Source organism: Bombus pyrosoma, linkage group LG6 (assembly GCF_014825855.1).
Source record: "Bombus pyrosoma isolate SC7728 linkage group LG6, ASM1482585v1, whole genome shotgun sequence".
Classification (NCBI taxonomy): Eukaryota; Metazoa; Arthropoda; class Insecta; order Hymenoptera; family Apidae; genus Bombus; species Bombus pyrosoma.
The window spans coordinates 14450489-14677420 of NC_057775.1; the positions used below are offsets into that span (position 1 = coordinate 14450489).

The 226932-nt window shown below is 39.6% G+C and overlaps 4 protein-coding genes and 1 long non-coding RNA gene across 16 annotated transcripts; 3 read left to right on the forward strand and 2 right to left on the reverse strand.

Annotated features, from left to right (window-relative positions):
- Positions 1-45264: 45264 nt before the first annotated feature.
- On the reverse strand, positions 45265-128800 carry LOC122568627 (ankyrin repeat and SAM domain-containing protein 1A-like). 2 transcript variants are annotated; one of them, XM_043728570.1, is made up of 18 exons: positions 128655-128800; positions 128474-128589; positions 116212-116292; positions 115586-115742; positions 114553-114698; positions 114132-114254; positions 106224-106450; positions 105293-105509; positions 101214-101490; positions 98639-99322; positions 92987-93161; positions 63056-63370; positions 62656-62783; positions 61999-62376; positions 58873-59184; positions 57662-57820; positions 57155-57292; positions 45265-56731 (listed from the first exon to the last, which is right to left on the reverse strand). In XM_043728570.1, the coding sequence occupies exons 2-18, from the start codon at positions 128575-128577 to the stop codon at positions 56129-56131; spliced, it is 4224 nt and encodes a 1407-aa protein (XP_043584505.1). In that variant the 5' UTR covers positions 128578-128589; positions 128655-128800; the 3' UTR covers positions 45265-56128. The 2 variants fall into 2 exon arrangements, with proteins under 2 accessions (XP_043584505.1, XP_043584506.1); XM_043728571.1 differs by lacking the exon at positions 128655-128800 and having other exon boundaries at positions 58873-59181; positions 128474-128612.
- Positions 128801-128813: 13 nt separating this feature from the next.
- Positions 128814-136602, forward strand: LOC122568629 (transmembrane 7 superfamily member 3-like). Its single transcript, XM_043728572.1, has 8 exons — positions 128814-129056; positions 130135-130473; positions 132235-132503; positions 133618-133789; positions 134018-134158; positions 134615-134764; positions 135651-135911; positions 136246-136602. The coding sequence occupies exons 1-8, from the start codon at positions 128960-128962 to the stop codon at positions 136353-136355; spliced, it is 1539 nt and encodes a 512-aa protein (XP_043584507.1). The 5' UTR covers positions 128814-128959; the 3' UTR covers positions 136356-136602.
- Positions 136603-136971: 369 nt separating this feature from the next.
- On the reverse strand, positions 136972-194461 carry LOC122568115 (paired box protein Pax-6). Of its 2 annotated transcripts, none has more exons than XM_043727488.1 (9): positions 193552-194461; positions 172537-172789; positions 172130-172310; positions 165858-166134; positions 161991-162155; positions 160967-161049; positions 153339-153565; positions 151592-151848; positions 136972-147458 (listed from the first exon to the last, which is right to left on the reverse strand). In XM_043727488.1, the coding sequence occupies exons 2-9, from the start codon at positions 172776-172778 to the stop codon at positions 147370-147372; spliced, it is 1521 nt and encodes a 506-aa protein (XP_043583423.1). In that variant the 5' UTR covers positions 172779-172789; positions 193552-194461; the 3' UTR covers positions 136972-147369. The 2 variants fall into 2 exon arrangements, with proteins under 2 accessions (XP_043583423.1, XP_043583422.1); XM_043727487.1 differs by lacking the exon at positions 193552-194461 and adding an exon at positions 184654-184881.
- LOC122568116 lies at positions 194453-212211 on the forward strand. Of its 6 annotated transcripts, none has more exons than XR_006316972.1 (4): positions 194453-194906; positions 199739-199939; positions 200013-200507; positions 211863-212211. XR_006316972.1 is itself a non-coding variant. In XM_043727489.1 (3 exons), the coding sequence occupies exons 1-3, from the start codon at positions 194495-194497 to the stop codon at positions 200015-200017; spliced, it is 618 nt and encodes a 205-aa protein (XP_043583424.1). In that variant the 5' UTR covers positions 194453-194494; the 3' UTR covers positions 200018-200905. The 6 variants fall into 6 exon arrangements, 3 of the variants coding, with proteins under 3 accessions (XP_043583424.1, XP_043583425.1, XP_043583426.1); XR_006316973.1 differs by lacking the exon at positions 211863-212211 and adding an exon at positions 200553-200905 and having other exon boundaries at positions 200013-200437; XM_043727489.1 differs by lacking the exon at positions 211863-212211 and having other exon boundaries at positions 200013-200905.
- Positions 212212-213307: 1096 nt separating this feature from the next.
- Positions 213308-222242, forward strand: LOC122568117. 5 transcript variants are annotated; one of them, XR_006316978.1, is made up of 7 exons: positions 213308-214056; positions 214418-215211; positions 216210-217076; positions 217237-218269; positions 218375-219194; positions 219264-219355; positions 220863-222242. It is a non-coding gene; the product is annotated as an uncharacterized LOC122568117 (long non-coding RNA). The 5 variants fall into 5 exon arrangements; XR_006316977.1 differs by having other exon boundaries at positions 217237-217738; positions 218109-219194; XR_006316979.1 differs by having other exon boundaries at positions 217237-217421; positions 217495-219194.
- The last annotated feature ends 4690 nt before the right edge of the window (positions 222243-226932 follow it).

The following is a 226932-nucleotide window of genomic DNA, read 5'->3' on the forward strand; positions in this document are numbered from 1 at the left end:
ACTTCGTTCTAACTAGTTGGCCTTTTTGCTCCCGGTTCTGTATTATCGGACCGCTAATATGTGAATTTTTTGACATTATATAACGAGGAGGATCCAAGTATTTCTTGGCGGTGTATTTCGAATTAGGAGAACTAGAATTTTTGGTATGACTAATGATATTTCCAGTATATGGAAACAGCGTGCACCATTGGCGCATTAAAGCTCACATAAGAATCGTAATGGTATTTTAATGTGGTTTTTCTACAATGATTGATTCAATTGTTATTACGTTGATAAAGTTGTTTTCCGAAGAAGTTCCGACGTGGATGCTGGAAGCGTATTACCAACGAAAGTTCTAACAGAAATGTGGAAATTCAGATTCAACTCTGTTACGTTTCAAAATATTTTTGTAGCAAAAATAAGGAAGGGTGTATTTTGAGAGGAAGGGACGTGTTTTTATTTCCATAAGTTGAAGTTGTGGAGCAACCTTCGTACAACTTAATAACATGAATTCTATTGTTACAAGTTTCGGAGGTTTCATGTCCGCGAACTTTGGATGTGAAACTGTGAATCAGATCAGCCATTATATTAACCGAAACAAAATCCATCTCTAATACCATAATACTATTCCCAGTTATACATATTACATCGTTCAATACACTCAAGTCCCTCACTCAAATTAAAAAAAAAAAAAAAAAAAGAAAAAGGAAGAAGAGAAACAATGTCCTACACATCGTAAGAAAAAAGTCAATCCCATTGACGTCAACCTTCCTCAATCGAGTTTAGAGACGAAACGTCGAGCGAACTAGATTCTCGTAGATTTATTCCCGCGAATCGAGCATTCCTGCTCGACGCATCGATCGATTCGTTTTCAATATCGTCACCGACGACGACCAGTCACAGACATGCCGGGTCATTACTAAATGCAAATCGTAGTGAAACCGGGATCGATGAGTTTGCATGATGTACCACACGAGCGAGCGAGCGAACGAGCGAAACGGCCGGCAAGCGCGTAACGCCGTTTAACCGTTTAGGGGTTCGAGGCACGTTAACGGGGTGAGAATCGGCCGCCACTAGTCTCGACACGCGCCTCGTTGCCTGCCGATCAGTTTTTTTTTTCCTCCTCGTCGCATTTTAATAACCTCGTCGCGCATTGGTTACCACTCCCTTTTCTTTTCACGTGGGCGTTACCGTGAGCTTATCAGCCTCGTTACGTCTCAAAAAAGTCACACGCTGACCCTGTTGATTTCTCAATTTCGGTCGGACGCGACCCAGTGCCCGCCTCGTCGGCCGAGAAACGGGGATCGAATAATGGATACGGTTCTCGTGAGAAAGCGGAAAGAATGAGTTGTAGCTTTGGCGAAACGGTTTCATAGCTTTGATAGATACGCGTGAGAAATATTGCCATTTTTTAAATGCTTGTTTTACACTGTTTTGGTTTTTATTGTTCAGTTTTCTTTTAATTGTATAAGGATTGTATATTCAACGATCGTACAAGATATGTGTTTGAACGTACTTATTTTTCAAATCGCTGCGAATGTTAGACTACAAGTGTTTAACACGGTTTATGGAAGAGATATAAAATAAATGCATTCGCGGTACATTTCACTGTAAAAATGGTAGAATTTTATAAAATCAACGTTCCAAGAAATTTTATTATTCAAAGTGCGTAAATACACGCGCATTCTTATTCTAAAATAAATCTATGTTGTTTTAAAAATATTTATAGAGATGAACAGGAATTGAACAAACTACGTGGACCATTTACCTAACTTACACTCTCTTACTTATTAATTCTCTTTCTGCCATTTATTGTATCATGCTCTAATTACTTTTATCTCCTATCTTTCGAAGTAATATTTACACCTTCTTATTTACAAAGCTTATCGTTTTAGAAATTAAATTAACACGCTCCTAACACTGTGGAAGACTAATACTTTCACTGAAACATTATCGTATCTTTGTATAAAGATATTCAATGGCTTGCCCAATGGATAAAAGAGAGAGATAACGAAAGCGAGGCGGCGGGAAAATCGGCGAATTGAGCCGTCATCGTAGCGACGCGTATCAAATCGCGCATTATAATTGGAACGTCGACGTGCACGTACGTCGAGCACGTGCCGGCACTGGGCCGCAGCTCGATCACAGTAAGACCTGCTCGTATATTATTCCTACGGAATCATAACTCTAATTCCCGATATCGAATCGAATTACACGGCGATTGTTATGGGAGACGTTCGATGAACGAGCACATGATCTGGAAGGGTGACTGCGTCCGAGCAAGGATACCCGTTATTAGAGCATGTGTGCAGGATATGCTCGATGTCTGACACTTGTTCCCTGTGCAACGATATTTGACACAGAGAAATATGCAATAGTACGAAGAACAACGTCTATATTTCATTAGAAATATTTTTTTTGTTTTTAATTTTCAATCGTTTCTTATATTAATTGGATCTGTTGAGTGGAATAGAAAGCAACCAAGTATGCTATGATTTGTAGATCGCTTTATTATTTGTGAACGATATTGTTTCCTTTAACAAAAGCGTTTGCCAATTAAACTATTTGTTTTTTACTATATTGATTTTATATTACGATCTCAATTTGATATTAAAAGATAACATTTATTTTCTAGATATAACGTTTGGTAGGGAATCGTGCAGTTAGATTTATGAAATTCTAAACATGTTTATATTTATGAAATGATATACTTGTGTTTTTAATTTCGCATGTAACTTGTTGAATACGTCCAAGAGATATACGCAAAGGATAAAGCGTGGTATCAGATAGCGTAAGCAGAAATTATAACCAGCAGAGGCTACTCGAAAACTCCTATCTCTCTGAATAAACGCAGCGCTGCCTCTTCGGTACACAACTTGAACAAACAACTCGAAGATCCCTGAAAAAGGGACTTTAAAATCATATTCACCCCTGCTCGCAACTGAATCTATTAACTTTAAGCATGTACCATTGACTGACGTTTATAGTTCGATAAAGTGTTTGATGTTTGACGTACAAATTCGTCCACAGTACCTGGTGAATACCCACTAACCTACTATAAAAAAAAGAATTGTTTTTATATCCTGTATGCTTGGAAACCTATACAGACTCTCTTAGAGATCTATTTTTATCATAAGGGCATTTTGCATTTCTGATATCAAACACATGTTTACTTTCTTAAATTTTTGTCGGAAATACGTATTAACAATTACTTTACTTATGATAATATCTAAGATATGAAATTTATAGTACTATACCTACTTAATGGCGTGGTCGAATTTCTCTCGTGTTACATTATGAAAAGGTTAATATCTAGTATATTAATACTCAATCTAAAACTCAATCTCTTGCATAGGTAGAAATAACTAGACTTAAATCGGACTTCAAACAAATCTTCCACACTCCAATCGACATCTTAAACTCCAAAAATCCTTCTCACCTTCCAAATAAGTCTATCCAACCTATCTCAGGGTCTATATAACTACCTTATTAATCGCCTACGACACACTGCAACCAACCCCATGCTCTGAAACTCGACAACTATATCATAATCACACAGTCGTTCAAACTACCAACCCCTTGTAACCTTCTTTCACACAAATACACGCACACATATCTCTTAGTCCCTACCCAAAGAACTCGGACTCGTTCTCCGGTAAAGTACCTTCGATCATAATACACGGACAGCGCAATCAGAATTTACACTCGTCTAAATCGCGTATCAATCACCGGGGGCCCACCCTCTTGCGTCTAAAGGGATGCACGCGGCGCACGGAGGCCGCACGATAATGCGTTTCGCGCCGATCCTCCTGATCGTCCGACAAGCGGGTCCACGCGTCCTGCGTGCACGTATAAGTTCGTTCTTTTTATGGGTTGCCCTCCTGCAGCGGCACGAGCAGTCACGTGCCCGAGGCGCCCCCTTCGAACAGCCTCCCTCGATCCTCAACTCGCCCCTGTGTCACGAAGCCGCCCACTTTAGACGCCCCTGAGAGGGAAAGAGAAAAAAGGACGGTCCCGGCACCAGCCTACCCTCGTCACCTCCGCAACCAGCTTCGTCGCTTTCATTTCCTCCCCGTTGCTCATCTTGTTTCTCTCTCTTCCCGCCACTTCTCCACTTTCCATCCTTGCGCGACCGGTCGCCGCTTTAATAAAAAGCTACTTACTTTTTGGACGCGCCGTCAACAAGGACGCCGACGCGTCTCGTGACACCCCGTCGGCGAATTATTGACGGCTGATAAGGGACGATTAACGCTACCCTTGGAAAGGGAGCAGCTTCCGGAACGCGAGTCCAACGATTGCGAATTAGATCGGAATTCGTGATAGAAGATATATTTGAGGACTGGAATTTGAGGTGGAATGGATTGAAGTGGGAGAGGAAGTGAGGATATGTGTAGTTATTATTATTATCATTAGTTGATTAGAGGTTGTTATTTCATTTAATTATATTAATAAGCTTTAATTTGCTAGTGGCAATATTAATTAGTTGTTTGTAACATTACGCGGTGAGAGGTAGGGGTAGATCTTTTAGGAGATTGACGTAACTGATTTAAATTAGCGGAATTATTCTGATTAGTTCCTTTTGTAAAGAGAAATTACTTCACAATGAAATTCAGCGAAATCGTTTTTCACGTATAAATTGTATTTAGAACACGCAACTTTAGTCGAGATGGAAATAATTGGCTTGGACTACTGAAATTCTTAGAAAATCCAAGTTTTAAATACTTTCGATGTTATTTTCAACGAAGTCATGCTCCCCGATTGAATCATGTTCATCTGAAAAATGTTGTTTCCATTCCATCAATCGATCCGAAAACTCTGGTTCTTCCACTCGTCTCCTCGCAACCTAAGGAGTACAATCTACCAACGACGCGACATTTCACACTCGTTCACCAGCGGCATCGTTATAATTTCGTCGCTTCCTGTTGGGCAAACAACACGAGGATGGAAGAGAGGACCACGCGAAGGGGTGTGGAAGGGTGTGTACGCGAAAATATGTACAACGAGAGCCGGACACGTAGACCGGCGTTGAACTTTAATATTACAAAAAGCTGTAATCCGACGGACGAGGTAGCTGGAGCGTTAACCCTGGCCACCCAATTTATAAAAATAACGATGAAATTACTGTTGCGTGAAGTGTAGCGTCACGCAGGACACCGATGCAACGCTGCACCCTGCGAAAGGATGACGAGCATCCAACGAACATGTATGGGCTAGTCACATGGACACACTGGACCAGGGAGAAAGAGAGAGGAAAAAGAGAAAGAGAGATTGGACCAGTGGCTCGTCGAATGGGCGACGCGAAGGGTAACGGTGAAGAGGGTGGAGTGACGAGGGAGGAGGGAGCGTGATACACGTTTTGTCCGTCATCAGCTAGCAGACCGTCGGGGCGTTGATGTTTTAGTCTCTACTCGCGTTTTACGTTCGAAAAAATATGCGCATTGGTACGTGAGCTAATCGGTGGTAATAACGAAATCTCGGATCCGATTAATTAAAACGGTGAACGCGTCCGACGCGGGGCTCGAGAAAACGAGCTCTTCCAGTTCTTTCGAATGCGCGCGTCGATGCCGTGTCGTCTCGCGTGCGCACATATCGCGCAACCCCGACTGCTTCGTGATGCTTCGATGCCTAAGCTTCCTTTTTGTAACTTATTGGATAGCCCCTGTTTCTTTTCTCTTTTATCCTTTTCTTTTTTGTTGCACTTTGTTTCTCTTAAAGCTTCGTTATCGCGAGACGTTTTTTTGTTTCGCGGAAGTGCGCCGTAGGCAGGCTGTAGGATAATCGTTGGGATCAATGGGTTATTTAATACTGCTTTAGGTTAAATGGAGTTTAGAAATTAAGTTAACGATAGGAAGAAGTCGATCATTCGATATTTAGCCAATTGATTTGTTATCAATTTTTCTTTCTGATAGGACGAAGAGATATTTTGTCGAAGGTAAATATTATTCTGAAACTTTTAATGTAGTATTCTTTGAAGCTTCAGAGTGTCATTAGTCTTCTAACGAGATCGAGTATGTTTAGTTAAAGACGAAACCATTCTAGAATCACTAATGCTTAAAGCATTGTACGTACAACGCTTGAACCAATGAAGGATATGTAAAAAGTTTCTATAAAAAATCACTACTTGGTAATTTTGACTATTTATTCTCGTATTAGAGTCAAAGTATAAAATTCGCCCCAAATTATACAACATATATTCGATACAGTATATTCGCTCCATAATCCTGAAAGTTATACGAAAAAGATGAGGATGGAGAACTAGCTCCTTGGTCATTATTAAATCACGTTGAGTCACTGGAAGGCCGTGGATCCTTGAAGAATCAGAAGGGACGCCCTTCGGAGTTCCCGGTGTGCTCCTCTTCTCGAAACTGTCTGTCTGTCACACTCCCCCCAACCGACCGAATCCTCATTGGGCCGATGCTAACAATGTTTGTAGATATATTGTATCTCACGCATCACTTGGCCCGCAAATTGTTTTATAAACAGATTATAGCGACAGCGGGGTCGCTACCAGCGTAACGCTGGTAATATACTTCGACCAACCCCCTCGCGGCCCACCCCCTCGCATGCACAAGAACTATTTCATTGTCGGCAATGGCGACCGCATCGTTGCTCGCCGTCAAATCTTCAATGTTATTGCATCAAGCGATGAAATATCGAAACGCTAAGATCATACCTGATTTCGTCTACTCGCGAGATTAAATCTGTAATCGATTTAGGAGATACGACGCTCTTGAACAAGATTCGTTTTAAGATAGAAGATTGAACTTTGAGTTTATTGCAAGTGGTTGCGGATACACTTTCATAATTCTCATATTAACCGTTGATCCACTTCTCAAAGTGATCAAAATAACGAATTTGTAATTTTTCATAGAAACTTGATAGACTTACAACGGTGCAGTTTTGGAGATTTGCAGATTATATAAAGAACGCGGATAAAAGTTTTTGCATACATCGCATCTTGATTTTCTTGGTACAAGTTTTATGGTCACAGATTTCATCATCAATCATTGGTAATTCTAATGTTAATTGCATATAAAATATTTTTCTCATAGAGTAAATTTTATTTTAAAAACTACGTTACATTTACAACTTAAAAACATACTTCGTAAAAGACACAACCATAAATATATCTAAAACTCAGTTTTACTCGAAATTACTTTGCTCGTTGATTTCCCTCGTATCTATTCATAAAGTAAGAAAAAAGGCGAATCAAATCTCTTCTCATTCCCTACAAATACATATCCAATTTTCCTGCCGATTCTAGAGGTACAGATTTTCCTATCAATTACGGGTACTCGGGCGATTTCAGGACAAAGCCGTGACCGAAAAAAGAGCAGTGCGACGAATGCAGTCGATGCAAAGTTAAGAGTGCGTTGAATTTCTGCATCCGGGAATGGGAAAAATCCGGTGAATCAGTGTCCTTGGCTCATTAGTTCGATGATAGCGGTAACCCGCCGACCAGAACGGAATAGCGTGCTTATTGTGGTAAACCTGGAACTTAATGGTCTGTGACCCGAGTACCGTGCACCGATGCCAGGTCCTTTATCGATGATCCACCAGGATTCGAGCAGATCAGAAAATTTAGTTATTCCCGCCAAGGCGGAAGAACTAACGTTCCCGGTGCTTCGACGCGCCTGCTGGGCGTTTCCGGTCGCGTGCCATTACGATTCCGTATAATCTGCCCCATTTAAATTTGAAACGGCCTACCCTTTTCAACGATAGTTTCCTTCTATTCTTCTGTTCATCTTCCTCCTACAGTAAATCATCCATTTTTCATATCGCCGCATAAGTAATTGATGCACTTTCAGTTTTGCAGGTTACAGATAGTTTATTATGTAATTGAAGAGTTAGGAGAAAATTGGTATAAACGACAGACTTTAATGAATGATACGTACGGTTAATTTTAATAAAGGATTGTATGATTTTATATTTTAGATTATATAGTTCATATCGTATGCTTGATTCTTAATTTTTAATAAGATTCTGGATAGATGTAGTACAATTTGATGTTTTCTTTTGTAAAACTGTAGAAAAATTATGTATTATTCAAATGGTTTTAGAAATTTTAATAATTAGTCTTGAAATTATTGTTATCATAGTGGCAATAGAAATACAAAGTTGCAAGACAGTGCAATATTTATCTGATTTCTTTAATACTGATTGCTTTACAATGGATCGTAAAAATGGCACGTGATAAAACAAGATAAAGAACCAATGGCGCATGAACCGATAGTATCTTTACAAAGTATTACGTCAAAAGTTGGCTATATATGTCACTGAAAGGTAAACCGTTATTGGTACTCGAAACTACCGACGTCATCCGCGTATCAAAACCATCAAACACTCTCTTTCCTTCTACAAAGCACTTGGAGTTTCCTTTATTTACTTCAAAGTCATTTAAAAGTGGGTACTTCCCGCGGTGGAGTGGAAACGAACCGATAAGAGCGTGGCGAAAAGTTGCCGCGTGATCATCGTACGCCTTCGACGAAGGGGTTAAATCGGTCGCAACGAGGGTTGAATGCGTACCAAGCGCGGGTTTACCGTTGTGCGTCGATGATGTCTTGCGAGCGGATATTTTTGCGAGGCAATCGGCACTCGCACGTACATACGACCCTCTGGAATATATCGAGAGAGTAATCTTCATCCAGTAATCGCCTTGACGAGTTATTTCTGTAACGTTTCCCGCACAAGGGGGGTGAAAACTGCCGTAAGAGATGAGCCGCAAGAGAGGAGGGTGTACAAAAAAAGAGAAGAGCGCGCTTGCAAGTGTGCGACCCGTGAGAGATGCCTCGCACGATTACCTACCCAATCTCGAATATAATTTTCTTGTTAGCTGTAAAATCCAATCAACGTTGACGTTGCCTGGCCGCGCCGCTCGGGTCGACCAACCCCGCGCTCCGTTTTCTTCCTCTCTCCGTTTTCTCGCTCTCGCTTCTCCTTTTTGTCGTCCCCTTTTGCTTCTCTCCGGGATCTACACACCAGTTCCAGGAATATGCCAACGGGGAACAACGTGGCAACGAACAACGAACGGGACAGAGATGAAACGAGAGGATCGAGAACTGACCGAGATGAAACGAGAGGATCGAGAACTGGCCGAGATGAAATAGAAGGATCGAGAACGAGAGAGGACATAGAACCAGTCCAAGATGGAATAGAGGCAAGCTGGAAGGGAAGAATCAAGTTACTCCAAATCCGCTGTGTTACTTCTCACTTATTTTGTGGGCCGCGGCTAATGCGATTCTCCTGACCGTTTCTAACGTCGTTCCGTAGCTACGCCACGCAGCTAACCCCAAAAGGCTACAAACTGGCCTGCCCTTTGTTTTCTGCACGGTCCTTTCAATTATTTGCAAATAAAAGACCGAGCACAGGGGTTAGACCCTTTTTCAAGCTTTCTTCCCCTCTTCTATATTGTCTTCCAACCTCTCGTTCTCGTTCCGTTACTCTCGTACGGCCAAACTTTTCGCCCCTTCGCCAATCCCGACTTCTCGAAGATTAAAACGCTGTTCTTGGGTGGGAAGTCTCATGGGCGGAGCTTTGCTGATCTCGTTGCATCTATTTGGGCCTGATATTCGCCGCGAATGATACGCAACGGGAAGATTAGGATAATTTGCAATCAGTTTTCGTTTTGTGGAGGGATCGTAAATCTGATCATAAATTTGTCCAATGATTATTCGAATCTTGTTTTTAGGCTATTCAAATATTGTGTACTTGGGATTGTAGAAGTGGTAGGTATATCGATAGAGATGCCAATTTTCCATTAACAAACTTCATCGTGAGCTTGCAAACGAAGGAAACTAGTGGAACAAACTAATGGTTGATCATTCGAAAAATTCTCAACCATTCGAATCTCCGAAGACAATGACATTCATCCTGATTCATTGATTCGAATACAAAGACTCTAATCAGATTAAAATAATTACGCGTCATTAAAAATAATTACCCGTTGTTGTCGTGGTAAACGAGAGGATGACAATCACAGTGATATCTACGATCCGGTTTCTTTTCTCTTCTTGGCAATTATTATATTCTCCTTTCCATCGTCCAAGTCGATTCTGTCTCGACTTATCGGCCTACCACGGAACAGAATAATAGGCGCATCCTGCTGCAGGAGATTGAAAGGAAAAAGAGGAGTGCCTTCCACGTTGGCCAAGGCTCGCTGGTAAGGGAAGCGAGTGCCCTCTTCTTCTATGCGCCTCGCTGACTACAGACCACGGAGTTGAATCAATTAAAGTTTAATCCGGAACCAGGAGGATCGAGAAGAAGCAGCCCCTTCGTCCACCTTTCCTGCGTCCCTCCCCTTTCTTTCTTTCGCCCCTTTCGCGTTTTCCCCCTTTTTCTTTCGTCCTATCTCCTTTCCCTTTGTTTCGCCCCTTTTTTGTCCCGTCCCTCGCTTCCATCTTTCTCCTATAGTCGGTTGCATCCTCTTTTTTCTTTTTTCCCCTTTCTGCTCGTTTTCAGTTTTTTCCGTTTGATACAGCTCTTGCTTTCGTCTGTGTTCTTCTCTCGACGAGATTGTAGTGATTTCGCTATTTCAGATCGCTCATTCTTTGCCTTCTTGTTTCGATTCGGTTTCATCCGGGAAATAATGCAGGCTACTTTCGCTGCTTTCAAATTCTGTGTCCTACTTTCTGGTGTTTCTATCTTTATCGATTTTTCTTTCTGTTATCTCGATTATAAAGACGTAACTGTTATTTATTTATATTGCTTTTACTGCTATTCGTTGTAATTAAATTGCAGATGTTTGAATGATGAAGTATTTGTATCGTAGTATTTAGGAAACGAGACAAATATCATTTACGTTCGATTCCTTTCATTTTGTTCACTAAAATACGAATTTACACGAACAATCTCAATCTAGTTATACTCCCCATCAATTCACTCGTGACAAATTCTAAGGATCCTCTACTTCTAACTTTAAATCAAGATTCCATTTTTCATCGTCATATTGGTCTAACCATCTCGCCCGATATTCAATAATCTACACACATTAAAAAGAATTAATAAAATTTCCCGCACTATGCTTCACCTATAAATTCCATACTTCCTTCTTTCTTATTTTTTCCCTCATAATCTGTCCTAACCCCATTACGTCATTCCTCCTTCGCCATTCGATTCGTTCCTCCTCTTCCATTTTCCTTTCGCCCTCCAAAATGGTTCGGGTCGGCAGATTGGAGGCATCCTGGCTGGAAGCGAAACGAGGGCAACGATAGAGCGAAAGAAACAACTAGGAGGAGAAAGATACGCGAAAGGAGGCTCGCGCAACGGGGTTGCTTCTATAAAATGACAGAGGAGGGGGTAGAAAATTGGGGATCCCGAAAGTGTATCGCTTACGCGAGGGGCTCCCTTCACAATGGGGATTCGCAACGAGCGGAAAGAATAGTTATCTGTAATATGGGGTGACGCGTGCTGATGAGTCGGGCCGGAAGTTTCGATCACTTCTACCTCCCTCTTCTGTATCTGTCTTGCCTTCGTTAAAAACGACCTTACGATCCGTAAGTTAGGCTACACGTTCGTTCTCTCTGTGATCTTTTGACAGAATGACAAAGCACGTCGAACGAGCGCTCATTTTTCTGCGATAAGGAGCACTAGATAACATTACGCCCCTTGAATGAACGGATGCATTGAAATTCTCCTCTGAATGAAACACTGTTGCATTCTCTTTGGCGAATAATGTAAATAATCATGTAGGATTGAAAAATTGAAAATATAGAGTTTTTGATGTATGGTGATTTAAGTGGAACATGTTTGTGTGGTGCAGGGTTTGAATGTATAATTTAGAAGTTATGTTACTAGGATTTTTGTGCGTATATATGTTACCTAATTTGAAGAGAAGTATTATTGGTTATATAGTTTTTTGATTAACGAACGATTAATTATATTCGTTTCCAGCAAGCAGATAATTTTCTTTAGAAAGTAATAGAATGCTGAATTCGATCATTGATTTAATTTTGTACGTATATTATTTTATTATAATACGGGTATTATTATTATGATTAATACAGATTTATGATAGAATGTTCTTTGAAATATTAAAATCATAATGCACCGCGTTCTCGGAAACCACTTGTCAGGGATGCTGGCGAGCTGTTCTCCATTTTCTGCATTACTGACATGTTCAATCGCAGCAGTCTGGAAAATCGCCAACTCGAATCCCGGCGAAACGAATCTTAGCCTTATCGAAACGTCAAACATTTTAGCGGCGAACTTGAATCCGACAAAAGACCGATCACACATGTCGCGGAAGATCCTTTATTCCTCTCATGATTTCGCGCACAGTGTGCTCCAACAGCTTTTCGACGTATCAACACGGATTATACCAGAATCGAAGTGACCCAGTAATTATTCAAGAACATTTTAATGGAGCACGTTAAGTACGTTAACGTCGTTGACCATGTTGATGACCAAATGGGAAATTTAATCAAATGATTATTTTTAAGATACACGGCTATAGATATTGGGCAAGACTAAATTGTTTTTCTTAAATGAAAGAAATATTCTTTCTGTATAGTTATTCGTTAGGTTCCAAGAAACATAAGAAAATGTTGCAATTGTTAAAAAGAAATAACTGGCGGTAAGAAATATTAACCCAAACCTAACTTCAAATAGAATAATTTTCAGACTCATAATGAATTATAAATGTAAAGTAGGTTAAGGATTCCAAACGAAGTCACACGGACAGAAAGAGTTAAAGATGTGGACAGCAAAAGATCTGACTGATCATTCATTATTAATTAATTTAATTCGTGTGTTGCATCTTTATATAAAGTAAATTAAATTTGTAAGTCTTCAATATACTTTGGAGTACAGCAAACGCACTTCCAGCAGAGAGACGTTTCAGAGAAATTAAAGCGCAGAATAAATATACCATTCCCTTCAGTAATTTGTGTAAAATGACAACTTACAACTAACGCTACCTCATTTATGAGTAGGTGAACTGCAAATCTTAGTTTGAGAAGTCGGAAACACTGCAATATACGAATAGCGTTTAATTCTTTAGAAAGCAACAGTTAACTCGATGAAATTGATTAGTTTAATTTCAAATTGAAGCAGGAACTCACACATATCGACAATTCTTTCCTCCAATTCTTTCCTCCAAACTTAAGAAACTTTCTAACATTCAAAAAACAGAATTGGTTCAAATATGTCCTAAAGAACTTTCTCTTCTCATCGTTCCGTCATTCTTACCTCTCTAAATCAAATGAAAATCCAATTTTCAAGGAATTCAACGCAGTCTCGTCGAAGATATCTCTTTTGAACACATTAAGATAAAAGCCTAAAGAAACTGGTAGCGACATCGGTTGTTCGGTGAAAATGAAGAAGTGCATCTGCCCTTTGGGATTTTTTTTACCGAGGAACCATGCGAAACAATGGCGACTGGATCCCGAGGATGCATCCACGGTCCGTTTACCTGGAAATGCGATGCTCGGCACAGTCGCTGACCCAAGCCAGGCAATCTCTCATTTTTGCCGGGACAAAAGAGCGCTAAATCTTATTGTTCTTATGCCGGTAATTAAGGTGGGTGAATTAGTTGGCGATTGTTCTTCTGCCGTTCGGTCATCTCCCGCAGGGGATAATAAATAAGATTCTTGAGAAATTTCTGACCGTGTTATTCCGCAATCCTGTTTACGCTCAACGGGCCACCCAAGGGGGGAGACTGGATTAACGGGAGAAAAAAACCGGCAAACCCATCCTGCCACGTTAATTACAACTGTAACGAAGTCTTCTGTTCGTTCCCGGTTATGTTACCGATTATTTTTCGCCAACTTGGAAAACTGTTCTTCTAGCGGATTAATCTTTCGCGAACTTGTATATAATACTTATAATGTAGTATAAATGGAATATGCTGTTTCATAGTAATTAATATTTGAGTATTTCTCTGACGTTATACCTAGTTGTTTAGTAATCTATCGATTTACGATCATGTTCTCTTTTTCTTAGAATCCTTTATTCTAATGTCTATAAGTGAAGCGTCTACGTAATAATCTCTGTTGATTCATGCTCTGTGGATACATACATATACATGCATACACAAAATTATTACTGAATCAACAGAGATTACTTCATAGACGCAAACGAAGCAGAAAAGCCTTTTTTGTTACAGTAAATGTTCGATAGTTCTCCTTTCACTGCTATGTAAGACTTACATCTACCTACGTACGAATTATAGATCGTTTGTGCTGACAACTTCTGGGGTAACGTACTTCTGAATCAATCTGCTTGTTTACGTTCAACGAAGTAACTCACTCACGATATCGAAAATGATAAAAATCGGTTTTACGTCGAAAGAATTGATTGCAGAACCTACGTATATTAACTGGACATCTTTTGCTCCTTCTGGCGAATACAATAAGCCCTTAAAGGCTTGGACTATTTTCTTTAACATCCTCATTGTGCAAATGATGTAATTAGTATTTGACTTAACTCTGTTATCTTTAGAAAAAAAAAAAAATGTTCAGATTCCTATTGATCGTTTCTAGATTATTTGGTTCTATCTCCTTCTATCAAATCTCTGTCTCCCGCAACTTCCTGTTATCTATCCTCATCACAAAGTTGCTTAATGTTAATGATCTATGATATACTGAAATGTTAAACTCAGGATTTATATCTTATAGAAAAAAAATGAATACGAAACTGGAATTTTTACTAGGATTTAGATAGGGAAATCTGTATATTCTACGCATGTTTTGCATTTTTAATCTCTCCATAAACACACAAACATCCATAATCTCGTAATAACTTCAAGTTTCAACATATTAATTCCTCTATAAAACATACCCAACTAGCTATCGGGAACAACTTTTACAAAGTTAGGCGAGTCTCGATAAATCAAGGCGAATTACAATGAATCGCATAAATCAAGAATAATCGTGGAAGCGTTCGCCGCTTCTTAAATATTCGCGTTTCGAAACGGCGCGGCTTGGCGTGGTATTACGACGTAATACCTTGACTCTAGAACCGCAGTATTTCACTTTAGCCAGGAAACGTCGTCGTCGTCGTTGTCGTCGTCGGCCGTAGTCTCGTTTCGCGAAGCGGCCGTAGAAAACTTACGATTGCAAAAACTTGTCTGGTTCTGAAGACAAAAGGACAAACTTTCCCGCTCCCGCAAGAGTTGCTGGCGACTTCTCCGTCCTTCTTCCATGTCGACTTTTTCAATTTCACTCACTTCCTTCTCTGTCCTGCTTATCCGACGGACGAACTTTTGGTGACAAGGCCTCTTCGTGTACTCCTGCTCCCCGCAAAAACGCATTTCCGAGGATCTCCAGAAACTCGAACGAACTTCGAGCACTCGTCGATCCGACGATAATCACCTTTTTATTCTTTTACTTTCCTTCCAAGAGTGGATGTCCCATGGATTTGTCATATGAAAGAGTTTTATGGTGTTTATGGTTCGATAAATATGTTTTGCCACGATAGTTTTAAACAGTTGATTATTTTCGATGCTTTTAGAATTGAGGGACCTGCAGCAATGAGCAGGCAGCTTCCATATTTAATCCTGCTGCAAATCCATTTTAAACTATTCTTGGGATATTTTTCTATCGTTGGAAAATTTCTGAAGCTGAAAGGAAACGAGGAAACGTTGATACTGATACGCGCGATTTCTCCTCTATTTTACACGAAGGATTTATTAAAAACGTTAAAAGTCAATCTCTCGATTGGGGAGTAACCGCGACTGAGACGTAAAGAGTTCGAGGGTTGTGAAAGGGTTAAAGTGTATTCATCGGAATAGAAAGTATAAGTTTCGTATACAGCGCAATGGATAATATAATCGTAATATTTTAAATTCTTGAATCCGTGGCATTATTTACGTAAAATACCAAATATATTATATTTTCAAAAGTTTTTATCCATTCGCCGAATTTCCACATGACCATTTTCTAACGTTTTATAATTCTCTGTAGATTTCAGATAAGAGTACTCTCACTTAAAATTCAAAAATTGAAATCTGTACATTTTTGTATCTAATATGGCTATTTCCCGTTTCGTTTTTATTTTTTTTTTTCTGCTTTGTTTCTACCTTTTTTAATTATTCACGCGTAGCACATGGCGCTACGGGGGAAAATACGCGTCATTCATCTGCAACGCTTACATTACATTTGTTGTATATTTCTGCACAAACGCGACAACATGACGCTTGACTTCGTTCCCCCGATGCGTTTTGTTCGAATTTAATTTCATTTTGCTACTTCATGTGCTACAAAGGGTATTAAATTCCATTGCGTCGCGTTAAGTGAAGCATGACGAGAAATTGCTGCCTCTCATTTTCCACGCATCGCGACACTATTTCCGGACGGAACTCTTTATTCCGACAACCATACGACACAATCGAATATCGTAGCGTCGACCATTTGTTATTCGCATCGAGAATTGACGAACCATCGTGAAACCGTTGAATCTTCGTTTCACCTTTGAATATGAATTTCTCTGCGTTCGCCTTCTTTTTTATTCTACGATGAGATTTATTCATTGAACCTCTTAGAAATTGATACGCTGATCTTTCTTTGGATAGAATGAATTTTTTGAAGAGTAGAATAGAAAAATTCCATGATAATACATCATCAGTTAATATGAATAAGGTGAAGGTAGTTAGCTATTTGATTAAAATTTTGGACGTTGCGGCAAACTTCTAACTAACTAAAACTAATCCTTTAAAGCGTACTATATTATGCATCACGAATAATTAACGTTATGTATCAACCATCGTATTCTACATCAAACCACTATAATTGATAATACACATATGTAGATGTGTACATGTCTCTTTAATGACACGATTAATTGATTCCATGTTATTCAACATCATGTTACACTATTTTGCTCGCTAACTGTAAGTGTACATTTGCCAGTTATTAACAATATACAATTTCATGTAACAAAGTGTACAATATGATCAGTGATAGAAGATAATTCTCTTAAAAATGATGAAAAGGAGAAATTTTATAAAAACTACGTTATTAAAGTATCGTATTAATTGTGACGACAGCCGTTCCAAATCTTTCACTTCCCACTCAATACAACATATTCGCCAATTCGATACTCACACAGCAATCAAACTATCCAAAATTAAATTATCATTGAACCAAGAACCAAAAGTAGCAAGTAAGCAGAAGTAGAACGTCGGCTATCGGAAGTGATGTGGTCTGGGATACTAGATAAGTCTAGGATAGTCGAAGACTTAGATAATTCGGGAAGATCTATTACTGTTCATAAATCGTATAGTAAAAACGTAGAAATCTTTGATAGTATAACGTTGTAAATGTGTTTAGATTTAATTGATTACTTAATCGATTGCAAGTTTTACGGTATCTGACTATTTACACTTTCGTACTCTTCGTGCTACAATTTCGAAAAGAAAATAAAGTTATGGAAATGTTCAAAGCACCTTGGATAATGCGACATTTCGTTTAAACGGAACTCGGATAATCGAGACTCCAACTATAAATTAGTATACCGTTGAAGTATAAGGATAGCACTGCTATCTCCACCAGTTATTGAAACATAATGCATCATTAAGTATGCCAATTTAAACAAATGTGTCAGATATTCCTATTATCCTCACATTCAATAAGAAAAAGAGAAGATGGAAAGACAGTTACTTGTGACTTCCTAGAGAAGATACATCAAGCTCAACAACTTATCAAATAAAATCTCACCCCGTGGTTAGTTAACAAATACATAAAGCGTCGAAACAATCAAACCTAGACGTTCGTTACAGACATCATCAAATGGATTGCTACTCAAACCGCGTCTTGATTCTCGAGTGCCGCAAAATTCGTCTCAGCAATAACTTGTCCAACTAGAAATCCGCGAAATCCAAAGGACACGAGACTACGAGCCCCAGCGATCGAAGACCATCGGCCGTTTATCAAATATCCGCAGTTAATCCAGTTACGAGCAATCCGGTAGCAGGACGCCGGCGGATTGTAAAGAGGACGACGTCGAAAGGGAGGCGGCGAGGATAGGGGCGTCCGCGCGGATAGCGAGCCGCTGATTGCAGCGGGTAATGACGGGGGCTCAGGGGTGAGCAGTAGCCTGGAAGTAAGTAAAAATTTAAAATTTAGTTACCGCTCGCGTGCGTCCGACGGTTTGCGAATGCCGCGGATGTGGGACAGGATGAGTCAGCGCGCGTGCAACCAGCAACCAGGAGGCGGCGGGGAAACACCAGATCCCGCGGAACAGCGTTTCTCAAACTTTTCCGCAACCCTCAATAGTTCAACTAAACGTGGACCAGGTTCTATGTAGGTAGAAGTGGAGATTAATATATTTTAAGGTAGAAGGAGGATTAAAAAATTAGGATATTTGTGTGTAGTCTCGGTTTTTAACATTTGAAATCCTATAGCCTGTAGTATTGTATTGTCAGTATAATACGCCAACTCTGACTGTTTATTATTTTTAGATAAAATAGATTAGGGAACAATTAAATTGATCGTATTCTCATTTTCTTGAAAGTGTAGTATCTTTTTCCAGTCCCTATTTACATTTTATGACCTATGGCTTTAAAACAGCAGTTAAGCTATAAAAAATTGAAAAAATTGTAAAACTCTATTCAAATAATGAGTAATAATTACGTTTAAATTGTATTATATATTGTATCATATAAATAAACTGTAATTAAAGGACGTTAAAGCTATAATGTCACAGAAGTATTTCGACTTGGATATTAACTATGTTAAAATTAGACAGTCGCATTCATTCAATCAGCAGGAACAGAAGCGAATTCTATTCTAAAATCGTAACAGGATCCGCGTAAAATTCCCGTTTCCCTCGGTTGTAATCTCAGCCAATTAGATCAAGCATTTCGGAGTCAGAGGCAACGAGCAGCCACAGCACAAGTGGAATTAGACGCGAGTAGCCAGGCTCGTTTATCGTCCGACCTCGGACCGCCGGCAATATACGTCGACATAAATGTAGAACAGCAGAAACTCTTATATTTAGATTATCCTGTTTGCCCTTCGTACTTCGCAATTCTACCTAGGTCACGCGGTCATCGCTCACGGAAAATAACTCCAACACACTGCTACTCTTGTTTAACAAGAAAATATCTGGATAAAAAAATTCCTCCTATTTCACTTTAATCAAAATTTTCACTTAAAAGTACGACTAGAGTGGAAGAAATAACTTATTTATCTTCCTTTTCTATAAATATCTTTTATCAGAAAATTCAACCACATATATCTTTTTACATTCTTTAACACGTTGACCGGTTCGTCACTAAATCTTCTGGAATAATTAAAATAAGATAAATTTCGTGAACTACGAATTTTTCAACAATGTGGATAACTTAGATAATCAAAATTTAAAAATTAAATATTACGGCTGTAATATATTTCAGTCTACCGTGACTGTTTGGGCAAGGTATATAAAATTTGCATGACAGTCAACGTGTTGAACAATTACTATGACAATCCTCGAAATGTATATACTAACGAAAGGCGACCGAATTCATTACGCGATCCAATATTATAGTCCTCGGTAGCCCCGCTATTAAATACAAACACGGCAAACAATTTAGCCAAAACCAGCTTCAAACCCAAGAAACAACAAAGAGTCTTCAACGTCCGACGCGGCAAGCAAAATCAAAGAACCGACTATGGTTGAGAATTTGAGAAACGCTGACGCTCTTCTGAGCGGTGGCATCGCAAGGGTGTAAGCTTTAATAAGGGCTGCTGAATTTCACACTGACTTGGCTCGCCACGGATCCAAGGGGAAGGGAGAGTTGGATCCACTGGATAGCAGGAGGGGCGGTGCAGAAGGGGTGAGAGAGGATGTTGCACGAGGAAGGGAGAGAAGAATCGGGGGTTGAACAACGAAATGGGAAAGGAAGGCGTGCGAGTGATCGGCCAGAATAAAGTCTCGCGTCCTAAACACGAGGCTCTTAGCGTTTCTCCACGCACACACTCGCCTAACCGATCAACAGCCAGATTATTAGAGTATTAGAACTTGTCTCATAACTCACGAGCCTAATGGTCTTTGACCTGGTCGGCACGACGATCTCCCGAGCGTTCCGTATTGCCTTTGACGCAACCCACGATATATGTGCGTTTTCCTTGCCCAATGTCTCTTTCTCTTCTTTATTTTTGCCTTTTTGTTTAGATTGGATGTGAAAGTTGTGTAGCTTTTACGATCGAGTAATCGTCGAGGGAATAAACTTGTTCGATATCTCTGTTTTACCTCGATTTTATGTGTGTTTCGGACTGCGGACTCTTATATTTTTTTTGTTACATTACAACATATCAAAGGAAATAACGTTTCTTCGTATTCGAAATAAAGCTTTAATGATTAGATATGGAACGATAATAATAAGACTTTCGAATAAAGCTGTATCCATAGATACGTGAATCTGAGAAGACTTTATCGAAGTTGTTGGTATACTCTCCGAAAAATGATTACTCAGATACGAAATAATAAGATTTCCAGAGAATTTTCAGCTAAACTGATCGACTTCTGACACTGAGTGGTTCATATAATGAAACAAGATCTTTCTTAATACGACATATACTAACAATCAGTTTATCAATAAACGCAAGTAAATTTTCAAAACACTTCCAAACATTTCCACACGGTCTCATCCAAATATTGCTCGCCCCTCAAGCCAACATCGACCCATCCCGAAAGCACCCTTAAACCACAATAAAAATCCGTGGAAACCAGAATCTCGACGGGGTTGGCGATGAGAGAAGCGAACAGCTGCGTGGAGAGCCGTGTTGGCGTTGGCACGTTCGCGAAGCTCGCCTCGGCGAGTCGCGTTACCACGCACTGGCAACAGGATTGTTTTAATGCCATTTAAACTAATCGAATTAGAGAATGAATCAATGTGACGATACGGAACGATAAAAGAGGGTGATAGGGGGGCTGAGGAGGAGGGGTGAAAGCGTGGTGAAGGGATAGGCGGGGGCGGAGGAAGTGGAAGCTTGGATAGGGGGTGGATGGATACGCAAAAGGGGGCGCATGGATGTGCAACAACAACCCCCGTCCTGCAAACTCCGCAGCTGCCAGGCACAGCGATCGCTCGACCGGAAGTAACACGACTACTGCCTACTATGCATCTCCGTCTCTCCGATCCAACGTTTTCTCCCTTTCTCGCTCTCTCTCCTTCCCTCCTGCTATCACCGTCTCAGTTTCTCTCTTTGTTTCTCTCCTCTCCCCTCATCTATCATTCGTCCCATCATCCCATCTCTGTTTAACAATGTTGCATCCGTTGTATCTTGTTTCTCTCGCCTAGCCGTGTTCCTCGTTCTTCCATTCTCACCCCCTTGGCCGCCGCAATTCGCACACCCTCCCCTGTCATTTACATGCGTGCACGTGGTACGAGCGCGTAACCAACCGCCTAGACGTGTCGGGATGAGTCCGTTTCCACCCGTTTTTCTAACATTCTTCTCGACACCCTCTTTTCCAGGGATTTCGTCTTCCAAGTCGAGTGCCTGTGGAAAAATGAAACGCGAGATCGTGATGGAAAGTCCGAGACCGAGATTGGAAAGAAAATGGTAAGAGTGAGGTAATGGGACGAAGTACTTAGGATACAGGGCTATCTACGTGTATGAAATGATTTTTGGCAATGAAGATGCTCGTTGTGAGAAAATAGCGATGTGTTTAGATACGTATTTTGTGTTGTTGGAAAATTAAGGATTTTAGGTAGAGCTTTAAAATAAACTTGAGCGGCTATACATATATTGGAACGTTTGATTACAGGAAGATAGTGGTTATACTGAATTCTATGCACTTTGATTTTGTTTTTTGGATTATCTTGTTTTATTAAGCATTGTTTATCATTGGCAATTATCGTGGATAATAGAATAGATAAAAGAATAAACTGATCTCATTCTTTATCCTTCTTATTCCTTACGTGCTATAAATGTAATTCGTTCTTTTTTGAACAGTCATTAGATATAGAGAATTCCGAATTTGTAAAGGCGTTCGTGTATGATGATCAAAAACATATCCGAAATAAAAAAATGATGATTGAATGAGAGATAAATTTTGCGTTAAATTGAAACTACAAAACTTTTTCTGACAAACGAAACTCCTTTTCTTCTTTTTATTGCCTTCTTTTTAAAAGCGTTCTACGAGTGAACCATCCACCACGAACGAATCGTTGTCGTTTACACGGCCATGTTCGCCACGCGAATTTACGCAACCATTTGGAAAGGCGCCTTTGTGATTTGACACGCGTGGCGATGTCAGATGTTTAAAATTACGACTCTCTGACCGGATCGCCTGGTATCGGGCTAATCCAAAAAACGTTCTTGCGTCGAATCGAATTTTTTCTAGATGGATAGAGTCGCACGTGTCAACGTCGCAGTCGGATTGCCGACTATGCCGTTTAAGATTGAAACCCGATTTAACTGTAGAAACCGTGAATGCGTTCGTGGAACGAGGATCAAGATGCACGTTTCACAAATTTCGTTGAACACGTGTCTTATTATCTACAGATATTTTTGAAACATCTACCGTTCGAAGGGGTTAAAGGATCAATTGCAAATAATTTTATTGTTCGTTTTTAAATAAAACTTTATCCTATAACAATACCATACACAAATATAATATCTGAGATTCGTTTGAACACGGTAAAAGATAATATTTGGACAGTTTCAGATTCATGTTGTAGCAAGAATCAGGTGACGAATAAAGTTTCTATGTTACTATAAATTACATATTTCATCAATTATATTTGCTATTCTTAATGCCTCGCTATATCATTAATTCAGATTGATCTTTCATAACTAAAATGTAACGCGTCTTAAAAACTATTCAAGAACTTCAGTGCGCTCATAAGATATAATGACATTCACGAATCTCTTCAATCCTAGTCTTCATTCATCTTGTCATAATAAGTAGAATAAATATAATACAATCAGTATCCAGAATTTCGTGTCAAATACACGCAACGAAGCTCATCATACTCATATAATACATCCACAAAATCATTGGAAAATACAGCACGGAAAACGGGGAATGATAAAAACGTAAATTAATCCTCTCCTCCCATAATATGGAAGATCAGCGCAGTCCCCTTTTTAATAATATACACAAAAATTGAAAACACGTTGGAATCACGACACTTTCAACCCTTCCGTCGAAAGCAACGACGTCGAGTATCGAAAATGCCAGCATTCGCGGCACGGAATAATAGTAATAATTACGATGGGTTATAATATCACTATACACGCACTTAAACATCGAATTAACCCACGCCAAGTAACCCTAGGCTATATTGAGAGTAATATGTCTATTACACGTCTTTCCTCTGTCCTCCCTCTTTGGCTGTTCTCCTCGCCAGTAAATTACGCGCGCCCCGTTTTCTCATTAACGTGTGCGTGTGCACCACCTATAACCCTTGCTTGTTGGTACGAAGCATCGAAAAAAAAAAAAACGAAGGAAAAATAAATATAAAATAAACGACGCGTCCTTCCGACACGAACAGCCGCGAAACGTCGATGTAATTAAATTCCTTTGGGCGATTATTTCGTCAATCGCCGCGCGCCCAATTTACATTTTCAATGAACGCGAACGCCCGTTTAAATCGATCCCCTATGAGCATATAACGTGCTTATTTCAGGAAATTTCTCCGCTTTCGTTGACTTGGTGAACGGAATTCTAGAGAATTTCAAGGTTACTTAAAATTGTACATAGTTCTGATACAATGTTTAATTTTATGATCGGTATACAAAAAAGAAATTGAATCTTGAGAGAGAAAAAAGGAGTTCAAACAACTTAACATCATGGATTAATTACGAATAAAATTGTTAGCCTCACAAAGTGTGATGGAATATTTCGATACGGTCCCAAGACAGAAAGATTGAACAAGATGATTGTTTCCTATGATACAACAAAGTTAAACAGTTTCCAAACACTCCTCCATATCCATAAGTTTATAATCTTTGAATTTATACCATCTCAAATTTCTAAACCGCAATCTTAATCAAACAAAAAGATTCTCAGAATCATCTACGCACCCCTCTAACCTACATTATCCAGTTACTTTTCTCTTTTTATCACCCAAGTGAAGTCTCGTATTAACAAGTTATTCATAGACTCTTACTCATAACAAAAATAAACAAATAAAATTTCACAGGAAGTGCGTGAGTATAGTCGCGCACCAAACTGCATACACCCTACTACCCTTAACCCAAATCTCATAACTCTTTATCTTCCCATCTCAAAGCGGCGAAAGATCATAGTACGATCTCGATAGAAACGAAGAAATCAAGGGAGCTGCGTGCATCGAGCTCGATCCACGGATGGCTATTCCTAGGTGCTGGTGGTTGCACGTCGTCGAGTCTGTGGTTCGCAACGCGCATCGAGCGTCGCGCTGATCCAACCCTCCGAAAAAGCAGCCGGCAAGAGGCCGGCTGCAACCCTCCTATCGGCATCGCTCCGCCCCGTGCCACCACTCTGGCTGCACCCCAATAGTGGCGCGTCCGCGTATAGTCGCCTATAGGGCTGCACCGAGCACGTCGATGCACCGCCACGTCCCTTTCGCGCTCGCAACCCTTCGCTGGTCCATCCGTCCGTCTGTCCATCTGCATCCCTTCCAACGATCTGCATTCTACGCGCCATCCATCTCATTCGCGGTGCGAGCCAGCTGCGGACTCGAATGTCGTTGCTGTTAACTACTCGCGGATATTTCTCCTTTCGAGCAGCCTTCCTCGCCTCGAACCACCCCTTCCACTGTTGCTTTTTCTTTTTATCTCCCTGTTGCTCTTCTCTATCTAACACACACGTGTCTCCTCCTCGATGTTTCTTCTTTCCTTCTCCCTCTATCGCTCTTTTGCAGTGTTCTCAACCCTCCTACTACCCCTGCATGGAATACCGAGTGCATGGAAATCTCTATTAGGAACTTCCATTTTTCTGCCACAATGGCGTTACCCGCTTCTTCGCTGCCTCTTTTGCCACGTGCATGTGCCGTGAGAGAGCACAGCGATGTCTACAAGAAAGAGAAGGTGGAGATGGAACGAGATTCTTATGGATCGTCCGTCGTTATTATTATTATGAAACAAGAGACAGGCAACCGTTGAAGTCGCGCTTATTGTGATTAAACGTCTCGCTTTTACGGGGCATCTTTGATCAACGACGTTTCTTTGAAACAGATGGGTTTGTTATTGCATTTATGAAGGGTTTTAGTAGGTGGAATAGATTGACTTTTTTGGGTGAGATTCTTTGATATCATTGCTAGCGGTCAGCCTTTATTAGATATTATTGAATTGTTACGAAGGTAAAAATTAAGTTTAGGAAGAAAAGAATTAAAGTTGATAAATATTCTCTTTTTTAAAATATAATTAAAATGTTAAGGATTTTAGTAAATTAAATAAATGTAGATTGTAAATAATATCTTTATCAAGGGTTTATTTATTTCTTGGTCAGAATTTGAACAAATTTTTTCTTAGAATTCATATTTTCGTATAAAAATATGTACATAAAATTTAATAATAGGATTATCGTTTACGAGTTTTCTTTTTAAGCCATTATTAATAGTAGAAGGATATTGGAATTTCTAGAGAACTGTGTAAAAATAAAACTCGTTTGGGCGTTTGGTTGGTAACTCATTTTTTTTATATTATAGCAAGATATACAGGATATCCAATACATTAGGGAATAAATAGCGATCCTGGTTTTTGTAGGCCAAATAGTCTACCGAACGAAAACGTTGGCGGATCGTTAATTTGAATATTGCTGAGGTGGATTTCTACGCTTTGAGCTTCCACGTTACGATTCGCTATTCGGCACACTCGACGATGGACCTACTAATTTTCCACGTATAAAAATCTCCATGTTGAATCATTATTCATTCAACGTTACAAAAATTTGTTCGATCCGATATAAACATTTCTCTTTCAATAACGAGCATTTCACAAACATAATTCCATAAACTTTAGTAAATCTTCGCAAATTAACTTCTATATTTCCTAAATTAATTACTAAAAGACATCCATTTTAACTTCTGAATATCCAATTTTCTTCATCATCTCAAAGAGGCAAACTCAAAAGTAGAACTCATTCAAACATACATATACAAGATCAGTCTCAACTCGTCATACAAATATACACGGTGAGTCGTAAAACTAGAACCTGACATACTGTTAAAAATATTATCTATATCGGTAAGTGTATTCAGAGATACTATACGAAATTAAACGATTTCAACGTAAATTATTTTGCTTAGAAGATAACTTCACAAATCAGAGTATTATAATCGCACATGAAATTGCACGAAATATGACTCATTAACCTCTATCATTTTATAGGATAGAATACTACCTATATGCCATTAAAGAAGAAACATTTCAAAAAGACACGAACAGTTTCGAAAATATATCAGATTTCATTCTTACATGACTCACTCTGTATATAACACTCCATTACCAACTACACGACTACTTTTACCATTTAAACACGCCAGTTATCAAAGCAGAACGCTGCGAATATCCTTCAAAAGCGAAGCAAACTTAAGTACAGCAGAAGCAAGGATTTTCCAAAAATAAGTTGCAACGTTTGGTTAGTCACGAAAGTTGTCCACGTCTGAGCCGAACGTCTCAATTCGCGCGAACCGATGGATTCGCATCTGAACGAGTGCAGGTCTCCTTAAAAGATACCTCCTCCCTCCTACCCGGTTGGAATGATCGAGAAGCATCTCCAGCATCCATCCCCTCTTAGAACGTTACCGCTCCCCGTCGTGATTCACGGGTGAAGAGGACACATCGACTTTAAACCTCAGGCAGACAGGCAACCTCCAGACCCTGGCGCGGAGTCTCCTTTCATTAGTTGGAGTAGGAAACCAGCCAGTCAGCCAACCAACCAACCTACCTACCAACTAACCATCCATCCAACCACCGCAACGACCTACCCACCACTACCAGCTCTGCCATCATCACCGACGAGGCCAGGCTTCCATGATCCACTCTCGTTTCTGGCGCCCGGCTCCTGATCTTGCGTGCGGTTGACTCGTTTTCAATGAATACAATGCCGGGGCAGATCATATTGAATATGAAAACGGGAAATCAACGAGTGCCTTCCCTCTCTATAACGTTTCACCGTCTCTACTCCTCTATCTCTTCCTCGTCTTCCTCTTTCTTCTTCGTTCCACCCTTTGCTTCGTCTCTTTCACCCTTCTTGCGGATCTATCCGACTCTGTCCTTGCAACAACGAGCCCCCGAGGCGGGATATCCACGGGCTCCGCTTTGTCGAACCGAGTCAAAGAGATACGAGAAAGAAGGGTACAAGAGGAGAGGGGGCAGGGGGAGGGGGAGGGGTGGGAATGATATCGTGTCCGAGCATTGGGCTCCGTGAAAATCACCGACAGCGATACCACCAACGCAGCTTTAATCGTTGCACGTCGGATTAGCGGTCGGCCCTGCTGCTTTCCTGGTTAACCCGGATCGTAGAAAAGCGCGCGCTCTCTACGAGATCTCGCACTAGCTTTCAACTAAGGCTCGCTGGCTTTTTCCCCTGGATCGACTTAGGACTTTCTTGAATTGTCTCATGGATGTCGCTGGAAGTATCGTGCTGAGAATAGGTTGGTGGATTTTTCAGATCGTGGAGAGGTTCAAGGGAAACTTTGGATTAGGATGATGAGATTTGACGAGGTTTTTGATTACGTAACTTAGAGATACTTTCTTACGGAATTTATCGACTAACGGAGAATTGGATTATATTGAAATTCGATATTATTTGTAAAACATCATAGGAGTAAGTAATTCCTCGGAAATGCATAAACATTCGCACTAACCATAAATAAGATATAACCAAATATTTTGAGAAACCAATCAGAAATAAAAAAACAGCCTCTAGAAAATCCTTTTTCTAACGAAAAGGGAGCGCATTCGTGAAGGGTTGGTCGACAACCTTTTTCGTACTCCAGCCGCGATTTATACAGCGCTATTGCTCTTAATCATCGTGGAGGGTGAGTTTCAAAATCGAACGAACAAGAGAGAGAAGAAGCACGGACGAACTGTTAACGATTTCGTGTGGATTGTGTTTTCTTTGGCCCGGATCATCCCCACCATATTTCGTTCCCGTGGTCTCCGCCGGCAAACACACTTCGTTAGGCGATCCACTCTCCGTTGTTTCCGAGCGCTGGCAAACTATGCACTTTACCCTCTAAACAACCAGTACCTTTAACCCACTTACAACCCTAACGTGCCGTAGACACATATTCACGGCCAAAGTCGGCGCACGTAGTTTTATTCGTGTCACGAGATTACTACTATTTTATCGCTAACACGATAAGATGAATTTTCTTCCGATGTAAAATCAAGTAAAATTTCGTACGTGAAATTCTTGAGTAATCTAAGGATTTCATTAAAGTTAGAAATTTAATTATGACACTGACAGGTTTTCTGTCGTATTAATAGGATTAGATGAGATTAGATTGGACTCATGTCCGATCAGATTGCAGATATTTGCGCATTACTGAGAAATTTATATTTGATAATAGACAAAAGTATATAAAATATCCAACGTAAAATCCACTAGTTATAATATATAATATATATGATCTTCTGCTTCTCTCTCGTCGATTCAGAAATCATTACCTACTCCGATTACACCAATCCTTTAACCCCATTCTCGCATAAAGCAAACCATTCTACCCCGAGAATCAATCAGACCTCGATCCAAGTCCTCGTTGTCCTAAATCGAACCTATCAAGTTTCCAAACTTGACTCAAGATCCCGGAAGAGAGAAGAACAATTTCCACTTTCAAGGGATGGTATTTGCAAGAGGGAGAAAGTGGGCCAGGCAAAGGGCTGACAGGAACAGTACACGATCTCCACCAGCTAAGAGGAGTAGATATTACTGAACGTAAAGATCGTCGGAGCAGAATGTAGGCTGGTAATTAACATTCTAGATTTTTCAGCGGAACATGTACATACCTACGTAGGGCGGTTACGTTCGCCGTGAGAGGTGGACTGGTTTCATAAGCAGATGCTCGATTCTTCGGATGTTCTCGCGTATGGGCAAACTCTCGCGCAGGCAAAGGTTTCTGTTGCCGGTGCTCCTCGGCGTTGTCGCTACTGCTGCCGATGCAGCCGCTTCCGGCTGGCCTCTTCAGCCCTTCGTGAGTGGGAATCCGACGTCGACAGTCGGCGCACAAAGCTTATTATGCCGGCTTGGCTCTCTTCAGAGCCCCGAAGAGGATGGGCTCGTGCTCGCTGTGCCATACCACGAGTTAAGTCGATGGCACTCGACGAACATCCTTCCTGTCTACATCCTCGATTCGGCTGTACGAACCTTCTTCCCGCGCTACCTCCTTAACCCGTCCTCCCTCTTTTCCATATGATGCTCCTCTCGTTTTGCCCTTCTTCTTTATAAGAGTGTACGGCGAGGTTGCTCTCTCGCCGTCTGTTCCGTCTCTCCTCTCTTCGGTGCCTCCCCTCGGCATTCCTTTTGCCGTCGACCAAGCGTCTTCGTTTTTATCTTTTACCGTCTCGCTGGCGATTTTCCGTTTTTGGAGCTCGAACCGAGTTGTAAGCGAGCTTTCAGCCCTCTGTAAGGTTAGGATTCTCTCTTTGCTAATTGGTTGTCTGACTGGGTTTTGAGAGTCAGATTTTCGACTGTAAAGGCTACAATTTTGTTTGTATTTATATATAATTATTGTATTTATGTTGTATTCGTGTCATGCTTGCGAATGAATTTGTGGAAGTAAATTATTTGTTTTCAGAATTGATTAATAATCATGTACTTGTGCAGTGAAATTGAGAAATTAATGAAAAGTGGGGTTGATCGGAAATGTATACATTGAAATATTTCAATTAGAAATTTTATTAGCATTTTAACGACACTCCACTGTTTCGAGTATATTGATAAAATTTGAAAATAATCTGAAAATGGATATAGAAATTGCAAAATATTTAATGCAAGTAATACATATGTTAAAGGACCGTCATGGAAATGTTCAAGGCTTTAACAAGTATATTATTAGAAACAATCATTGATCTCCTAGAAGGTGTATTTACTACCCTTAACCTTAAAAAATTTTTATTTTGGGCATCCAAATGCTCCCTTGGCCGCGTAAACATTTTAACCTCGGTCTGAATTTCAGCTTTTCAAATTGGGGGAGAACAGCGTAGCGACGGACAAAGTTATTCGCGCGTCGAGCGTCGATCGGCAAATGGGAAGTCAACAAACTTCCACCATTATTTACAAGCATTATCGCGTCGAGCGTGCGTAAACAGGGATATTTGGCCTGGCCTATGTAGCGAGCTGAAAATCGTCCGCTGACAAATCACCGACGATGGCAAAACGCAAAAAAGCCTCAACTAAATTTGCTTGTCTTTAGCGAGTAAATACTTTTTCCATCGAGCGAGCCTGACACTTTGTTTGCGCAGCAACGATACCACAGAACAAATTGCTGTTCGATAAATAATATTATATCAGTGAATATGCGTTTAATGAATTCTACACGATGCATAAGATTCAGAAGACAAAGCGTTGGTTACTGTTCAGAAATTTTATAGCGCGCAGCTTTCGAATTACGGGATGTCTATTTTTATTTTACTGACGATGAAATTATTTGATTTATCAAAGTAAGAGAATATTGGATTGTTGTTTTGTAAATGGTTCAAAGACTACGAAGTTAGAATTGTGAATTTGGAACTCACAATTTTGAATTGGATTTAGAAAATACATAATATAATATGTTATATTTAATCAAATAATCAGAACGAAGATGATAGGGAAATAGTCTATTGAATAAATATGTTTGTTTTGAAGGTTGTTTATATTCTATTAACATCAGAATTATTCAGTACACCAAAATGAAAATTTGCATTAACTAAAGTTTAGAGAATAAAAATAAAGCAAGAAAATCCATCAAAATGCTTAGTGCGATCCTTCTTCTTTGTAAGAATACAAAAATACATGAAGTATATAACAATGACAATATCTGCTATTTAATATTAGCAATAGTAGACGCTTTCTGAGTTATTCGACCGTAGAACGAAATATTCCAACAAATCGAAACCTAGTAAGATTTTCATCATCACTCGATATCCCAATCGGAAGGTATCATTATCATTCAATTCACATAAATAATCACCGCAAATCCTCTCCTCCGACAACAAGTATCACCCACCTCGTATCCATCCACCTTAAACTTCTACAAACGTGCACACTCACACCCACCGTTTGCGAAGAAAGTTCCATCTCGCGCCATCTAGCATACAATTTTCCACGCGTCTACATCCACCAAGAACAACTAAAAATTCCAGATACATTCCAGAGATACCTACGCCAAATACAAATCGCACAAGGATAAAAAAAAGGAAGGAATGACCGGAAACTGAATGGAGCCGAAGAAACGATAGAGAAACTACAGAGAAACGAGGAACAATTCGATCGCGGATGGTGTGCCGGAGAGCTCTGTGGCTCGACTGATCGCCTTCTACCTCGAAAAGCCTTATATAGGCTTCCCCGAATTTTGTGGTCCACTTAACTAGAAAACCTGGTGCTTATCCGACTCCGGAGCCGCTGCAAAATTACACGCTTCGGCTTATCAAGCCGTGAAACTGGTATTAAGCGTCAGACGAACGAACGCGCGGGTGCTCCTGCACGCGCGCGAGGAGCCTTCGCCGGAGAGCTGAACCCGGAATGCACCAGTAAGCTCGTTTCCTAGGGTTCCTGCAATATAACTATATACACGGATATCGTTCACCTGACCGACCACCCTGACTTTTCGATCGGAACACGTCCGTGCCGAATCGACCCCCGTTCCTCGTGGACAACCACCTCCGCCCCCTTACTCTACGTTTTCACTCCTCTTCCGGCGATCCGGCACTCTCGAACATACATCGACTCTGATATTTCTTTCTCTTCTCTTTTTACACTTTTGCTTTTTCGTTTTTATTTCGCAAGAGTCTTGCACTCGATGGCACGTGAATATCGTGATGCGTCTTTTGGGAACCGTGAAGTTATTAGTGTCTGGGAATAGAGGATAAAGGGAGGGTTGGTGATTTGATAGAGGAACAAGGTTTTAGAAAATATTGAGTGAGAGTGGATTTGGGGACATTCTAGGCGAGTTTGTGCGAATTTTGGGTGAAAAGGGGAGCGGCAAGATGGGGAGGGAAGGATGGAAAAATGTACATTTCAATATTTAGCTCGAAATCTGTTTTGATATGAGTTGTAAAACTTATCTATTTAGTTATAAAACTTAACTTTAATATGAGAAATAAAATTTATCGTAATGCATTTTTATACAATATACTTTTCGTAAAAATTAGTTGAATTTATCCGAAAGAATTTCTCCATTTATATGCTCGCCATTGTATGTACTTCGTACGATCTTCTCACAAATTTTTTATCTATAAAAATGTCAAAAATTAATTAAGATAACTCGTACAACAAAATCTCAGATTATTCTTTTACAAAGATATCATTCCACCATTTCACATTTTTATTCCTGAGCGACCAATCACATTGACAACATCTTTGGAACAAACGGGCCATGGATCAACCGCGAGATTCCATTATGAAGTTGGCGTTAAAAAGAAGGGCGCGGATTCGTTTCATAGGCGGGGTAGCTTGTTTTCGTGGAAACTCGCAGCCGTCGTTTCACACGTTTCCGCGTGACGGATATCGCGCATACACCCCGCGTATCGACGCATGCTTGAATATCGTGCGTCATTTCGCAAGCTGGCTGAACGTGTGGAACGATCGACGAGGGCGGGCATACAGATGCAACGTCACGCGGCAGAAAGGAATACGTCATCGTCCACGCGTGAAACTGTCGAACTGTCGTTAATTCGCTGGCGACAGGCCGCGGGATTGCTTTTCGAAACCGACTTTTATCGGTTAATGGGTTAAATCTGTCGATGAACCTGTTAACCACGAAAAACCAGACAATATTTTTGACGTTCGGCCAGGCAATCGTTTTATTATTATTATTCTTTAACGCATATTATATAACTCTCCAGATTCTTCAAATACCCGAATATGTTATAAACAGCCAATAATGAAAATAAATAACTATATGCATTAACAGTAAACATTAGTATTACCAAAAATGCTTCTAATTATTTTATTCAAATCTGTCATTCCATTCACATCATATATGACTAATAATAATACGTAATACTGAGCAAGCAAAAATTTGTTAGGATTTCCCAATAAATGTGTTTAATGAGTAGAAATCCTAACATTTGCGATCGTCAGTATATAGGTACACTGGGAACCTGTTTCAGTTTCTCCGTCTTCTTACTGGTATTAGCATTCCTATCCTTCTGCAGCCTCATCCCTCGTCCATTCTCCTATCTCTTTCGTCCCTTTGATCCTTTCTTTTCGGCGCAAACTCAAAAGTTTCTTTTCACGACTCGGTACAGAATGTAATCGCGCATTTACGCAATCATTCGCAGTCTTGATTCTACGATTCCTTCGATTCGAAGGATCAGACCGCTTCATCTCCCTCTGTCGAGTTTCGCGACAGAAAGCAGATGCAAATTAGTTCGGAGCGAACTACAATTCAATTAAGCTTCATCATTTAACCAGCATTCTCGCATTGTAATTTGACTCGCAGGTGGCGCGTGCGGTGCAACGAGTGAAGTTCCTCCTCCGCTGTTTCTCGAGTAATTTGAGGGAAATTAATTACTGTGACACCGTGGCAACGGTATTTCTCGGGGCAAAGCCACATGTCGCAACCGTGTTATACGTGTGTTCACGCGGCGCCAGGAAACGCGTAGGCGTTCCGCGAGAGGATGGATGCCGGCCGTCTGGCGATACAGCGTGACGCTTGTACGCACCGCGACCTGGTTCCGTGGGTTGTCGTTCGCTCTTCGATTCGAAATTAAATTCACCGCTGCGCCTGCGGAGAGGCTTGTTAATAAGCTGGAGAAAGGAAAAGCCGATTTCAGCGGCAATTTATAGTTACTCGAGTATTGCCGATTGTATGAAAATTTATCGATGGTTCCAAACTTTTAGGATTAAGTAAAATTGATTATCGTTTTCAACAAATTTCAACTAATTAAGAGTGATCTTAAGGCAGCTTGAATTTGTTATCCATGATGTGGTGCTTTATATGAATGAAATTATACATATTTTTTATACCAACAATTAGTTTATTCTCCACAGTAAAAAATATTAAATTATAAGATAGTTCGATTCCAGAATATACACGACATAGACAATAATCATCGTGGCTCGTTCTCTGTCAAACGGATCAAGATGAAATATACTCTACATATACAGCAGAGAAAACCCCATCAAAAACAAACAAGCAGACAAGCAAAAATTCCGAAAATTAGTTTTTTGCGCTCCTTACCTTATCAGCTGTTTCTGAATGACTGTTTTACTTTTTTTATTCAATGTATAAACACAACTTTTCTACTGTTTTATTATATGTATCTATGGATGGCATGGAATTTTATCGATGGATGAAGATTTGGGATTATGTAACTAGACTTAGATTCGACTTCTTTAATTAAATTCAACAAAGTATGGATTTGCATAAACATCCGCAGTCTGATTATCATATACAATGAACCGCCTCTTTAAAACAGTATCGCATTCCACGATCGTTATTAGAAAAAGGTGCTTCGCCCTATTGTATCAATTTTCTCCCTCATCCCAAGATCCCTGAGCCGAAGTGTTAAAAGGAGATTAAGGATCGAGGAATTATACGATGGAAACCACGGACCATCGAACGGTGGAAAGAAAGGCCGACGTGAGAACCGACCGTGGGTTCCTGACGGCATCGATTTCAACTCGACAGAACGACGCACGTGACCAGAAGTGGCCAGGAACCCCTTCGACGTCCACGTTCACTAGCTCTCTCGTTCCTCTTTGGATTTTCGTGCATCCTACGGCGGTTCTGCGCAACGCTCGCCAAGTCAAGCGTTCCACGCACAATAGAAGCGGCTTAAACGCCGGTAATTATATTTGCGGCCGAGTGTCGAACGGATGGTTCAGGTTCTTGCTGAAACGTAGGTTGGGGTTCGTACTGCTGCGGTAGCTTGTTCGTACGATCTCGTGTAGGTTGAAGTTTAAAGGAGATGATTGGTGGACCTGTAGTTTCATTGCAGTAGAGGTTAACCTGTAAGTTTATTGTTAAGGGTGCACCTGGTACGTCAGGTGAATCTGTAGATTTGTCTCGAGATTTCGATCTTTTCTCGATTTATTGATTTGATATTTTATCTGATATTTTCTTTTATCAATATCAGCATTGTTTTTCCGTTCAAATCCTTTATTCGTGGAAATGTAATTGATATAAGGAAAAGAAATATCTTCCAAAGTTAAACGTGAATTAATCTGAAGTAATAATTGAACATATAGCTACGATACATATCAAACGTAATTTATTTAAACTAAAGGCAATATCCATATCGAATTGATATACATATCTTCATAAAGATTGTTCGATCTTTATAAGAATTATGCGTTGCTACCGTTTCTTTCTTCCAATTCCACCTAAACTATTGTACTCTCGTAATCATCCACCTTGTGTCATAATCCAAACGCGATGCCCATCTTCATACACCGACATCCATTATCCTCCGCTTTTACCTCCGACAAACTTAACCCACCACAAAAGTTAATCACTCCTTTAAAAAACCCGTACGAATATCCAGAACAAGCAAAAGTTCGACTAGTCTCTTCCGTAGCTCGTGCACACGCAAGTAGCGTCAACCCGCGCGTCCTCCCACTCGTTCTCGCGAGTACCACAGAAACTTCCGGGAGTTCCATGCCGTCAAAGGAGTACGTCACATTGCTTTACGACGCGCACGATACACGCGTGTCGGTCGTGTCGAGCATAAGTGGCGCGTATAGCAGGCGTGCGTACACAGCCGGTACAAGTTGTACACATTGTGAACGCTTGTACCGCGGTGCAATTGCTGGCTCGATAGGAAGGGGAACGCACCCCCGCCTCGTTATTAATGGCAATACAAATCTCGAGAGTCATCGAGCGCTCTTCAATCTGAATGCCTTCTGCTCGTGACGTCACGCGCGCGAGCCCGCGCGGCTTTTCTCTTTTCTTCGTTACCTCTGCACCCTGTACACCACCCTCCCTGTGATTTCACCATCCCGTCCCGTCTTCTCTCCTTTTTCAAACCACCACCGCCGCCCCCGAACGCGCTCAACGTCGTCGTCGTTCTTTCTCGCCAGAAGTTTGTTGTGTTTTTATTCCCGTTGAATGAGTCAATCGCTTCGGCCTTTGCATCCGGCGGCATAAGCACGCGTGGCCCCAATGGGAAAGCACTCGAGCTTCATGGCACACATATATACACGAAACAGAGAAGGAAATAGACGAACGAGTCCTGGGGTGGGGCCTTCAATTAACTTTCCTGATTACATCTCGTGCCCACATGTGGTGGCACTTTTGAAGTCTCGCGTCGCGTGCGCCCGTCCAAATTGTTTAATTGCGTCGCATTACCTTTTTTCCCTTTCTTCCTTTCTTTCTTTCTTTCTTTCGGTCTTTTAAGAGGTATACACGGGATCCCTGTTAACCGTCGGCTCTCGCTGGTTGGTTCTTTTTCCCCATGAAAGGGATACAGGAGGATCGAGGGTGAAAAGTTCCGACGATCCAACGCGCTTAACCGGTCCTCCATACTTTTCTGATAGAGTAGGTCAGGACTCAGTCTCTTTTTTCTCTTTTCTAACCCTTTGCTGATTTCTTGCCGCCGTTTCCGGATGCCGCTCCGTGCTGTTTGGCAAGAAGCTTCTAAGCTTGGTGAAACTTGGTACGAGTAACAGCACTAGGTGCAGTTTGTGTTGCTTGAAAAAGGATTGCAAATTAAGCATTGCGTCAACGCAACGTTGGCCCTTGATGGGTCAATATTATAAGTTCCAGTGATCTTTCGAACTTTGAGAAACTGATCTTTCGAATTTAAGAAACTTCCCAATTTTCAGAAGAAGTATATATTAAATTGCCCTTAGTACACGTGTCCTTTTCTACGCTAAACATTTCTTTAACCACGTCTTTGTCAATATTCTAAAATCTAAGACACAGAAGCGTGTTTGTCTGAAGCTTCGAAAATCAGAATTATCATCAATTAACTAACATTACCATTATCGGCCACCGAGAAAATCGCGAACTCGTATAACCAAATCTCCGTCTCCCGTATCCCAAGTACGAAGTACCTATCGAAATGAATAGTTGGTAAAACAATTGAAGATTCCAGGTTAATTTCACGGGCGAATTGGATCCGATGATTCGCGGGCAATAAAGAGGGCACGATTTCCCGATATATAAGGGTTTCCCTTTGGTCGGCCAAACACCGTTGGTCCTCTCTGTTACCCGTGAATCGAATGATAATGAGATTGTTTGACGGTGTTGGTCGATGGGACGGTTGGTCACCGCCTGGAGCGATCCTCCGCCAGAGCAGCGAACGTGTGCACGTGCGGGTATTCGAATGTACGAACACCTTGGTGGAGGGCATCGTGGCCTCACACAGAAGCGCGACTCGGAACTATGGTATCCAGCGCGCGGTGTATAATGCGAGCCAGCAGTGCATTGGGCGTCAATAATGAGATGCAGGAAGTGCGGGTGAGCTACTCTAGGGAGAGGCTGTGGACGTTTGGTAGCTACCAGAGAGACAGAGAACGGAGTGGATGGAAGCGAGAAATAGAGAGAATTAGGCGTAGAGAGGGCTGGATGGGAGGTTAGGCTGAGGAAGACCGATGGATGGACAGATGGATAGATGGATAGGCAGATAGACGGAAGATGGAAGGAGACGGATACTGAGGGAAACGTTGAAGAAGGATAGGGAAATAGGGTGAGCGAGCGAGGTAGAGAGAAATGCAGGTTGCAAGCACGGCTGTACGGTAGGTACCCTCTTGCCCGAGGGCGAGGACTTGGGCGAGGGCGAGGCCGAGGGTCGAGGGCACTGATATCCGCCCGAATGACTGCCACGTAATCACCGGCTAATTATCCGATAGATACCCGGGAGCTCTGCCCCGATGCCCGGCGTCAGCCACAGCCGTGCTCTCGTGTGCCCGTACGGATCGAGAGACGGAGTACAGGGCTGCCAAAGGGAGGCGAAGCGAGGAACGGGAGCAAAGCGGAGAGGAATACTGCCAATATGGCGAATATCGCCGGATTCCATGGAACGAGCAGTTCTCGTCTCGCTCTGTCATTCGATTCCTCTGTCGAGCTTTGTCATTCGTATATGGCCTCTTCTGGTATCCATCTTTCTCTATTATGTTCCCTCTATGCTTGATATTCTACCTGTTTCCGTCTATCGTTCGACGGCGTTTCTGGTATCAATCCCAATGGCGAATGTCAATATCGAGGATGCTGTACAACGACGACGACTCGGTTACGTCTAGCTGCGTCTCTTCAACGCTGCTGATAGTTTGAGTACTTTTTGGCGGCGTTTGACCGATTTCGAGAGTTATTTGATTGTTTGCGTGGATATGTGGAGCGATTATTGAGATATTTTTCTCAATAACACGAAAATGTTATACATTTGGAGGAGAATGAAAAAAAAAGATTCATCGTAGAAATAGAAAATGAGTTTGAAGAAACTTGGAAAAGTGCAATTTGAAATTGTACCAAAGCAAGCAGGGAAGGAATTTGGAGGTTTTATCGAAAAGTAACGAAATCGACAACAAATTCCTCAACATTCAAATTTTTATCGTTGTACAGAAAACGTTTGAAACAGAGAAATCTATTCAGTAATCCTTTTATAATAATTACCACGTCCAATATTGTTACACACTTAATCGCGTTCTGCAGGATCATTACCTGATAGCGTTTAATATTGCAGGGACCCAGACCATCGGAAAGTATATAACAACATATAGAGAAATTATTTGTCGATCGCTGACCGCGAAATCACGTGTGATTTTACACCCGCCCAGCATGAGCTAATTGAAATTCTCGTGTTTGGGATAAACACGATGCTGTGTATAGTATTCGACGATGAATTTAGCATCACCGCAATGTTCCATCCAACTCCCTGGAGTCCGATTAATGACCTTATTTCAGGTAATCGGGTAATTATGTTTCTGGTAATAGTGATACACGTAATTAACTTCCTGCTTTCCTCAAGTATGTTTTCTGTCTGTGTTCGTTTTTACTTTGTCAATTGTAGTTACAATGAAACCTCCCCCTTTCATTCAAACGTCCTATCTGACAATCTAAAACCGGGAAAAAAGAATTTTACCATTTTCTTTGTATCATGTTCGTTCTTCTTCAATTCAATTATAAATATTTAATCATTGCTATATCGTAACAGCCTGTATACTATAACTTTACTCAAATATAAAAAAAGCACAAGGCACAAAGAGTTTCAAGCATCTCAACGTATCTTGAAAAATGAAAGAATACTAGATAGAATATTTTAATTAACTGAAACACCACAGAAATCAGTATACAATTAGCTCGAAAGAAAAATTCCAAATTCACCTCATCTAAAACCATCCAGAAAATGAATTTTCCAAATTCTATTACTCCATAACATCGCCAAACGATAACCTCCATCTCGCTTATATAAATGATGCATCCCATCGTGGCTCCATATAACCACCTCATCTACGAAACTTCATCCCATTCTATGTATATAGTTTGCTCTGCGACCTCGATTCGGGGCGGTTAAAAGTCAGCGGCAGTTCGACGTACGCGGTATTCCATGTGCATCGTGGAGAAGCGAGGGTCCATGGAATAATTAGTTAACGGTATACAACAACGGGGACGCATCGACCCGTACGCTGTCCCAAATCGAAGATAACATCTAGATCCCGCTTCGCGTAAGCCTGACTGACGTTTCTGTGCGGGCCTGAGTCCTTCTGTCCTCGTCATCGAGTGGTCTCACCCAAAGAACCCATCCTGCGGAGGGTATTTTCTCGTCGAACGCCCCGTGTACAACCCTCCTTTTCTTCCGAAAAATCTTTGCCACCGCTCTTTTCCCCTTGCGTCACCCGTTGCATCAGCACAGGAAAAACACAATTCGCCCCGTTTTTCGGCCACGTGGCCCCGCGACAATGCGGAGACGCAGATTCATCACGGCGACACGTAACAGATCTGGCCACGCATCGTTCGTCCCGAGTTTGTACAAGCATTTGTCACGCTTCGGTGAAACTAGCCCCCCCCCCCGCGGGCTGAACATCGTAAAAGATACACGGGAAGAGAATCGTAGATAGGAGGAGGGGTATTTTAGGAAGGCAAGATTTAATTGGCGTTTAATCGATGGCTGGTTAATAATGGAGTTGTCGTGCCCTTCAAAATGATGAATTTTAGGTTTGTTAATTTTACAAGTGGTTGGATAGGCCAGTGACTGTGTCTTTGGAGAAGTCTTCAAGACGGAAGGGTGTTTCGTGACGGTAAAATTTGATACTACATAACTGATACTAAATTAATATACTCGAAGTTTGTTATTAATAATCAAGATAATGCTAATACAGGATCAATGAAGTCGAACACCTAACAATTTATTAACTAAGAAATATTTCGGTACACATTGTACCATCTTAAGATTATCGTTTTATTATCGATCGATATACGATAGTTCAAATGTCAATATAAAATTGAAAAGGTTACATATTTTTAACGCTATAACTACTACTAGAGTAGTCAAAATGATCAATTCGTCCCTTTTTCTCCTAGTATTTTATATTGTTACGTATCCTTCTTTCTGATTTCCTTCCTATTTCTTATTTGCAATCAAAGTTCGAGAATATCTACAGATGCCAAGGAAGATACATTTTTATCCAATTGCCCTGTTTTGTAAGCAGCGATCCCAAATTCTTGCAAACAAAAAATAGTAATAGATATTTAAGGAGCGTTGCCAGCGGCATCGAGAGCGATCCTGGGCAAACATCGTCGCAGCCATCATGTGGTAGTTCCTCGGGCAGTGTAATAGTGAGATAAACAGATGTTTCTGTAGAGATACTTTGGCTCGCCCGTAGGGAAACAGGGCACGTATCATTGTAGGATGCTCTAGGCATATAAAGACAATTTAATGGGTCTATCTCCGTGGTGGTCGGCGTTCAAGTTTTCTTCTCACAGCGTTGACGCGCTGAACACGTAGGAAAGAGCGCCACGTGTGTAATAATAATTACGCAGGGATACAATAGGTTAAAATTGTATTCAACTTACCAACAACGTATTATTATGTTTCTTTATCTCGTTAGTATATTGCTGTCTTTGTTCCTAATTGCTTTTACGATTTATTTTACTCATTGAAGCGAATTTGAAGTTTAAATGATAGAATGAAAACAACATCATAATTTTAGGAAATAAAATTACATAGAATATACACGGTTCAAAACAATTAGACAATTCTTACTGAATAAAAACTGAACATATCACTTGGATATATCAATGAATAAATGAGAAAAGAACATCCTACAAGCTTCATAGATCGACATTATCGTCTATATGGTATTTTAATAAAGATTGACTTTAAGACATTTATTAGAAAGAAATATAAAAACACAAGAGTCAAATCTAAAAATCAAAATGGCATAGAAGATGATCTTATAACTGTTACAAACAACACGACTCAACTTCATTTTGGCATTTCTCTCCTCTTCTAGCCCTTTACGTAATCTTACACCTGGCATCAACAACTCCTAATTTCCCTGTCCAATCAATTTCTCCGTTCACCCTAATTTCCTTCAGCCGATCGCCATCCTCGTGTCCAGATCTAGGGGATAGTTTAACTGTCGCGCGCACCCTTATCGCACGGTCGGATTCGTCGAAAGGAAGGAGAGAAGATCGGTTGGACGAAGCAGGGCGAAGCAGGACGAAGACAGTAGCAGAGCAAAGTCCTTCCAACCCCCGATAGAAAAATACGGCTGGTCGTTCGGGTGAAGTATTTCAATGAATATGAAAGTGACGGCCGCGTAATCCGGGCCAAATTTATCTGACCTCCTGGATATATACCCCTCGCGTTGACCCGAGTCCACGGAAACGCCCAGCCCTTCTCTCAGGCCAGATAACGTATCGAGGCTCGCGCCATCGCCGAGGCGGCCATTCGTTTTAACCGTACGCTCGCGTATATTACGCCTTGCCACGCGTCGATTGATATACAACCCATTCGTAATGACCCTTACGGTTCATCGAGAGAAACAAGCACGCCGGACGCGTTAATTAATTCGCGCCGCTCCACGAGTCGTTTGCTCTTCGACTTCCTCTTACGGGTACTTGCATCTTCGATCATGAATAATGAAACGCGGATGCTGTAAGTAAAATAATGGAATTCCTATCTGAATATCGATTGTGAATTTTCAAATGCTATTTTGAAACGATCGCTTCTGAAAGACACGATCCCCGGTAACCTTTCTATAACTTTCAAGTATCTTCTCTAAATACGTTCAAGTGAACTTCAAGCGACCCGTAAATCACCCAGGGTGACGTTCACAGATCTGGAAATACCTGCTCTAGCTTTCACCCTCTAACTATTATTTTCGACAATATAACGATCCCCAGCAGTGTCTTAATTACCAATTCCACGTGTCCTCTGTAGACGTATCATCTTCGGTAGATTTTTAATTTCCAATCAAAAGCGTATGAATTCACTTGTAACGTATCCACGTGTAGAATAAATCTCCTATAGTTCAACGCTAAAGTAGAACTCTCACCACGACAACTTTACTAATTGCCAAAACCACGATGAAACCCTCGAACGCTACAAACGTCGCAATAAAAGAAACAAACTGACGGAACCGTTCTTACCACGCACGTAGAACGTCGATATGATTGATGGACCGATGACGCACCGACGTGCCCACGAACAAATTGGATCGTTCCTAAAGAAAAAAGGGCACGAATACTGCGAACGACGACGCGTAGGGTAGAAGGTGGTACAATTTGTCGAAGAAACGCGCCTGTCGACAGCCGTGTTCACATTTCCTTTCTCTCCCTTCCTCCTTCTTCCTCTTACAAAAGTCGATGATTTTACTATTGCCAGGCACGTCGTTTCGTCATCCCCCACGAATCCAGGATTTTTCGGGATTCTCTCTCGTCCTTTCTCCACCTTCGTTGTTTCTAGGCGAGGGTGTCGCGTCATTGTTTACAGGCACCTGTATGTACGTACATATATAACAATGTCACGCACACACCACGCTCTCGTTTATTTCTTTTGTTCCGCGTCGCAGCGAGGGGTTCCGATCGGCGACCCAGCCTGCTTTCGACAATCGAGCGGACGTGCCAGATCGGGACGATAAACGCGCGAGACGTATCAAAATCCGGTAGACCGAAACCGTACCGCGGCTGATACTCCTATGAAAGAGGTCAAGAGAACCAAAAAAAAAAAAGAAAAAAATAGATACGAACCACCCAGTTCTCTTTTGTCGAATGATTCCAACGCCGCGGATGGGGGCTTAACGTAATGGCGGGTCCTGGTTGCGGGAGGCATTGAGTCGAGGGTGTTCTTGATCAGTGAAGGTATTTGATCTTTTTCTTATTCTTCTCCTGGATTGGCGGAGTAGGTTGGGTTAGGAAGATATTGCGATACAAAGATGCAACTTCCTGTTTGATGATTTGCTTCTTAAGGTTTTTTGCGATGGGGTTATATAATTAGGTATTGAAGTTCGAAACAGTGTAATTATTGCAAATTACAAGTTGTACGTTCGGTTGATCCGTAGATTGATGTATTTATCTGTGCACATTGTAACGTGACTATGTACATTCAATATCGAAGTAAAGTCAGAAAAATTGAGTGATGCGTCAAAGAAATTTTTAGCGATTCAATGTTATGAAATAAGAGGTTGAGTACTAAACTACTGAACACCAATAAAGACATTTTTATTTGTTCCATTTACCAACATAGTAAAAACCCTCCATATAGTAGAAAATAAAAAGTGTTCAAAATCGCAACTGAATTTAAAGAATCATCCTCAATCTGGTATTCGTGTCTTGTTGTCGAAACCAAAGAGAAAGAAAAAAAGACGTTCACGTTATCGTCGTTCCAACTGGTTCCTTTGGCAAGTATTTCCTAGAAGATAGGAACTATGGAAGGAATTAGGGAGAAGAAGAACTATGAAGTAACAATCGGTGCGGTGGCCAGCAATTTTAACGACGAAACTTGCTCCGAGCTTTCCATTATTTTACCGCGTTTCACCGTGTACGATTGCCTGGCTTGTTTGGGAAGATAATAACAAGCCCGGTGGATCGTCGTATAACAATTTACCGGCTAATCGAAAAACTTTGTTAAGATTGAAACTTGCTTAATTAGCATCTTTAGCGGACTGGATGCTTATCTTGTGGCCACCGTGCAACCATAGACCGGAACACCGAACTGAAGAAATTATACAACGTGCAGAGTATTTGCGGTCTCGCTATCGATTCAACTTGCCAGACTAAGTATTTGATACCGGATACCAACGACCTTTTATTTTCTTGGATCTGGTTACTTCTACGTTAAAAACTGCTGACGATACAATGAGAACTTTCTTATGTTGCGATATGTATGTCGTTAAGAAACTTGCATATCAAGTTTGATAATAATATTTTCAATTTGCTTCAATACTTTGTGTACCGGCACGGGATTTATATTCTTAAGAATATATAAAATGATTCATGAAAAAATCAGGACACTCATCCAAATACATATAATGAGGATCATTAAAGTAACAGATAATTAGTTGTTCAAATACTTACGCATGTGAATGTTTCGTAAGATCAATAGCAGATGTCGAAAACATAAAAAGTAGTTGATGTACAACTATAAGTTAATAATAACAAGCAATGGATAAATATAATATAAATAAATCGGTAATAAGAAAATATCAGAATTGAAATGATTGAACGTGTGAGATTATTTATTCAAGAACGATTTTTGCTTGGAAACAAAACTTTACTCCTGATCGTAGATTTTCTCGAATTAAAAAGCATTTAAATCGCGCTCATCCATTTTACGCGAAACCATTTTTATGCAAATCATATAGCTTGATTTGTCGCAAGCAATTGTAATTCATTACCATCGCTCGATATTCAAGAGTTGGGTCGATTGGACTTTTAATTGTAATGTTACCATGAATTATTTTCCAAGAATTACAATTCATTAAGAAAGAATCGATGTAACCGATTGATTCGAGTAGCCAATAGGATAGAATTAAACCAACAGTGTAATTTTCTCTATGTAAATTTGTTCGATCACCTCTAATATTTCCTTTGTTAGTGCATTCCAAGTTTATATTGAATTTATTAGTTAAAAATGTTTATACTGATTTAATTTTATTAGCTGCATAGGAACTTTTGAAGAAACTGATACTGAATTTCTTAATACGTTTACTGGTTCAATTTGGAATATACTTACCGTCACAACGTGCAAGATATCGATATTAAATAATAACTTAATAATAATTGAAGCATTGAAGAAGAAAACAGAGATGGGTGATTGAAGGAATGACACACAGTTCTCCCGTAAATTATCCGTTTTATTCCTTCAAGGCGTTATATATATAGATATCCAGGGAATAATCTCTGTCTCATATATATATCATTCTAATAAACATGAACAATAATAAATATAATGTGTCCAAGAACGTAGGAAGTTTTTTTTTTTTTTTCTTGCGTCTAATCAGGCTGCTCGGTACAAAATAGCGCGTTTATATTATGGCATTCTCGGCAAATAGCTTCCGTACAAGTACTCTTTTGATTTCAAAAGACACTGATCATTCACCACTACCCTTCTTCTTTTCAATTTGTACGTTCTCTTGCACAGTCGTCACGCACCTCGAGCATTTATCCTCGTCGTCCACGCGTTTCAAACTTCCTTCCAACCGCAGAAATCTCAAGAAGGAAGGACACAAAAGGAAAGCTTTCCTTTTAAAATTCTCCCTCTTCCATCGCATCATTTTGAAACAAGAAAAGAAAGAACCAAGAAAGGCATCGACGACGAGAGAGAAAAACTCGTGGCGCGCGATTCATCAGCGAATACATCTATCTCTTTTATTATCACTACGAGTCATCCTCTCGAATTGCACGACGATCAAGCGCTGTCCCATATTTTTTCTTGTCTTCTCTCGTTTTATTCATTTTTTTCAACAATTTTTTTCTTTGTTCTGTTTTTGTTTTGTCCATAGAGCGAGGGAGAAAGGGACAGAGTAACGCGGGGAAAATTGATAGTAACGTCTCCGAAATAGTAATTCGTTCGCGTCGCTCAACAGTGGCATTGTTTCGAAATCGACAGCCATGCGAACGCGTGTAGAAGGGAGAAAAAGGATCCATCGAATAGCTGGACCGGAATACATAGTCGAACTGCCTTTCGTTTTTCGAGAATCGTTCCGTCGGTTGAACCGTGAAAAAATTCGAATATCCACGGATTCCGGTTCTCCGTCTACCGAAACGTTCGAAAGTAGTTGTCTTTCATGTACGCCCTCGTTTATAAGTATAAGAACACACTTGCAGTCAAATCCACGATACTTACAAAACACAGAAGAAGTTATTAAAATCTTTAAAAGTTATCATCTTTGAAATCTTAGATTGCGTACAGAATCCAGCACGTTCGATGTTTAATATTTAATAAGAATGTGAATTTATAATATAATAGCTTTCTCTATACACATTGTCTCAGCAAACTACTTCCTTTTCGATTAGAGAATAAATTATTCTGCATGCAAAAAGGAGTAATGTTTTTTCATTCGATGCTTAGTTTCCGAGAAAATCGAGTTCGAAAATTGAAGTGCACGCGACCCTTGACCCGATATGGCTGTCGATGATGTCTCAACGAGTCTTATCTCAAAGTCGATTTTCTCGAAATCGATCCCTCGAGCGGACAAAATTTTGCTTTACGTCGTCAACTTATTTTTATTTTAAGAATCACTTTCTTATTCTTATTCAGTCGCAAATTCGCCAAGTGCATATGTACTGGACATTTTCAAATCTGATTTTCTCGAAAACATCGAATACAAAATTTGAATCAACGAACTGGAAAACAAATACAAGCCTTTTGTATGAGACCAATGAATGTCGTGATACTTGTGAACGAGAGTGTACATATACGAATATGGTTCGATGAAATTGAAATCGAATTGCGTGACGTGTGAACAATTATGCGATTATATAATAGATATACAGAAAGACGTGTCAGAATTGAAAAGTGTCTCGAGTAGTAGAGGCGCTAAACGAGTTTGTGGATTGGATCGGTAACTAGAATAAAAGGTACAGCACAGTATACAAAGTAGCGAGGACAATCGTTTACAATCGATTCGTGAGGTAATAGGGAAACGCTGCCACGCGTATCTATCAATCCTTAATTGGTAGTTATACTTAATATCTACTGAAAGTAACGTTTATTAAAACGAAGGTACATAGTACGAAAAGTTCAAAGTAACATTAAAATTCGAATATCGCATCGATATCAAATTGAAAACGTATACTTTATCGATCCGGCCTAATTTAATTTAATATAAATTGTATTTGTTTCAATATTAATTCTTAATTGAAAGAACGTTAAAGAAGCTCGTACGAAATCTTTGATTTAACGCAATTTTATTGCATCGCGTGGCGATACGAAGTTTCATTCGATCATCGCAATATCTACAATCATATTTAATAGATATCTTGTGCATATATTATATCATTGACACGTTGACTGCCACGTCATTTCACAGTTAATCGCTACATATATCGTGTGCTACACAAATTTCAATTTTTACACTTTTATTTTCATATAATTCTTTGGTACAGTGTATATAAGCCTACGTAATCGTACCATAATTTACCAAACAATTTCTCAATTGATTTAAATACATCGATCTTCTGGATATATTTTATTGATATTTAATTCGACGAGACAGTCAACGCGACAAATATATTCTGTGCAAAGTAAAGATCGAATCTCTCGATGAAGGCTAATCACAATAAGAGAAGAAATTGCAAGAACTAGGAGAGAAACATCGACGCAAAAAGAGATAAAGAGTACAATATCTATAGATCGAACGATCCATGATCGTTCTTTCGACAACCTTTCGTTTTCATGTCTGTCCTATTTCATCGCCAATAATTCTACCGTTACACACATCTAAACTCTATTATGTCTTTATTTTACACACTCTCGTTATTCGGTTATATGTACAGACATCGTTCGAAATGCTCGTTTCTATTATTCTGCTATGAAAGCGAAACGCAAAGACATTCTGAAACTCATACGTTTGGAAGATGAAAATTCTCTGAGGCTAGGGATCCTATGAATACAAAGCTCATCAGAAGCTGCTAGAACAACGAGAACGCGAAATGCGTTACGAAAATGACGATCAAAATTGACCTCGATCATCGTATCGTTGCAAGTGTCATATTTTATTTTGTAGCTTATTAATTATTTATAGATTATTTCATAATGAATTTACATTTTGCGGATCGATCAGAAAGTCGAAATGAACGCAGTTTGATTCCTGTTATCATAAAATAATAATGCAATCTGAAGAGTGTATTTGAGTTTAAATTATTACTTTAGAAATGGAGGAACTTGGATAACCATCGACATGTTATCGCAAGAATGGTTAGTGGATTTTAATCAAGCGATCCATCAACGTTTCTACCAATGACGATCGATTACATCGCTGATTCTATCAACGTATTTCGGTGATGACGACAACGTTGATTCTACGAATAATGGTCAATATACCATTAACTCTACCGATGATAATAGATGCGATGTTGGTTAATACATCGTAGATTCTACTGATGAATTCCAATGAGAGATGCAATATCGATATCACCAATGATGATCGATGGTAATATTTGTTCGTTCTATAGATAACGATGGACGCATCGTCGACTCTACCAATGACGATCGATACATCACTCGTTCTATCAATGATGATGGATGCAATGTTGATTCTACAAATGGCGATGGTTGCAGCCATTAATTCTATCGATAATTATGAATGCAACGCTGATCTTACCAATAATGATCGATGTACCATTGATCCCACCGATAATGACGAATGTAACGTAGATTCTATCAATGGCGATCGATGCAACGTTAATTTTACCAATAACGATGTTGATAATGATGTTGTTATAGCGACCAGTCAATAGACACTTCCAAAAATAAAGCTCAGAATTTTTAATTGGATAATCAAAAATCGAAAGATGCTTAAGCTGCTACCGAACAACGTTGCTATGGGAACGAAGATAATTATGCATTCGTAAAAGCATTGAACACAGAAGTTTCGATGCATTGGTGACTTCGAAATATTAAAAGTATTACGTGCTACGGTCAACGAACGGGAGAAAAGCGTCCAAGAATCAAAGATTCAAGTTTCATTCGACGATTTTCTGCAACAATGAACAGGATCAGGAGGTTAAAAAGTGGCCAATCTCGTAATATCTTCGAAATCTTGAAAATAGAAGCACGAACCTTACGAATACGCTTTGTTAATCGTGCGAAGAAAATATTTAAATTGCAGTGTGCACGGAGCAAGATTTGAAGAATTTCATTCGAGCCATTAGTATGATAACTATACAAGGATCCTAGGAAAGATATGGACGCTCTCACCGGAATCAGTTCACGAATTGATCTAATGAAAAAGTTATTCTATGTATAGTTGAAAGATCTCATGAAAGACACAAAAGCGTTTGTAAATTCTATTCTAAAGTACTTATCTTTACGTTGGGAGTGAAATATCATTGGTAGAAAGGAAGACAATAAATATAGGAAAGTGTATCTGCGTATTCAAGCTTATATATATACTTATATATATATATATGTATATGTAAATTATTATTATAATTATTATATAATTAATACTAAATTCATGATACGACTAAAAAATAAATATAACAATATCTTCCCTTTCCTGTCAACAAATCCTAAATATCCATTTTGAAAATAGACACACCATTGACTAAAACTTCATTCAAACATTAATTTCAAATATAATACGAGACATGCTCGACCAAGGCTTCATTCAAAAATTCATTTCAAAAATAATACAATACATAATTGACTAAAACTTCGTTCGAAAGCTCATCTCAAAGATAATACATGATTGAATAAAATTTCATTCAAAATTCCAATCGTATTACGTTACAACTATTTACAATATTCGAACCTATTATTAACTAGCTAAAGGTTCATAAATAAGATCTAAGCTCGCTTATTTAACAAAATCATTGCAATAATAATCATTATGCGATCGATAGACTAGCGAAATAATGTGGCGGATATTATAAATTCGGAGCGCCATGACATTCGCATAATTAACGCGAGCAGGAGGGTGTTAACGAGACGTTTCGAGGCTCATGTTTTTCTCGCGTGAAACCTCCAAGCTGAGGCGAATCGCGCAGATTCACCTCGCAAATTGATGCGATTTGAGATAAGCGCCACGTTAATGACATCGCGTTTTCGCGTGCTTAATCAACGCGATCCTGCTCGACACACGTGTGTTCTCTCACGCTCGAAAATCTGTATTAAGGTGAAAAATGCGAACACCTTCCTCTATGGGAGTAATTCAACACATGGGAAAGTTAAGTGATAGGATAAGTAAGATGAGTTATATGGACTGAGTGATAAACAGGATCGAACAATTTTTGGGCATATGGTATTTGCTTTAATTTAATGAAAATCGTGATGATTTCGTTGGAGTTTTTATTTAAGTGACATCTAAGTGAGTAAGTAATTTAATTATCCACTTATTTTGACAAAATAATTGTCGAACCCCTTAACGTTGAATGTAAAGGGGTTGTCATATGGGAAATATCGTTTGTATTGTATTTATGAAATTTAGATAGATTAAAATAGGATGTAATCAAAGTAGGTATTTTAGTGTGAAAAAGATTAACTAATGCGTCTTATTTCTGTTTTTGTTAGCTGTCACATGTCTCGTAAAATTGGCCTTGTGAATGTATTACGTATTATTATTACTAATAACAAAATATTGCTAGTATTAATAGAATGATTAAACATCAATACAAACAACATAGAATGATTAAACTGTTATTAAGAAAAAGACATGCAAACCTAAACTGATTAAACGTATCTTAACCGTTCTAACAAATACTATACGCTTCTAAATTGTTTCATCCTTTCGATCACCCTGTATGTATTATTACGTGGTTTATAAAAGTCAAGAGAAAAGGACGTAAAGTATATTTAGCTCGACTATCTTAACATTTTCTTGACAACACTATCGTTATATTTTTTGGAGCGTAAATTCGATAAAAAATACCGAAGCGATTAATCAATGCACCACCTTGCGTATCGTCTGAAGTTTCTAAACGTAAGCAAAATACGTAGAAATTTCAAATTCTTCAAGTTCAGAATTCATATTGCGAAGATGTTTAAATCAAATAAGTATTATACCTATGAGTAAGATAAGAGGTAGTCCGACGAATGACAAATTTAGTGTATTTACAGAATCTCGACGAATATTGGATTACTTTATTTGTGCCTTGAAATACGTTCTGAGAGTTTCTGACTAGGTAATCGATATGTACACTCTGTGCTCTCAATATTTGTATTGCACTTTATTGCTAATTTATAGAACTATCGTTAGAATGTCCCTGTGAAATATCTTTGCAATGAATCATTCTGAAATCCTTCAAGATTTTGCCGATTGATTTTCAAATTTCAGTCGATTATTCGAACGATCTTTGATAATAAACAGATACCAAGTTGCGATATTAGATTTTCTACGACTTCAACAATTTGTTTACGTCTAAAAACTTCGAACGGTGTGAACCGCAAGAACCCATCCAGCGGAAACCCGCGTAGGATGCCAAGGCGTAGGTCAATCAAACGGAAGTGAGCGGCAGAAACAAGAAAAGTTCACAGGAATAATCAGTATGTCACTTTAATCACACATAGTCGTCTAATGTACAATTAGGAAATTGCTTCGACTGTCTCTTTGGTATCGTTGATTCACTGAACTGATTCACGGTGATCGCTGTAGCACGCTCTAGTTTTACCATACACCTATGTACACGTACACCTGATACCTGAAATTCGATCTAAATAATCGACACGACGAAATCATCGTCGCACCACGTCATTCACGAGAAAGAAAGTCGACCTAAAAATTCCTCTCTCGACAGCTGTGTCTAATATTTCCTTTTATTTTTCCTGAAATACTATTAATAGTTTACGAGCAAATACATATCGTCTCCCCTTGTCAATTAATCATTTACTTTTTTTTCTCTCCTGTTTTTCTCTCCCGCTTTTATCGTTTCTTGGTCCGTGAATGAGTTTTCTTCGCGCGATTGGCATGAGTCTGAGTTCCTTAAAAAAAACTCATTGCCGATACCACTCGTCCTATGTATAGTCGTATATAGTGTATACAGCTAACGTTTACTCGTTTAATGTTTTATTACTGTTTTTTTGTTTTTTTAATATATATATATATATATAAATACTTAAAAGTTTACGCTATGATAGATGCCTCTTTCGTAGGAGATTGCCGGTCCGTCCTTTGCGCAAGAAGGAAATAAATTATCTCGTGCGACTATCTATTGCGTCCGTGTTCACGGCGGAACGGAACGAAAGATTCCCCTTTGAACACGTGTGGATAGGTTAAATTTACAGTATAGCAAAAAACAAGATAGCTACCAAGTGTTCGATGTATGTTATGTACACCTTGTCGAACGCGCGTATGCGTCCGTCGGAATCTTTTCTCTTCGGCTGACACCAGGCCGGTCTAACTTCGGAATACCGAAGTTACATCGACGTTGGGTTTATTGAATACAAATGGGGCTCCATTGTTGGCACTTGAAAGATTGCATCGGCTACAAACTGTATTGTTCGTTGATGGACGAAATGAGTGTTGTTTCAAGTCGCGAGTCATGTGATTGTGCGATGAAGAAAATTGTTGACGAGAAATTTGAGATGTATGTAGTGATTCGTGTAAAGTTAAGAATGGACTGGTCTTTTTTCGTGCCTTTTTGAATCAGTAAATGGTTGTTATTTCTACGAGCCGATAAATGCATAACAAAAGTGTTTAAAACACTTTTCGTTGGCAAATATGATATCGAACGTTTGAGCGTATATTACGAGGAATCCATAGGAACAACAGAAAGAGAATTGTAAAATGTGTAAAATGTTTTAAATGGCATCACGTAGAAAATAATCATCCATGTTACTTTATACGAATCACTCTACGCAATTTTTATAAAAAGGAAAAAAAAAAAGAAAGCAAGGAAAATCTTACGAAAGTACAAATCTACGAAAGGACATTTTGGTACGCTTGTCGATAAAGATACTTCGTTAAAATGTTCGAAACGCGTAGTACGTACGTTTTACTCATAAACGTCAAAACTTGGTCGAGAAACACTCTATCGATCGATAATACGACTATCAACTACGTAGCATTCAAATTTCCTTGTATTAATACTGCACTCTAACGCAGTACTACGTTTTCCTCGACTATTCTGTCGTAATTTACGACGCTACAAAATTTATTGATTTCGTTATCAAATAATAGTGCCATCAATAATAGTCTAAGTACGTACATATTATTTTTTCCTTCTTTCGTTTCATTTATGTATTTTTTCACATAACCATGTTTTCCAAACAATCACCAATTATTCAATCTTAATATCCGACTTACCGCTCATTTTATTACAATCGAACAACACTAATAACCAAAGCCAACACGAATAACCCCTCTGATCGATTTCATATCGACCTTTTTCCAATAATGCTTCTCCTCGAGATTTCCTCGAATTTATCGACACACACATCGACGAAGCATGCTCTCTATTTCGATTTTCTACAATTCTACAATAGCTGCGCTACAGTTCGCGAATTTACGAACTTACGATAGGTGGAGCGTCCACCTAATTTTACTCCACGTTGAAATTACTGTATCACGTCGTCCACGGACCTCGTTCACCTCTATCGCAACACCTTAAACGCTTAATCCTGCACGTATATATATGTGTGTATATATATATATATACACATGCAGGATTAAGCGTTAATATATATATACATATACATTATGAATAGAGCTAACTATCATTTTAAATGTGATGAATACAAAGTGTGCGTATAGCCACGTGTTTATGGTGGTGTGTTATTTGGCAGTTTCTCATGTTCCACTTGTCTGTGACCGTGTATAATATATTTTCTTCGTATCACCCTAAAATGGATTTCACTCCACTTTACTCCGTCTCTCTTTGCTCTGCAGCTTAATATCGCGATTAATATCGCCATCTTCTCGTTCGATTAATATCACGCGTGCTTTATATACAAACATGCAATCTTTGGTTTTCGCTACGAATCAATCTACCCGTTGTGTACACAACCAGACGTCATTTGTTTGACGTCTTGACAATTTTCTCGAGCTACCGCACGCTTTTATCTTTCCCGACTTCCCAGAGACGGTTCGTGATGGGCAATTATACGCTCACGATTTATCACTACGACAGCTACTTCGACAACTACATACGAGGTCAGTTAGGCCTGCTCCGTTTCAGGGACGGAGCCCACATACGTGAAATGCTACTTGCTGTTCAATCGATATTAGTACTCTACTATTGACACATCTTTGAATCAATTCGAGTCGTCTTTAATGCTCAAAGCTGAATTGGTCAGCTACGCTCGAATGTGATTGTAATAAGTTCCTACCAATCGTAGCAACTTGGAAACTTGAAAATCGACTTATATTAAATGTAGGGTTTTCGAGGGAACTCCGTGGAGTATTTAAATATACAATAGATAGATATTTGGTACCGTTTCGTGGTATAATATTCGTTTCCTAATCGCGAGGTTCGTCCAATTAGCACTCGATAGATACACGTTAATCCGCACGGAGTGAATTTTCTCTTCGGTTTTCTTTTCGTTTTTCGCCCTTCTCTTTTGTTTTACGATAATTAATACGTGCAATTTATGTTGTTGTGTACATGCATGCGTACATTGTACATACTCTATACGTAAATGCTGAGAAACGTGAAAAATGCGAAACGAAATAAGGACTGTCAGTCTTGGGTGATGAGAACGTCGAAAAAACGGTGGCACCTCGAACGAGGGTGACGATTTCATGGAAGAAACGAATCCATCGTGACGTCAATCAGCCACAGTTCAAAGTGAAAACGATTCAGCCTCTGAGTCTCATCAGTCGATTTTTCTTTTTTTTTTTTTTTTTTTTAAATTTGATTGTACGCGATCAAAATTGAGCATTCGCAAATTTGTCAACTCACCTGTACGTCCTTTCGACATGGGAATGTTTATATGTGTGTAAATGTGCCATTTTTAAATGCAATATAATGTTTCATGTGCAGGAGGAATCTTTAAAATGAAACCTTTAAAAAAGTCACGTCCTTTTGTCAACATTTTTTTCGGTTTTTCTAGTTCGTTTAAAATTATTTTAGGCGAGACATCGATGTAACGTTAGTCACGCTCTTCCTTATCGACAAAACATCGAGTGTAAGACCTAGAAAACGTCTATTTTGTGACGAAGAGCTTCGTTTTAATCAAATAATACTGTTGACGATATACACGTTCCGTCCAACCAGATACAATGAAACAATCTTCTCAATTCGTTGCTTTGTATCTTCTTTTCTTTTTTTCAATTTTGTCGTTGTATGGACGTGAATAAAATATGTAAAAGATGAGCGCACGGTTGTCTTCTAAACGTGTTTCGTCGGTTCGTTAATGCCCTCGATGTAGAAAATCACAGCGTCGCCGTTTCATGGTCGATCAAGAATTTGGCAAAATAATTCGACAATCGTCTCTTACTTACCTGAGCTGTCATCAAACCTCTCTATCATTCTCTTCGGAATGACACAACCATTTAAATTGTCGATACCCGTCATAAGGTCTGTCTAGAATGCTACTACAAAAATTCGAGAGATAAAAAGACACCGCGAACGCCTAGTCGAGTCCTATTTCGCGTGTGTCATACAATGTCTACGAAGTTTAATCGAACAATTCAAGTATAATCCGACCTCTCGGTCGAATATCAAAGTCCCAACTGGATTGTACGATATTAGTCCCAATGATCTTACAAAATTTCATATAGTATTCTGATGCAAGGGTCAATCTGTACGATGATCTGTTTCACATTCGCAATTAATAATCTTCAGTTCTTCATTAAGAAGAACAATCGTTCTAACGTTCCAAGAAAACTCTAAAACGCTTCTCAAATTCCTTAAAGTCCACCATACACCCTTATGTCCGTCGTATTAAAGAACAACCTCTTGCATCAAACTCGTGTCACGAAAGTGACATCCCTACACTTTTCCCACGAGTTAACGGTCAAAGATCGTCAAGCGTTTCGACCTAATCTCTCGGACGAACAGTAATGAGTATCGAAATAGTAACGGAGAACCTTATTCCCCTTATAGTTCTTCTGACAGAGCTATAGGTGCCCTGGAGCCTGGCTTCAGGTCTTTCACGCCTATTCCGATGTCATCGACCGGTGCTGGCGCCAATTTCAACTGGTTCCCGTTCACTTTGATGTCGTTCACCGAATGGGACCTACCGTGCGTGACTAGCGGCTTTGCAGTTTGGTTCGTGTTCGTGTTCGAATTCGAGCTGCTCACGGAGTTCGTGCTGGGACTGGTCGCTGAGTTCGAGCTGGAACTATAGTTCACGGTGCCGCTAGAGAAAGAACTCGAGTTCGAGTTTGCGTCTTGCATCGGATTGGTCATCGTGGACTGCACTATAGGGTTAGGGATGGACGACTTAGAGCGGGGTTTTGGTTTTGGGTTCATTGAATTCACGATGGGGATAGCGGCCGAAGGCTGGTTGTGCGATTCACGGCCGTTGTCCAGCGCAGAATCTGGAGACATTGGCATTTTCGATGCAGATTTTGAGAAAGTCGTCAGTTGATTGGCCGATTGAGATCGCACCGTGTGACTACCGAGTTTGTCACGCAAGGCCATTTGGTAGGCTACCTCGAACGCCTGGCCTAGGGTTAGAATCACCTCCGTTGCTTGGTCCTGAAACACGCATGCCTCGCTTCGTAGATTCTTTTTGGGCGAAGGAAAGAGATTTAGGAACAATGGAGTTGGTAGATGGAGGTGAATGATTACATTATTCACCTAGTCAACGTGGTAAAAGAATGACGTAGAAGAATTTGGAATTAGATGTTCCTGTTGACTCTTAATTTTCCTAATATCTTATAGCTGTTTACTTTTATCAAATTTCCGACTATATACTTGAAAATTACTTAAATACATAATCGATTATTATAATTAATTTCATAATGTCAAAATATACTTAGACACTGTCTACGATATGTTAGACTTTTGATTTTATATATAAGATATAAAACTATGAAATCTAATGTTCCCTGAATACCAATTCTCATTATAATAAAGTTTCATATAGATATCTAGAAACAAGAAAGAAAATAGACTTACCATCGTTGGCACGCAGAAAACGTGACAGAAATGCGTACGGCTGGCGTGGTCCTTGGTGATGTAGGCGAAATGCGTGAGATCGTCGGCATCCTGGCAGGCGCAGTGAATGTTGCGAATTTCGTGCTCGCAAATCGGCTCCTATCGATTCCCATCATTCCAAATACAAATGTAGACACGGTAATCGTATTACGGTTCAACGTTAATCCCTTTCAACGCGACACAAATTCCATAAATGCACGAGATTGTCTTCCTTACTTATACCTCGCTGTATTACAGCTTCTCGATTAATCGAAATTCGGTTAACTTTATTTCAAAGAATAATATTATTTCAAAGTTATTAAGTATTTACGAAAGAGTTAGAAAGCTTACCTTTAAAAAGTAAAATCGAAAAAACATGATTATCAATTTGTAATCAAATTTTGATTGACATCACAATTATCGTGAGATATTATGCATTACAAAGGATTAACGTTCGAAGTCTTTTCTTTCGTTTTAAAAATATCTTACGTTGGTCACCGTGTTGAGGAACCGCACGCCACGAAAAGAAATCGCCAAAGTAATGTCAGGGGTGACTCTTGGTTCACGACACGTTTTCTTTAGCTTCTGTATCGACTTCTTTGTTGATTCGGTACCACGTAACTCCTTTACCACGGTGGAACCCAGATACTGTACGATTTTAGAACAGAAAGAAGATCGTATGTCTAGAACCGCAAATATTTAAAAGCTGCTTCCTTTAAAACGTCGCTCAACTTCAAAATCTCTGATTGCGTTCACCATGTTTCAACATTTATTATTTACCAATATCTTTTATGTTTACGAATCATAGAATTACTTAGAAAAGTGTTACTAATATCTTAAACAGCGTTCGTTTGTTACGTAATATTTGCAACTTCGTATATCGAAGGAAATAGAGATCTATTACGCTGGACAACATGATTCCCCGAAGGAAGAAAGCGTTAAATGCTCGTTCATTGTGTCGGGAGTTACGCCATGCAAGATAATACTCTGAATGAAATGTTAGTTACACCCACGCGGTAATTATGGTAATAGCCTTCACCTTGAGGCGTTGTCAAGAGTATCTGACTGACATCACACGACGCACTCGTTATTCAAGAACCGTGCAGTGCGTTTGAACGAGAGGATAGAATTATGGAGTCCAATTACTATACCAACATGACGTGTTCTCGTTTTCATAGCTATTATGATTCCTTTTTTGTCCAATATCGTGAAAAGCGCAATTGTATAAACAGATTTTTGCCACAAGCGGTTCTAGAATTTCTGAATGAAAGTGAATTTAAGTCGTGACAGTCGCTTTTATGATTAAAGTCCATATAAAAGCTAATGTAAAATTATTTTCCATTCCAAAAACCTTAACAAGACCAAAAAGCAATTAATCAAATACAAACAATCAAACAAGAATTCCAACATTTCCGATACACTAATACAAAGAAACTCGTTCGAAAGTTTAATAAAAAAAAAAAAAAAACAACAAATCCTTAAGATACATTTACGTAATAAATAGCCCAAAGAATAAACAATCGATAGAAACTATGAATAGATCCACTATGTAGATCCACATTAAGAACATTTGGCTCTCTGTAAAGAACAGTTCTATTCAAGATAGACGTAGCAAGGGTATGTAAAATACTTAGTAAGATGCCAAAGAAAAAGAGAAAAAGCAGAAGGAGGGAATGGAACACGGAAGCAATTAGACTTACGTTGGCGACGTACGTGACGCAGCCGGTGACTAGAGCTTTTGGCTGGTGCCTCCACTGCGTCTTCAGGGTGGACGGAACGCCGAGCAGCAGCTCCGACGGTGCCCTGATCTCGAGTTGTTCCGGTGCCGAGATCGCCCCATTATGCGAACTGGGTCGCTGGGGTGGCTGCGGGGCCGGCCTGTTTTTGCGGTGCCTTAATGTGCTCGTGCCGGTCGAATTCGTTCCGGTTATCGACGTACCGCCATTACCCTCCGTCGTTGTTTCCGGCAGCTTCTCCCGTATCTCCTCTTTCAGCTGCTGTATGTTCGTCTTCTGCGGGAAACGAGATACCGTCGAGTTTTTCAGCAACGAAAGTCTCTTATATAAGTCCGCTGGTTGTACTTTTTTTTCCTTTCATTTTTGTTCTTTAATATTTCGGTGGTGTAATACGGGAGACTGTGTTAGAATTTTTTATAGGAATATTTAATAAAGAATAAGATGGCTAGAATACTGCGAATGTCTATGCATCAGCGAGAAATTTAAAGGTACAAATACGTACAGGGAAAAATATTGAATGTTTCTCAAGATATTGGTGATTGAAGTTTTTATTAGCATTGAGGTGGAAAGATCTTAAGAGCAAGTAATCTTCAATGAATCTCAACGTTGTTGTTATACTGTAAAAATTGAGAAACTTCAAGCAGATTCAAAGCTAATGATTCGAAAACCTATAACAATATAAATGAAGTATGTATGCATGTTTCACCGGGATTGTAGTAAAAAAACGAATTTAGATCTGATGGAAGGGACCGGCGTTTTATCAGTAACGTCAATATTAACCCCATAGAACACGAGTACATTCCATTAATTTTCACCGAACGTAAAACCTTCCAATAGATTTATTTGAACGAACGAACGGACGACCGAGGCAAATACCTTTTTACATTCCGACGTCGCGTTCCCGGCCGCGTTACAAGCAAATTTCCGATACGTCAGCGGGCCAAAAATAAAAATGGACATGCCGGTGCGAAAAAAATTTTCGCGCAGCGTTACAAAAGCCGCGCACGAAAGCCGGGTTCGCGTTACAGAACGTGCAATTACACCTGTGAAAGCGTCGCGTTTCGAACTCGCCACTCGTCCCATCCCCGGAAAAAAAAATGGGGAGAGAGAAAAAAAGGAAACTTTTTGCAATCTCCGTGAATGAATCGTTTCGCGCCGTTCCGGGAATTACGATCAAACCAGATTCAAACCACACAAGCGTATCGCTGTTCGGATTACATCTCGCGTATCGTTTGTTACATCTACCTCCCTTGTATAATTTGCCTTCGCAACTCCAAAAAAGGAAATCTAGAAAAAGACCTACAGAAAAGTAGAAACTACAAAAAAGTAATACTGACAAACACGTGCATAGAAAAATGAAAAATACAGAGACTTCTTCTCGCTTATAATATAGACAGGAAAACAATTCCGGAACAGTCTTAAAATTTGCACAATGTTTGCATCTTTAGGTTTTCTACTAATGCGTTAACGTCCATAGTCTAGTAGCAATTAATGGTAATAAATATTCATGTGTTGTTGAAAGAATAAATTAATACCACGACAAAAATATTTGGAAATATACTAAACTCAAAATCCAGTATAAAAATTCACCTCCCACGATGCATCTATTGGAACTTGAATGGTGGGCGAAAATGATTCTCGAGCATCCGGCGTTCGAGGGTTAATCCGCAGACGGAACAGATGGATGGCTCGCGTACGAGAGATGGAACTCTCTGCACGGGCCGGCAATCGTGAAATTCGATTACGAGAAAAGAATGGACGTAAGAAGCAGAGAAACGGAGGAACAAAGAGAGCAATTTGGACGTGTGCGCGTCGACCGACGGCCATTAATCGAATTTAATTAGCTAATTAAGGGAGCACCGGCGAAAAGACCAGGTGTAGAGACGCGAGGCGGTAGAGTAGCTCGTTAACGGATGCACGTATCGCGCTCGAGGCGCCCGAACAAAAACTATTAGCGTCCGCTCGAGCGATCAGCCTGAAAGCTTGTTCGAGTGTCGTCTCGTGAGGTGAGTCAGTAGCGAACAGGTAGCTAGCTAGGGCCGTGATGATACGCCTGTTACAATAACGCCTCTCCAATTAGCCACGATATTTACATTATGACGCGATCGGCTGAAAGCCGATGCAAGCGATCGAGCTTGCTTCGATGTGTGTCGCTGCCACCCTCTTTTTGCCCAAGTGCTCTGCGGCCCTCGTCAGACACCCCGTGTCAACGGAATTCTTAACAGGATCCCTTCACTCGCGACACTCACTCAGCCTCTCGCTCTTTCTTTCTCATTTTGTCTCTTTTAGCACGTTCTTTCTCTCTGTCTGATTCCGATACGCTCTTAAAATGATCTTCGCGATGTGACGCGCTCCCTATCACGCGACAGGTGACACAATCGGCGGAACAAGAGCGTCACGTAGGTCGATCGCTGCGATGAACCTCGTTAACCCTTTCCAGTCTTCGCGCTTCAATCGGTCCAGTCGTTTTACTCGCTTTGCTGGGATTGATCGTTGCCTTTAGAGTTGTGAGATCCGTGTATGCTGTTTTGAATATATATCTTAGGAAGTTTGTACATTTTTTGAAAGATGAAGCAAAATTTTGTGAAGGCGAGAAGTATATCGACGTAACAGTAGCGTAATGTAAGTGTTTGTGATGTAATCGTGTAATACTGATTGATATCGTGCGATAGTTTCTTAAAGTATTTGCTATTTTTGCCGAACATTTAATGTTCATTTATCTGTATCAAGCAGTACGCTGTTTAGATACTCGAATTAATTGGAAAATAAATTTATAATCGATTATAAGCGACGAAAGCCAATTTCAAGAAAAAACAATAATCCACAACTCAACATGAACCTATAGAAATTCCTTAATTCGCAACACACCCAAAAATTCCATAGAGAATCTCCAACACCTAACACAGCTACTGCATACAAAACTAAAAATATCAAAGTCTAAATTCAACTCAACGTCTACGGTTCAAATATTTCTGCGATTTTTACAGACGCCCCTCCTCTCCTCTCCATTATCGATTCCATACGAATCGTCAGCCGGCAACATGCTACACAGCCGATTCGTATTCAGACAGAACATGCGGTTTCACTCACCAAGGTGTTCAGATCCTTATTGAGATCCTCCAAGTTGGGCCCGGTGCAGTTGCGATTCTGCGCACGCGCGCTCGATCCGCTGACCGACGCGAGGATCCTCTTACGATGAGCTGGCTTCTGGATCTCTAAGACGGTCGCCAATTCGACCTCCCACACGCATCTCACACGTTCCATGTCCGTGTACAAGTTTTTCTTGAAAGTCTCCGCGTAATTTTCCAGGTGAATACTCTTCAACCATTCGTCCACGGATTGACTGTTCCCGCCGGATCGTTTGTCTACGCGTTTTTTCAGTAAATCGACCGCGTCCATTATCACGGCACGCTCCTGATCGCTGGTGATCTCCATGTCCTTCAGGTCGGTCTCGTCCAAAACTCCATTCTGTTAGAAAAAACAGAGTTTTCAAGATTTTTAGGTATCAATCAATTCAAGTATCAATCATATCAATATAAAGACTGTAATAAATTTGGTAAATCTCTAATCAGATATTCCAATATAATTTCTTCGTTGGAATTTAGAGTTTGGCTAAAAGAACTTACTTTTTATTCCATTCATATTTCTAAAAATATTTAACAGAATTGTACAAAGTTTATCAATAACAAAATTGGTATTGGATGACATCTTTAAGAAGCAAAGAAGATATAATATACAAGCACGTACTATGAAATCCAGATCATCAAATCCATAATTGATGAAGAGGTTCTCGTAATCAGCCAGGCCCAACGTTGACAACCACTGACCAACGGAAGTAGAGACAATAGGGCTGCTGCTGGTGTCTGAACTCAGACCTGCGTACAAATCGGACGAAATCACCAATTAATAGCAAATATTTTTCGAGAAATGATAGTGTTGTCTCATTTTCTAAGATATTTAAGAACATACGAAATTTTCTATTAAAAATTAGATTTTATTTCCCGTCTTTTTCCTTTTTTTTTCTTTTTTATTACAGATCTTCTCACTTATGCCAGTTTTCTTTCGAACGTATTTATTTATTGGATTATAACCAACAGCGATACACTTTGATATTTCGATATTTCAATTTATAAATCTCGACGTATACCTAGTCTTGTCTGGAATTCCTTCTCCAATTCTGTGACGAAGACAGATTCTCTGACGAGACCCGTGCCAAACGACGCCATGATCTCTGAAATTTTGGCCCATTCCTCCTGCTCGTCGAACGGGCTCATTATGCTAAGGGTTTTCTCGTCCCTCTCGCGATCGCGGTCCGACCGGAACGAGACCTCTCCGTCTTCGAGACGTTCTCCGCCACCACCATCACCTCCGGTTCCCATTCCGCATGCGGATGGCCCGTAAACGTTCCGCAAGCGACGCAGCGTGCGCGGCCGTTCAGCCGTCACGGATCCTTTCAACAAACCTGTTGAGATTAGGATATGGCTCGATTATTTCGTGTGAATTACGACGACGTCTATAATAATAAGAAATATTTGGCGATCAAAGAGTCTTTAGATATTATCGTATTGTTAAAAAAAATATAGATTATTTGAAGTTTAATTAAAGAAGATTTTGATGATATTTGTTTGATGGCTTATGAATAAACTGGAGATATGATCTGTGATCGTGAATTTTTATGAGATTGGATTTTCATCTCTTTGAATATCGCCATGAAAACATAAATTTCCTAACTAAGTGATTAAATTTATGAAAACTAGATTTCAGTAGCCATATAGTCAAACGTATAAATCTATCCTCCCTCTATCAATGTTGTATTCTTGAAACTTAGCTGACCAGCAATTTCGAACAGTTTTCAACGCAAACACGTCGAGCCTGTCTGGGATCAGCCAACGGATATCCATAATGGATAGCAGCCGCGTACGAACGAATTCACGGATACGTTGAATATTCATTACAGATTCGTCATTGTTCGATGCCTTCACGAGATTAGTTCGCGGAAGATAATCAAAACCGACTCTCGGCACAGATGTAGTTAAACAATTACTGTAAATTGCGCCCTCGTGGCTCGCAGATATATACAGAATTGAAAAATTCGTTCTTCCTGAAAATTAGGAGATTCAAGAACGAATGTATTTAAATGTATAATTTTAAAAATTCGAAGGAAAAAGAAACGAAATTTCTTAAGTTCCTCTAGTGTTAAGGAAACTCTTTAGAGTTTAGCAAAACGAAACTTTTATTGTTATTTTGAAACCTTTTATTTGTACGCGGTATTAAACCGTTTTACGATCATAGAAGATTTGGCTAATAAAATAAGAAAAAAACGTAGTTTCATAAAACTGGGTTTCACAGATTGGCATCTGCGGTTAATATTCCGCGATTAGTTTACATTTGCGGTTTCCTGCAGTTTAAATTCAGATTTAACCACAGAACGTTTATTCAAGTTATTCGAAAGAATTCAGACAAATACAAGAGCGGAGCGTTTTAAATTTTATCGCAGTTCCAACTAAATCAGATACTTCCTAGAAAGTTATATCTTTTAGAAAGTTTATCATAGAAAAACCCTCAGTCCAATTTCTTTTAAGAATGTTATTGTTTTTCAAAACGTTCGGTACGATCGTAAAAAAATATTTTGGTTGGTTAGTCTATCCTCACATAGAGAGAATCCAGAAAAAAGGAGAGAAAACGATAAAAACGCGTTAGATATTCGAAACGCGTCCGTTCGTGCGTTCAACGTCGCGACGTACGGTTGCTCGCAAATAAATTCAGGTTTCGAGTAAATAAAGAACGCGGATAAAACGTTTGGGGGTCAAAGTACCATAAAAAAATCATTTGCGTGTGCACTTGTTGCGAGCGTTACATTCGCCGTGATTGAAGAGAACAGACAAACAGTGGACATCGCGGTTCGACCGTGCACAACACACTGACAACGGAACAAACAAATTCAGATCGGCGAAGATTATTGCAAAATCGATGTTTCCTGTCACGAACGGTGACTGAAAAAACGATTCTCCGCATTAAATTTTTCGGGATTTGAGAAAATTCGCCTAGAGTAAAATAAATCCAGAAATATCATTATACACGAACTGCCAAATTCACTGACAGTTATTAATTCTTTACAAAACTTATTCAATGACAACTAAATATAGAATCTTGTAGAAGTTAATCTTATTACGCCATTAACAAAAAGGATGAAAGACCTTTCAGGAGAAAGAGCTATCTTATCCAGCTATCTTTGTAAAGTTTATAAGATGGCCCCGAAGAAAGAAACAAGATGTACACTACCAACCATAAATATCAGAACACCAGCTGATGTTGAGTACAAATTCAACGATTATCGCTGCTTTTATACCGATAAAATATCAAATAAAGTAAGATCTGGTAGAATTTTCCAATAAATATAGGTAACGAGTAAATTGCCAACACTTATATACCAGGCAGTATATAATATTTGATAAAACGTTAAAATTCCTTCAAATTCTTCCTAAACTTCCCGAATCAAATTATCTGAATCAAAATTGTGCAATAGTAACCTAACCCTTCCACAATAATGAATCAACGAAACAACTGTTAAATAGTGCATAGTCGGAGAACAAAATCTCAACCCAATTAAATCTCTGAATAACACCACCCTATATATTCGTATCACCAAGCCTACCACGTAAATCTATAATTACGAAGCGCGTTCAATTAATGTAGACTTCTTACGACGTCTCATAACGCCTTACGACGTCTCTCTAGAACTTAACTGGTCGCACAGTTCCGCTTCGACAGGTGCAAATAATTCCCCCATCCACGTTCTCGCGGTTGTGTTCGCTCTTTTCATGGTGTTGGCGCGGCGGTATCAGCTCGCGTCTCGAGGGTGAACTCTCACGGGGGCCGCGTCACGTCGACACTAAAGACAATCCACGGTGGTTTTCAGCGGACGCTGTTACAATCGACGTCTCGGGAGCGTCGCGGGACTAACCATGGAAATTCTTTCATTCGAATTTCACAAATGAGAATTCGCGCCACCTACGCACGTACGAATGGGCCCGGGAGAGGCTCGTGCGAGGCCACATAGACGGTCGAAGAAAAGGGAACGAAAGGAAGAGAACGCGGGTACGAGGAAGAGGGAGGAGAGAGAAAGAAACGAAAAAAGTACCACTTTAAGCAGCGGCTATGAACGCCTTTCAAAGATACTGTGTGTATCCTCTCCGGTACGAGTACATTCGAGAGACCCTGTACGTGCAAGTGTACGTCCAGGCGTCGTGAAAAGCTCATAAAAATATTAAACAGACGGAGACGGAGAGTGATAAAAAGGGGAAAAAGAAAGGAACAGGAAGAGGTAGCAGCGGTAGACCATAGAGAGGGTTGCAGCAAGAGAAAGAGAGAGAGAGAAGTCGCGAGCGCACGTTACAAGCAGCAAACGTACGTAATTTTAATTAAAGCTCCATGATGAAGGGCGTCGCCTGCTCGCGCGCACTCCAGCCACCAGCGTTATATTATGTAGGCAGTTATTCAAGTCATATACACAAATTACATAAATCCTCATCGTCGTCCCTTTCTCCCGTTTCTCCGCCTTCTATCTGCCTTTCCTTTTCCTTCCATCAACCTCAACCACCCCCTTTTCGTACACCTTCTCCTACTAAATTTTTCTCTTCCTTTCCTTCCTTTTTTCCTTTCCCCCCGGTTCCCATTATCTCCTTCTCTGTCTCACCGACGCGACTCTCCCGAGGGATATTTTCTCTCGTTGCCATTCTTCCCGCCATCGCACGAGCGACCGCTGGCTTTCACGGCGTAATAGTTTCCCTAGCAAGGGAATCCGTTTAATCGCAGTAATTGGGAAGAGCTGCGACATTATGCGCTTTTTCTTTCGCCTTTATTTCGTCGCCAGTTTGCGACACTCCCACCGCCGTGAGAAACTACCGCGTCGAATGTGTTCTCTTTATTCCTTTCTCTTCTCCTCTGGCATCCTCTCTCGCGACTCCTTTTTGCCTCCTCTTGTTACCCACTTGCTTGTTTCTTTTTTCCCCCTCTTTCTCTCTTCATCTTCCTCTCTTTCCCTTCCTTTTTTGTTTTTGTCCTTTCCTTTTTTTGTTACCGCTTTTTCGAAAGGGAATTTTTATTTCGCTCTTTCGGAACGAACCGGGATACTCTCTAACAGAGAATTCATTTCTTGCGATGATATTGTGTGCGTGTAGGCTGCATGTCCGTGTGTATGGCGCGATTGGATTCGTTCTGTATCGAATGTTCTATGGCCTGGTTTTTTTTCCGTCGTTCAATCGGTTTCACAGTGTGTTTGTCGATTCGAGGAATTGTCAGTGAGTAAAGCGAACACTTTTTCAAATTAAGAGTGATATTCTGGTATTCTGTAATGCGGTTTGAAAGGGGTAAAAGATTCAAGGATTAATCGTAAAACCGAGCTACTATCTTTTGAAGTTTGTCAATACCGTGTTATCTGTGTAAATGAACGTGAAATCGTAGGTACATGTGCTCCAACAAAAATATTCTGAGTCTCTATCGACATTCGTATAAAGAGAGTGCTTTTTTCGGAATTGATACGTCAACGCTTGCTTTTGTGTGGAGCGTCGCACAACGGAGTTATTTGAGTCACAAACATTGGGGGTTGCCAACTTTTTAAATTCATAAACCTTTCTCTTAGTATTCTGTAAATGAGGCATTTGAATTTCTGGTTGTAATATTCCTAGCGTACAATGGTCCAAGGGATATTTTGAGTCATTTACATAAAATAATATCCTTGTAATAATTTAAAATAATTTAAATAAAATATCCCGTAAAATGTAAATATTCTGAGAAACTCTATCCTAACTTCGTATTTCTTTCTCTGGTCAGGAAATACTTCTAAAGTACAAATCGGCGAATAATTCCATTGTAAAAACGAAGAGTATACGTTCTTTCAAGCTCGGTGCTTCGATCTTCGTACATCTGCGAGGAGGACCACGTACAACCGCAGGAACGCGAACATTTAAAGAAAAAAAAAGTGCTTAAAATGTTCAGAACGACTGTTACTCGCGGTAGCCTAACTCGCAACCAAGGCGTAACTTCCGCTCGTCTTAACTCCCTATTTCTAGATTCCCGACCGCGGCCCATTAAATCTGGAAAATTCGCGACGATGCCACGCTCCTCGATGCTCGTAAACATTAAAGTAATTCTTGCGTAAATAACTGCATACGCCTGGAAAACGCCGGATTTCGCTGTATATTAAAAACGGACGGCCATTAAGTCGCTCGTAAACGGCGCTCTTTTCGAATCTGTTCTCAAACTGTTACCGAGATTTCCATGGGCAATATCTGACAAAGTCATACAAATTCTAGGATAGTTGATAACGATTTCAGGAATGACAACCAAATGTTGTAAAATGATTGATGAGGAATTAATTACGATTTAAATATCGCCTCGCTCATTTGGAAAAGTATTTAAGCAACGACTAAGATTACTCGGCAGGTATCATATTATGATACGATGAAGAAACCGAACATGAGAAACGATCAAACGTATATAATGCAGTTAACATAAAAAGTTAACTGTAAAATCTTCTTCTTCATTTCACAGATCTACAGATCTGAAAAAAACGACGAAACACTTTAATTATCAAAGGTTCTCGACCAACGTCACTCGAAACTTATTATCTTTTCTACGTAATAATCACAAGCGAATTACCATCTCCACAATAGGAATCATTGCATCACCCATATAATTATTGCATTCACCACGAACGACAATCAAACGACGACCACATAATTCGTCCAAGAATGCATCGCACCTACGATCAATTGAACCTAATTGACGAACCGAGCACGACTTTCGACACGCGATGAATTCACGCAACGTATCGCGATCATAGAAACCGTCTTTTCCCGCGTTTCTTATCGTAAACCCATTGTTGAAACACTACGGTGGTCCCATGAAAGAGCATTCGTCGCTTAACAAGATAAATAAGCTGCTGGTACAAGCTGTAGATTGAACAACGATTGAACGACAAATGCCCGCGTAATTTGTAGACCAGAGGCTACTTACGTCTGGCGATCTATTCATTCGTTGAAAAGGGACTTAAGTAACGTTGTACACATATATCGTGCGTCGTGGGCGTATGTGACTGGAATTCGTTGCAGCCTTTGTGATATTTCGTTGAATCGTGACACAAGTAGGAGATATGGACGTTCTAGTGAATAGAGTGGCTATTTTTAGGTGGTCGATTGTTACACGTAAAGTGAAAATGGGTCAATATTTTTGGTATCTGGGTGCGGTTTTGTGGCGGAGAAAGGAGACTGAGAAAGATAAATGGCTCGTTTTAAAATATGGATATGTTACACTGAATGTATTAATTTGGTAAAGATATATGCTTACCGGTCAATGTATACAGATGCTAATTTGGTAAGTAAATGTATTCACGAGCAATGAAATTAAAAATTTTACTGACGGCTGCATACTGTGTTGTCAATAGATGAATACCTACATTCATTGGATAGAGTAGACAGTTTTACGATTTTATGATACTTCGTAGTTTTGTGATATAGCGATTTAACTAGTCGCCATATACTACACTTACTAAATTTTACGCTTTCACTGTAGCACGTATACGTATTTTATGGACTTTTGATAGCAAGGTGACAGATCTATGATTCTGTATGTAATTCAGTTTGATATTCCAACGACTACCAGGTTAACTACTGCATCTCTATAAACTTTGAAATCATTAGTCACTTTCACGTAATACACACTATATTAACACGTTATTAACTGGTCGGAGCTGTTAAACAATTATTAAAATATCATATCGTGTAAGTTATTCGCTATGTTAGATAGTATTTATTAACTCGTGTAGAAATAAAGTGAGCGAAAATTATCCAGTTATGAAAGTAGCTGCTTACGCGTGATAGAGTTTGCGTAAGAGACAGCCAATTATATAACAATATGTTAAGATACTTCATCGGCGACGACAATGCGGCTTAGTTTCGGAAACAAAGCTTACAGGTCAGCGATTTCTAAATAACTGCACAAACTGCGACGTATTTGGACACGCTAATGACCCTAGCTGACTCATAATACCGCTAATTAAACTTGATTGTAGCGCTCAATGGGTCAGGAAACAGGGTCCCGTTTAAAATGCTTCCAACCAGACCGCTGAAAGGAATCCTCGATAACGCATTAAATCGCTAGCAATTAACGTCAGGCATCTCCATCGAATAAATCAAATTCATCGACCGACAAAAGAAAATAAATATTCATTACAAAAACTTGGTAATTTCTAAAGAGCACGGTTTTGAATTCGTGTTAAAGAGATCCTGTACACTCAAAACGTGTGTAACGTGTTCTAAAGAATTAAAAATTCATGCACTTAATTACATGGATAATTATACGTCTCAATATCCTTGTACATCGATATTCGAGGTCTGTAGGTCACGTGTATTGAAACACACGAGAACGTCTATATTAACATATCTATACCCGATCATTTAAACGTACATATTTATATACGCGATTAAGTTGCAGAATAGAATGTGGATTAACATTGACAAGTTTCAATGTATACCGTTTCTTCTAATATATAATCTAACATATATATATATTATAATATACAATATATAATTTAATGAGTTAATATTTTAGTCAATGCTTTAGTACATAATTGGAGCACTGTTCATTGAGAATTTGTGGTACATCGTTTAAAAACATCAGAGCAAAGGAATTAATCATTTGTATAAAGCTGTTCATTTAATGAAGTCTCAATGTACATACAATAATAAATATTTAGTTTGCAAAGCAACATGAGCTTAAATGCACGTGAGACAGAGATTTCTGCTCTTCTTATCGCATCTAGTAATCTAACGTTTCAATCCCTGTTGCAACGGAATTCACAGTTTATCTCAGTTTATCTCTGTGAAACAGTCGTTTATCGCGGTAGGAACTAAAAGCGTTTATCGAGCAAGGTATATTAACATGCCGGCAATTCACATTCACGGTCATTTACATTTGCGCGGCAATGCGAGCAGCGTGCGCCTCAACCTTTCGACGAATTGGTCGCTCGAGCGCATAATTAAATACTGCCAGCATTGAAAAGTATAATCGTACGAAATCGCTTCGGAGAAGACCGTCGCATCGTGCCGAGGAAATAGCTGGCTCTAACCAGCGAATACGCGAGCAGAATCGCAACCAGTCGAACGATCGACGCGGCGATGTATTTAACTGAAACCTTGAACAGTTCTGCTCGCTTATCGCACAGTGTACTCGTCATATTTGCGTTGATACGAAACAAATTCACCACGGTAACCGTTGACTAGTCTAGCAAACTATATTTATAGAACTATACTTTAGATGATACTGCGATTCGTTTAATTCCTTGTTTATTTACTTAACTCATTCATCGAAATCTGCCTTTCGTTGTTCAAAATTTGACAAAATTTGTTTCTATATTGCAAGATTTTATATATACGCTTTATACGAGTTATCGTAAAGTTTTTGTCAAAGTTTCGTGATTTTTCTCTCAATTTTTTTCCACTACGTGATTTTAATAATATGTGATTACGGTTAATGATAGATGTTTGATTTTTAAGAATTTCAATATTACTTGGTATAAGTGCAGACATTTTTTGATTACCTCTAGTTTCTTTCGACCATGTCAATTATATAGTAATTTGTATTAAAATATTATAATATATGAATAATATTCAATAATATTATAATATAATAATAATAATATAATAATAATATAATAATATTATAATATATAATAATATTCAATTTCCTTATACTTCGCAATACTTTTTAACCAAGAAGGATATCTGTTCCTCGAACAGTTTAAAATTCTCCGCGAACACATCTGGAAACATATATATTCATTTTCTACATAGTAATAAATATAACCCCGTACCTCGATCACGAACCAAAATCTTCCCTTCCTCCATTACTCTTGTATTCGCCAAAAACGCGCGCAATTTAAATCCAGTAAGTCCAAATACACCAAACTCATGAAAACTCAATCGGAAGGAAGATATTCCAAACTGGGGTTGCAGAACAAAGGAAATGTTATAAACACGTTGCTCCGAAAGGATGTTTTCTTTCCTGGTTCGAAAGGTTTAAAAACGGAACAAAGCGGGCCGCGATTTCGATCGCTAGTCAATTGTTGTTCGTCTGCCGCGCTCGTGAAATCGAACTGTATATTTGCCCAGATGTCCGCTATATTTCGGGGCTGGATTATAACATAACACACGAGGCAAGAGCCGTGCCACGGCCAAACATAGAATCGCCCCTAAAAATATCGGAATTGCGAGCCGGAAATAACCTGGCCGGACAACACGAATTCTACGAGAAAGATGACCCTACGCCGTGTTCTTAATGAGTTTCTAATGTTCTTCGTTAATCCGCGCTACCAGGATAATAGAATAAATAGAATAGAACGTTAATATAGTAATGATCACGATATACGAGATCCACAGAGTAGTCAAGGTAACCAAGTTTTAAGATACCGGGACAAAAAATTGACAGAAATATGGGCACATAAAAACCTGAAACTTCGGCCAAGGTTGTATAAACGAAATTTTAATACGAAGTCGATGTACTTTATAGCGGAATAAAAATTTGTGCGTATTTTTGTAACAATTTTCCCTCGCAATTTCTCAGTCTTTTAACCGAGTCGTGCTGCAATCATAAATATAATCAGATAGGTCGATTTTTATTTTTCCAAATATAAATATGATACAGGTTATTTTCAACGGACACAGAACGATATATTAAAATATAGGAATCCGCACATAAAGAAATTGCTACGTTTAAGATATAAAGAATCCGAGCGAACTCATTTTCCTCGGTTAACAGATTAATACTTGTAATTTTTCTGGTTATAAATGCTAATTAGACAAAAGTAGAACGCTAAAACAGACTGCAGTATACGGCTTTAATTGAGTCTACAGTTCTAAGACACCAGTCGGCACTGCTATTTGATGTTTGAATTTACAGCCTTGCTATGTCATCATTTGTATTACACGGATTGATATTTCTTGATTACCAGCGCTGTCAGTGTTATGGATGCTATTATGCGATAGAATATTTTAGTTTAGAAATTAGCCTTGCTCACAAGGTAGTAGAGTAGTACTAGAAGTAGCTGAACACAGTTTTAATGCTCTGGATATAATTCAACGCGAAGGAAATATCTCTAGCTCACCTTGTCAATGTTTTCTCTGAAAGAATGCGTTTCGACGAAAGAACGCGGTTCCGCAGGTAGAAGAACGAATGTACCTGATTGTACCTGTGCTGGCTTAACTACGTTCGAGATAGCTATCCTTTTTTGTTGTAAGACGGAACGTAGAAAAGCAAGACAGGTGGAAGCTATAAAAACCGAGCAAGAAACTCGTGTAAATTGTACCAACGAGCGCCACGAGAATGATATAACAGGTTTCAATCAAGCAATTAACGAGTATACTCGTGTTTAAAGGATGCAATTGTGTTTAATCTAATTTTAAAAGAACCTGATCTTTAATTAAAGGTCAAAATGATTTCAATAATCTCCATCCATCTTTTTATGATCACATTTTACTTTATCAATTTATCCTTTTATGATTTCTAAATATGAGGGTATTACTCATTTTTAAAGTGTATTTTTATCATCAAGATTCTTACGAAAGAATTTCCTTCATTTATAAGTATCGAATATCCAACAATAAGTATTAGAATGCTCGATAATATTTATGTAGTACAAACCGAATATTTTCCATTGAATTTATTTTCCAATTATTTTATTAAAACTCTGTTATTTGTGCCTCTCCGAAGCCAACCTAACCTCCACTTTTTATTAACAATAAATAAAACAAAGTATTCAAGACTTTCTCAATAAAAGTAACCAATGATAATTCTTCTGATACTTATTGCTGACAGTAAATATTTATATCATTATCTGACCCTTTCTAAAGTGTAAAAAAGTCAATATTCTCATTTGCATCTTTCATGTCATTTGAATAACCTAAATCCAACCCAAAACGTATATCTTCGCAAACGCCTTAATATATTTACCTGGTCGTCTCGGCGCTCGTTAATTCGTTACGCAAACTCAATAACGTTTCTTTGTCTCTCTCGAACGACGTGCCCGCACTGTCCCCACGAACGATATCGAGACGGCGCGATTTCTCGACTCGCGACGCGTCCTCAAATAATGACGCAACGAATGGACAAACTATTATTACATCGAGCCACGCGACGAGCAACAAGTATCATGGTTTTTGCGAGGCACGCCAGGAACTTCGGTCACGCAGGATTCCCTCGTTGACTGCACGTGACACTAATGCACAGTTGAGCGCGCGCGCGCGCGTGCGTGCGTGCACGAACACGTCGAAACAGCAGAGGATACGTAACAAGACCGAGGAAAGCGCAGAAAGTCCAACGTTCGCCCATTACCGACGTGACACCCGTCCCCCCTCCCCCACCTTTTCTTCTCCTTCCATCGGTTTGCCAGATGTCCTTTTTCCTCCTCGTAGGATACGATACGCGCGCCTTCCGAGTTCGCAAACTACGAACAATGACCGCACGGTTACACGACCGCGACCGGTCGGCAAATCGCTGACTTTTGGAAAACCGGACTACCGTCGACGCGTGTGTATCGTTTCGTAAAAATTTCTACGCAGCTGTTGCACCCGTACGTACACACGCTCGATTTCGACCGTCTGCTGCAAGATAACGCAACGAGTGCCGGCATTTAGCGAGACGTAATTTCGATGTTTACCGCTGCCAGCAGTTTTGTGCGGTGTTCGCTCATTTGCCTATAGCTTTCGGTAATTTTGTTTTCGAAATATTCGACGGGAGCGTCGTAGATCTAATATCGCGCTCTAATTGTTAATTGTTCAGGGAACTGTTCATACAATCACGACATTAAGTAGCTAATACTTTGGTTATTTCATTAGAAAGAGATACTATATCCTGATTATCATTTACTTTGAAATAAGGAATAAAATACACACCCTGTGGATGAATCAGTTTTTCTCGCAAGCTCCTGAAGAATCCTGTGTATTATCAATTATCAGTACGTCCCCTCTTTTCAATTCTAAGGAACCAGACACTAGTACCATATAATAATTCTCGAAAATTTCTTCGTGTTTTCACTTGTTTGTACACTATCCAACTTTTGCACTTTTCTCTTATACACTTGTCATCGTACGGTGAATAAAAATTCAATGTAATAATACAAGTTGCAGAGACACGATTGACAATTGCACTTGAGTGTAGATCACAATTTTAGCGCCACACAATTTGGCGCGCCAGTATTAAATGGTAGACTGGTGCTGGCACTGTAATTCCACTAGAGCGGTTCTCAGCTGCTCAGTAACGAAACCAAGTTTTCTGAACTCGAGCGACACGCCCTGACTACGAGCCGCGCGCGATGATCCACCTGCCTCGATCGATCTTCGTCCCACTGTACACTGGCGGCTGATTCCAGCGGTTCTATCGATCCTCCTTCGACTGAAGACACGTGACCTTACGCTGCCTCCTCCAGTCTACCTGAGCGTGATTCAAGCACCGTGCTTTCGACGAATTTCCCTTCCTTTTCGATCAGATATCTGTTTACTGGTGTTTTTGATAATCAGCTGTTTGATTATCAGTCGACGAATACTAATTTACAACTTGATTGGACTTCTGCCGATAAATAATGACTTCTTTCTCTACAATTATAGATTTTTGTTCGGGGATTTATCGGGCATGAGTAATTTTGATGCCCGAGCTTTTTGTGAGATAACCTAATCGTGATTTTTTTAGCGATTATACATATCTGTTTTCGTATATCGGCTTTTCAATAATTCAGGTTGAAGATGAAAATTCCTTTGTTGTTGATTTATTAATCGTCTCTTCTTTAGTCCCAATATGTCAATCTCACAAAAAAAAGTATCAGCTGTTCATCAACTTGAAACCTGATACTCCTACAATTATCCAATAACAAAAAAATCTCTAACGAACAACTGATGAAGTTTGGAACAGTCGAAAGGAATACAAAGAAAAAAAGAAAAAGAGAAACGATTATACAAGAACATACACGTCTCTTCACAAACTACCGAAAGGCTTATATCTCGGTCACCACACAAATTCTTCTGTATTATCACACGACCTAGCATAACCTAACACTCAAATACAAATCTCTATTTCGCATAATTTCCCCAACTTTTGCCTAACCTAACCTCGAATAAAGGTTCTCTGAGCAAACTCGTGTAGACTAGGGATTCCAGTTGGAAGCCCGATGGAAGAACGAAACCGGTCTACAAAGCGATCGAGGTTGGCGCAGGTAGTTCCAGTTCGATTTCAGCACCGGAGGATCCGTGGTTGCGGCGTGCATCGGTCAGAGGAACACGCGACGAACCGGTCCGCGGCGTTGAATCGCTGTTTCTCGTTGTCGCTCGCCAAACGACTAAAGATTTGGTGATCCAAGAGAGGCAAACACAAACGACGGAGTTGATCGACGACGCGCCACGAGGCTGCTTAACGAGACGACTAATTCGAACGTGTTAGATCCACGAGGAACGGTTGCAACGGTGGTAGTGGTGGTGGTGGCAACGTGTTCGAGTAGGAGTAGCGTGAGGAGAGGGGGGAGGAGGTCCGGTCCTCGCCACCCGCACTTAGCAGCCGGACAGCAAAGAAAGGGAAGGGAGAGGCGAACGGCCGGTAAGGAGGAACAGAGACGCGTAAAAAGTCACCCGACTCGTATACGATTATGTAGTGTGTGTTAGTCGCGTGGAAAGATGACCCCAGAGATGGGACTAGAGTTTGCTGGGACCCCAGTCCGAATTACGCTACTGTTGGTTAGGATGGTGCGAAGGAGAAAAATGAGAGGATGTCGAGAATGTTACGTCATCGGTATATTAATCTGCTTTTTTTTTTGCTAGTTACTTGAGTTTTGGTATGCGGAGTAACCTAGTTTTGGATTGAGGAATTTGTGAGGATGGAGAAGATGGCTTTGAGATAGAATTCTTGAGGATTAGCGATCGTAGTTGGATGCTACTGCAATGAGCTTTTGGAGATCGTGAAATTTTCATAGTTGCATAGTTTCGTAGTTTTGTGACGATTATGGATATGTAGATGGTTTGTTCTAGTTACACAAAGGAACTATGGTTTCTTTTACGGTTGTGTAGGTATAAAGTATTGACTTATTACCGGATCTTTGATAGAGTACAGGTTCTTTGTGTTAGCTGGGTCGACATGATCCAATTTGGTGTTACAGATTAGAGGATAATTAAACTTCTATAAAACAAACGTTAAATTTATTTGGAATTTTTGTGAATTCAAGATGTGATCTTGAGACTGCATCCGCGTGAACTTGCTTCGCAAAACGGCTTATCAGTCAGTTTACGGAGCCTGCAATGTTCCAGGTCCTCGAAAACACGCAGACGACCCTGAGAAAGAACTGAATGGCACAAAACAGACAATGAATCTACACTCGCGTGGAACGCGCTTGCATATGGCGAAGGTTCGTTTCAGCTGACCAGGGTCGGACATTGTTATGTTAATGAATAGAAGACACATTTTCAAGGCAAAACTTGCGCTTGTTCGTGGATTGCGTGCTACGTAATTACCTTATACCTGAACAAAGTCGCGTATAATGTAAGCTGACACAAAGATGAGATAACAGAGGAAGACGCAATTTCACGTCGAACTTGATTTTGAAATGTACATTCGACTGAAGGTTGACTCAACTAATCCATTAGCCATTAGTCTTCTTGTGCTTTGGCATAATACAAATTTGGAAAAGTAGATATACTATACAGTCAAATGTCTTTAAATAATTTACATTTCTGGATAATTCATCCTAATGTATTTTAATGGAATATTGAAGAAAGAGGAAGTAAATGATGTAAATTTAAAGCCAACAACTGAATACTCGCGTATCGATACGGTATTTGCGATAGGTGTAGCGCATCGGTACTGAGTTACAATTGTTAGATATCCAATGGTTGCCTTAAATACACAGGAAACAAGAATCGCTGCAAACAATTATCCCCTTTCAACTGATTCAAGCTTTTGAACGACAAAGATTTCTTATAATCTATAATCTATAATCTCCTGTAATCTCCACTTCAGACTGAAGAAAAGTGTAATAATTATCTCAACAATATACATACCGAGAATTAACCAAGAAATATCCCACAAAAACATCCTCGAAGCATTCGGAGCAGCAAGTAGTATTCGAAAAACACGAAATTGATCCGCAACTATCGATCAACGACCCCAAAGAAAAATCCGTTGCTTATTCTCACGATCGAAGCAAATTATTAACCATCGAACCGGTTAACAAGATGAAGAGGAACCCGACCAACACACGACACTCTCGTGCAAGATATAACTTGTAAGAACACGTCACTCATCTAGAAGAGGCGACGACGACGGTTCGTTACTCTGGCTTTCTGGGAAACTTCTTGGAGGTCATGACTAATCCATTCTGCGGCGGAGGAAACGGTACGTCTCCCATTAAAATGCGCGCTGCGTGCGAGCGAAGGCTTCGGTTGCTTCCGTTTAAGATCAATAGACGCGCGTGAGCAACGAGTAATTACGTCGATAAAAGCCATGACTGAGCCCGCGAAAGCGAGAACATCCTTGCGCGATACGTTTTATGCTCGCACGAACCGCACCTCTTCCTCGAATTCGACCGTAGATTCGCCTGGAATTACGATTTATCGCCGTGTTTCAGGCGTTGATGTCTCTGCGAACGACGATTATGAAGACGTACGATTTAAGAGAATATACAGTCGCCTTGGGAAATAAGTTAACGCTCCCGCTAAAAGTTTAAATGTAAGACCGTTAACTTACTTTCCGAGGCGATTGTGTATACTTCGTATATCGTAAATTGCTGTACAATTGCAGCGAGGAAGGTTCTATAGGTGAAGATAAGTAGAAATTGGAGAGTAACGAAATCGCGTTGGAGATGTTATTTTCGAGAAAAATACAAGGTATCTCATTTTAATCCATTCGTGCAATTATATTATCTTCCAGGTTCCAAACTATTCATTATTCGAAAAAATATTTTACGTGAAACTTACCTTGTTCCGCGGGGAACATCTTGTGACGGTCACAAGATTTATCTAGGTGAACGTGCCTTTGAGATTTCAAAGCGACCTTCATTTTTTTTTTTTTTTAATAGAACTATACATTTTGTGTACATCATTCTATGCACGTTTTAATTCCTTACAAGAAAATATTAAGGTACTTGGATCGATAAATGATCAGTTTAAAAGTCATTTTAACTGTAATGTCGTAAAACTTATCGTATGGAACGTAAGGAAGATATAAGCAAGAAAGCACCACGTTGTCTTACCTTCTCTTTTAGACAATAAGTTTCACAACAAAGTAAGTTTTACTTGAAAAATGTAATGCTCTAAGACATGCTTCGAATAATGAATAGTTTAGAACGTAGGAGTTTAGGAGATAATTACGTAGATAGATTAAAATAAGACAGCACGTATATCTCAAAATCAGTCGGGTATAACAGGTAGAAATCCATTTATCTGAATTCATCGAAAGAATGATACATTCATTTTGTAATATTGTATTTCTTCGTTTATTAAGCTTTCTTTCTCTTAAAAATATTTAATCGTTGTTTCCTAACAGCCAGTGCACCTACAACAAGTTCACCTATCTGAACATCTGGAGAAGATTATGTACTTAACTTTGCCATACTTCTTCTGTTACTAATCAGTTTCCCCTTCAAGTATTACATTGTTAGCCAATAATGCGCCGTACATCGATGTTATGAAATCAAGTCGTAAATACATCCTTCATTTGCATGATATAGAAGGAACGAATATAGATATATAGAAATTCAATAAAATCTTTCGTGTCACAAATTACCTACAATTATATACTCTTTCACCCAGCAATCAAGCCAACATCGATCAAACGAGTTTCCCGTAACAGAACCAACCTAGGGCCATTTTCTCCTTACTTTTTTCCTCTGCAATCCTTCAACGACTATGCGCGATAAATCACGATACATTTTTTTTGCTTTTTCTCGTTTTTAGAGGCAAGACGCGGTTAATGGAGCGGAACGAACGCAAACGAGATTCTTGATATAAGATACGTAAAACAAGATCGAAGATTTCCCACAACAGGGAAGAAACTCTCGCGAGAGAAAGAGAGAAAAAGAGAGAGAGAGAGAGAGAGAGTGAGTATGACATCACGGAGGAATGCATAAAACCCGCGATGTATGAGTCACGCGATACCGTCGTTGCATTCTTTCGGCGGTACGACTGTTTCCATCGACTTTTCCTCGCGTTTGGCCAGCTACCAGCAAACTCATAGATAATTCGAACATGTGACACGATAAGTGAACTGCGGTGCGGTTAATCGCTGGGAAGAGCTCGTTTATCGCTGTTCGAAATTAATTTCGTAACGAGCTTTGGTCATTGATTAGAAATCTCCCTAAATACTTGGGGAAAGGGGACACAATCAAATGATAGGCCGAATAATATTTTGGAAGTCAGGGATTACGTGATTTGTATTCTTGTTTTGCTTTTGTTGAGATTTATGTCTTTAGAGGAGAACACGTGTGATAACGTGTGAATCAATGTTGATTACTGAAGCCACGTGTTGGTGATAGAGAAAGCTAATAATGCTTCGAGTGATATTTTAATTATCGTTGTGGATCATTGGAAATTGAATAGCCTTCTGAACAAATAATTTAATTGTGAATCATTATTTTTTATTAGCGGATGACTAATAAATGATTGGAAATAGATCGAATTTATATTTGGATAATTAGGCTTTTTAATTAGACTAAAACGTATACATAAATATCTAAACAAGTCCAAGTGTGTCTAATAATATCTGACAATGAGAATATCTAAAGAATGAACTGCTAGTTCAGCGTCAAGCAACGTAAATTGCTAGTGACTGTGACAAACTATGTACTAAGAAAGTGGTTTCCGAACACTATTTAGTGAAGACAACTTTAGCCCTTAGTTGCGAGGCAACCTGGAATGTAGACAAATTTAGACATTGAAACGCCAAACAGCTGGAATGATCTCTGATAAATTCCTCTATAAAATTTCTCTAATTCTTGAATTTTAGAATTTTGATAAGAAAGAAAAATTCTGAAAAACACGGAGAATCCATTACTTCTATAGCATTTTACGTTCACAATGCCTAAATATCACGGATTAAAAATTGATGATTCATTTACAGAGCACGGAGAATAGTTAAACAAGGCTCCATTATAATTGCGGTTTTAACGATTGTCGATTTCGAGCACGGATTTCCGCGTTCTTCCGGTTGACGACAAAAAGGTACGTACTTTTTCGTCACGGTCATAAACGGAACACAATGAGAAGTTAACCAGCCCACTGAAAGTGAGTTCCGGTTCCCTACGTTGCAACTTGTGAACCTCGTATTTTTTCTCCTGAACGAAATCGTTACACGAACGAAACTTCTCTTACCATTCAGTCAATACACCATTCAACTAGATAGTTTCTTCTTATAATAACAATTATTTTACAAATTTTGCATTGTTCATTTTTTCTGTTCCATTGTTAATTCCTGTTTCAATATTTACCTTACTTTATTTCAATTTCATTCACAAACAAAGCATATTAATAAGATACATTTAACTTATTCCTATTAAGAGATAAGAATAAATTGAATTGAAAGATAAGAGGCTTAAAGTCATTCAAGGTCATCATATTTCATCATATTTATTAATCTTCATATTTCTCATACAATAAGAGAACACGCGTTTTAAGAAATAGATTTTTTCTTTCAATTTCCATAGAATAAACTAATATCTAACGAGTAAGTTAACGGCAATAATATACGAAAGAAGATTCTTTTCACTTATCGAGATGTCTACAAATTCGAGAAATCTGAGAAGAAGAGAATGACCCGGTGGAGAATGAACAAATTGAAAAAAATTCTATGTTGTCAAAAGCCTTCTAGCGAGATGCTAGAACGGAGACTGAATACTGATTTATTCGAAGATGGTAAGAGATTGTTGGGTACGAACGAAGAGATAAACAGCGATAAGATATAACGTATCATTTGTCAAACGAGACGTTGTCCTGTTCTCTATGTACGCGTCTTCCCTCTGACAAGTCTTGCTACGTGCTTCGAAATGTGTTTTCGATGCATTCACTGCTGTACGTGTTGAAATGTCTACTTGCATACACTATGTATTTCTTTTTCTCCTGTAAAACTAGTTACAGTGAGTGATAATGGAAAACAGGATATTACTTTCCTGAAGCGTGTGATGTATCAGATAGCGCAAAATTACTGCAAAAACTAATAGTTGAACTTTGTCCTTTCGCTGCAGGAAATGTGTAACGCATAACTAATGAAAACGGTATTCTTATTTTTCAATCAACTTTTCTAAAATTTCTATTTTAAAATTTGACTAATAGAGAAGAGAAGGGCAAGGGCAATACAAGACGGGAAGGAAGGACAAGAAGGTAGCACAGCAAGGAGGCGAAAGACCAAAGTGACAATAATGTGTAGTCATAAATTGCAATAGTTTATAGTCATTAGTTTTAGAGACTAGAGATAAGAATATGCTAAGGAGCGCAATACAATAAATGTAAGAAATGTAAATCGAAAGTTCGTCCAAAGCCGAAAGGCACGGACTAAAATAAATAATAATAATAAAATAATAAATATTTTACTACATTATCAGCAGGAAGAAAGCAAAGATTTAAAAGATTATGATTCAGCTTCTACATGCTATCTTCACTCTATAAAATTTTATTCTTCCAAGCTAACCATTAAAGCTTTAAGCTTAATTTCTTCTTTTAGTCTAATTACTTTATTCATTAACTCTTAGTGGACAAACTATCCAACCCATAAACACCATACCAAACTCGATCAACTAAAGTTTTATTTAATTCTCCTAAAAGAGAGAACTAACGGGAATGGAAAAAATAGGAAAACTATTTTATACCGGTATGTACCATCACACAAAAATTCCTCCTCGTCAGGAGCGATCCGTGTCGCAACAATGGGTGGCAACAGTTTCAATAAACGAACGTTGAAGCGATGGCCCGAAATTCCAGCAGGAAAAAAACGCGGCTCGGTGATTAGAAACTCGATTGCGTTCGTTCGACCACGGTTTTTCTCTCGTATGGAACAGGCGTGTAACGACGAATGGTCGAGTTACGTCGAGCTGTTATCCCTTTGGGAACGCGTGCTTGTGCCGTAACATGTACCGTATTCCACCGGATGTCATGATGCGGTTTGCCTTATTGTAGCCGGTATATTAACGTTCATGCGGACGCTGCTGCCAAATCGGACGAGTGACGTTAACCGAGCCGAATTATGCGACAATGTGTAACTGCAGCGTTCACTAGCTACGGACTAGAAAATTCATCTCGGATCACCTCGTTTGCACGCTCGTTCGTGGCTATTTAAACGTTTCACTGTGTATTACAGAGTTGTTAATGAATTTTGCTTCGATTCTACCTTGCAGGTGGAGAAATTGTGCTGTGTCGAAGCAGTACTTGCTGCAGATGGACTAGTTTGGTTTAATACAAACCAGCCAGTTTATTCTCAATCATGAGTGACTGTTCCGCGTAGTACATTATCATCTAGCGTCATATAGAATTTTAATTAAATAATAATTGCATTTCGCTGAAATAAACAGACTTCTAGATATGTGTATAATCTCTAAATAGCGTACAATAAATAGGTAATATAAATTGGAGTATGTCTTTAAACGAGGTTTCGACAGTTCCCAGAGAATTTCCGATATTCTCTGCTATAGAGAAATTAATATTTCGAGAGCTTCCAATAAATGGCAATTATTTTTCATTGAGATGAAGATATCTCTGGATATACTATAACATCGAAATAATGTATACTAAATAAATAAATAGGAATAGATTTTTCAACGAGGTTTCGAGAGCTTCCGCTAGACGTGATATAAAAAGAAACTTATATCGTGTGGATTGGCATAAATCTTTAATTTATAGTAGCTAAAGTTAGATATAAATGAAATTGCATTCTAACAGCTTCGAATTAGGAAGGAAGAATCTATCAGCAACGTGTAGCACAGCTCAATTGATAGAGCAGTCATCCGGGAAACGGAAGGCCCGGATTTAGATCCCGGTCAAGCAATAGAGATTTCGTTTTTTCTTGATACAAAATGCTGCATAACCGTGGACAACAGTTGTTTGATGTTATAACGTCAAGTCCATACACCAGAATGGTCGTTCTGCAAATCGAAAATCCGAATATAAAGTCTGATCTACATGAACAACTGGTCTCGACATTTGATTGCTCCTTTTTTGTTCACATTGCGTACTATGTAACTGTAATTAGAAACCACTTTGAATATTAGGTTAACCGTACGGGGCTTTCGTGTTGCAAATAGATGATCTAAATATAGAACGTGGACTTTCCTTGCTTTCGACATTCTACGATAACTATAGACTATAATCAAGGAACGTTGAATATTAATTCTAGCCTTTCAATCAAATAACATTTTTATAAAACGAAAATGTAAATGACTATTTAGTAATTCTATTAATTTTCAAAGTCTTCCTGCTTGCGTGTTATATTATAATAATCGTGTAGCTACGTATCAAGTCAATTAATTAAAGTACTTATCTTTAGTACTAGGATATAACGAATTCACCAAGATTGACTTACATCATTGTATACAAAATCGACCTAATATTGGATGAGGAGGTCGTTAGTCCTAAGTCAACACGCAACCTCGGCTGATAACTTCCCTCCAACAGTTTTATCCTAAAATATGTACTATTCATTTCTGCCTTCATCTCCCGTTCCAACATTTTTATTTCTTCCCATAAAGTTAGATTTACTTGGATTAAGATTAAATATGAGGAATCTTACTTTCAACATTCGTGCTACCTCTCTAATATTTTAAACACAGTTTCTGCTCCATAATGAATAGTTACAAGTGAAGCAGCCGTGAAATTTAAATGTCACTTTTAACCATGGCTGCTGAAATTCCTTTGCATATTTTATAATATCTTTAACTCGCGATACAACTAACTAATCTTTAGACTCCGCCTAAAACCAGCAATGTCATTCTACGCCTAAAAGTCCTAGACAATAGTCCTCAGATATTACTTTGTACAATGAATAAATACTTCTTGTTAAAACACATTCTACAGAATATTTTCTCTACCATTTAACATACGTTTCTCGGCTGACTAATGTAGACGTTATATTTCCTATTAACATCTGTTTCGCTAACGACGTGCTTAAACATCTAAAAAAAGAGTTGATGCGAAACAGCTTAGGATGGAAGATTTCGTAAGTAAAGCTTAAGTAGATAAAGGTGGTTATTATCGAAAATCCTCAACCTACGACAAGCGGACCCCTTCGAGTACGCGATAGCGCAGGGAAGAGCGCAGTAGATGCACGCGTGCATCTGTTATCACTGAAAACGAGCAAGCCGCGTAACTCACGCCGTCGCGTCGATAAGGCAGACTGGTTCGTTTGTTGATTTAACGCGACACGCCGGCTATCTGCAGATATCACGTTAATGTACAGACCGGTAGTTTCTCTGGCGACGATGAATTATTGCCCCAGAAACGCTATAGAATGGTTGCCAGTACACGATAATCATGTTCTGGTGATTACGAAAGTGTAGTAAATGAAAAATAAATACAAGTATAAATCCCTTCTTTAATTTATGCTAAATTTAATTTAAAATAGATAATAAATAAAAGTTTAATTTTGTTAAAAATAATTCAGGTTCGAATGATTTAACGGCATGGAACAGATATTTTTTAAGCATCGCTGTTAAATGACTTCCTTGTTAAGAAATACCGAATCTGATCGAAATGTTTGCTTTGTCATGAATAATGCAATTCAGCAAGATCTCCGTGATAATTGATGATATTGGATGGTCTATAATTCTTTCTGTAAGATTCTACAATCGCTTCAAAGTGCTGCAATCACTTGTTTAATATACAATCTTACAGTTTATTCTGCTTGTTAGCAAATATTCAGGCAAATATCAGTCACTGACAGATACTTGCCTTGTCTGAAACGACAACGAAAGTGTTTAGAGGAAAGTGCGTCTATAATATATAATATAATTCAATCAATAGATAAATGCATCAATTTCCATAAAAAATAAACTCAAGAATAAATTACAACGCAAGAATAAAGCTTCCTCCGAGGACACAATAAAAGCCCACCCTTAAGTCATTTATACGTATAGCCATCAATTTAAACCCACAACTGAGCCCACAGTGCAATGACGCATTGATTAAGAAACTCATCTTCAAACAAAGAAAACACCGACGGTGACGTCCATTGACCGGAAGCGGGCTTGTTCAAGAGGATTTGAATAGCAGCCACCTAATTCATTGTAAATCGGTGTTTTACACAGCAGTATGGGGTTATGCAACGCGTAAGCGGGCGCGCACGGATGAAAATAATTAAGAGGCTAATAATATAAAAGGACGCGTGTCGTTGGTTAAATCTCACCTTGCTCCACTTTCCATTCGTTCGTCACTCGGAAAGCGACGCGTGCAATTAGATTACAACAGTGTGCCCGCTCTCTCGTCGAGCGTACGCGCGGGAACACCGCCCCCTGGATGAGCGAGCATCCACGGAAATCGCATTACGTAACAACCAGAGAAAGCGCTGCATCTATCGGAAAATTTCGTTGCTACTCTTTTTATCAATCGCTCGCATGTAGCTGTTGACAAAAATGTTCAAACACTCGTGGACATTTTTTATGAATCTATCGTGTGTCTTCTACGACACAATTTTCGAAATTGTATCACACTGTAACGATTAGACTGGATTTTTGTGCGTTTATGGAAAATTTGAAAATGGAAAAATGCGCAATATGCGTATGATACACGTATGCATATAAAATATCCAAGGTAAAGCACTTGTTACAATATTTACTGAGTGAAACAATTTCTTATACAAGCACCATTTCTTTAATGATATTCATAAAAGTATGAATTTGCATAAGTATGCACAGTCTAGTAACGAGACTCGTCTACCCGTCACGATTAGATTGATAAAGTTTGAAGCGAATCTAAAAATGTCTACAGAAGTTACGATGAACAACGCTTGTATCTTTCGATGACTTTTGCAAATGTGGAAAGAAATTTTTCAATTGTAATTTGAATTTTAAGGCTAACTTTATGGATAGTAGAAACTATAGATATTACTTGCTAGGAATTATCAACGAAAATTGAAAATAATGTTAGAACTAATATTAGATCCAGGCTCGTCAACTTAGTTCGATATTAATGCGTAACACAGAATTCAGTGTATCGCGTGATACGAAATAAGACAGAATATTCCGATAAACCTAATACGACTGTAGCAATCATGGTTACATAATTACCGGGTTGACGATAAAAATGGCAGTAATGAGCATGCATGCAAACAAGTGCAATGATAAATCGATGCATCGTCTTTTCGTTCGCAGACAAATTCGACGTTCCATTCTTCCTCTTTAACAGCAATCTCGAAACGAAAATCTTCGATGGAAATGAATGCACTGCAATATTTACAGAGAGCGTATATGTACAATGAGATAGAAGAAATATAGAAAAAATATACATGAAGATTTGAAGCGGTTGCAATTAGATCGAAATAATAATAATAATAATAATAATAATAAAGAAGGTAAATGTAATTATTTATGTACAAATTGGTAACTTACCGTGGACCATTTGAGAGACTCGATCGAAAATAATCGTGATCGTCGTACGATCAATCGTGTTCGGCCATTTTTCATTATTAATCTCTTACTCAAGGAAAACAAACCAAGGAAAACGTTTGGAACGCAATTTCGTCGACAATTTGTTTCACTCGCATGCAGTTTCACGTACACAATAAAATAACAATATCACAGCAGGAACGTCACATGTCGTGAATATTTACTGTACACATCTCGAAAGCGTCGCGTCTCTATCCAAACCGAGTCGTTTTTCGTCTAATTAAATTAATTAAAACAATTAATTTGAAAAATAAACAAATAATCATTACATTTGCTCACTTTTCCTTTTCATCAATCAAAATTTGTTCGTTAAGAGAAACGAAAACTTGAACGAAGATAATTTCACTTGTCACGGAACACTTAGTCGCGACATTGTTTCGCGAGATAGTCGACTCGAATTTTAATCAAAGCGTAACTCGATTAACGTTAAAGAACAAGGCATTTTCACGAGGTGGAAACGACAACGAGCCGGAAAAGCAAGCTCATCAACGGGATTGGACGCGGCGAAGAGAGATAATAGGGACCAAGAAGAGATAAGTGACGAAAGCTCGGTGGACGTACGAAAGCGACAAAAAAATAATTCAAGACATCGCATTACACAGCAGCATAACGTTTATTATAGCACACCAACGATATCGATATAACGCACTATAATCGCATATTTAGGTTATACTTTTCTAAGTGTAGTACCACCCTACGCCTAGGTTTTTATATCTAACTAAGAATATATATATATATATATATGTACTTCTCTCTCTGTTACTCGTGAATACTCGTTGAGCGATTACAATAACTAGACGAAAGCATATTTAACATAAAATAAAATATGAAAATCAATCACAAAATAAACTATGTACTTATATACCAGGAAATAGAATTCTGTGTAACAAATCAAAGTGCTTAGCCTACGAGTCTCGACAATATACGGAGCGCCTTTAGAAGTCGTGGGTAATTTTCATTCTCGACGAGTATAATAACTATACAGAAAAATATCGAGCCTCTCTTACTTCGATATCTTTATTGCTAAAAATTCGTCACTTAATATTCTTTCCATTTGATGCGTGGCAGTAAATTCATAATTGATTGGCTTGTTTTTTTCATTAATTAGTAATGGAAAAATATTTATCTATGGACGTTCAAATATTAATTTGACTTTCGAAACTCGGCAGTATATCGTATGCTTACGCTAAGAAAAAGACATCCAGCACCAACGTCGAAATGGAACAAAAAAAAAAAAAAGAAACATCGGGAAGAAATCTATCCACGACTTTCTAACCAACGAATGTGACACGTTCTGTGATATCGCCAATTGCACCCATCACAGCGCCCATATGTCGATGAAATACTTTCACTTAGGTATAACTTTACGATCTACAACGACGATATTTCTCTTTCACATAAAGGAATTGAAATTCCACCAACGTTTTCAGGCTTAAAACCTCTTTCCGATACTTCGAACGATATCTTTCATCGCTGTTGCACATTTCTCAAGTGAATTCGATTCGTCGTTCTAACTTTACTCTCATCAAAGTATATACTTTGTTACAGTGTGCAATTAAAAGGTGAAAGAAAAACGACAAATACCCACTACAGAGTATACGTACGATTTATAGCATAATGTATAACTATGATTGAAAGTACTGAACCACAATTTTACGATTAAAGATTCGTATCTTTATAATACATCGGTATCTGTCCGAGAAGGATATTTACACAACAGTATCACCGATGTATTTCGATAAATGTATAGGATGTGTAACGTATACTCTATTGAAAAAAACAATCAATAAAACATTCGATATAATAACCTCTATAAATTTTTTTTACAAATATGTCACATACATAATACGCACAACGGTTTGTATATAGAGGGTAGTAGTAAGAAACGAAGGTTTACAGAATGTATTCTTTTAGAAAACATTAAAAAATGTTATGCTACTTCCTAAAAAAAAAAAAAAAAAGTTACCATCGTAAAATAATATGAAAAAGGAACTTCTTCCTTTTTAAATGTAAATAAAAAGAATTTTTCATGTTTATTGGCACACATAAAACTCGTCGAGTTCTGGTTTATAACAAGGATCATAGTGATTTGATAGTGATTATTCATAGCGATTGTTTCGAACGTTATAAGGATCGACAATCGTTGATACAATAACACGCTGTCTTTTATTTGTGTAATTAGAATAAAATGACGTAAAACTACATCTTACGTTACGAACCTCGCATCAGAGAACAGAAGAGTGTCCTCAAACTCTGTCAAAGCAAAATGCGACTTTCTACTTCGATGAAAAAGCTAATCTGCTAATTTCAATAAAAATGAAAGGATGCTACGTAAAACATATTTTACATAGCTAGTAAATGAATCACAAACTGAATCAAACATAATAATAATAAAAACTAAACAGTGAAACAAACGTAACTATGAACTACGTATTAAAACTACGTTTCAAAATTACCCGAACTCATAATAAATTTTCTAAGAAATACTCTATGAAAAAAACGAACAAACAAATAAACGTTCTTTCCCTCCTCGATAATTCTTCTTAATTCTATTAAACGCAATAAAAGTTCAATTATCCAATCGTACTAAATCAAAAAAATCTGCTGTCGTTTTTTTCATACCTAATACAAAACATTTCCACCCCATTACGATATATTTAGCACGCTTTCAAATTCTGCAATCTTCTCTCGCGACACCCTCTATATACCCGTGTATACATCACAGTAAACGAAGAAATGTAAAATAATCTAAGGAACTATTCGAATACTAATCGTACGTAGCATATTGCAAGAGCTTGTCTAGCACTTTCTACGTTATCGATCGCGTTTCTTGTCCACCGTGGGCGAACGTCTAGCGGCCGGAAAGGATGACGACTTCCGGTATCGGCTTCTGATTCGTCTCGCGGAAATAATCTGCGCGAAACCGCTGTACAAAAAAACATTTAACGCGGATACTGGTTATATTTATCATGATTACTTCGTCCAGCGACACATTTTTTGTCTCGTTTTATTTAAAATATGGAAACCTGTAGTCGACGGAATTAATTCCTTCGCTTCACGCGTTTTATCCTCGCTCAAAGAGGTATCTATATATCTTCAGCAACCCGTTCGAGTATTTCAATCGAAGTTAGTAGCAGTCTCGTTATAAAGTGGTATTTTCCTTCCTTCCTATATCTTTGTTCTTTCTTATTTTTTTTCTTTTTTTTTCGTCCTTGTTGAGGATCGAGCTCTTAATACTAAAGCACGTTCATTTATGTTTTTTCAGAAGTCGAGAGCGACGGGCTGTACGTGCTTTACGGCATTCTGTGACCCGTGAAACCTTCGCCTTCTATAACTCTTTGCCTATCTTTCTTCCCCCGGCTTAGTCGAAATCTGTTTGTCCCTTTTTGCCATGGGATCCGGAAGGTTCGTTCTTAAATATTATTATTATTATTATTATTATTATTATTAATTTGCATTTTAGTTTGTTAATTGGGTGAGGGTAATATGGGTTTAGCAATACATTTATAGATTAGGTATGTACATTTAGTAATACGGACGTTTGACATTTTCACTGCTACTAACAAGCTCTGCGTTTTGTTAATTGCTTCAGTAATACTGGTACTAATAATACTGCAACTATTGCGTTTCTCTTTTCATTGAAGATCATTGTTGTTGCATCTTCACATTTAAAAGAAGATTATTGAACACGATTATACTCAGTCGATGCAGTAATATCCCGGTTAAAAAAAAAAGAAGAAAAGAGTAAATCTCTCCCGAGGAGGAAAAATGAAATTCTGATAGCAACAAAAGTGTTACAATGACTCTCGAATCATCGTGTAACCGTGTTTGAGACGGAGAAGCTACAAAAATCGTAAGTCGAGAAAGGAATTTTCAAAAGAAATTTCATCGTGATTCAAGAATTGAAATCAAAATCGAAACGATCGATTTTCTTGCGAACGTTTCGAAATATTTGCGTAAACGATATATCTGTACGCGTGGATACAAATCTTCTTTCACGGTGTATCTTTACACGTTGACACATTTACTCAGGGTGACGTCATCGCGTTCCCGGCGCATCGCAAACAACCACCAAATGGAAATATTGGCTCAGCGTTCGATAAACCGGTATAAAATACGAAAATACGACAACCATATATTCGCGACAATGCAAAAATACGAGCCAGAAAAAAAGGAAATGGAAAGAAAGACGGAGAAAGGTAAAAACTATACAATTGCTGGCTCACAAAACTGGTATAATACTAAAGATTGAACCTTTCGGATCGCCATGTTATATTAAAAAAAAAAAGCCACGACAGTCGAAAAGTCCTGTTGTTGTTCCACCTATAGTACACGAAATCGTAGAAACAAAAGCACGATGTAAATATAATCGATCCGTCGACGTGAAACAACAATCGCGAACGATGTTGTCCTGATACGTTATCCTAGAACGTTTCGACGAATCAAATGCTACAAAATATTTCGTACGAAAATCATCGTCATGACTCTCTTACGCAATTAAGTTAATATTATCAGCGAAACTTTACAAGCTACGAGTTATGAATGTAAATTATTAATGTCAATAAATTCTCTCACATCGAAATGACAAATTTGATAGTAAAATAGATAATGTTCTATTTTATATGAATTTTACAAGTTAAAATTATAAAAATTGCTCTGTGCAACGTGAACAAAGTAATCAATAATCTAAATCTAATCTAAACTTGTTTGTCGACTCGCTGATGTCATTAACCCTTCGTAGACAAGCTGGTTCGCTTGTACTCTCGGCGATATTTCCCTTCTAAGCCTTATTTTTCTCAAATACTCTTTAAGTCTTATGTAGGCGATCAAAATACTATGATTAATCAAATTAAAACTTTTCCATAAATTTCGACATTTTTGCGTAGAAATAACCAAAGAATGGAGATCTGCAGCATTTTATAATACCTTTGCTGGAAGGTAGAAAGTTATTGAAATAATAAAATAGAGAAGTATATCCAAGCAACCCAAGATTGCCCATACAACGGTTGAACTTTTTGGACTGAAAAACTGACTGTGTAATGTAATTTCAAATTTTTCGTAAGTCCGTGTACAACACTAAAAGAATTGGATATAAAAGATCAGCTTGTTTATGGAGGATTAATTATTAAATTATTCTGCAGGAGAGCCAATGAGCTACTAACTTTCGTGAATCGAAATACGCATTTCGATGGTTTTTGTGTTTATATATGTATATCTATATATATATTTATATATTGGTTAGTGATATTTCACTGGTTTCCCCCGGGGATGACGATTGCCGGAATGGCGATCATCGTCAGGCAGACGGTCAAAATAAGAAGAAACAAAGACGTAACACAACGATTATGCATGTACACGTGGGCAGAAAGAAGCGTCATGCGGTGCAGCCAAGCGTGCGATGCTGTTTACCTGCGAACGGCACATCCCCGAAGTATTCCTCGACATTGTCCGTCGACATGCTCTTGTCGGACAGAGACACGCTCGATAACGATCCGCTGCTAGCGTCCAGGGAACCGCCGGCCGGAAACTGCAATAAATCCTCGTCGGTTTCCGTTTCCATGTCGCGGGACCGCCGTTTGTATACCTGCCAACAAATAACACCCAGGTATATGCATTTTTCATTGCTGTTTTTCCTTTCTTTTTTCTTCAAAGATGACTCCTGATGAAATCCATTATGGACACATTTTAATGGATGGCCAGATTTTATTGGGCCTCCGATATTAATATTTTTACAACTTCTGAGTTTAGTAGTTTATCCAATTTCTTTTGCTTTTAGAATGTGGACAATCATATTTGATGGATAAAATAATCTACGGATATTTATCCAAGGTATACAAATGCAATTAGGAATTGATTTTGTATTAAGAGATCGAAATACGTTGTTTTATTATTCATAGCTTCTTATTACTTTTGCAACAAAAGTTGCATTTTGCAGCGATAAAATTATTCTTCTGAGAAGATTATAAGGTCGTTGATGTTTATTTCCAGTTCTCTTCCGCATTTTATAATTTAATAATTTAAATAATAAAGTAAGCGGAAATCTAAAATTATAACGTAAGAAGAATACTTCGAGCAAATGAATAATCACTTTTCATTAAGATTTCAGTTTAAAAAAACAATTTAGTTCTAACCAAATAATTCTGACAAACTGGTTTATCCAAGTATTTCTATTTCTTCTTTTTTTGTTTCGTTTAATATCTACATAAGAGCGTTGAGCAGGGAAATTGTCCCATACAATTGAAATTTAATAATATATACACCGAAAGTTAACTGTTTATGGTAAAAACGTGATTGTCAAATATTTAGATTATATTTAGTTTTCTCAATTTTTCCTCCTATTTCCAAGCACGCCCGCTTTTTTTACTAGCAATACAGACTCGAATTACTAAAAAAAAAAAAAAAGGATTAGAAATGACATTTCGTGCGGTAACGTTTACGAGCAGGCACCCAGATTCATCTCTGAGCGTTGCACACGCGTTGAAAACATGCTGGTGCAGACCAAATAAAAAACGATTCCAATCCGATAGAAATCTATTGGGACGGATCACTTGATACGATTATACACAATAAACGTTATAAAATATGAATCGGGTAAATAAATCTCGCCAGGGATGTATTTGTATCCATAAAGCTTCGACCCGTAATTTAAACCATTGCAACACGTGTACGGTTATTAAAATTTCGATTTACCGAATCAAAAATATATCGTCGTCATTTGCCCCGAATTAACGCTCCGAATAAATGTTGAATGTTATAACAATAATAAAAGTCATCGAGTTCGTGTAAATATGTCGTCCAATTTTATAACTTTCAAATTAGTGTGAAACTTGGTCCAGCGAAAACTGTTGAAATAAAACTGTATTACAAAATATGCACATAAAAAAACTCTGTTTTTACATCTTCAATGGAGCGTTTCTTTCCCTTTTTGAAAAAAACTGAAATATCAAATAAAAATACTGATCATCGTTTACATATTACAAACAGTGCTTAAGATAATCTTATTGAATACAATATTGAGATTTATTAATATGAACGATCGACAATTGATTGTTCAAATACCTTTTGATTGCGATAAATACTTTGTATCCTCTAGGTACATCCTCAAATTTGTTTCAATCTTTATTAGTAATGATAAATTAATAAATGTCGTGATCATAATGTCTGTTATATTTTATAAATAATAATAAATGTAATACAAATAATACAGACGTAAGATATTTTTACAGCAACCAAACGTGCAAATACTCCCACGGTATACTGTAAATACAGATGTATATACAAACTCTTGAGAAAAATCGTTTTACCATGAAGAAGGTGCACATATCGCGAGCAGTTCATCCATAAAGAAAGTCAAAGGTGGTAAGCGCGAACGAGATAAGATTCCCTCGCGTCACGGATCGCCGTTTTAACGCAATTAAAATTTGACGCCAGCAGAAACGACAGACGGTCAGACAGACAGACAGGCAAGCAGACAGACACGGGCGGTCGCATCTCGCGGTGTACGCATGGTATACATGCGGAAAGCGTCGCTACAAATTCGTAGATTTCTCGTCGTCGTCATGACGCAAGGAGAGAACGAGCGTTCGCGAGGAGAAGTCAGACAGGCATAGAAGCTGAGGGCTTCATTATTCAAAGGGTGTCGGCGTCTTGCATTCTGCCGCTCTGCTGGATCCGCGGAAGTTGACGGGTGTGAAGCAACCATCCGTGAGCAGTTCCTCCACCTCCTCTTCCTTCGCCAAGCTTCAGGCGCGCCGCCACACGCTTCCTCTTTTCCATGATTCCTCCTCGACTCGATATGCCATTGATTCACACCGAAAAGATCGCTGACATTCGTTCCTGAACAACTTTGACGTAGCCCATATATTTTACGTTCTTTTTATCTCTTCTATCTTTTATTTAGTTAAATCCCGGGCAATTTTAACCTTCGAATCGTTGACATTCGTTCATGAACAAGTCTAACGAAGTCCGACTTTATATATTCCTTTTATTTCTTATTTATTTCATATTTCTATTTTAAAGGTTTATTTCGATGTACGATTTTAACAAATCGTTGAGATTTTCCTTTGCGAACGACTTTGACGCGATCCATTTTTTTTTTACACCCTTTTTCTCTTATTTTACAGGTGTTCCATTATAGGAAATGTTAACTCTTAAAACACTGGTATTTTCGTTTGTGGACGACCTTCACATGGTCGATCTTTTGTTGTACTTTCATTTTATTCTCTTTTATTTATTTATTTTGAAGATGTTTTAACGTAAGAAATCTTTAAGTCGCCGATATAATGTATTTTCTCTTATTGGAAAAGAGAAGATCCGATATATAAAGTGAGTAAAAATTGGATCTTCGAGTGACCAATTTCTTTCGTCATGGATTGATCATTAAAGGAATACGAAACCGAGTAAACATTACATGCACTAGATAGTTTCTGTTTCCTGTATAACCAAGGTACCTTTACCACTATACCGCTCGAGGAGACGAGTAAATTGTGCCGAAACATCGGCTGTGTCTCGTCCGGGTTGATGAGATTTACGAGCGTCAATCGAAATCGAGGTTGACTCGTTATCGCCAGTCGCGACTCCGTGACTTGCCAATTACCGTCCCGCTAGATTGCCAGATCTATACACATACAGACATCCCGTTCAACGAAATTGCACATTGTAACTTCGTTTCCCCGTTTCGCATGTAATCTAATCCAAGCCCCTAACCCCTTTTCTTACATTTAATTCTACAAATGGATCTACAAATAAATTCTCCAACAAAGACTTTATTTTCTCACGTTTCATACATATCTACATAAAAAAATATTTTTCTTGTAACGTAAATGTATCTTAACAAATCATAAAATTACCTAGAATAATTTCTCTTAAAAAGAGAGAGAGAGAGAGTGCTAAAAAATATCTCATTTTCCTTTTACCAAATTGACCTCGGTAATACTTAAGTCTTAATTAATATTGTTATATAATAGATGATCACTCGTTAGGTCATCCAATTTTACAATCTATAAGATTGATTTATACCTATTTCATATTTCATGTAAATATAGCACTAAACCATAGAAAAAGTACAAATTGACACGTAGTACTCTAAACATAGGTAATTTACCCTAAAACTGCAAATCGCTTATGGCTTAATAATACCAGTTGAAGTTTAAGTACTTATTCCTCTTCCTTCATTTATATTAATACCTTTATATTAATACCTTTATACACACTGGAGTCTAACTTTTACAATAAACTCTTAAACAATTCAACAGAACTTTAACAAACTTACGTATCTTAAATATACCTACGCTTGTCGATATAATTGATTACTTATCCAAATGTTCCTCGAATCGATCCACGGAAAGAACCAGGCGTCTGTACACACGCGACAGAGAGGAGAAAATCTGGTAAAAACCATACGCGACATCGTATCCGTGAAGATCCTGAAGCACTAACTACTCGATATCCCTGAAGCGGAGGTAACCGTACATGCCGGCAGCCAAAGCGTCTTGCCTTCATCCGGCTCCTTTCGCTGAAGGATATATTCACTGTACGATATTTCGTGAAGCATGTATAACCGCTGAAAGACACGGATTGCGAACGTACATAGCAGTCAGCGGAAAGGAACTAGCGAGAAAGGACAGGCGTTGGGGTAGCGAGAGCGAATTGGAGTGGGTGCTGAAGAAAGATGCAAGGAACACATAGTTGGTAGACGGTATGGGAAGAGAGGACGCGTGTGCTACACAGAAAATACGATGGTTCGAATCACGAGATGGCGCACCTGTAGAGGGTACGAGATAGATGAGAAACGAGGGAGAAATAGAGGCACACGGTGAATGTTGTGTGGATATCCATTCGCGGCGGATGGGAAGCGAACGTAGTCGGTCTCACAGCAGAACGATCACAGGATGACGCGGCAAACGGCGAGAAACGAGCGATACAGGCAGCATAGAGCGACAGAGAACTCGGCCTCCTTGCAAATCGCATCACAGATCAAACACGGCTTGTATATTAAACGTAACCTGCTATAAAGCGTCCTGCCAACTGCTTATCTACTGTCCACGTTCCAGGATCGTCTCTCGATCTTAAGAACACTTACTGAACGGTATTTTTCACGATATCCTTCCAGCAATTGACACGATGCAATCGCTGTGACATCGTTATTCGTCTGTCTCGATGAATGATAAATGATTTTAAATATGCTACCGTTTACGAGACCAGCATTGCGGACCAGTACTTTCGCGACCAGATACGTTGGCTACGTTTGACATCCCGACATGTGTTACAAGGTACATACACGCGCCAGTCCTTAGTCGCAGCCAAGGATGCAAGATTGAACGCCCGCGAACGCACGCTCCAGTGGAGATCGTGTGGCGAATCGCGAAGACGTTTGTACCGCGTCAGCCGCTTAAGATCTACTGGGAGACTGCGATTTGCATGCGATTCCAGAGATAAATGTATCGCTGTTGAGGCAAAGGCTTGGCAGATAACGTGGGTTTTTGAGATGTTATGGATCGATAGTTCTAGGAATGTTTCGTGAGAGTTGGCTTGATCGAAATGGTTTGATAAATGTAATAACGTAGATACGCGAATTCCGCGTCTTTTACGAGTTTTTACATTAGACGTTAGATTAACTTTGATAAGGTTAATGTTTGATATTAATCTTGAGATTGTGTTTATGAGAACCTTTAGGTTATGAACGACGTTTGCCAATTTGCTAATGGCAAAAGTTACTTACCAAAAACTCCACCTCACCAAAAATTCGCACGTCACACAAATACTGCACAGAGCTAGAAAGAAGCGCCTTCGAAGGAAAATGGATCTAATCGGTTATTTCCAATAGGTCCAATACAATCATAAACTTTTAGCCAAGAATGTCGCATCTACAAATGAAACCTCATCACATGACAGTGAACAAGGGAAGAGAGTATTCTCCTCGCTTCTTTTTGACTCTGCAGTACATAAACATAAGCGGCAAACCGACCAAAGCCTCCAAATGAGAAGCTTGAAAGTTAAACCAACAGAAGCAAACCACCCAAAATCACCCACCAATAAGACCAGGAAATAAGCCCAACTTACCTGACTCAAAGGACGAATCCTTTCGTGAATCGACTTCTCAGCCTGCATTGCAGAAGGTGGCGGATGATCAGGCGTCGGTGGCTGAACATAGTGCGTTGGACTGGTGGGCAGCATCATTTGTACTCGTTTCAGGCGCTTGTCAGTTGCTTCGCGACCTTCTGGCGTAGAATGCTCGTCGATAGCGTCGCGCTTGTCGTCCAGAAGACTCTCCTGGGAAGACTTGAGCGTGAGGAACGCGTTCGACACGAACATCGGTTCCTGGACGAACGAATCGGTCTCGCTGCACGGCGATTTGTCTGCGCAAGGACTACTCTCCGGTTCATAATTCTCGAACGCGTGTCTACGTAATTTTCGTCGAGGGTTCAACGTCTTGATCGGTCTGTTCTCGTAGATGGAAGTTATGGCAACCGGTTCTACGTTAGTTTCGCGTCTTTCTTCGCCATCCGGCACGCGAGACTTCATTTCCACGTATTGGTCCACGCTTCTGGTCACGTGACGCAATTGTTCACGGCGTTTTTGTAACTGCTCCAAGTCGATATGGCTGCGGGCGCCGCTGCGCGCCATGAATAAATACTCGTAGTTGCTCGGGCCCAGAGAACAGTCCGCTGATAAAGACATCTGGGTCTGCAAGTGCGTCGGTGAGACGGAGAGATTGCGTCTGGGTGGTTTTTTCGGTGGAGTTGGCTGGAATAAGATATATTCCTGCTAATTTTACGCTTGAGGACGTGTTAATATATTTCGCACTGAGAAAATAGATTTTGCAGGAAATTTTGAACGAAAGTTGGAAAATTTCAGTAGAACGAGACAGATGTAAAATTCTGCATATTTCAGTCTTGTGTCTAATTGCCTGTTTAAATAACGTTTATAAAAATATGTATTGATGAATTTGATGAATTCATGAGAATAGTCAGGGGATGCAGACAGTATGAATCAGACGATATTATGGAGAAATAGTGGCTATCGTATGTGGGGAATAAATAATCAGTTAGATATATTAAATACAAGTTTGATATATTCCCAAACAACGAAATATTAAAGTAGCTCTAAAAGAATAGTTTTTGACCGCAATTTAGATATAGTAGCTACTTAAATCTTAATTGATAATATTGATTATTGTATCTTAGTTGAATATAAAATATTGGCACTTAGACAACAACTGACGCAAAATACGGAAATAAAGAATACAGTATCAATTAAGAATTGGGATTAACAACGATGAAAATGGAGCCTTTTCCATCTATAAAAACAGTTCAATGTTAATGAAGTTCGACTAATAACAATCGTTCGCATATCTTTCGAAAGTAATATTCGATCGGCATCTTTTTTCACGAAGTAACCTCGTTCGAAGGAAAAATGTGTAGCCAGCGTCAAGCTGTCATGCCGGGCCAATTAACTTGCGATCAATTTGTACACGTTAACGAACTGTAAGACGCAGAGATGATTCATTGCCGGTTCTTCGCGCAGTAAAAAAAGCTTCAATCTCGAACAAGTGGGAAAAAAATAGGGAAGGAGGATGCTTGAGAAAAAAACAATTCACTGTACAAATTGAGATTCTGCTAACAACATTGAAATTAACAATCGACCGGTATTTAAAGAAAGGGAAGGAAAACAAGAAAACGTCAATATGAAACTTATAAAAATTCCAAATACGATTCCAATTTTATAATACGACATGGCAATGTAAGCATAAGAAATTGATACTGATTTACACAATTTTTAAATATACGTAAGTTACGTAATACTATTACGTATAGTACAACAACAATTTTATTATAAAATTATTTGTACAGGATATAATCAAAATAAGCGACTTTGGTATCGTGTTCTACTAAAAATAAGTTCATTCTTCCTTCTCCAAACAATTATTCTTTTTTTAGTTAGAAATAAGTAATTGTAGTATTTGAGATAGAATAGCAGCGTATATTATGATAAATTGATCTCTGCCTGAAAGTCCGATAGGCAAAGAATTCTCATATTTATTCTTCTGAAGCTTATATCTCTAAACTGACAAGTTCTTCCCCTTTTCAAATAAAATACTGTCCCTTGACTATCACGTAACACAAAAATCAGAAAACCAACGAAATAGACTTATCATATTTTTTCTCCTATAATCTTCAGACGTGATCGCTACTCTTACGAAATTCCAATGCAAACAACAAAATTTCTTATATTTGAGGAAGAATCTCTTTCCTAAATATATGCTACAGTTTTCCTTAAACCATTCAGAATCCTCTAGGTTGTTTAACAAAGATTAAGATTTGCATATAAAAATTAAGAAACCACAGCAAAGTTAAAAACAAAATACGATACCAAAGTTCAATATCACCTATTTTACTTACATCTTGTATATATATTATCAAGAATAATAATGTATACCAATAATATCGCCAAAAATGAAAGTAAAAATGTTATTAAATACTTCGTACATTTCGTCATCAAAGACACGACACGTCGGATCAGTTACTGGAACGAAAGATTTCGCTTCGAACGAGTATACTTTTTGCGATATCGTACAACTCTTCACCGAGTCATAGACGAGATGTCGAGACGAAAAGGGGAATCGGGGTATTCTTACCGAGACTTTACTGTTGGAGGCGGGGCTGTGAAGAGAACTGGACAAGGGTGCCATTGGCAAGTAAATCCCGGCAGCGCTGGAATCGTTGGGCAAACAACGCCGGTCCCGTGGGCTCGGTCCACCGACGCTCGAGGACGAGGAAACGCTCAATTGATCCGACTCCCTGCCACCCCCGTATCCCGTGGGTAATGTCAAGGACAGATCCTCCGACACGAAGCTACCCTCCATTGTTCCACGAGGTACCGGTGGCGTTTGGTACAATCCGTTGTCGGAACCCCTGCGCAACCAAACTCAACGTCTCAGCGGGACCAACTCGCCATTAACTTGGAATTGCTAATGGTTTACTTCAAGGAACAAATTCACTTTTTGTTTCTTAATTTGTTTCGTTCTTTGTTTGTTCGTTTGTGTATGACAAAGTAAATTAGGACAAATATCATGCAGTAGCGCTTTGGACGATTGACACTGTAATATGTTATGGATTTAAAGGACTGTTCTTTGGATTATGAAACATTTAACGATGAAGATTTTGTTTAATTTCTCGATGACAGAAGATGATCGTTATGATTCTTGTTGTATGGTGCAGTTTGATTAGATACAATTGAAAACAGCATTATTTATATGTTAATTCGTTTGAAAATCATTCTACCCTTTAACGATTTACGCGTGAAGATGTTTTTATCGATGCTTTGAACTTCATATTTAATATGAAATTCAAACATTAAACTAAATTAATTATATTTAAAATCAAACAGAAAATAATCCAGAAAATACACATAACGCTGTAAAATTATGAAAAACCCATCACCATGAGATCAATTTCCAAGCAAACATACAATAAGTCTATCACTTTCCACAACAACTTTTGCAAGATTTTCCAATTCCAATTCTCCCTATACTTTGCCTATTTACGCGTCACAAATGTCCAATATGAATTACAAAAACGCAACAGGTTGCAGCGTCGTAAAATTCACCGCAGTGTATCCTCGACAAACAATCGAATAGAGAATCGATTTCAGTGCAGGAGAATCGAAAGCGCTAGCATTGTGCTGGAGAACGTTTGCATGCCATTACCGTGTGATGTCGCGCTGTGCTAATGGTATTCTGTCGGTGATAGTGTTTTGTGGTTTGTCGTCGGGAGTTTGATCGGAACTTTCGAGAGTATTTATCGAGTTCAGAGTGTCGGACATGGACATAAAGACGCTGTCGAAGACGGAACTGGGGTCGGAGTCCTCTGTCTGCTGGAGGGTCCTCCGTACTCCGTTCACAGGTTCCCCATATTCCTCGTTTTCGCTGAAATTTTGCAATCCATCTGGTATCGTAAGATTTGAACGGTTTACAACGACTTCACTATCGTGGCATACTGAAAAGCGAAGCAGTGCAGCCGGCGTTCCACCGATCAAGCGAATACAGCGCAGAACAGCCATTTTATAAATACATCATTTTCGAATTTTTATTCTTTCGAATTGTACATTATTAGTTTTATCGTTGTATATTTCTTTACCTGAAGATTGTAATTAAGTTAAGAAGTTTTTGATTGTTTTTATCTTTTAAATTCAATATTACGATTGAATGTTTAGTACGTACATTAAAGATAACTTGATGGGCTAGCTGAGATAATTGTAAAATATTGCTGTATCAAATGGTTAATATATCCGTTATTTAAATAGTTCATATGATTCAAATAGCTAAATGATTAATATGTTTGTTGCATACAACGATTCAATTAATTCTTTGTTATGTTCTGAAGAAGATGTATCACACGTTTGAAGGTTTTAATTGTGATTCGAGTTTTTCGGTTGAGTTGAATAGATGTTTAACCAAACAGAGGCTGAAATCTACTTGTACCACTAATAAATTGTTAATAGCGCCAAACATTCCCATCAATGACATTCGTCTTCCTAATTATCATCTTTTTAAAAACACGTCTTCGATACGAATACGACACGCCTCTTTTTCTCCATCTTCAGTTTCCTCAAAGAATCGCCCAGAAAATCTTCGCTACGGCGATCTTCCACAATTAAGCGTACTAGACGCGAAGAGGCGCGGGTACAACGGCCAGTGCTCGTTCATTGGTCAAACTAACGAATGGCACACGACTCCGAGTATCATCATCTCTTCTCTCCACAATGCGTAAGTTGAAGCGGAGACGTCCGCGGGCGAGTGTCGACTTTTTAATGAGGCCACGTAGGCGAGGTCGGAGGCGAGCAGAGAAACGAGAAAGAGAGAAGCAGGAGGACCACACCGGTGTGGCGCGCCGCTAGGCAGAACAGGGGAACAGAGGAGTGGAAGCAAGCGAAGCCAGAGGTGAATGAAGAGCCGGCGAACCGCAGTTGGAGGCCATGCCCATAGGACGAGGGAGAGAGCAATGGTTATTAGTTTTATGCTGAGACGGGCTAACATTTACATTGTTTAACGTGATGGATTCATCTCGAGGCGGCCGAGCCACGGCTGCCGACGTCAAACATTGACGGTGGAGGTGCGGAAAGCTCTGGTACCGCTCGTTTTCCCCTTGCTCCTCCTCTCGTCTTTCGTTTCTCCACTCGCCGTCTCCCTTTTTCCCTCTGACAGTTTCTCGGTCGACCTCGGTCCTCTTTCTCTGCCTAGTCAGGCCAACCGCGTTTAGCAGCTGCCAGTAGCACCAACAGAGAAAGGAGAGAGAGAGAGAGAAAGAGAGAGAGAGAGAGCAAAAGAGAAAGAAAGTGGGAACGAGAGTACCAATGGGGTATACGGCGGGGGTGACCCAGGGGTGAACGAGGCGGTCGGACTCACCATCGCCTGCCTACATCAGGAAAATTAAACCAAGCCAAGCGGTGCTTAACGCGCTGGGGCTACACGCGGCCGCGCCACCTCCTCCAACCTCTTCTCCTCCACCTCTACTTTCAGCTTCCCTTTTCGGTCCGAGAACCTTTCCTCCTCCTACCCCATCCGACGTCCTCTCTTCCTGACCACCCTCACAACCTAACCCTCTCCTCCCCTTCTCGTATGCCTGTACTCGGTGCAACCAGCATCGGTACTAAAACGATACCAGCGACGCCGCTAACCATCATCCGAGCACTCGCTGCTCGCCACTCGTTCATTCACTCCGTGTGCCCAGGTCCACGTCTATGCTTTTGTTTACACGACATCTCCTATATTAAAGCAGCCACGGCTATGCGCCCATCTATACTAAATATCCGCCCTTTTTAGAAAATATTACTGGGGCCTCTCCGCTCTTATCCGATGCACCGACGCGATATTCTTTTCTCTCTCCCCGACCAAGATGACGCCGGATGAACACAAATACTCGGGGAACAGGTAGAGCTCAGTAGAATTGTTCTTTTCCTCCGGGTTCTTTTCTTTTTTCTTTTTCTCTGTTTGTTTGTTGGGTTGTTTCTTTTCTTTTCTAGGCTGCTTTTCCTCGCTGGTGGAGGAGATCGTTGCATGGAACGCAAAATGCGAATAGCGTGTACCGATGCGTTCTTGTCGGAGATGGCGATGGCTCGTCACGATCGAACAAGCCGGTGTTTCGCATCAGTGGAACGGAGCTTGGTTGGTTATTGTTAGCCATCTCTTTTTGTCGGAATGAATATTCGCGAGATAAGTTGCGTTTGTTTGTCGTTTTCTTGTTGTAGTTATCTTAAAAATGATAATTTTACGAGGAAGTCTACCGTTGAGTCAAGTAAAGTTGTTCAGTGAAATTCTCGAGGTTTTCCTATAATTCTTATTCGTTTGAAATTAAAACAATTATAAAGTACACTAAAGTATAAAATATTCTATCTAACGATCTGATATAATATAAATCTTGAAAATTACGATAACAAGTCTTCTTTAAATCTCCTTATGCACATCTCAATTTCTTCTCTTTACATTCTCCGAACCCGCGAATCGTTTAAATGTCCTTAACTATAAATCAACACGACGACTCGTTCCATTGGCAGTGCTTACCGCAGCTTGAAGCGCAGAGCGCAGTAACGCATAACATGTAGAGTCACAAAAAAGTTTTACGATCGTAAAAGGGTCAGGAAAAAAAAATGAAACATTGAAAGCGACGACAGGCACGAGCCAGTGTGAAAATAGGGGAAAAAAGATTGGATACTCACAAAGACATAACGGAAGTACCGGAAACGCGGCGATCGTCGTCTCGAGGCTTATGATAGAACTGCCATTGAGTGGGCGATGTCCCTTCCGCCGGAGAAAGATCATCCCCTGGGCGAACGTTTTCGTAAGGGCTACCCAATGAATCGTTCCCCTGGACCGGAATGGGTGGCAAGTTCTCGCTGTCTGCGTCGCTTTCCACACCAGAGGAAGACCTGTGCCCTGTTCCCAAAGTTTCATCAGTGAATTTCATTCATTTTACAGTACGCTTTAGTTAAAACTTTATGAGTTACAGAAACAATTTACTAATGAGTCAAAATAAACCAACTAATCTTTGTTATACGCTAACGAATAATTTTCGTATAATATCTAATTTTATATTGTAAAATAGCCAACAGTCCTTATATCAAATTGACAAATATGTATCTAATACGGACCACTTGAATCATTTCGTCCAATTCATCGTAATTTGTCCAACCTATATTCGCATCCTTTTACGTCGCCAATATTTACAATACAATTTCGCCGTCAATACGCAATTAAGAACCATCGCTTTAATCATTAACCAAACACAACGCGAATTACCGCTTAACAAACAATCGTCGATCAACGATACAAAATCAAACTGGAATCGCGGATATCGCAAACAGAACAATATCAAACTTTCATCAGAGGATCATCGTTAACAAGATTTAACGTGCTATCGCGTTAAATCTTGTCACGCGAAGTTCGATCATGCAAATATTTTGAAAATCGACGGGAACAGGCTTATCGGGGCCAGTTTATCGCTGCCTACTTGCAAGCAATGATTGACAACGGCAAGAAAAGGCGCTTTTTTTCTCCCGAGACATGTCTCGTTAATTGCACAGCTCGTTTACTCGGGATGTCGCGTCGAGACGGGAGAAAAAAAAAACCAGCGTCGCAGCGGATACGCACTTTTTATCACCGCGGTGATGTCCTGAGTGACGTGTGGTGGGAACTGTCCCAGAAGATCGAGCACCGTGTTCTGTCGCGAGTCCCGGATGCCCAGGTCTACACCTCGGTCCAGGAGCGCTCGCACGACTTCCATCTTGCCGCATAGCGCCGCCTCGTGCATCGCGGTCCCAGCGGACGTCCTCGTGTTTACGTCCACACCTGCTGCCAGCAACACTTCCACCACAGCTCTGAAACCAACATTTAGGTACTTCTTTTTATCTCTAGGCTCGATTACAGTCTGTTTTTGTAAAAGAATCAAATTTGTAGATGACTGTTTTCTTGGAATGAAATATGAAAAAATGATCAAAGTTTGTGAGCATTGTAGATAAATGTAATTGTATAACATGATATAAGACTGGATATAACGTATTTATTTCACTTCCATAAGCCACGAGATATTCGAATAAATGATAAAATAATACTGTGCATCACTAATCTGCATCAAATTCTGGAAAACCTAATTGAATTAATCTATTTCTATTTCGATTTTCGTTTTCATTAAGAATGAATCAATACGTGTGTCACAAATATGACATTTACTGTCATATAAATGAATTGACTGTATCTTATTTCAACAAATTCTTCAGAAATATTATCGACCTCTTCATCCATTAATCATATACGAGCCAATGGCACGCTCCTCCATAAACGTCATTCCGTTAATAGCTTGAACCTTTCACGCAGAACCTCCCCTAAAATTAACAAACCAAATTAGTAGAAGCTATCCTCGAATTCCCTTCAGCCGCGAATATATCATCGGCCGTTGAAATTTGCCGAAGCGGAACCGGATGGAAACCGGTGATCGAGGAACGGTTCTCGAGGGCAGAGAGAGGATCCGTGGCTCCGCGGATCACCGGCGTCAGCTGAAAGTGGCCCGCTTGCACGCATTTCCCATTTCGACGCGATACCAGCAGCAGCGTGTAGCACGAAACCCAGATTTCGTTTTGTATCTGTCGGCTGGTGTGCACCGACTGCAGTGACCGCAGCCATCCGTCGCATATAGGATTCGTGGCTGGGAATCGGATTCACGTGCACCTATGTTGTTATTACCGTGCCATAGGGGTATTTGTATACTGGCTTACCAAGAGCACCGATATTGAATCCGATAATAGACATTACTCCCAGCCCCCGGAATCCCTCCCTCGTCCCTTCCACACCGAAAACCTCCCCCTGGTTGTGTTTCTCTTTCGCCTACACACGTCCTCTCCCTTTTGGTCCCGCTATGGGCTCTGGCTCTGTCTATCGCCGCCCACGCATCCAACATATCCGCCAAATATCGCGGCGGGGCGCGTGAAACGCGTGCGTGAACGCAATCATCGCAGTGTGCATCGAGTACACAAGCGAATCCTGGCCTACGTTTCGACGTGACCGGCTAGCTACGTGTGTACACTTTGGTCTTGCGCGCGTACACAACGCCGAGAACGAGCGTACACGATCGAGTTCCACACACCGGGATACCGTAGTTTCGCGCCTGTCCAAACAGTCAAAATGCCGGTACACACACCCGAGGACCCGGTATGCTGTTTGACCGTGGAGATTGTTCACCGGAGTCCAGCCAGATTTTCCAACCTAATCAGCGCGACGAGATCCGATCGAATCGCGTGAAACTTTATTCGGGGTAGTGACACGGGAACGTGTAGAGCTAGCTGGTTCTTCTCAGTTAGATGCATTTCGTTTGAGCGATGAATTTGGTATTTGGGGTTAAGTAATATTGTAGATTAGGTAGTTTTTAGACTTCAATTCCGTAAATAGAGAATTCTCGCAAGTTAATGTTTGCAAGTGAATATTCTTGGTATTTTATGTAGGTGATAGAATGAAAGGGAAGAATAAGAAATAAAACGACAAAGTGGTTGAATGAAAGAAGTACAATATTATATTACATATAGTATAACATCTTCGATATTACTTGGAAATTGAAAGAATATTTTAGGTCGCGTAGCGTAAGATAACAGATCCATTCGTTCGTTAATGAGACCTGGAGCAACTAACTCGACCAATCATTGTAGACATTGATTAAATAACAACTTTACACTAACGAGGGAGTCGCAGGTTACTTAAATTCAAGCAACTTGACCAATCTGCACAAGACTTAGCAACATTGCCATAAAATGACTTTTTAGCTAAAATACTTTTATTTAATTATGCATAGCAAAATTATTTTTTCTTTTCTTTTTAATATTTAGGGTGGAAAATTAAAGAAAATGAAATATTATATTCGCTGGTATGATAAATTTACACTCAGCTTCTTTTACATACAGGGTGTATAATTGTGTATGAATAAATATTCAAAACGTGGGCATCAAAGGCAGGAAGAAACATTTATTTAATGGTAGCCAGGGCGACGTCACGTCTATCTAGTGACAGCTGATGACCGCTCGCGCCAGCGAAGTCACGCATACGTGACAACGTTAAAATGTTAAATAGTGGAATATACTTGAACACGGTGTCTCGTTGACACACGATCGCGGCACTTGGAGTGCGTGAATAGTCGCGTGAACACCACGCGTGTACGTACAAACGAACACTCGCTGTGAAACTGTACAGCGCGCGTGGCACGCGCTCGCGAGTCGCACGCGCTGTATACACTATGGTGTATTTATCACGCGACTGTATTCCACTATGGCAAGTGCGATCAGGAACAGAATATCAAGGGACGTGTGAACAACGAATATTGCTTGGTTTTGGCAAACTGTTTACGTGAATGAGATTTTGTAGGGAAACGAAGTACAATAGATGAACACGATATATCTTGAAAATTTTAACATCTTTTTTCTATCATTTCTTCCTATTACTTTTATTTTTGAGAAATATGCGTCATATGGTTCCAATAGCTGGTAGTAAGCTAGTATATGGCATCGATTAATTATCTTTTTAAGCTTTGAAGAAGAGAATTAACACAGTTATAAGTTTAGTTACAAATTAATATATTCTTCCTTCTAATAATGTTAAAATTAATAAAATTCTAGTAGCCTTAAGACGCAATCAATGGAAATTTATCGACTGCAGTATTTCAAACAAGAATTTCTATTATTCCATAATTACGAAGGAGATCAATATTTCATATAAACTGATCATTTGATGTAAAATGTAAACTGATCATTTAACATATATTTTATAGTTCGTTTATCTGACGTATTTAATCAGAAACGGTATCACTGTAGCTGGTAATATTCTATGAACATGTTAAAGTAATTATATAGTAATATGTTTTACAAAAAGTCAAATTTCCAAAATAACCTCGTTATAAGTCTATAAAATTTCTCATAACTTCTTTCTCATAAATTCTATCGTTAAGACCAAGTGATTTCATTGATAGACCTTAGAAGACCTTAAATTAATATACAGAATAATATATATCTTTAGAAACCTGTCACGTGCTTTCCATGAAAATACGGCCAATAAAGTTCGTCTAACCAATCACTCGATATATACATATTTCGGTTTCGATATCGCGGAATCTGGATGGACAACAGGAGTCGAGAATGGCTAGAGGGGCACAGATTGAGCGGTTTCCACCAGAGAATGGGGGAAAGGGTAGAAAAGAGGAGGATGGCGCATCGCTAGCGACGGAAAATGCATTCATCGGACTGTGTATCGCGACGCGATCGCATTATAAGCGGCTAGCGCCAGTTAAAGCGATTACCGGCAGCAAGGCTGCATAGAAAAACCGACGTTATACCCGATTACAATATGACTGCCGTTTCGCGGCGATTCACGATCGGCGAACGAACGATTTTCGATCAAGCCACGCGTGCACCCGTACCCAGCCGTTCCATCCTACGCTCGTCCAACAACGTCGATTATTTTAAAGGCTTACCAGCCGGATTATGGACGTGACGCCGCTATGTTAAATGAGAATGAATTGGCCGAGCAAAGCGTTAAATACCATTCCCTTCCCCGCCCTTGCAGTTCTCTGTTTCCCGATGCTGGGAACGAACGACGCAACAATGGTTCTTTGGTTGTTTGAGGGGGTTGAAGACGAAGGTGTATTTTGAAACGATTTAAAGAAATTGTAGAGAGAAATCGTGTTGATTGTAAGAGGTTTTGCTGTGACTATTTGCAGCCGGTGATACATATTGAGATGTAAAATTCTAGAAAGTGAAATTGTGGATGAAGGATGGAAGGGGGTAGAAAATATGATACATAATTTCTGAAATACACGGTATTATTTAAGAACTAAAATATTATTCTTCACTGTATAATACTTCAAATCAAAAACACTTTTTTACCCCAAATGCATCTGAACGCAATATTAAAAATACGTAAATATTCAGAGAAATATGTTAAAAAAAAAGAAAATAACGTTCACACTTCAATTTTTTTGTAATTTTTTACCGATTACTACCATGTCAATTTTACACAAATATTTCCCTTGATACCTCCACCAAACGTTATTTACAACTGCTTGGATATTTTAAATCAACGAACGGTTTGCCGACAGACTGGAAATAATAAACCAGGTGCATCGCATCCAGCTCTTGCAAATATAAAGCGGAATATAACAAGAAAAAAAAATTATATATATTTATATATGTATACTACAAATGAATGTATATGGTTAAACACGTGCAAATAGCCAGAATTCGAAGAATTGTTTCGAGCCTGTGCCGAAATTCATTTTCGTTATTTAATTGTACAGCATCGGTGTAACCGATTATCCGGTTAATCTTGCATCATCCGATTGAACGATTCGATTAATCAAATAACGAAGGCTCGTGCTTACGATATCGTTTATTTAACTCAACATTTTTGCCGTGCGAAGCAACAATCACCAATTATTTGTGTAAATGCTAGTAAATCGATCGGACGTTGGCACGGGAAGCTCTCTCGTCGAATATTTCGGCGACTATTTTTCTTTATAGCGGCCGCCATTGTACGCCATTGCGAAATATAACGCGAATCCTCCGGTCTCGTTCGCGGAACCACGTTTCACCGTCACACGCCATCCCCTATCGCTTATTTTTGACATCCCTCTCTCTTTCTCTCGCTCCAATAAATCGCTCGCTGTCACACAATTTACGGTTTCGAAATTCACGCTTTGTCAAAAATACCTGTCCCATGTGTACCCTTTCGAAATTTGCTCTGGAAATGCCAACACATGGGACTGCAAAGTGAAAGAGAGAGACAGTAGTATTTATGGAAAATTGGTCGTATAAGGGAATATTTGATATTGTTTTCTTTCCTTTTTTCCTATCTCACGTGCAGTAAAATTGAAACACAATTTTTTCGTTTTTAATATCGCTCTGAATATACGCGTCTATTCGTTTTTTTTTTTTTATATATATAACAAATACGTTTAATTCTTTGCGAATCAAGTCAAATATATTTTACCTCGATTAATCCGTATTATTAAAAGTAGGTAATAATTTGTTTATTATATTGTTTAATCATTTGCTTTTCTTATTGTTATAATCAATGACTTATTCGTATTAACATCACAATTGGTCCATGTTATATCAGAAGCAGATAACAATTTGTTCATCATATTTCCCGATAATTTGTTTCTCATATTACCGTAGTCAATGACCTATCTGTATTGACATATTTTTATTTAACGAAGCTCCTCGAAATAGAATATTTTTCCACGGTCCACGTATAATAATTTTCCAACCCATGCAAAATAGCATCACTACGTTACTCGCATATATAATTTTAACACACAGACTCGTAATGGCAAATGCTACTATATCACATCCAAACGATTTTATCACCTAAACTTATACATTCTTGTAAATTTCATATTACTCGTATATACTATATTACGACTAAAAGGTGATCAAAACATCTAAATTTCCACTTACATACTAAATCACGCACCAATTACTATCCATCAACGTTCTCTCTCATTGTTCACCGTGCGAGCGCTATGAAGCCACGATATATCCCTTCAAAAGGGAACAACGCGTGAGTGTTGGTGCGGTTATCGAAGCGTCAGAACACCTTGGCGCATAAAGGGGCATTAAACATGCCGCGATCGAGTCGGTCCGGAGGGGGAGAGGCGAGCAATCGCGGTTCAGCCGCGCAAACGTCGAACGATCTAGGTCGATACGTTTCGAAGGTAATGATTAATACGATCCTCGTAATCGAGAGGGCGGTCAGCAACGCTCACGGACAGGCAGAGTGCTATCGGTCTCCGCGAATGTATTCGATCGGAGATTCGCTCGAACGAGGAACGAGAGACCGATCGGTAGGGTGGTAATATAGGACGTGTGTAACCAGGAGAGGGTTGCGACGGATCATGGCAGTTGGAGGACGTACATACATATCGTATTCGACGGGATTACGCAACGCGGTGCTCTCTGATTGGCTCTAATGGCCAACGCTGCAAATGGCTCGACATCGTTATGGTTAGCTGAAACGAGTCCATTGTTGTTCCTAGATACAATGCAAGGGCTACATTACTCGGTAATTAGCGCGAACGATTTCAGGGGAAAAGCGTTCTCGCGAATGGAATTCTAGACGTTTCAGAGTTGAAAGAAGCGACGTGGCCATACTAGGAGGAAGTCTTTAGTCGATTTCTTCTCCGCTAATGTTGCACTTTCACAAGTTTTGTTGGTTATTTTGAACCTTTTTTTAGTTCTTGGAGTTGACAGATGCATTGGCTTGTCCTTCAGTGGTGTGTACATTTCGAGAATAAGAATTGTTTGAAGAATATAAAGATCCGTAAATAGAGAGTTTCATAAGGAGTGATTATAATATTATGGACCGATTTCTATGAAAATTTCCGATTAAGAACTGTGTTTCGTTCATATTGAGTAGTTTGGGTCGATACTTAATGACCTGCGAAATATTTGATAACTGTTTTAGATAAATTGATCATATAATAGGAACGATGACATATTCGCAATTACGAGATACGTGTTCCAATTTCAGATACGTCCATTGTTTCCATCAAAATAAACTTAATTTATTGGAGATACTCTAACAAGATTAATCACAGACAACTAGTTACGACCAATTTATACGATATTATCTAGAACATACAATCAGTATTTTCTAAAAATAATAACTTTGATATTAATAAACTATAAAACTAATAAAAAATAATAATTAATTGACGATTATAGTCGTCTATCCCAAGGTATACACAGAGTGGTTAAAAAGATCATGATGTTTTGTCGCTCATATAGTATTGTCTAAATTAAAAACGTGCGCGAACGATTAAAATTGAGTGTTCTTTCTTTGGGTATCATACATCAGGCGCAAATTAATCGTGCGATGCGTGTACGTGTTCAGAAACTAAACATGTGCACGAGATCCGGCAGGGTTCCACGAATCATGAATAATCTAGTAACGATCCTGATCTGCAATGCAATATAAAATAGATTTCATGGACAGCGGCTGTAAACGCTTGCACTCACGCTTGCTACCCTCGCATGTTGATCAAACGTCGTGCGGCGATCATCGACTCAGCTTGATTAAATAAAGAGAGCATGTTACTTTTGAACGATTCTGTTTAGTTATTCGATGAGTTAGCATTCGTAGCTCAACTTGAGACTGGCAATATCAAATAGACTTTTAGCCGACGTTTTTATAAAATAAACGCAAGAATCCCGATGATGAGATATACTGCGAAGTTTTTAATGGAAACAAATGCCTATATCGAATTTTTCTTACTTTTTAAATAATTTATACTTTTCTATATATTATGTATATTTTCTATACGCATATATTCTACGTACATATTCTTTTCTTTCTATTATTCCGTCCCATATGCGTTGTTTATGTTTCGTATTATTGTACTGCTCAAAACCATTAGGGAATCATTATAAAGAAGTCGAATTGAAATTTATTTATGAAAATTATGTAATTTCAGCAAATATCATGGCTATAGGAAATATAAAAAAATACATGTTCACAAAGACTCACCTATGGCCATTTCGCGAGGCTAGATGCAGCGGGGTGTGAGGAAAAATCACCGATGAGGAAGAATTCCGAAGGGGCACGATCAGCTCTGGATACGTACTAACGAGCAATTGCACGGTTTCCAATCTATAAAAGATAATTAATTTTACAGAAGAAGCACAAAGCCAATTAGCAGCGTCATCGATTATTCATTTGGGACGATCGATAATATGCGAGCAGTTTCTGAAAACCAGTTCCAAAACTGCTCGATTTTGAAGCGAACTACCATTTGATAGAGTCAAAATTATAAAGCAACTTCCAACATAGACAAAAATACAAAATAAGTGGAAAGAATACATGGAAATAAAAATAAAGGGAACAAAAATATGTGCAAATAAAAGAAGAGAAGGGGAAAAAGGAGGAAAAAATCGTACGTGCAATTTACCTGCCATATTGCGCGGCGAGATCCAGCGCGGATTCTCCCCGGCTGTTGCGGATGCTGGGGTCGCATCCGTATTGCAACAGCTGTGCCACCACTTCCGTGTGCCCATACTGTGCTGCACAGTGCAACGCCGTCTCGTTGTCCTTCGTCTGCGATCATACAAAGCCGGTATTTCGAGTTAACGGATACACTTTGTTTCGATTGCTGGCATTAGAGCGTTCCAACTCAAAACAACACGGTTACGTGAAGTTACTGACGAACAGAAGGAAAGATAGATCTATTTGTATTGGAACGAGCGATCAGATTTTTATCGGACAAAAACGAAGCTTAACACAGATATTAGATTGCATACGATTTCGTGATCGGTATGAATGGAATTAATACGCTATTGGAAATTTATTATTTCAGAAAGTACAAGAATGTGTTTGATACGTTTAAGAAGCATTTTTTGAAATAAATAACGAAACAGTAGTAGAGTATCAGTGTAATAAGAAAGAAATTATGTTTCTGGTAAAATGGGGAAATAAATTTTCTGCAATTCTCAGATACAGTAAAGCAAACAAGTAACTGAGACTATGTGGGTGAATTTAAAGCATGATGTATGTAAATTCAAAATATAATTTCGTTATGTTACGAAGGAATGGTTAATCAAAATTACTTTATGAAACACACGAACAAGTATGTTCAAATAAAAGAAAATTTCATTTCGCAGAACTAACGTCAAAGGCTTATTCAAGGAATTTAAAATGTCTCGAGAACGCACAGAATTTCTGCGCTATTCTCTGAACAACGAACGAAAATTAATTTCTAAAAGAAACTACATAAATTCCGTAATTGAATACTTCAATAAAAGAGACATGAAATTCCATCCTCTTCCGTGATCCATATAACATAAACCAATAATTTACCTACATCACATATTATAATAATACCATAGTATTATAATTCATACGAAATAAGATATCGTAGCGTAATTGCCGAATGAAATTAGATAAAAAAAAATTAAAAGAAATAGCAGAAGAATAAATTTACTGACCGTAAGATTTACTTTAGGTACCGAGGGTCCTTGGGTAAGAATTAACCGCACGATTTCAGCGTCGCCCGCCCAAGCTGCCAAATGAAGCGGCGAAGAGCCTTTAGCGTCGACGACGTTAGTGGAAGCCTCATATTGGAGCAATAACTTTACCACCTCCCTAAAGATAAAAGCGTTTCCCCGAATTATCGTTAGAATGTATGTGACATCGATTAATTGCCGATCGAAAGGAATATTAATTAGAAACACGAGCTAACACAACATATACACATGTATATAATTATATACGTATGTGTAAATTATACCCGTATATTATCAGTCAAAAGTTTGGAATCATGTATAATAAGTTCCACAAAATCAAAAAATATTTTAAATGCTATCTGACAATTCTGATATTTTCGAACATTTTTTGGTAAAAATTGTTATTAAGCAAAAGATATTATGTATTAATATTTTGTAAAATTACTTTTGAATTGATAATGAAATTAGTAGATGATTCAATGTAGACACAATTGGAGAAGTTACTTTAAATTTTTAGTCGATATTGTATGTCGATGGAATTTTCATGAAATTAATTTTAATTTGAATTTTGCCAAATCAAATTTTATTGAAACATTATTGAAACATACTTGTGTCCGTTCAAAGCTGCATGGTGAAGAGCAGAATATCCACTGGCATCTTGCACGTTAGCCCCCGGACCCCGTCGTAAACTGTAAATAAATGAAATAGTTTTGTTATGAAACGTAGTAATTTCTTTGCTTTACACGACGTAACAGTTTATCACGATTTCGAATTGACATATATAAATTAGAAAAACATTAACGTTGAATAATTTGATGTTATTATCAACGTCATTAATAATATGTTCTTATCGACTCACAGGAAGTTGTGACAGATACGTAATGATTCATTATTAAAGAATTACAGTCATCCAGATTATTGTTGTTCGAAGACTGTGTTCATATTTGATTCCTATTATTCATATATCAATACTGAAACTAAAGATTATTTTTAGATTTCATCGAAAGGTAAATGTCTCCTCATAAAATTTTGATCTAAAAAATAAATGTGCCTCAAAATCCATCAACCGCACACTAGACTTCTTGTTGAAGCTAACTTAAGTACCTCAAAACTTTTCGGACACCTATTATCACAACATAAACACCATAATTTATCATTATACTATAAAATTCTATTCCTTAAAACTTGTCGTCGATAGTTCACCAGTTATCCTGAGAAGCAACTCGCGTGCTACCACATTATTCTAATTCTACCTCACAAATCCTCTCACAAGACATCACATTGCAAATACCAAAGTCCCGGTAAAATCTCTAAGTCCCAGCAGACTGACATAGAAACCAGGCTGACATCCAAGATCTATCCTAGAAACTCTTTTATCCCAGAATCCCAACCAAAATTTAACCTAACAACACTATACGAGCCTCTCGGGGGACGTTATCCGAAAACAAGTCTCAATATTGCGTTATTTGGCGCGACTGTTCGAAGCAACCCAGATTGTCAGGGTACGGTAGCAAGCGCCAGGGTAACGATCATCGAGCAGCGGCCGGGACCCATTTCCGCAATTAGGAATTCATGTTTACTGCCGGTAACTAATACCCGGCGGCGATACGAGCTCGCAGAGGCAAAGAATCGAGCACTCCGCGCCAACGAGTCACCGTATCGCAGAGCGCAGACAGAGTTAGGTCGCACAATGGGCCTCGCGGACAGGAACAGGTTCGCTAATGAAGCTTCCTGCATCCAACACATGTTCTCATTACTGGCCTTTGTTGCGTTCGTGGTGAGATAAACGTCCGCCACGTTCTGCCCTGGCGCAAACACAATGTAAACGCGTCTTTGGATCCCCTTGGGACCAATGCGACACCTTCTTTTTCGCACTTTTCTTCCCTGCCTTCACTTTTCTGGATCGCTGGTACTTTGTTGTTAGCATGGTACGATCGCGAGAAGATGATAGTCGAGCAGTTTCTCGTTATCCCGTGTTCTCTTCTCTTAAGTGGATTTGATTAACGCTGCTGCAGGCTTGGTCATTCAGTCACCGCGCCCCCTTCGAAGCGTTGAGAGCCGCACGATCAAAGCCGATCGAATTGGCCGGATTGGATGAACGGTTGTGACGAAACCAGCCGCAAAACGGCGATCGGGATAAGAAAGGGAAGAATTGTTCATTGTCGTTTGATCTCTGACTTTTTTTCGTGTCCGGAGGGATTCGCGAGACAGTGACAGTTGTCAGTGACAGCTTAGAAGTTGTTATACGTATGTTTGTAATTACGAATGATGTTAGAGCATTTGTAGTTTGAGCATATGTATTTGCTACTTTTTGTAAGTAATGTATTACGGTATTATAAATTTTACATGTATGAAATTATTTTTCACTGAGTATTAGAAAATCTTGATGTTGAATTTCTAATAAGTATCCAAGGTATTAATTAACGCTACGAGGATCACGGTTGAGTTTTGACAGATACATATACAATCTGTTAATAACACTGATAATCCTATATTTTTTACGCAGTTAATAATCAGGCAGATAACTCTAAAAAATGTTTACCCATTAGCTAAACAACCTCGCAGCATTATTTTTTAAAAAGTATACATAAATAAAATCAAATCAGTGGATTTCAGCAAACGTTGAAAAATACACTATTTGTGGGATTTCGAGAGAACCAGCGCTACGGAAAGACAACGTAAGGGAACGCAATATTTATCTAGCTCGATTAATACACATCATAAACGCGAGCAACCGTATTTGCTCAGTTCTCGTGCAATTCCGATATGAAGATAGACTCGTAAAAATATGTACGTTTACCCTCGTCCTCCGAACTATCGCACACATAACTCTTGTATCGATATTAGAACCTCTTCACGTCACTATCGATATTAAATGACGTTTTTGCCGCACAAATAAAACGCGAATAAAATTCAGAATCACGTTACGTAACATTCATTCAACAATGACCATAACTTCCGACGATTTTTCAGCTTCTAGTTTATATTCCAAATATTTCAACGACCTTATAAATTGGACGAACGAATTAAAACTCAGATGACAAAGACTCGGTTAATTCTAGGTCAATTACATTTACAGTAGCTCGTACGAAAATATTCGAACGCTTGCAAAAATCTTTTACGAATTATGCGTTTTATATATCTTTAAATTTCATATATTCCATACAGTTGAAAGGTCTTTTCTGTCAGTTATTCGCTTTATCGTTATAAAATAAAATAGTCGATGTTCGTGGCAATAATGACTCGGTCTCTGGCGAACGGAGGTTAAACGATTCGGTTAAACTTTCGATGAACTGATTATCTGATTTGTAAAGATACAATTGCCGAGTGTTGTAATAATAAACAATGGCTAATAACGGTTCTTAGCGAGCGATGTAGACCGATATCGAGGGTTTGTTGGAAATTGTCCTTCGCAAATATTCAGTAAGCTCAGCGATGTTTATCGAAGCGATAGGATGTCAACAGGCGTGTTTACAACACGATAAAAATTGCACGAATAAATGCGCGAAAACAGCCGTCACCGGTGTCGATTCTACTCTAGCCGGTGCAAACAGTTACATATATCCAAAAAAATATTAAAATCAGTGGTGTAAAAGTACTTGAAAAATGTACCTGTTAATTTCAATTTCGTATATTTTGAATATTATAGATGGATAAAAAAAACGGATTGAATGTAGATAAAATTGAAATACGAACGAGTTTAATAAATATAGAATTAGATTTAAGTATAGAATTTATTTTTATCTGAGATTCTGAATAAATGGGTATGTATACTCTATTTCTTATCTTACACTTTTATCTGGGATTACATAATGATAGGAAGCTTCTTTTCCTTTTTAATGCGATGATTGAAATCTATGACAAGGCGCGAAAGATAAGATATCTTACAATTACAGTAATAGAAACAAACAAAAATACGATACTGTTTTAAGGAAATAACCTCTAACCAGAATAAAGATTCTTAAAAAGTAACCCTAATATATGAATTCCTTAATACGCAAAAAATGGAGCAAACTGGAGCCGATGAATAGCATTTTAATGCGTGCTTAATCTGCCTATCTCATTTAATCTGTTCCCGGCGCTAAATTCACGTGTATACGTATAGTTCAACATAGTTATAAAATACAATTGAAAAAGATAAAAATCAAAAATAGGAATACAATCGCCAGCTAGTTTTATCAGCTATTAACAACAGCTATCAATATTTGTGTATATTCACATTAGTACAGTATATATTTTGCACAAATCATTAATGATATTTATATCAGATATAGAATTCAAATCAGGAATAATCACGGTTAAATTGAACGTAACTTGATCGAAATCCAATACAGTCTGCTGTCGTTACCCATGATCCAACGATACCAGTTCATGATTAAACGATATTCAACCTGAACAAGACAGAGCAGCGACAAAAACAAAAGAACCGGTCATTATTGTCATCGTTTTCCTCGCCTCCGAACAATTTCATTCCGATTCCCTGCGACAAGGCATCGCAGGAAAACTTCCAGTTGGATTTGCCTCATTAACAGGGACGCGCGTTCTGAATCGACGCCTACGTCGCCGAGGCTGGATCAAAGCATCGCATTCAGTTTACCCAAAACAATTACCGCGAGCCGAAGGCCTTTTCTCTGCGGAGGCGCGCGGGGCAGATCAAAGGCAACCTCCTGGCCGCCGTCGTCGTCGTGGTCGTCATTAAGCAGCGAGACGTCATTAAGCTTTCGGGATAGCGGCACTTTAAATCATCGGCACGCGACGCTTATGTTCATAGGAGGATCGTTCAAGGCATTCGCCACTCGGCAAGGGCAGGCAGCTTACCCGCCACTCGACGAGAGGCCTCTAATCCATTGTAACTAAAGATCAAAAACGAGAGAAACTGTCGATTTTGCCCAACGCAAACTCGCCCTCGATAGAGTCAGAGTCGGGACTCGTTTGTTCTGACGACTCGCAAGCAAAACCGAGAGAGTCAAGTGGCGGGGGCGGCCGCCAGAATTCCGGTGGGGCGGCAAGAAAAAGAAACGAACACTCAAGGGTTACGCGAGTGCGCCTCGCAACGCTTGGAAGTTCGAGGAGCTTTTGGCCGAACCAGAAGAATAGGAAAGAGCTAACGCAGAGAGGAGGACGGCACGTGTTGAATTTCCCTCTTTCTTTCTTGCCACCCCCTTTTTCATTCCGTCCGTTTCTCACCCCTCCCACACCCCTCCTCTCTGTCACCGTGTCCGCCTCCGCCACCGCCGACGACTGAGTCCTCTCGCTTGCGCCTTTCTCGCTCTCTTCTGCGGACAGAGCCGCGCGTATTTATTTTCCGCGCCCTAACAACGGGACGGGGGTGGTAGCCGGCTCTCTTCAAGCCGAGTACACACGGAGAAACGACGTAACCCCGACGAACGCGTGTATATGCACGCCGGAATACCAACTCAGCCGTAGCTTGTACTCATGTGTATACATCAGCGTGCGTGTACATGGTAGAGGACGTTTCATTTGTAGCGGCCGGCATAAAGTGGATAAGAACGATGAAAGAAATAATTTTTGTTCTCGCTGAGATTTCTTGATGTCAAAGAGACGTGAAGAGGAGCGACTTATAATGTATGGAATAATAGACTGTTGCTATTTTTATGAAATTTCAATAAAAATTTAAATAAACAATTAAATGAGCCATACAGAAGTCATATTGATCAGTTTAGATTCTAAGATACTCAAATATTGATTGCTACAAACATTTTCTTGTTGAATCTCTTCTTTTACAGTAAAGAATAATGTGCATTAGGCAATCGAATAAATTATAGGAGGTAGGTTGCTTCGAAAGAATTATAATTCCTAACGTTTTGTGAAGCTTTTGCGTAAAAATTTGCTCCTTACTAGACACGGTGCTTACATATTTTCTTATATACCGTGTATGCCAAGCTTCCAAAATATAATAACTACGAAGAATGGAACTAAATTTAAGTGCAAACTATTAGAGATAATTCGTTTAATATGCAAAAGTATCTCTTCCATTTCTATACTAAGAAACGGATCGTAGATCCTTACTATTCTAAGCTTAAATAGCATCTAGCTTTAGAAACATCCTATACAAATGTATACGCAAGCACTGTCGGAATGGCCATGCTCGTCTCCCCGTGCCTCTCTCATGTTAGACCAGCCGGGAACGTTTGACTCTTCCTTTCTTTTACCCAGCCCCTTCTCTCTTTCTCGAACTCTCTCTAGTTGCTTCAGCGAGCCACCAACTCCGTGCTTCCTCGTCTGTCGCACCCTCGACGCCGACTCGCTTGCCCCATTCATCGAGTTTATCCGCTTGCCCAAGTTCCTTAATTAAACCCTGAAGATTGTCTGCAAAAAGGACATCGCCCAGTGCCCTCGACGTCTATGAACATTACGAATTGGACAACGAGGGGACATGAAAGATACAGATAGGTAGCAGGGCCGTGCGGAACCTCGAATGAAAGCACCGTTGCACCGTCTGTCAAGCATCTATAATGGCAATTTCTTGCCGGTTTTAATCAAGACGCCGAACGATCAACGACAAAAATGGCCCGTTTCCTGGGATAATTGTAGTGGACGTTTTTGCCCGGCGACCCCAGACAAATGGAACACGTGTCGGAGAATCGTAAACGCCGATCGAAGGACGTGGGAATCCCATAGACTAAACTGTGGACCTTCTTGGGGTCAAATTATTTTCTGACAAATTGCTATAGTTATTTTTAATTGAAGATCTTTAGCACACCAATCATATATTAAGCTATTTATAATTTTTATAGAAAGGTTGGAAAAGAGTGCTGCATAAGTTTGAGTGTATGAGTTACTAACGTGGAACAATGGTTAACAAACGCTAATATCGCGTTAACGCAATTATCGCTAGTTTCTATTCACATTGACGTCAAAAGTTAACAAAATGATTAACGAAATGATTCTTATATCTGTAGGAAGTATGGGTAACTACAAATATTTGATCAGTGTAAAGATGAAAATGAAGAAGTGCATAAATAGATAAGTAAATGTGTATACTGTGTGCTAATATGTAGTTAGCACTCGTGCGGCGCTAGTGTCGCATCATTGATCGTCACAGTGTTAACGAAGCTTAAGTGGTCACTGCAATTGGAACTAGATGACCTGTGCTAGGAAGAATATTGAAGATAAACGATTTAAAGTTTCATGATTGCAGTAGGGTATCGCATTATAGCAGAGATTTGCTTTCAGTTGAATGTTTAAATGTTTAACTCATTTTGTAATTTACTCAATATCCGTAGTGGTAAATGTCCCCATTCTTCTTGTCATTCTTTTCTTTTTTCTGTTTGTTAACGTCTCATTTTCACAATGCGAAATGATAAAATGCGAAATACGGGATATCACAATTGCGTAATAAGTCCTACAATTGAAAAGATGATTCCGCAGCAAGTGTACGTAATGTGAAATAATATTTTTCTATGCGCGGTCTTTGTTTCCAAGAAAGTCGAGTTTGAATATACGTTGAGATGCGCACTTGACTTACAATAAACCACGACCTTATGAATGTCCCTCGAGACTTCCATTGTATTTAGATGCAAAGCGAGCAGAATTTGTAGCGTAGGAATGTAGCATACAATACATGTCAAACATTAAAATAACTTTTGTCGAGATATAATTTTATCATTCAACAATCTTTTTTCATTCATAAGACAAACACGTTTCATATAACATAAATAAGTAACGAAATATACCATTTGAATTTTTAAGCAGAAATTTTATTTCATAGTTTTTTAATTTATCCTCTACCGCAAAATCAATTCATATTGTCTTGGACCAGCAGCATTTATTTATTATTATCAAGGACAGGTTAATTGTTATGCGATTGAAAATGCAAAATGCTATCATAAAAAATGTAAATAATATTTTAGGATATCAGAAACGAAAGATATTAGGATAATTTTTCTAATGTTGAACTCACTTTTAAAAAATATTGATAGGCGCCAATAATAGGATCATTACGATTGTATTAACTGGAATTATAAAAGATCAATGAACAAGAACAGTTACATCAAAAACGAAAGAGCGATCGATATCATTGAATTATGCAGTTTTCCCCGCTAATCGACAATCAGAGACCGAGTAATATCAAGGGATAAGTGAACTTCTATTACCTTTCGGTTCCACGGATGGGACTGTGAACGCGCCTTCAAGTCGGAAGAAGAGAGTACAGAGAAGGAAGTCTAGGGGAATCGACCGAGGCTGATTGAAACATGAACGAAAAGTACGAACTAAAAAGAAAAAGAATAAATATACGAACAGAAGAAATGAAAAAAGGAAAAGAAGACACTTGACAAAAATCATAAAATAAGAAAGGAAGAAAGAAAGAAATTCTTTCACAAAGAAGGTATCATAGAATAAAATTTCAAAGAGACACGATAATAAAGAAAAAGAACACCGAGAGCAAAAAAATAGATCGCACCAAACTAAGGAAAAAGAAATGAGAATTACAAAAGAATTCAATGGACAAGACAACGAGGGTGCAATAATGTAAAAGGGAATGTCCGTACATATGTGAGACAGTGTTGAACAGGGAATAATCGAAAACAAGAAAAAGAGCACATACGTGACACAGAAGAGGAAATAAGAAGAGAAGCCAGACGACAAAGAGAGAAACAGTAGACACAGGGGCCAAAATGTAGCGAGGGTGAAGACACGCGAGGGCTGTTAGAGCGTCAATCGATAAATTCCTCCGACGTGGAAGAGGGGCCACGATACGTGCTGATGTCGCGAAAAGGTCCTTCCTCGCAAACACTCCAAGTGTCACTCCGGAAAGGTGAGAGAAAAAGAGCGGGGAGGGGAAACTCTCTTCTACTTGCACTTTATGCAGTTTCGCACCCCTCGAGGGAAAAACGGCAGATCTCTGTCTCTCTATATATCTTTCTCTGTCTCTTAAAGGGAGGATCGTCCATCGATCCATGATAGAAACGAATATACAAGGGAGATATCCTCGTCGTGAGAGACTGCCTTGTCTGTCGACTAATTATCCCCTCGTCGATCGTTTAACGCACCGATTCCTCCTTCCGCAGGAGTGGAGAACGAACAAAACATTACAACGATATCGGTCGAGTATAATAGAATCGAGTACCCTCTCCTCAGTAATTTGAAAATTTGATACGATTTTAGAAAGACAACAACGAATCTGATATGAATAGAGACGAAGATCTTAGACGATCTTAGACGAATTTGAATTAACCGCCCTTGTGTCATGACGTGGATAACCTAGTTACAAGGTTCGACGTACGAGAAAATTGAGAAATTGACCTATATGGTGAGTCGAGAGAGAGTAGATAACATGGATATTAGTTTGAAGTGGAATTTTCGAAGGTTAGAAAGTTGGAAAATAGAGTTTCAGTACATTTTAATAAAATAACCTCAATTGATTGGTGATCTTCAAAGATCACATTTCAGTAAGTTAATCTCATGACAAAGATACAATATCGTTTGAATATAAATTTTTCATATTTTATATCGCACGAGTTTTTTTAAGCATAAACGCATGGCTAAAAATTCAGCCTAAATTCCATACCTTAACATTCATCCCAGGGATGAAATAAATGAAAACAAGACCGTTGAAATCTTTATTACCTCGAAACCGTCGAAGGGGCTTTATCAGATCCACGGTCATAAATTGAAAAGCAAGTTTCTCGGTGGCAGGGATTCCGAGGCGGGCCAACGGTGTGCCCAAGAGACATCAAAGAGAGGCGAAGTTATCGCGGCCGGGCGATGACGTTAAAAGTTCTGGTCCGCGGGAGACCAAGTCGCCGAAGGCGATGTTTCTATCGAAGGGAAGCTCTTCCCATGGCCTCCGGGGGCCGTGATTAAAATTATTGCCCGACCCAAAGCCAACACGCCGTGCAAACAAAGGATAAACACATTCGCGGGCACCGGTACACTATAAGTGGTACGATTAGCATCGCAAAATGTTTCTCGTTTGTCCCGTGAGTGTCGCTGGTATCGCGGAGTAGCGCGCGCGCGGGATGCACAAGCGCGTTTTATATTGCTTTCCTGTGATCTCTTGAAGCGTCAGAGAGGGAACAAAAGATAAAAGAAGACAAGAGAGGCGAAATGAAGCAGGAGAACAGAAACTATAGGAGAGAAAGGGTAAAGAGCTTTGGTGGAGAAAGTTGCCGTGGGCGAGCTTTGTAGTTATGGACAAGTTGCACGACTGCGACTGGTGACGAGCAAAAGAGGCAATTTGTTAGAAGAGGAGCCGAGAAGCGCTTTCGTCGTGATACATTTAGGACTCTGAGCTTGATCCCGACATTCTGTCCTTTTCTCGCCCGATTCGTCGCGTCTTCTCTCATAGAGAAAAAGAGTGGGAGAAGTGCTTCTTCCCTTCTATTCCTTTCCACTCTATCCCCTCTCTGAACCGTCACCCTTCTCTTTCTCTCTCGCCCCGAAAGGTTTTTGCTTCGTGACAATCGGTGTTAAAATGCGTGAATGCACTCGAAACACGCACGCCTGCTTCTACAGGAGCACGCGGCAGAGACCTCTCGAAAACAAACGGTGGTTTCTCTCGTCCCGTAGCCAACGTGACTTAATTAATGAAAGCGTGCGCGAGAAGCATCGACAAAGTCGTCTTTGTCGAGAAGTTCGCGGCACTGGGTCAATACAGACCGCCGCGCCGACCGACCGTTTCGATTAATCGCGCCCCCTACTCATTGATCTGCTTCGACCCGTCGATCGGGTATCGGGTCAGGCAAAGGAATCTATTACGATTCCAAATTCGATTGAGTCCGGAGAGCTCGCGATTAGAGAAGTTGACAGTGATTTGTCGAGCGAGTCGATTACATTCCTGGGTGAATTAATTCGCGAGTTACGTGGAACTGGTTTGTTAGCAGTTACGAGCACGTGCATGGTTATTTAGATGGCGGTTTTTTAAGCCGAGACAGACTAACTAGGAAGGATGACTAAGTTATTAGAGCGACTGTTTTTTACACTGAAACGAGATGAACATGGGACTCACTGTTCTCGTGCAGCAGTTATTACGTACATGGAACGCATTAGTCTCTTAGAGAAATGCTTCCCAACATTATATTGTAGAAAAATCGTATGTATATTTTTCAAAACCGATAATAAAAGAAATTAAATTTATTTGAATGTAGGAAATTTTGTGTAAATAGAATTATATATTTGATATAATATATTACAACCTCTGCTATTTACAGAAGTATGATTCAAAATAATATTACTAGTTCAAATTATTAGTTTCTTAAACGTCCGTATTCCTTCACAGACACATATATACCATAAATACCATTATCCGTACATGCTTATCTAATATAAGCTCTTTTTTGTTTTATTCAATCTATTATCGATTGCACAGATTGTTTTTTCGAATATTTATCTAACATAACTGTCTAATATTAGAAAAGCAGTTTACCATGTTGCTTTTTCAGTATATCCCCTATTAATCTCTAAATCCAATTAACGCAACCACGGATCAAGGTTCACAAAGGTTATTTCCTTAGGCATCACAGGATAAGGACAAAAATATTCGAGCTCAGTCGCGCCATCTTCACCGATCTATCACGACGAGGTTATCATTGACCCTTGAAAATAAATGAGTACCCAAATAAGCCTGTTTATCTGCTCCCATAAATAGAAAGTAGCAGGATCCGATAAGTCGCGAGGAAACGTAGTTACGTACTTCCAGACTCAGAGGCACAGATCGATCTTTAGTTTTCTCGTCGGTTTTATCTCGTTAATTTAATTAACTGTTACCGCGTAAAGTAACAACAAGCCGTCTTTAAATGGAACGTTAAAGGAATTGCGCGTCTAGCCGCTAAAACGTTCGCTACGAATTTTAATAATTGATAGTGAACTCAGGGTTGTGCGTTCATGTCGTAACGCATCTTGGCATGTATCGTCGTACACACAGCGAACGCGTCGGCAGGGTGATTCATGGTCACGGTGAAATCATGAATAATCACTGGACAATAACGTGGGTAACACGCGCATACGGGAGCATTATTCTACTCTACAGATATTCAGAGCAAAACTGATTACGCTCGGTAAAATTATGATGCCCGCGTTTAGTTCCACGCGGCGATTGTATAATATGTTACAGGGAAAATGCTGGATTATTAAGCGTTGCGCGGTAAAAAGGTAGCCCGGAGGATACGGGAATTCGTGTTCGAACGACGGTTGTTGCAGTTTTTATAAAACACGCACAGTGATTCCAATTACGGACCACGAGACACGAAATTGGTCGTCTATTAAAAATATATCACACTATCGGTGAAAGACGTGTAGAGAATAATTACAATGTTAAAAAAAATGAAAGGAGAGGAAGGGAAAAAAGATAATAATAACAATACAGCACCGTTGGTTGCAATAAGGTTCGTTCGCTTAATTAATATGAAAACTATCGAACGGAACAGATTCCCGGTATTAACGGTACAAACGGCGGGACACGCTCCACGAGTTTCTCTCTGGCAAACTGTCGGAATTAATTGGAAAAATGCAGCGATCAATCGAGCGTAGGTAATTTAACGCAGGTACCGGTACGTGTAATGACTCGTCCACATCCGTTTATGCCCAAAACACAGTTATCTGTACTCGATTAATTGAGCAAACACGGAAGTGCTCGAAGAATCGGATGAAAGGAAACAATCGGATGTGCAGTCAATACCGTATAAACACTTTATCATCGAAGCACGAATGATCAGTAGCTGCAATTCGGAAAGAACGTGGACACGTAACACTAATCTCTCGATGAATTGACAGACATCGAGGCAATTTTTCATATAATTGAGGCAACACGGTGTATACGAAGTCAAAGGTATCGCGTGAAACACATTATAGAATGCATAAACGGGAAAAGAAGCAAGGAAAAGCAAAGTCTGGTACGGTGACACCCACCTTGCCAGTGGACCACTCCTCTTCGCTCGTTGACCCAAAATCTTCTCGACCACGGTGACATTTCCGCTTCTCGCTGCCTCCAGCAGCTCCTGGTCCTTCCCCATGGTCCATTTACACTGTAATCAAAGTCTGGTGTTCACTTGTACACTTGTCAATTTCTGTTTTTACTATGATTACTCGCGTTTCATTGATCCAGCGTGGCCATCTTGGGCCGACTGCGTCGCCACCTTGCGGTCACTTCGCGAAATAACCGCGACACACGGTAGTGCGACAGAGAAGAGAGTACTCGGGCAGCCTATGATTGGCTATTCGAGAGCAAGACAGAACGACGGTAGCCGAGACTCGAAGTATACCGTGCTCAGGCATGTAGCCGACTGTCAAGTACCAGCTGTTGCGCCGTACTGATTTTCCGTGGCTTCACGCCGACTCGGCTTTGCGGCAATTTAATCGAATAAGTGTGTCACGCGGCTCGTAACTCTGATCGACATGAACCGCACTTTTGTCGGAGAGCTGTTAATCTTTCTGTTACTCACCATTGGCAGCTTAGCTAGGGAAAAATCATCAGATACACTATCTCTCACTGGTAAGCACACATAACCTCAAAGTACAATAGCGCGTCCTGATGATCTTTTTCGTACATAATTCTTCAGCTAGTTGAAAACTTTCATCGTTAAACGCTGTTAAAACGATTTCAAACATGAAACGAATTAATTTCGTCGATCGTGTTTATGTTCTTCGGTAGACAGGACATTTAGAGATAAAGGAATTTTAGATTGTTTTCGTACAGCATAACCTTTTATGTTGATGTAAATACAGGGTTATTAATAATACTTATTTGGAATATTAAATATTTTGTTGTTGGGAAAAATACGAAACTATAATGGAATAAGTTAAGTTAGTTAAAAAGTACGTTGTGTGTATGGATTAAGTTATTAAAGATTGTTTTTTAATTGTACTTTCTATTTATTGTGTAAAATTATTTAAATAGAACAATAAGATAGAACAATATATGAATAATAGTATATAGAAATAAAATAATAGAAATTGTAAATGTAAGGTAAGATAAAAGAGTTGAAGTAAGAAGAATAAAAGTGAGATTTTAATAAAAGTATTTTTACTTGAAGATACTTTTTTACATACATTTACTCTAATTTTTATACTATCATATTTATTTTTAAATGTAGCTGGCTATTTTAAATATGTTTATCATCTTTCATCAATACAATGTGATAAGAAACTAAATATACTTATATTTAGAAAGTGATAAATATGGTTATACTTAGAGATAATCAAAGCATTATAGTTTTTGAAAAAACATTTGCTTAATAATCAAACACACACACACATATATCGATATGACCAACAAGCTTATTTAGCATTTATATGAAATTGTACTAATTTCACTAATAGATATACACAAAAGTTTTTGTCATCCCAATTCCTATCTGATATAAGCCAAACACGTGAGAATATCAAAACTATTGCAAGAGAAATGAGCTCCTATTTATCATATGTGGAAACAAAATCTAAATCAAAACAATATTATAATTTGTTTCTCTTGGAAATAGGATTCTATAGAATTGTTTCAACGTAACATAACAAATCATTGCTACGAGGAACTATTGGAGAAATGTAAATATAATGTATGATACATTTTACAGATGGAAGTGTATTACAGGTGAATTTAACTAATCTTCATGATTCTGTGCCATACATGAGACAAGTATCTATCAAAGCCAATAGCAATGCAACATTTAATATAACCAACATTTCCTCCAACGCTTCTTTCATTATCTTTCAAATTCATACCTACCAACACAATGTCACGCTGTCTTATGATAAAGATTATCTTAATAAAATTTCAAACAAAAGCGTATTTGGATCAAACATTGGCCTTTTCTCTAGGCTAACCGAAAACATAGTAACGCAACTATTCATGAAAAACGATAATGTCCACGACGTTAATGGTCTACTCGCTGTTGTCGCTTACCACAATAAAGGTGAGTACCATCGCTTGTAACGCATAAACTTGTCTATAAGAACTATCGTTCTATTGTTCCCTTTATTACAAATCTTTAAAGTTTAACATACGCAATATTCGTTGTTACGCAAATCAAATTTCAAGTATTAGGTTATTCCAAAAGTATCTTTCGTTTTATAAGAAAATAATAGATATAATAGTAAAACAAAATGGGTCATATATAATTCAATAAAATTACATAAAATTAAAAATGTTGTGCGTCAATTATTTCCTTATAAAACGAAATAAACTTTTGGGACAACCTAATATACATTTATAACATAAAACTGAACGAGAATCGATAATACATAGTAGGGATCATGTTATAAACTAGTGGTTCAGATATAACACTGCAAACTCGACGTTTCAAGCAATATAAAACGATATACAGGGTGACCAATTTACTATTGTCGTAACATTAAAAGACCTTTACCTAAAAATAGTTGTATAAAATATTAAAAATTAATTCAACAAATTAAAAGAAGAAAAATTTCTATATTTATTAATAAAGATTTTTTTTAAAAAAAGAAACATCAATTCTGCTTTAAAATTCTTTTATACTTTCGCTGTATGCCTGATTATTAATCCTATTTTACACAATATCCAAATAATAACATTTGTTAATCCTTGTATGTTATATTTATAACTCCATTTACCCTTCCGAGTTCCATGTAAAAATATTTTAAAATCTGCTTTTGTCGAAATACCGACCTGTCGATGTCCTATGACCCTTATTGTTAGCATCATACCCATTACCTTCTTCACGAGTGGTCACAATTCGCACATCATCAGTACGTGCACCACGCTGGTGCGATACAAAGAGATTAAAAATGGCTTTCAATGGCTCTACACTCCTTAGTCCTCGTACTCGTCTATAGAGTATCACGCCACAAAGAAAGGAACGTATTCGATAAAAGCGACCCTCACACCTCGCGTTATTTTATCCTGATGTACTTGATATCCTATGTAGTACAGCTGTATTAAGTAGATTCCAATTTAATATTTTCTTTTTATTAATAATTGACTACTTTGTGATATTTTCATGTTTCAGCATTTAATATTATACGGGCTGTGAAGTGTAACCTAATTTTATTATCTGATATATTTTTCTCGTAGCCAATGTATAAAGAAATTTCTCTCATGAAATTCTTATAGGTTTACTTGCATAATATGATGAAATGATATTCACCTTATTAAAAAAGATCGGATTATAACATGTGAGAACACCTGTGTAATCTTTGTTCCTCCTTAACACCTCCGCACGAATTAAAAATAATTACATGCGAGACCTAGATACTACAAATAACATAGTACATATTAACAGAAATAATGTTTCTTCGCATATCAAAGATAAAATACTTTAGTAAAATTAGGTGACATCTAAGGAAAATTAATATATTAAATATATGAATATAAAACATATTTATCTTCATAGACTTTACATACACAAAAATTAAAAGATGTAATTAGACTCGTTGAAACTAGATGCACCGATTTTTCCTTCACTTAAAACATTCTGAATACCATTTCTAGCAATTCCAATTATCTGTTCTAATATGATCTAAAGTTGGCGGAACGTATTTCCTGCAATCGCGACCTCTAAAGTGATAATAGTTAACGGCCCAGCCTGTATATCGTCGTCTGTTCCGTTTCATATACAGACACGAAGCGGGTTCGATAATAAATTTCCCATTGCAAAGAACGATCAATCCTGTCCATCAGTTCATTGTTTTCTCCGCAGCACCCATACCGGGTGGATGCAACATGGAATTCAATACAGAGATCGCGCCGTACGCGAACGTGCAGACACTCGACACGATGGTGATCGTCGACGTGCAACCCGCCTCGGTACCGTTGAACGACAGCGTAAAGCTCACTTGCGAAAAAAACCCTGTGGAAGTCGAGATGTATCAGATATTCCTGAATGAGCAGGACTTCAGTATCAATAGTTATTTCGTGGCTATCACAAGCATGCTGACTGTTACGGATATCAAGAAGAACGGAGTAAAGGTACTTACTCGAAGGTTTTCAACTTCTATTCAGTGATTTATTTATTATATTGCATACATTTCTGAGACTGCAAATATGGAAGGGTTGTTCAATTTGATTCTAGGGTTTGGTTATATTACATTGATGGAATAAATAATATTTAATCAGGAGTAAATTATGTTTAAGTTGTAATCGGACTGGAAATTAATTCTATATAGCATATTCGATATTATCAATGGTGTCAAGGGTTTATTTATTGCCTAAATTTTTGTGACCTACATATGAAAGTTAGTTTTCAGAAATCTCTTTTTGATTCTTATTTTTTCGATGTTTCCTTTTTATTCATTCTTTAACTTATTCATAGAAAACAGTTCAGCGATGTACTTTTCTTCTAAGAGGATAATGACGGTTAACTGCATAAAAATCATGTGCAAGAAGAATCCGGACTTTTTTATGATTAACGACACAGCAGCAGCAAAAGTTCATGTCTAGCTGTGGATTTAACAATCCGATTAATTCATTCGGTTGCTGTAATATGTTTGAGCGAAATTTACTTTCAAACCTTCGAAAACGTGTTTATTCCACTGATGGAATTATAAATAATTGCCATTTTGAATACTAGATTAGGAAAAAAAATAATTTTTCCTTCGATGAACAATTTTCAATGAAATTGTCTGACTTTTTAATCAATCAATGCTCCAATTCTAAAACGTTCACTTAAAAAGTATTCGTTTTGATTAACTGAACACCTCAATTTTGAACAATTACTTTAACTATCCACACAAGACATGTATGCAAAAGTTGGTCGATTTAAAGAACGAAATACAATTAAAGGCTCAAAATAGTTTTATTAAATCGTTAAACAGAATTATACAATTTTACTATAATACTGTTGTAATTACACTTACAAATAAAGTATACTTTTGATTAATCATTAATTAGTTGATTAATCCAACATTGTATGCCAAAAGTAACGATGAAACGTGATATTAAATTATTATTATTGATAACAATTTCATGTACATAATTAATCAAACATGCACTCGCGTAATATATTCAAACATTTTCAGTTATCAAATGAATGCATGTAAATCGAGGCTTACAATTCTAATGTGAAAAAAATTTTGTCCAATAGGTAGCGAATCCGGTGATTTCCTCTCCGATGAGGCGAGTGTTCAGCGCGTACACCGGAGTTGGCTCCGTTTACGTTGCACTGGCTACTTACGGGAAATACTCCGCGGCCTACGTGCCATCATTTTCATACGCCTGTCATCCCACAATCGATCCGGCCTCCTGTGACGTTTTACGTACGTGTTTTATTACGCATAGAAAAATCACATGAATAAAACATGATAAGTCTATCTTTTAATATTAATGTCACTTGGTGCCTAAAAAGATGTATCTTGTAATTAATCAAATAGTAGTTTTACGAAGAAGATCGTTTAACTTGTCATGTTTTCTTTTGCGCTTTTCACATATAAAAATTATTGTTGGTATCGCGAGAATTAATCATTATATTTGATGCTTTCTTTCAGCCAATTTACTTTCCAAGATCATCTGCGCTTTCTGTTTCTTCGTCGGATTGTCATCAATATGCTTCGGGCACCATCTCCTTAAAGCCGATATGGCACTGCCGATATTTTTCACTGGAACCGTGATCGGTTACGCTGCAGTAGGTATGTATTAACAATAACATAATACATCATTCGACTTTCCCTCAAACTCCCGCTTTCTATTTTCCAACGATAAGTAAATGATATTATTATTTTTTTTTTTTTTGATGAAAACCTTGCAGAATTACCATGTTAATAATTGTTCATACATCGCTTTACAAAGTAATAAAGATCTTAAAAAAATTCAGTAAAAGATGACAATAAAAGGTATCAGGATTATAAACAATATCAGTTACACATCTACTATATTTTTATGTTAATTAAGTACAGGAAAAACTAAAAATAATATGCCGTCAGAAATGACGAAAGTATAAGGTTTTTCTCTTATTAAATTTACGTAACGAAATTCCTTTGTCCACAATCCGATTCTACGATACAGAGAATTGCATTCTACAATAATCAATTTCCAAAAGTAGCAAATTCATCTAATATGTAACGATCGTATCCCGTTTGTTGCAGGGGATATTTTAATCGCCATGGGAATAGGCCTGTGTTTCACGATATTCTGGTTGGCGTGCCAGTTGTACCTCCCAATTGTCTTTAGCGGGATAATATTTAACATGACGCTGGGCTTCCTCTTCGCGTGTGTCGCTTACTTTCTGTCCCCGGGTACGGAAGAGGCTCCCGGAAATCCATTTCCAAACGAAAAGCCGGTAAACGTATCCGGAAATAAATGCCGTATCCGTGCACGCTGTTCGAGGAAAGATCACAAGGAGTAAATTATAGGAAAATAATGAATCGCCGGCTTAAAAGCGGGCGAGAGGAGTAACGCGAAAAGAAAAGGGGGTGAGAGGCAGAAAGAGAGATGGAGAGAGAGAGAGAGAGAGAGAGAGAGAGAGAAAGGGAGAGCTCACCGCCCCCGAAGTTAGTTGGAGTTTGGCGAAGGGATGAAGCACAGTCAGAGAGTCCCCCTGTAGCTTTTATCAATGTTGTTCGCTCATGTGGAAACTTCGTCTGCCGAATCCCCCTATGCAGCAGTGGCGGGCATTCGCGTTACCTCCTACCTTTCTCACCATAACCATCCTCCATCACTATCGCATACACACGCATAGACACTTACACGATAAAAATCATCGCGTAGAGAAAAGCGCATACATAGACCAACTCCCTGCGCGAACTCCCACGAACCGATCTAACCAGCTTGAAAGATTCGCATTTACCTAATTGTATCCCTTGTATTTATTTAGCTCCGGGACCTATTTAGATTACACGGTCTATGCATGCGTAACTGCACGAAGTATCGGTCCCGATCTACCCTGTCGACAGATGATCGACTTGGTCACCCTCTCTCTGTTCACCGTGTTCGTCTTTGGCACAGTTTGATTACATTCTCCGTGGTTTATGTAATTAGAGTGAAGATATCTTGTTCTTTTATCTTTCAAAGTGTTTCTATATAATAACGATAACGATAGGCGTTTGGAAATGGGATTCGTGAACTACTTTTGCAAAAATAGGTGAGTTATATAATGATATTTACGTTTCGATGCTTTTCCAGATTCGTTTATAATTCTGCAAAATGACTGGGTATTTTGGTCGCTGTTCATGACCTTGACCCTTGGTGTGAGTTTGATCACGACTATAACATCTGGATTTGGTTTTGTCATGACGTGTTCCATAATCGCGTCCTTCATGGTAATCCTGCCATTTGATTATTGGACTGGTTCTTCTCTGAAATATATTGTAATAAATATCATAAGAAGGATAACCGTCGAGGGTTTCAATTCAGCCGTAGTCCGACCACCTTCTGAAGCTAATGGTATCACCTTTTACATATTTATACCTTACTGTTCATTACTTGAGAGTTGTTACACTCTGTTTAAATTCTATTGTTTGCTCAATATCACTTTCGATTATCAATATCTCAAATAACCACTTGTATTTATTAACTTTTGAAAAGTATACTTATATATTATACTATGCTTTAATCATTAAACATTTGCAACTTGCCACACTTGATATTATATATTCTTTTGGAAATGTTGAGCAATCAATAGAAGTTTGAGATAAGCTATGATTAAAACTGTTCTTTAAATTAGTAAAAGTAGTAGTTATTTCATTAAAATTTTTCAAACAATATGCTACCGTTTCAGATATAGCCTTGATCATATTCTGGTTATGTTTGGTGCTATATCGCATCTGGAAGCAATGGTGCAGAGTAGGTGTACTAGATCTTGCGGAAAGAACTCCATTACTTCGCTGAACATTTTAAAAATGTCGAAAATTATGTTTATGGCGATAGATATATATATATATATATTTATACATATACAATGTAACAAAGCCAGTCACCTTTGCAATGTTCCATTTACAAAGTTTATATACGAAATAAGTTTCAAACGAATTTTTATACCGCGTTATTATGATTTAAGTGAAATGTAATTTACTGTTGATAGCTCATGTAATATAATCAATACTAAGTAATAATATATAATAATAAGTACGTTTATATAAATATACCTGGTGTTCGTTTTATTAACAATATAACCATATATTTATTTTGAAGAGTAAATAAGACGTACAATACATACTTAAACATTCAGACAAAATGAACGTTCTGAAGTAACACTTACACCCTTTGTTTCCTTCATCTGTCAAATAAATGCTATTATAGCCCTTAATAAATAAAATGTCATTTATTACGAGTGACGAAGAGTGGCATTTAAATAAATAACAAATAGAATCCACAGGGGAAAATCTAATAAGCTCGTTTTTTTTTTTTTTTTTTTTTAGTTTTGTTATTTTGCTTTACCAGAAGTCAACTGAGAAGTTTATCAGAAATCAGAAGTTCATTTAAAGAACGAGATATAACGAATAATTGTGGCAACTTTTATTCTTGAAATGTTTAAGGAAATGGTAAAACTACAGATAAGAAAGCAATTTCTTGCAAATATGATACAATTTTTTATTTTAAAATTGCTCTCTAAAATCTTCAAGCGCTAAGACATAATTCATACACTCAGAGTACAAACACTAGGAAGGATCAGGTTCAAAGGACAACAGTGGAAGTTTTATGGTGTTACTGAACGAATGCAGATGACTTGCGTTGTCATTAAAATGAAATAACATTTATTGAATCGAGACAGTGACACCTAACAGTGGTTCTATATCCTACTACTTACAATCTTAAAGGTAATCACAGCAACAATATTATCTCCATTATTCACAACACTTACGTAGATTACTGTCGCAATAATATATTATTCTCGTTAATAAATTTGTTAATACTCATACACTGTATTCGTTATCAGTATTATTATTACAGATAATAAGAAAACTGCGTGACCACTTCCGCGTCACTGCTCGGACTACGAAGTTTCGTTATCGAAAGAATCATCGAAGCGCGATCACATCGTAATTTTAAAGTAACGCCAACGAAATGCAACTTGCACCTTTAAACATGCAGTTTATTAAAACAACGAACAAAGTGGTTTGAAGAACTTGCGCAAAATTCCATTTCGTTGCATCGACGTGATCCGCGTTCTTAAAAAGCATTAACGTTATCCTCGTGTTACGTAATATCGTTCACCAAACGTTTCTTTTTTTCTTTTCGAAGGAACAACAGAAAAACGTTTAACGAACCAATCTGCTGGAGGAATGAAGTCGTCGCATCTCAAAGAAGCTATTCCGTGGTGCTGTTTCTTGTCGTCCACTGCGTCCATACAAATCTCGTGCGAATCTTTCGAAACTCACGCCGTTGTTCGTCGAAATAAAGGCATCGCTCTGACATAGTATAAAAAGGGGAAAAAGAAAAAAGAAAAAAAGAAAAGTTCATCATAGACACCGATCATCTTATAAAACCTGCAAATAATAATCACGCCGAGTGGCGAATCAGAAGATTCTGTACAAATGCGACGATCACTCGCGAAATCGAAAGAAATTCGAAATCTTGAATGGAAATAAATCTGCAACACCTTTGGTTCTTTTTATCTAAGCGACGGTGAACGCAGAAGTGGTCGATGCGAATCCGAACGAAGTGTACGACGTCGAGAACCGAGGCTCCCGACCGTTGGAGAACCGACAGAATGGCGGCGTTTTCGCTCTCACGAGCCATCTTTTTCCCTAATTCGGCCCGTTATCGTTCACCGGCCATTACGTTCTCTTTGTTTTGTTTCATTTTTTTTTCTCGTATTTTTTCTTCATCCAAAAATATAAATTTACTAATGTACAGTACACAATCCCCGTTCGCCGTAGAAAACGTTCAATCGAATTGCGGTACACCAGCTGCGTGTCAAAATCGTGGGAAACGATATCCTCCATACCAGACGAGGCGCGATTTCTATTATATTTATAATATATTTCGTTCGTGCCTTCGATCGTCGTCACGATTTCGACTCGCGAATATCTTCAATTATACCCTATTGACTGCTGACAAATCGTTTATAGCTCGTCATCTATTTAACAAGAGAGAGAGAGAGAGAGAAAGAGAGAGAGAGACTCGACAACGACGTTCTCGACGGTAACGCGACAGTTGCTCGGCAGAAAGCTTCTTCTTCGAGGAGGAGAAGGAGGAGAAGGGAAAGCGGTTTTACTGAAGAATCGGAGAGTCTAATTAAACGGATGTTTGTTGCGTAACACTGATATACACATGTTCGAGGAGTATGCTTCGGCGAAGGGAACAGAACGTGGTCCAGAGTGTCTTGGAACGGCGAAGTCTCGTGACCGATCACGATTCGAGTGTCTCGTGAAATATATCGCGAAACTTTGGTCGTTTTGTATTTTCTTCTTTACCGTTGCTATTAACGTCTTGACAGCCAGGCTCTGAGTAATAATACTAATCGCATACGAATTGAAACCTTGTAGGTAAATGAAACGATCATAAATTAGTTATGCTAATTGTAAGTAAAAAAAGAAAAGAAGTAATTTCTGAAAATCGAGACAAATTTCCTAATTAAATGTTCTGTTTCATTCTATCAATCCTTTGATATAAGAACGAACGAGGATTAGTTGACAAAGCTGAATAATATAATCTACTCGTCATCGGTTGATAATATTTTCTCTTCTCAATGCCGGGCGTCACGAAATTTAATATTATTATTTAATTCTCATCTCGCCAAAGTATTTAGGTATAGATCATCCCAACGGTGACGATTCATCTTTCGATCATACCTATTTTCATCGCCCATTCTGTCCCGTTACTGTAACGAAACACGCGATATTTTCAACGACACCCTGGCAAGAAGTCGTAGACGTGTCACAGAAGTCTTAGACACGTGGCAAAAGTGGATCGGTTTCAAGTCGCCGACATAACACCGCGTAATCCTCGCATCAGGTACGAATCAGCGACCGAGAAGAAGTTCAATCGACTACCAACAAACGCAGCCAAGTACGAGTAGCCCTCTTTTTCCTTCTTTTTTTCTTTTTCTTTTTTTTTTTCTTTTAAAAGAGAAAAAAAAGCGAAACAACCGGAGTAAGAGAGGGAGAAAACGGAGGGTGAAGCGAGTGTTTTCCAAGAGACACGAAGGGGTGGTTGGTCGTTTTATCACGTTCGAGCCGCGTGAAACGGACGTCGCAACCGGAAAACCTCTGTCGACGAAAACACCGACGAAAAATCTCGAGTGGTTCTCGCGGTCGCGCTTGCGCGTCCTCCTCCGTTTTCCCATCCCTTTTCGCTCCGTTAATGCGATTAATTAGAAATTTTATATCGCGTAAAAAGCCTTGTCTCTGAGGTAGTGCATCATATAATATCAAATTACCCTGTACCGTAATTTTCCCACTTTTCGCGACACTTTTGTACGTGTGTACGTGTATAGAAGTACGTGTGTTTCGGATGGCCGCACGGATGCTTGGCTCGTACGTGCTACCGCCCCCCGTGGAAATTTATTTTCGCCGAAAGTTTCGGGCCACCGAGAACTCGATTCGCGCCGTCGCGTCGCGGTCATTTTGAATCTTTGCGAATGTTTCGAGCGGCCGGTTGATCCTTTGAACCGTATCGCAAAAGCTTTCTTTTTCATATCCACAAATCATATTGATCTATGCTAGTAGATTTTGTTCGTTTTACAATGCGACAGAAAGTTTACGTAGAATTCTATTTTCTATCGTACGAGTCACGCGGAAGTTAAATTCGTTCGATTCGGTGTTTGAAGGCGAAGTCAAATTTAAATTTGGTAAGAAAAATTTTGCTCGTCGATGCCAATGAACTGAAAAGTGGTAAATGTATCAGTTTTCCTTTTAAGAAAACCATACACGGCGAAGCATTTATTAAAAAAAAAAACAGCCGAGAGACTGAAAGACTGAAAGTTTCGAAGCTCTTCCTCGAGAAGTATAGGAGAGAAATCTTGGCTGTCAAGATTGGTCGAACGATAGCCGTGCATCCTCTGCGAGAAATGCACTCTCGACATGATATCGACAGCAATCTAGATTATATAAAGAAAACTTTATTTGCTAATATTACTGAAAACGAAGAACCTTGTGTAAACCAGTTTGATCGTAACGACCATCGATCTTAAATTTATCGAATATTGCACATGTCGCAAGAAATTCCATCCTGACTACCTAGTAGCAAAATCATGGAAAAACAATTCTTTCCTATCTTCCTCAAACTCAAGAAACGTTTTAAGGATAGTAAGGAAGCACGATTAAGCAGCTAAATTACAGTATCGCGAAAATCGATTTCGGTAACTCGACAAACATTTTAATTTCCAATTCTAAAAACAAATTTGGCTCCGGGCGAAAGCAAGCTTCGATCAAAAAATACCATTTTCGTAGATCAAAGTCTAGTGAACCGCCACCGACGTAGCGAATCGATCTCTCGAGGCCTGATCGTCGCGGATCCATCCCTAAATCCTTCCACATTGGCGTTCGTGCGATGTGATCGTATCATTCGTTGTGACGCGTCGTCTCGCGTCGATTCGAGATCCGTTCCAAGACTTCCGTATGCAAAGATCGATGTATGCGAAGCGTGAGGAGAACGTATAACGCGGCTTCTTGGCGTGCGTGTGGCTGGAAAGTTGGCTAGCGCAATGACACGGTAAAATAACACGTACTTTGCTAAATATCAAATGACTAGACTTGGTGTGTTTATATATTTCTGGAAAAAATGTCCTCGTACGTAACACAATTATTAATATCCGTTTCATGTGAACAGTTAAAGGTACATAGTATTAAACTGTTCGTCCTGAAATTTTCCGCCAGAGAAAGAAATATTCTATATATATTACAAATACATAAAAGAAGAAATAATACGGAATTAACATTGCACCGTCCTGTAAGATCACGAGATCCTTATTTTCATATGGAACCGAATTACGAACACGTAACCAATTTTCTAATCTCGCTATACCATTTCCTTCCACACGGATTCTACTCGTCACGATATTTAGATAACATCAATCTCTGCTAAGGTTCCATCTCCTCGATGGTACTCGGAAAAATATAATATTTGCAGAAATATTCGCGGTCTACGGATAATCGATATGTGAGCAGTTCGACCAATAACAATAGATACACATACGCGCGCTATTTCAAGCTTGTTCTATTGTATTTGATATAACATGTAAATTGATCAGATGTATATTTAATCCGCTAGCCAACTTTGCAGTCTCAAACGGTATACATTTGCGTGAAAACAATGAGCGAATAATAAAAGTAGGCTCGGGTCGCGTCCTCGAACGCCGATGGACCACTCCCGCCGTCAATTTTTCCACTCTTCGCAACGACAGAGGCGGTCGATCGTCCGTTTCCGGTTTCCAAGGGAGAACATCGAATACACGTGGCAAAGAGATTTCCGTTTCTTTATGTTAGTAGCGTGTGTATGTGTGTATGTGTACGATTTCTATAAAGTGGTATACGATCGAACGGTACCGAAACGACCGTCTTTTCGCTTATCTAAACGTATATACACAGCGTGTCGACGATTTCTGTCTAATTTACATTACAGGCTAAGAAGAGTATAACAAATGCTATTTTACAATTGCCTTTATACAAGAAAATCGACGAGGGAATTTGCTTCGATCGCGGGCAATCGAACTGTCGGTAAAAAAAAGGGGGAGAGAAAGCAAGAAGAGAGAAAAGAAAGAGACAGTTCGTTTACGAAAGGAAATTCTTTCAACTTGCGATGCGAATGAAGCTTCGTTTCTCCTCGTCTTCGATAACTCTACGTATTTCTTCCTTTTCTTTCTTTTTTCTTTTTTTTCTTTTCGTGATAACACGTTCGTGAAACGTTCTCTCGGCGTGACTTGTGCTTCTAGAAAACGCGCGATTCCCGCGTTTACAAAGTATATAATATATATACTCTAAAGTATCCTCTCTGTTCGAGTGGTTCCGCGATCGGTCGATAACGATCGAGCAAATCTATTTTATTTTATTTTTTTCTTATTTCTCCTTCTTCATCTTCTGCTTCTGCTTCTTCTTCTTCTTCTTCTTCTTATTCTTCTTCTTCCTCTTATTCTTTTCGTTACCAGCTACAGATTGGATTGTCTTAATCTAGAATCGCGTGCAGTTTGGACCAAGGGGTGGAACCACCCCTTTTTCGTACCCAGGGGGAGAAATATAGAGAACGTGCTCGGTGCACGACGAAGATACATCGTCGTGTCCTTGGTGGAGCACGAGAAGAGGAAAAGAGAGAGAGAGGGAGTCGGTTTGAGAAACACGTTTTTCTTGTTCGACTAGTTGGAGGAGTCCTAAAGCTAACGCTGTATCCTTGAACCCTTCGTAAAGTCTGCGAGAAAGAGGCTCGGTCTCTCAAACGAGATTACGCGAGGACCTACGTAGTTAGAGCGAATCCTGCTGAAGTGCGTTCCGCCTGCGTCTGAACACGGTTCGTGAGACGATCCATCGCGACTGAGCGTCGTTTGGCAATTTACGAATTTTTTCCAAAGTTACTATTTAGATTATAGCGAACGTGATTTGGAAATTTGATCTTAGACGATGATAATTATCGTAAAGACGATTCTTTAGTTGCTTAATTTAAAGTTGCACTTTGTTTGCAGTTTGTAAGTTGCACTTACGATCGAGATACGTAGGCGATGCGACGTCGTCGTTCGATGCTTTCGAACGAGATATCTCGCGTATCTACTTTTTAACGCTTAAAAGTAACATTTTATTTGTTAAGTATTAACGTCAAGATATTTAAAATAAAATAAGAAAGAACAAAAATATCGTATGGCACTCTCGAAACACATACAAATTTTAATTTTTACTCGATAAAAAAAAAAAATAAAAGATCTTCTTTTTTATTTTAAAAATATGTGAAAATACATATACAACGTTTAATTATAGTTAACGTCATTAAACCCTTTACGACGCTTTGGGTGAGATATCGCGAGTGTTTATTTCCGCCGTTTACAACTTTTTGGAATAAACTTCTGGTATAAACGAAATTTTTAAATATCGCCTTGCGAGATATCCCGTCCATAGGTTCAAAGGGAAGTTACACAACAAAAGAGTTACACACTTTTCGAATCTTCTTAGAAGAGTATCTACAAAGATTGCTGGTCATGCAAGGGTGCAAGATACAATGAATATTTTTTCAAACGTAAAAAAATACTGTTTTTTATTTCGTTACATTTTGTCGTTTATAGCGTTAGCTATGGCTAAAAAATTGATTCGACGAAAGACCAATGTTGACTAACGATTAATCTCTTAAATAAGTATCGAAAGCTTTTAAACATGTTACACTGTCAAAAACATAACGTGTCGCGATGCAAATCCAACGATAGAAATGAAACATTTCGTAGAAAAAAAAAAAAGAAAAAGAAACAAAAAGAAATGAATTTCTTCATCATTTTCGATGAAACGAAAATCTTTATCGCTACAAAAATGTTCTCCACGACTTTCGCGGAACTTCTCTACGAATTTCCACTCGACGAGGGAAGTTCGATCTCGTAAGCAGTCAGTTTTCCGAAGCAAGTTTCTGGCTGGTGGAACGTTGTCAGCCGACGCCATATCTGCGAGCAAGCGTGATGGCCGGCCGGCGAAAAAAGCCACCCTCGAGGTAGCTATCAATCCCCGTGGCTCCCACCCTTACAAAGGCAGCCAGCTTGGCCAGAGCCACCCTAAAGTCTCGCGAGAATATTTGCAGCGGATGCCCGCCCTTCCTCCCTCTGTCTTCGAATCCCTCGAAATTTCCACGCGAATCGCTCGGCTGTCATGCGTACCACAGCCACGCGTGAAAAATTCGATAAACGAATCTTGCCAGTCATCGATCGAGAGATATAAGAACGCCCGTAAGCGATAACAATACACAAATGGAAGTTTGAAATTATTTTCATGCTACGAGTAAGAAGATATACTTTTTTGAAAATAGTTGAAATAAGGATATTTTATTTAACTTCGAGATATCATAAATTCTATTCGGATTTGTTAGATTTTTCCAGATATCCAGATTTCTGAAAGAGTGATAGATTTTTAAGGGATTTTTACTTTCAGATTGGTTCCACTTCACTGGTCTATATCTAATTTCGATTAATAGTTTGAACTTTTGTCAAAGATTCCGGCTTTTCAATCGTTTTAAAGACCATCGTCCGCATAAAATTAAGGAAACTGTCGCTATCGATCGTTACATTCGCTGTTACTAAAATACGCCAGTTTACCCTTCGATTCATATCTTCCTTTTCCATAGGAAGCATCTGCGTTACAAACAAAATTGTGTTTCTTCCAATACGTCACTATCTTCTTCATCTTTCTAAACGATTCCGTCGAGAAACTAAAATGCAACAATTAGCAGCTACTAACTCATTTGACGCAACATATGCGTCAAGTAGCAGCGAACGTGTTACACCCTGTTTCCTCGCAACGGTACTCATAAAGAACGAAGTCGTTCTTCAACTTAAAATTTCCAAATTTGAAAATTTATCGAAATAAACAACGAATAAAATATTAACACCAGGCTACTTATATACATTAGATAACCTACTTCGTTGATGTTCGTTCGCTGGTATATAAAATTTCAAATATTACGTTTTAAATGTATATTGCAATACGATATACTTGTAGCATTTCGTACATTGGATCGTCTAACGAACATGTTCGACGCCGATACGTTCATTTGTACACTGTCGTGAGTAGATGGATAATATACCCTGCGTGACCCGGGTCATGCGTATACGTCTATGACCACTAGATTAAACGCGATTCGAAGAAAGGACGATGAGCGTCCGCCTCGATCTTTCATACATCGCGTTCGCGCGACGATCGACGCGATTTTCCGACACTAAAATGTACCAAGTAAACACCTGTTTCAAGAAGTTTAAGCTTACGTGGAGTTTCTGACGCAATGAATGTTCTTTAACCCCTCAAATCAGTTTCGCCTAGGTACAAGAAGCGTATATCGTCATAACTTTATCGTTTATGGCAATTCGATGTATACGTATCAGTTTGTTAATACATTATCGTTCGTCTGTACGTATTTGTTAACACTTTGGCGGGCAAAACGATCGTGATCGTTTCTCAATAAAAATCATATACCGAAATTTAGTACATTGTACGATACGATACGATACGATACGATACGATACGATACTGCGGATATTTATGGGGAAATTGAAATATGATAGAAATCTATACAATGTGAAAAAATACATTTTCTTGGATATAAGTTTTTCGTCTTTGGTTGCGTTCATAGAAATCTGAATTTACATAATATATCCACCATCTAGCATCTAGATAATAATTTCAGTAACACGGTACTCTACTTATTGTACGTTGTATTACTACACAACAATTAGAAATGAGTTTTCAAGCACGTTGCAACAATATCTACGTGTCGGCGAAAGTGTTAAGAAACTTGCTGAATTTAGACGAATTAATTACCCACCGAACAATTGGCACGTTCGTGCGCAATTGCCGACTCGAGAGGTTAACGCGCAAAGTGCGCGAGAATTTGCGATCGTTCGTATTTAAAATAGCGAAAGATATTTGAAAGGATTCTTCGATTTCAATGGAACAACGAACGCTTCGCGCGCGTTCTTTCCGTTACGAAGGTGTTTAATCGCAAATTCTGAACGAGAGTGTGCGTACTTGTTTTTTCGGTGACCCAAAGTAACGATCAGCAGTGTCCGCTAGTTGTCGAGATTTGGCAAGCTTCCAACGGCTAATTAATCGAATTAAAGCGGACTCGTTAACCTTTTATTCCCTTTTTTCAACTCCTGTTGCGCTGGTCCCTTAACAGGTTACCTGATCTCATCATTCGTGCAACAACCCTTTCCCTGTGACTCTGAGAAAGTGGGAGAACACAACTCTTTGAAAACGAATTATGGCTGAAACGTTGATTCTTTGCTTTTATTCTCTCGATAAACTAGATTACGTGCGGTACCTCTGAATTCGAAACAATAGAAAATACGTCAGATCATCGTATCGAATATCGAGGATATCGAACATGAACATTGCTAATCGGTATTTAAACGTCCCAAACTGTTAAATAAGACACATATAGCAAGTACTTCTCGTTCTAGCCAGTTTACTTACTGCAACGAAGAGGACAAACGAATATATACATCGGCTAAATAAAAGAGAACATTTAAACTGCATTAAAATCATATTCATAATATGAAACTCGAAAACAAATTCCCATAAACAAATTCACATAAAATAAGAACCTAAAATGTTGCAATATGTAGCAACGAAAAAACTCCACATTCTATATTTTTAATAACGCATTATCATACGACACCGAAGAATGGACCAGTAAGTAAATACATCCATTAATCGATCCAGAAAAAGAAAACAATCTTATTGGAATAACGCAGCAGTGCCGTATACGTAAGAATAAAATCATAACGTATGAAAAAAAAAAAAGTTACTTTGATATTAATTTTAAAACAGAAAAGAAAAAGATCCATCTAGGAACACTGCTGACCCGCTAAACTTGCAAAGTCACAATCCACGTGTGTTCGGAGCGACACGCTGAACAAGCGTCGTCGATTATCTCGTTCGAATGTCATCGCGCGCCATCATGACGCGATCGCGATGAACGCAGTGATCGAGGTCGGCGATTCGCCGTACGGCAACGAACCGTCTCGTGTGATCGAGTATCGCGCGCGCGACCATCTCTGCAAGAGAGCGTCCGAAGAGATTGATCGGTTGGTTCACTCACTGGTGTCGGAGGTGTGCACGGGAGTAGTAGCCGGTGTGTTCGAAGGCTGATGCTGCGCTGGCTGCGTCGGTATCCCGAGGGAAGCGAGCAGCGGCCGGGACACTGCACCAGGGGTGGCTGTCGGTGGCGGCGGGCTCTCCTGGCCGACGAGCAAGCTCGCGGGCGGGAACCCGAAGAGCTGGGATCACTGGAGCCTCGGCCAATAGTTGCCGGTCAGGTCTGGTGTTTGAGACGGGATCTGCACGGGAACCGAGACGCCAGCCGATATCACACCTGCAATACGAATGTTTGTTTTCCGATTAAACGATCGATCGAGTTTTCCTCTGTGATTGTGTTGCAGGAATAGGTATGACGTGAACAAGGTAAGACGCGTTCTTGGTGGAACAGCGGACGCGACATTTACAATGGAACTTCTTAGGTGGCAAATTGATCAATTCTGTTCCTTGTGGCATTTTTAATTTTGTTCACGCATGTTAACTGTTAACGTTCAATTCTTAAGGAACGCTCGGCTTCATAAGCAGATTATTGGAAGAGACTGACATAAATAATGTATGTTGTAAGGTACTTTTAAATCGATATCATATTTGTTTACGTTACTATCTATGACGTTGATCGGTTTAGCTTTTGAACGTTTGTTTCTGAAGCAACGATCTGAAGAAAAAATCGAAGATTTGGGTCTTTAGATCTGCGAATCGCAAAATGAGATATTATAGACACATACAGTGGTTCACGAGAGTATTCCAACGCTTAGGGTAGAAACATTCTAAGTGAAAACTATCTGAACAAAAATTACAAACCGATCATTCTGACTTCAATAACTGCACTCTTAACAATTACCTAAAAAACGCTCTTCGCTCTACTTACGAACGAGCCAGCTACAAAACAAACCGATACTTGTTCCACGTGAATCGTGGCGAAAGCGATACGTCAAGAGGCATTGCGGAAACCAGGGTGCTTAGCAATGGAAAGGATGGGACATCGGAACGCGTCAAAAGCAACGTTAACGAAAGCAAGAGAGAGAGAGAGAGAGAGAGAGTGAGAGAGAGAAGAAACACGCGGTGAAAGTTCCCCGCGCTCATGCACGTAAAACGATTATGATGGATAAGTTGCGGCTCGTTCCGCACGTAAGAAGCGAGAGAAAACGAGTAACAGAGGGAACCTGTTCGCGACAGGGGTCAGGAGAAGAGGGAGCTAGAAAGGAAGAGGCGGATAGAAAAAGGGGACGAAGGAAAAGAGAAGAATCCGGTGCTAGGGAAGGGGGGAGACAAGAGGAATGCCGGCGCGTGTTCCGCAGTATTCCACCATTCTACGGCGTTCCACTTCATTCCTGTAGGTACGCCGCGCACCCCCGTATTTCCTCCCCTTTGGGTTCGCACGTTATTGAGCGCTCGCCCAGCCGAGGCGAGACCCAACCCATCCACATCCTCTGTTCGCCCCCCTGTATACCCTGAAGAGAGGAAGAGCCATCGAGAGAGCGAGAGAGACGGGCGAGAAAGAGAAAGGAGCAAGAAAGGAAGAGAGACAGGGACAGGAAAGAGAGAGAGAGAGAGAGACAGCCAGGAGGGTCGAACCTCAGCGCACAGTTTTCGTTAAACGAGAAAGAACAGGGTGAGAGAGGGTCGTTGGCGGAAGAGGGACAAGTCGAAGAAGAAAGAAACAGAAGGCGAGAGGGTGACGGAGGGAAAGTGAGAATCGGGGAAAATGGAAAATTCAGCAGCCACGTTGTTGGATGGAATGGGCGCTTGGAAAACCACCGAATATACCCGGTCTTCGATTCTGCCCGCTGGCGCCCGCGTGAGATTTGTTTTAAAATCCTTTTACAATTCCGTGGACGAACGGCCAGGTGCTTAAACGAGCTACGGGCACTGTTGCTTACCGTCCAGAGATGAGAAGATGGTTAGTACGTAATTTTGTTACGGCTAACCTTACGGTCCACCTTTAACGTCTTTGGAATGTTCACTGTTTCGGTTTTTGCACACTTTGACCTGATGTAGTATCAGGTTGGTCCTAGCCTCTTGGTTCTTGTAGCTAACCATTTTTCGATCTCCGCACGGAACAACGTTCTGTAGCTCTCTAACCGTGCCTTGACAAGACACTTTATTCTGCCCTCGACGCGTAAGATACGCTGGCTGATCGATTTTAGAGAACCATTGATGTATTTCGGAAGATTTCTCAGAGGCTGGTGGTTCTGTTTGCCATTGACTTTGGCTAAACGGATTTGCTCGTATTCTGTTGGAAGCCTGAATTGATTTATTCTAAAAGTTTAGACTCTCTGCCGAAGCATTCGAGGTGCAAAGCGAAAGGGATTGTTGGTTGGTAGTTTAGTCGACGTTTGAACGATGAAAAAAAGAGAAGCACGTTGAGGCAAATTAAATAATACGAAAAAATATATCGAAGCAGTTCACGCTTGATGTTACCTACACACGACGTTACACTTTAACAATATCATGAAGTAATTAAACGATAAACGCATTGGTTTCTGATATAACTGATCCTACATATATAACGCAAGTGTACCTTCCTTTGAAACATCAAAAATGTATTTCTACCGTTAACGATAATTAATCGAGTAAAATAAATTTCTCCGGCAATTCAAAAAATATTTAACGTGAAAAGGGTCAAGCCAACTTGGGCAGTGAGAAAGAACGAAGACACACGGTTCGTTAGGAAGGCGTGCGAGAATTTATTTGAACATTTTCCGCGTCAATCGTACGGTTTCCGGCGGAACAAATTTCCTCGCGCCCATTAAACGTATTTTCCACTCGTGTCGTTCGCCACGGGTAACCAGAGTTCTCGCGAAGACGCTTATCCTTTTTCGTCGTTTGGCCACGGCCGTGCGCACGGAATTCCCGAGTGTACGTAATCAACCGGCAGTTTCAATGTTACAGAATGAGCACGTTTCGCGAGTGCTGCGAGCACGCGACACGAATTGCAATTTTTTCTTCCCCATCGAACCTCCCTGCCATCGCTTCCATTTCGACCAGATCTTTATCCGTCATCGAACTCGAAAGCTCGAATGAATAAAACCAGCGATCTTCAAATCTGTTTGTAAATGGGAAATTATTTTTTCCAGCAGGTTTTCGCGGAAAGTGAAATGCCCGGTACATCGTCCTTCGTTAAATGTTGTTCGGGTTCTCGCGTGTGGGCGTGTTTGAAAGTTTTTGAAATATTTGAATCAATAAGAAGCTGTACACGTATGTCGATTAGCGTGGATTAGCATCGACGAGTAGCGTGGCAAATACGGTTTTGTTAAATTTACCTTGGAAATTAATATCGTTTATAGGGTACGAAAGAAAATTGAAAAGAGATGTTGAAAAATCATTTGCTTTGTTCCTAGTACGAAGGAGATAGAAAAATTAGAAAAACACGATGTACAATCATGAAATTACGCTATACATACATATTTAGCTATTGACGTTCTTAACCAACCAATTCAGTTTACCTATAAATTAATCAAGATAGCGTCTAACCATACAGACCATTTACCAGTAACTATAACCTCCAACCGTTTAATAGATCCATCAAGCAATAACATCTGCGCCATTACTCTAACCAAACATCAAAGCAATCCTGTAAATCAACATTCCCTTGGTCTATCCGCCTTGAATATGTCCAACCGCGAGAGAACACGCAGGATCTTGGAAACTCGCGAGAGCCTCGGAAATTTAAATGCTATCTGCGAAAGGAACCTTCCAAGCCACTTCTGACATTAAAACTATCGATGACAAAAGAACACATTAAGAAGCCAGTGACTACCAAGCGTGAATAACACACGATACCATCTCTGTTACGAAATTCCTGAGAATTTCTTCTATCTACGTGGTAAGATCTAACAACCGCTATATTAACTACGCATTAAATAAGCCGTTCATCTGTAAAATCGGTCAGCCGCACAAAACGAAAAGCAGAGGAAATTGTCGAAATTACGCGAGATAAACATCGATGAAGCGCTTTGGCAAAAAATGTTAAACGTTTGGAAAGATGAAGTGAAGCTTCACTTTGATCTGTGAGCGGCACAAATGTACAAACTTTGCAAACTTCAGAAACTTTGCAAAATTTAGTGGTAATCTGCTGATTTAATACTTATACACTGCAACAATCAACACTCACCTATCATATCATCGTGGTACGTATTATCTATTGATAATAGTTAAATAGTCAACAACCCATCTGACCAACAATAAAGTACACCTTTCATTCGCACGATCTGCATTCATCCAGTCGAACGATCGTTTCAAGGTAGCGTACAACCTAGAAAAGAGGCAACTAACCGGAACCCTATGTATACGATCGGCGGCGACCTTGATCGGCGTTTAAATGCCGTGACGGAGACGAAGCGGATACCGGAGGATGGCCTTGAAGATTGAACAAGAACAAACAAACAATCCTTTAAAGCGGAAACTCACCAGTCGCGGTCGAGGTCGTCGGCTGGTAGGGTGCACCACCTGGTCCTGCAGGCTGTCCTCCTGGCGTGGTGGGGGTTCCACCATGAGAGGTCGGTATACCACGATGGGGTTGCGAGTGCGCAGCAGTGCTGTGTGCGTGGGAGTAAGACTGCGTCAGAGAGTGAAGAGGCTCGTGGAACACGTACGCCGGATATCCCTCGGCGCGCTGCTGAAGACAGCTTCCACCCATTGACCCGCCCAAGCTGCTCGACATCGAGCTGCCAACAGAGGAACGAGATCCGCGTCAGATCAAAATAACCAACATGTTCGATTTGTCTGAACGTCGTTTCCAGCGAATAGGTCGAGTAGCTTTTAATTAGCTATTAATTATTAAAAGCTGCGGACGTTCGGGCAAATTTATATTTTTGTAGACACGAAGAGGTGGAACAGCGATTCGTTTCGCCTACTTCTAACGACGGATATTTTCCGATATATTTGAATATTTTATACGGTTTTACGATTTGCGTGCATTTGGGAAATTTTTGTATCTCTAAATTCGTCATAAATATATAAGAATCTGTCAGGTCTAATAATTGGCAAAACGTGCTTTAATCTTATATAGATAATTTTCGAGGATTTAGGGGCCAACGTCGAGCTTTTATTCTCATTCTTGCCGAGAAGAATTTCGATTTGCTTTGAATCGCGTGGAAGGTTAAAAATAGCGAACTTTTTGGCAACTTGCGTATAACGATTGTATGCGAATTTTACGCGGTACACGATATTTGTTACGGTAATTTAATGAATATACAACGTAGCAAGTTGAATTGGATATCTGCAGAATTTAATTTGTTTCGACAAATATTCGATATCAAAGAGTCGCCAGCGCCTGGATTATGATGTTTTTGTTTTTCGAAATGACATTCGAAGATAAGCTTTTAGGAAGATTAAATTTTGACAAGGTCAGATATTTATGTACACAGCGCGATTTTCAATGAATCGTGAAATGTTGAACGTGAAAAATACAAGGTATTTGAGGATTGTTTGGGAAATTTCAACTCGACGCTACCGATATCTGTAATCTCTGCAACAATGAAACACCGATTAAAGCGTAGTACAATTGCCAAATCTTTAAACAACGGATCGCAGTTACCATACTATTGTTAGTATACCACGGTTTACAAATGAAACGTAAAAGAACGAACTATATTGGTCAAAAAGCCTGCCAATGCGTAAAAAAAACATTTAACAATACTACGAGTTAACTGAAACTTTCATAACACAGGCTTTTTCGAAAAATGAATGGCTATAGAAAAATGCATTAAATTCTTCGAAATACATGGTCCCATAAACTAATTAAAAATCTCTCGATATACTTCAGCAAATCCTCATAAAGGTGTCCTAATTTTTAACAGACAATAATTAAGAAATAACCAGTGTTGATTATTTAACTCGATAAACTGATAAAATGTCTTTGCCTATATTTACAAAACTTTCGTAAAGAAACTCTGACTGTTGCAATAAATAAACAACGATTATAAGAAAAGCTACGAACCTCCTCGACTCCTAAATTGACTACTCTAACTCTAGGAAGTCGTTCCACTTATAATCCTTTCACCGTCCCGTAACAAACATCGTATTCAACCTCCACGAATGAGCTCGATCCATACGCCCTTACAATACACAAAGTCTTTGCACCCCTGTATAACTATACCATACACGCAGACGGTTGGCGAAACAAAAGCGAAAGAGACGGTGACAGAATGATTACCTGTAAGTGTCAGGCATCGTAGCGATCGGCTGCGGTATCGACGAGTACATGGCGTTGAATCCGGCGTTTAAGGGTAACCGTGGCGTGGCAGGGGTCGCAGCTGGGGGCGCGGTGCTGCTACCACCCCCGCTGCTGCCTCCGCCGACTACCTGATCGACGGCTGCTCTCCTTTGGTTCCGTAATTTCTCCTCTCGACGCCACTTCGCCCTGCGATTACTGAACCACACCTGCAACCGACGCAATGACGGTGCTTTTGTCACGATAAGGGCGTCACTCCGCGCGATGTGTTCGCATTATCCGCACCTATTCATCCTCGCATTCATCCTCGCATTCTCTCGCCACCTCGCATTCTACTTTTTTCCACACTTATCCTCTCCGTGTCTCGTTCTTTCATCCCTCTAACCATCCACGTTTCTCTCTTTTCGTTCTTCGTCGTTCCCTCCGTCATCCATCGTCTCTACACACCCTCTCTTCATCCCTCTCTTTCTTTCTCGTTCGTTCCTCGCTTCCATCTACCTCTATCCAACCCTCTCTACCCCTTCCTGTTTGTATTCTATCTCTCGACCTATTCTCCTTGTCCAGCCATCCGACAGCCGTAAAATCTAGATACCTTTTTCCAACCTTTCTCCCCTCTTCTGCCCGCCAACCCCGGGTAAGCTCACGCAGTCGAGTTTGCACGAGGCTCTGCCGCAGTTTGTTAATTGCGATTGAGCAGTTGTCGGATGGAAAATTGAGTTACTGTGTGTTCTCAGTGGTGTGTACGTCTGTGCTCGTACGTCTCGCTGTCTCGCATCGTTTCCCGCTGTTTCTTTTCCTTACGACCTATCCGACGTGCTTTTAGTATTACACAGAACCGACGATGAGTAAAATAGGAAATTTGTATCGAGAGAAAGTAAGACAAATTGCGGATGAAAAGATACACGTAGTTCGATTATATTCGATAGCTTATATTAAACATTCCTTTCAAAATGCAGTGAGTTTCTTTCGGATTTTTGCACCGTCCGATTTTTAAGGGAGAAGTTTCACAGAATACGATTTCTGAAATACCAATGCCCTGTTTCCTTCCTAAATTCCAACAGAATATTTTGATCGTCGTACAGTAATATAAATTAACTTGAAACATTCTACAATATTCGATTCTTTCAATTCAATTCCGACACACAGAGAAACCTCTCTTTGAGCGATTTAAATTAATTTCGAATGTTCTACAGTATCCGACCTCTTTCGCGTAACAAAATTTCATCTAAATTACGTTTTCTGGATGAATTATAGAGTCGTACGTAGTTACGCTCTGAATATTCAAAATCGAAAACTGAGTGAAAGATCAAAAGATTCGTGACTTTTGGTTAAATTTGTTCACAAATATTCCGCGTTTAACTGAATGCTGGTTATTTCAAGACGTACAACTCTAAGCTAAGCCAAGCCGCACGTTTAATAAGCTGTTCATTCGAGAAATACGAGGAAACGTTACCGAGGACTCGGGCCAATCGCAAAGTTCAACTTCTCATTGCCAACAAACTGTTAAACGATTCGTTTTCCATACACATTTGCTAACGTCAACGATCTTCTCTAAGTCGTATAATATATTCTCCGCAGATTATGAAACAGAACTCGTAAACTTCATATTGTACTTGTTACGTCACAATCGAATTCTTCGGTTCGTTGGATAAGGTTTGAAAGAAATGATTTCACGGAATGAAATAGACAAGGGCGAAGGGAAGTGCAATTATTGGAAAATAAAAAGTAAACAAGTGAAACAACGGATAGGTAATGGATGGCGGAATGGATGATGATACAACGAGGAGAATGTTTATCTAAAGTATTTAGAGATGGAAGAGAGATAACGAAAGAATCGGGATATCTTTATGTTATCGCAGTTATTTATAAGTTTGTGTTTCATATCTCTTATGTTCCAGTTAGGATTTATCTTTGTAATTTATGTAAAAGCAAATCCAATTTCCAGGCTGAAATAAATAAAATATAGATACAGAAAGAAATTCAAAATAGGGTAATACGTAATAATTTACAGTCAAATATATTATACGTAGATAGAAAATTAGGATAAAGTTATATAACATAAATAAGAAAAGTAGGTAGATATTTCGATCATGATAAAGGTAAACGTCAATTTCGTCAACGATCTCTATAAATTTTTAGTTCGTTGTAAAGGCAAAGAATCCGAAACCATTTTATCCGATTTGATAGTTTAGTTCTACAGTGCCAACGATAAGATTGGAAACAAATCATGTGTTCCTTACGAATTGTACAGTAATTGGATATCTAGATAGTGAAACGAAGAAATTTACCAAAGACACAGTTGATGAGTTCGGTTTCTGTGATACTGTCCAAATCGCGATGGCCACCGACGATATCTTCTAGCAAAGATCTCTCGCGCGAGCATCGCGGAAGATGGTCGTAATAACAAGTAATCTCGAGCAACAAATCGGAGCTTAAGTTCTTTGTTGCGCTTCCACGGATTTCCTGATTTCGAAGATACCTCGTCGCGATAAGAGGATTCCCTTTCCCTACGATATGTCGATTTCCCTTCCTGCTACCCTCCAATCACTCGTAGCACAAACACGCTCCGGATTACATCGTAATTTCTTCCCTCTAAACGTCCCGTATCATCCTCTCGTGTATAACAAACAAAATATTTACTCTATAATCGCGTTTATACCAAACAAACAAAGGAAATAAGTAAATAGATAGGACGAGATAAAAAAAAAAAAAGTAGAAATTATGTAGAAAAATAAAAAGAGGAAAGGAGGATAAAAGGGAGAGAAAATGGAATCAAGCCGGAATTGTTAAATTATGAAACGACTCGATTGCTCGGCTCATTTGCAAAGGGAGGAAAAAAACGCAACGAACATGCTCTTTCTCTTCTTTCCACTAGCAATGAAGAGGCGCGCGCTTTTATTAATAGCTGACAATTGCTACGTCGGCTGTTCCGTTCGCGAACAGCCGCTTAAACGTTCGCGCGATAATGAGAATAACGATATAAAAATTCGATTGCCAACAATGAGCGCAACTTTCTCAATTATCATGCGCCACCGAGAACGCTAACAATAAGCCAGACCCGGCAAGGGGCGTTATTATTTTTTCTCCTCTTCCACCCCCGCGTTTCAACTCCCGTCCACCCCCCTCGCCGACCCATGATTCTGACGCTAATTTGTACGTATTCATTCGAGCTATTGATGGAAAATAAAATAAACAGTAAAGAGAGAAGCCATGGGAGGAGGATCGATGATTTACCTCGGTATTGAAGTGTTTCACGGAATGTACCGTTTTGTAAGTGAAAAGTCTTGCAAGTCCTTCTTTCTCTCTAATATTAGAAATTCCTCGAAACGAGACTATGTAACTGTCTTTAACATCTTGCAATTTTTCTAATACTCTCGTCGTTTCCTAATCTCTAAAGCATCTCCCGATTGATCGCTATAATTCACATAATTTCCATTTTTCACGCCATTACCTATAACTTGATTTAACGCTAATGTAATCAAGCTCAGATGATAATATGTTTGGATAGGAAGAAATCTTCCAAAGCGGGGAATTCTATAATATCGTATTTAATAAGCATCAGAAATAAAACGGAATAATCTTGGTGCCTAAAATGGCCACCGAGAGTAATAACCAAATATTTTCTTCTCTCCCCATATTATTTCAATAGGCAGCGAGAAAATTCAAAATTCATTTCGCCCGCCGCGAAAAACGTGATCCCGCACACCCGGCGGCCCTCGATTGAACGAAATAAAAAACAGAAAAAAGAGGAGAGAAAAAGTAAAAAAGAATAAATTTCGTGGCGGCAGCGACGTGGCAAATCGTGTTCTAGCGGGCCACCGGCAAATATCCACCATTCGCCCGCAGCGGACTCCTTTCGCCCAATACCGTCGTTCCTCGTAAACTCGTCCTACCGCGTCCCGAAAACTCGTTTGAATCGATCCATTCGGAATTCCACGAACCGGGTACATCGCTCCCGTCCCTCGCGGCAGACCTTCTACTTTGATTGGCAATGTTTAGAAGATGGCGTCGCACGCGAATTTTAAGATCGTTTCATGAAATTTTGACTGGTTCTTCATGTACACACGATGCTGCTCCGTAAAGTTTCATATATCTAGCGATAGGATTGTAAGAGCTTTTCTTGCTGTGTTAATATTTCTTACGTATTTTTCGCTTGCAATTTTTTTTCTTTTTCCTTTTTCTTTTTCTTTAGGAAGCGGAATGTCGTTCGATTGGGTATAACGGAAAGAAAAATAAGAAAATTTGGGTACACTTATTTTATGTGGAATTTTCTTAATCCGACATGGATGAATGTTGCGTTGACGTGACGTTTCATTTGCAACTTCTTCTCGATCAATCGAAATTAATTCCAACTTCGGTTTCAAGGATTCGTTCTATGTATCTTTTGTCACTAGCTACAATCGTCGTTGAATGGATTAGAATTAAAACACCGACTGAGAAGATACTTCTTTCATTTAACTGCAAACAACGCGAAAAGATATTCGCTCGAATATCTTTGGAGCAGAACGAAAACTATCGAATAAATATCTGAAACTTTGTCGATCTACTACAAGAGATGCCTTTTCCGAAATATTTCTTGAGGGAAACTTTAAAAACTTCAAAATTTTCGACAGAGGTGACTTTATAATTCAAGATGGACCAAATGAGAAAAAAGATATTCACACTTTATACGAAATTATCGATCAGCTAAGAGAAGTTGTACTTCTAAAGAAAGTTGTAATTCTACGGAAGTTTCGAAGACCTTTAAAACGAAAATTTTAAGAAATTACTTTTACATTTTTTTTTAACTAAAGAAAGAGGAAACTTAGACTCGACTCCTATTACTTTCTTGATCAACTACAAGAGGGAAGGATACCTCTATCGAAAGGTTCCTCAACCCAGTCGAGGAAAGTTTTTGGAACTGTACGATTCTGGAAGAATCCTCTAGAATTAGTTAACTAAACGGAAAAAGAGAATATTCGTTGGACTCGGTTCATATTCCTCGAAACTATAAAATAACCAGGACCTTTCTCGTATCGGAATTTCCAATTAGCCAAATGACGCATAAAAGGACATTCTTAATAGAATAATCATTTCCTTTGATATATCAAATTTCATCCATCGATGTATTACAACGATTACAATAGAAAATTACCACGTAGTTATATCGAAATAAATAAGTCTACAACTCCCTCTGCAATAACATTTTCTACGTACAAGAGTCATCCTAATTCTACGAAGATAACCATGACAACCTTGCAGAAAAGACTTCGTAATCTCTTTACATCCCGTGACCCATTACAACCCAAAGAAACTGAAAATCCCATAACACGGAGAGAAAATATCACGAAATAATTTTTCCCAACTACCATCTACTACTATGACACATATTTGCGAGCATCCACCAAGAAGCGAGCAAAGATTCTTCTGCACTTCTTTCGATCGTCTTCGTTTTCTCTTAAAAGGCAAATGCCAAAGTTGACCGTGATGATCGAGGGACTTCGGCCATCGCGGCTTCACACGAGGGATTCTCCGCTCTCTGGCCAGCGCCATAGATGATAATCGGGCAGTGGCGGCGGTGTTGCGCGGCGCGGCGTGGCGAAACTCGTGCGAGTATCCAAGGTATAGGTGGAAAAGCGAGGAACAACCAATCAGAGGGCAACCTCCCTGGGGACGCGACGTTGCCATGGTTGCGTTCGAACCCTCTTAGGCCGTCTGTGCCGGATCCCTCACGGCTTGCTCGGGATATGCCGCGTGCGGCGTGGCGTTTCGTATCCGTGGCACACGGCCGTGTCGGCGAGTCCACCACGCCGTGTCCTGGCCAATGCCACGCTTTTGCTTTCTCTCCTCTGCACGTTGCTCTCTACCTTCGTCGTCGTCCATCCGTTCTCCTCGTTCCACCGTTTGTTCGTCCATCCAACGACGTTCGACTCCGCGCTACTGGTTCAATCGTTCCTTTTAGTCCCCTTTCACCCTCTTTCTCTTTCCATTTATCTCTACCCTTCTTTCTCTCCTTCTCTACCCTTCCTTCCCTCACCTCTTTATCCCTCTCTTTCGCTCTGCCTTTGCCTCTCGCACCGGCACTCCCGGTTTCCTGCACTTAGCAAGATCAATACCAGCCAACGAGGCTTGAAAACATGCGTCAACATGGTCTTGCACTGTTTGTACGTCCACATAACGCTCAGCGCCCGGTTACTACCACCGACGCGAAAGCCCGCCGGCCACTTCACCACCCCCTATCGTCGGGCCAGGTGAGGGAGGCCGGCCGGATAGCAAGAGGGTCGAACACAGGCCGAGCCAGAGGCACGGCGCGGCCAAACAATGTTCGATAAGGCTGCGTACATATTAGCTCGTATAACCCTGCGTCACCCCATGACTCGAGCAACGATGTTATATTAATTAATTACGACACACTCTCTCGCGCTCGCTCTCTGTCTCGCATCATTTCTCTACGTGCTATGTGTGTCTTGTGTATGCCCGCACGATTTACATCTCGATACGCGAATGGCACAGAGATAACGGTGGACCTTTATCTTCAAGAGAAACAAACATTTCGGACGATTCGTTTCTTTACGGGATATGTCGCGTCTGCTTGAACAATACCTTGTCTTTGATATTTGGATATTAGTAGCGAATACTACGGGCGTATGGAATTTATGGATAAATGATATGCCGGAGTGTTGCTATAATGATGGATTACGGATTATGATTGTTCGTAATAGTCACACGTTAAGTGTAGCCAACTATAAATCGCAAAGAGGGGATTACGATCGTTCAAATTACGAATTCGTGATAATCGCTTATCATATACAGTTAACCATTGATTATGAGAAATCAATGAGTACGCAAAGAGTAAGTTTCACAGGTTTCATCCTAATTTCCAAAGACCAAGGTTTCTATAAATTGTATATCCGGCATTTTAAGAACGTTTGCTCCAATTTATCCGAAGCCGAGGCAAATTAATAAAACACATAAAAGTTCCAAGAGGAAGTTAATGTTAATAAAATACGTTACCTAAAGTTGCTTTAACCACAGCTTCCACGGATACTTTTTGAAGAATGCAACGAAGAAAACGAAGAAAAACTTTTCGCGGTTCGCTTTGGATTTTTAAGAAACTTAATACACAGACGACGAAACAAGAAAAGTCGAATGGCGTTAAGACACACGGCGAAAAGGGTCTGAGAGGAAGACACGGGCATAAAGACGAAATCCCCCGGGTGGTCTCGCAGATTCGTCGTCGGAGGTGTTTAACGTCCCCGCGCGTTGGCGGTCACGCGTTTAATGAAAGGGCATCGTCGCACTTAACAGCCGCCCTCTTCGTCGCTCACAGCTGTGTAGACGAGAAGACGTCGCGTCGTCTAACCTCAAGAATGGTGGAAGAGGATCGACACGGAGGACGAGACGCGGTGAAAGAGAAAGAGAAAAGAAATTGGAACGAGTGAAAGAGAACGTGCTGCACGTGTAACGAAGAAAAGAGTAAGATGTAGAAAAAAGAAGAGGAAGAGAGAAAAGAGAGACAGAGAAGGAGGGAGAACGAAAGAAAGGATAAAAAGGGGAAGGGAGAAAAAGGGCGGTGGGTGGAGCGAACGAGAAAGAGGAAGCACACGCCGCATTCGCACATTCACACTCACCTGGATACGTGCCTCAGGCAATCCAATCTTCTCAGCGAGACGCTCCCGTGCAAACACGTCCGGGTAATGTGTCCGCTCGAATTCTAAAACGAAACCAGTTTGCAACAAGTGCTCGTTATTAAACGTGCCTCCGTTGGATAGCTGGCGCGTTTCGCACTATATATATATATATATATAATATATATTCTACTATGTGCGTATGTGTATTTGCGTACGTGTAACGTATAGTATGATAAAAGAAAAATATATACACGTAGCTATACGTATAGAACTACATAATATTTGTTTGTATTCGTACATACGCTCGTGTACATACAATTTTATATTAATCGCGCATAATTTCGATTCACTGCGAGACAAGATTAAAAGGATAATTATCGACGATACTCGAACGCGAGGGCGCGACTTGAATGGCCGCGGATCCAATTAAAGCAGTCGTGCTGCTCCTGCTGGGCGTACGAAGAGAGGAAAGCCCGATATATTCGAGGAAAGCAGTAATTTACCTCGACCGTCTCTGAATATGCATGCATCGCCGCGAAACGGACGGAATATACAGAATCCCCGAGTGCGCGCGCGATCGTTCGACGTTTATATCGTTATTACCGGCTGAACGAAAATGGAGCTTTCGCCGAGGATGAGCACCGATGTTTGTTGATGTTTGTTAACGTGGAAACATGCAATTGAAAATGTACGCGCTACTATTTTTGACTATCTTCTTTTTTTCACCGGTGCTCGTAATTGTATAGCTGGATTTTCAATGATTAGAAGAGAGAGCGTACGCGATTCGTAGCAATTTCAGTCGCTCAGAGTTTAAATTACAAATTTTGTACTCCGGTAGATGTTCCGAGAGGGTTAGCAATTTACGTTTTTCGCGGAACTAACTCGTTCATTTTTTTTTTTCTTTTTTTAGATTTATTTAGGATATGATGTATTTCGTGCTAGTAATACCGCGTACATGTAGAACGATATATTTGTAGAACGTAGCATGTCCGTTGATAAATTGAATTTATTCGCGTGCACTAACCTTTCTCGAGACTGTCGATCTGTTCGTTGGAAAAGGATGTTCGGTTGCGCTGCAACTTTCGTTTTAGCCTCAGTCGAACTTGCGAGTCCTCGTCACCGGACGAGTTGTGCTCCGAATTCCCATCTGACGTTGTTTCTTGCTGATGCGACAACAAAGAACCTGTATCTGAAAACAAACGCGAAAATTCTTGTTTTACGTAACCAGCTCGAAAGACATAAAGATACTGCTCGAAATCCATAGTACAAACATCTTTGCTTTGCATTCTGAAACTTCTTCTCTTTCCTTAACCAACGCGGATAACGTTCGACTAAATTAGGGGTGGCAAGTGATTCCTCGCGCGAGAAGGAGAAAATTCGGGGAAGCAAACGGGGCAGAGGATTCCCAGGACGAGATCCAATTAAAGGTCTTCCTATTTCAGTATCGTTCCAGTGATTTTGCGATGGACACGGACTAACGACGCGACGGCCCTCGACATTCCTAGAGACAACCACGAGCATACCAGCGAATTAAGAATGGGACAGAAAGTGACGAAGAGTAGCTATGGGAGAGCCGAGGCATCCGCATATCGTCTCGTCGATCGTGTCGGTGCGTGTACAGGGTGCTTCAGAAAATTGATGCTAAACTTTAGAAGCACATAGCACTTACGAAAACAAGCAAAAAGACTTAATGTGTATAGGTCCAAATAGAGCGAGGTAGGGTTGTTTCAGTCGGTAGATTACTTGAGTCGAGCGAGGTAAATTGCCTCGTACTTCGGCAAATTTGATTATGAGAAATTTTTCGAGCGATCTACAGTTGAAAAAGAGACGCTTTAATCATAATTTTGTTGAGGAACATGCCTTGGTGTTATTATAAAAGGTTTGTCCAACCAGCTAATATTCTCAGTTGTAATTTTCGTAATTTAATAACGCGTGTATATTATTTTATTCCTGCAAATTATTTTCTCATATATTTTATTTCATTTTTATATATACCTTCTTGCTAACTCAAATAATCCTACCATGCGCTCTCTCTTTTCTTGCTAAACCTGAAGTACACGATATTTTCTTATTCTTTCGTCTTCTTATGTTAAAGACTAACAGCGCAGCACAACAGTTTCGACTATATCGTGCGCAGTCCAGGAGTAAATTTTAAGATATCGATGCTCACCTGACTCAAATAGGCTCTACACCTTATTATAAAGTCAAAAATAGTGACATTTGGACCCACGTTTATTAAGACTTTGTTTATTTGTTTTCCTGAGCACTGCATGAACCTGAAGTTTGATAGCACTTTCTGAAACACCCTGTATGGAGATAGTCCGCTCCTCCGGTCGTCATCGTTGTCTTTGTCGTTGTCGCCGTTGTCGTCTTCGTCGTCCTCGTCGTCGCCGTTGCCGTCGTCGTCGTTGTCGTCGTCAACGTTGACGGCTCCCGGTGAGCCACGATTACTTTCCGCCTCCGCGCACCGAACCCTCGCCTCTTTCCATCCCTCTCCCGATACCTTCCTGCCATTTCCCTTTCCCTCTGTCCGTGTCCGTCCCTCCGTACGCTACGTGTACCTATATATTTGCCCTTACGCTATATACATACGTATATATATGTATTTCTAAGTGTACCTATATATCGTCCGCTCGTCAGCTGCTCGCTTTCTCGTTCGTTCATCTCTCGCACATCGCGCACCCTCTATCTTCTCACCGCCGCCTCCACGATCCTACGAAATCTCTCGCCCGCTCCTATCTCACTAGCCCCGTGGTACCGTTCTGCCAATTCGAAATACCGCCACCTTCGAACATGCTCTGCTTCGAACCAGACTATATTCCAAAAAAGATATCTCTCTATATTTTAGAGAAAATATTTTCCTCCGTTTTGAGTAAATATTATTCAATTACTGTTATTAATATTAGTACTAGACTCTACCTGGAACGAAAGTATATTTTATATTTTGTACCATTTTATTCTAGAAAATATTTTCTATTTTTCTATTTTTTTTTCTATTTTTCTATTTTTCTATTTTTTTTATTTTTTTTTTATTTTTTAGTAATATTGAATGTGAAAAACGAGGTATAGGTGTACATTTGTGTCAGCTTTGACAATTGATTTGAAGAAATACTGCCATCCTTGCAAGTATCAACATATGACATACTAGCGTAGAGCTCATCGCTACGATCAAACCAGAGTATATGCAATGTTCTATCACATCCTCTTATATGGAGTATTTTCTCCTTCTTTAACTTTAATTTTCTAGGTGACGACGCATGATTGCGAGGGGGAGAAATGGGGTGTACGGCTCGATGACCATGCGAGAAGGTTCAGTGTCGGGCTGGCTACTTTAAACTGACCACTTTGCGGTCTTGAAAAGCGGTTTGTAATAGAGATTTTCAAGTGTAATCCAAATGTTAGAATCGCAATTGTACATGAATTTATTTAATAGGAACCAAGGGAAGATTCGTGTATTAAATTGCACACCCTTCCATATTTGATTATCGGGATATGTATTCGACTGATTATAAGAAAGTCGGATCAAAGATGGATAAACCAGAAAGTACTGTTCACGAGATAATTTACCGCTTCTATCGCTCTAAAACAAACTACCCAAATAATTCATCGATGAAAAAAAGACAACCTATTTTACGAACGATTTACAAAATCTGATTAATCACACCAGCCCCCGCAAAATCTTATAGAACCATCAATATCGCCTTAACAGTTTCAAACAGTCACGACCAAATCGCAGCAAATCACACGCAACCAACGGTATTCGTTATTAAAACAACCTTCGACCATCGGACTAGCTTAACAGTTTCGAGAATTTACTTATCTTGAATCGCGGTTACATTCGAAACCATCATCCGTAAAGCAATTTTAGTCATGATCAGGACCACAGGCTCCGATTAACGTGATCCTATTAGGAGAAACGTCACGATCCAACGACACCAGGCATTTCCTTTATTCCGATACGTAAACCGATCCAATACGCCGGTGAAAATACAACGGGACAATACGCAGGTTCGCGGAAAGGCTGTTAAGAACGGGACGAGGGTGTCGCGCGTACGAGCAGATTATAATACGTCGAGGGTGCTCCCTTGACTTCTACCTTGCCTCGAGACCATTGTCGATCCGTAGAAGAAGTGGATCAAGCATTGAGAGGACCTGGTTTCCTATGGCGTCTGATTCTATGGCTTTTCTCGACCGCGTGAAAAGCAAAGGAACCCCCAACGGGAGGTAACAATTCCGTTTATGAAAGGTAGAGGTATTGAAGCGAGTTGTCGAAACATTTCGATTGACGAATAAATCTTAAGGGAGAAAAGAACTTTAGCTGTCGATTCTTGAGGATTTGTAGCCTAATGGGATAATTGTGAATAATAGGCATTATAAATAGAATTGGTTACATTCTTAAGTGTTTCGTGATCATTCGTATATTCTTATATGTAGGATGACCGCAATAGCAACAAGAATGATACTAATAACTGATGGTTTTCGTTTGAAACAAATGTAAATTTTGTTAAAAAGAAGGTTAGCTTATGCTTCTATTACTTTCGAAAATTTCTTCTTCGAAGATCATTGTGGATATCATTCCATTAATTTTGAATCGATAACAAAATTAATTCGGGAGATTCAGTACAAGTACAATTAAGAAGCAATTGCGAACTTTTAACCAGTACAAATACAGTCTCGTTTTGTATTATATGCACATCTTTTACATACAGTCCGTTTTAATTTTTTTTGTCAAACTTTACAAGTTTCGTATCTCAAGCTCTTCTACACGTTATAGTTCCAGCGTTAAAAACAATGACAAGAGATGAAATGAAGTCCTTCGAAGCGACACACGAACAAGGAACGTGGGATGTCGTGCGTTACATTTAGCAATTAACGTATAATTGGGACTCACCGCTTCGTTTGAGCAGAGAATCGTCTCGACCATGAAGCTGGCTGCCGGGCAGCAGCGACTGGCCAGAGCCGGGGGTCGCTGCCGTTGGAATTCCAGTGGCCAAGGGATGATGAGAGGGCGTAGCGGAATACCAAGCCGGTGGCCAGCCTGCAGCCTGCCCATTGAACATCCGAAGCTTATCGTACACGCTCTCGGCACCCTGATGCGCCTGCACCGCCGCAGCCTGTTGCTCCTTCTGTGAGGCCAGGTTCCTCAGCACCCTGTTGATGGACGACACCTGCGAATAGTACATTAATTGCTATTAACAAGTGAGTGGATAGAAGTAACGACAGCTAGCAAAAAAGCTTTGAAGAACTTTGAACTTGTTGCAGATTAAATGGTATCGTGATGATTGGGCTTCCGGTAATGATAGTAAAGGATAGTAAATTATAATAGCAACGAACGGCGAAGAATGCAACGTTAATAAAATCAGTGCGAGAGGAAGTAAATTGAGTTTTCAGTTTCTGGCTTTTTTGAACGGTGATATTTCGTAAAACAGTGTATCGTAGATTGGCGTAGAGACCTGTTTGTCCAGAATCAATCATTAGTAGAACGCAAATATATTGTGGTAGACGGAGTTGAAAAAAGTTTGTTCGTTGTAAGTTACGTGGTATCGTTCGGCAGTGGCATTTGATTTTTGATTTACAGGGGGGTATCGTAGCTTGGTACAGAGGATTGCTCTGGCAAGGACCAATCGTTGTTAGAACACTAACACGTAACTGTAACGGCAGTCCAGATTGAAAGTAGTTTGTTTGCTGTAAGTTTGGTCATATCGTAAAACTGATTGGTTTTTGGTTTACCGAATGCTGGTAGTTTTTGGAAAATTGCTCCGTAAAATGCTCGACGGCAATCGATCGTTATTAAGAAATGAATTAGTTACTAACAAAAATAACGAAACCCACATCGATCCAATCGCGTTACGAATCTAGTGTCATTCGTAATAACAAAGTGACGATCATTCGATCGATTACCATGAGGTGATTTATTATTAAACACGTTGGTTTATTAAGGAGACGAATGATAAGATTGTAATAGTCAATTATATCAAAATCACTGTAAGTTCAAGTACAGGAATAATGTATGCCGGTTATAATCGTCGCTCGCTCAATGCTATTGTTCAGCTATACGCTCACTATTCGACTATCTATTCGACTATGTTCTTCACCTAGAGATCATGTGCGTCTACTTGTATTGACTGGTGTTATTATAAAAACTTTCGTCCGGTTGACGATTACAAATAACGGCAATAATATTTTGTCCGGAGTTCGTTTACGTTTGAACCTAGCAAAGCAAAACAACCTTGGTATTCCAAGCCACAATAATATGAGTGTCTCCTGACTCACGTGTCGCTGCAACCACAACACTGAGACGCAATTGGCGCCAAATTAATGTCCGACGAGCGAAGAAAAGCGACCAGTGGCAAGCTCGAGCAAGAAACAAAACAAAAGAGAAAAAGATGAGAAGAGCAGAGGAAACTTTTGAAAGTTTCATCTGGTTCTTTGCTAGCCGCTCGCGACAATCATTTCCATAGTTACATCGGTTGTCTCTCGTTCACCGCTTCCCATCATCTCTTTCTTTTGCGTTCTCTTTGCCGACCTTCACGCTGAGGGAGCGACTAGCAGATGAAAGGACACCGCCATCCAATTATTATTACATAAAACGGTTTCCATGGCTCTTCGCTCCCCTAACCAGCGCGGTGGTAACGCGGTCTTCTTCACCTTGTACCGCGACCGAACCACTGGCTAACTCTAAAGTTATAACGAGCCACGGGGGCGAGCCTTGTACTCTCGACTCTCGCACATAATAGTCTCGGTGTTCTACGCGCGCTCAATCTCTCCCGTTCTGCACCCCCCGAACCGCCCCTTGTGCAACCTCATCCCCCAAAACATCGACTCGTCGATGGTGCAGCAAGCAGCGAGTCGAACATAGCCGAACTCTCTCCCTCTCCCTCTCCCTCCCCCTCTCCCACTCTCTCTCTCTCTCTCTCTCTCTCTGCGCTGCACTTCTCCCATGGATCCCTTGGCTTGCTTCGATGTGGATGGAGGATATCGAGCGGAGCTTCTTAATTACTAGGCTTTCGCTGAAAGGTTCTATGAGAGAGGGGAAAAAAGGAAAAAGAAAAAAGGTAAAAGAGAGAGAGAGAGTAAAAGCCGATCCTTCTCGCGTGTGGCTCGACTTAAGACCTCTGCTCGAAATAATGGCTGTATGCTGTCGGGTGCCAACGACGTTGTTGCCTCGAGTATTCTGCGTATGTACTGAAGGCTGTACAGGTCAAATATATGTGTGTATAGGAGAGGAGTACGAGTTATTACGTGGAATAAAAGCCGGTAAATTCAATCGAGCTTTTTGTTTGCCGCCTCGACGAGATCGATGTTGGAGCACGCGGCGATAGGAACAAGTAATCTTAGCTTTGTAACAAGCGAAACACGTTTAACGCACACGATGGCAATCGAATCTTTAAGTGACATGTAAATAACGCAAGTGTAACGTGTATAGAGTCGTTTAATCGGTTAAAATTAAGGGTGTGCTATAGAAGGAAAGTAAGTACGTCATCAGAGGGAACATTATATTAAGAACATTGGTTGAATCGCGTTAAAACGTTTCTTACAATATCAAAGATTCTACTTAACTTCGATAAAATTCTACACGAGCCATTCACCACAAGCCATATCAACTGACCAACTCTATATATTGAAAGACAGAGGAACGCGATAATGGGACAAACAATTAATTAAATTCGCTTTGGAATGTATGATCGACTTTCATGGAAGTATGTCGTTTATTTGTATTTTTTCCACAAATTGAATTCCAAAAATTGCGAAATTTATGGAAAGCGAACTTGATCGATTCCACCTTAGAAGATTCTCTCGCACATCATGCCATAACATAATAGTTTCTTACGAAATTGTACAAATCCATCGACCAGTTCGAAACGAACGAAGCTCGACGTAATACGGAACCGCGTGTTCCTTAACCGGAATCAATCGAACGAGGAAGGAGGGTGGTAACTCGCAGGAGTAGACAGCGTGGAAAGTTCGTATCGCAAGATTCGTCTCAATCCTGCGGAATAATGGCTGCGGGAGAGGACGAGAGGAAAGGACGTTTCTAAACTAACTGCATACAGCATCCAGAGAGAGAGAAAGGTAGACAGAGAGTTTCAGAGGCAGCCAGGCTAGGCTTTCCATCATCAAACCAAGCAACCTGGCTGTTCTACGCTCCGCTCCACTCGGCTCTCGCCGCACAACAGCCGCAGCACCGATGCAGACCATTACACGCGCGACCGGACACGAATAATTGTGCAACACGCTTAACTGATCCCATTCACCCTGATTCTACCCGCTTCCATCCGCTCGTCGGCGACTAACCCCGTCGCACCCCATTGCCGCGGACGATATGTACCCACCGCAACAACCAACGGCTACCACCACTACCATCATCGTCATTGCTATCATTACTGTTAACGTCGTTGCCGTTTCACGAGACAATCGTCGTCGTCATCGATGAACCCGATCGAAGATTCCTCTGGAACGACTATTGATCTATTAGTTGTCGAGAGTACCACCAATTCCGTTTCGTCAATCTCGCTGCCCAAGTTTTGCTTTGGCTTGGTTTGAATTGGTTTCAGGAATTGAATGGCATTGGCTGTTGGAAAGAATATACAGAAGTTTTAAAGATATTCTTTGATTCAAATGGCTTCAAGTTATGGGTTATGGATGGTATTGTAAAGCATGCACAGTTGAAAAGTATAGGAGAAAGCATGATAAGTTATATTTTGTGCTTTTTATTGGAGAGTAATGTTAAAGTTCGATAGTTCAACAATGATGTTAAAAAGAAATTTCCTTTTTACGTCGTTATCCTGAATATCTCGAAAATATCGATTGTCATGAAATATTTGTTATGAGGATATCGAGGCTTGCTATTGGCGGTTTGCAAAATTCCATAAAGGAGATATTAATTCATATTAAGATATATCGGAAATAGTTTATAGTATCCGATAATATCTTAAGCGATACCGATAATTGCCAAAAATACTCAATAGAATAGTTTTATGTTTATGCAGAGTGAATCTTTAAACTGAGTGATCCCAAGTAGCTTAAAAATTGTATACTTGCTACGTAACAAAATATTTCAAATAAAAGCTGGATAATATCAACGATATAATTTAATATTAATAATTTTCTCCAGAGTTAGTCGTCATTAATCAATAGCATATACGCGATATAAAACAATCTAGAATAAATCCAGATCGAATTCCAGCATCATTCGCAATTCTTCCCAATTATCATCGTACATCCACTGCGAGATCAGAGAGATTTTCCTCGAATATTTCACAAAACTGATCGGCCGATCAAAATGGTCTCACACACACACATAGACACAATATCGAGATTTCCTCACTCTCGATATATATTCCCTCTACCGTCAACGATTCGACAGACAACAGACAATTCCATCACGAACCTGTTCTTCTGCCAGCACCCTGTTCGCTACACCTACAAAACCAGGCTGTGTGATCATTATAACGATCCCAGCGTTAAAAGCTGAAACAACGTTTTGCGTGTTCGATCGAACCAGATTCCTTTCCCGAATATTGTCGTCGGATAAGCATCGGCAGAAGAGAACGGGTCTCTGTGTGTAACCACGCTGATTGATCACCATCCCCTTCACTAGGTGAACGAGGCAAAGCTCTGTTCCCAAAGAACCGATAGAAACGAACGGTTCCTTCGCGAGCCGACGGATAACGACTCGTACGCGTGCCGTCCCCTTCGGTATTCCTGACAGACACCCGGAATCGTAAGGGGATGGTAGAGGGAAACGGCGGTTCTTCTCTTCGAAAGAAGACCTCTCCTAGAGGAAAGACACGACTTTTCGAAATATTCCTCGTCACGACAGATCGAACGTGCTGGGGATACATCGAATAAGAGGAGAAATTGTTTCAGAGTTCAGGTTCCCAATTTTTGGATCGTATCCTTTAAAGGTATCGCAAAGTTTGATAGGCGAAGATTTTTAAGGCTATTTAAATATTAAACTAAAGTCATATATTTTTCTTCTATCTTCAATATTTATCTTCTAAGTATTTTCTTTATCTTACTACAAATGCTCTTTTGCTTTTACATTTGGGCAAGGAATTGCAGTTCGTCTGACTATCATAAAAGGAGATCGCCAATTTGTTCGGAATGTCGCTATCGATATTTTTTAGTATTTAATTAACACGTTGGCTGTCGTGAGCAGCACAACGCGACGGAGAATTCACTGCGGATTATCTATCGCGGTAACCAACGTGTTAAATGTTAAATTTGAAATTATGCGAAAGAAGGTTGGGAAACACTGTTTCAGGGGATTGCGGAGAAGACCATGGAATATCGATATTCGCGAGGGTGGAAAGGATGTTTGGAAGACGGACCGTGGATTCTTGGGAAGAAGAGGGGAAACGACTAGCAGGACCAGAGGGTGGACAATACCGAGGCCCGCGTAATGGACCGATTACCCCTCCCAACCGATCGTATTGACGAGACTTTGATTAGGGTCGAGTGGCCAGATCCGACGGGTAAGTACCGACCCGGCTGCGCACCCTGATAAACCGCCGCCACCATACAAAGCAACTCCGTGTCTAAGCGAATGAGCATCCCGTTGCTGGATCTCCCCACGCGACTCCTGCCCCCGGAGTCATTGCGCTTTTCTTTCTCTGCTGGAATTGGCAGCGGTGCACGGTCATTTGCTAATTGCGCGTTGGAATGAGAGTGGAATAAAAGTGGAATGCTGGTGCGTTTGAGAGCACCGATGGAATGACTTTCGGTGAAGTTGCCCAAGTGTTTGTACGTGAGTTGGTTCAAAGCCGAGAGTTTTGAGTTTGAAGAGCAAAGGAAAGAAGAATTTGAAGCTTGTTGCCACTGATTGCACCTGTTTATCGGTCATGCCGAGCAAGCGTTTCTCAGATTGATTTGGATTTCTGCGGATACGTTGAAGTTATATTTGAAATATTATTTCCAGATTATTTGAGATAGTTCAAGGTTTCTGAATGTTTTGGAATAAACTGTATGTTGAGATAAATACTTGCACGATATTTCTTATTAGTTGTCAAATGTATTAAGACATTTTGTAACAGATTCCTTAGAAAATTTCGGAGATTCTTTGGACGTGTGACTTTTTTAGATCGCGCCAGGCTATGCTTGAAGTGAATCTTATGATATTTTCAAGGGAAACTACTGTATCCACAAATATTTTGTACTTACGCTTGGAATGTTGTCGTTGTTGCAAACACCTTCCTGCAGCAGTCGATCACGGATCTCCCAGGCGAAAATCGACGGGCATTCTCGTTTGTAATCGGCGATTTTGTTCACCACTGGTGTGGTCGCTACGCGTGGCTTGCTACCACCGATTGCACGCGGTTTGATCGAACCAGTCTCGTAATACCTAAAGAGGAAATCAATTTCTTGAAAAAAGAATTAAAATATTGATTCATCTAAGTTATAACAAAGAAGAGAACAATAATAAAATATAAAATAAAGAAGAGTCAGTCTTTTTCAAAATTATAAGATTCCTAGCCAATTCAGAATTACTTTGATCTTTTGACAATCACACGAATGTTAGATCAAAGTTTTTCAAAGTCTTTCACCCTGAACAATAATCCATGACTGACCTGCCGAGGATCTTGGAAACGCATCCATTGCTGACTTGCAGTATGCGCGAGATGTCGCAGGGCCTAGCACCACTGTGGGCCAGTTCGACGATCTTCTGCCTTGTCGAGTCTGGTAATGGTCGGCCGTTGACGTAAACACCGCCAAGCTGGTTAACCCCGCTGTGTCCTGCAGCCGAGCACCCAAATATTGAGTTCTGTCCGACCATAGAACCCCCGCCAATACCCGCACCACCCCCGTGCATCAAGTCCTCCTCTGTGAATCAAAACGCGCGCAATGTGTATTCTGTCACTTAGCCAGAGTGTCTGGTTGGATAAACACCAACCCATATGTATCCACGCGTACGCATCGTCCACGTTCTTATTAGTCTGATTGCACCGCATGCATCGTCATCAACATCGTCGTGGACATACATAGGCGATGACGAACCGCGTGCTACTGATAATCACCACATTGTCGATTCAGTTCTCGATATAATGCGGCTACTAACATCATGGATTGAAGATCAGAAATTCGATTTTCCACTGAACGATTAATTCCTTTCGCACGGCCAAATATCGATGCGGATCTTATTTTTTTGTAAGGGGGAGGGGGAGGAGGAGTAGAATTAATATTGATGAAATAGGATTTCTAATAAACGTTTAATACCTGTGATTCGAAAATTAATGTTTTGTTGGTGATTAATATCTTTCTTTTATCAAATTTTTAAATAGTCGTTCTGTGAAACGGGTTAAAGTGGTTAAAATACAGTAGCGTGCAGAATTTTCTAGCCAGATAAATTTCTTATATATTTTTATTTAAATTTTCTAACGAGAAATATGCAATGGTATATAAAAGAGGTAAGAATTTATCTCGATTATAGAATGACACAGACAAAAATGTATGTATTCTTCTGCGTGATACTCCGCAGTTAATGTTTCTGGAGACGTAGAATCATGGCGCTTGAAACTGCCTGGAAGATACAGTTGGACCGCAGAAGGTTAATCCCCGTACGTGTACTGTTCCAGAATAATATATGGCGTATGCGCCGCCATGTGATCGTTAAAATGGAAGGGAGAACTACAAATAACAGTAACGTTGAATTTGTTGTAAATCGTGTAACAATTTGCATAAGATAAACGCAAATATTCGCGACTTTTAATAATTACAATGCCCATAGAACGCGAATCAATTGTAGACGATGAATATTTAAAAAAAAAAAAGAGCGCCATTGTTAATTCCGTTACGCAACACAGTCGGAACGATTGTAACTGTCTACAATTGCGGAGGGACAATTCCAAACACTAAAGAGTACACTGGCAATATTTGCATTGGTTAATCGATGAAAATAGCCGAAACCACAATTAACTCGTTTTTCGATGACACGCGTTCGTAAAAATCAATAGACTTTTGTTAAATTTAACAAGATAAACGACTGCAAATAATCAGGCCATTCGCGCACGTACCTCGGCGATTTATCAAAATATATTTTCAAAAATAAAACGGTAAAAATGAGTTTATAAAAGGACGGAAAAAAGGAACAGGAGACAAAGGCTACCATTGAAGGACGTTAACATTCCCACCATCAAAGAATCTGTATTTAATAATAACTCTGTGTTATCACGGTGAATACGTGTTTTAATAAACCGCCGTTCTGATGAATGCATCAAATCGTGCATACCAGTAATAATTTTTTAAAGATTTAATTGGGCCTAAAATGAAGGAACGCAGTAGGATTAACATGATAAACGATTGCAAATAAAACCCAAGATGTATTTTCAAAAACAGAATAGTAAAACAAAAATGATAAAAAGGAATTTAAAAAAGAGAACGCTGTAAAAAAACAAGAAAGAACAACGTTATTTCGCTTTGCCATTACCAGGAAAACGAAACGATTTGAACGAAGCGCCACCCTCGAAGGACGTTAACGTTAACGTTCCCGCCGCCAAAGAATCTACATGGTTTTACAGGGCACGAAGAAACACAACGGGGTGGACGTGCAAAGTGGGCCTTTTGCTCTTTTGTCGTCGACCTTTCTCTAAATTTACGTGCTAACGCCGACAGCGTGCGAAGAATAAGGGCGGAACGAACCTTGCAGCCGTGACTACGGGGTGCACAAGGCTGGGCGCAGGGACTACAGCGCGGCTGCCGTACTTGGCATTGCTGCTCGCGCTAAATGCATCTTGCAATTAACGAATTTAATTAATCTCCTGCTTTTGCGCGGCGCAAAACGACAAGAAATAGTTGAAACGCAATTTGAATGGTTTGCCGTGGCGCTGCGGCACCGTATGAAACCACTTTGTGTATAACGTCGCAGGTACACCACGCGTTCTCATCAGCCTTTTCCCGGCATCACGAGAGGGCCGAAATTCCACGCGTTTCGTGCTTATTTCACGCTCAAAGTGGGCGTGTTTCCGCCTCTACAACTATCTGTCACTTTTCCTTCCTCGAATATCCTGCCGCTTCGCGATATTACATCACTGCAAACATAATGCCGAATATATCGCGATTTTTTTTTTATTTTTGACAGAACTAGCAAAAAACGACTACGAAGGTACTCGTTTGCTGTTCTCTCGTTTTTTATATACTTTTTCCTGATAGAATTGAATTAATGATAAATTTCAAAGGTAAAAGCACGGAACTTGAAGGAAATAAATATTATTATCGACTAATTTCCGTTAATACATGAACGAATGCATTGTGTATAGTACTCTGTCGTATGGCGGTACGAATCATTCTTGGCTAAGCATTTAGATAATTTACAATCGATCGTTCTCTATTTTCTTCACCTAGCTGTTTATCATGGTGAAGTTACTAAATTAGACATCTGATAAAGTATTTAATATCGCTAAATTTAAACTCTTATTACATGCACGCTATCGAAAGTTGTCTTTATATCGAACGTAACTTTCGAAAGTGTAACTCGTCAAAAAACACACACATAATCGTATGGATTCATGAAATAAACTCGCTAAGGCTTAGCTTATTAATCGTTATCTCGGGACCCTATCTGAACGTATGTCTTTAAGGGGCAAGGCAAACAAGAACTTTGCATAAAAAAATGGAGATATGTTAATGGATAATAGGCATTTCTACAGGGTACTTTGATGACAGCACTGAAAGCGATGGTGGACTTTGAATGGAGGCGCAATGTCTATTCAATTATGCATGCCGCGTAAAAGATACGATAACGACATAACGTTAAGACTTTTTTCTTGATCCGATTAAAATGACGGCTATCCTTCGAAAACCCCGCTTCACCTTGCCACCACTCCATGAATATTCATTCGGCAATCACGCGAATACCCACGTATGTAAGTGTGTTTACAAACGACACGCACTATTTTTTAATGCGTGTAACGCAAAAATCATGGGAAACATTTCCTGGCACATCACACGCCATATTCTAAAATAACACCGGGACTGAACATTCGTGTCTGCTACCGACTATCTAATCATACAGAGTTCTTTCATTCAGCGAGAAGAAGATTATCTCTCGCAAAGGAACACATTCTTCTTTATGCCAACAAGATGTTGCCGTATAAGCCGTTACTGTTATGTGATCGGTTCGCTCATCAAACTGCCTTTGCCTCGCACGATAAATAGTTTAATCATGGGCACAACGCACGGTCTAAGAAATCCTCTCTAAACCTCCTATAGAAATCTATCTTAGACCATCATCAACATGTTTTTTTCTTCTAACGTCCTCGGAAATACATGTATTGAAAATCACGACCTAGGAAATCGAGCAAAACTCAAGACCGTTCCATCGATATGGTTGCCCGATCCCCTCGCGGGGGCCGCTGCTTTTACTGTAAAACTCGTGTGTCGTAAAAATAAACGGTTGGGGGCATCGAAATCCCGACGTCGCGTCGCGTCGCCGCGAGAACACGCTGTCGTCTCCGCTTTGTGGGACGACACAAACCCGCCGCTGGTTTTTCACCAGTTTTAATTCATTACAAAGAGGGTGTGACTCGGACGCATACATACACGGCGAAAGAGAAACCGGCTGGAGGAACGCACAAAGTAGAAGGCTTTCTCTCTCCCTCTACTAGCTCCGCTCCTATCCTTTCCTCCTTGTTTCTCTCTCGTCTCGCGCGAGGAGAGCGAATCGTCCGTAGCACAGCGGCACCGACGACCCGTGCACACGCCGTCCGCACACATTCTTTATATATAATTTCGCGTTAATCTACGCGACGACCAGCGCAAAAGCGAGTCATGCCGCAAAGTGAGGCAAAAAGGTTCCACTTGGCTGAGCGTGAAACGGGACACAGATTAAATCCCATCCTGCCGGCGCACGACGTCGCGGCACCCTTCCTCTCCGTCCAACCACCCCCTCTCAGCTACAGCCCCTCCGTCGCCGCCCTACCTTCCGTTCCTCTCACCCTCCCTTCCCCCCTCTCTCTCTCTCTCGCCGCGACCGACCTCCCTCGCCAAACAACCCCTAAACCTACCGTTCCTAACGCTACCGCCCTAGACAAGAGGGGTGGGAGGAGTGAAAATTCTGCCATTTCGTTCTGTTTAAGCGTGGAAATACTTGTGTGAGTCTGCTGTTTGTAGCGTATAAATACTGTCTTCGCAACGATTAATACAATTTCCACTCGTTTTGCACCTCGGAATATCTTGTAATAGCGCTTCGTTTGAATCTATGGAACTTTGATGTGTTAAGAGTTGGAGCAAGTAGTTGTAAGATGCGCGTGATTGGTACGATTTCGCGATGATGACACTATACGATTTTTTTATACTATTTGTTTTTTAGAGAGTGTTACACGAGTATGTATACATACACATGTGTATACGCGATTCAGCTAGCAGGGATAGAAAGCAAATGTACATATAGTGTCAGCGCTGTGAAATCAGAAAAATGTTGCATGCCTCGTTTGCGCCGTACCTATCTGTGGACCGACTTGTATATACTTGTTTTGGTTTTAGCTCTGTTAATCTTGGAATTTTCAAACCCAACATTATCCTACTAATGTAGTAGTAGATTGCATATTTTCGTGATATTTATTTTTGTGATACTTTCGTTAGAAAAGATAAGCTGATTTATAATTCCGTTTTTAGAAGACAAGCAAGCTGAATTACGTAATTAAAGTAGCGCTGACACATGACAGAAAACTGTACGTGAACTCCAATTCGCACTTCACTCAACAATGCTCTACGATTGAAATACGTGTGTATCAGGATAAAATATTAGGTAACCAACATAAATGACTAATAATTAAATCGTACCTCAATCGTAGACATACCTCATCTCGCTAGCTCCTTTACCCAAACTATAAATTCTGCTGCTAAAAACGAACTATATCCAAAAAAATAATCGCGTTATAGAGAGTACACGCAATCCATATTTTACTAGTGTACGGGTTAGAACGCAGGTCAAGTAATAACCAGTGGCATACAGAAGGCGTTATCTCTCTACCATGCATTCGCAAGTGCTTCAACGATATCTACATTCCACTTACGACATTCTTTATTTAGACAACAGTTCCTGACGAAACTAACGCGAGACTAACGATAGCTCGTAAACCGTCGCGTCGTGCAACTCCGTTTCGCATCTAATAATGTTCACTAACGCTACAGAGGGACTATGGCGAATTAGCAAATTTCCAGCGGGGTAACAGCGGCGAATGTATATATGCACACTCGTAAACAATGCGATACTAAACGATATATTTCTCCGTGAGAAACGGGAAAGTAAGCAGCAAATGGCTGGAAAGAAACACGATTGATCGTTATCCCATAATAGAAACAAAACAGGCCAGCGAACCGGTTAATACGCCACTTCAATTCCCAGCGATGACGGGAAGTTTACGTTAGGATGCTTGTTTAATGGAACGCAATAATATTACGCGCGTAATTAGCCAGTGCGTTTTCGAGTGGCATCCTTTCGAACGTTAAGAGTTTTCATGACCGGTTCATTCCATGTCGTAGACCGCACAGAGAGTTCGACACGGCAATATTTCCGACATGAAGTGCCGCCATTCTCGTTAAAATCATGTAAACTCCTCGAGCCGGCGACCGATCTCTAGAAAAAGTTATCGAGCACTCCGAGATACTCCGTTCGTTTAATGAATTGGAAGACTCTTGTTCTTGTCAGGTTTCGTTTTATTACGTTCGATATTGCAATCTGAGTGTTGTTGATATAACCGTCGTCAATGTAGCATTTTAAGCTGAAAATGTTTTAATGATATACCCACACAGTTATATATATGTACACACACGCATATCTTATGCATTCTAGAAGTTAATGTTCAAGTTAGCGATATTACATTGTTCGAATTAAATACTTTTACATAAGAACACAGCAGGTAGAGTTCCATAGAGTTCATTTAGTACTACGCAGAAGAAATTCAAATAAATTTTGAAGCACAATCCTTTAGCCGCTTACAAGTATTTCTAGTTAAACATTTACACAAACTTTTATATCTCAGTTTGCAAACTAGTGCTTTTCAGCTGGGAGACCCTCTACGCAAATAAGAAGCTTGAATAGCGAACCTCGTCTTCCCAGCATGACAGAATTCCTATACGATTAACAAGTTTCCGCGTCAACGAAACCTTCAAGATCAGATAACAGAATTTCCCCCTTTTTCCATCGCATTCATGCACCGTGCTAGAAAAGCGTGCTGTTGCCCCAAGAGAATCGCCCTTCCGTGGCTTAATAACGTTCAAAGACGTAACAAGCGGTAATCCCATTAAGCGAAGAGACCGCGGCGCGCGCGAAGAAGAATATCCCGCGTGCGCGCACGTTCCACTGGAAATACATATTTTCTTTTCATTCATGCATGTCACTGGCGTCAATGACGGAAGAGGAGAATAAGTAGCGCGAGAAAACCGGCGGTACGATGCGTTTTATTTAGTCCAAAAGAGAGGTAACACTCGTTAAACGTTATTATCACGTTGTCGGGATGGAGGATTGAAAGCGTGAGAGGAGAGAAACGAGGAGAAGAGAGTGCTCGCTCTGACAACTTGCTGGAAGCGTTATTCGGGCTAAATCCACGCCACGAGGAAGCAAGAGTTTCATCTGAGCGCGTCCTACCGCGACATCAAAGATGGCGTGCGAAGCATACATACTGTAATGAGTTGAATCGCGGGCAGAGAGAGATGTTCTACCTGTCCTCCTTGCTCTAATGGGCTTAAAACGTACTCCATCTCGCTCGAGGTTCCTTCTCTGACGAATTCATTAAGGGCCAGTATTAAGAAGCAGCGTTGAATTAGCGAAAGCAACGCCATCCTAACGGCGTATACTCATTACCACGCGTCTTATTATTAAAGCCGCGAGGCATCGGATCTTCGTCGCTTTTCACCACCAACAGAAACCACGGAAACGCGCGCCCCCGCCCGCCGACATGGCATCGAAGTTAGTAGTCGGGTGATTACACTCGCGCGTTCCTTAATTATAATTGCGAAGTCGCTGGTAATGTAATTGGTATTTAAATGCGCGCCGGGTAATTTAAAGTCGCTGACGTACCTCTGTTTTCCCTTTAGTTGTCCTTTCCCTTTGCTTTTCTTTTCGATTTTGCTCTTGCCAAGTTGTTATATAGTTTGAGAGGCGTTAAAGGGTTCCGTCTTTCTCATCACTTTTAATTATCTATGTATAATGCTAATGGATATTTTGTTCATCAATTGGTTGATATAAATATTGAAGCTGTAAATATGAAGATTATACGTTGCTAAATATATGTACGCAAAAATTATTGAATAATAAATATTAAATATTTAATCCGAAATATATCTTTCAAATTACGTATTTAATACCACAAAATTAACATTAAATACGGAGTTTGTATGATAGAAGGGCTATTTAAAATGATGTTACGTATAATTGTTCTACTGATGGAGAACTACACAAGACAAACTTGATTGTTACTCGTTACAATACAGCTTCAGAACCAACAACGTTGCAGAATTGTTCTTCTCAAAAATTGTTCTCTCAGTCGTCTGAACTCGAAACTCAATTTCTTCGACTCAACATTATTTGACATCAGAAACTAAAAAAACACGTATACAGTGCAGTCTGTCTATATAATGTAACAATTGCCCAATGTCTTTTCTCTTCAAGTAACTTTTCAATCATTAGAATTTTCTAAAATAAGAATACATACTCGAATATGTTACTTTATTTACGTTTATTGACGATGCATTCACGTCAATTTCAAATTCTTAAATTTCCAAACATTCAAATATTCAATTATCTAAATATTCAAATCGTCATTTCGTATTGTTAGTACGCAACTTTTACACATCATTCCATTTCTTGGACTTCTATGGGTCCAACACTATGCTATTCTACTTAATTATTATATGGTTATACCGATCCTATTTAACTTACTTATGGGATTTAATTAGTTCCTAATTTACTCAGACCGACATTTTATTTTCCTATGCAAACAAAATTCCACTCATAAAGGGTAAAACAATCGATTCTTCGCACAATAGGAAAACTGACCAAAGAACCGGAAGGAAAACTGTTCCATCAATGGGGCTGTAGCATAAATTATGAAACTAACAGGAAATCTGGAGATGCATTACGAGCGATATCCTATTGCCTGGGCATGGATAATCCCGCACCCTCGACATTTATTGCCCCTCGAAAAGCCAGCGCAGGTAATCTCCACAGCTTCGGCTGGCACACGAGTCGGCCGGCACACGAACGCCCATAACCATTAACAAATCTTGTAACCTAGCACGAAATAAAGTGCTCTCGTGAATCGGCCGTTTGATTCCAATAGCTACGGGGGCTGCTTTTATGGAAGCAAGGAGAGATAGATGAAGGGGAAACACCGTGCCAAAGAACGAAGAGGAGACGATAGAAAATCGTACAAGAAAGGACGGTGGTTGTGTGCATGTTCGTACGTGTATGCGTCCGCGCAAGCTCGTGCCGCAAGGGTATTGTAGTTGTAGGTCTCCTCTCGCGACTCTCTCCGATGCTCGAATGGTGCTCACACCACCATCCGAAGGGGAGAGAACTCTTCTGTGCTCGAACTCGGGTATTATGATCGTCGAACGTAATACGATCCGACCAAACTTCGGATAAACATACACGCCCCTGGTACAAACGGCCTGACCTGAGACCTGCCGCGCGAATCAATTTTAACGGACTGAAACTGAAGGGAATTTACCAGATTGATGCGTGGTTCTGGGTTTCGGCGTGGAAGAGAAACTGTTGTCTGCTTGCAGAAAAAGCTACAATTTTGGGGGCGGGGGTAAAAGATTTATTTTAGCTATGTTGAGTATGGCAAGTTGATTTCTTAGTCCTGTGGTTTCTCTTTTTGATAGTTTGTATAAAATCATAAGAGGATAGTATATGTCATATCAAATATTTTTACTCACTGATGAAGGTGGATGTGGTATAAGGATAACATGAATATTTAAGAAAACCTAATCGAAGGAAGAAATGTAAGTTATCGATAATACAAAAATTGAACATTAAATATACACGTAGATTGTAATTGAAAGTATGCTTGCGCAATTTTCGTCAACATTTATAAACAGAAAATACATAGCAATTAAACTTCAATTAAATACACAATCGTATTGTAAATTAAAAAATATCAAGCAAGATATGGAATCAGAACTAAAAATCGCATAAAAAATCAATAAAATGGAAAACGATTCGCGCCCTGAAGAACGCACGAATGAATCTGACCAACGTCGTGTACCGATTTGTAGCAAACAGAGGAGAGGAGCACGCACACGGATAGAACGCGAAACGAACGTTCACAAAGGAGAGACAAATTGGCGGTGTAGGCGCTCCGGTTATTAAAGCCAACGCCTGACCCAGCCTGACCCGAAGCAATACACCCCGATTGTGCCGAGTGTTGTAGTCGGATAGGAGGGGAAGGTCGGCTAGCACCGAATCGGCAGAAGCTTTTTAGGTAAAAGGCGCCACCCTTCGAGCGTCGAGTTCTCCGTTGAAGGGGCTGTTGGCCCGACAGAAGCCAAGGAAAGGCGTGTCGGGTTACCGGCTAACCCCGGGGGTAACCGCGAGCCCCACCTAAGCCCATAAGCGTACACGTATTTGCGCACCCCTTCGTATAACTCATTGCGAAGGTCACAAATTTCGCCCCGAAGGCTGCGGTGCGATCCGAACCACCTATGTGATCCTACGGGCCCACCCAGAAACATCGGCCAACCGTTAGCGGAAAGGTAACAAGATGTAAATTGAGACGCGTTTAGAAAGGATACACTGTTAATTAGGGTACTCGATGTTGCATTAAAGTAAAATAATATATGGCAAAGCTTTGCGGTCACAGGAATGCTTGAGGATCGAGAATTTCTTAGGTATACAGAATTAGCGACAGTTTATTAGAATATTTATTGCAGCGAGTACGGTTGTACAAAGAAATTGGTTGGAATAAACAATACATTGTTGATAATTTATGATTGGATTAACATCAGAATTACTGGCACCTAATGAATATTAAATTAATTTCATTGAAAATATTGATTTTTTCTTATGACATATTTTTACACAACCGAGTATCCCATTTTCAATTGCATAAAAATGTGCAACATAACTTAAATACACAAACATCCATCTAATTATACAGACTCAACTATTCCATAAGTTAATTGAAATATTAAATCGTATGCATTTTATCATCAAGAGTGTTGTTCATAGCAAGACTTCAGAAATCTGGTATAAAAATAAGAGGACCTATCTAGGTGATCAAGTAGATCGAAACATCAAGAGAAGAGCTCGTGTTCGTCGGCATTTTGTATCAGTGCAAGGCTCAGAACTGATTCAAGGAACCGGGCCCTCGCGTCCCGGTTGGAGACAACTCGAAATCCATCCCGAAGATACGACCATCGTTCAACCCGACTGTGTATCGACAAAAAAGAAGAAAAGGAAATAAAATATCCTCGTGTCTCGGGTTTCACGGTACACGGTACAAAGTTGACGCTAACGATCGCTGACAATACGAAAGGCGACCGACGCTCGACCGCATTGTAACGGCCTTCTATTAGCACAGTCAACGAGATACAAGAGCCGGATCGTCCAGATACCGCATCTGAATGACAGATAATCGGCCACCTTTCAGTTTTCTGAGTCTCGTGATTTCCACTCTTTTTCTTATTCCTGCACGAAGAAGAACTTGTCTTCTTAACAGATTCGAGAGACGTTCGTTACTCTTTTTCCTATGGAATTTTATTGTTGTTATTAAATAATATGTCAATAAAACGTCATGTTGATAGAGAAGAAAATAGTAATGTGGTAAAAATAAAAAATTGCCTTGAAATACGCGAAAGCTTGATTAATATAGCTTGTAAGCAAAACCAAATAAAGAGAAGAAAAGGCTAAACTCTCGGTTCATCGAAGCACGGATTACAATCGAACACTTTGGCGTGGGGGGGATGTTGTGCAACAGTAATTCCATCTGTGGTGAATGAGTTTTATAATATTTATAAATAGACGTGTATAAAGTGACAATAGTGCATTTGTAAAACTTTCGTAATTAAAATTTGTTTTAGAACGGTTATGCATTAAAAATTGTTATACCACAGTAAAAGCAATATGTATGCTTTACGATTGACCTTAACTACTTGTCTTATAACATCGACTAGCCCACGCGATAGGAATTCTATTTTAAATGTCAAAAACAGTTGTATCGAGTTTTAATTTTAATTTAATAAATTACGCACTTTCAAATGACTGACTCTAGACTCTAATTAATATAATAACTAAAAATCTTGCAAGACAAAGAATTAACAGTCCATCGCTTACGCTTAATTCACCGCTCACACGTAAAGTGACAAAACGAAAAGCACAGAATCCAAAGTTAACTCAACTTACAAACCATAAAATTCAATAATCAATCGATGCTAGATACATAATAGATCTTCTTAATTTTTCCCATACTTCAAAAAAATATAATCGGCAAATCAATAATAATATATAATATTATATAATGTGTAGTATACACATATAATAACAATTGATCATATTACATACCAATACAATAAATGAATACCAGATTTACATTTCCCTAATTCTATCCACAATACAAAGGAACATAACCGCCGCATAAAAAAAGATGATAAAAAATATCAGGCAAAAAAAAAAGTTGACAAAAGCCCGAGAACTTTCGGGTCGTGGTGTTTTTAGCCGCGTAAATAAACAAGCTCGTTTGACCAACCTTTGTGTGGCATCTTCCAGAAGGGCGGTTCGGGGGTGGGCGAGCAAGGGTTAGCCACCCCCGCGCCCAACAGGGTTCTTGCCGCGTGCAGCGCCGCCGCCGCCGCTTCCCTGCTCCGCGCTGCCGTAGCACTTGGCGGGTAATCCGAAGCGCTGTCACTTCCGGCGATGCCGCCACCGCCACCGCCGCCTCCGCAAGGACGAAGGTGCAGGTTCAGCCGACCGCCGCCGACCGTTCCACCGCCTCCACCGCCTCCTCCGCCGCCGCCTCCGCCACCGCCGCCACCTCCGGCCACGCTAACACAGTGCTGAAAGGGAGAAATCAACGATTTCTTACGTCTACCATTGATTTATTGGTCGCGGATAAACGTTTGAGAATCGTTGAGAGTAATATTTGAAAGAAGAGACATTTACATCGTGATTAAGAAGTTTTGTATAAGAGTTATTTAAGCCTTTGGAATTTCTGAGGCAGATACCCTACACAGTACTAGGTCATGCGACACTTTGGATGAAATTTATATATCGTGTGTGTGTGTTTTCCTTAAGGAGCTAGATTTTCACAGATTTTGTTACAGGAAGATCGTTGAGATACTTAATATTTGAAAACGTGATTGAGAATTTGTGTGTAAAATTTATTCAAGAATCTCTCGTATCTTTGGATAAGATATCGCGCGACGCAACGGTCATCAACGGTCATGCAACGCTTTAGATAAAATACGCATAACAAAACATATAAATAGAAGTATAAATGAGTTTTACCGTAGCAGTTATGCGTTGAGTGATTACAATACTTTATTTTACAAAAATGTCCTGCTCTTCTAGTTCTATTTATAAAATTCATATTACATACTATCTAACTGGAGGGCTACTTAAAATTACGTTACCAAAATATAGACAATTACGTACGCAAAAGAAGCACGAAAGTCATTTAAAAAATAATATTTAAAATTTTGGCAAAGAGGACAGGAAAATCGGATATATATGCAAACCAGGCTGAATGGAAAACAGATTAACTTCGATCGACGGTAACGTAGTATCAGAAACAAGACTATTATCGAATATCAGTTTATTCGATAGTACAAATGAATAACGCAAAAAATTGTTGAATACGGTTATCTGACATTGAAATTTACAACGTGATCGAGAAAAAGCATTTGAAAATAAAATTCGACGCTATTGTGTCAGCGGTATAGTTAACACTATACCATATTTTATCTACTTTACTTTCATAAACTTCCATCGAATGCTGAAAGCATTTTTACTCTATGTATATTTACGCGTTGTTAATGAGAATTTGTAATAAAGAGGCACTCTCTGCACGAACCACTAAAAATGACAAAAATTACGTGGAAAATAAGAAAAATAGCGATCGCGCCGCAATCTTATGACATCAACGACAACAGGAAGTCACAAGGGCACAGAAGGCTAATGCATAAGATTTACAAGCGAGAGCTTGCACGCCGGCGTTTCACAGAAACAACCTGGTGTTTATTCATACTAAACGAAGCACATGCTTCCGCCTTCGAGATTCTATTCCAACGTGAGCACGCTGCTTTTCATACATGTTTCTTGTTTCAGTTTTTGTTCTAAATAAAGCAAACCAACTTCATTATAGCGTACAATGTTTTTTGCCATCCATATATATATGTATATAGTTAAAAAATATATATATATTCAAATTTGAAATACTACAAAATTAACTCCTTATCATACAAAGTTCACAGGAAGAAGCATTATAAGTGTATTCTTGTCCATTTTCTAATTTTAACGATACTTCGTGATCAAAGGATTGTAATATGCTATATAATTATATACTTTATAATATACTATAATTTTAGTATAGATTAGTTTTTTAAAAGTAAATAAAAGCTAATAAGTTGAAGTTCAAAAATCCAATAAATAGACAATCTTGGCAACATGGGATTGATTGACAACGTATGTATAGAATTTTAAAATTCTTTCCCTAAAAAGCAGGAAATGTATATTTCTCCCTGTAGCCGTTACATTTATGATTAACTTCTTTTCTAACAAATTTGTTGAATGAAATTTTGCTGATTTCAACAAGAAAACATTTCTTCTTCAAAACACGCCATAAAATTAACTCGACACAGAATATTTCTTATCAAGTCCAGAGTAATATCCCGCTTCATGATTTCTCCTATATTTTCAATAGGGAAAAAGCAAACGCTGCGAACCGTGTTTCGCTTAAATTTCGCTTTCACGAAGGCTCACACCGTGGCAGCACGAGTCGACGAATGTCTCGCGTTTCCTACTGACGACTTTCGTTAAAGCTTAATTTCGACTCGAAGCTGACGGTTAAGCGGACCGTTGGAAACACAAGAATTACGTGTCAAGTGGCCCCCGATGGATTAAACACGGATGGAGAACGTTAACGTTTGAACAGACTTCTTTTTCTTCTCTTTTACGCCGGTAAAAGCCTGATTTTAAACGAGCATTCGCAATTTACCGTCGCCGAGTGCAGAAACAGGCAAAGAAGCGTATTTCCTCGGACCGTTCACACTCTTACACTTTAAATAGTCCGATCCGTTGAGATGCTTAGTTTGAATGTGAACACGGACGCGCGAACTCGTGTCGACATCCAGTGAAAAGCTGAAATAATTTCTTAACCTCGCGATGTTTCTCCAACAATGGCGTTGTTAGCCAAGCGGACGAACGTGAAATGTTGGTTATTACAAAACGCCGGTGGAATTTCTGACACTTCTGTCGACGAGACTTTCCGTTGGCATAAATTAATTAAAACCAGGATGTTGCGTACTGATTAAGTAGAAGATGATTGCCGTGTATTGTATGATTTCAAGGCCTCGGAAGGGTGAGAGTACCGTGTTTGACAATTGTGTCAACGATCATTAAGAGAGGAAAGATACCTTAACAGAAGGAAGTTAATAAGCTAGAGATATTGACAATAAGGATAAATATACGTTTACTTTTATGTACTTTCATTCATACATTCATTGTTGTATAGGATGTATCTAACGTAAGAGTATGATGATACTATAATAAAACATATTGTATCAAAGTAAGTTGTAGAATTTTCATTTCTAACCTAAAAATCTAATACGAAAAAAATTGCCACAGGTATTTCGTGAACTCGTATATTATTAAATTCGTACGTTAAGGGTTGATAACAATTGGCTATCAATAAACCAATTACTCGAAGCATTCCTGTTGAAGAAAGATAAATGAAATATGTGAAAATAATTTGAACAAATCTGCATTTCTTTTAATCTCACAAATTTATTAACCTAAGCCAAAATCGACATAAACACCACCTACCCTTCCTCCAGTAAATCGTATCAGATTTATAAACTAAAAAATCCACAGTATTCAGGAAACGCAACAAAAATGTCTGGTCGTAAATCTGTCGGATTGATAATCGCGATACATTAAAAGCACACGTGTGAAACATTCGAAGGGAAAAAAGTCAAATTTCGCCGGGCGACGGGCCGGGGTTTCGCGTAAAGGCAGATCAATGTTTCCGCATGAAACACATCGAGCCGACTATCAAAAATAACCGGCCGATATTGTTGCGAGCGATTTCATAAGCCAACGGTAAATCACGAGAACTCGATTTGATCTCTGTACTTCTGCACGCTCTTTCACGTGCCCTTCCACGCATACAAAACAGCGGCCGCTTCAAAGAACATAATTCAGGGGATTATCGCACGCGCGCGAAACGGGACAAATATTGGCACCGTCAAAACTGGTTCGCCGAAAGCAAATTTCAAAGTGTACCAGAAAATAAATAACGCTGTGGTGAATAATAAACATCGCGGTGTCAACGGTAAATTTTTCCATTTTTCCAAGCTTGATTACGCCGCGCATAAATTTATCGTTCGTCGCTCTCTACCGTTGTTTCGAAATTGCGATCGAAAAGCGGATCGAAAACACAGGCGACGCGTTGTATTTTGCGTACGAAAAAAATTTTACTCGTTACAACGCCAGTTGCTATGTTAACATTATTTCTGATTGTTAGATTCTAATTGTTTATTTGAGGTTCTCATTCTCATCATCGATACGTGTTGGAAAGAGATCCTCGCTGCGATATGAAAAAACATCAAATATCGTTACTAGATGTCACTACACTCTACAAAGTATTTTACATAATTGTTGTTTTAGCATATGAAGAATTTAGGTTAGAATGATCACTTTGATTAGGAAAATCATGCACATCTTATAACACTTATATTACTGTTATTCATTTACAATGTTCTACTGAACTAATAGCAACAAATAATCGCCTAAATTAATGTACATATACAATGACATAACATATCCTATACAAACTACACAAAAGAATCAAAAGACTACAACGAACAGATACCTTTTTCTGTGGATAAAAAAGAAATTCTTTGTCAAGATAAACCAACATCCTCTGATCATATACATAGATATTAAAGCAGCCCTGGTAGAAAACTAAGTATATCGCGAAACCAGATCTGCAGAATTACATTCTAGCCCATTTACAACGCTAACAAAACGTCACATGATGCACAGTTCAAACGTGATCAGCGTGTGTTGACGCACGAAATCGTTTGTTCCGCTGGAAGCAAGAAGAGCTTTTACTATCGACCGTGTAATTTAACTCTTGCACAGCCGAGATGGTTGCGGTCAGCACAGTGTTTACATCGTCGGTAATATGCTCTTTGGCGATCTGAACAGCTCGTCCGAAGGCGAGTTTACAACGTGCGACGCGAACGCACACCTACGCGTATTCCACCGTCGCTTTCGTTCATCACGGTTAATCACGTCGCGATTACGATAAGTGTTAATTATGGTTTTCGGTCCGCTTCGTAGATCATTAGCTCCTTTCATCTGCATCGCGAGAACGTCACGACGAAGGGGGTCACTGGACGGTTATAGACGACGATCCGGCTCGATCAAAATGTGCAAGCTGTACACCGACATCGACTGATTATAGGTTACAACGCATTGTATCGCACTAAACACCACATTTACTTCAAATACCCAGCGCGACTATCAGATTATGAAACGTAATACGGTACTATTTATCGCGTTCATTGCTCCTGCTATTGAAACTTTGTCCAGCAGAAATCACCAATCCAAAATCCATGAATTAAAAGTAATATATCGTTGACTCTCCTCTATTCCTGTATTATATCATGATTTCAAATCGCAGATAATTGAAATTAAATATATTAATATATATAATAAGAATTCGTTAATGTATCTCCAATTTAAAAAAAAAGGAAGAAATTAATCGACACAGAAATACATACCTACATAACTGTATTATTTGGTGAGCCAGAATGCACCCGGTATAGTGTGTTAACTATAAGCGTGTTTAAATTCTCACAGAAATTAAATCTGCACAAAATTTACTAATTATGTACTCGGTTCCTTCGGTCTCCTACGTCGCGTGTTTAGAAGAGTCTGCGACACATTAAATTACTTCGTTCCGTTAGCCAGTCAGTCTGAGACACTTTACGCGAAAAATTACCACGGGGTAAGGTTTCGTCGCTTTCTCGCAATGGGACGAAAAAACAAGTTTCAAAGCGACGGGTCCAACGCGTAACGACATCCTCGACGCTCGATTTGCAATTAAATACAGGTGGGTGCACGCTTTTCCTTTCGGCGAAAACGACTTCCGATGAAAAATATTTCGCGATTTTGTGGCCTCGTTAACGAGAGATCGTTAAATGCAAAGAGGGTTTTTGTACATTAACCTAATGCCTGACAATTTTCGGTTCAGGACACACAGTAAATAAACATGAAATTACGATGCCTCTGTTCGAGGACCGTCGGACGCGGAATGCGAAGGAAAGCGAGAAAACGAGCCGCAACTACTCTCGTTAGAAGCATACGACCCACGGCTAACTTCGTGCGGCACTGAACATCACATCTCTCCGACAGGTTGCATCTCGTTAGGCGGAATGAACGATAACTTCGAGACGATGCACTGATGGCACGCAAAACAACACTTCCCACGCGCATAATAGACCGTGCTAAAGACCTTCAACGCATTGCAAATTATAAGGAGATAAAAACTAAACTGTCATTACACGCGTGTTGATTTCTCATGCTGATTTTCACGATATGTATTAGGCAAATTGTAAAATCCAATATGTTGTATACTTTCTCTTCTTTTCTGTTACTAACGTTCAATGCCGTTTCAGCGCAAATGTGGTTATTAGCGAAGATGATGATGATTGAAAATATTATAGGAATTTTGTTGTAGAACATCGTGAGTTTCAGAAAAAAACTGAAAATTTGTTTTCTCTCAATGAGATTTTCATTTTCAGGTTTCCCTAACCTGAAAACTAAACTCTGTATATCCAGGGTAATTCAAAAAAATCTGTTTAACGACAATTGTAAATATCATATGTTGGTAGGTTATATTTACAAATTTTATTGCGGTTAGGTTTCTTTGATTTTTCTACACACTACGTCGTTAGTAGCCACAATTTGTAAAGAGAAGAAAGGTGCATAGAATTAGTAAATGATTTGGATCGGTAAATTTCCTGCGACAGGCCGGTTGTCTCTTCAGCCTGGAGCGGTTCAAGTACAACAAAGGGCTTTACGTGAAATCTCAGAGGTAGACGAAAGCGTTTCTTTGTCGAGCACTCGAAAGCAACGAGGGGACATCTGTTATTTTCCGAGATTGTATCACTTTCAATGAGCGCGCGCGATGTTTCTTTTTTCCCCACCTCTGGAGCTCGCTCGCAGACGAGTCGGCGTTCGTGTAAAAATAATAAAGGCGGACAGGTGTTCGCCGTGTCCGCGCGCCATCGTGGCCCGCGATCCCTAATTCCGTCGACGATGGCATAAATTATTCATAAAGGGAAAATTTGTTTTATTCGTTCGAAATATACTAGCACGTTCGCGCACGCGGTTCCGAAATTTTGAAAGTATAATGAGATGAAAATATCAACGGCGGAAGCTCAATCAACGCGAAACGGCGCCGTACGGAAATTCCAACCTGCCATCGTCGTTCCGTCGTTCTACAATTGATTTAACAGCGTGTTGTTCTTCGAAAGATGTCTCTCGCGAAACGAAGGAAGATCCATTTTCAAGATATGAAACGGTCGCTTCCTATTCGTAATACGACGAAGGTTTATTCTTTGATAATTACTAGACTTCATTTTGATACTTAATATAGTCGGCAAATTCTTCAACTTATCTTATCTAAATCGCTTTATCAATAACAGTCAGAGTAGATGTGCTTTACTTATTTGACACGTAACATCGTTTCAAATTCATCTATATATTTATTACGTATAGACTTCTACCACATAATCTAGAATTCATTATAATTAGAAAGTATAATATTTAATCTTTAATTCTTTGCTACTTCAGACATTTAACCAAGCTTCTTATCAATGTTGTAACATAAAAAAAATAGTAGTTTTTCAAAAACGATTTTGGTGAAGAACTTTATAGTCTCCCGCTTCGTTTATCTTAATTTCAACGAATCACAGCGAATAACCTTAATTTCCTCGATATCACGTGAAAAAGGTAATTTGGATGCTCGGTAAATTTTCGCCGGTAAATAACAAAGCGTAGCGGCTGCATTATTTAATCCCTCGAACGGTATAAACCCGATGCAATTCACTTTCAATTGACAGCGTTTTTTCCGCGATCACAATAAGCTACAGGAGTGTTAACAGCGCTATTGTGGCTCGCGCAATTTGTGGCTAAGCGTTATGCCGTCGGCATTTCAAGTTATTACGTCTATTCTGGTTTATTACAGTTTCTCATGGGCGAATCTACGCGAAAAAATTTAGTCCATTGACGATTCGGAACGAGTAATCAGTTTCACTGGCTCAAGGCGTAAAATAAGGTATAGTATCACTTGCGGCTATAGCAGTTGCAAAGCACTTTACTTAAAGGATTTACTGCTCACAGAAATGCACTTCGTTTTACAAACTCGGATCGACTATTTGGTATTTTCGTAAATTATTAGCTTACGTTTCATCTGTGTTTTTTTTTATAGAAAATATATCGCGGAATATAGTGAATAATTAGCGAGCTTGTGATTGACGGTAAATTGATCGGAAAAAGTTGCACAACGTTAACGAATAACTTCTGTATATACAAATATTTGGCTTTATTGCTTTTAGAAACGCATAAAATATAAAACAACATTTGTAGTGACAATCGCAAGATTATATTAATGTAAGTGGTTTAACGTAAAGCTTTGTTACAAAGAAATTTAATATAAAGATAACACGCGTGGAAATCAGTGCTACTTGAATTTAATAAAAATATGAAAAAATGTGGAAAAAAAGCAAAAGCACTATGTATTTTCCTAAGATATACAATATTATTAATGCTATTTTCTTTCCTTGCAACTGAAATACTTTCAAAGTTAACTATTTAACAACCTAGTAACGAATCCGTCGGCAATCACAGATACAGAACTTTAAAGATGTAATATTACGAAATAAATAACGTTTTATAATTTTTTACTATAAAATAGCAAAAGAATTCCATATCATTCAATTTTTATGTGATAATGTTTACAGAAGAGGAAATCTTTACAAGATATCATTGACCGCCGGATCCTGATAACCGACAAGTTTCATACCATACATGAATTTTTAAATTTCGCGCCTATTTCTAGTTAAATTGAAGAAGACACAAAAGCAGTTGTAAATGTAACTTTTGGATCAGCCGTTATAAGTGATTGATAATTAACATCAGGCAAACCTACTTTTAGATTCTCAAATATCAGGAAATAAATGAAATTTACATAGAACAGATAGGAAATCATATCACGGCTTAATTATGCATATGCATATGCACTGACTTCGCGCGTTCTAACCTGTATCTTCCAATAACGTATGATCATCTCTATGAAAATTTACATTCACGACTGACACATCGAAATTTATCGAACGATTAAAACTAATAAACGTACCGTGTCGAGAATGGCCGTGGTCAGGCCGGATCCAGTCACCAGCTAAAAGCACAATCCGCAGCTACGTGTCTCCGCGGGATGTTCACAACACTTTTCGAACGCAGCTCGACCAGCGGTACTATTCGAGCGGCTCGATTCGCCACGACTTCGAAAACAGATGAATCTCGCTGTACGTATCGTAGATCTTCTTGGAAACGGTCTCACTGATCACTGAGAATTGCACAGTTTAAAACGGAAGTGGCGCGAAATGCTCGCAACGGAATTCACCACTGCAGCTTAGCTGCGAATCAATCTAAAACGAAGATTGCCTCCTGTGTTGCAAATCGGCACAGGGAAAATCGACAACCACGAAACGACAACGACGACGACAATGACGATGAACGATTCGTCGTTCGCGGAAACACGAACGAGACCCGTGGTCTGCGATTGGAGACGAGGTTCGACGGAACGTGATAGAATGACCGCGTCGCGAGAACAACGTCGCTCTCTACCATGGGCAACGACTATTTCGGTATTTTCGGGCGGGCGAGTCTCGTATACTGTGTTTATCGGTCGTTATCGCGGCAAGCTGACCAAGGAAAACGAGAAGAGGACAATTGAACGTGAGCGTCGGTGAAGAGGAAAGAAACACGTGCAACTCGAAAACAGGGGTGCAGTGACGCGTCACTGCTGCGGTGCGCGGCGCCCGATTGACCATCAGAGTCTGCCTTCCTTCATGCGAAGATCCCTGCCGCACGATTTCGGCACCCCCACCCCTCACGCTCAACACACTCCCAACCGTACGATCTCCCTCTCTATCGGGCTGTCTTCTCTTTCCTTCTTCGTTTCTCTTTCTAACAGCAGGCTCAGCTAGCCCGACGAGGTTCCTGCGCTGCCGGGCAAAGTCGCCGAAGCCGAGGTGGCTGCGAGACCGACCAGCGTCCCGTTTCGCCTGAGCGTGTCTATGGGTGGAGCTAGCGACACGCTGGCGTGGTCGTGTCTCGTTTTCTCGTACATCCGACATTCCCCGTTTGTACCGATGCCGTTACAGTGGGGGAAATCGAACAAGCAACATCGTGCGACGTCGCAACGTTCTCGAGCCTTCACCAGCCAGTATTCGTGCCACAGAGCCGCTTTCAACGACGAGGATACTGGAAATGGGCGGTGCTTCGTGGAGGTGGCGCCCTTTGTCGTTGGACCGCACCACAGGACGCCATTGTCTGTTTGGCGGCGCAGCACCGCGCGGCGTGCGCGACGCACGTCGACGCCCGGCGTCGCGACGCCACTCTTGCACGCAACGCCGTCGCGGCCGTCGTCATACTCCTGCCTCTTTTCTCTCTGCCTTCAGCTAGCCGCCCGAATTTCTGCGCCGAGAGGTAAGTCGACGATCCGTACGTATGCGCGTGTGTTTGTGCGTCGTTTACATGTTAGTCCTATACAGGTATGTGTGCATATGTGTGAGTTGTGTGCGCGCACGGGCGTGAGGGTGCGTGAACGAGATTCTCGTATGAACGTGTGTCGCAATTTGCTACTTTATTGCTCCTTTTCCTCCACCCTTCTTTTTTTTCGTGTCTCTTTCCTGCCATACATTTTCCTGTCTGTATAATCGTCTTGTACTGTTTACCGCGTCTTCCAACATAGACAAACATTATTCTTTATGTACACCGCTTTTCACAAATATTCGTTGCACATTGTTTCTTTTATACATTGCACGGACACATGTGGACTAAAGTTTCTTAACGTAAAGGCAACGCGAGGAAGTTTCTTAAACTGGAACTGGTGTCATTCGGAAGTATGCGAGACTGAACAATGTCAGTCTTCGACTGCCACCTATGCACACATGCTTGTACTCGCAAGTTTCCTACATTCCTCTAATTTCTTACTTCATGGAGTACTGCGTTACAGTTAACCTATTGTACCATCAATATGTGTATTTTATGCATCCTTATATCAAAGATTCGTCCATCAGAGAGAAAAATTTTAATTTCCTACATACGTACATTGCATTGCTTTCTTTTATCTCAAACAGTTTCTCTGTATGACAATAATTATTCCGTACTACTGATACTTTGTATAAATCGTCTAACTTATGTAAGTATTTACTGTAGCATCCATATTGTATATACTTAATTACATAAGACGTGAACTTCAGATCGTGTCACAAGAAGGCAGCACACACGCGAAATAATTGTTCGGACACGTTCGATCGTATCGCGAAGTCGACATCGTTTTGCCCTAGAACAGGTGACTCCAATTACGGTCCAATTACCTGTGCGTTTAATTCTCGTCCGACGCGACGGTTGAGGCGTTAATTCGAGAGCGTGTACTTCGCGAAAAAAAGGACAAAAGAAAAGAAAAAGAAGCAAGAGAGAGAATCGTTACCAATGACAAGCAACGTGTTAACACCCATACCAAGTATAATGGATCACGACAGAGTGTCGCACATGCATTTCGGATATAAATCTCCAACGATTGTTCCTTCCATTCGGCGACGTACTCGACGCATGAAAAGAAAAAGAGAAAAAACAGACGACTCCTATGGTCGTTAATTATTTTCGAGCGCGAGAGATGCATTCTCGTGCGTGTCCCGATTTTTCCTACCAATCATCGTTTCTCGTTTCGACGTTATTTAATGCCGGATGAATGGCCGATTTAATATTAATTATTGTTTATAATGAACAGCATTTTTTCGTGTCACCTCCTCCATCTTCGTTAGTCTGTTGATCTAATTGAATATTTATAATTGTTTACGTTTCCAGCATGACCATGCTTCTCTCTGCGTTCGTCGGATGATAGATATTAAAGTATTCTAATTATAGAGAAAGTACAATATGATGAGATATATCGTATTATGCGTATACTGCTATTTTTATTATCTGATAACCATGGAATAATATTGTAGTAAAATTTAATGACAAAGTGAAGATACATATGTACTATGTATATAGGTAACTACTATACTGATATGCGAGACTTTGGCGAGACAGATTTTCCACTTTATATTCGAAAAGATATATTTTAAGAAACTTTAATTTATATCATATGTCTGTGTAACAACACTTTATTTATTGTACTATTTTCTTATATCCAATACTATTCAAATTATTATTATTATCATCCCAATATTAGTTAACATTCTTCCAGACATTGTTCTTGAAATATGTACACGTGAGAAAATATAAAGTGAGAAATCTATCTAGCCAGAAAATTTTACACACCATTGTATATATCGTTACGGAAATAAAAATTTAGCAAGGAAAGAAAGCGACAATCTTACAGCAGCTTCTAAAACGACACGAGAACAATGTATTCGCAACAAGCAGTTTCCACTTCGTTAGTACGAACCTTTCTTTCACGTGCTAAAGAGCGGCACGGTATACGGCCGCGACATCGTCTCATGTTTTTTCCTTAAACAGTCGGAGTTTAGCTAAAAAGGCAGCAACCTGCAGTCGGCCGATTTTGCCTACACGTGAGTGGTCATACGCCGCCCGAACTTTCCGAGGGAAGAACACCGAAGATACACCGCCAAGGACGGCCGATCTCACTAGCGACGCTACTTAATACGTGTACTCGACCGAGTGTGCAATTAATCACCGATCCGTGGGTAATTGGTGCCGGGGCACGGGAATCGATCAGGCCGGAGCATCGACGTGTGCACGGGCCATTCAACGAAAGTTCCGTCACACTATGTCCTGTCCTCCGAGACATCCGGTTGAAAGTGTTTCGTTCAGAGGCTACTGCGGGAAAAAAGGGACCGGCGAGTTCGAAAAATAGGCGAGGATGTGACGTTTATACTCTCTGTCCAATGAGAAATCCAATGAGTTAGAAGAGGTAAATAAGATCACGTGATCAGAATCTAAAGGAAACTAGGATCAATTTTCAATTTTGGTATTTTACTTGGAGTAGATAGTTACCTCTTCAAACATTATCCTTTTCAGCTTTAGCAACTCAGTTTAAATATTGTAAAGGTTATAATTCGATATATAATAATTATAAAACAATTGTTGGAATATCGTGTAATCGGTTATGCTTATCTCTTATCAATTGGACTCATTGGACAGAATAAGAACCTGAAAGATGTAACATAAAGTATAAATTAGAATTAAGCTTAGAATTGAAATTAATCCTATATATAAAAAAATAAGTAAATTGTAATTGCAGAACTAAAAAGGGAATAAATGAACTACCTTCGAATTACTCGATATTAATCCTTCGATCTCATCCATAGATTATCAACGATAGTTATTAACGATACGTTTCGGAAAACTATTTCACAATTTCCTTAACATAGAGAAATATTTTCCCAAAAGCTTTGAACAATAAAATTATGCAAGCGGACAAATCTGCTTGCAAGCAAATTTCTCGTATCATCTCACCGATCAAATTGTATCCGACTCGATTACGTACAGTCTTCTCAGATGAAAGGAGGAAACAGAGTACGAAAAGAGAGAGGAGAAGAGGAAAAGAGAGGAAGATGGACGATTACCAGATATGTAACTAGATTAAAGTAGAACGGGTAGATGGGTAGCGGATAGATACCTATGTATATAATTATGTCTCGACGCTTGAGTGACACTTCTCATTTATTTCGGTCGTTGATCCCACAACTGAGCACCCTCTTTACGCGTGGCTCCCGATTAAAATACTCCGCGAATACAAGCATGGATCAGACGATTCAAACGATACTTCCGCGTGTACTTCTTCCTCTGAATTGTTTGTAACCGTCTCTATATCAACACAGATACAAAGAACCCCATAATCATCTTCTTTCATTTCTTTTTACCTCTTCTCGTACAGTTAATTTGTTTCCTAGAAATGTTATCCGGGGTCTTTGGAAATGCACTTTGCCTTTTTAACAGAATACCCATCTTAAGCAAAGTATTTACCATTTGATTCGAAGGATTCTTGTCAACAGGTTGTGAGCTTCTAAGCTTTATCCTATAGGTTTGGGTCCTGAATCTTTAAGAATGCTAAATGGACATTACTCGCACCGGTTGGCTAGGAAAGTGGGTTTCGTTGGAAAATTGGTTAAGTGAGTGAAAAATGACCGGTATAATCCGTATAACAAAATTCTATTCTTATATTTTGGTTTTGTAATATGTAATTGATATAAGACATATTTGTATATTGTTCTTTTTGCATTCGTACGGTGCTCGACTCACCGATAGATGTTATTCATGTAAATATCATTTAAGTTTGGCCGAATTTTTATATGCCACACTGACAATATGGAAAACAATTTAGTTTTAGAAAATATAAAAAAATGTGGCCTTAATATTAAAGTACGTCTCAGTAATAACGAGGAAATCGCTTGATCCCTTGATATCCTTCCTTCTTTCTCGATAAATTTTCTATCAAAGGCGCAAAGCTTCGTTCAAATCGAACTATATAATGGAACAGAGATCAATAGCATTTGTATCGGTAGGATTAGGTGGCTTCCGTGAAACGTGGGACAGTCATATCGTTGTCAGAATTTCGACGCGGCTCTTTCGTCACGCCCCTCGTGTATCGTTCAGCTTATCCAGCGCGTACAATTGGATTTATCAAGTTAAAGTCGAAATCGACGGGTGCCATGCGTTCCTGTTGCAAACGACGACGACACGTACCGTTGGGACGTCGACTGATGCTCGTGAAGCGTGTATGTCAAACATCGGCCGCATCGGATAGTTTTGCTGCGGAAATTCCACTTGGCTTCCGGCTGAAAGTTTATCCCAAAAGTGTGCCAAATCGATGTTCCATGGATCAGTTGTCTGTAATGCTTCTCAATTATTGCGTTTGCTTCTGTTCGCCACTATTCATTATCTCTTTGGTAGAGAAGTTTTTCATAGATGTAATTATTCTTTCTCTACATTTTTGCGAGGTTTAGAATTCTTTGAAAAGTTGAACGACGTCTACTATAAATTGATAATTGATAATTATTAAAAAGTAATTTTTTAAGATATCGATTTTTATATATATTTTTACATATTTTGTATGAGAAACTGTTTGGTGCAATGTGAAAAACACTTAAGATAGCATTCTATGACATTACATACATGTTACTTTTACTTTTCTACAAAATAAAAATCATAAATCACTATATAGTAGTTCATCTTTAAATATTTCCAAGATAATAATCTTGATCGTACGACATCGATCTAAAAAAATGGGAAAAACATCATCTAATCATATCTAGCAAATAATAATTTCTAATCTCCTTGTTTTATAGGTCATATTTCGTCGTCAACGCCACACCGTATCTTCGCTATATTGGCATACGAATTGTCACATTTGCAAATGTCTGGCGGCCGTGTATCGAGTTTTTCAATAAACCGCGAGTCTCGTGGCTCACATTATATATCCGGCAAAATCGGATGGCCGGAGGTCGGAAATGGACAATCTATTGTTTACGCGGATAATCTTATTAATGGTACGTTAATCCCTGTGTCCAGCGGTGTTCAAACAGCCGCGTTGCAGTTCGTTAACTTAATGGTTATTATTAGAATGAAACGCGGCTCGCTCGCGGCCCGACGCAATCCGGATAAGCCGAAAGGCAATAAAGAGAGAATTGTAAATGCTTCGGTTGAAAATGCTGCCAACAATACGAGAGCAGGGACTGGCAACGAGCTTTTCCATTCGCGTTAATCGTTCAAATAATACCCGTGGAATATGAAATTCACCTAGTCGGAAATGCTGATACCCGCCGAGAGTCAAGTTTTCATTCATGACAGCGAGACCGTGCAATGGATCCGCGGAAAAAATATTTTCCAACATCCGCTTTCTACGAGAACCGCCTGCTTTAAATGGCAGCCTCATTTTCTAATTATTAGGCTAATCTCACGGCACGTGAATTCGACATAACAACGTGGCAAATCCTACGAGAAATATGATTCAGCGGCTGGATCGTGGTTCGCTGCATGTACTTCCGGTGAGGACACCGGAAGTTCTCCGGTGGTGTCACGAGTAGCTGAATATATGGTGGCTTTGCTTGTTGTTTAGTGAGTATTTTTGCATGCATCCAAAATCATGTTATACGATTACAGATATCGGCGAAAAGAGTGCAAAGAATAAACTACTTTGTACATTTTTTGTACCTTGATCGAATGGATCGGATAGCAACATATAAGATAAGATAAATTTCTTGAGAAAATGTAGGGCATATTTTATTTTGAGAGCCTTGACCCACAGTAACTTCGCCCGAAAGAAACATAGTATATAAATATTTCGCCTAATCTCTCAGTGGTTACATAGCGGGGCCCACTCGGCGACCAAAAAATGTATCAGATTACCGAAAGACGAGTTTCGAGAAGGGAATCGATGGTAACTGAGGAGGACATTTCGAATGAGAGAGAGAAGATGATCAGATGATCCGCCTTTCTATACTGTAATCTCAATTATTGGCACAATATAAAAACGTATAAATAGTTACAGGTTAATCGGATAATCAAATTTTTCACGTTTCATACAAATATCATGACTTATTACATATAACATATTATATGTCGTATACTATAGTTTGTATTACACAGCATATTTTTAAGCTATAAAATTACAAGCCTTTTTTAAACCAATTCCTTAAGATTATTTTTCTTTTGTACTCCATACTATTTGGTTAATTTATATCGTTTACCTAGCATCTTGATCTTTAATGGTAAGTTCAGAGCTACAACCTAATCAAGCTCTAAACTCGTTGATACATAAAAAATATATTATGAAATGTATTTGGAACATTAATTTTATTTATATGATATCACTTGGAAGAAAGATAAATATTCCGACGATTGAAAATTCGAATAAGCAATTCTTGGTCTACTTGTACGTATTGGGTTAGGCGAATTCGCTCTTATACACATAGGCCGATTTAGCGAGGACGGGAACACAAGGCGCGGCATCGAAACGGCAAGTGCATTTCGCGGCAAACGAGCCTCCCGACATCTCGGTGTAATCAGACACCGATGCTGGGGAGTGCTGCAAATGTAATTGAAAACATTCGTGGTGCCTCTGATCCATGCCGCTCCCTCCTCGTTTTTTCTCGTTCTTTCGCCGCGACGTACGCGCCTCCCCTCTGTCCCGTAATTAAAAGTCGTTTCCCCGTGATTTCTATCCCGTCCCGTTCCCGTTTCGCGTTTTACCTGTGAAACGTTCCTACTACCTGTTCCTCGTCCCAAACGTTCGTTCTCAATGCTCTTTTCACGATTGTATTACGGCTTTGTGAAAACGCCAACTCGTTATACGTTCTGTCCCTTTTTTTAATCAGTGGTAATACTGGCAGAAGATGGGATTCGTCGTTGAGAAGTCGCAGAAAATTGTTTTATCGAATTTTCCTTTTTACACGTGTAGCATGTTAAAGAAAGTTAATGGCGTTTTTACATACGGTTTGGTAGTATGGCTTTGTGGATTAACGAGCTACTTAATGTCGATGATAACAGGCTGAGTCTCGAGGAAAAAGAATGTCAAATAATACCGACGTATCGATAGAGGAAACATCGTCGTGTCATTTGTGGACTGAATATTTTCACATTTTCTAGTGGCTTCAAGAATTTACGAATTTCCTTGCTACGAATAAAGGAAACTTCTACAGACGACTATATCTTCATTTAATAAAATATCTAATAGTCAGTCGTCTATATATTTCTAACATAATAAATAAATGAATTACATCGTCACATGTAACTAAAAATATTGAGTCGTAACTACAGATATAAATTAGATCAAAAACTTGTATCCGGAATGACCACACAATCATCATAGCAAAAACATAGAAGGAACGATCTACTCGATAGATCTCGTAAGCTTCGAACACTTGCCAAACGCTAAATAGCCATCGAAATAACCATCCACCGCAGTCTGCTTAAACGAAACAACAATAATACAAAAGGCGTATCATTGGTACCTCCACCGTGCGCGACACAATACACTGGGTACGCGCGTATCCGTGAAATCGTGTAACTTTTCAAAAACGGCCGTAGACCGTGCTCTCGGAGAGGAACGCGATAATGCGTTTCCAAGTAGCCGAAAGTAGGTGTAAATACGGGCGAATGATTTTTTTCCCTCGGCAATGGAATATTAGGTGAAAGGAGCCGACGAAGGCGGTTCCCTTTATTGCGAATATTCTCAATGGAAGAAGCTTTTTTTTTCACAAACCCCCTTTGGTGTTTCGTTGTATACCGACGTGTACACACGTGAACGATCGAAGTGAAAGAGGAAAAGAGAAAAGAGAAAGAGAGAAAAGAGGAAAAAAAGGTAGAGAAGAACGAGAAGAGAGGAGAGGAGAAAGGAGAGATCTCAAAAGGTATACGCAGAGTACCGCCTCTGATGAATGCCGCAACCAGTGGCCACCATGTTTTCCCTTCACTGGTCCGCCCTACTACGAAACATCCCCCTGCGCATCCCCCTGGCCGATTTTCCAACCCCTCGCCAAACCGCGATTGAACCCTTGTACACGTTGGTATGCGCATCAGAGGAATACATTTTGCAGACAGGCGGCGATGCACGAACCGGAGAGCGCAATATCGATAATAATTACGCTGCTGGTGGCGTTTGCCGAATAACTAACCGGACCAGCTTGTTGAACATCCTACACGCGTAATGGAACCCGAGGAGTCAACATGAAAGGGTTATCCCTTGGCATTAGGCTTTCTTGTATATTTGTTTTCTTTTCTTCACTTTTATATGTTGCACTTTGTTTTTTGTATTATATGTTATGCATCGCTGTATTTTCAAAACTTTGGGGCTTTAGTGATTTTCGAGATCTATGTATTTAAACGTGTTTGAGGTTTACAATTAATTTCAACATTCAAGGAAACGTTGTTGAAATATTTTGACGAGTAATATATACAAATGTTAACATTAAACAAATATCGGACAAAATAAGCATCCACTAAATCAATCTAATCAAATCCGCAGTACATAGTACTCACCAACGTCAACAAAATCATCTTATTCGTCAAAACAACCTTTTAAAACTAATAAAATAACGGCTCCACTCTTCAATATATACTGCGTGTGCATACGTACATATATGTATTTTGTAGGATAGAAAAGAAGCAAGCGGCAAAAAGAAAAGAATCGGGCAAGGAAAAAGAGGAAACCAAAGTTCGGATCAAAGCCATATAACATACATATTAACCAAAGTCTGGCGGTCCGTTTGCAACGCGAAGCGCGCGCCGCGCGTTTGAGGAAGAGCGGAACGAGGAAGAGAAGCCGCGAGTAGAAGAGAACCGCCTTCAAAGAAAAAGAAAAGAAAGAAAAAAAAAAGAAAAAAGGAAAAAGAAGCGACCGATAAACAAACCGTGGCGTTCGGATCGCGGGCGCTTTAATCTTTCTTTCGGGGCATCATCGGCCGCCTTTTGCGGCGTTCGATGAAAAGGAGGAACGGGCTGGGCTTTCTGCCCTCTACATCTCTTCCCCCAAAATCCCCTCCAAGTCCCTTTCCACTCATTATGGCAACATGCGGTAAGTATACTGGTGTTTAAGTCTCGCCGGTACCCTTCGAACCAAGGGTAGTTGCAACGAGGGTACGCTGTTCAGTTATATGTATAAGTATATCGGTGCCCTGTAAAAAGTGCCACAGGATGGATACCATAGGCTAAAAACATGGCTCAGAAGCGCGCGCCAGCGTTTGAAGGCCAGAGAGACAAGGACAGGATTGGAAGAGCATCCCTTATTCTGTGGCGGCTCGTTGTACGGCTCGACGCATTCGAATGCTCTCACTCCCCTGATCCTGGGGATTCCAGGTGGTTTCTGACCCCCTCTTCTCCCCTTTGCGCGCTGTACGCCCTCTCGAAAATTAGGTAGCCTGGATCCGATGCACACAGCTGCGATTCGTAACAGCGTCGAGGACCCAGGAGGATGCTGCTCGCGGATATCTGCCGCGATTCTTTTTACTTTCTTCCTTTTTTCCTTTTTCGAGACGATTTCGACGGCGTTGTGCTATTTCGTGCGTTTGATGTTTGGCGCCGGATACCGATTGGGATGCATTAGTTGCGGATGTATTCATAGAAAAGGTAGGAGTTTGTTTAGGATGTAAGCAGGAATACTAGTAGATTGAAATGCAATCGGAGCTTGATTACATAGGTTTTCTATTACCATTATTACCAATATTACCATTCTATTGCCTAATCTATGTAATTGATTACATGGTTAACGATAAAAAGTTTGTAAATAATGAGTTTTCTGTTGAACAGCTTATACATCGATATAAAAAGCGTGTCTCTTCGATTGGATTACTATTCTGACATCTTTAAGTTCGTATTATCCATCATTTAGGTGTAATTTATCGTATTCGATGTTACAAAGGCAACGCAAAAGCGTAATTCTCACGTTGATCAATAAAAGCGCGATTTCTTAAAATTTACTTTCGTAAATCACATTTTTAAAAAACAGCAAAAGCCAAACGAAGACGCAAGAATTATTCTGTACCCTGTGTACTCTACGTGTTCAAAATTTATTCTACATTCTCTCATCAGGAGACGTATCTAATGAAACGCACAGTGAGCGAGGCGAAGGAAACTTAGGAAACACCCTATTGCCCACAAATATCAGCCATAGTCGCGAACAGTGGGGAATCGAACCAGGTAACTCGGGATCCTGGACGACCTAGCTGTCCAGGTAGAAAAAAAAGCCGGTGTCGGTCCGCGCCGCCCAGAGATAATCCGCGTAGCGACGGTGGTGGGACTTACTTGCCCCATCCCCTTCGTGTGGAGCGGCGCGCTGCGATGTCCAACCCCTATAAGAGGCAACGATACCACGGCTGAAAAGCCGCTGCGAATAACGTGCTTACGCGTGATCATCCGACCGCGATCCTCAATGCCCGTGACAGATCAAGCTGCGCGCGCTTCTTCCTCTCTTTCTCTCCTGGCGAACAATCGTCGTGTTTGCCGACACAATTTCCACGGATTAAAATCGTGAGAGCAAGGAGAGCCGGCTAGAGGTTAAGATCCTTTCTTCGTACGTTTCCACGTGGACGCCGCCGTGTGCATCGTGACGGGAATTTTTCTGATCGCTTCGCCGAAGTTTGACTATTCTGAGCTTTGTGAGCTTTCTCGAGAAAGAAAGAATGAGGTGATATTGGGCAGATTCGTGCAACTAGAGGTGTATGCTTACACATGCATTAAGGAAAGGTAAGTTTGGAATATATAGAAGATTCCTTAGGATACATAAGGTGTCTTTACGTTTTCACAGTTGCGTAGTCCACCGGCGTGGGCTGGTTATTTATCTGGAAAAGAATATCATATTACATTCTTTCAAAGTTGTTGCCATTTTTTCTATGACGCGCTATTCACAAATAACTTTCTATATATTTTCTACATATATACTTTTAATGTTCCCAAATGCATAGAGAATTATACCTTAAAGCTACCTTACATCATCTCTTTAGACTTAATACTTAATACCATCACCTTCTACGTTACCTTACCTTCTTATCTTAAAAAAAAAAACCAAGACCATCCACACTTCTTTCCAGCTCTTTTCTTTACCATTTCACCAGCTTCGTCGTCATCCTATCTACCGGGGTAGTCTACACGAAAAGAAGAAAACAAAAAAGCACACGCACGTCGCCTTTAGAAATTCTGAAAAGTCGAGGGATCTCGGCGTTGACCACGATCGAGGGAGTCAAAGGCGTATTCGATCCTTCGTGGACGGTTGACGGGGTAACAGCGGACACATTCGATATCAGGGTCCTGATGAAGGCTTCTCGGATGTCGTGTCAGGCACTCTTGGAACCGAGAAGGGAAGAGAGGCAGGAATAAAATAGAAAGGGAGCTGGAGAGGAGGCCACATTCCTAGACGGCTTACCGATCGGTTATCGCGGCGGCCATCGCTCGTCTTCTCATATCCAAAGGTGGCGGATTTGTTTCTTCCTCTTATCCGACCCTTAAGCAGAGGCTTCCGCGCGGGGGTGGCGGTGGCCGCTGGTTACAAAGGCACCCTAGGGACGCAACAACGGTATCATCTTCAGGGGAACGTAAAGCTACCGAATTTTCGAATCGTTCGAACGTGTCGCTCCGGATTTTTTCCAGACCGATGGCCACGTCCCATGGATATGAAGCTGTCTCGCGTTCTATTGTTTGAAGGCTTGCGCTGCCTTTGGATCCTTCCTTTGCCCCGTCCGATATGCTAAAAAGACAATGCGATCGAATTAATTGAAGAAGACACTCGGAGAGAGCGGTTACGTTGCGAGGACTGAGTAAATGTTTCGTTCTTGTTTCAAATTTCATCGGTACAATCGCGATAATCGTGCCTCGTTGCAAGGCTGATAAAATCTTTAACAATTTTGTATGACACATATAATATATTCATAGAGTTTTGAATGGCAAGCGTGGAAATAGTTTTGTGAATCTCTGTGTGTCTTAAAAATTATCTTCTTGTTAAAGGTGCTTTTACGTATCTCCCACGTATCTTTCTCATATCACTTCTACAGTGCTTGTGTTATGTAAACGATCGGTAAGAGAGAAGTCAATTCGCGAATATTTATGAAGCGACGATTACAACGAATAATAGCGAGACGAATCGAGAGAACGGTCCCCCAAATATCGTGTCCCCTTTTTGCCATTATAGGGAACCACCCATGCATGTGGTATTATCATACAAATATAATCCCTGTACGCCCTTACGCGAAATAATATTTGTCCCGATCGTCGTACGACCAATTATCTTAACTTACGCGATATGTCAACCCCTATATATACGTTTCTACTTGTGTACACGCTTCTATGCGCATATTGCGTGCGTGTAAAAGAGTTTCACGTACTCTTTACATCCTTCGACGTTGTTGACATAGCGAAATAAATAGCAATGACGACTTTTTCCACAGTTCTGACTGTATTCTTAAATAAAAGAATTAAAGGTTCTTTTTATTATCGACTATATAACTAGCATCAAGCTAATACTTAAACCGCAATGCTTAACTCTGCCACGTTTCTCAAATTGCCTTCTCGTTTCAATAAATAACAGTAAAGCGTTAACGTTTAAAGAAAAACTTGATCATGATATTGAAAGGAGAAGTCGACGATGATTCTTTCGTATTTTCTCCATTTTACGAAAGTGTTTAACAAAAGACAGAGAAAAAAGATATAGAAGAAACACGATTGACAATAGTCAGAAGGATGTAGCATGTTGCTTGAACTTAAGATATTGTTTAGCAAAGAAAATATAGGAAAAGCACGATTGAAAATGATCGAGGGGTTTTGGCATGGTTAAGACGCGAGAATGTACGAGGCGCTATAAAACGCAGCTCGAGAACAGAAGGAATCTGTTGGAGAAGGATCATTGAGGGGGCACGTATAGGGAACACGATAACAACAGCGGACCATTCTCGGTTTCCCAACTCTTGGGAAACAGTTGGCTCCCTGATTGGTCATCTGTGTGTGATCGAGCACGTTACACATCGACGTGGAGTCGCACAACGACACGCGTTCTCCGTTTCTCTGTCCACGGGTTCCGCGCGGGCAAACGATCCGTGAAAATCTTCTAAATCAATTTCTGCGCCGGCATTTATCGAGTCGCGTCCCTCAATCTCGCTGGATTTAGGATGAAAACGAATGACCTTCGACGGCCAGGATCGATAGACGCTTCTACGCGGATATCAGGCTCGTGCATTTGTCTCGATAGGAGGGAAAACGTCGATCCGAACTCGACTCTATCCTAAAACCCCAACCATCCCCTTCGTTCCTTATGCCCTCGTGGTTTAACATCCTTAACCGTAATTTTCTTGATTGCCCCTCTGCGTTATCGCACGACCACGATTGTAATGTCGTAATATTTTACGAATGAAAACCCGATAATGATATCGCCAGGTATTCCATTCTCGTAAGTTGAATTTGGAGTTTGATAAGTTTTGTGTTAGACGAGAAAATGTATTGCATACGTTTAACACGCTTATGGTTGATTGGATTTCTTTATATTTCCTTATGATTTTAGTTATAGTGTTGATCGAATCATCCCTCAGTTAGACATTCCTGAAATCATAGAGTTAGAAATTAGTTAATACGATAAATTAACAACTACTTCAAATGTTCAAATCTTTACATTAAAAACTGTTTAAATAGATCAAATCGAACAAACTTTCCCCATAAATACGGTGGAGTCTCGGTTATCCGAGTTCCGTTTAACCGAAGTTTCGTATTATCCGAGGTGCTTTGAACCTTACCATAACTTCATCTTTTTCAAATTTCAATTTTAACTCGTATAGTACAAAAGCGTTAATAGTTAGGCACATCGTAAAAACAGCGAATCAAACTTTCAACCGATTAAACAATGAATTACACCTAAATACGAGCACAATGTTACATTAGCAATATGTTTTCTATGATCTTATTATACGATTTATGAACGCTGATAGAACTTTCTGTATTATCCAAATTTTCGATTGTCCAAGGTAGATCCGGTCCGCATCACGTCGGTTAGTCGAGATTCTACTGTACATAAGCGTGTACTCTAACTAATTGGAAGACTTTCTCGAAGTTCCTCGCTATACCTTATCGCGATCTTACCATACCGTATAAGAACGCTCAAGACAGAGAAAAACCTACTAATAGCCCCATCACCTCGTACACCCATCCCAGACCCAATGATCCACATCACAGCGAGCCGTGGTTCCCTTCGTTTTAAGCGCTGCCAAAAGAACGTCCAATCGAGATTTAATTAAGAATTCTTCAAACTAGACAGCGTACGATGGTTTCGCGCGGCTCGCTCTGATATATCTAAAGTCTAAAGAATCAACGTCGCTGCCAGAAACGTAACATCGGAACAAGACGCGGCGCAGCATAGAATCGAAGAGGAACGACAAGAGGAAGACGTTTGGAGGTTCGCGTTTCGGGCCGGTAGCACGAACAAGGTAGCTTGGTTCGTTCTCGGCATCAGGCAAAGCATTCCTTGTGTCAGAACTTCACGACGATCCACCACTGTTAAAGAGAGAATCGAGCAGACGAGAGAAGGAAAGAAAGGTCAGCGGGATACTTCGACGAGGGGCTACTGGTTTCTCCGCGTGGACCTCTAAAACTTCTCCCGTGATTCGTTCCTTCGTCAAAAAAGTCGCTGCGTGCTCCCGTGCGTTCGTAACGCGTCACAGCGTGAGTTTCATCCGCCTCTATCTACCACGTCCGTACGAATTTCAGCGGCATTTCGTCGGGTCCCGTATGAAAATCTAGTATAAGAAGGAAAGAGAGAGAAAGAAGCCGTATGGAACGCGGTAAGGCGACCGACCAGGTCGGTGGAACGATCTGAATTTTAAATCGCAGAACGAGAGACCCCGAAACAACATGGAACCTGCGAACGATCTTCCAGATCGTATTGATCGATTTGATTCGTTGAGAGGGCCTTTGATGTTACAGGTTTGGTAGAGCGGTGCTGATAGATTGGGAGATTCGAATTTGTAGCAGAAAATCGATCTTTGATTGTGTGGTGAAATAGCTATATACGATAGTCGCAAGTGTAGCGTTGGTATTTTCTGATAAATTAGTTGTTGTCTGGTATTTTTGACGTAGTTTTTTGATAAAGCATTTTAGTTGAATTACAACAAAACGTGTTTAGAACTGAGTTACGAAGAAGTTTAGTATGTAAATCTAATGTTATCGAAGCACTACATCATTAGGTTCTCTTTTCGTTAAAACTAAAAATCTAACATCACGGAACTTATCGAGAAACAATTTATTGATAAGAAATAAGACACCATCTCATTTTCTAGCATCGTGAACATGCTCACGACCGTTTTTCGTCAATATGTGGTGTGAACACGGCATAAAAGACACTGGCTGGCACGCAGAACCCAGTAAGGGAGCAGCTCTTCCCAGCTATACGGTCGCGTCCGTCGAATATGACAACAAGATCGGTCAGACCAGTGACAGGGGTGCGTTCGTACGCGCGTGTGTTGCGTTCGAGGCGCAGGAAGGGCGAAAGACGCGGGGACGAGCCAGCCTCGTGCGAAAGAAAGAGAAAACTGAGCGGACATGGACAGACGGACCACCCCGTTTGCCGGCGATCATGTCCCGATCACGTAAACTAGCCGCCCCCTCATCCATCATGCCTTCGTCGTACATTGTCATGTGTGACCAGATCGATCTCCTTTTTCTTCCTGTACCTTCCTCCTCGTCCTCCTCGTCCTCTTCGTTCGAGACGCACCGGTTTTCCTCTTGCGTGTTCTCCATCTTGTTCCGCCAAAGGCGTCTTTCGCGGGCCCAATCTCTCGTTGCAAATTGGCAGAGAAAAATAAACCGCGAGAACGCTCGAGGCCGACGTAAATGTACCGAACAGGGGTGGTCAAGGTCTCAAGATCCATAATTAGAGTCAATATCTCCGGTTGATCGTGATACTGCTTTAGATCGTTTGCACGTTGCTTGGATTAGAGAAGATTCTTTTGTACGAGTATCATTGGCGAGAGAATATTTGGTTTGTACACAGTAGACTGCAGATGTTTATTAGATGATGATTTGTCATTTGGACTGTCACTCCTTCGGAATAGTTATAATTTCTTCATTTAGAAATCTTCTATTTTTTTGCGTGTTGTTCCATCTTTGCACAGGATAAAAAGACTAAAACCTATTTAACTGGAATTGATTTGTCTTTGATCATTTTTAATCTCATAATTGTAGAAGTTTCTTGTTAAGGGCCGACCCCCTAAAATCTGTCTGGAGTATCTGTACGTTAAAAAAATATAATAAAACAATTGTACATCTAGATGAATACAGATTTTATTGATAATTGTTACCGATGTGTATAAGTACTAACGATTTAATGATACATTTCGTTCAAGACGAATAATCCACCGAGATAATTTATAATTGTATCATGCACCATGTCCTAGTCTGTTTTAGATTGCACGGTCTGCTCACCCCAGGCTGGACAGTACATAGCTAATTGCTGATTGATCGTTTCTGAATAACGCAATTAATTGAACAAGAATCTTGTTGCTTGTACAAGAACACGAAGAATTAAAACATAACCTGAATTCCTACTTTCTGTTTTTCTTGCTGGCATGTCCATATTTTTTCATGTGACAATCTCGTTACCCATTATTTAACTCTGAATAATTAAATTTGTCCCTCCGAAGCTCTCCTCACAGTCTATAATTTCAAAATATGACATTGCAAAGATTAGTAAAATAGTAATAAAATTCAACTCACCAAAGTCACGGATCTAAACTAGAGCTGAAAAACAGACACAGCATACGTAACTTTGACATCCTAAGTCAATAAAATTTCATTTGTAAAATTAAGATAACTAACAAAGAAAGAATTTCAAAAGAAAGATTCCAAGATATCTGACCGTAACCTGTTCACCAACAGTTTGACCATAACTTGAAAATTATTTACACAACCTCAAGAATCTCTTTTAGAAATCTGTAAATCTTGTAGGAAGGATGAACAGAGAGATATAGAGTGGAAGTACCGATGCAGCGGTCGATCACACAAAGGGTGAGAAACGAAGGGCAGAAAACGAATAAAGGAGACTCCCGACTACGGCACGTGCGAGGGCTGCGAACCGCAAAAGAGGCGGCTTATATTATTATAACCGTGGGCAGGTGGGCGAGGCACTCTATTGGCAGTGCTAACGAGGGATCGGTAATTATTACCCACGACTTAACTCTTAGCTGCTCGTGCAAAGACCTTTATTGTAATCGCTCACCCTTCGTCCATTCTTCTTCAAACCCGAATCTAGTTTGCGGGAATCCTATAACATGACTGTGGCTAAGGAATTAATACGCATTTACGGATAGAATTCCGACGCGCTCCTCGTATTTTCACAACTTCCTTTCCAAGTTCTGTACAGTTATTAGAAATGGGGATTAAACTTTATTGTTCAAGATAATTGGATACTAATAATTGGATCTATTAGTACCATCTTTTGGTAAAAATTATCACAAATGGTTCTTCAAAGTCGTTGTGAAGATTTTACGATTTTGAGATTCGATAAAAATAAACGTTAAGTAATATAGCATGACTTGGTATAATTTTATGATGATAAAGATAACAATATCTCTTCAGATCTTGTTTAAATGTATGGATAGATATTGTATGTATACATTTATTCCAAGAATATTCCTTGAAAGATGGGATCTACTATTATTATGATAATAATTTATATAACAGAAGACAGGAAATAATAAACGTTATTTAAATGTACTTATATAAAAGAATATTTACATTCATGAGGTGTAGAATATTTATATTCACAATATTTATATAATTATGAACATACACATATGTGTATTCATAATTAAATATATACATATGTAAATGTACGTCTATTGTTTATTGAGAACGATCATGTAACACTGGATTTCGTGAATGTGTTAAGGTTCGTGGCATGGCAAGTTTGCGAGCAACCGGGTCGAACATCGTATCAGATGATTTTCACGTTTTGATGGAGTTGTTGACCCTTGTAAAGGTATCTGCGTGCCGCCACGATTATACACTTTCAGCGCGTTAGTGTGAATGTACGACTACCTGTCCGGTCAAGGTGGACGATCCATCATCGTGTCAACGGAGCGTTACACTATACGACCAGGAATTTCTAACATTCCCCCTCGTGTACGTATTCGTCCTCTATCGGGTTTGAATGATTTTTTTTTTTTTTTAAGCGGGCCAGATAAAGAATAACAAAATAAGAAGGGTGCAATCTTATCGCGAACACGAGGATTAAAGGAAAAAAATAATATAAAATTGAAAGTGAAATCGTAAGAAGCACGAATATCGTTGAAACTTGTTTCATTCGTGCGGAGAAAAACGAAAGATATACGGTTGACAAAGAGATAATGAGTCATGACATGAGTGATGAAAGATGTTGTTGAGATTTCGCATCTACATTATTTTTATTTTTTGAACTAGTGATAATGTAAAGTCAATTACTTTTGACAGATCAAAGAATAATATTCCTAACTAAATATTCATAAAACAAATAACTTTATTCTCAAACTTTACCACGCAAGATTTCCAACCGTACTTCATTCCACAAACTCAAAAATCTCACGCAACGCAAGCATCTTTCAATTTTTGGTTACCGCCGAAACCCAAAAGGATAATCGCTTGTTTGTTACCGCTCCTAGGAACAAGCCTTCTGTTCTTATTGGAAAGCCAAGTATCTGTCGAATTAACATAAATCCTTTTTAAATAATAAATCTTCTGTTAAGTGTAATGAATCCGTGAAAAACGAGGATGACTGAGAAGTAGAGAAGTGCCAGAATACGAAGCGCCTTTTGTAGAGGTTAGGACGACCAGTGGCGATAAACTGTTCTGACGCAGCTGTAAAATAGGCCAAGACTTTAGAACGATACTCGCTGCTTGCTGCTTAGCCTCGTTATTAACCAAGACTTGGATATTTGGATACCCTTAATCTCTTTTCTACGATTCTACCGAGTCTAACCTGCTTGACTGAACAGTGACAAATAATATCAAGTTGCCTACTGCGATGCCAGCGCTACTCTGGACTCGCTATCTCATTTTAAAGGACACGCCACCGAAGATGATCCTCCGTTGACAAAAGGTGTCGAGACCGAACCTGGATCGTTGTCCGGAATTTTTCCCAAAATTGCCAGCGCCGCTTTACCGGGTAAGCTGGGCAGAACCATTTTTCTGCTGCTTGTTTGCGTGCGTTAGGTTAGACCTCGTAACGACATAAAGGTTTTCTGTGACACGAACGCTTTCATGAAGATCTTTGTATTGTTACGTTCTTTTTTTTTTTGAGAAACATAGATTTGTGTGAAATTTGTTTAGAGAAATAGTAAATATCATATTAATTATTGTATATGAATCGATCAGGAATATTACTGTTTAGAAGTTAATTTTATTCTATAATCGTAGATATTATTATTTACACTTGAAAAGAATTAAAACAATAAATTCATTACACAGTCCTTCGATTTGAAGGTTTTCCGGTGAGAAAAATTTAATAAAACTTATCTTAATTTTAGATGCAATTGACACGCGTGATAAAATAAATGATTGATCGAGTGCTTGCGTAAATATTGTGAAGGATAATAGAGATATACGGAAAGAGGAGTTATACAAGGTGTCTCACACAAACACGTGAAAATACCACGTTTCAATGAAACTTGAAACTACAAATATAATTTACCGATATTAATCATCATACCATAACTGCAGCTCGATGCTATGAGGCAAGAGAATAAAATCGTTTAAAACAAGATTCGTATCGACGAAAGTGGAAACCGCGGCAAAGAAACGGTAGAAATCAAGGTAAAAGACGATCACCATTCGCTTTCGTATACTCCCTTCCCCTCATTACTCACAATCAGTCGAACGTCTGCGCGGTTATGCATACGAAATACATAGCTGTGTATATCCTTATCCAGGCCAAGTTCATCAACTGGGAGAAAGAACACTGAACACCTAACAAGACCAAGAAAAAGAACGAAACGCAGAAGGAAAGACAGAAAGAAAAAAACATATACGCACACGGCAGCATCGTCAAGATCCTTCACGAGTCAGTTCGATGAGGAGAACGGCAGAGAAACGATACGCGATGAAGATAGACGACAACAGAGGAATCACGAAGGGAAGAGAGAAAGGAGGAGCCAGTTCAACGAGTTCTAAGGCGGTGGCGGGTCTTAAAAAGATGTCGAACGCTTTGATGTTTGCCGCACGTCATCTTGTGCGCTACCTCTGCGCGCTGATCCACGCTACAACCAACGACTAGCGAGGGATTGCCGAAAGATCGCGATCAAGAGGGTAGAATCGCGTGCAGGTACCCTTTAGTCTTCGCAGTTCGCACGAATTCGCATCACCTTGATGGTTCACTCGTATATACTCTTTTTAAAGACGTGTCTTGTCGACGAATAGTTCACGAACACTGTTTGCAAATAGATGCTCTCAAACATTTATATATATATGTAGTCATGTATTACACCTTTTGACACGACCTACAAGCTTGAGATGTTCGATTAACATTTATGTCAAACATTTCACAAATTACGCAGCTTAAAGAACTAATATCGGAAAAACTGTTATTATGCTTTAACATGTTCCAAAAGAAATTTAAATATGTTCAACGAACCTTCAATCGACTTTTTAACATTTTCAAAACGCATCTTTTTTAAAAATAATCCCAAATGTCTCGTATCGATAACTATATCAATGGTTCAATCATCGATATGGACCGTATTATACGGCTACGTGGAAGATTTCCGCGTGATGCGAGTTCCGCTAAGCGGTATCGCGGCGGTCGATCGATTGCGAGGACATCAATACTCATTAACGTTCGTTGCATCGGCGTTCGGATCGTTCCGGACAAAGATTTCAGTGACTTGCCCGGTAACCATAACGGATGACCACACGGTGAACGTGCAGGTCTACAAGGGTTGATGACGATGCCAGGATCACTGGTAACACAAATTAAGGCGCAGTAGAGGAAGTTGTCATTGAAAGCTAGGAACCACAAAGAAGCAGTTGGAAAATGGACAAATATCTACGAGGTCATTTTCATGAATAGAACTATCCGGGATGTCAGACTTCTTATAGCTACATATTTCAATTTCATTGTCCATTCATAGTTGATATTCAATTTTAAGATTTTTCAAGATATTTCTAAGTTTACTGTCGAAAAGAAGCAAACGGCTAATTGTTACTAACCTACATATTTTTACAACATGAACCATAACTTACATCCTCAGATTTATCCAACAACTATCATTCACTAGTAGCTTAATACCCAATTTCTAACAAAGAAACATTTCTAAATTCCAGGAATGGACAACAACGATACCAACATATGAATTATACAAAACTCAAATAAATCCAAAACACCATACAAGACTTTCCAAATCACAGCTGGAATAACCTGGGCGTGTGCTTTCGAGGACTTTCCACGATCTCGAGAAATGAAGTGCTCATCGATACTGCTCTCCTGACAAATGTGCGCATTGTCGGTGAACAGCGTGCTTCCAACTTCACAATTACATCGTTGCTCGGTTATTCGATGTAAAAGGAGAACCAGGATGCTTTCCATCGACGGGAGCCGGTCCGTTCTGGACGAACGGATCGTTGAATGCCGGCAGATCCTTTTTACGCTTCCTCCCCAGAGGATCGGTCGCTTCCTACGATTCGTCATCGGCAAAAACTTCTCTTCTCAATGACCGAACGTCGCTGAATGTATCCCGAACGACGTATCCATGAACGGGTACACCTGTAGCTACTGGCTGCTATTCCCGAAATAATTCGGGCCATAATAATAAGCCCGGAGCCGGAACGAACACAAGGACGACGGCCCATTGACTCCGTTTTTCGTGCGAGTGAATAGGAACGAGACGAATTGTGCACACGATGAATCGGCACCATAGCTCTCTCGAGGCTAGTGGGTCCTTGAATGAAGATGTCGTCGCTGTTTCCGCAGAGAAATAACATCGAGTCGATCCTACGATTGTCCATAAATTATATCCTCTACTCCAGTTTGTTATTTCTCCGGCTATTCTTTTCTATTGGTATTTGGGGATTTTTCCGGTTAGCTGTTTACTTACCTGCGCAGTTGAGTGTGATGGCATTTTTAGCGAATTGTCAAGCGCAAGAGAGGCTCTGCGGTTAATGCTGTTTTATTAGCTGTCTGGCGTTTATAAGGTAATTTTCTGGGTTGAAATTATTTACTTTGCTATAAATTTATTTTATGTATTATATTATATAAATTTATTTTAATGTATTTATCTTAAGTAAATCTAGATAATGACAATTATTCATTTGACTAATGAAAAACGATTACCTTCCATGAATGTACACATAGTCGAACGGCGACGAGGTAGCAATACGGCTTGCAACGTCTTATCTTATTTGATACAATCCCAACGGTTGGAAGAAAGATGACAATATCGAATAATTGGTTTCTCACATGCTGTGACACATAGCTATAAGTGCACTTCTAGTCGCAGGGGCAGCGGCATGTAGAGATCTGGCTGTTCCAAATTCGAGGTACGGATGTAAAATAATGTATCTGGACCTATGGCAAATAATTCGAGTTAAAGTAACTTTTATTTAATTTTAGCGAAATGAATTAATTTTAACAAAATTGGTTAGAGAGGTTTCCAAGTAATAAAGGTTCAACTATATATACATATGAACGTTATCAAATTTTCAACTTTGATTCCTTCTTTGCCAGAACGTCGCTAAAATATCCTGGATACACGCAAGTTGGCGTAACGAGAAGAAAGTCACAACGTTTAACTCCCTGCGAACAAAACATCCTGTACCCCAATATCGATAACTACCCAATTGTGCAGCCTCTGGAGGTTCGTTTCTGATGTAATCAGGGAATACGCAGGGGGTGCTACTAATTGTAATCGTATAATACAGTCGACCGAGGGGTAACGGGCATCGCAAAGAATTGATTCTGGTTACGTTAATATAATCAGAAATTCAGGACTTGCTCGTCCCTGCCCTTATGAAATATGTACCACGGGAGTTGACAGTATTCGCGTCTTATTTATTTACCGCCCACAGCACGATCGCAGAAAATCAACGACCCGTTTCGAGCATTTGCTGCGCTCTGCACGAAAATATATTTTGGCACGACAGTGGAAAGTTTTTAAGAATCAAAAAAGTGTCCATATCTCTGGAATGTTCGTATTTCAGTGCGCGCAAATGTTTATTCGATTATAGGTCAACTTAGATCTCGCACCAGTTCCCGGGTCTCTCTCGATCGCAGCCGGGACGGTCATCGTGGAGGTTTTAGTCCGTTGGAGTCCGATACTACCACGCTGCTTTCCCCAGAAGTGGCCTGGTGTCCGTGCGGATTTCCTCCACGTTAAAAAAAGGAAAAGGTCAACTTAATATTTTATATGATATTTTTTAAAGTAATGCTATTTCTAAATTGAATATGTTGATTAAATTTTGATTACCATGATTAATTGGGTCCTCTTGCACAGGTATAATACTTGCATAACATTAACAAGTTTCGCAATAAAGCAAACGAAGAAACGAATTAGACGACTGTTCTGTATTATTGTGCAAGAAGCTGCTGTTTTTCCAAAAGCTAGCTATCCTTCCAAAAGAATATAGAACGTTACGGTAAGGAATCACGAAAGGTAAGACTAATATTAAGCCACGTTTCTAACGTTTTGAACAAAGTTTGAATTCAATTTATCCAGCGGAACTCTCATAAATACCTAACCTATAAACATCTGACGGTAACCTCGCAATATCTAGTGCAACAAATAACATGAAACGAGAAACGTTCCGCGAGAGAATCGCAACAAAGTAGTAAGTAGATGCGTAATGTCGAAAGAGGGCAGCTTGGCGGCAGTGTATTAAACATCAAAGACAAGAGTAGGAAAGAGAAAGGGAATCTGAATGGTGAGAGGAGGAGGTTGGTAAAAGTGGGCAAGATCGCGCGCGCTTGAAAAGGCATCCATCGGCCTCTCTTTCAGCGGCGCGCATGAAACGAGCGCGCGGTATCGGCGCGGCGATGGAGCGGAGAGCGCGCGTAATCAATCAGTTTCATGGGAGCACGGAGGCCCGGCGCGTTAATGCCTGGTAGAAAACTGAATACACGCGCGGTTACCGCGCTCGCCAGACGAGGATTCGGCCGAGTGCAACGCGCAAGATGAATACGGGACCGACTACGAATGCATGCTTGCACCAGCTACCGTTCGCTGGATAGTTGCCTCAATGCCCGATCCCTGTGTGCACGTGTCTTCGTATATATATGCGGTGTCTCAGAATTATAGGTCAATTAGATTGGTGATGGTAAGGATTGAAAATATAGGAATATTTTTGTCTAAGGAATATGCAATTGATATTGCTTTACTTTCTTAGGAACACAGCTATACGCGCGTTATGGATACGAGTTGATACGTTTGCTGACGAGCATGACCTGTTTGGAATGAGCAGTTGTTAAGTATTACGAAGTAAGAAACGGATTATTGTTTGATGATATATGAAGAATAAGAATATCCTGTTCTTGCATTTTATCACAATACTCTTCCAAATGTGATGAGAGAATAAAAAGTAGAGTAGTAAGTAGTTAAAAGGTTTCCAGCAGTGTTAAAATTGTCAATTCACGAATATTTGGTATCAAATGCTGCAAAACTGTAAATTTTATCGCTATTTAAAGAACAAAAAAGGGAACAGCATAGTTTACATATGAAACAATACATACATAATTTCCTATTTCACTGAAACATCATGAAAACGATCCATAAAGTTATAAGGTGGATTGCTCATTGGCAAGTACTCAAAACCTGCGCTCTTGAAGCTTCGTTATTAAAACTTAAAGCCACGTTGTATGTATACATATATATGTACATACATTTATCAGGCAAAACATGTTATTTACAACTGCTCTTATCAACCCTCACATAATGGACTAGTAGTTCTGAAACACCCTGTATATATGTACATGGTATGTTACGCCACTGACGAACGCATTGTGCCAGCGTAGCGAGTAAACGAGTCACGCTGCGTCACGTTCTGGCCCACCACCGCAGCAGCAGCAGCCCTTCTCCTTTTGTACGAACACCCCGCCGCTTTTCAGCCCGGCCAGAATTACGTTACGCCGCTTTACTATCGGCCAGTTTATATTCGAGGTTTATGCGGACCTCGGCTAGATACACGTGAATAGCGTTTTAATCGAATCGCGCCGCAGCCACGTAATGATATTTACTCCCTTCCTTTACCGTGCACTCCACGTTATAGAATGGGGGAAGACTCCCCCTTTCGCCCTTTTCCCCCCTTTTTTGATATGGCTTTGTTTTTTGTCCTCCCTTATTTGTTCTCTGTTCGGTTGTTTGTCCGCAGATTGGAAAATTGAAATCTTTTGGCTAGTTCCTTGGCCTTTGGTACCGAATTTTGAATTCTCCAGTTAGATCGGATATGATAGATTTGGTACTTGGTTTTTAGGTACTTGGATACTTGGTTCCTTTTGCACGATCGAACTAATGACTTTAATGAAATTTTACGAGTTATAACTTGCAAAGTATTTGTCATTTGATAAATATTCTTGCGTAAGATCAACGAATCTAGTAATAAAGTTAATGAAATTTTACAAAAATTATATAACGAAAAACTTATAAAACTTTAAAGAAGAAGTATATAATTTATAACTTACAACTTGTCAGTTTGCTAATATTATTAGTTGGTAAATTATTGTACAAAAGGATTCTGGTGTGACAGTTACAACAGAAGTTACTTTTAATCCGATCACGCTCTCGTCTTCTCACAAATTTTCTATTTTCTAGTTAAATATAAACAAACTATTGTTAACACACGTATGTTTCAAGTTATCACAAATATATATCAAAAACTGCAAAAATAGTGTGCCAATATACTAACTAATAATAACAACTCTATATGTTTATCTTTCTTACCTGATTTCAGCAGATAATAACTCTATACGTTTTTCTAACCTCATTTCAGCCACTCAAGACATCAATTCGTTGGCGTACGAAAAGCGAATCGAATTCCGAGTTCGAGGACGGAGAAGATGAAAACTGTCGAAATATTCGCACATGCCTGCTCATAACTTAATGGAGTTGACAAGTTGTCGACGAGGATGATGGACTGCGCTAGATCCAGGGGATTCCTGCAACCCCAACGCGGGGCTAAAAACGGATTCGCCACGGGCAGCTGCGGCGACGCGACTCCTCTCGCCTTCTAGCTCATTTTCCTCCTCCTTATTTTTCGGGGGAAATCAACTCTCTCGCTTTCTCTCTCGTCCGTGTAATCGGTTTTTCTGTTGTGTCACTTGAACATGGCAGCCTTTGTGCACACGCGTGTTTTACACGAGACCCGTGTCCAGAATTATGCACGGGACGACCCCTCGTCAGAACTTCGAGAAGCGAAAACCACTTTATTATATGCCCGTCGAAATTTTCATTCATACTCGTTTTACTTCGTCATGGTTCCTTAATACCGTTCGATGCTGAAATATAAACGCGAACGTGCGTAGCTTATGCGTAATAGGTTCATTGTTTAGTCTATAGAATCTTCCTTGAGTGAAAAGTTAGTCAGGTGTTTAATAGACGATAATGACTATGGTAGATAGACTTATATAATTATTTTTTTAACCTTACCTCGATTACTCAAAGCGTCAGTATAGTATTGTGAGATAGAGACAAACTGTATTAAATTAGTGGAACTACCTTTATGGAATCTGGTAAGCGATGATTTTTACGTGTTCAATTATTTTTTGGTTTGCTAAATGATATCATAACGTATAATAGTGATATTAAAAAATAAAGATGACTTGTATAGATAGCGAACAAAAATTGAACGTGATTTATAATTTCAGGAAGAGGAAATTTGGATCTACCGATATGGAAATGAATTTCGGTAAATTTATACCCGATGGTAATATATCGTTATCTTAGTTACAGTTGATAAAGTAGAAAATGCTATACAAGTATGCTCACCTGATATGCATTTTATTCTAATGGTTATTTTAATGTCATTCCCGACGTTACCGATGCAGCAAAGAAGAAGATTAGAATATCAGTAGCGGTTGGAATTAAAACTAAATCTCACGTATCAAACTATGAATAAAGTAGATGGTATAGATAAATAGAAAGGATAGATAAGGATTATCAAGTATTCATAAGTAGCCGATGTAACAATTATCTTTCTACTAATACTACTAACTTATTAATCTTTCCACTTCGCTATTTTTTGTTCTTACTGATTTTTGTGTGCGAAAGAAGTAACTGTCGAATAAAAATTAAATACAGTTTCTAGGCTTAAGTCTACTACAATTTTGAACTTACTTTCTAAAGTCTCATTACACACCTTTACATTAACAATTTACACTAACATTCGATGTTACATTATGATTCATATTTCCACTTAAATACCAATAAGTATTCAATATAACCATTTTCCTTTTCCAGAGTCACTTAACCCTTATATATAAGCTTATTGCATATTAACACATTCTTACATTCCATCAACCTGCAAAAAGTTCTACGGAAAAAGCAAAAGAATATATAACGTGTTACGCCACTATAAAAGCGTCTTGCATATGTATTATTTAATTATAGAACTCTTCGATTAGTACGTGCTTCGAAAAGACAAGATCCAGTCGAGCCATACTCGATGATAAAAGTAACGTCTAACGCTTGTCTCCAAATTGTGCGAGGTAACACCTATGGGACAAGGTGAAACCGATTAAAAGGTGACATTAATCGAGTTACCTCGTGCAACGAGTGCCTAATCGAACACAGACTTTCAATTTATTACGAAAGCCACGTCGAGGATTGTCGTCTGCATACTTGCGCGTCATTGAACGTTGTAGCGTGAGAAGCACGCTCAAGCGATGATGTTAGAGGACTGCGTTTGTGATAACATTCGATTTCAAGGCCGCGAATGCACTCTCTTACCGATGCTCGTGCAACCGGTTCCTTCGGATTACATCGATAGCCTGGCAAAAGGTGCGACGCTTTCGCGTCACTGTTACTCATAAAGAAAAACGAAATTTCAAGCACATTCAGAAATGTTTATAATAAGTCGTATTTTGCAGAAGAGTAGTTTTAAAATTCAATATGTAGTTAGGCAATTCCATACGAAAATTATCTTTCCATTTGATTTTGCGATTAAACAGTCTAACAGTAACTAAACAGTTAACAGTAAGGTGTCTTTCATCCTGCTGAACATTTGGCAAACTATAAATTATTTCAACTACAAACTAGATATATCTAACTATAAATCAATTATTAATTCCCATTAATCGTAAACTTCTATTTATCTCGTGGGTTGTTCGATATTCGCAAGAATTTTTCTTAAGAAATTATAACCATGCTGTGCAAAATTTTCATCACGCAACAATGTCCGAAAAGCGCGAACGAACTGTACATTTATGACCTTAAGCAACAAGAATTGTAAACCAGTACATACGCAAGTGTATACACCAATTTCAATTTTTACGTTTAAACGTAGACTTTCTTGATACATTCCCTGCCAAATTGCTAATGCATAATATATACATATTAGCATTAAACCGGCCCGGCCTTATTTCACACCGGTTGCTCGGCAAAAGGGCCGAATTCACTTTCACAAAGCCACACGAAGTGAAGTGGAAGACTCCTTTCGAATCGTGGCAACGAAATCCCGTCCCACGCGAGGACATAACCAGATCATTGCCGATTCTATGGATAAGATCGAGTATAGTTAAATTGTTTCCATCAGCAACGCGATCGTCTTTGTTAAAAGCCTGAAACATATGTCTGTGAATAACCTGCCTGATGGTGTATCGTGCTGAGACGCGGCTGCTCGTGACTAATGTGACCTTCACCCTTGCCTCGTTTCACCGACTGGTCATTTCTCTTCCAGTGGCCAGCTAACTTCTTGAACTAGCACCGCAGCCGGTCCGGTTGCCAATGTTTAGGTGATGGTATCACGAAAGAAGATTTTTTCGTTGTATCGTTGGTACTCTGCGGATTTTTTATCAAATAATTTTTATTATAACGACAAACAAGAGGAGAAATATCGAATATATTTTTATTTTATTCTATTTTATGTATCTTCTTATATATTTTATTTCGTGTATCTTCTTTGTCATTGAATAATCTGTTCTTTCATACTATTCTACGAAACAGCAAATACTCTCTCGCGGATCTTAAGCGCATTTTTAATTCAGTAATAATGAAAGGAAAGAAAAGGAGCAACCAGAGATATTTCTTTGTTAAGTCCTTAATCCTCAAATTTTTTGCTGCATAATTTTTTCTTCTCAAAGCTAATCCAATAACGACGGAACTGTAGGCGAATAAGAAATGTTTCACAAGATGAAATTAACGCGCCTTCCATAAACGATCCGTTTCTTCGTAAATATTAGAACACATCGGTAATGTAATAAAGACGAAGAAGAGGAACAATGTGAAATATTTTACTTCGACATAAGATTCCATGCTGGATCTCTAATAGCGTGCAGGTCTCTTGCTAAGCAGTGTTCCTTTTTGTGACTGCTGTTAGGTATGCTGTTAATCTGGTAATACAGCTTTTCAAGTAACGTCTTCGCGGTTATTACTGATTACTATCATATACGAGCGAAAGACAAGATGAAATATTTGATGTTCATAGGAGATATAATTTCAGTTTAATGGCCGTTTTTCGTTCAATAATTTTTCTTCGATAGTAATTGATGACGCGGTGTTACAAGCTCTCGCATCGGTGATTGGTACGTGATGAAATCGCGGAAGAAGAGCAAGACGCAATGTTTCGTGTATTTAGCACGTTCTTCGATATACATACACATGTACTTGGCCTGATCGTATATCTTTCGAAATTATCAAAAATTTAAATAAACCGACAATTTCTTGAAACTGAATCGCATAGGAAGAAGAATTAATTGAAGTGTTTAATCGAAACTCTATATAGTGATTATATAGTGATTGATTGGATAATAGATATTGGCTATTGTAATAGGCTTTTATATAATCCTATGATTTCAAACGAACGCTATATCTTGAGAACATTATTATACGCAACTTCATAGACTATGCTAACAAGTAACCTTGTTTCAAATGATATTTTAATTACGATCTTATAGAATGAATTATGGATTACGCTCATATTGAATAAGAATGGTTTATTGAAAATACCGCGATCTTTAATAAGCTAGTATTTCCGGAGAAATTTCAAGAGAAAATTTCGCTTGCTCGTTGTTCTCAATCTCGAATTGTACGCGATAAAAGTTGTTCAAAATTGAATTAAACGCGAACTGTAGCAAATTACAATTAATTAATATCCGATCTATTCTCGACGATAGATCTGTATTGTTTTATATCCTTCGTAAATATCATAAATTATAACAAATTCAACGTAAAGCCTCGTATATCTTGAAACGCGAAGTATCCCACAAAAGCATAAGATGCTGCACCAAGCTCCAAAGACACAGTGGGAAAAGAGAAACGAAAAAGAATCTGAGGATCACGTAACGTCGTTATTCAACGTTATTCAACTCGATTAAACGTGTTCCTTTGCGCCGAACCACCCAGTTAATTCGCACGATATCCATAGTCATTTCTTTTCCGGCTGGTCGCGGTATCAGAACTTTCACGCTCGAAATGTTGGCTGGCCATTGCGAAATCAGATGATATTTACAGAAACGTGTCGGCTTTTCGCTTGTTCGCTTTATAAACCGATTATATCGTAGAAACTGTAAGGAACGATGACGCCGACACAACGGCCAACTGCCGGAAGAATTGCAGCTGGTGTGCGTGTCGTTGGATGGGTGGTTAGTATTCTTCAAGGTCGCGATCGTTGGATGCTCGGAATACATAGGGCGTTTATAGAGGCGAGATAGGCCTCGAGCGTGGGCGTATCTCACTGCTATGCGCATCTTAATTAGATACGTGTATCGGGCATTGTGGCTCGTATAAGGAACCCGAGTGTGTCAGCTATTTTTGGCCAATAAATTGAACTTTCCTCGCATCACAATGCCGCGTACAAATAAAAATACGCTCCACGGGACTGCTTTGCAAGTGGAGGAATTTAATGACGTTTTCGAGAAATGGTTTTAAGGTTGAATTGTATAGTGTACGAACAATGACTCACGAAAAAGGTTTGGATACTTGTAGAAACTCTGAACGTGCGCTGTGTACTATATAAAATATTTGAAATTTTATTAGCACTGTAATGAGATACAATTATAACTTAAACTTGATATGGTCTTGAATTTCTGCATCGGTAAGTAGATTTAGTTTACCGTAAAATGTTAATACAATATTACGATGTAGCAATTTTTAAGGCACTTGCATAAAGATTACAGTCATTCCCGAATATTTGGAATATATCAGTTGTCAGAGTGGATTTCTCGCGCATTAGGATCTTCGCGATTACGTAGACGTAGATACTTTCACAGTCAGAAAGATCGACATAATTAACTGTCTCGAGGAGACTTCTGTTGTCAACAGAATAGGAATCCCTTTCACCGATTATTTGTGCGCTTATGTAATTCACCACGAAATGTTGGAAGGACAAATTTTCTCGGAAAAATTAGCTTTCGATAGGAAAGATCGAATAAACAAGGTAACTTGCGATTCGAGCGTTAGGAAAATTAATATATAAACTAATTTCTATTAATAATATCGACGAGATCTCTGTGAACTTAATATTTCCTATATATCTCGTATAAAAATCGGAGTCAATTATTAAACTTACTAGAAAATAATCCCTAGACGTCTAGACGAGCTGCAGTATCCTTTCTCAAGTCAATTGTCTAAACGAGCAGCAAACTAGCGAGGAGGTGACTAGATGAAAAGATCGTTGATTCCATTTAGAATGAACGTGAGACCGGAAATAAGGGCCGAAGGTGCCGCGAATTAGGCTTCATTGTTATCAAAGAAACGACAGGAAGAGGAGCTATCGTAAGAAAGAAGCTTACGCATAATGAGGAAAATCAGATCGGCTGGTTATGAAATACGAGATCGTTTACCAACGTTGTCTTGCAACAGACTCGATGAAGTTTCAAAAGTGAAACGATTACCACATTTCTTAT

Coding starts and splice junctions, on each gene's coding strand:
- LOC122568627 (XM_043728570.1), bottom strand. CDS start 128,577: ATGGGGAAGGACCAGGAGCTGCTGGAGGCAGCGAGAAGCGGAAATGTC. Junction 93,162..98,638: donor GGATTCGTCCTTTGAGTCAG/GTAAGTTGGGCT, acceptor ATTTGTTGGCAG/GTATACAAACGGCGGTCCCG. Junction 56,732..57,154: donor TTTTCTGCGTGCCAACGATG/GTAAGTCTATTT, acceptor TGCGTGTTTCAG/GACCAAGCAACGGAGGTGAT.
- LOC122568629 (XM_043728572.1), top strand. CDS start 128,960: ATGAACCGCACTTTTGTCGGAGAGCTGTTAATCTTTCTGTTACTCACC. Junction 133,790..134,017: donor GGCCTCCTGTGACGTTTTAC/GTACGTGTTTTA, acceptor GCTTTCTTTCAG/CCAATTTACTTTCCAAGATC. Junction 134,159..134,614: donor GATCGGTTACGCTGCAGTAG/GTATGTATTAAC, acceptor CGTTTGTTGCAG/GGGATATTTTAATCGCCATG.
- LOC122568115 (XM_043727487.1), bottom strand. Junction 172,311..172,536: donor GTTTCCAAGATCCTCGGCAG/GTCAGTCATGGA, acceptor TTTCCTCTTTAG/GTATTACGAGACTGGTTCGA. Junction 166,135..172,129: donor ACAACGACAACATTCCAAGC/GTAAGTACAAAA, acceptor TACTATTCGCAG/GTGTCGTCCATCAACAGGGT.
- LOC122568116 (XM_043727489.1), top strand. CDS start 194,495: ATGGGTGGAGCTAGCGACACGCTGGCGTGGTCGTGTCTCGTTTTCTCG. Junction 194,907..199,738: donor CCGAATTTCTGCGCCGAGAG/GTAAGTCGACGA, acceptor CTTGTTTTATAG/GTCATATTTCGTCGTCAACG.